The sequence below is a fragment of the Canis aureus genome, chromosome 14 (genome assembly GCF_053574225.1).
Source record: "Canis aureus isolate CA01 chromosome 14, VMU_Caureus_v.1.0, whole genome shotgun sequence".
In the NCBI taxonomy this organism is placed as follows: Eukaryota; Metazoa; Chordata; class Mammalia; order Carnivora; family Canidae; genus Canis; species Canis aureus.
This window is the reverse complement of record NC_135624.1, coordinates 5,526,311-5,814,668: the sequence shown is the minus strand read 5'-3', so window position 1 is coordinate 5,814,668 and position 288,358 is coordinate 5,526,311. Positions and strand designations below refer to the sequence as shown.

At 41.4% G+C, this 288,358-nt stretch overlaps 2 protein-coding genes, 2 long non-coding RNA genes and 1 pseudogene across 17 annotated transcripts; 4 read left to right on the top strand and 1 right to left on the bottom strand.

Annotated features, from left to right (window-relative positions):
- Window positions 1-7,613: 7,613 nt before the first annotated feature.
- Window positions 7,614-19,119, top strand: LOC144283103 (uncharacterized). Its single transcript, XR_013351433.1, has 3 exons — window positions 7,614-7,928; window positions 10,986-11,055; window positions 18,790-19,119. It is a non-coding gene; the product is annotated as an uncharacterized LOC144283103 (long non-coding RNA).
- Window positions 19,120-25,891: 6,772 nt separating this feature from the next.
- Window positions 25,892-62,214, top strand: YWHAZ (tyrosine 3-monooxygenase/tryptophan 5-monooxygenase activation protein zeta). Of its 8 annotated transcripts, none has more exons than XM_077846796.1 (6): window positions 26,140-26,282; window positions 26,963-27,146; window positions 30,130-30,434; window positions 56,951-57,074; window positions 57,960-58,123; window positions 58,206-62,214. In XM_077846796.1, the coding sequence occupies exons 3-6, from the start codon at window positions 30,141-30,143 to the stop codon at window positions 58,377-58,379; spliced, it is 756 nt and encodes a 251-aa protein (XP_077702922.1). In that variant the 5' UTR covers window positions 26,140-26,282; window positions 26,963-27,146; window positions 30,130-30,140; the 3' UTR covers window positions 58,380-62,214. The 8 variants fall into 8 exon arrangements, with proteins under 8 accessions (XP_077702920.1, XP_077702922.1, XP_077702924.1 ...); XM_077846798.1 differs by having other exon boundaries at window positions 26,151-26,282; window positions 26,960-27,146; XM_077846795.1 differs by lacking the exon at window positions 26,140-26,282 and adding an exon at window positions 26,486-26,643.
- On the top strand, window positions 40,893-47,982 carry LOC144283101 (ubiquitin-conjugating enzyme E2 N pseudogene; annotated as a pseudogene).
- Window positions 62,215-106,080: 43,866 nt separating the features above from the next.
- Window positions 106,081-213,757, bottom strand: LOC144283094 (uncharacterized). Of its 5 annotated transcripts, none has more exons than XR_013351424.1 (7): window positions 213,404-213,757; window positions 207,740-208,516; window positions 205,764-205,930; window positions 200,198-200,345; window positions 198,126-198,361; window positions 181,513-181,629; window positions 106,081-107,428 (listed from the first exon to the last, which is right to left on the bottom strand). It is a non-coding gene; the product is annotated as an uncharacterized LOC144283094 (long non-coding RNA). The 5 variants fall into 5 exon arrangements; XR_013351422.1 differs by lacking the exon at window positions 106,081-107,428 and adding an exon at window positions 144,789-146,186 and having other exon boundaries at window positions 213,404-213,756; XR_013351423.1 differs by lacking the exon at window positions 106,081-107,428 and adding an exon at window positions 144,789-146,186 and having other exon boundaries at window positions 200,198-200,263; window positions 213,404-213,756.
- Window positions 213,758-214,302: 545 nt separating this feature from the next.
- Window positions 214,303-231,467, top strand: PABPC1 (poly(A) binding protein cytoplasmic 1). 3 transcript variants are annotated; one of them, XM_077846782.1, is made up of 16 exons: window positions 214,309-214,851; window positions 214,965-215,193; window positions 218,269-218,462; window positions 218,655-218,770; window positions 220,891-221,030; window positions 222,599-222,693; window positions 223,017-223,154; window positions 223,352-223,447; window positions 226,465-226,737; window positions 226,956-227,046; window positions 227,684-227,794; window positions 227,879-228,033; window positions 228,926-229,010; window positions 229,435-229,565; window positions 230,146-230,239; window positions 231,022-231,467. In XM_077846782.1, exons 2-15 carry the CDS (start codon window positions 215,001-215,003, stop codon window positions 230,236-230,238), a joined length of 1,911 nt encoding a protein of 636 aa, XP_077702908.1. In that variant the 5' UTR covers window positions 214,309-214,851; window positions 214,965-215,000; the 3' UTR covers window position 230,239; window positions 231,022-231,467. The 3 variants fall into 3 exon arrangements, with proteins under 3 accessions (XP_077702909.1, XP_077702908.1, XP_077702907.1); XM_077846783.1 differs by having other exon boundaries at window positions 214,303-215,193; window positions 220,891-221,021; XM_077846781.1 differs by having other exon boundaries at window positions 214,310-215,193.
- The last annotated feature ends 56,891 nt before the right edge of the window (window positions 231,468-288,358 follow it).

The window sequence follows — 288,358 nt, the reverse complement described above, 5'->3', positions numbered from 1 at the left end:
AAAAGAGACCTCACCCTTGCTTTTTTGACTATTTTTGTGCAAAGCTTTCCATGTAGACCCAGTAAAATTTCTCATTTGTTTATTTGTATGGTCCACTGCTAACTTTCGTCAGCAAGGACTTGTGCTAACCCCATTGAGAACCCACCATGCCCACAGTCATTGCACTTCCTGACCCATCTGTCACAGACAAGTTTTGTCTAGCAGGTGTTCCTTTCCAAAGTTTCTCCTTCTGATGTCAAGGACTGTGAAGATTACTTGGGATCGTTGTAATAGGTGGGAGGAGATATAAGCTCTTACTTTCAGGAATAGTTACAATCAGTCAAAAATAGAAATAAATTGGGATTCTCTGCCTTGGGTTCCCTAGTGGAGGCTGCTTCTTCTCCCTGTTCCAAAGTCCTTTCTCCAGCTTTTTGAGCTGCATTAGAGTTAGGATCTGTAGGTTTCTCCTATCAAAGCGTTGGCTTTTTTTCTACCAATTCATTCTCTTCTACATTTTTCTCTGTTGTTTCTCTCTTGTTTCTGTTCATCACTTTCTGGTCTTTTTTTCTGATTCTGGCATTATTTCTTGCCTTCTAATTTCTCATTTCTCATCTTTTCCATAAAAGGAATAAGCTTCATCATTGCTGACCAAGTCTATTTTTTGTTCTCTGTGGGCTTCTGCTGTAGCTCCATTCAAAACTGCCAGTGTACAGTGGGGCCTGATAAAACCATAGAAAGCAGAGAACCCACCCCAAAAATAAATAGTTACTTCCTTCTTGGAAGGGCCTTTAGTAGTACAACCAATACATCTTTCATCAAAACTGTGAAGGGCAAACTTTTTCCATACCAAGTGAGCTCCATGAAACTGGACTGCTGTGTGCAGTCAACAAATACTTCTTGAGCCTCAACAGGGCCAGACAGTATGAAAGGTAATGAGTCCAAGACACTTACTGGTTTGGTGTCTGTCCTTGTGAAGGCAAGCACAAAGGTACATCAATGACACCCCTTCTCCCACTTGTCCTACCCTTTACGCACAATATTTTCTCCTACCACTTATCATCATCTGATGTGTCTTGTATTTTACCATTTTATCATCAGTTTTCCCCCAACTAGAATGGAGCACCATGAGACAGGGATTTTTGCATTTTGATTCATGGCTGGATCCCTAGCACCTGAACACTGCCTAGCATTTGAAGGTCTCAAATATATATATGCTGAACAAATTAAATGCAACATGATGCATGTGGTATCAGAAATGTGGATGAAGTACTATGGAATTATAGGAATCCACTTGAAATTAAGAGTCACTGTGTGTGTGTGTGTGTGTGTGTGTGTGTGTGTGTAAATCAGATCCAAAGGAGCCCCAAATGGGCTGTTTACTCAGTGGGGAGTCTCCTTCTCCCTCTCTTTTTGCCCCTCCCCCCACTGCTCATGCTCTCTCTCAAATAAATAAATAAAATATTTTTAAAAAGATAAGATTCATAGAGAAATTTGATGCTTTTGGGTTTATGTAAGTAAAGTATCAAAGAGTTCAGAAGAGGCATAGTCATCTGGTGCCAGGTCAAGATCTGTATAGGAGAGGGAAATGTGACATTTCCTACCCTTAGAGCTCATCGAGTTGTGTTACAAATGCCTACATTTCATTTAGAAAGAGGAATGGGGAGCATTCTCAGGGCTTCCTTAGAATATGAAAGGCAACCAAGGTCACAACTGTCAGAGGCACTTGGGAGAGGCCTAAAAACTCAGCTGTGAGGAGTCCTGGTTTCTTTCCCACTTCTACTATGTGACCTTGAGCATGTTATTTTACCTCTTGAGCCCTGCTTTCTCAGAATATAATAATATGGACCTTGTAGAGGTATCCTAGAATTAAATGAGGTAATGAATGTAGTTTTTAACACAGTATCTGCCTTTAAGCCCACAATAGAAAAGTTAGCTATTCTTATAATAACTGCGGTCACAAGAGGGAAAAACAGCTCAGATATGGATGCCACAGGGCGTAGGGACACCACATTGCTAAGGGTATATATGTAATTTCAAGTAAGATCTAAACTACTTCCTCTCCCCCCAGCTTGTTATTCCTATACAAAGTGACACTGAATGCAACATAAATATTAATATCTCCTCCCATTCCCAAACTTTCCCAAACCTAGTAAGAAACTGAGAAGAGAGAGACCACGCTCTCTTTTTTTCTCCTGCTGCTGAGCAGCTAGGATGATTTTCTTCCACTCAGAAGACAGTTGTTACCTAGGTGACAATGCCATCATCCTGCTCCTCCCCTCACACTCACACCTTTTCCACTCTCCATTACTTCTTCTGTAAAAGCTTTTAGCAGAAAAACTTGAAACCACAATTTTACAAGCTGCTATAGCCATCTATTTAAAACATTTTTTTTCTTTCCTGAATGCATGCAAACATATTTTTTAATATAGTGAAGAAAACACCTCTTGTCTAGGGCAAAAGAGGGGACTAAAAAAAGCACACATTGAAAGAGAAAGAAAGAAGGTGCTAGAAAGCAAGAAAGCCAGCAGGTCCACTGGGCCTAGGTGAATTTTTCTGGAGGTTGACTTCCTGGGGTTGAGTGGCTTTGTAAATTGGTGTTTGACTTCTGAAAAAAAAAATTGGGGTCCAAGGTCAGACTTGACCTCTGGGTCTTGCCCTGTGTGGACTACTTGGGCACTAGATGAAATTTTGATCCCATAAGGTAGAGCTCTTGCCTGTCCTATAAATTTTAGCTTAAGCTTGTCATCCTAGAGCAAGGTTTCTCAACTTTGGCACTGTTGCTATTTTGAATCAAATAATTTTTGTTTGGGAAGCAGTCCTGTTCATTGCTATAAGATGATTAGCAGGGATGCCTAGGTGGCTCAGCAATTAAGCCTTTGTCTCAGGGTCTGATCCTGGGGTTCCAGGATTGAGTCTCACATCAGGCTCCCTATAAGGAGCCTGCTTCTCCCTCTGCCTATGTCTCTTCCTCTCTGTCTCTCATGAATAAAAAAAAAAAAAAAAAAAAAAAAAAAGATGATTAGCAGAATACCTAGTCTTCACCCATTAGATACAAGCAGCAACTTCTCCTCCAATGCAATTGTCACAACTAAAAATGTTTCCAGACATTACCAAATGTACCCTGGGGTACAAAATTGTCCCCATTTAGAACCACTGCTCCAAAGGAAGAGAGATTAGAGGGATGCACAATACTTGGGTTCATAGCTGGTACAGAATTTTATAATATTTTAAAAATATTTGATTTATAAAACTCTAATCAACACAAATCTTATTTCTCCCCACCACCAAAAATAAGTGCTTAGTTAAGCAAAGTACACCTATATAAAAACAATCCTTCCTTATGGAGCCTGGCTGGCTCAGTTAGTAGAGCATGACTTTTGATCTTGGGGTCATGAGTTCAAATCTAACATTTGGTCTAGAACTTACTTTAAAAAAAAAAACAAAAAACAAAAAACAAAAATACCACAATCCTTTCTTATACGTAAATGGCCCAGGGGTGCCTGAGTGGTTCAGTTGGTTGAGCAGGTAAGTGGCAGACTCTTGATTTTGGCTCAGGTCATGATCTCAAGATTGTGAGATGAGCCCCACAGTCTGGCTCCAGGCTCAGCACTTAATGGGGAATCTAGTTGAGATCATCTCCCTCTGCTTCTCCCCTACTTGCACTGTCTCTCTCTATCTCATAAATAAGTAAATCTTTTTTTTTAATGGCCCAATTAATACATAATTGTTAGGTTTGAAAAAGAGACAACACTATGACCAACTCAAGTTCAACCTTAGGATTTAAATAGAATATTGAGAAGGCAATTTCTCCCATGAGCCTCCCTTTAGAACAGAAACAGAAGTTGCTCTTACAGAAGACCAGTCCAAGAAACAAGTCTTCCTAGAATATGTATTTGCATTTCCTGTTCCCTCTAGCTAGTAAGTTTTCTCCAAAGAGCCATGTGTCTCCCTTGCTTACTTTCTTCAGGTATCTGTTTAAAGATGTCCTCATTAGAAAGGCCTTCCAAGACCAACCTTTAAAAATAGCACCTTCCCCAATCTGGCATACTTTATCCTGGATGGCACTTCTCACTATCAGATACACTGTCGATTTCATTTTTCATTGTTGTCTGCCCTCTCTGCCCCTAAAATGTCAGTTCCAGGTGATCAGGGGTTTTGTTTTCACCTTCAAGTAGTGCCTCGCACTAGATAGTTCTCAGTAAATATCTGTTGAATGAGCCTATGAATAGAGGTGGTGAGTGGTGGGCAAGGAGATGCCTGTCAGACCCAAGAAAGGCTCAAAGTGCTCCCCTGGGATGGGAGACTTTTCACTGCATATTGTATAGTACCTTTTTTTTTTTTTTAAAGTACCTTTTGAGTTTTGAATCCTGTGAAAATAATAGCTACCTAAAACAATTAAAATGCAAAAGAAAAACACTTTTTTCTGCTTTTTTCCTTTCACCAAATGGGGCAAATAATGCCTGCCCCACCATCTCCACATTGCTGTACAGGAGTATCCTACACTCGAGGTGTTTTCACTATGTCTCATTTACCCCTGGTGTAAAACTGACTTGCGTTTATTGTTTGCATAACATAAAATGACAGATTGTTTTAGATCCTCATTCCTCATTTTGAGAGCCTCTTGGCCTCTTTTAAATCATGCGTTGGTGTTTCTTCAGTTTTTCAAGTATTTTCAGCCATATAAAAGCAAAAAAGAAAAAAGAATAGCAAAGCTATCAGTATGTGTCATCTGCAATTATGAAGAGCAATTATTTCAAGCATGTTGTATCTACTTAACTTGATAGCTGCTTTCTGAGAAAAGTGAAGTGTAAATTCAAATTTTGTAAATCAAAAAGTTTAAATGCATCATGGACACATTCTAAGATGATCCTGTGGTGAAAATATTTTTACTTTTAAAAAAATGGAACAAAAATCCTTCTACACAGCAAATAATTATTCCTGTGGTCTTGTGATTTATAAGATGAAATATATATTTAGTCTTTGTCCTGCGTTTCTGCAACAGAGCTTCTAAAACTCTTGGAATTTCCAAACTGATGAGAATGTCTTTTGTTATATTAATAAGGTGACTTTTGGACTGTACCTAAGGATGGGGGCTGGTTGCCAGGGGAACCAACCTAGAGATCAGACTATTGGAACTTCTAATCCCACCTCCCTGATTTCCAGGGAAGGGGAGAGGGGCTGGAGGTAGAATCCATCACCAGTGGCTGATGATTTCATCAATCATGCCTATGTAATGAAGCCTCCTTAAAAACCCAAAAGGACAAGATTCAGAGAATATGTGGTCAACACATGGACATTTGGGAGAGTGGCATACTCCCAGAGGGTGCAGAACCCCCTTGATCCTTTCCCCATACCCTATCCTATGCATTTCTGCCATCTGGCTGTTCCTAAATTCTCTCTCTTTATAATAAACTGGTGATCTAATAAGTGAAAGTTTAAGCCATTCCAGCAAACCATTCCTTTTCTTTTTTATTTTTTTAAAGATTTTATTTATTTATTTATTCATGAGAGACAGAGAGAGAGAGAGATAGGCAGAGGGAGAAGTGGGCTGCATGCAGGAAGCCTGATGTGGGACTTGATCCCGGGACTCCAGGATCATGTCCTGGGCCGAAGGCAGACACTCAACTGATGAGCCACCCAGGCGTCCCACCAGCAAGCCATTCCACCTAAGAAGGGTGTCATGGAACCTCTGACCTACAACCCATTTGTCAGAAGCACAGGTGATAACCTGAACTTGTGGCTGGAGTCTGAAGATGGGGGGACAGAGCAGTCTTGTGGAGGTGAACCCTTAACACGTGGAAGCTTCCAGTACATAGTGTCAGAATTCAGTTGAATTGTAGGACATCCAGCTGATGTCCAAGAATTGCTTGCATGGTGGTATGGGGGGAAGCTCCATGCACACTGGAATTTGGTGTGGAACTGTAATCCTTTATTCTATCTGGCTTGGCCTTGTCATGTCCAAGCTACATACACATTTCACATCTGGCTCCTGAGTGGCATGACTGAGAGTATAAGGGGCAGGGAGAATCACAAAGATCCTGAAATACATCTGCTTACTCGATGTATTCGAACTCTTCAGACAGGCTACATATAAGGGTCAGGGTGGGGGTGGGGTGTGCAAAAATGAATAAACATAAATGAATGAATGAATGATGAAACAAACAGTGGGACTGCTTTATGGTGAAGCAAAAGTAGAAGTTTGCACAAGTTACTCTATCTTTTTGGAACTCGGGGCAAAGGAGCAAAATAATGCAGAAACATATTATGCAGAAAATAATCACTTTAGGAAATTTTTGGGTAGCCTGATAGTTTTTTGGAATGCCATAAAAGTACAGAAGGCAGAGTAGCCTACCATTCAAAGTTGAGAGATGGGACAGGTCCTGCTGTGGGCAAAATAACCACAGGGGGTGAGGAGGCAAGCTGGATATATTTAAGATGCACAAATTTGCCCAAACCAAGATCTACAGGACAGTTCTGCAAGGCTCAGGGCCAAGCCATCTTTTTACCTGCTTTTACAAAGAAGAAATAACCATCAGTGCTAATAATAACAATAATAATTATTTTATATATTATATATTATAATATAATAACAATAATAATAATTTCATCGTGAAATTTTTTTAAAGATTTTATTTATTTATTCATGAGAGAACAGAGAGAGAAAGAGAGGCAGAGACACAGGCAGAGGGAGAAGCAGGCTCCATAGAGGGAGCCCGACGTGGGACTCAATCCCAGGACTCCAGGATCACACCCTGGGCTGAAAGCAGGCACTTTAACTGCTGAGCCACCCAGGTGTCCCTCATCATGAAATTTAAAAAACAAACTCTTGGGGCATGTGGGTGGCTCAGTGGTTGAGCGTCTGCCTTTGACTCGGCGTGATCCCAGGGTCCTGGGATCGAGTCTCACATCAGGCTCTGTGTAGGGAGCCTGCTTCTCCCTCTGCCTATGTCTCTACCTCTCTCTCTGTGTCTCTCATGAATAAATAAATAAAATCTTCTAAAAAGAAAAAAAATACTCTTTAAGGAAGTGACATGCCCACATCACCTGTGATGATTGGGATTCACTACAAGGATATTGGGTAGCAAAGAACTTGTTGCTTCTTTAGAGCTTCTAGGTACCTCTGCTCCCTAGGCAGCTCAGTGCAGCAGGAGAGAAGAAGAACAGTAGCTTAGTGACCTTAGTATACAGCCTGAGCAGCCACTTCAACCTCTCCTTGTACACTTCATGTTTGAGCCTTCCAAAATGAGAGTGTTGAATTGGCTTGTCCCCATTTAAAATGGACAGTTTCACATCAAGCCACCTTCAGCCTACCTGTGGCTGCCTAGGGCTGTGGATCAATTCCCTGGCTAGCCCTATCAGTTGCAGCTAAAGAGCACGGTTAGTCACTCAACATAGAAGGCACAAGCCATGACAACTTCTACAGAAAAGAATTCGGCTGCTTTCAGTAAAAGGCAGCTGTGGGTATGGTGGGAAGAGGTTTTTTCCCAACCACGCTATATCTATTGATGGCAGTGCTGTTCTAGCCATGAGGGTTATCTGTAACCTCTTGCCTGTATATCTGACCAATCATCAAGACTTCTCAGGACTTCTTTGTCAGGTTCTTCCATTCGTCCCCATTCAGGGCAGACAGACATGTGTTGCTCAGAGCCCACTTCAGGAAATGACTCGCTGTCCAATGGTGGGGGTATGATTGTCCAAGAGCCTCCAGCTGTCGGCTCCGTCAGTCTCTGCCTCAGCTTTTCAGGTCAAGGTCACACTCTTCTTGGGAGGATCCCTGGTCAATAACTGAACAAGATGGTGGTGCACAGGCCTAGCCATTTCCCCTCAATGCAAGATTCCTCTAGCAAGCCATCTCTGCGACACCACTGCTCCTGGGGCTGGCCAACGTGGTCAGGTCTGATGATTTGACTGCTCTGCCTGCCCAGTTCTGCTTTCTCCCCTTTTCCTTGGTAAGTCTTCCCTCCCAGTAAGCCTTTTGTACTCGCATCTCTTTCTCAGCCTCTATTTCTTAGAGAATCTAGGCTGTGATGTTGGCTCTCTTCTCTGAACCCTAAGGTGAGTCCCACCGCAGGATGTGTGGTGGTGTTTGAAAAAGTTTTCTGAGATCCTGCGCCTGTCCCAGTGATTCTCATATGTCCAGCTGGGAATGGTGGAAAGAGCCATTGACTTTTTCTGAGAGAGGAGAGGTGTAAAGGAAAACACAAATGATATGTTCAAAATTTGAATAACCATCATATGAAAAAAATGAAAAATGGGTACAAACTTCCAGGTTTGGGTTCAATATCGAAATTTTTTTCTTTCTTCTTTCTTTCACTTGAAAAAAATAACAATTAGAAGTATTCAATAGGGGGCACCTGGGGTGCTCAGAGGTTGAGTGTCCGCCTTTGGCTCAGGATGTGATCCTGGAGTCCTGGGATCAAGTTCCGCAGAGGCTCCCTATTGGGAGCCTGCCTCTCCCTCTGCCTGTGTCTCTGCCTTTCTCTCTGTGTCTCTCATGAATGAATAAATAAAATCTTAAAAAGAAAAGAAAAGAAAAGAAATATTCAACAGAAGTCAAATTAGTTGCTGTCTGAAATGGGAACATCCTGGCACTGGCCTATTCAAAAGGCTGTATTTATTGAATGAGCGGTTGGGCCACACGGATTGTAAAGTCTAGGTTCTATGATTCCAATAAGAATTCAAAATTCTTCACCTGCTTCAGGTGATACAAAGAAGAAAACTGTCCCTGACTCTAATAGTTCACAATCTAATTAGCAAGACCCTGTGTCAAGCAGATCTCATTCAAAATTATTCTATATAAATAGAACTGTGTACAATACCATTCATTCTATACCAAATATGTGCACTCCCCTAATATGTAAAGTCTTAAAAGCATACTTAAAAACTAGATTTGAGGGCAGCCCGAGGGGCTCAGTGGTTTAGCGCCGTCTTCAGCCCAGGGTGTGATTCTGGAGACCCTGGATCGAGTCCCATGTCAGGCTCCCTGCATGGAGCCTGCTTCTCCCTCTTGCCTGTGTCTCTGCCTCACTCTCTCTCTCTCTCTCTCATTAGTAAATAAATAAAATCTTTTTTAAAAAATAGATTTGAGGGATCCCTGGGTGGTGCAGCGGTTTAGCGCATGCCTTTGGCCCAGGGCGCGATCCTGGAGACCCGGGATCGAGTCCCACGTCGGGCTCCCGGTGCATGGAGCCTCCTTCTCCCTCTGCCTATGTCTCTGCTTCTCTCTCTCTCTCTGCGACTATCATAGCCCCTACTCCTGTAATTTCCTCCCTCTATTATAGGTTTGGAACTTTGTCCTTCAGGTCATGAACAAGAACCATCTATTTCTTTGAGGTAGGAGCCAGATTAAAATGGAAAAGGGGAACCACTAAGAGGTGTATTGCAGGGGATCTTAATTTTGAAACAAAATAAAAATTATGGTTTGAAAATTAAAATTTTAAAAAGCTCCAAAGTGAAAAGAAAAGAGATAAGCAAAAGTTATAAGGATAATACTCAAACTTGTTTGTTTCTTTTCAATATGTTAATTAAAAATTAATATTAGCAAATACCAATATTCATCCTTTACACTAATCCTTGGAAACTTTTGGATATTTTTTAATTGAATGAAATATCAATTGGAAGAAATCAGCTTTTAGATCTTAGGCCTATAGGGGAGGAAACCTAGGTATGCGTAACAGATCACATATTGTCCACATTTATACATGTTAGATTCCAATAAGTTTATAGGATAATATATGCAATGATATCTGCAAACATAGCTGAGGGCAGGTTTAAGGGCAAAGCGAGTTTTAGAGTAGTTCAAGCTTAGAAAACAAGTACAAATAATGATGGGAGGCAGGGGACCATAGTGGTTAACATACCATGTCAGAATCTGGCTTTGTTTGGATTCCAGTGCTGCCTCTTACTAACTGAAGACTCTTGAGTGAGTTACTTCAATTTTGTGTGTCTCTGTTTTCTGTAAAATAAGAATAAAGAAACTTACTTCATATTAGTTTTTTTTTAAAGATTTTATTTATTTATTCATGAGAGACACAGAAAGAGAGGCAGAGACACAGGCAGAGGGAGAAGCAGGCTCCATGCAGGGAGCCCGTTGTGGGACTCGATCCCAGATCTCCAGGATCACACCCTGGGCTGCAGGCTGTGCTAAACCCTAGGCCACCAGGACTGCCCTATACCCCATTCTTCTTACTATGCCAACTGCCTCTAAGAGTTGTGATGCAATCAAATTAACCTGTAAATAAAATTAAGATATTTTAAACAATCTAACCAATTGTAGACTTCCACATCATTCCTGTCAGATGTTATGCAACATTTGTGGGAATATTTCCAATGATGGGAAACCTACAGTCTTTGAGGCAGCACAGTTCACTACCAAAGAGGTTGATGCCTGAAGAATTCTTTATTTTAGTGAAATGTGCTTTAACGGTTGATTTATAGCAGTGAAAGTAGACAATTGCCCTCTATTTTAGCCAGTATGTTAACACTTTTTACAGTGTGATTAACCTGTACTCCTGGGTTGGCATCATATCTTGTAGTGCCTGGTGGACCCTGGTCTCAAATCTACTACCAGTCTTTAATCTACTGGATTGAAATGAAAAGCAAGATGGAAAACTCCACTTTCCTCCATCCCTCTCCAGTGCCATCACCTTCTGGATCTGTGGCATTTATTGCCACAAAGAGAAAAGCATGTCCCAACACACATCTTTTGCAACACAGGGTTTTCAAAGTTAGAAAAAAAGAATGGTATGAAAAATTACAAGAAGAGTTATTCACTAAAATGCTAAAACACTGGCTTAAAGCAGTTAATTCCTTCAACATTTAGTTAGTAGTATGACCAACAAAACATCACATTTACTTTAAGTCACCAAAGAATGAGCAGTAAGCACTATGTTTTTTTAGTTATATATCCTCCTTTTAACAACTTAGTACTGTACATGGAAATCCAAATATATACACCAGATAAATTACAATAGTTTTCTCTTTCTCTCTCTCTTTTCAATGAGAAGCAACTTTTGTTTTCTGAAAGACCTAGGATCCTTTGAACCTGGGAAGAACTACTTCAAGTTTTCTTTGAAGGTAAGCTCCCTCAAAACACTTATTTGGAGAAAAAAAACAACAACAACACTTATTTGGTGTTTTATAGAAACAAAACTAGTAAGACCAAAAAATTTAAAAATGAGAAAAAAGGTTAAGATGCACATAAAAAAAGTGCCTAACATCATCTGTCATTTAGGGAAATGCATTTTAAAACCACAATGAGATAGCACTACACACCCACTAGAGTGGCTATAATCAAAGAGAATGACAATAATACTAAGGTTTGACAAGGATGTAGAACAACTGGAGCTCTCACATTGCTTTTGGGGATGTAAAATAGTACAGCCACTTTGGAAAACAGTGTGACAATGTCTTATAAACTTTTTAAAAAGATTTTATTTATTCATGCAAGACACACAGAGAGAGGCAGAGACAGGCAGAGAGAGAAACAGGCTCCATGCAGGGAGCCCGATGTGGGACTCAATCCCAGAACTCTGGGATCACGCCCTGAGCCAAAGGCAGACGCTCAACCGCTGAGCCATACAGGCGTCCCAATTTCTTATAAAATTAAACATATACTTAGCATACAACCCTACAATTCCACTCGTAGATATTTATCCGAGAGAAAAAAAAGCATCTGTCCACATAAAAACTGGTATGTGTTCCCAGCAGCTTTATTCCTAACAGCCAAAAGCAAAAGCAAAAACGAAAACAAAGACAACAACCAAACGTCCAAAATCCAGTGAATGAATAAAGATATGTAGTATGTCCATACATGAAATACTATTCAGTAATAAAAAGAATGAACTATATAGACCCATACTAATATGCCCAACTGATTTTTGGCAAAAGTACAAAAGAAATTCAATGGAAGAAGGATAGCCTTTCCAAAAAATGGTTCTAGATCAATTGGACATCTATAGCCAAAAAAAAAAAAAAGGCAGAAGAAGATGAATTTCAACCTTGAGGCATAGTATCCATGACAAGTATATAGAATAGATAACCATTTTAGGGCTATTTATATCATTATTGGTTAGGATTAGGCTTGACTTCAATGACATAAACCCCAAATTATCAGTGGGTAATTATAAGGTTCTACTCATTAACAACAATAACAAAAATGCTGATTAGGGCTAGTACCATAGTTCCCACATGTTGTGAGAGCCCCAAGCCATCTGTGCTTTGCTGTTCTTTCCTTAGAATTCCACCTCAGTCCAAGTTGGCTGCCTGAACCCTCCTTAGGTCCACATTCTGGCCATCAGGAAAGAGAAGGGACAGGAGATCCCTGGATGGCTCAGTGGTTTGGCACCTGCCTCCGGCCCAGGGCATGATCCTGAGGTCCTGGGATCGAGTCCCGCATCGGGCTCCCTGCATGGAGCCTGCTTCTCCCTCTGCCTGTGTCTCTGCCTCTCTCTCTCTCTCTGTCTCTCATGAATAAATAAAATCTTAAAAAAAAAAAAAAAAAGGAAGGGGACAGAGCAGTGGGCATTCTTTCTTTTAGGGACACTTGCCAGGAATCTCACATGAAACCTCTTCTTTTCCTCTTGGCTATCACTTATCACTTAATTTACAAGGTTCATCTTGCTGAGTGGGCAGTGAGAAATATGGTCTTTATTCTGGATAGCACTGTGTCCACTGTATATTAGAAATTGGATTACTATTACTAAGAAAAAAAATACAAAAAAATTGTATTGATATTACTAAGAAAAAATATTAATTAGTATTGGTATTACTAAGTTTGATTTATTTATTTATTTATTTATTTATTTATTTATTTATTTATTTATTTATGATAGTCACACAGAGAGAGAGAGAGAGGCAGAGACATAGGCAGAGGGAGAAGCAGGCTCCATGCACCAGGAGCCCGACGTGGGACTTGATCCTGGGTCTCCAGGATCGTGCCCTGGGCCAAAGGCAGGCGCCAAACCGCTGTGCCACCCAGGGATCCCCAGTATTACTAAGTTTGGACAAAACTTACAGACTCCACAAGCCACATTTACATTTTCTTCTTCTTTTTCTTTTTTTTTTTTTTTTTTTAAGATTTTATTTATCCATTCATGAGAGACACAGAGAATGAAAGCCAGAGACACAGGCAGAGAGAGAAGAGGCTCCATGCAGGGAGCCCAATGTGGGACTTGATCCTGGGTCTCCAGGATCACGACCTGGGCCGAAGGCAGGTGCTAAACCACTGAGCCACCCAAGGATCCCTACATTTTCTTCTTAAAGGTTCTCAAGCCTTTGTCATCTTGAAAGCTCTGAACAAGAAATACAATTTTTCTATAAAAGAATCTAAAAACACCCAACACTCATTAATTGAGGTATCACTCATTCAGTAAACATAGAAATAACATAGAAATAATTTTTTCAAGAAACTGTGCTAGGTGCTAAATTATTAAGATAAAGACACATTGTTAGAAAAAAAAAGCCTCATTTTTAGTAGCAATTAAAAAACCCTTATTATTGGGGCACAGCCTGGCTCAGTCAGTGGAATGCACAATGCTTGATCTTGGGGTAGTGAGTTCAAGCCTCATGTTCAGCATAGAGATTACCTTTGAAAAAAACTATTATTGATGTGGTTTGAAGGTTGAGGTTCAGAGCCGACAGCAAAGGAAGAATTGTTGAGATGTTTTCAGTGCAAAAAGGTGGTCCTATTACAGCAGGGGGACAGGAACCATGGGCAGAAAGAACAGCATGGGGTCATGAGGAGAGGCCTATTAAGTACTTTCAAGTTGGGAAGGGAGTTAGGGAAAGCACAGGCCTCCAAGATATTTTGGAAACAAGGTTTCCAGGACCCTGAGGGGGTTAGCTAGCTACTGTTAGGAAAAGGTCATTTATTAGTTTTTAGTAAATGATTATGAGATCCTTCAGATGTGTATCAGTGGGCCATATGCTTAAAGGATGATTCCTAACGTGTATTCTGGGGGTAGAGATAAAAGAAATTTCCAGAATTTTTATTTATTTTATTTTATTTATTTTATATAATAAATAGAGTAGATTGGGAGTAGATTGGAAGAGAAAGGGGGAGAGAAGCAGATGCCTTTCTGAGCACAGAGCCTGACAGGGGCCGGATCTCTGGGACGCTGAGATGATGACCTGAGCCTAAATCAAGAGTCCAGTGCTTAACCAACTAAGCTACCCAGGCTCCCCTTCCAAAGGAATTTTTACATGTTGAAGACTTACAGGATGCTGGGGGTCAGGCTAAGATTATCGTTTGCCTTTAGCAAAGTGTCAACATCAAGGCAGCTGAGCTCCCAGGGTAAGGTCCCTATGCTATTTGAAGAACTTGTCAATGGGCTGTGGGCAGTAAGGAAATGTATTTTTTTTCTTTTTTCTTTGTTTCCCACATCATTATTATTGATATGTAGTTTTTAAGTATACCTGTTTTTTTTTTTTAATTCTATGGAAATGATCTAAGAAACAAGGGATTAAATTTTGGCTTTTATAAAATATTAGGTTTTGTTGTTATATATAATCTTTATATAGATTTTTTTTCAGAAATAGACATGAAGATGATATTTGAATTTTATGTTTTAAAATATTTTATTTATTTATTTGAGAGAGAGCACATGTGTGTGTGCGTGCATGAGTGGTGGAGGGGCAGAGGGAGAGGGAGAGAGAGAAGCAAACTCCCAGCTCAGCAAAATATCTTAATCCCAGGACCCTGGGACCCTGGGACCTGGGACCATGGGACCATGACCTGAGCCAAAGGCAGATGCTTAACCAACTGAGCCACCCAGGCACCCCGATATTTGAATTTTAGTGGCCCTTTAAATGTCTTGAATCTGTCCCCTGAATCAAGATAAATATTTCAAAAATCACAATATCCCATTTATTTTCAGTGTTTATACATAATTGGATTATCCAAGTCTTGTCTCACTTCTCCTTTTCTTCCTTATTTCATTTCATCAGTAACCAAATCTCTATCAGGATTCCTTGCAGAGGGATCCCTGGGTGGTGCAGTGGTTTGGCACCTGCCTTTGGCCCAGGGCGTGATCCTGGAGACCCGGGATCGAATCCCACGTCGGGTTCCCGGTGCATGGAGCCTGCTTCTCCCTCTGCCTGTGTCTCTGCCTCTCTCTCTCTCTGACTATCATAAAAAAAAAAAAAAAAAAAAAAAAAAAAAAAGTATTCCTTGCAGAGAAATCAACATAAAGAAAACTTACTCAGCTTTAATTAGTAGAGAAATAGTTCCTGGAATTTCTGGATTTAGATATATACTGAGAATGTGTTCATTGGTGAATTTCATTCATTCATGTTATTATTCATATGTAGTAGTATTGGTAATCTCCAAAATGCTATTCTCTTCTTATAAAATCCCATTTGTTCCTCTTCCTTCCATTCTTCCAGTCTTTACCAATTATTTATAAGAATGTGGCTAACAGAACATATGTACCTTTTCCACTAAAATATGACTCCATTGTGATCCAGAAGATTCTTTTTTGTTTCCATCTTTCCACTCTTAGCAGGTTATATCTGATATTTAAAGAGCTATTCAGGGGTACCTGGGTGACATGGTCAGTTAGGCAACGGACTCTTGGTTTCGACTCAGGTCATGATCTCAGGATTGTGAAGTGGAGCCCCAAAAGTCAGGCACCGTGCTCAGCACAGAATTTGTTTCAGATTCTTTCTCCCTCTCCTTCTGACCCTCCTGCTGGTGCTCTGGCTCTCTCTCAAATAAATAAATAAATGTTAAAAAAAAAAAAAAAGAGCTATTCGATAAACATCTGTTCAAGAATGAATGAAAGAATAAAAAGAATAAATGTGGTCTTTCCAGAATCCAGATCCATCGATAATGTTCTGTTTTCCCAAAGATGATGAAAGCTATCCATGGTCAATGTTGTATGTCTCACTGACATTCCAGAATCCCCTGGTCCTGATAATATTTACTTGCCCTTCTAGAAAGGCCATTGATAAGTTTCAGCAAAGGAGAACAGTGGGATATCACAACCAAGGCCTCATGATACTACATGCTCTCCTTTCTGTCTATGCAGAAGACATTAAATGCTTTCTCTGCGTTTAACATTCCCTTTATTTTTGGTCAAGTACAACACCCACTTCTCCTTCTCCCTGACCTCTGACTCTCAATTCAGTCCAATAAAACAATCAAGTCTTTTTTTGTCAGCAGCTCAGGGTTAATTGTTCCTTCTAAAGCTTGACCTTTGTACTGTTTTTAATCCTTACCCTCTCCTATCTACAGATGCTGCCTAGCTGAAACATTTTGACTTATTTATGCTGTTTCCATGCATAAGCTATTGCTAGCTGTGCTGCTGTGATAGGAAAAGTCACAAAAGGAAGGTGACCTCTTCTTATAAACTGCTTAGATAGATCTTTTAACAAATGGTGGTTGAGAGTAATAGTTCTACTCCTGTGTCCTTTCCTTCTACTGATCGCTTACCAATTCAAATGTTCCTCTAGTTGTTACTTATTCATTGTTTAATTGTTCAAGCCTGAAGCCTACTAACTATATATTAGCCTGACTGAAAAAAAGTCAATGTTTAACAAATAAGTGGGGCATTAACTGTATGAAACTTAGTCATGTCAAAAACACACATCTCTGACTTACCCAGAATAACCATCTTATGTCCTAGAGAGTGGATTTGGTGTAAATTTCCTATTAAGTTGCTGAAATATTGAAATATTTCAGGGATCCTGAGGATTTCATGGCCAAGAAAGTGTGTGAACTCCTCCTAAAAATAATTTCAAGTTGAGAGCAATTGCCCCAGAGGAAGACCAGGAGAACTAGAAAACAGAAATTCTGCTCTTAGGTCCAGGAAAAATTTTATATCAGGTTCTGGGAAAACTGCCAGAAATTCACATTGCCCTTGATTCCTTTTCCAGATGCCTGTTTTACTAGAGGGGGGAATTTTTTTTTTTTTTTAAGTATCTTCTGATATATATGCATTCTTATTGTATTTTAAATCCTTAATGAATTCCAAATGTTCCCTTTGCTTATTCTTGGGTACTCCAGGACCAAAATACATGTCAGAAAGGAAAAAAAATTATTTCTCTGAACTTTTACTCCATGATTGCCACTGATCACTTCTGAATTATAAATTATGCACTTTTGAAACTGTGAGCTCCCAGCAGCCTTTACGTTCCTTAAGCCATTGTCAACTAGTGACAAGCTCCACTGGATGAACAAACATGGTAGGACCTGTATTTTTTTCATTTTTCTTTGTGCATATGAGTACCTCTCAAATTAAATGACTCCTGAATTCAGACAAAATTCCTGGTACGTATTCTAAGCAAGCATCTTCATTTTTTGCACCACTAATCTCAGTGGTAACTTCCAAAAGCTCTTCTAATACATAACACCAAATTAAAATCTTTACCTTTGTTTTTACAAAATGTGACTCTATGATACATTAAAATACTTAACAGGTCAAGAGAATGAGAAGACAAGCTAGATACAAGAGAAAATATTTACAAAATACATATCTGATAAAGGACTGTTATCCAAAAATACACAAGAACTCTTAAAACTTAACAGTCAGAAAACAACAACCAGATTAAAAAGTGGACCAAAGACTTTAAAAGACACCACATCAAAGAAGATATACAGATGGCAAATAAGCATATAAGATGCTCCACATCATATCTCATCAGGGAAATGCAAATTCAAAAAGCAGTGAGAAAAACAACAACAACGAAGCCGAAGACCAAGATACCACTACGGCCAAAACTAGAATGGCCATAATTGGGAAGCCTGAGTGGCTCCTGAGTCTGCCTTTTGCTCAGGTCTTGATCCCGGGGTTCTGGGATTGAGTTCCACATCAGGCTCCCTATGGGGAACCTACTTCTCCCTCTGCCTCTCTCTCTGCATCTCTCATGCATAAATAAATAAAATCTTAAAAAAAAAAAATAGAATGACCAAAATCCAGAACAATGACTACATGAAATGCTGACAAAGATGTGGAGCAACAGGACCTCTCATTCATTGTTGGTGGGAATGCAAAATAGTATAGTCTCTGTGAAAGACAGTTTGGCAGTTTCTTATAGAACTAAACACACTTTTATTATATGATACAGCAATGGTGTTCCTTGGTATTTCTCCAGAGTAGATGAGTTTTATTCATAATTGGCAAAACCTGGAAACAAACGTAAATAAACTGTGGTACATCCAGACAATGGAATATTATTTAGCACTAAGAAGAAATAAAAAGCTATGAAGGAAAGCCATGAGAAGACTTGGAGGAATCTGTTTTGTTTTGTTTTTTTTTTTCCATGAGAGACACACAGAGAGAGAGAGGCAGAGACACAGGCAGAGGGAGAAGCAGGCTTCTCGAAGGGAGCCCCATGCGGGACCCTATCCTGGGTCTCCAGGATCACACCCTGAGCCGAAGGCAGATGCTCAACCACTGAACCACTCAGGCGTCCTGACATAGAGGAATCTTAAATGCATATTACTAAGGAAAGAAGCCAATGTGAAAAGGCTACATACCCTATTATTGCAACTCTATGACACTCTGGAAAACAAAACTATGGAAACAATATAAAGATCAGTGGTTGCCATTGGATAAGAAGGAGACATGAACAGGCAGGGCATAGGTTTCTGTGTGATGCTGTATGGTGTGCATATATGCTATGACATGATTTGTATGTTACTGTAAGTGCACACATGTCATCATACGTTTGTCAAAACCCATAGGATGTATAACACCAAGAGTGAACCCTAATGTAAACTTTGGAGTTTGGCTGATAATGATTTGTGAATATATTTTGACAAAAATATACCATTCAATTTTAACAAAGCAATTTTATGAATTTTAACAGATATGCTACTCTGGTATGAGATGCTGAAAACAGAGGAGGCCGTGCATGAATTGGAGCTATGCATGAGTATATGGGAAATCTCTGTACTTTCCTCTCCATTGTGCTGTGAATGTAAAACTGCAATAAAAAAAAAATTCTACTAACTATATGTAAAAAAAACTCTATACATATATATTTAAAAACACACTTTGGGGCAGCCCGGGTGGCTTAGCGGTTTAGCACCGCCTTCAGCCCAGGGCCTGGTCCTGAAGACCCGGGATCGAGTCCCACATCGGTTCCCCTGCATGGAGCCTGCTTCTCCTTCTGCCTGTGTCTCTGCATCTCTCTCTCTGTGTGCGTCTCTCATAAATAAATAAATAAAATATTTAAAAAAAATAAAAAATAAATCAAAACACAATTTAACTGAGTAAATTTTAAAGATCCAATTGACTTTATTCAACAATTCATGAATTGGGTAGCACCCTATCTAGCATATAGAAAGAAGCTCCAGGGGCTCCTGAGTGGCTCACTCAGTTGAGCATCTGCCTTTGGCTCAGGTCATGGTTCCAGAGTCCTGGGATTGAGCTCCCATATCTCATAGTGTTCTCTGCTCAGCGAGGAGCCTGCTTCTCTGCCTGTAATTCCCTGCTTGTGCTCCCTCTGTCAAATAAATAAAATCTTTATAAAAAATTAAAGAAAAAAAAAGAAAGAAAGAAGCTCCACTGAACTCTACAAAATGAAAGACTTTCCTAGGCAGAGAGGAAGGGATAAAACAAAAGGGGGTTAGAAGCAAAGAGTCCGCTGTTTCAGACAAGGTCACCTTCCTTTTGGGGATAGGGCAGGGGTCTATCAGGTAGATTCCCTCAGTAGTACTGACCAGGAAATTCCAGACTGACTGGTAAGATTACATTCTCGGGAAAAGTTGAATATACAACTACAAGGATGCCTGGGTGGCTCAGCGGTTGAGCTTCCGCCTTTGGCCCAGGGCCTGATCCTGGAATCCCAGGATCAAGTCCTGCATTGGGCTTCCTGCATGGAGCCTGCTTCTCCCTCTGTTTATGTCTCTGCCTCTCTCTCTCTCTGTCTCTCATGAGTAAGTAAATAAATTCTTAAAAAAAAAAAGAGAGAGAGAAAATGCAATTACATTAGGGATTGAGTCTTGGTTTAGTGACATGGGCTTAGCACAATTGACTCCATTTGGGGCCTGTTGGCTCTTTTTAAAATAAAATTATGTATGTGTGTGAGTGTGTATACACAATTGACTGGAGACTTACAGATGTTAAAAATGGTGTCAAGCTAAGATTCATCTTCCCATTAAAATGCCATGAAAGTGTTTGTGAAAAATAGGAGTCAACCATTAACAAGAGGAATTTTCACTTACAGTACGGAAAGCTAAACCTAGAAACTTTATCATGGATCATTTATCCTCTGAAAAAGAAGAACAGGGGTTTCTAGCTGGCTCAGTACGTAGAGCACGTGACTCTTTTTTTTTTTTTTTAATTTTATTTATTTATTCATGAGAGACACAGAGAGAGAGAGAGGGGCAGAGACATAGGCAGAGAGAGAGAAACAGGCTCCATGCAGGGAGCCCGATGTGGGATTTGATCTGGGATTCCAGGACCACGCCCTGGGCTGAAGGCAGGCATTCAACCGCTGAGCCACCCAGGCGTCCCAAGCATGTGACTCTTAATCTCAGGGGTTGTGAGTGCAAACCCCATGTTGAGTGTGAAGCCTACTTAAAATAAAAATTCAAAAAAATGTTTGGAAAAAGAAGAGCAGAGTTGCTAGGTAGAAGTTAAGCCTTCAAACTGTTATTCAGTCAGAATCTACAAGTCCCCAAAGAAGGCACAACAAAAGTACAGAGGGCTAGGGAGGCAGAGGTGGCTGGTCCTAAAATGTGATGGATTGGCCCCAGGAATAAGGAGTTGCAGACAAAGGAACATATGGAATCACAGTAAGAGCCCATAGTATCCATGCTTGTAGTTTTTACATTTATCACAGCTCATTAAAAAACAACCACAGGAAAAACAAAGCAAAACAACCACAGATAGTCTCTGATTCTTGACAACATAATTTTTGCTCATTGCAATCAACTGGACAGTGAGTCAGGACAAGATCTTGCCATGGTAGCTACTCAACAGGTGGTAAATGTAAACATCTCCTGGATTCTAGGTTTTCGCCAAAGGAGCATGTCTTTGCACCTTCCTACAACTTAAGACCTAACAGTTCTCAAGAGGATGGTAAAGAGAAGCAGAGGAAATTTCATCTATCAGTTGGCCAACTCAGACTGGAAGGAACTTCCCTCATTGACATGTAATAGGAAAACAATCATCACTACAACATAAAAGCAACCAAAAATTCTACAGTTCAAGGAAACAGAGCACTAACTGAAGATTTCAATGAAGAGCATATATCTAAAGTAACTTACTATAGGAAAAGAATACTCTAGAAAATGTCTGTGTCCTTAATAGAATGCAAGAGACATGATGTCTATCATATAGTGACCTATCAATTAAGAATTCAAGGAAACTAAAAATTTCACTGGGGAATTAAACGTCTCATTGGAGACAAGAAAGGATTAAAATAGACTCTGTTGATAATCAAATCAGTAATTTATAGCTTGAGTATGAGTTTTTTTTTTCAGGGAAACTTCCTCACCTTTCTATGGATAGTGCTTACAGCTCAGATTCAAACACAACTAGCTGTTACTTCACTGTGCTTCACTGTTACTGCATTTGGTGTCAATGTCTGTCCTGATACTGTGAGCTCTTTCAGGGAGGGACCATGATCTACACATTTTTATCCCTAGTGAGCAACATAACCCCTAACCTGTGAGTCCTCATTAAGTGCTTGATGAATGTATGAAATGAGAGCTCAAAATTAGTTTGGTTCTGTTAACATTTTTGTTTTTTTTTTAAATCATTGCGCAGAAAACCCCATCTATGACTAAAATATCATAGAACATAGGGCTAGAGTGTGTTGATTATCAACAGTCTATTTTTTTTAAATTTTATTTATTCATGATAGGCACACAGTGAGAGAGAGAGAGAGAGAGAGAGAGAGAGAGAGAGAGAGAGGCAGAGACACAGGCAGAGGGAGAAACAGGCTCCATGCACCGGGAGCTCGACTTGGGATTCGATCCTGGGTCTCCAGGATCGCGCCCTGGGCCAAAGGCAGGCGCTAAACCGCTGCACCACCCAGGGTTCCCCAATCGAGTCTATTTTAATGCTTTCTTGTCTCCAGTGAGATTTTACTTAAAAAAAAAAAAAAAAGATTTTTATTTATTCATGAGAGACACAGAGAGGCAGAGACACAGGCAGAGGGAGAAGCAGGCTCCGTGCAGGGAGCTCGATGCGAGACTTGATCACGGAACTCTGGGATGACGCTCTGAGCCAAAGGCAGAAGTTCAACCACTGAGCCACCCAGGTGTCCCTCCTGTTGTGTTTCTTAAATTCCACATATGAGTGAAATCATATGGTATTTGTTTTTCTCTGATTTATTTTGCTTAGCATTACACACTCTAGATTCATCTATGTTGCTGTAAATGGGAGGATTTTATTCTCCTTTATGGCTAAGTAACATCCCTTCTTGAATCCACTTCTTTTTCCTCCATTTATTTATCTATGGCTATTTGGGTTGGTTCCATATCTTGGTTATTGTAAATAAGGCTGCAATTAACATAGGGGTGCATATATCATTTCAAATTAGCGTTTTTGTATTCTTTGGGTAAATATCCAGTGGTGTGATTACTGGATCATATGGTAGCTCTATTTTTCTTTTTTTTTTTGTACATAAATAGTAAATTTTTAAAAGAGAGTAAGTAGTGAGACTATCAGTTTGATTTAGAATTGAGAAGAAATGCTACTTTTACTTACTCCTTAACTTCATTTCTTTTTCCTCCCTTTTTTTTTTCCTTTCTTTTTCTTTTTTAATGTTTCCCATGCTTTGGACTGCCAATGGCATTTACATGTATTATAGTGATAGCTGTTACAAGAGATAAACCTAAATCTCAATGGCTTAAAAATTAGAAGTTATCCCTCAATAAAGTCTAAAATGATCAGGGAATAGGTTTTCAGAGATTCAGCTCCTTTCATTTCATGTTCCCACTCTCCTCTAAAGCCTTGAGATCCTCTCGATTCACTTGGCAGACAGTTCTTTTCAGGGACTGAACAGAGGTTCAAATCAGAAGATTTTATGGCACAGGCTTACAAGTGGACCATATCACTTTGGTCATATAACATTAGTTAGTGCTTACTCACATGGCCACACAGAACAGCAAGGGAGACCCATGCCATGGAATCCAGCGTGGCTCTGAAAGAGCAGAATGGGTTTGGTGAAGAACTAACTAGTTTGTCTCTACCACAAACTCCAGATTATTCCAACAATAGGTGATTGTGATCTAGAGCACTATGTGGAGCTCTCTCCTTACTTTCTACCTAATGCTTGCAATAATCTGATGGAATTGGGTATTAGTATGTCCAATTTAGCCTAAGGTCACATAGCTCTTATAGACAAACCAAGATTTGTACCCAATTCTGATTCCAAAGCCCGCTGCACTATGCTGCATTTCTCCAATTAAATCATAATGTTAAGAGTGAGATTATAACCTGACCAAATTGTAATTAAACTTAAAAGATCATGTAACTGCTGTTTCATCAGTAGAGTACATCTTTTGAGGTTTTTCCAATTTGAATAATGCGCCTTTGCAAATTCCCCTGAACTTATTTTAATGTATAACATAGATCTGAAGAGGTCATGACTGTCCCTTGTAGGTGAGTGGAGCCTATTTATTGTCTCATCCCTTAAGTCTCATTAGTGCTAAGAAACTAACACAAGCTTGTGTTTCCAGAAGGAACACCTTTATATCCCACTTTAAAAAAAAAAAAAAGATTTTTATTTATTTATTTGAGAGAGAAAGCACAACTGGTAGGGGCATTGGGAGAGGGAGAATCTCAAGCAGGGTGTACCTTGAGCAGAGTCCCACAAGGGGCTCAATCTCACGATCTTAAGATCACGACCTGTGCAGAAACCAAGAGTCAGACGCTTAACTGATTGTACCATCCAGGTGCCCTCACTTTTTAAGGACATTTCAAATATATCATTCATTTTATCTTCACAACTCTTTGAACAGTAGAGACATCAGATATGTCCACTTATAAATGAATAATCATAGTTCAATTACTTTGTGCAAGGAATGTTGCTAAGCTATATATATATGATTATAATTACTTGTATATCTCTTATAATTATGTAATAAGATAGGTCCTACATAATTATAATTACTTATATAAGATACCTATATCTTATATATTACACATATAGAAAATTGCATTTAATCCTCAACACCACTTGACAAGTTAAGTGTTTTTATTACCAGTATTTTATTGATGTGGCAATTAAGGCATAGAAGGTTGAGCAAGTTGACTGAAGCAACAAAGTTGAGCAGGGAAGAAAATAAAACAGGTGAGGCTACATGAAATTCTCTGAGTAGTTTTCCTTAGTTCAAGTTCATAGGGCCTCTTTATTGTTTTGCCATTATCCTTGCCATTATGTTCCTATTCCTCAAAATACTTATCACGTGGGGCCTTCATGACTTTCTCTATTCTTGTTTCCCTGCAACCTTATTACACCTTTATTTCATGAGCTCAAATTCCTTGAGTATGTAAAATCCAGTAATTCCTATTGTTTCACACGCACATGCCTTGTTAGTTAAAACAAGAAGCAAACACCTAATTTAACTGTTTCCTAAAGCAAATCCACAATTTATTGGTGCAGAGAGATCCCTAAATGTCCTCTAAAACAAAAAAGGCATATATTCTATCTAGACACATAATTGAGATTAGAGAAACAACTTCCATTTTAAGTAAGATTTAATCTTTTTTATTTTATTATTTTTTAATATCTTATTTTTTTAAAAAAGTTTTATTTATTTAAGTAATCACTGTACCCCACATGGGGCTTGAACTCATTACCTGGAGATCAAGAGTTATGTGCTCTTCAGACTGAGCCAGCCAGGCACCCCTAATTTCTGTCAAATTTCTGGTGCCGCGTCTAGCAGAAAACCAAAGACAAATTTTAAAAGGGGAGGGTGTTGAAATATTATTTTAAGTGAGTCACTCTCTGAAAAAATTTACTTGGGAGTCAAAGTACCATGACTCTAATGTCTCAGAAAAAATAACCCTGATCAATTTGTTCATCCATTAAGTCTAGTATGAATCTGCTCTGATGCAGAAAATTGGGAGAAAATAAAACACCCTGAACTGAACTGGCCACTGGAAAACTCTCTTCTGGGTTTATACTTTACTATCTAAATGCCAGCTGGAACCTCAGGCAAAACTAATTTGTAAAATGGTCTGTGGCAGAAACAGTGTGTCCAACAACATACAGAACAGACAAGGAGCTGGAAGAGTGAGGAAAGATTTTATGTGTCTGCTGGTGATAAATTCAATCCTCTGCACAACTTGAGGCTGAACTGTTTTGTGAGTCTTCTTTGTCAGTTGTGCCTTACGGCAGGCCCCCTACTAGATGCTCAATAAAGATATGTTGGGGGGGGGGGGAAGAGACCAACCAAGAAACCCACTCTTGACTACCGAGAACAACAAACTGATAGTTACGATGGGGGAGGTAGATGGGAGACGGGGGAAATAAAAGGACGGGCATTAAAGAGTACACTTATTAGGATGAAAGGATTTTTTAAAAGGGTATGTTGGAAAAATCAGTAAGACCAAAATGGAGTTTGCCAAGGATAGTAGGCAGAGTTCTGAGCTCTCATTGCTAACTATAAACTCTAGGTGAGATTTGCCAACTGGTTTTGCAGGTCATCCAAGCACATCTTAGCTCCAACATTTAAAGGGAGGAGAGGCAGAGGCATTTTACACTGTGCATGTCTCTCTTTGAACTTCCTTAAGTTGACTGGGTGGAGGCTCTGCCGGTTTGGGTTGGCCCGTTGGTATGGCACCTGCAATATCCGCTCTCCTCTTTCCCCCTCTTCTCGGCTCCAGGTCCCTGCTCCTGGCCCTGCCTGCAGCCCTCTTCCACTGCCCGCCGAGTTACCCGGGGCGCTGGGAACTACCACGTCCCTCACACCCCGCTTCAGGAGAAACCCGGCAATAATCTGTGTTTAAATCACTGCAACACGATGTCTTCAAGCGGACGCTTTATTTGGATAGAGACCATCGAGTCTCCAAGAAACGAGTCGGTACCGTCCGACCTCTGCTCGCTGCCTCTCTTCGCGCTGAGGCCTCCACGATCACCCGAACCCTCCACCCGAGAAGGGAGCCGCTTCCCCGCAGGCGCTGCAGGCTTTCTCCAAGCGGCGGCCTCTCCTCCCGCCAGCCCCGCCCCACCCGCCCCACCTCGCGCCTCCATTGTCCCCCCGCAGCTGTCACTGCGCACGGATCCCGAGTCTCGGATTGGAAACCTTTCCCGTCACTCAACCCATCCTGCGGGGCCGGACTCCTCACTTTCTGTCCCGAGCCTTAAAAGGTCTAAGGCCGCTCTCGGCGCGCCAGCAGGTAAAGCCGCGGCGGCGAGGCAGGGAGGGGCCGCGCGCTCAGGTCGGCCCCGCCTGGCGACGGGGTGCGGCGGGCTGCGGGGCGCGGGGGAAGCGCGCCACACCGCCCCCCCCGGCCGCCGGACCGCGCCCTCCCCCGCCACCCCCACATCCGGATCACAATGCCGGAGCTGCGGAGCCACCCGCGTAACCCAGCCCCGGGCCGGCCCGGGAGGCAGTTACCCCCGCGAAGCACGGAGGGCGGGGCGGGCCTGGGCGCGGGGAGGGGTGGGGGGTGTGAAAGGTCCCGGATGTTGCCGAACCCGAGTCCCTTCGAGAGGGAGTGACTGGCGCAGGCGCAGAAGGGCCGCACGAAAGCTAAGGTGGGGGTGGGGAGGAATCTCCTTGCTGGTGTAGAGGAAGAGCGAGCCCGTGGAGGTTGGGGGGATTCGAGAAGGGGAGGTAGGAAGGTAGTGGTGGAGAGGAGGGAAAAGAAAGGAAGGAGCTTCCCGGCCAGGCTCCCTCGCCCAAGAGCAGAGAAGCTGGAAGCTGAGCGCGGCGGGGAGGAGCGTTGGTAGCAGGAGAGGCGGCGCGCTCCCCCGCTCGCCCTCTAGCGCGGGCGGGCAGGACGCGCGCGCCAGGGAGCGGCGGTTGCACTGGGCCCCCGGAGCTGTGGGCACCAATCAACGGTTGCCATAGCAGCGTTTGACGTCATCGTGCGTGTGGTGCCCCTGCTGTCGGGGCTGGTGATTGGAGGAAACCCCGTGTCTGCGGAGCCGCTGTAGCCTGTGAGCAGCCAGATCCGCGGACAGAGTCTCAGCCTCGCCGCTGCCGCCCAGAGACTGCTGAGCGCCCGTCCGTCCGCCGCCACCCACTCCGGACACAGGTACGAGACCCGGCCGCCGCCGCCCCGTCCCGCTTCTTCCCTTCCCGGACCTGCCTCCTGAAAGCGTGGGGGCCGTCCCCGCCGCGCAGCCCCTCAGCCCCGCTCGCCCGGCGGTAGCGGCGCTGGGCTGAGGCGGAGTCTCCTCAGGCGGAGACGGGCGGCGGCTTCTTTTCCGCTGGGTTCGGGCAGGCGGCTCGGGCTCCTCGGGCTGCCTCGGGCTACTTGCTTCCGGATCGACGCCTTGGCCCCGGTAGCGCCGGCTCCCGGTCCTCGTCCCCGGGGGTGGAAGGGGCACCCACACGCGAGATCCCCAGGGACCCGCCCGGCCGCCGGCTCCCGGCGGTGACCGAGGCTCCGCGGGGCGCGACCCGTTCCCCGGCGCCCCCGGAGCCCCCTTCCTTGTCGCCGCCCGGCTCCCCGCTTCCGCCCGAGATAAAGGCTCGGCGGCTGCGGGCATTGCAGTGGCGCAGGTGAGGCCGCCCCCTCCCCTCGCCGCCCTCCCCTCCCCTCCCCTCCCCCTGCCTCTCCCGCCCGCTCCTCGGCGCAGCCTCCGCGCCCCGCGTTGCGGCGGCGGCTCCCAGCCCTCCCAGCCCTCCCCCACCCGGGCGGCGGCGCGGCGGCAGGGCAGGGCCTGGGGACCCGGCCGCGAGCCGAGGCCGGCCCGGCGGCGCCCGCCAGGTACTCGAGGCGAGGCCTCGTCGTGGCCCGATGGGGAGCCGGCTCCGGGGTGGGGCTGGCTTGGGACCGGGGCCGAATTTCCTGGGTTCCTCGGTGGGGTGGGGGATGGGGCTGAGTGGCTTTTTGTTTTTCGTTTTTTTTTCTCCTCGGGGTGAGTGGGGGGCTCCGAGCCCCGGTGGGGATGGAGAGGGGAGGGGGTGGGGAAGGCGGTGGGCTGGCGTCTTGCTCGCCTGCCGGGTGGGCTTGAACGTGAGGGTCCCTGTGCTCGCTCCTGAGCCCGTGGCGCCCTTCGGGGGCGGGCGAGGCCGAGCCGAACAGCCGGCGGTGGCCCAGCTCGCCTGGGTGTGGCTCTCGCCCCCTCCCCCACCTGCTGCAGCTGTCCGTCCTTCTGGACAAAATGAGCCCCAGCGGTGTCCGGTGGCGGCGGAGACGCGGGTGGGAGAGTGGGGTGTGTCCGCCGCCCGGCCGGCCGCGGTTCCGCTTCTGCGGGCGGCGCTGGCGTCTCTGCCCCCGGGGCGGGCGGGCGGCTCCCCCCCCCCGTTCCCCCTGCTTGGGCGGGGGCGCGCTGCTCCTCCCTCTCGCTCTGGTGGGGGGAATTAACGCTCAGCAGTAGGTTGGGCTCCTTGACACAGATCCGCCATGACAAAGAGGGAGAATCGGGGACTTGGGCGGAGCCAAGGAAGGGTGGCTGCGGGGAGCGCGCACGGAAGGGTTTGCACTTGAAAGTCAAGGTCTGTCCGCATTCGTTTCACCTCGTTCGACGTCTCACGTCGGTTAAGGGTTAAATGGGTGCGGTGAGTGCTCGCCGCAAGACCGAGGCGAGGCCTTGGAGCCCTGGTTACTCTGTGAGAAGCCTGCTGCACTTCCCTCGTACTCGAGGGGCTGGGGAGACAAACCTTTGTACTTGTGTTTGATAATTTTTCGTTAGAAGCACCATTAATCTGAAAGCATTTTGAGTTCCTAAGGGGGAAATTTGTAATTTCAGGGTGTGTGTGTGTGTGTGTGTGTGTGGGTGGCGGGTATGTATGTGATCTTACATTTTAAATAGGTTTGCATTGATACGGTATATCTCGCAAGTAAGCAAGCTGTTCTGGTTTGACTTTAAAAGAAAAGTATTATGGGATTTCCCTGGGAAGGTAAAGGTTGTGACACTGGGTTGTCAGTTGTCAGAGGGGCATTGGCTCTTCTGTTCACCTTTTAATAGAGCACTTCAGGCTGTATATTTATCTTTAAAATAATTTATTTTGTGGGATCAGTTATGGGTTAGTATCTTTCTGTGCTATTTTAGCACCTTTCAAAAGGATATCTTTCAGAAAAAGTATAGGGTAAATGGAAAGGTCTGGGGAGCTTTAAAATGAGAGAGCTAGGTGAGAAGTTATGGTAAAGGCAGCTTAAGTGATAATTAAATTTTGGCTACTAGAAACAATGCAGTGATTCTACATGTAGACTGGAAACAGTTACATGGAAAACAGTATTCACACTAGAAGCTCTTACTTAATATACACATTTTAGTGCTCCTATATATATGATGGTAAAGAAGTTGCACAACTCATAGATGTAATTTTTAAGCATCTATGCATGTAATAAGGTACAGGTAAATGAGACTTTAGGGTCTGCTACGATTGTGGGTGCTTGTTTTATGTTCACAGTGCCTTAAATCAAGCAGTTTGGCCCATTCTCCCAGAAAATTGTCACGCTGTGATCAGCTGGCAAGTGTTGCAGAGATCAATGGGTTTGGGGTGGGGGTAATACCGATAACATTTAAACTTAAACACTTCTGACAACAATAGTATGTATTATTAAAGTAAAAAGCCATAAATTACATTAAACTGACCTGAATCATGATTCTGGAAGTACGGTAGAGGTTGTAATGTTCGTCAACAATGCTTTCACTAAAAAAAAAAAAAAAAAAAAAAAAAAAAAAAAACTGCTTAATTTTGGACTACTTACGATATTGGAATTGAGATTTTGGCCAGGTAAGGTAAGGGTTGGATTTTGAGCCAATATACATTGGCTTTATGTGAAATTAGAATCTTCTGAACAAAGGTGATTTCATGCAATTATAGTTTTGCTTCTCTTTTGCTTTATGTTAATGGCTTTAAATTTGTCCCCTGAATGCTGAGTATGTCTGGCTCCCCCATTCTAGTCAGTCATACTTTTGTGAGGTATTAAATTCCTCGTGTGAAGACTCTTCTATAGGCAGTGAGGTTTGAGGTATTAATAGTTATTTACAAAAGGTATAACTTTGAGCCTTTCATTTTGATGGAAAAAAAAATGTCTAAATGCTACTTTTTTCCCCCTACAGAGCATCCAGTCATGGATAAAAATGAGCTGGTGCAGAAGGCCAAACTGGCCGAGCAGGCTGAGCGATATGATGACATGGCAGCCTGCATGAAGTCCGTAACTGAGCAAGGAGCTGAATTATCCAATGAGGAGAGGAATCTTCTCTCAGTTGCTTATAAAAATGTTGTAGGAGCCCGTAGGTCATCTTGGAGGGTCGTCTCAAGTATTGAGCAAAAGACGGAAGGTGCTGAGAAAAAACAGCAGATGGCTCGAGAATACAGAGAGAAAATTGAGACCGAGCTAAGAGATATCTGCAATGATGTACTGGTGAGAAACATTCAGTCCAGCTTCGTTATAAGCTAGGGTTCCTATAATGATTATCAGATGTTACTCTCAACTTTTTTCTTTTGGTTTTTCCTTTCTTTAAAAAAAATTGAGTGTTCTAAATTTTGAAGTCTTCTAGGAGTCCTTACTAAAAGATATTAAAAACAGTTGTAGTTAAATTTGTATAAAATAAATCCAGTACTGATTATCAGTTCAGGTAGACTGAAAAAGACTGGTAGTGTATTATCTATTAAATGAAATAAATAAAACTTATTTCATTTGTGGTTAAAACATTTGCAGTAGTTTTAGAGCTCATTTTCTTAACTACGTCAGTAGATGCAGGAGTTTTACACATCTTGTCGTAAGAGACGTAATGGGAGACTCATTGTAGACAAAATACCCTTCCCTGGTTTTGCCACTATAGTGTAAAGTATCAGTTATGCAGAAAATTGTGGCTTCAGAGTTGCTTTTTGCCTCTTCCTGCATTTAAGTGTTAAAATCAACTTTGAACACTGACAACCACAATAAAAGAGTAAATCAAATGATTTTTCTAGTTTCAAATATTTTAAGAATTTAGTAAATACTGTGTTGAAGCACTGCTTCTCTAAAAAACTTTAAAAAATTGAACATTGCATTTTAATTCATATTAATCTTTCTTAAAATGATAGATTTCTCAGAAAAGTTTAAATCTTAGGATAAATGGTAGAAGATCCAATCATTTAACATATAACATATATATATTAATAGTTTTTCTTTTTTAATGAACCAGGAGTGATTTTACTAAATTACCTGCAGGACTTCACGTTACACATTGGGTCTCAGTATGGTAGGGCTCTTGTATTGACTGTCCCATTTTCTCCGGACAGGTTATTGATTCTGGGACTCAGAAATCCAGGTGCACATTTACTTTGAAACTTCTTCGTGGAAAGACTAATGAGCAATATAGGATTATTTATGATGGGGTTTTAGGTTTGGGGCTTTGTTAAGCTGGTGTTGGTATTAAGATTCTTTTATACAAGTTTTTAATTATTAATGGGATAGCTTTAAGTCCTAAATTAAAATACTTTTCTCAAATGATATTTTCTTCAGGGTGTCTTTTAAAGAGTGATTATTTTTTAACTTAACATGGGCTCACAGAGCCTTACGTAATGTCTCCTGGTTTTTTGTTTTCGTTTTTTAAATTTTTACATTTATACGTATCATTTATTTAAGATGGGAAAGGAATTCCATGTTTTTATTGAGGCTAAATAACAAATGTTTCTCCTGTGGTTTGCTAAGGTAATAAGAATATTTAAAACTCAAAAATATATCTTTCTATAATAAAAAAATGTGCTGGGTTTTTTCTCCTTTGCTCTCTTTAGTGACTAATAGCTGTGTATATGTTACTGAATTTTGTTGGCTCTGGTGTTTTTCCTCCAATTATTGCACCTGATCAGATAATACAAGAGTTTGTTGTAAGTTATAATTTAAGACAAAAGCCAATCTTAGGAATAAAAGGGCATATAGTAATAACATTTACTCTTTACTAACAAGCTTCTTTGCTATCCCAGGTAGGTATTTGCATGTTTTCCCCAGACAAGGTATAAAAATTCCTGTCATTGCAAGGATTTTCCTAGGAAAAGACTGTAGCAGTTTTAACTTTGTTTCCCTTTGGTTTCCTTATCCAAAAAACAAAAATACTGCATAGGGTCAGTGGATGGGAATACTTAGATTGATCTGTAAATAGCTTCTTTGTTGATACGATTATTAAGGGGATTTGATATTGGTGCCTACCCGTGTTCTCCATCAGAATAGTACATTCATTTTACCAAGTCTAAATGAAGTTTCCACCTTAAGACTATAGATACATGAAAATTTAATTCCTTTACCATACAAAAGCTAAACAAATTTTTGCTTCCAGCCTTGGTCTTTTAGTGATCTAAAAGCAAATCTTTTAGCTCTGCTCTAGTGATACTTGTATAGTTTATACTTCCTAACATATAGTATCTATTCAAGTATTTGCTGGGTAAATAAAGAAAAAGGCTTCTTATGAAAAAGAGGGTAATAGAACTAGGTCAGCAGCACTGCTGATTTTCCAAGGCCTTTTCTGTTTCATCTTGGACAATTCAGATTATTATTATTTACAGATGTTGTTCTTTTTCATGTAGGCCTATCTTTTTTTCATACAGGTCATGTTGGCTCTGGAAACATCTTGCATAGAATTCCTTTTCCCCTTTTTGAGTAAAATGTAAGAATAAAATATAGCAGAACTGACCTTTCTCCTAGAGAAAAAAATTTTTTGATGTACTTGATGATTAGTGAAAGTTTATATTTTAAGATCTTATATGGTAAAAATCATAATCATATTTTTCTGGGTTTTTTTTTTTTTTTGAACTTTGGTTTTTTTCCATTTGAGAAAAATAAGTGGGTAATCCCTTTTCAGAATTAAACTTACTGGTCTGTTGTGTTAGTGATAAACTAGACTGCATTGTTCTGTTGAGCACCTATATCATACTAGCCAAGACCTCTTCCCATAAAAAGGAGCTAAGTTTTTCTGAAGAACTCTTTAGTCTCTTCTCAAATGGTTACTGCCGTTCTGGTTACGTGGATTTATCAAGTGTTTATATCATTTACTAAGTGGAGAAAGGGTAGTATTGTACTTTGTACAAGAGTTTTAGAGCATTACTGTGGAAAATGGTCACAAGTGTATTCTTCACAACATGGACTTTTCTTTTTGCAAGAGAACTTGGGGCTCTTCCCTGTGTTATTAATTGAAGTTTGCAGTATGTGAACCAATGCTATCTGCCTTTCCTGCCGATAGATCTTAGACCAAAAGCTCTCTTGGTAGTGGGGCAAGGACTCCGCACTAGTGATCTCTACTACCCTCCTCTGTATAAACCCACAAGAAGAAGCCAAAAACTGGATAGTTTTGTCTTGAGCATGAGATGACAAAATACATACTAGAAAACCTAATTCCAGCTCAAAAAAGAATGTAGTGGTGTAAGAAGAACACCACCTTTTTAAGTCAGAGTAGCTTTTTACCATCTAATCGTTGCAAGGCCTAAGGAAATCATTTAGTCCCTTTGAGAGACTACCCCATAGGATTATGGGGTAATAGGTATGTCTACCGCATAGGATTGTTATGGAAAATGAAAATCAGGAGTCTCCTAACTCCGGAGTCCAGAAATAGGATTTAAAAGATCCAAGAAGCCATAAAAACTGTGTTTTTGTGGGGTTGAGATTCCATACTGACCAGTATATTTTCCAGAGTTTACTTAAAAAATCTGAAAACACTGCTTATAGGAGGTGAAGCAGTAAAATCTTGATTCTATCATTTCAAACACTTGGCAACGGTAGTTGAGTAATAATAAATTACTCAGTTAACTTGAGTTCCATTTTTTATGCTTCTCTACATTTTTATTTGTCCAAGACAGTTTTAAGGTGTGGTTGCTGGGCATTGGTTTTTATCTATAGCTTATAGAACTGCCATTAAGCAGGAACAAGCCAGGAAACCAGGTAACTTTTGGGCCTTTGCTGCTCTGAATATATTAATACATGCCTTGGGCTTTAAAAACCGCTACATGGAATTGTAAGCTGAAAATCACTAGGCAGCTCTTTTATTGGAATAAGGGCTTCTCGGGTAGCCCTGGTGGCCCAGCAGTTTAGCGCTGTCTTCAGCCCAGGGTGTGATCCTGGAGACCCAGGATCGAGTCCCATGTCGAGCTCCCTGCATGGAGCCTGCTTCTTCTGCCTGTGTCTCTGACCCCCCCCTCCCCGCCGTGTGTCTCATGAATAAATAAATAAAATCTTAAAAGAAAAAAGAAAGGAATAAGGGCTTCTCAAAAGAATTCTAGTGTTACACTCATCTTTACTACTTAATATATTTACATGTTTTTGTCAAATGGCTTTGGTATGTTTGAAAATACGAAGACCTTCTGTGGCATATAGATATCTATAGTCTCTTCCAGGGAGGAATATATTGGACAGAACCTTTTTGGTAATAAAATTCAGTATTTTTTGAAGAGTTACTATGATAAGCAGTAAGTATTTCACCTGTTGAGGTGTTTTATATAGTTGGAAAGTCTGAGGTATATGATGTGGAAATTGAAGAAAATAAAAGAATGGAAATAGAAAGGCAAGTGTTTGCTTTTTGGTGGGAAGGGGAAGAATAACCAACAATTTGATTAAGAGCAGCAGGCTTCTTCCTATCCTTCAGTATAGCAGTATTTCACTAAGAATCTTTTCACCTGTGCTAGTAAGATAGCTAACTTGGAGATGTTTAGTTTTAGTGATGAGCTGTGAAGATTATTATTATTAGCGTGTTAAAAGTGAGCTAAGGAAAAGATAAAAGGGTTCAAAAGTGGAATTAGAGTGTGTTAAAATCTCAAGTATAGGTAGTACAGGCACACTTAGGAAATAATGATTCAACTCTTAATCTATTCAAGAAAAAGGAAGAAATTGTATGCAGCCCCCACAGAGGCATTTTGAACTAGAAAGGTGAAAAATAAGCTATAAGCTACCTTAGAGTTTTAATAGCTCACCAAGAGTAATTTTGCTCTTCACTTTTTCTCTTTTAAGAACACTCAACTTTGGGCAGCCTGGGTGGCTCAGTGGTTTAGGGCCACCTTCAGCCCAGAGCATGATCCTGGAGACCCGGATCGAGTCCCACGTCAGGCTCCCTGCATGGAGCCTGCTTCTCCCTCTGCCTGTGTCTCTGCCTCTCTCTCTCTCTGTGTGTATCTCATGAATAAATAAATAAAATAAAATAAAAGACGCTCAACTTTATTAGTAAAGAAATCCTAGCCGTATACCTCAATAGTGGTACGGTGGAAGCATCCTAATTAATTGGTTAAATGAAAAAGAGTTTAAGTATATGGTCATACTTGCTTTAAATATTTGTTTTAAATTAAAACATGTTCTTTTGTCCATTTTTAATGTGAGGCCAAAGTGTTTTCACATGATTTGCTAACTACCCCTAAAAGTGTGTCCTTTATAAAGTAGTTTGAGTTTGCATAGTAGAGTGAGAACCTAATGTTTGCTAAGCAGTTGGTTAGTTAAGATTCCCTCTAGAAATGTCTAATTTTTCTAAACTTTTAGTTTTCAACTCAAGTGATTTTTCTGTATAGAACTCCTTTGAAAACTAGTTGTTACAAAAAAAAAAAAAAACCCACCTTAGTTATCCAAAGCACTCAATTTTGTTTTCATAGTAACGTACTTTTTCACACTTGTATTTCCTATCATGTAAATAATATTTTTAGTAATTACAGCCAGTATAGTCGCATGGTTTTGGAAACAAATACTGGACTGTTAATCAGGTATCTTAAGAAATAGTAACTGCTGATAGAAACTGAGGGGGGGAGATTCCAGAGAGTAGCTGAAAAATCTGTCCTCAAGCATTTAGGCCTAAATCATGAGTGTTTATCATGTTTGCTTACCTAGGAGTGAAGAGCATAGTATAATCCAGGTTATCAATTAAGTGAAATTGGTTAATCTAGCACATTAAGCTTTTATAGAAGAGTTGTTGCATTCTAGATCTTTTTATTAGAACATTAAATGGGAACATTGCTTCCTTTATTTAAAAGCCTTTTTCAGGTATCCCTGGGTGGCTCAGTGGTTTGGCGCCTGCCTTTGGCCCAGGGCGTGATCCTGGAGTCCCGGGATCGAGTCCCGCGTCAGGCTCCCGGAGCCTGCTTCTCCCTCTGTCTCTCTCTCTCTCTGTCTATCATGAATAAATAAATATTTTTTAAAAAGAAGCCTTTTTCGATAATTTTGCAAGAGATGAGACTAGGAGGGATGGGTACTGGTTAGATCGTACTGTACTAATATGTATGCCTAGTATAATGCCTAGTTAATGTTACAAACTAAAGAGTGAGGGACTTGAAAGCCCATGGAAAGTGACACCAAATTTTGCCTCTTAAAAAGTGGGTTGGTAGACATGCAAAAATTCTTGTTTTTATAAGGAAAATCCGCTTTTATAATTTTACAGATTTTTTGAAGATTTGATCTTTTATAGTCTGGTTCTTTTTTTTTTTTTTTTTTTTTTTAAGATTTTATTTATTTATTCATGAGAGAGAGAAAGGCAGAGAGGCACAGGCAGAGGGAGAAGCAGGCTCTACATGGGAGCCCGATATGGGACTTGATCCCAGGACTCCAAGATAACGCCCTGAGCCAAAGGCAGACGCTCAATCTGCCAAGCCACCCAGACGTCCCATATAGTCTGGTTTTTTGGACTCATTTTCTTTTACTATTATCAGAATAGATTCTCAGTGTCCTCCATTATATAGTTAATCATTGTTTATATTTTAATCTTGTTTTTGTAATTGAGGCTTTAACCTATGAAAGATTTAGGGTTTTTCCTCCCATGAATATAGTGTTTTTTCATAGCTGATAAGTATTTCTAGCATATAAGGGGAACCCAATATATGAAATAGTTTTGCCTTTATAGTGTTACTGGGCTATTGAGATTAATTTGACTACACATTTTTGATCCCAAAGTAGGTGATCCTTGGTATATTCATAGTGAAGAATATATGTGTGTATGAGAAATTTTCTTTTAAAAAGTTGTAGATGTTCTGATGTGAAACACTTAAAAACTTATTATCATCCATTGAAATTATAATAGGTTTTAGGAATTTCATCCTGGTTCTTGTAGTTCTTTAGTATGATAGTTTTACATTGAGAACACTGCTTTTTTGGGGATTTAAAATTGCTGTAAGTTTCAGTATGCTAAAAGCCAGAGTTCTCTTTTTTTTTTTAAGTTACCTGTCTTTTCTGTCGACTTAATTTTAGCAGTTCTGTGCTGCATACAGCTCTGATTATTTCTGTGAAACACTGATTTCTTTCTGTTCCAGTTGATTTTGCCAAAATCCAATAGAGCCTTTGGCTCTAGTTGTTCTTACTATGTCCTAAGGCAAACCACTGGAATTCTCATATTTATGGCCTGAGGGTTTCTGCTTCATTACTCTGATTTAGAATTTAATCTTGTTCATTTTTTTTTAAAGATTTTATTTATTTATTCATGAGAAACACACACAACAGAGGCAGAGACACAGGTAGAAGGAGAAGCAGGCTCCATGCAGGGAGCCTGATGTGGGACTCGATCCCAGGACTGGGGGATCATGCCCTGAGCTGAAGGCAGATGCTCAACCGCTGAGCCACCCAGGCATCCCAGTCTTGTTCTTTTTTTTTTTTTTTTCAACTTCAGAGGATTAGCTTCATTCTCCTTGAAAACAGGACAGACCACTGAAATTTGTGGTATTTAATTTGATATTAAGCATATCCATATTTTTTAACACAAATTTGAATTTGGCTTGGGAGGAATGGCATGTTTAGCCACAGCATCTCACATTTTTGTGCAGTAGGTCATTCTTCATTTATCCTTTCTGAATGAAAAACTTCTATCAGAAAAATGTAGTACCACTTGTCATTGATTTAGTTGTGCATTTTCTGGTAAGATAATGTGACATAAGTAGTAATGTTATAGAATAGTCTTTTTTTCTTAAGATTTTATTTATTTATTTGACAGTGCAAGCATGCGCACACACAAGCAAGGGGAGTTGCAGGCAGAGGGAGAAGGAGAAGCAGGCTCCCTGCTGAGCTTAATGGGATCCTAAAATGATGACCTGAGCAGAAGGCAGAACTTAACCAACTGAGCCATTCAGGAGCCCTATGGAATAGTCTTGTATCTTGCCAGAGTTTTCTTTTGTGTTCTCTTGGATTATTTATTGCTGCAGTGTGACTCTTGAGGCAACAAAGTATGGATGTATAGCTGATTTGATATCAGTATGATTCTGTGATACGCACATTTGTTTATATTGGAATAGATTACTAAAAGGTTTCAGCATATTAACTTTTTGTGACTTTCTTTTCATGGAATTTTTTTTAAAGATTTTTATTTATTCATTCATGAGAGAGACAGAGAAAGGGGAGCAGAGACACCGGCAAAGGGAGAAGCAGGCCCCATGCAGGGAGCCTGACGTGGGACTCAATCTTGTGTCTCCAGGATCGGGCCCTGGGCTGAAGTTAGTGCCAAACCGCTGAGCCATCCGGGCTGCCCCTTCTTTTCACAGAATTTATTGTGAGCATTCTTCCTTTCTCCCCCAAATAAAAATAATGGCTTACAGTGGTGTTAACTGTAGAGAATGTAAGGACCATCTCTCAAATGTTAGTGTGTAGAGTTAAGTAGACCAAAATAAAAATAAGACTTTGCTGGGGATGCCTGGGTGGCTCAGCGGTTGAGCGCGTCTGCCTTCGGCTTAGGGTGTGATCCTGGAGTACCAGGATGCAGTCCCACATCGGGCTCCCTGCATGGAATTTGCTTCTCCCTCTGCCTGTTTCTCTGCCTCTCTCTTTCTGTATCTCTCATCAATCAATAAATAAAATCTTTAAACAAAATAAAAGAAGACTTTGCTCACTGGGTTGACCTGCAGGTAGATACGCTTGTTGATTTATTTATTTTAATATAGGAAAGACTCCATTGAATTTAATTTGCAAGGAGTGTTCAATTTTTCTTGTATTGGGATTTCATTTACTTGAATTTTTTTTTTTAAAGATTTTACTTATTTATTCATGAGAGACAGAGAGAGAGAGAGAGGCAGAGACACAGGCAGAGGGAGAAGCAGGCTCCATGCAGGGAGCCCGATGCGGGACTCAATCCTGGGACTCCAGGATCACGCCCTGGGCTGAGGGCGGCGCTAAACCGCTGAGCCACCCGGGCTGCCCTACAAATGCTTTTCTGAAAAACACCTGCATGCTGATCCAAGACTGATGAACTTGTCTGCTCATATTTTTTTTGCTTCTGAAAACATAATAAACACCATTGCCCAGAGTTTAGAACGTAGACCTGCTTGGACCACATTTAACCCAGGGACATTAAAATCTTACCTCCAAATGCATTATTTTTAAAATGCAGTTCTATGGAATTGACAGTTGAGGGCAGTATTATGTATAGGAAGGCTCTAATATACTTAACAAGTTCTCAATTCAGTAATTTGAGTACTAAGGTGTTTGGAAGATGTTTAGAAATAGTGATATATTGAGGACTACTTTTCAGTTTCCCCTTTGGTTGTTTTTATTTGATAGGCTTATCAGGCAAAGTAATTGGATCAAAGGGATAAGACTTGAAGAATAATCGTGTAATTTTTCTAAAAATAAAGGAAACTGGGGCAGCCCTGGTGGTGCAGCGGTTTGGCGCCGCCTGCAGCCTGGGGTGTGATCCTGGAGACCCAGGATCAAGTCCCACATCGGGCTCCCTGCTTCTCCCTCTGCCTCTCTCTCTCTGTGTCTATGAATGAATAAATAAAATCTTTAAAAAAAATAAAAATAAAGGAAACTAAAATATGTACTACCTTTTAAAGGTATGGTAGAATCTAGCACAAGCTGTGCAAACTTTTGGAGTTTGAAATTTTTATTCATTTTATGACTTTGAGCTAGTTATTCCATCTCTAGCTTTATTTCCCCATCTTCAAAATGGCAGTGAGGATCTACCTTGAGGATGTTTTGAGAATTACTGACTGAATACACACCCATGTTGATATTAAATAACAAATATACTGCTTAACCTTTTTTTGTATCTCTGATGGTCACTTCAGTGTTTAATTAATTTTGAGGTTAAATATAAGAATTTTGATTAACTGCTTAAACTTCTTATATTTAATGTTTATTTTATAAGCTCCCTGTGCTATTAAAAAGTATAATAAATATTAAAAGCCCCCCCCCCCCTTAAAGATTTTATTTATTTGAGACAGAGAGAGAAAGGCAGAGGCGCAAAGGCAGAGGGAGAAGCAGGCTCCATGCAGGGAGCCCGACCTGGGAGACTCACATCCTGGGCTGAAGGTGGCACTAAACCGCTGAGCCACCTGGGCTGCCCAAAAGCCCCTTTTCTTAAAAAAATCTTGACAACTTAAGAAAATGAACACAACCACAAATAACAAAGACTTCATGTTGGTTGAATGTGAAAGACTTCACCTTTTTTAAAAAAGCAACGGATAATATCTAGTCCCACTAGGAAGTTCATAATAATATAGAGTGTACATGTGCAAATTAAAAAACTATGAAAAATGAGGCATTTTAAACAAGTGTTTTGTGGTGGAAATACTTGGTTAGCGACCAGCCCAGGTCACGGTTGATGCCAACTCTAAAAAGGGTTCTGCGTCAGAGGAGGAAGAGGAAAGCCCCGAAGCATGTCAGAACAATTTTAGCAGTTAACACCTAGTACTCTGTAAATTCTCCTACCATTTACTTTTTTTTTTTTTTTTAATTTTATTTATTCATGAGACACAGAGACACAGACAGGCATAGGGAGAAGCAGGCTCCATTCAGGAAGCCCGATAATGGCACTTGGTCCCGGGACTCCAGATCACAGGACTCCAGGATCACACCCTGAGCCAAAGGGTAGACGCTCAACCACTGAGCCACCCAGACGTTCCTCTGAACCTGATTTAACTTAGCAATTCCTCATCCCACTTAACTGTGAGTCCTTTCAACCAGCTGATTTTTCAGAAATGCATACAAAATGTTCTAGAACACCAGGCTGTCAGCATTTTCTGCAGATGTTTTTTGTTTTTTGATTCATTTTGGGAGAAAACTTCAGGGAGCAACTACTATAGCTGTCAGCAGGAATTAGGATTACGTTTTTGATTTTTAATATTCCTTAAACACCAAGGTTAATAATATATCGTGGTTTTCTCTAATTCAGTTGTTGACTTTATAGAAGTTAAATGGTGAGGATTTGCCATTTATTTATTAATAGAAAATGTATTCAGTTAAGTGATTGATTAGAATTCATTGATTAGAATTCTCTCTGATCCCATCCTTGAAAGTTAAGTAGCTCTGTTTTTTCATACTAAATGACCTTATTCATAGGACACCTAAAATTTTATTCTTGTAGATCAATAAAGCATAGGAAGGTGAGTTTAAGTCAAAATGTCTGCAAATTAGTTCTTGAAACAGCCCGATTCATTAGCATTTTTGGTGAAGCATTTTTCTAATTGGTTGGTTGGAAGCAACTAAGTTGCAGTTCAAAGAAATAAGTCCATTCCAGCCACAAGGGGGAGCAAGAGACTAATTTCCAAGTTGATGGGCTCCTATTGGCAACAAAAAAGCCTGCTTTTTTTAGATCTAGGAATGATAAAAGACTCCGTGGCTCTGCAGAGTAAAGTGAAAGTTCTGGGAATATTCTCTGCACAGAATTATTCTTGCTTAATTCGCAAGACTAGAAATTTGACTTTACGCAATGTGCTGTAATATTGGAATTAAATTTCCTGTTGAGGTTATTGCTAAAAATGACTTCAGAATGTTGCAAGTTTTATAATAATAAATTGGGAGTTGAACTTTATAGAATCATTGAACTTCAGGCTTGAAGAAGCATCCACCCTAGATTTTTTATTTTCACAGGTAAGAAACTGAAGCTCAGAGGTTCAGTGACTTCTATTAGGTCATACCCTAAACATAATATTTTCTATCTCTTACTGTATCACCTTAGTTGTAGACTGAGACATGATGCTTACTCTCCTACAAGTATGAGTTATTGGGGATTGTTGGAATAACTGGAAAAATTACCTCTTTAATTCCGTTAAGAACAATGGCTTCAAATTTAGACTATATTTTAGGATTCTAATACTTAAATGGAAATAATGAGAATCTCATTTGAAAGCCTTTGTGCCTCAGCTTCCTGCCCCCTTTTCTCTTTTAACCACTGGAATTTTTCATGCATGATTTGTATGAAAGCCATTTATCTGTGTGTTAACCTCTCTTCATTTCTTTTCATGGAAGAGGGCCATGGTAGTACAGTCTAAAACAGAGGAATGGGTTATGAGAGCTTGATCTTTCCCATTCACATATTTGGTGAGGTCAAGTCAAAGGAGACATACTCCAGGCATATTTTCAAATTGCAGTCCATAAAAGTCTCATTAGGGGTTCATTTGCTTTGATATTCTGGGGGCTATTTACTGTTTGCTAATGACATTTTATGTATATTTTTCTTAATGGAAATTAAATTTGGCGCTATTGGTGGAATACTCTAAGAAAAAGTAAGAACCTCCTTTCTAACCCTTGTATTTTTGTTTATAAATGCATCAGCACTTACCAATCCAGTAAGGAAATTTGAAAAACACAATTGAGCACAAAAAGTATATGAGGATGGAGAACAAAATCACTGGTATTGTCATTGTTCTAGAAATACTCACTATTAAAAAAGATTTTTTTTTTTTAAGATTTTTCTTTAAAACATATATTTTAAAGATTTTATTTATTGATTGATGAGAGACAGAGAGAGCAAGAGGCAGAGACACAAGCAGAGGGAGAAGCAGGCTCCATGCAGGGAGCCCGATGTAGGACTCGTTCTCGGGTCTCCAGGATCACGCCCCTGGCTGAAGGTGGTGCTAAACCTCTGAGCCACCAGGGCTGCCCAAAACATATTTTATATAACATATTAACCCAAAGAGAAAATAACCTTTTTTTACATATGGTAATTAAATTTTAACTAGTTGTCTTTTTTAACTTCTCATTTTGAAATAATTTCAAACTTGGGAAAAAATTGGAAAAATATATGAGTATTTCCCATATATCCTTTACCTGATTCCCTAAATGTTAACATCTCCTATATAACCACAGTATAATTATCAATTTTTTGTGAAATAATTGTTGAAATAAAACTGTATAACCTGTAGAATTTATTCATCGATAGTACCACTATATCCTAATTCTGGTCCAGAATTCAACCCAGGATCACACTTTTCATTGTCCTGTCTCCTTATTCTCCTTTATTCTGGATCAATTTTTAACTGCTTTCCCTTTTGTGATTTTGCCACTTTTTTCAAGAGCACTAGCCTATTATTCTGTTGACTATCCCTCAATTTGATTTTCTCTGAGTTCTCGTAATTCAGATTGTGCATTTTGGGGGAAGAATTCCATTTCCTGGAAGTGATATTGTGCTCTCTAGGAGACACATATTATCATCCTGCCACTTTACCAATTAATATTTAGATGGGACATTAAACTGCTGAGGACTTCTAGAAACCCCCTGTGATACCAAAGAAAGTATCAATCAGTTGAATTTTTTTTAAAAGATAGACACCCCATAGTATGTTTTGTCAAAGGTTATGAACAGAATGTATTTTGCCAAAGTACTTTCTAAATGGGTTATGTCATTTTCTGATGAATGAATTACTCTTTGAAAGGGGGAAGAGGGCAGCCCCCCGTGGCACAGCGGTTTAGCACCGCCTGCAGCCTGAGGTGTTATCCTGGAGACCCAGGATCAGGTCCCACGTCGGGTTCCCTGCATGGAGCCTGCTTCTCCCTCTGCCTGTGTCTCTGCCTCTCTCCTCTCTCTCTCTCTCTCTGTCTGTCTCTATGAATAAATAAATAAAATCTTAAAAAAAAAAAAAAAGAAAGAAAAGAAAGGGGGAAGATATCCCAGTTCTGTAACTTATTTCCTTTGAAATACGTTGTTCATTAGCTGGCTTCATGTATAGTAATTGGCAAGCCCAAGTCACAGCACATAGACCAGTAAGTTAACTTAAGTGCATAGTGACTATTCTTTAGGGCTGAAATAAATGTATATATAAATACTTTATAATAGGTATTTGTTAATTTTTAAGAAAGGAAGAGGGAGGGACACCTCCCTGGGTGACTCAGTGGTTGAGCATCTGCCTTAGGCTCAGGGCGTGATCCTGGAGTCCCAGACCCCAGGATTGTGGACTCCCTGCAGGGAGCCTGCTACTCCCTCTGCCTATGTCTCTGCCTTTCTCTCTCTCTGTCTCTCTCATGAATAAATAAATACAATCTTCAAAAAAGGAAAAGAAAGGAAGAAAAAGTGACCTTGAATTTAAAGAAAATCTAAGGAATAGTGATGGGGTAGGAAGTGTTCATGCATTAGAGACATTTTCCTGGGATAAAATTGGAAGGAGGGCTTTGAAATTAATGCTGTGATGAAACACAAGAAGACCCTATCTCTGTTGGATTTTTATCTCCCTTAGCCTCCTTTAGGGTCATAATTACATAAGAAACCTGGAGCTTTTCCAGGAGTCCTGCAACCATGTTAGGATATATATGTACCTAGCCTGCCCCTTGGCTGCTGTTTCTGAATATAGTTGACCCTTGCGCTATGTGAGGGATGGGGTGCAGTTGAAAATTGATAGACTCCCCCAAAACTTAACAGCCTACTGTTGACTGGAAGCCTTACCAGTAACAAATAATCTGTTAACATATTTTGTATGTTATATGTGTTGTACACTGTATTCTTAAAATTAGAAAAAAAATGTTATTAAGAAAATACATTTACAGTACTCTAAAAAAAACACTTATAGGTGGACTTGTGTAGTTCAAATGTGTTATTCAAGGGTTATTTGTATATGTGCTTACAGAAACCAAACACTTGTCATTTTTAGCAGTTTCTTAGGTATTTAGAGAAGCAATACATTGTTTTTACTCTTTGCAAAATAATCATTATCTAACAGTACCAACCTTAAGAGTTTCTATCACGTTTTGTCTCAACTAGAAATTGGGTAAGATGATAAACTCTTGGGCAGCCCTGGTGGCCCAGTGGTTTAGCGCCTCCTTCGGCCCGGCGTGTGATCCACGTTAGGCTCCCTGCATGGAGCTTGCTTCTCCCTCTGCCTGTGTCTCTGCCTCTCTCTCTCTCTGTGTGTCTGTCAAGAATAAATAAATAAAATCTTTAAAAAAAATGATAAACTCTTGATAGTCTTCAGGTGGCTGAGCTAAGATTATTTCCTTTACTCTCAAGATTATTCTAGTTTTCTTATATTAAAATGAAGCTGTTCTAACTATGCATATGTAATTCAGCCTGGGGATTTAATGTTTAAGGACCTAATATGTTAATATGTATAAAACATGTGTCTTTAAAGAGCCTATAAGAAGGTTAAGAAAAGATTACATATGTGACAAGTTAAAGGTATAAACTTAGAACTTTTAATTTTAAATTATAATTACTCTGGATAATAATTTAGGTGTTATAGAGCATAGGATATGAAGCAAAAAAATAAGAATAAAAATTTTCTGATTTTTGTCCTATCTGCTCAGAGGTAATCTGTATTAGTCCTAGTCCTGTTTGTTGTATCCTGGGAATTTATGGTTCCCATGCAAACAATTCTGTCCTTGAAGAAGATACATGAATTAGGATCATAAAGTATTTTGGGAGCCCTTGGTTGACTCAGTCAGTAGATACAGGACTCCTGATTTCAGGGTTGTAAGTTAGAGCCCTACGTTGGGTGTAGAGATAACTTAAATATAAAATCTTTAAAAAACAAAACCCCCAAAACCCCAAGGTATGCTGTAAAGTGTGGACACAGCAGTGCACACACATATATACATGGTGCATGTCTTAATGCTTCATTCCATATCGACACACATTTTAAAAAATGTTTTCTAGTGTTATGTATGGGTGTAATATAATTTATTTAGCTAGTCCATTATTGACATTAGGATATTTCCTTTTTTCTTTAATTAAAAGCTCTTGGGGGTGTCTGGGTGGCTCAGTTGATTAAGCACCCAACTCTTGATTTCAGCACAGGTCATGATCTTAGGGTCGTGGGATTGAGCCCTGTGTTGGGCTCTTGCTTAAGCACAGTCTGCTTGTCCGTCTCCCTCTGCTCTTCCCTTGTTTGTGCTCCCTCATTTGTTTGCTCACTCCCTTGCTGTATCTCTAAAATAAAATCTTCTTTTTTAAAGAAGTCCTTTACTAAATTACTAGAGATACAGAAAACATAGGCCTAAACTGAGTAGTTTTGAGAATTAGCTTTAGGGAGAGCATGGAATTAGAGCTGGATATTGAAAGATGGGTGATATTTAGCACAGATTACTTTAAATCAACAGTTCTTTTTTTTTTTTTTTTTTTTAAGATTTATTTATTTTTCAGAGAGAAGGCACACAGGCGGGGGGAGTGGCAGGCAGAGGGAGAGGGAGAAGCTCACTGCCAAGCAGGGAGCCAGATGGGCCAGATGCAGGGCTCTATCCTAGGGCCCCAGGATCATGACCTGAGCCAAAGGTAGATGGTTAACCAGCTGAGCCACCCAGGCACCCCTACCTAAATCAGTAGTTCTTAAGAGTGATCTGTGGACGCCTTTTAGGGGATGAGGGGGTGGTCCATGAGGTCACAACTATTCTCCTGATAATATTTAAGTCACCGTTGACTCTTCACTGTGTGGACATTAGCACTCAAGCAAAAACTGCTGGTCTTGATACTAATAAAGATAGTAGAGGCACCATTACTGTATTAGTAATTTATATAGTTCTCACCACTATACATCCAGTTTTTTGGGGGGGTGGGGAAGTGGAGACTGGCTTTACTGTCCTTGAAACTATATAAAATCATTAGTAGTCCTTAATGTAGGTAATCTCTTTCTCTCTTTTTTTAAGGTTTTATTTAATTGAGAAAGAGTGTACACAAGCAGAGGGAGAGAAAGACAAGGTGAAGCAGGCTTCCCGCTGAGCAGGGATCCCAATATGAGTTTTGATCCCAAGACCCAGAGAGCATGACCTGAGCCAAAGACAGACACTTAACCAACTGAGCCACTCAGGTGCCCCTATAGATATCTTTTAATATTTTGTGAGGCATAATGAGAAGTATAGCAGCTATTTCCAGGGAAAGTTTTATGATCATTTGAATGGTGAACTGAAAAAGCTGTCCCCTTGTCTTCCCCCACAGAACACTCCCAACAAATGACAGGCAAGCTATGATCATTTAGGCTTGAGTATTTGGCAGACATCTTGAAAATGAAGGAAGTGAACTTGTCAATTTAAGGAAAGAAAACAAATGGTATGATGTCTGGGCTGCCCCGCAGGATTATCAAGGAAACCCAGTGTTTGCTGGCAGAACCAGAACCTGGCATTAAAGCCAGATGAGAGCAACGCCTGTTATTTTCATGTGGTCACTGCTGGCCCCCAGGATTCCCCCTTTGAGGGAGGGACTTTTAAACTTGAAGTATTCCTTCCAGAGGAATACCCGGTGGCAGCCCCTACAGTACGTTTCATGACCAAAATTTATCATCCTAATGTAGGCAAGTTGGGAAAAATATGTTTAGATATTTTGAAAGATAAGTGGTCCCCAGCACTGCAGGTCCGCACAGTTCTGCTATCGATCCAGGCTTTGTTAAGTGTTCCCAATCCAGATGATCCATTAGCAAATGATGTAGCGGAAGAGTGGAAGACCAGCGAAGCCCAAGCCATAGAAACAGCGAGAGCACGGACGAGGCTATATGCCGTGAATGATAATTTAAAATCGAGGGCGGCCCAGGTGGCTCAGCGGTTTAGTGTCGCCTTCGGCCCAGGGCCTGATCCTGGAGACCAGGGATCAGGTCCCATGTCGGGCTCCCTGCAAGGAGCCTGCTTCTCCCTCTGCCTGTGCCTCTGCCTGCCTCTCTCTCTCTCTCTCTCATAAATAAATAAAATCTTAAAAAAAAAATGAAAATCGATCTGATCATCGAGTGTGCTCCTGTTCTGCCAAGACTTCTTCCTTTTTTGTTTGCATTTAATGGACACAGTCTTAGAAACATTACAGAATAAAAGCCCAGACATCTTCAGTCCTTTGGTGATTAAATGCACATTAGCAAATCTATATCTTGTCCTGATTCACTGTTGTAAAGCACGAGCAGAGGCTAGAAGTACCATCTGGATTGTTGTCAAACATTTAAAAGCAGTGGCCCCTCTGCTTTTATTCATTTCCCCCATCATGGTTTAAGTATAAAGCACTGTGAATGAAGGTAGTTGTCAGGGTTAGCTGCAGGTGTTTTTCTTTATTATTATTTTTTAAATTTTTTTGAGGGGGATTGGTAGTTTTATTTTTATGGGCTCCCCCCCCTTTTTAAAGATTTTACCTATTCATGAGAGAGAGAGAGAGGCAGAGACACAGGTAGAGGGAGAGAAGCAGGCTCCATGCAGGGAGCCGGACATGGGACTCGAACCCTGGGTCTCCAGGATCAGGCCCTGGGCTGAAGGTGGCGCTAAACCTCTGAGCCACCCGGGCTGCCCCTCCTTTCCCCCTTTTTATGGTGATCTAATTGCATTGGTTAAAAGCAGCTAGCCAGTTCTTTAGAATATGCTCTCTAGCCAAGTCTAACTCGATTTAGATGCTGTAGATGGACAAACTTGATTGAACCAAAATGGGAACATTAAACAAACATTACAGCCCTCACTAATAACATTGTGACTTTGCTGTCAAGTGTAGAATCCTTCCTTCAAGAAAAAGCTTGTGACCATTTTGTATGGGTTGTCTGGAAACTTGTTTAAATCTTATGTTTTAATAAAATATTTTTTGTTCTAAAAAAAAAATAAGTACTATGGTTAGAGGAATAAGTTAGCATTTTTTAAACCTAAGGAAATTAGATCACATAAGAGGGGAGAGTCTTGGAACTAAGGTGGGTTTCTGGGACGGTGGTGGGTTGGTTGGTTAAGGTGATATTTTAAAGTTAGTGTTCTAGGGCACCTGTGGCTCAGTGGTGAAGCATCTGCTTTTGGCTCAGGGCGTGATCCTGAGGTCCTGGGATCTAGCTCCACATCGGGCTCCCCATAGGGAGCCTGCTTCTCCCTCTCCCTAGGTCTCTGCCTCTCTTTGTGTATCTCTCATGAGTAAATAAATAGTCTAAAAAAAATAAAGTTAGTATCTATAGTGCAAATGTTTCCTATGTGACTTCTTGATTAGTTTACACAGTACTTGAAAGAAAATAGTTGGTTAGAGAATGCTGGTTCAGATTAGACTGTTTTATTCTCCAAAGGTAACCCTTGTTCTGTTCTAAATCTTTCTATATATTAACTCATTTAATTCTCACAACAACCATGTATATTATATCTACTAATAATACCTACCTTTTACAAATGAGAAACCTGAGGCCCAGGGAGATTTCAGAATTTTGTCAAGATGTTGCAGCTAGTAAACAGTGAGCTAAGATTTGAATTTAGGCAGTTTACCTCCATAGTTTATGTGCTTTACAAGTCTGCCATAAAAAGAATAAGGAAAATGTTACCTTTCCTTTGATAAGACAGTCCTGTTTTAAAATGAAAGCCTTTTGTATGTTATTCCACACCTCTTGATAGTTACACAAATTTTAGATAACTGAACTCAGAATATTAAAAATGAGATTACAAGAGCACTAAAGCAGATTTTTGAATGTCAAGCTTTCATACCTTATATTTGAATAGAGTACCTCCTCTGTCAGGAACTGATTGGTGCTTTCTTTATTTTTATTTTTTTAAATTTTATTTATTTATTCATGAGAGACACAGAGAGCAAGAGGCAGAGACATAGGAAGAGAGAGGAGGAGAAGCGGGCTCCATGCAGGAAGCCCGATATGGAACTCTATCCAGGGACCCTGGGACCGCGCCCTGAGCCAAAAGCAGATGCTCAGCCCTTGAGCCACCCAGGCGTCCCTATGTGCTTTCCTATTTATACTCTTATTTAGACCTCATAGCAGCCTTTTGAAGTACTCATTTTGATCATTTTATGTAAGTAGATTTTCATTTAATTTTATAGATTAGCTCTGAGAGATTAATTTGCCTGATATTTCAAAATTAATGATGAGGGCAGCCCTGGTGGCTCAGTGGTTTAGCACCATCTTTGGCCCAGGGCCTGATCCTGGAGACCCAGGATCGAGTCCCATGTCAGGCTCCCTGCATGGAGCCTCTTCTCCCTCTGCCTGTGTTTCTGCCTCTCTCTCTCTCTCTCTCTCTCTGTGTCTCTCATGAATAAGTAAATAAAATCTTTAAAAAAAAAAAATGTAATGAGAGGGACATTCAGAGTCTGTCTGATTTAAGTTTATGCTTTATTTAAACCAAGCTGTTGCTCCAAAGAAGTACTTGGATACGTAGAGATTAGGGTCTGGTTCTACCAATTCAGGTAGTAGTGTTTTAGTTGGTTTCTAGTGTAATTGTTATCTAAAGTTTTGCTTTTTTCCTCTTAATTTCAGTCTATAATCATACTAAAGCACCAATGATCTAATATATCAGAGATAGATTTTTCAGTTTATAACCTTTTATTAGAATTATTTGACCAAAAAAAAAAAATATTAGACCATAGGATTGAATGTTTAAGTTCTTGTTAGTAGAGGCAGGTTGAGCCTACCCCAGAAAGGGCAGTCAGAACTAGATAACATGTGAGTTTATATGGTTCCTTATTTTGAATACATGCCAAAGTCAAAGCATTGATGATATGATACATAGATCATTCTTCGATCAAAGCATGAGTTAGAAACTTGCTAATGTATTCTGCCCTGGTAAATTGACTGATTTGGGGGGAAAGGTCATTACTTGATGCCATATATCGTAAGTGTTTTCACAACCTAAGAAGTTAATTGTACCTGTAGAGAAAAATTTTTATCTCTTAAGATCTCAAGGATCATACAATTTATCCATTGATTAGATAAGGGTTTTTTTTTTTTTTTTTTAAGATTTTATTTATTTATTCATGAGAGACAGAGAGAGAGAGGCAGAGACACAGGCAGAGTGAGAAGCAGGTTCCATGCAGGGAGCCCAACATGGGACTCGATCCCGGAACTCCGGGATCACGCCCTGGGCGGAAGGCAGGCGCTAAACTGCTGAGCCACCCAGGCATCCCTCGGTGCCTTCTCTTAACCATATCATTTAGCACTAGATTATGAACCATTTACACAAAGATGTTGGATACAGGCTCCTAGTAGCATCTTGCTGCTTCCTATCCTACTTAACACTATTAGGATGACTACTGTATAAAGTCAGAATATGCATTAACTCTGATTCCACAGATTAATCGTAGATATTTTTGAAAATATTGGCCATGATATTTTTAAAAGACAATGATTGTCATTAAAAACAGATTTTTAAATTGCTGAGGCAATACTCTGAATTTTTAAATTTTAGCAAGATGGCATAGATTATAATGCAATTATAATCTATGTTGAGGCATAATGTAGCCTCAATGCAGAGTGTAAGATGTTCTTTAATTTGTGTTTGACTTAAATATCCTTTTCCATTTTAATTAGATTTAGATTAGAAAAGTTAATGTACTGGGATCCCTGGGTGGCGCAGCGGTTTGGCGCCTGCCTTTGGCCCAGGGCGCGATCCTGGAGACCTGGGATCGAATCCCACATCGGGCATCCCGGTGCATGGAGCCTGCTTATCCCTCTGCCTGTGTCTCTGCCTCTCTCTCTCTCTCTCTATCATAAATAAATGAAAATTGAAAAAAAAAATTTAAAAAAAAAAAAAGAAAAGTTAATGTACTACCTTATACAAAGGATTTTGTAAGTGGAGGTACATTAGTAGTCATCCTAACCTTTGTTTCATGGTTAGAAGTTGTAATGTCTCATACTATGTCCTTCTTTGAAATTAGATTCTCAGAGTATCCCAGAGTAATCCTCACTTTCATTGTACTGTAGTAGATGAATGAAATTTAGAAGGTTTCATTGTATATTTAGTTTTTGTATGTTTTGATAATAGCTTTTTGTTTGTTTTGATAATAGCTTTTTGTATGTTTTGATAATAGCTATTAGTTTCTTCTATTTGACTTTTAAATTTGCTCACCTCCAATTTTTTCCTTGTCATTACTGCTTTCTGAAAGTGCTGCTTCCTTTTTTCCTTTTGTTTGTATTTTTTTCCATCTTGGTCTTCTCCCTTATATTTGCCTCTTTTCTTGTAATTTCTAAATCTGGAAAATGTAGATTTTGTTTCTCTTTGGTCAATTTGACAAATTAACATACTTAATTGCCTCTTTAGTGCTAAAATTAACATAATTGAATAAACTCTGTATCTCCCATATCTTACATTAGAGTTGAATGAAACCACATCTGATTTATGAATCTCTATAAAATACCCAAGGATCACCTTATTTTTCCTTAAAATCTCTGTAAGAGTAGGTGGAGCTGACTTTTTGACTGACTAGCTGGCTTATTCCAAGTTTGGATCACTCATAAATTTATTGAGCAGAAGTCAGCCTCTTGTGAAACTTAACTAGTCTTGTCTAGAGCCATTCTTGTCATAATTCTTTCCATCTACACGGTATTTTCTAGTTTCTTTACCATTCTTGCTTTCCTGGATATTCCCGTTTGTCAGTCCTTGTCTTGATACATTTTTTTAAAGAAGCAGTATACTGTAGATTTTATCTCATCAGTACATTATTGAACTGAATAATTTTCCTTAATTTTGATTCCTAATTGTATTAAGATCTTGGAATGACATTATCCTTTTTAGTAGGCATAGCACACCCTATTGAGACAAAAAAAATGTACCATGATTTTAGTAGTATAGGTGCGATTGCCTAGTTGGAGTTGTACCTTCACAAGTTAATTGTGGCTTTGAGTACATTACATAATGTAGCTGGGCCCCATTGTCTTTTGTAGGGTAATTTAGTTTGGATCTCATGGTTAGGGTTATGGAAGGATCAAATTAAATAATTTACGTGTCAGAAGAGTCATCTTTATTATTGAAATAACCTTATAAATTTTTTTTCCTGCCTTGTTTTGCATAACTGTTCAAAACAGTAAACAGTATTTTTATAGTTACTTAAAACAGTGGTTTATTCTTGGGAGCCTGTAATTTGCCTTCACTGCAGCTCTTCATATGGTATTGGCTGGAGTCACTCATTGCTGCATTTGGGTTCTGAAATATTCAAATGGCTTTACCTAACATTCCATTCCTGGGGCCATCTTGGCCTTTTTCTTCAGTAGGGTAGTTTGACTTTTTATATGCTGACATAGGGTTCCAACAGCAAAAAAGGGAAGCTGGCAGTCCTCTTAAGGATTTTAGGCTCAGAAATGGAACTCAGTCACTTACGGATTCTCTTGGTCAAAGCAAGTCATCAGAGTTAGCTCAGATTCGGGAGAAAGGAAATAAATTCCACATGTTGATAGAAGGCATGGCATATGCGAACAGGGATGGCAAGGGAATTTTAGTGGATGCTATCTTTGGAGATTGTCTACCACAATTCTGTTTTTTCCTAGTCTGCTTTTTAAAATTTTTTAAAAGATTGTATTTACTTATTCATGAGAGACAGGCAGAGACAGGAGAAACGGGCTCCATGCAAGGAACCCGATACAGGACTAGATCCTGGGACTCACACTGGGGATCACACCCGGAGCCCGAAGGCAGATGCTCAACCCCTGAGACACCCAGGCGTCCCTTTTCCTAGTCTGTTGAAACAAGTGTTAACCTCTTTATTTAATCTTTAATATCCAGTCTACTTGTTTCTTAAGGTTTTTTTTTTGTTTTTTTTTTTTTAAGATTTTATTTATTTATTCATGAGAGACAGAGAGAGTCAGAGACACAGGCAGAGGGAGAAACAGGCTCCAAGCAGGGAGCCAGATGTGGTACTCCATACCCAGTCTCCAGGATCAGGCCCTGGGCTTAAGGTGGCGCTAAAACGCTGAGCCACCCAGGCTGCCCCTTGTTTTTTAAGTTTTAACGGTTCTTAGTGAATGTCATCAAAAGATATAGACAAAAGTATGCCATTCATCTCATTCTCTGCTTTTTACTTGTAACAGCTTTATTGAGGTATAACTGACATAGAATTGCTCATAGTCTGTAGTGTACAGTTTAATGAGCTTGCTTTCTCAACCTGTAGTCCGCATTTCACTAGAAACATTCTCCACTGTTGATACTTAACTGTTGGTCCTTTTGGTCTTTCATTAGGCCAATAAGCTGTTTGACTTTTTTTTTTTTTTTTTTGACTATTATTGTCTTGCTATTATTGACTAAGCTGTTTTGCCTTCTTATTACTTGTGGTTTTTGGTTAATATCTTTTAAAGTTTTTTTTGTTGTTGTTTTTTTTTAAAGATTTTATTTATTTATTCATGACAAACAGAGAGGTAGAGACACAGGCCAGAGGGAGAAGCAGGCTCCATGCAGGGAACCTAACGTGGGACTCGATCCCAGATTTCCACGATCATGCCCTGGGCCAAAGCCGGCTCTAAACCACCCAGGCTGCCCTTAAAGTTGTTTTTGTTAGTTTTTGATATTATGGCCAATACAGTGCTCACTTTGGGGGAAGAAGTGCTTAACTACAGTTTAAAATTTTTTCCTTGTGAGAAAAGGAAAAAATTTCCTTATTCTAGTGTAAGACAATGTTTTTAGGGATTCATAAAAGGTGGATAGCTAAAGATGGGTTGTAACATTTCTTGACACACTGCCTAAGTAACTTCTGTAAGTTGGTGTACCTTAAAGTTTTACATCTTAAGGAATTCACTCTTAATTGCATGTGTTTGTGGCCTTAATCTTGACATAGAATGGGTTAAAGTCCTTGAAAAGTGAAGGATGTGATTAGGTAATGATTTTCTTAGTTTCGTTTGTCTTCCTTGCTAGACTAGACCACTTATCCACAAAGTTAAAGACAATCTTGCCCACCATTACAATCTCAGTGCTTAGCACAGGGGCGTTTAAGTGAAGAATCAAGTGAATATGAAAAATACGTTGAAGTAGTGAAATATGAAATAGAAGTGCATACGTGAAAAATAACTTCCATGGTTGGGCTCAGTTATTGTCACTTGTTTTATTTGAAAATATTTTAGTATAATCTTATATATGTAAATGAGCCAAAGACTTGTTTATGGAGCCTTCTTTATTTTTTTTTTTAAAGATTTTATTTATTTATTCATGAGACACACACACACACACACACACACACACAGAGGCAGAGACACAGGCTGAGGGAGAAGCAGGCTCCATGCAAGGAGCCTGACGTGGGACCTGATTCCGGGTCTCCAGGATCACACCCTGGGCTGCAGGCGGCACTAAACCGCTGTGCCACCAGGGCTGCCCTGGAGCCTTCTTTAAATTTATATATTTTTGATTTATTGTTGATTTGAAGTTACTTGTGAATTCTGGTTAGTCATATTATACTTTTTCTCTAGTTAGACTTCATTGTCTAACCTTTAACCAGTCAGAAATAGGATTTACCCTTTTGAACTGTGGAATGCCACTATTTAAACCTAGACTGACTCCAAAACTGTTATGCTATACTATCTTCCAGAGTTGGATGAATGATGTATTTTGTGTTAAGATAAAAATTTTGAAAAGGCCTGGTCATTTGTTTCTTAAATGAAAAATTGATATTAAGTTAAAAATCCACTTATTATATTAAATTGAACTATCTTCTGTTTTTGAGACATATCCCAAAAGAGCTGCCATAGTCAGTGGTGTAATAAAGTTTTTGTTATCCTAACGAAAGTGTTCATCTGATTTTTAGGCCAATAGTTTCAAATATTGGTTAATTAACCACAGGAAATAATGGTAAATTGACTTCTCATCTTGAACCCCTTCCTATAATGCAGTGCAATTTGGCCCTACTGCCATGTTACTCCTACCCACATCTGGGTACCTGTAACTTCAAACTATTTTGGATATAAGTAGATGCTATACAGACTAAACTGACTGCCAGAAGGATGAAACCAAGAATTAGATAACTCTTCTTTGTTAAAAGGGACTAGTTTGGGGCTAAGCTAGATTGAAAATTGACTCACCTTGATTCCTGGGGTATTTTTAGTTAAGAGGAAAATTGGGCATGGGGAAAATGGTTTTGTTTCTTGAATATTTCTATTAACATTTACCTAATTGTACTACTGGAATTATCTTTTTTCCCCTTAAGAGAAAAAAAAATCACCAGTATATTGGGCCATCTCCCCTTAATAAAATGATCTGAATATTTTTTTCAGATTGTTAATAGTTTTAGAATTATATAGGATGGAATTTTATCTTGTGTGATCTGTAAATATGTATTTTATTAATTCAGAATCACTTTAAAGAAATTAAGGGTTTATTCTTCAGATCTGTAAATCTCATAAACCTGTCTACCACTATATTTATTTTTTAAAAAAGATTTATTTATTTGAGAGAGAACAAGTGGGAGAGGAAGAGAAAATCTCCAGCAGGCCCTGGCTGAGCTAGGAAAGCCTGGTGCAGGGTTTGATCTCACAACCCTGAGATTATGACCTGTGTCAAAAACAGGAGTGCTATGCTTAACTGATTGTGCCACCCAGGTGCTCCATACCACTCTCTTACTTAGGAACAATATAACTTTGACTTTGAACAACTTTTTACCTGTTGTGAGGTTTTGCTTGAATTGTATTCTTCTAAATGAAGTGAATTTTGTTCTGCTTTCTCTGTTAGGGACTCTGGTAGTGTCTATTAACATTGTTGGTTTTTGCTTGAGTCATAATCCCAGAAGTTTCCCCTCTTGTGTTCTTTCCATTCTAATGACTACCTTGAAAATAGAAAATTTGTCAACTTGTTAGAAAAAGCTTGTTGTGAGCTCCCATGGCTTCACATTCAGTGAAGCATGTGATCTTTATCAGTATGTAAATACCAAGCAGTATGTGGGGAAGGTTACATATTCAAAATGTATCCTTAATAAACTCAACACTAACTTCACATTTCAAGTATTGCTATCCAAAGCATTCAGCTTTTAAACCACAAATTTATGAGCCTATTGCATTCAACAGTTGTATTACTGGCAATAATTGGGTATTAAAATTTTATAACAGGCTACATACAGTATGCAATTGAGAAATTAAGTTTTTTCCAGTCTTGTAAATAATTTAGACTTATTGTGACTTTCTTTTCTTGCAAAGTCTCTTTTGGAAAAGTTTTTGATCCCCAATGCTTCACAAGCAGAGAGCAAAGTCTTCTATTTGAAAATGAAGGGAGACTACTACCGTTACTTGGCCGAAGTTGCTGCTGGTGATGACAAGAAAGGTATACTGTGTTTTTCAACGTGTTTGTTGAACTTGTATCAAATAACAGTATGTAAGTAGTGTCACTGAAATGCAAACAGTTGTGGGTTTTTTGTTTAATTGCTTAGAGCACTAAATGAAGAATAGTAATTTTTCACTGTTTTAGAGAGGTAAGAGGGGCAGAAAGAGGGAGAGAGAAAATCTTATTAAACAGGCCTCACGTAGGCTCGATCTCACAACACTGAGATCATTACTTGAGCTGAAATCAGGTCAGATACTTAACCAACTGAGCCACCTGTGCACCCCAGTAATTAACTTTTTATAAAGTCCTAAGAATGTACAGCTACTGTTTAATATTGGTATTTTAAAGTGCATGCTTGCTGAAAAGCCAATTTTGGGCATAGGAATGTTTACTCAAATTTTAAGAGATAGTGATCACAGCATAACTGTAGAGTAGTGCACACTAGTTACTTTTTTTAAAAGATTTTATTTATTCATGAGAGAGAGAGGCAGAGACATAAGCAGAGGGAGAAGCAGACTCCCCGTAAGGATCCCAGTGTGGGACTTGATCCCAGACCCCGGGATGGCGCCCTGATCTGAAGTCAGAAGCTTAACCACTGAGCCACCCAGGCGTCCTGTGCACACAAGTTATTAAAAAACAATAATTCTGAGATGCTCGCAAGAGTTATTTTTGTGTTGACATTGACCAATGGCTAGTGTAGTGTTCCTGGAGAAGTTTTTTGTTTTGTTTTGTTTTTGTTTTTTTTTTAAGATTCTCATTTAATTAAGGTTGTTACAGCTTAATATTTCAGAGGATATTGTTGGATGGTAAAGGGTATTGTTGGTGTGAGAGGTGAAGATGAAGTACAAAGTTTGTCAGTATGTTTTGGAATGTTTTATTTTCCAGGGATTGTGGATCAGTCACAACAAGCATACCAAGAAGCTTTTGAAATCAGCAAAAAGGAAATGCAACCAACACATCCTATCAGATTGGGTCTGGCCCTTAACTTCTCTGTGTTCTATTACGAAATTCTCAACTCCCCGGAGAAAGCCTGCTCTCTTGCAAAGACAGTATGTATTTTACTTGTTTTGTGAAAATTTAGTAATCCTTATTATTTGAGCACTGAAATGTACTTTTTTTTTTTTATCATAGGCTTTTGATGAAGCCATTGCTGAACTTGATACATTAAGTGAAGAGTCATACAAAGACAGCACGCTAATAATGCAATTACTGAGAGACAACTTGACAGTAAGTACATTACAGCATCGTGAATGGCCACTGTGGTTGAAATTATGTTTTATAGATTATTATAAGGCATATTTCTAGTTTCTTTATTGAATGTAAAATTGTATCTGCTATTAAAGCTATGAAGAAAAACCACCTTATAGAAACAAATCTTAGATCAAGGACCAAAAATGTATATTTTGATTAGTTACATATCTATTGTTAAAGATTTTATGTATGTATTCATGAGGCACACAGACAGGCAGAGATATAGGCAGAGGGAGAAATAGGCTCCCTGTGGGGAAACCTGATAGAGGACTCCGGGATCACGACATGAGCCAAAGATAGATGCTCAACCACTGAGCCACCCAGGTGCCCTTGACACTAATTTTAAAATGACACCTTAACCAACCAACCCACCACTGTCCCAGAAACCCACCTTAGTTCCAGACTCCCCTCATATGTGATAGGGTGTTTTTATTTTCCATTTCAATTTGGGTGTTCTCATTTCTTCCATTTTAGCCATAGAATAGAATAGTTTCATTATCAAAAATATACAGGTTTACATTGTTTATATTCCATTAAAAATGGTATTCTTGACCGTAAAGTTGCTTCCATATTGATACAGCTATGGTACTCTGTCAGTAACCTCAGTTAACAAAATTTCACATATTCTATGTGAAATTCAAATAGAATTCTATTTTGCCTAGCTAGCCTCTTAGTAAAAAATAATGACTTGTTATGGGATGTCATGCTTATTGTTCTTAGCATACTACAGACTGGAAAAAAAAAAAAAAAAAACCCACCACAGCCATTATTACATTGAAAAAATTGACAGTAATTCCTTAATAATGTTTAATATCTAAATAGTATTCAAATTCCAGTTGTTTCTTTTTTAAAAAAATTTTTATTTGAATTGGGATCCAAATAGTCTACACCTTGCAAAGTGGTTGATATGTCTCTTTAGTCCCACAGGTTTCTCCATGCTCCTTCAGATAAATATTAACTTTGAAGTTTTGAGGCTTAGGTGAAAAAATTATGAAGTATCTGCGGTGCCCAGGTAGTAAGAGCTAGGAGTGAAGACTGCAGTGTAGAGCTTGAAAACTGTATCATTTTATACATGTCACTTTCAGCTTTATTCTAGTTTATTGCGTTTTCCAAACCAGGTCTATATTCTAGTGTTGAGAATTCTCAGCAAAGAGTTTTTTGGAACCACATTGTGTAAGAACTATGGGACATTTCACTTTTTACCTCTTAGAAGATTGGGTTCTGACCATATTGTTTGTTGTTCGACTATTTATTTTGAATCTTACAGATACACAAAATGTGTTTTTCTAAGCTAAAAACATAAGAAAAATTAAATTAGGAATTTAATTTAGACTTGATATTTTCATTCTTGGATTTCATGGAATGTGAAATTCTCTTTGAAGTGGTAATCTTAAATTTTACTGAGGGAAAGTAGTCAGTCTGAGCTTGAACATGGGTTGAATTAAGATGATTATAGTTATGTACATTAAATTTAAACATTAATTTAAACATCCATTGCTCATATTGGGGCTCTTCAGAGCAGTCTGATATTCTTGTAGCTATTAATACTTAGTATTTTAAAGCTTTTTTGTGTTTTTTATTTTCTCTCTTCTATGTATAATCCAAGAATTTCTTATATCTGACTTTGTTATTTGAAGACAACTTGCTTTGTACTTAGGATGTTTATACAGTGGTTAGGGAGAAAATGAGGGTGTTTTTGTATCTTTGAAGTTACCTTCATTGCTATGATCTTTTAAAGAAAGCTTTCAGCAAAAGCTGTGGTTACATTCTGATACCATAACAAATCTATTAAGATTTTTTTCAAAATGAAACATGCTGAAAAATCTTTCCTTCTTTTACCAGTTGTGGACATCGGATACCCAAGGAGATGAAGCTGAAGCAGGAGAAGGAGGGGAAAATTAACCGGCCTTCCAACTTTTGTCTGCCTCATTCTAAAATTTACACAGTAGACCATTTGTCATTCATGCTGTCCCACAAATAGTTTTTTTTGTTTACGATTTATGACAGGTTTATGTTACTTCTATTTGAATTTCTATATTTCCCATGTGGTTTTTATGTTGAATATTAGGGGAGTAGAGCCAGTTAACATTTAGGGAGTTATCTGTTTTCATCTTGAGGTGGCCAATATGGGGATGTGGAATTTTTATACTAGTTATAAATGTTTGGCATAGTACTTTTGGTACATTGTGGCTTCACAAGGGCCAGTGTTAAAACTGCTTCCATGTCTAAGCAAAGAAAACTGCCTACATATTGGTTTGTCCTGGTGGGGAGTAAAAGGGATAATTGGTTCCAGATACAGGTGTAGTTATTGTGGATACTTTAAGGTTTAGAGCACTTACAAGGCTGTAGTAGAAATGGGTATCCCATAGATACTACATGTGAACCACAAGTATCTGTGGAATACTCATTCTCAATGTGCACACCTTTGACTACAGTTTCAGAAGTGTTCCTTTAGTTGTGACCCAATTTACTCTGGATAAGGGCAGAAACGGTTCACATTCCATTATTTGTAAAGTTACCTGCTGTTTGCTTTCATTATTTTTGCTACACTCCTTTTATTTGTATTTAAATGTTTTAGACAACCTAAGAACAAATGTACAAGTAAAGATGCAGTAAAAATGAATTGCTTGATATCCATTACTTTATGTATATCAAGCATAGCAGCAAAACAAAAATCCCATGTATTTAACTTTTTTTTTTTTTAGGGTTTTTTTTTTGTTTGTTTTGTTTTGGTTTTTTGCTTTTGTGATTTTTTTTTTTTTTTGATACTTGCCTAACATGCATGTGCTGTAAAAATAGTTAACAGGGAAATAACTTGAGATGATGGCTAGCTTTGTTTAATGTCTTATGAAATTTTCATGAACAATCCAAGCATAATTGTTAAGAACACGTGTATTAAGTTCATGTAAGTGGAATAAAAGTTTTATGAATGGACTTTTCAACTACTTTCTCTACAGCTTTTCATGTAAATTAGTTTCTTGGTTCTGAAACTTCTTTAAAGGAAATTGTACATTTTTGGAAATTTATTCCTTATTCCCTCTTGGCAGCTAATGGGCTTTTACCAAGTTTAAATACAAAGTTTATCATAACAAAATACTACTAATATAACTACTACTGTTCCCAACCATGTCCCATATTCCTCCCCTACCCTGGGGGGGGGGGGGGGGGGAGCTTTTTTTCAGAGACGGGATTGATTGGAAAAAAGTAATGCGTTCCATTTAAAATTTTGGTATATGGTATTTTCTAACTTAGGAAGCCACAATGTTCTTGGCCCATCATGACATTGGGTAGCATTAACTAAGTTTTGTGCTTCCAAATCACTTTGGTTTTAAGAATTTCTTGATATTGTTATAGCCTGCCTTCAATTTTGATCCTTTATTCTTTCTGTCAGGTGCACAGGATTACCTTTTTTAGCCTTCTGTCTTGTCACCAACCATTCCTACTTGGTGGCCATGTACTTGGATAAAAGGCCGCATGATCTTTCTGGCTCCACTCAATGTCTAAGGATACCTTGCTTCCTTTGCTTGCATCCCACAAACTATTTCCCTCATCCTATTTACTGCAGCAAATCTCTCCTTAGTTGATGAGATTGTGTTTATCTCCTTGTAAGCCCTACCTATCCTGAATGGTCTGTCATTGTCTGCCTTTAAAATCCTTCCTCTTCCTCTCTTTAAATAATGATGGGGCTAAGTTATACCCAAAGCTCACCCTACAGACTATTTCCTCAGTACCTTGCAGAAAACACCAAACAAAAATACCATTTTAAAAGAGGTGTATTTTTTTTTTCTTTTAGAATGTAAGCTCCACAAGAGCAGGGACAATGTTTTCTGTATGTTCTATTGTGCCTAGTACACTGTAAATGCTCAATAAATATTGATGATGGGAGGCAGTGAGTCTTGATGATAAGGTTGAGAAACTGAAATCCCAAACACTGTTTTGTTGCTTGTTTTATTATGACCTCAGATTAAATTGGGAAATATCAGCCCTTTGGCACAGTTGTCCCACTACATTCAAATAAAAGTGCAATGGTGGCCTTGGGGTCTTTCAAGGAGAAAAAAAGTCTCTTATGCATTGGGGCAAAATAATCATCTTAATGGCTTTTTTTACTGATTTCTCCTGACCCCCAGGCCAAGGACACGAAGTAATCATTTACAGCTGAGGAGCATTAAACTAGAGGAGATGGATCTCATTCAAGTATAAATTATAAATAAAATCTAAAGCTTGTCACATTTGCCTATTTATGTGCATTAGTCTTCTAAAACTAGTTTGATTCTGAAATTGTGATAATACTTAATAAATAATAGCTGCTAATGTTTCTACGTACTAGTGCCCAATAGATGAAGGAGGATTCCAACCTGAGATTTTTTTGCCTTGGGATTTGAATAATAAATTTTTATAACATTTTTTTAATTGTCCCAAATCCAGGCTTCATGTCTGTTTTTGTCAATATAATGGTAATATTTCCAGGAATTTGGAGAATCCAGCAATGTATTTTCTGTGTGTGTAGTACTGGAGTTGTTAAAAGAAAAAAGATACATGTCCACTTCACACTTCTCCTTTGAGACAGGAGCCAGCATTGAGAGCAGGATCACTGAGGTTGGACTTGGCTGAAGCTCTGGCCTATGGTCCTTTTAGCTTTTTTGTTTAATAGCTCTGCTATTACTTCATGCTTTAAAGATCATAGAAATGGTGTGTGGGGACTGGGGGAGGGTAGTATAAGAGGATTTAGAGGAACGTTTGTCAAGTAGCTTAACTGTAGGGTGTCAATATTTTTTCCTTCCTGTCTTCCCTACTAAATAGTAACAATCCTGCCATACCCAAAGCATATTTAAAGCTAATAATGGCCAATTTGGAATCTGCAATCTTAGATTATTTATGATTAGACCTCAGTTTGCAAGTGAAACCTTGATTAATTGAACTCTTAACATGTTGAAAAGTCTTACATAGCCTTTGGGTATAAATCCAAGAATTTTGGAGACTTTCCAGTAGTGGCCGCGTCATTGAAACAGTTTCATATCTACATTAGGGGAGAATGGCACTTCATTTGAATGGAAGTACATCATAGTCCCTGCATGAGACCCTACAATATGTTAGGAACTTTCTAAATAGTGCTATGTGCTCAGAGATAGTCTGACACATTCCTGTAGGGAAAGATCAAGGAAGCATAAATTGCTTTATTTTGTTGTATGTAGGAAACTAAGTGGTGGAATTGAAACATCTACAGTTTTGTTTTTTTGTTTTTTTTTCTTATAAGATTTTATTTATTCATGAGAGACACAGAGAGAGGCAGCTCTCCTTGCAGAGGGAGAAGCAGGCTCCATGCAGGGAGCTCGATGCAGGACTCAATTGTGGGACTCCAGGATCACGCCCTGGGCTGAAGGTGGCGCTAAACCGCTGAGCCACCTGGGCTGCCCACATCTACAGTTTCAAAGTGGTGGCTGAAATTGGGGGTGGAAGGTGGCTAGACTGAGTCTTCTCCCAAATGTGAAATTAATATCAATAAAATATTCTTCTGTTCTCTATAGTACAACTTAAAGCAGCTACAGTCCTACTGGTTAATCTAGCTCTCCTCAAGAGACTAAATGTCTAAAAATAAGGTACTGCTGGGTCTGTGTAGATATTTTAAGAAACTTCACAACAGGCCTCTTAGGAAAACGGTACTCGACAAACAATGAACGTCTCATCATGATAGATCTGCTTTAAAAACTTGAAAACCGAAAAATTCGTAGAGTTCATCATAATCTGATCATGCTATTCAACCTCAATTTTTTAGTCTATTTTATTTATGACTGTCAACCCCCAAGTATTTCAGAACTTGAAAGTTACCGACACATCAAGGCTCAGCATGCTAACTTTTTGGAAGACCTCTGTGCCTGGCCTGTATCATTACCATAATTACTTCCATAGTTACTCAGTTTATAAGAATGTCTAACCATCATCCTGGACAAGCAAGCCTATGTGTCCTTTGGATATAGAAAACAAATTGAAAGTGGATAGATTTAGGCAAAGCTGTTATTGATCTCATGATGCCAGAAACTGCGTTGATAATGACTATTTTTTTTTCCATATTTAAGCGCATTCTGTCAAATTTCTTAAAGCCCAAGCTTAACCAGTCAAGTGTTCCAATTCCAGACGTTAGAACCTATCAGTATTTTAAGGAAGATGCTTGAGATTTTTTTTTTATGCTTGAGATTTTTTTGTCACTGGATGTTGGTTTGGGCCAGCCACTTTTCTGATTTATGTTTGAGTCAAGGCTTTTGCAGAATGAATGGGATCCAGACAAAGGTTATAGCATGTATGAAGGCATCAAGTCATGAGAACTTCAAAGACCACTTACACGCACCCACAAGTGAGGGACTGTAGAAAGAATAGGCTCCCGTGTGCTGTAGTGATTGTGCATACTACTGAAGTCTATGGGAATGGGGAACACTATTTGGCAAAAGGAAGGTGTGTGAGACTACATTTTGAGTCAAGGCTATTTCTAAAACTACAGTCTGGAAAACAAGTTTGTGGATCTGCTCAGCAGATGAATCCCAAAGCAAGGCGATTAAGGATAAAGTTTACCTATTTTTTAACAGGTTCTCTACATTAATGACTGGTTTAGTTTGGAAGCAGGTACTATTGGGCAGCCTGGGTGGCTCAGTGGTGTAGCACCACCTTCGGCCCAGGGCATGATCCCGGAGTCCCACTTTGGGCTCCCTGCATGGAGCCTGCCTGTGTCTCTACCTCTGTTTCTCATGAATAAAAATAAAGTCTTAGAAAAAAAAAAAAAAACAAACCAGGTACTATTTCAGTATTTTATATCAAGACGAGAAAAAGAATTTAGGATTTTGTGTATTTTTTTTAAAAAATGCCATTTGCGCTTGTAAATCATGGCATGTACAAAATCAAATCCAGAAAAATGAGTTAAGAATATTCTAAGATGTAGGTGATAACTTCGTGAGGAAGTTCGTGAGGAAACCTCTCAAAATGGATGCAGAAAATTCAACTAGGAAAATTATATGTAAACTCAGATGAACCTTAATATAAATTTAACTGTATAAAAATTTACTAGATAGCTGCAAGTAAAAAGTAACCTATATGCCTATATAAAGTGGGCAAAGATTTTGAACAGGCATTTTTGTGGAAGAGGAAATACATGACTAGGAAATATATGACTAGTAAATACATGAAAGGTTTAACCAGGAAAATGCAAACAGGACCACAGCACCATTTTACCCCCCAATTAGTATAATTTGGAAGTCTGGTCATACCAAATTTTTGTTTTTGTTTTTGAGACGGGAGTTTAATTAGTATATCCTTTTGGAAGGGATGGGAGTTTAGAAAATAATTTGGCATTATCTCGTAAAGTTGACATACACATCCTTATAGTTCAGCAATTCTCTCCTGGGTGTATCTCCTAGAACACTTGGGTATGTACACCCGGAAATTCACAGCTGCACTATTTGAATAAGCAAAACAATGAAAATCCAAGTCTCCATTGAACAAAGTTATTTTACCCAATGATACAATCTTCATTAGTGAAAAATCAACTGGGGGCACCTGGGTGGCTCAGTGGTTTAGCATCTGACTTCTGCTCAAGTCGTGAGCCTGGGATCCTGGGGTCGAGTTCTGTATCAGGCTTCTCAGTGAGCCTGTTTCTCCCTCTGCCTATGTCTCTGCCTCTTTCTGTGTCTCATTAATAAAGTTTTAAAAAATCAATTATGGCCAAGTTGTTAACATTTTAATAACTACTTAGCATACGGTATGGTATCCTTATAAAGCTCAAAAATGAGCAGATCCTTTGCTTAGGCATACATATATGTGATGAAACTTTACCATAGATAAGAGTGAGACAAAATTTAGAATAGAGGTTACTAATGGAGAAGCAGGGAGACAGGCTAGGGCAGGACCTTGGTAAATGTAAGTTATTAGGTAATGTTAGCATGGGAACGGTGTGGTGAGTTCACAAATACTCATCAGAAAGCAATCTGTTGAAGAACGGATAAAACAAGGATTATGTTAATCCAGCTCAGGGCACTAGAGGTCACAAAGAAAGGAACTAAAGGGGAACGGTGGGCCAGTAAATTCGGGAGTCAAAGGGTTGATGGTAATGAGATTAGCAGAGAAAATATGAAAAATAGTCACCAAGTTTGTTTAATTGAAATAGCACACAAGATGGTCAATTGCTGTCCTGTTCATTACACACTAAAATTGTCCTACGGTCCTTTCCATTTGACTCTGGAGGAGCTGGAAGCAAGAACTGGAGATTTGGCTAGAGGAAGGACAGCTGGGAAGGCTTCATCAGGAAACACTGAAAAAAGTGAAAAGTACAGCTCTCCAAAATGAAAGGCCGGAAAGCCTGTAAGAAGTTTTAGTAGCACATGGCCTATCCTTGTGGGGCCTGAAGAATTTTTTTATCCTACAAGCCAAACCACTTCAGCGAATTCAGACTATCTGAAGGTTCTGCACTTTTTAACCTTTAGTGGAAATGCACCGCATTTAGTCCTGGATCCCTGAGACATCTATCACACCTCATGTATAGCCAAGTCTTAAGATTTTCATTATTTGTTTCTTATATTCCTCTGGGACTATTCAGGAATCTAACTGAATTTAATTTTTCTGTAAGAAAAATCTGACCATGAGAGTTTAAAAGTACAGAATTTTTTTTTTTGAATTTTTATTTATTTATGATAGTCACACACACAGAGAGAGAGAGGCAGAGACACAGGCAGAGGGAGGAGCAGGCTCCATGCACCGGGAGCCCGACGTGGGATTCGATCCCGGGTCTCCAGGATCGCGCCCTGGGCCAAAGGCAGGCGCCAAACCGCTGCGCCACCCAGGGATCCCAAAAGTACAGAATTTATAATCTTAAATAGTACTAGGTAAAATATAATATGGTTGTTATTTTTTTTCTTTCCCAGGATTTGCAAGGGAGCTGTCCAGAAAGTAATTTTTAGAGACCTTATTCCATTCTTAGAGAACTTTGTAAGGGGTCGAAGTTAAAGAGCCAAAAAATTTGGAAATGAAAAAATTTGGAGAAAGCTTTGGCGTGCTAGGCATTCCTCTGCATCATCACCTGACTGCTCAGTGAAGGAGGGGAGGGTGTTCCAATGGGGCCACTTCACAGAATATTCTGAAATCTAATCTGTGACACAGTGACACTACCTCGGCTCATTGGACATTCTCCAGTCAAAAGATTGTGTCTAGCTGGCTTTGCTGACTGCAGAGGGGAGAAGTAACTGTTAGAAATGGCCTGCTCTCTCCAGGTTTGTGGAGGCAAAGGTGGACGGACATGTTTCTAGTGAGCGAGGGGCAGGACCAGAAACTTCTTAAAAGGGATGCCTGGACGGAATCCTCATGCTGGAGTCTGAGGGACAGTCCAGCAGCAGCTGTCAGATAACTGGTGAGTGGCCTCCAAAGGATCAGTGAGTGACTGAGAAAGTAGGCTTTAATATCTGTCCCGGGCAGAGGAGAACAATGGCCAGTTCCCTTCCAGTCAAGTTAGGCCTTTCTGGTCCCCACAGAATACAACTCGGGTGGAAGCATGCAGCAGCCGCTGCAGGAGGAAGAGGCCGTGGAGAAGGAAGCTGACCACAGCCCCCAGCCACCGGACACAGGGAGGAGATGTTGCACAGGAAGGGCACCTAGGTTTCCATCCTCCCTTGTCAACAAGCTCAGCTCTGGTGGAAAGTGACAATGGCCAGTCTGTAAATGATAAACCGAAAGATTAGTACACTGAGAACTGAGTGAAAGAGTCCTCTGAAAGAAACCGTAACACAAATGCGTCTGATATGAAGAGGATGAAAGAAAGAATGGAAGCCAAAATGAAAAAAAATAGGACACTGAAAAAAACAAAATGACACTAGGTAATTGAATAATATGGCAGGTAGTCCGATTTAGAACTGAAATCCAGCTCTATAAACTAAGACATATTCCTACTCCCTACTTGTTGGTTGATTGGCTTGTTTTTCAAAGAACCCTAACCATTAGGAATTATATATATTCAAAGAATGAAATCTTTTCATTCTCTTACCAAGAAACAAAAATTCATATTTTAAGATCTTAATATAGTCTGTGCATCTTATTTTAAGTAACTTGATTGGATCATATAATGGATTGAGAGTGGCTCCTCTTCAAAGGAAGTTATATTCAAAATTGTGGAATTTTAGGTGATTAGCAGTTAAAGGCCTTCTTTGGTTGTGTATTCTAAACTATCATAGGAAATATTAATATTCTTTTTTATTTAAAAACATTTTAGACCTACAGAAAAGTTGCAGAAATAGTACAAAGAAGTGTACATATCCCTTTACCCAGATTTTCCACATCAAAACCTATTACTGTTTATATACAAGTATCTTTTCCTGAATCATTTGAGAGTAAATTGTAGATATGAGGCCTCTTTACTTCTATATACTTCAGTGTTTATTTCTTTAAAACAAGATAGTTTCATATAAAACCATATAATTATCAAAACCAGAAAGTTTACGCTGATGCAATACTAGTATCTAATCTACAGACCAGGAATGCCTGGGTGGCTCAGTGGTTGAGCATCTGCCTTCGGCCCAGGGCATGATCCTGGAGACCAGGATCGAATCCCACATCGGGCTCCTGCAGGGAGCCTGCTTCTCCCTCTGCCTGTGTCCCTGCCTCTCTCTCTGTCTCTCATGAGTAAGTAAATAAAATCTAAAAAAAAAAAAAATCTACAGACCTTATTCAAACCTGGGATTGTCCTATTGGTGTCCTTCGTGGCTGAAGAAAGAAAACTTCCCCTGGGTCTAAGGTCCAGTCTAGGATCTTTAGCTGCATATAATTGTTTATGTCTCCTTAGTCTCCATTAATATGAAACAATTCCTCAGTTTTGTCTTTCATGACCAATTAATTTATAGAACGTCCCATTGTTTTGTCCTGTTTTGTTTTATCCTGATGTTTCCCCGACCAGTTTCAGGTTATGCACTTTTCCCAGGAATGCTACTGAAGTGATGTCCTTAGAGCATTGCAAAATGAGGCACATGATATCTCTTTGTTCCATTATTGATGCTACTAAAGAAAAATAGCTTCTCAAGAAAATGGAGGACACATGATCTATTCAACATTTTCATTGGCTTAAAATTATACACGTAAAACTGCTAGACCACCGCACTCCCCTTGTTAACAGCAGACCACTTGTGCCAGCAGGAACTCCTGATGGCAAAAACTGCCCGCAGCTAGAGCCTGCATGTGCAAGAGGATCCCACGATGAAGTGCACCCTGCCTCCGCAGAGGGGGCATTCTGCAGACCCTCCAGCCAGGTCCTGTCTCTAGTCCAGACTGCAATCAAAGCTTCTAGAGGCAGCAACTATGTCCTTTTTGATCCTGTTTTGTTGATCATTCTGCTCTCAGCACTCGGCATAGAAGCTGGCACAGACTAGACACTTAGTGTAAATAAACCACAACCCCCCTGTGTGCTAACAGAAAAGATTTCCCTTTTTAAAAAATTTGTAAATATGGGATGCCTGGGTGGCTCAGCGGTTGAGCGTCTGCCTTTGGCTAAAGGCGTGATCCCCGGATCTGGGATGGAGGCTTGCATTGGGTTCCCTGCAGGCAGCCTGCTTCTCCCTCTGCCTGTGACTCTGCCTCCCTCTCTGTGTCTCTTATGAATAAATAAAATCTTTAAAAAAAAATAAAAATAAAAATTTGTAAATAGCTAACATAGGACTTAGAATAGGTGCTAACAAAATGTTGAGTTGGACAGAGTGAATCTCATGTGGTAATCTGCTCCCAAGGCCCTATTTCCAGAATAATTTTGTATTTTAACAGCTATTTGGTTTTTAATATTTAAAAATGTTTTTAGGGATATTGATAACTAATAGCCCTTCAAGTTATTAATTTGGAAAGGACTTTAAAGATAAATGCACTTGGCTTCTAGTCCACGGTCAGTTTTATTGTAAATGTCCATCTTCTCGTTGGTGGGGCCTGTTCTTGTTCACCGGGGGGCATGGAATTGCGGCCCCCTCTGCTCCCTGATGTCCACGAGGACATTTAACCTACATTTTGCTCATTTAACCTACAACCGTCATGCGGTATCTACCTTCACATGCTTGCAATAGTTCTGATGCTTGTTTGTGTCTCAGGATTCTGTTGCGACTTAGTCTTCGTTGAGAATGTAGAGCTCATCTCTAAGTATGACCTGATCAGCCTGGGACTAGAGCCACATTTACCTGGTGAAAGGCACGGATGCAAACGAAGCTTCTAGGGCCGGCGTCTGTGTGCCCGTGCGCATGCGCGCGCGGGCGTGTGTGCATAAAAGCGAGACGGGGTCGGAGACGGAGGAGAGGACGCAGCAGACCCAGCGGCGGTTTGCCGGCTCTGATTCGGAAAAAGCAGTTTCAGGTGGGGGAGAAGCAGTCCCCAGCTGTTCCCACACTGACCGTGAGTCCTCGAATCTTAAGAAATAAAAACTCCGGAACGGGGCTCCTGGACTCGGCTGCCCGTCGGAAGCCCCAGCGGCCCTAGCCCTGCGGCGTCGGCGTCGGGGTCGGGGTCGGGGTCGGGGTCGGGCCCTGGCAGCAGTCTTTGAAGCTCCCCTGTGTTTAGATTATAAGGGAATAAAACAGCCTTTGAAAGAATCTAGTACGCGGTGTTCAGCGTTCCTCCGAGGCCACTGGGGCCATCAGGCCTCGGTCCCACCTCCCACGGCTGGCTTCTGAGTTTGCACAAGTGACGACTCTCCTGTGAGCCCAGTTTCCTCATCTGTTCAAAGGATTCCTACAGGGCAGCCCCGGTGGCGCCGCGGGTTAGCGCCGCCTGCAGCCCGGGGCGTGATCCTGCCGACCTGGGATCGAGTCGGGCTCCCTGCTTGGAGCCTGCTTCTCCCTCTGCCTGTCTCTCTCTCTCTCATGAATAAATAAATAAAATCCTTAAAAAAAAAAAAAAAAAGGGATTCTAACAATGGGCTTTGGGATCAGACATCCTTCCAGAAGCGGAACGGGATTTGTAAGAAGCTGCGATCCCCACAGACAGGACTGGGGGTTCTCAAGCAACTAATGGCTTTTGCTCTCACTGCTTTGGGCCTCTTGTCCTTCAGGTGTACAAGCTGGAGACAGAAACACAGAGAGAAAAAAGTCATTGCTTATTCATATCATCTTTCTAGAACTTCAGATACAATGTTTTCCATGTCAAAGACTCTTGGCCTGGAAGAAAGAAAAACTCCACTGTGGGTCTATCCAGCAAAGTCCAGAGGAACTATTATCGGATTTTCATGATAAAAATGGAACAAGGTAAAAGTACCAAAGGCTCTTCTCCCCTTCTCACATTTAACATATCTGCCTTGCGGGGAAGTGATGGGACACCTTTCACACAGGCACAATTTTACAGAATTAGCAATCCCATGAACCAAATTCCTTCTAAGACATCACAACAGACTTTAAATATTCAAGATTACCTTATGTGCCTGTGTTTGCTCGTCCTTTAACACCAGTATTATGGTAATCCTTTACGTTTGTGTGGCACTTGGACATTTTAAACCAGTTTTACAATCGGGAACTTCTCACTACGACCTTGTGAGGTTAATGCAGCTGATAAATTCTTCATCTTGACAGAGAAAATTGTTTAGATTAATTAATTGGCTTGCTCCACATCAGACATTCCAGCTGGGCAAATGGAGCTGGAGCCTGAATTTGCAAAGGGAGAGCAGGCCTGGTGAAGGGGAAAGCACGAACAGACAGGGAGGAGAAGGTGGAAAACATGTCTGGAGAAATCAAGGTTTCAGCATGGAAGCAGAGGGCAAGCAATGGGCATGGAGAGGCAGACTGAGAAGGGACCCCAGAAGACACGAAGTGACCCCAGAAAATGCAGAGGGCATTGGATGTTCCCCTGGGGAGTCACAAATATCCTCTAGCACCAGGGAGCTGGTTCTGGAGCATCAGGGGGAGAAAGAGCTGTTTATTTCAGGCACTGGGGCCCTGAGGCGTGAGCTGCTTCTGCTGCCCTCTGCTTCCATCCATGAACTGAGGAGCCTGAGGCTGCTGGTGCCCCCAGATTTATATGCACCGTGACAGAGAACTCCTAAAATTAGACAATCCTTCAGGACACGAAGGAGTGCTTAACGCACCCCTAACGATGGGATTTCAGGCAGTGGTGGGGGAGATAGTTTGTGACTGCTCTAGCATCTCACAAGGCATGCCACTGATTTTCTACCGCTCTTGTTGTGAAGGGTCTTGGAGAGGAGAGGCCTCTGGTTGACCCGAGAGCTGGACCCCAATCATCAGAGGCTCCTCACTCCCTCCTGTGTCCTTGCAGTGTGGGCTCCTCTTGCCTTCCCCACTCCCAGAGGCTGCTCCAAGGACACAGTCTTAAGATAGTGCTGTGATGTGGAGAACCCTTACAGGTCTACGTGACTGAGCCCAGTTAAGGCCATTGTATACATTTTTAAGATTTGGCTGGCCGGGGACGCCTGGGTGGCTCAGCGGTTGAGCCTCTGCCTTTGGCTCAGGGAGTGATCCTGGGGTCCTGGGATGGAGTCCCACATCGGGCTTCCTGCATGGAGCCTGTTTCTCCCTCTGCTTCCCTCTCTCTGTGTCTCTCATGAATAAATAAAATCTTAAAAAAAAAAAAAAAAAGATTTAGCTGGCCGGTGCGGAGCTCTACTCATTTTTTTTTCTTAAGATTTTATTTATTTATTCATGAGAGACACACAGAAAGAGAGGCAGAGACACAGGCAGAGGGAGAAGCAGGCTCCATGCAGGGAGCCCGATGTGGGACTCGATCCCAGGACCACAGGATCACACCATGAGCTGAAGGCAGACGCTCAACCACTGAGCCACCCAGGCATCCCAAGATCTACACCTCTTGCAGCCACCCAAGACAAGCCTTGTAGGTAAGTTCCCCTGCTTATTAGAGCTGCTGCCCACCATCTGGCATAGCTGGGCTCTGTCTTCTGTGTCTCTCTACCATTCATTTGTGTGCTGGGGCCAGTTTCACATTACATCGAGGAAGCTCTCTTTGCTCTTTAGTTGTGGGTCCCATCGTGACATACATTTTGTTAGGTTGGGGAAGGCATATCCAGTTTGGTTTCCCCTCATTGATTTATTTAAAAGGAACATCCACAGATTAATCCCTTGTCTTAATCTAAGGCTCCAGTGACTTTTACCTACAGAAGTCAAGACTTAGTTACAGCTCCTTAAATGAGCAATCAGTATGCAGTTTATCTTTGGTCTTTGTCATACACTCGCTTCTAATTTCCTTCACACTCCCTTGGGGATCCTCAGAAGAGATTTACTTCCTTTATCTTCTATTGCTTTAGATTAACTATAGAACTCCACGAAGCAAGCAAGCAAGCGACCTCCCCTGCCCTCGCTCCACAAAATACACTCTTTGGCCACAGAGGAAGATAACTGGAAGCCTGCGGGCCTGAAACCTTTCGTGTCTTAACTCGTATCTCTTCGCTTGCCCAAAGGGAGCAGCCACTTCTTGGTTGTGCAGGCAGCTCTAGATCTGGTTTCCAGCCTCCTCATACCACGCACTGTACAGATCGTGGAATGCAAACCCAAGGGTAGGAAGAAGACTCTTGAAAGTACCTGGAAACTTCTAAGAGCTTCCTTCCCCAGAATGTACTACCCAAGTACATTCAGAGAATTTTCACATCAATGCCGTAAGTGTTCCAAGGGATCTTCAACCCCTTCATCTTACAAATGAGGGAACAGAACCAAAGAATGGGAGTGACTGGCTCATGGCCATGTAGCTGGTGGGCAGAGTGCAAGGTGAGTCAAGGCTTTCCTGAGGACTGGACTAGAGTACCAGGTACATCCCTGCTCCCCCTGGACCTGTGCTGTCTTTGCAGAGCCTTCCAGCTCACATACGAACCCTGGATGTCTCAAGCTACCTTTATTTGTTGGCCATATTCTGTTACTTCTAAGGAGAGAGTCACTGCCCTGTTTAATATGGTAGCAGCCACCACCATGTGTAACTATTAAGAACTTGTAATGTAGCTAGTCCAAAGTGAGATGTACTATATTTTTGAAGGCTGGGAAAAGAATATAAAATATTTCATTGATGATGTTTTAATCTTGTTGACATGTAGAAACGATCATCTTTGAGGTATATCGAGTTGGATAACATACACTTTTAAAATTAATTTTACTTTTAAAAAAATATTTTATTTATTCATGAAAGATACACAGAGAGAGGCAGAGACACAGGCAGAAGGAGAAGCAGGCTCCCTGTGGGGAGCCTGATGCAGGACTCGATCCCAGAACCCCAGGATCACGACCTGAGCCAAAGGCAGACATTCAACCACTGAGCCACCCAGGCTTAAAATTAATTATGACTTTCAACTTTAATTTTAACTTTTTAATGTGACTGCTAGAAAATTCTAAATTACACATGTAGCTTACATTCTGTTTCTATTGGTGCTATTTTAAAAGATAACAATCACAAATCTTAGACAAATATAAAATGAAGATGGATTGAGAATTTTTGAAGACTCATTCATTAATGAAGGAACCAATAAGATATTATGACCAGTACAAAGGACATATGAAAAGCTAAGCTATTTGTAGGCAAATTAACAATGAAATATCAAGATACATTTGCTTGGTTAGATATAAAACTAGTTAATGTTTCACAGGCCATAAATCTAAGGGGTTTTCTGTTCTAGTTAACAGAAATTACCTGCATCTCTACTGGACAAAAATATACAAATTAGCAAGTGACCTCACTCTATGCCTGGAACTGCTGATCAATTGGAAAAAAAATGAAATGCACCACAGTGTACTGGACCGATGTTTCCAATAGACATATGATGCAAACCACATTATAGCTTTACATTTTCTAGTTGCTGCATTTTAAAAAAGAAATAAAAGAAACAGGTGAAATTAATTTTAGTAATGTATCTTATTCCACCCAGAATATTCAAAATATTATCACTTCAACGTGTAATCAACATAAGTTATCATATAGGTTACAATTTTTTTTCCATACTAAGTCTTTGAAATCCAATGTAGATTTTTCACCAACAGCACATCTCAATTCAGACCATCCACATTTTGGAGCTCAACTGCCACAGCTGGCTAATGACAATGGTACTGGACAGCACCATTCTGGACAATCCTCGGAGGGTCTTTGCCTGCTCTGATACTGAAAGGATTGAAAGGCAGCCATCCACCTCAGCTGCCTTATTTCCAAGTGTTGGATGTTTTTATGACTGTACCCAGATCTTCCTATGAATTAGGTGGGCTCTGAGGATGTTAGGAATGGGAAGTCCATGTAGTGGATCCGCATGTGGGCTGTGGAACCAGAGCATTGGGACAGAATCCTCACCGGGTATATGGGATGATTGAATAAGATGATGTCCATGGCAGCTCGCAACAGTGCCTGGGACATAGGAAATGCTCTGCAAGTACCAGTTGCCACTCCCCTCGCCCCCACCCCTCCTCACTCAGCTGCAGATAGGCTGGCTTCCCCCAAGGAGGCAGAGAGGAACTCCGATGAGTCATCTGTACGAACAGCCAGGGCCAGAGGCTGAGAAGCTTTGTCAGAAACTTCCCACGCTTGAGTTACTGACTCAAGCAGAACTCGCTGTGGCCTCCAGTGGGGCCCCGACACTCAGCTCCCTCCTTCTCTTAATTCTCAGAAAGCCTGAGAAAGGGAAGAGCAGCTTCTAAACATCCTCAGCCAGACCAAGACCCCTAGACACAGGAAGCAACCAGACGCGTTTTATACTAAAGGCAGGCCCGACCTTCAGGCATTTCGGCCGCGCAGCTGTTCACAGCCGTTGCTTGCTCTGACTGGCTGGTGCCCTGGTGGTTGTCAGATGTACAGTTAGTTCAGACGGTGCCTCGGCAGGAAGGCGGCCCTCCCCGAGCCTCCCCGGGAGCCCCCAGCAGCCTCGAGCCTTCCACCTCCAGGCTTTCCCATGCGCGGCTCTCTTGCTAGGGGTGCCCTCCTTCCGTTCCATCTCTCTTCTTGTCCCTTCCCTACCAGATTAAACAACAACTCCACCAACGCTCCTGGGTAACTTGCCTGGCCCATAGCCCTTGGAAGAGGGAGTCCCAAATACCATCTCTCTGGCGATGGGACTAGAGGTGGGTCACCTGAGCCCCAAATAGCTAACTGCCGGCTGGCTAGTGACTTTGGTGTCCTGAATTGAAGAATTCAGCTGGATCAATCAGATTGCTCTTTCCTTCTAGCATTTGAACTAATTCTGTCAATTGTGGCTAGGTACTGATCAAACAAAGACAAAGCAAAACAAAACAAAAAATGGAACTAGAACTTTATCTGGATTCTAGGCTTGAAGCCTATGGCAGCCATATTGGGACTATTTACAAGCTGATGAACAAGCAGAAGAAGCTGATCTACAGAAAAAGGAAGAGACACAGAGGGAATGAGAAATGAGAGAGAGAGAGGAGGGGAGAAGAAGGAGGGGAAGGGGGTTGGGGAGGTACCGGGCTTCTAGTCTTTTCAGGGTCTTGTTCTAATTCAACAACCCAGAGCTGCATAACTCATTTCCTGAGCTTGGGTTCGTGAGATTCCTCATTCAACACTGCAAAAGCTTCTTTTTCACTTTAACTAGTTTGAAGAGACTCTACTGCTTGAAGCCACAAGAGCCTTGGCTGGAATATATCCTTTGAGACTCAGACCGAATGAGTGTCCCAGGCTCTGCACAAGCGCAACACCAACGTGGCCCCCAGCTGTCATGGCATGTGCTGCTCTCCCTCTCCCAGTTCCAGACTCTCCAAGGAGGGGCTTATCCTAGTTTCTCTGTATCCCCAGCACCCAGCACAGAGCTCACTGAAGATCTGTTGCCTCACTCATGATTGTTTACCAAGAGAATTAAATGTGCCTGCGTTTTCAAGCTCCCGTAAAAATTCCTTACCTTTGCATACTCTCTATAGTTTATAAAACATGCTCGAGGAGGGGCAGGATGGCGGAAGAGTAGGGTCCCCAAGTCACCTGTCTCCACCAAATTACCTAGAAAACCTTCAAATCATCCTGAAAATCTATGAATTCGGCCTGAGAATTAAAGAGAGACCAGCTGGAACGCTACAGTGAGAAGAGTTCGCGCTTCTATCAAGGTAGGAAGACGGGGAAAAAGAAATAAAGACACAAAAGGCCTCCAAGGGGGAGGGGCTGCGAGGAGCCGGGCTGAGGCCGGGGCGAGGGTCCCCAGGACAGGAGAGCCCCGTCCCGGAGGAGCAGGAGCTGCACCGACCTTCCCGGGCGGAAAGGGGCTCGTGGGGAGTTGGAGCAGGACCCAGGAGGGCGGGGATGCCCTCGGGCTCCCGGGGACACTAACAGACACCTGCGCCCCGGAGAGTGCGCCGAGCTCCCTAAGGGCTGCAGCGCGGGCTGCGGGACCCGGAGCAGCTCGGAGGGGCTCGGGGGCGGCTCCTCGGAGGGGGCTGCGGGGCGGGAGCAGCTCGGGGGGGCTCGGGGGCGGCTCCGCGGAGGGGGCTGCGGGGCGGGAGCAGCTCGGGGGGGCTCGGGGGCGGCTCCGCGGAGGGGGCTGCGGGGCGGGAGCGCGAATCCAACAGCGCAGGCCCCGCAGCACAGGGCGCGGGGACACAGCCCAGGATCCGGCCTCCCCCGGGACAGGCAGAGGCCGGGAGGGCCCAGGACCGTGAGGACGCTCCTGCCCCGAGCTGAGCAGATCAGCGGCCCCGCCCGGAGCCTCCAGGCCCTGCAGACGGAGAGCTCTGTGGTGACTGCGGGGGCTGACTCCAGGGCTGGGGAGCTGGCCGCTGCCACGGTGGTGGTTCCTCCTGCGGCCTCACGGGGTGAACAACCCCCACTGGGCCCTGCACCAGGCAGGGGCACAGCAGCTCCCCCAAGTGCTAACACCTGAAAATCAGCACAACAGGCCCCTCCCCCAGAAGACCAGCTGGACGGACCAGTTCCGGGGGAAGTCAAGGGACTTAAAGTACACAGAAGCAGAAGATACTCCCCCGTGGTTCTTTTTTTCTTTTTCTTTTTTCTTTTTTTTGTTTTGTTTTGCTTTGCTTTTTGATTTGTTTCCTTCCCCCACCCTTTTTTCCCCTTTCTTTCTTTTTCTTCTTTTTTTTTTTCCTCTTTCTCTTTTCTTTCCTTCTTTCTCTCCTTTTTCTCCTTTTCCCAATACAACTTGTTTTTGGCCACTCTGCACTGAGCAAAATGACTAGAAGGAAAACCTCCCCTCAAAAGAAAGAATCGGAAACAGTCCTCTCTCCCACAGAGTTACAAAATCTGGATTACAATTCAATGTCAGCCAATTCAGAAGCACTATTATACAGATACTGGTGGCTCTAGAAAAAAGCATAAAGACTCAAGAGACTTCATGACTGCAGAATTTAGAGCTAATCAGGCAGAAATTAAAAATCAATTGAATGAGATGCAATCCAAACTAGAAGTCCTAACGACGAGGGTTAACGAGGTGGAAGAACAAGTGAGTGACATAGAAGACAAGTTGATGGCAAAGAGGGAAACTGAGGAAAAAAGAAACAAACAAAAGACCATGAAGATAGATTAAGGGAAATAAACGACAGCCTGAGGAAGAGAAACCTACGTTTAATTGGTGTTCCCGAGGGCGCCGAAAGGGCCAGAGGGTCAGAATATGTATTTGAACAAATTCTAGCTGAAAACTTTCCTAATCTGGGAAGGGAAACAGGCATTCAGATCCAGGAAATAGAGAGATCCCCCCCTAAAATCAATAAAAACCGTTCAACACCTCGACATTTAATAGTGAAGCTTGCAAATTCCAAAGATAAAGAGAAGATCCTTAAAGCAGCAAGAGACAAGAAATCCCTGACTTTTATGGGGAGGAGTATTAGGGTAACAGCAGACCTCTCCACAGAGACCTGGCAGGCCAGAAAGGGCTGGCAGGATATATTCAGGGTCCTAAATGAGAAGAACATGCAACCAAGAATACTTTATCCAGCAAGGCTCTCATTCAAAATGGAAGGAGAGATAAAGAGCTTCCAAGACAGGCAGGAACTGAAAGAATATGTGACCTCCAAACCAGCTCTGCAAGAAATTTTAAGGGGGACTCTTAAAATTCCCCTTTAAGAAGAAGTTCAGTGGAACAGTCCACAAAAACAAGGACTGAACAGTTATCATGATGACACTAAATTCATATCTCTCAATAGTAACTCTGAATGTGAACGGGCTTAATGACCCCATCAAAAGGCGCAGGGTTTCAGACTGGATAAAAAAGCAGGACCCATCTATTTGCCGTCTACAAGAGACTCATTTTAGACAGAAGGACACCTACAGCCTGAAAATAAAAGGTTGGAGAACCATTTACCATTCGAATGGTCCTCAAAAGAAAGCAGGGGTAGCCATCCTTATATCAGATAAACTAAAATTTACCCCAAAGACTGTAGTGAGAGATGAAGAGGGACACTATATCATACTTAAAGGATCTATCCAACAAGAGGACTTAACAATCCTCAATATATATGCCCCGAATGTGGGAGCTGCCAAATATATAAATCAATTATTAACCAAAGTGAAGAAATACTTAGATAATAATACACTTATACTTGGTGACTTCAATCTAGCTCTTTCTATACTCGATAGGTCTTCTAAGCACAACATCTCCAAAGAAACGAGAGCTTTAAATGATACACTGGACCAGATGGATTTCACAGATATCTACAGAACTTTACATCCAAACTCAACTGAATACACATTCTTCTCAAGTGCACATGGAACTTTCTCCAGAATAGACCACCTACTGGGTCACAAATCGGGTCTGAACCGATACCAGAAGATTGGGATCGTCCCCTGCATATTCTCAGACCATAATGCCTTGAAATTAGAACTAAATCACAACAAGAAGTTTGGAAGGACCTCAAACACGTGGAGGTGAAGGACCATCCTGCTAAAAGATGAAAGGGTCAACCAGGAAATTAAGGAAGAATTAAAAAGATTCATGGAAACTAATGAGAATGAAGATACAACCGTTCAAAATCTTTGGGATGCAGCAAAAGCAGTCCTAAGGGGGAAATACATCACAATACAAGCATCCATTCAAAAACTGGAAAGAACTCAAATACAAAAGCTAACCTTACACATAAAGGAGCTAGAGAAAAAACAGCAGATAGATCCAACACCCAGCAGAAGAAGAGAGTTAATAAAGATTTGAGCAGAACTCAACGAAATCGAGACCAGAAGAACTGTGGAACAGATCAACAGAACCAGGAGTTGGTTCTTTGAGAGAATTAATAAGATAGATAAACCATTAGCCAGCCTTATTAAAAAGAAGAGAGAGGAGACTCAAATTAATAAAATCATGAATGAGAAAGGAGAGATCACTACCAACACCAAGAAAATACAAACGATTTTAAAAGCATATTATGAACAGCTATACGCCAATAAATTAGGCAATCTAGAAGAAATGGACGCATTCCTGGAAAGCCACAAACTACCAAAACTGGAACAGGAAGAAATAGAAAACCTGAACAGGCCAATAACCAGGGAGGAAATTGAAGCAGTCATCAAAAACCTCCCAAGACACAAGAGTCCAGGGCCAGATGGCTTCCCAGGGGAATTTTATCAAACGTTTAAAGAAGAAACCATACCTATTCTACTAAAGCTATTCGGAAAGATAGAAAGAGATGGAGTACTTCCAAATTTCTATGAGGCCAGCATCACCTTAATTCCAAAACCAGACAAAGACCCCACCAAAAAGGAGAATTACAGACCCATATCCCCGATGAACATGGATGGATGCAAAAATTCTCAACAAGATACTAGTCAATAGGATCCAACAATACACTAAGAAAATTATTCACAATGACCAAGTAGGATTTATCCCTGGGACACAAGGCTGGTTCAACACCCGTAAAACAATCAATGTGATTCATCACATCAGCAAGAGAAAAACCAAGAACCATATGATCCTCTCATTAGATGCAGAGAAAGCATTTGACAAAATACAGCATCCATTCCTGATCAAAACTCTTCAGAGTGGAGGGATAGAGGGAACATTCCTCGACATCTTAAAAGCCATCTACGAAAAGCCCACAGCAAATATCATTCTCAATGGGGAAGCACTGGGAGCCTTTCCCCTAAGATCAGGAACAAGACAGGGATGTCCACTCTCACCACTGCTCTTCAACATAGTACTGGAAGTCCTAGCCTCAGCAATCAGACAACAAAAAGACATTAAAGGCATTAAAATTGGCAAAGAAGAAGTCAAACTCTCCCTCTTCGCCGATGACATGATACTCTACATAGAAAACCCGAAAGCCTCCACCCCAAGATTGCTAGAACTCATACAGCAATTCAGTAGCGTGGCAGGATACAAAATCAATGCCCAGAAGTTAGTGGCATTTCTATACACTAACAATGAGACTGAAGAAAGAGAAATTAAGGAGTCAATCCCATTTACAATTGCATCCAAAAGCATAAGATACCTAGGAATAAACCTCACCAAAGATGTAAAGGATCTATACCCTCAAAACTATAGAACACTTCTGAAAGAAATTGAGGAAGACACAAAGAGATGGAAAAATATTCCATGCTCATGGATTGGCAGAATTAATATTGTGAAAAGGTCAACGTTACCCAGGGCAATGTACACGTTTAATGCAATCCCTATCAAAATACCATGGACTTTCTTCAGAGAGTTAGAACAAATTATTTTAAGATTTGTGTGGAATCAGGAAAGACCCCGAATAGCCAGGGGAATTTTAAAAAAGAAAACCATATCTGGGGGACATCACAATGCCAGATTTCAGGGTGTACCACAAAGCTGTGGTCATCAAGACAGTGTGGTACTGCCACAAAAACAGACACATAGATCAATGGAACAGAATAGAGAATCCAGAAGTGGACCCTGAACTTTATGGTCAACTAATATTCGATAAAGGAGGAATGACTATCCATTGGAAGAAAGACAGTCTCTTCAATAAATGATGCTGGGATAATTGCACATCCACATGCAGAAGAATGAAACTAGACCACTCTCTTGCACCAGACACAAAGATAAACTCAAAATGGATGAAAGATCTAAATGTGAGACAAGATTCCATGAAAATCCTAGAGGAGAACACAGGCAACACCCTTTTTGAACTTGGCCACAGTAACTTCTTGCAAAATACAGCCATGAAGGCAAAAGAAACAAAAGCAAAAATTAACTATTGGGACTTCATCAAGATAAGAAGCTTTTGCACAGCAAAGGATACAGTCAACAAAACTCAAAGACAACCTACAGAATGGGAGAAGATATTCGCAAACGACGTATCAGATAAAGGGCTAGTTTCCAAGATCTATAAAGAACTTATTAAACTCAACAGCAAAGAAACAAACAATCCAATCATGAAATGGGCAAAAGACATGAACAGAAATCTCACAGAGGAAGACATAGACATGGCCAACACGCACATGAGAAAATGCTCTGCATCACTTGCCATCAGGGAAATACAAATCAAAACCACAATGAGATCCCACCTCACACCAGTGAGAATGGGACAAATTAACAAGGCAGGAAACCACAAATGTTGGAGAGGATGCGGAGAAAAGGGAACCCTCTTACACTGTTGGTGGGAATGTGAACTGGTGCAGCCACTCTGGAAAACTGTGTGGAGGTTCCTCAAACAGTTAAAACTAGACCTGCCCTACCACCCAGCAATTGCACTCTTGGGGATTTACCCCAAAGATACAGATGCAATGAAACGCCGGGACACCTGCACCCCGATGTTTCTAGCAGCAATGTCCACAATAGCCAAACGGTGGAAGGAGCCTCGGTGTCCAACGAAAGATGAATGGATAAAGAAGATGTGGTCTGTGTATACAATGGAATATTCCTCAGCCATTAGAAACGACAAATACCCACTATTTGCTTCCACGTGGATGGAACTGGAGGGTATTATGCTGAGTGAAGTAAGTCAGTCGGAGAAGGACAAACATTATATGTTCTCATTCATTTGGGGAATATAAATAATAGTGAAAGGGAATATAAGGGAAGGGAGAAGAAATGTGTGGGAAATATCAGAAAGGGAGACAGAACGTAAAGACGCTAACTCTGGGAAACGAACTAGGGGTGGTGGAAGGGGAGGAGGGCGGGGGGTGGGAGTGATTGGGTGACGGGCACTGGGGGTTATTCTGTATGTTGGTAAATTGAACACCAATAAAAAATAAATTAAAAAAATAAAAAATAAAACATGCTCATCCCCAGGCTTCTAGCTTATAGATGACCCGATCGGCCTAACTGTGTGTTTCTTAGAACGATGCAAATGTGACATTGGTTGCTGGTGAAGATGTTTGGGGCTGCCCCTCGCTTGACAGAGGTGGGCAGCGGAGAAATTCAGTGACTTGCCTGACACTGCCCAGTTGGTCACATAACTAGGCTGTAGTCAGGTCCCCTGACCCTGAATCGGAGTATTCCTGTATCCTTGCATTTACCTCCACCTTTATGAAATAAGTTGTGTGATCCCCAAAATACCAAGGCAATCCTCGAAGAAAGCTTTTAGTGCCACCCCTGAGAGCCCTCATCTCACTCTAGGGATGGATCAGCAAATCTAGTGCAAAGTTTTAAAGGACATTGGCTCTCTGGAATGAGGGCAGCACTGTCCTCACAGTATGCACCAGCGCTTGTTTCCCTGGTGCTCTCCTGGGTCCATGACCCCTCACAAAACCATGAGTGTCAGGCCTCAGAACTCTGTGGTGTCCCCATTCCCTGAACTCCCCCTCAACTCCCCAAGCTCATTGCCAAAGCATTCCCAGTGACTCCCACCTACCTCAACCTTCCTCAGCACCACGGAGAATGATGAATGCAACAGAAGCAAACTTCATTCCTTCCCTGCTCCTATTAGCCGCTTCCCCCCCACCCCCCCCCAAGCATTAACATGTGGGATGTCTTTTCTTCAAAGTGTTTTCCTCTAATCAACACGCTCCTAACGAGAAAACAGTTCTCTGCAGAATCCTAAGCGGAATCTCCAAATTTTAAGTGTTCACATTTAGTGGAGACAGAATATATATACATATGGCCAATATTCTGGGTATATACCAATAATTAATATGATAAAAATCATTTTAGCATTTTGCTCAAAGAAAATGGCTTATTCTCATATTCTGCCCTCAGTCTCGTGACAGGCCAGCATGTGTCATTTTTGACAAATGTAAAATGTTTCTGGAAGCCCTATGTGAGCGGGGAAGAAAAGATCCCCAAACTATGATTAGTACTTTTTTATGCTCCACAAAAGCAACTACATTTACTCTTTCTATTGATGTGAAATTTGCATAACATAAAATTAATCATTTTTAAGTGATTAGTTTGGTGTTTATTTATTTTTTTAGAAAAGATTTTATTTATTTATGAGAAACACAGAGAGAGGCAGAGACACAGGCAGAGGGAGGAGCAGGCTCCATGCAGGGAGCCCGACATGGGACTGGATCCCGGGTCTCCAGGATCACAGCCTGGGCTGAAGGCGGCGCTAAACCGCTGAACCACCGGGGCTGGCCCTAGTTTGGTGTTTAAAGCGAACAATTCAGCGGCACTTAGGATATTTATAATGATATGTAACTGCTACGTCTATGTAGTTCCACATTTTTATCACCCCAAAAGGAAATCCCAGACCCATCAAGCAGTTTTCTCCATTCCTCTCTCCCTCCAGCCCCTGGCGGCCACCGACCTGCTTTTTATCTTTGTGGATTTGCCTAAGGAATCGGCAGGTCCACGGAATCATAGATGATGTGACCATTTGAGTCTGGCTTCTTTCACTTACCAATGGGATTTTCAAGGTTCATCCATGTGTAGTATGTATCAGTGCTTCACTCCATAGGCTAAATACTATTCCTTTGTGTGGATATTCAGAGCCTGCCCAAGATCAGGGGACACAGAACCCACCTACCTATGGGAGGAGTGTCAAAGAGTTTGTGGCCATCCATAATTCACCAAAATAAGTAAAATAGAATCCTTTTTTCCTCTTCACTTTTTTCTTGGAGGGGGGATGGTGATCAGAGATAATTGAATTAGCACAATCTCAGTGTGACTAAGTAGGTCTCCGCTGTACAGCTACTCATGGCTTCTGTGCACAGAGGGGCCTCCTCTAAGCCAAGCACCTGCATGATTTCTCATAACCACAATGCCTTGAAGTGCAGATTCTGTTATACCCATTTCACAGGAGAGACCCAGAGAGATTCAGGAACTTGTCCAGTGGCCAGGTACTACCAAGTCCCTGACCGCCACCTCATCATGCTATTTCTACAGCTGCATTCTCTTCTTGGCTCCTATCTTAGTCCAGCTGGGTTGCTATGGTGAAATACCATCTGGCAGGTAACTTATAAACAGCAGAAATTTATTTCTCATGGTTCTGGAAGCTGGAAGTCCTAGATCAGGGTGCTAGCATGATCAGGTAGGGGCCCTCTTCCAGGTTGTATACTTCTCCATTGAGCTTTACTTGGTGGAAGGGGAAAGAGAGCTCTGAGGGTCTCTTTTGCACCAATCCCACTCATGAGCGCTCCACCCTCATGCCCTGTGGACCTCCACATACCATCACATTGGGCATGAAGGTGCAACACATGAATCTGGGGGTGAAGAAGGGGGAGACACAAACATTTAGACTCAGTGACTCCTTGTCTTTCCACTTGCATCATTTTGAGTAGTGCTCCACCTGGATTACAAACCTCACCGAGTCCTCCTCAAGTAACAGTCCAAAGCTCTCAGCCTGACCTCATTGCCTGCTCCTTCCCACCTTGAGCCGTGCAGCACAGCCACACTGAACTGCTTCTGGTTGATAGAATGTTCAGGGCTCCTTGGCACGTGCTGTCCTTTGGCGGGAGGTCCTCCTTGTTTTTCTACTTGGAGAACACCTATTTATTCTCCAAGTCTCAACTTCTTTGTGAAAGCTTCCTGATGCTCCCATGTAGGCTCATTTCTGTGGGTCCCAGAGTGGCCGTGGAGTCTCTGTGACAGCCTTGCCGGCAGGTGGAGACCCTGCCTTCCCATCTTCGCCTCCCCAATACCAGCACTGCACTGCCCCTTGGCTTCCAATACCTGCTTCCCCCAGTGAAGCTGTACCCCATCCCCTGCCAGCCCCGAGGCACTTATCCAGAGAAGGAGGGAGGTCTTGGGACCCAGGGCCGGGTGAAGCAATTCTGAAAGGCGGAGCATCTGAAGGGTAGTTGTGCAAGGGCTTGGCCGGGCAGGGAGAGGCTAGAGTGTTCCAGTTCTCTTCTGTAGAGATGCCAGTTGTACATAATTTTCTCCCTTTCCTGGTAAAGGGGAAAAACTCTCCAGAACTCTGTTAATCATTCTCCAGTCCATTCCTTTCCTCGGCCTCTATCTCTCCCGTACTTGTCCCACCTTCTCATTTTTCTCTCCCTGGGCGGCAGAAGGGGGGCTGCTTCTAGAAGCTGGGAGAGGCACAACAAAGAGAAGTTGTAGAAGGAGAAAGAAAATCTCAGGGTTTTTTTTTTTAATCATTGGGGGATGTTTTTGTTCTCTTGAATTCTGCCCCTTACACACAAGTACACTGATGCCATGCCCCAGTGTTTCCCTCACTTCCCGTGTTTTTCCCCTTTCTTGGGAAATTTTCCTGGGATGGGGCCATGGTTAAATGCTAGAGTTTCCCATGCTTTAGCCATTGAGTCAATGCCAGAGAGAGCGGGTGTGTCTACACAAAAACAAGTGAGCAGTAGCTGGGAAAAGAGTAGCAGAGGAACGGGAAGACAAAATTTGTTTCAGGAAAGCCTTCGGTGGAGATCTCCCGGCCAGGATCCCTAACCTCAGGTTCCCCAGTCTGTCTATTTGGGTGGTCAACACGACCGTAGGAAATCCTTCTCCTCAGACTTGTCATTGACCAGGTAAAAACTTTGGAACTTATGAAAAACATTATCAAACATCTATGACTTTCATTAATTCATTGATCCTTCTAGTTAGTCAACAAATATCAGTTGGGTATCTTTCACACTCTAGGCAGTGTGCTGGACCTGCCCCTTGGGAAAACATATCACTAGGCATCACACATACTTCCTGCTTGATTTCTGCCTGCCTGTCCTAATTCTTAGTGCTGAAGAGCTTAGAGATACCTAGTTCAGTGCACATGTTTTGTAGATGAGGGAAGGAGGTTCCGGAGAGGTTATGTGATTTGCTCAAAGTCACTCAGATGATTATCAGTGGGAGCTGGGATCAGTACACAAGTCCTTTGAGGGCTAGCTCTGTGCTCTGGTGGTGACCTCGGGGGCTGAGAAAATCCAGGACTTTTTGCTAGCCTGTGAGACAACATGCATATTGTAGCAAATACACTTCCATGATGTTGACTGTTACCCTTTAGACCTTCTGTGAGGTCCAGCATTTTGACTGGGCTGGTTCCTGCACATAGTATGTATCCAGGAGTGGTCTGAGTCCTTGAGAGGCTGGCAAGATTGATGACAATGACATGGTGTTCCATATTGTCAAGGATCCTGGGCCTTCAGGGTTGGAGCACTCACTTGAGTGGGCATTATGAAGCCAGGGCCAGGGAACAGATGAGGCATGGAGCTCCAGGAGTGACCAGGATGCCCCTGGTTTGGGGCCAAGAGATAGGTAGAATGTAGAGTCTTCTACATTGATGGGGACCAGGAGTCAGTGCAGAGAAAACAAAGCCAGGTCGGGTATAAAGGGCTTGGTTACAGATTGAATTGTATCCTCACAAAAGATGTTGAAGCCCTAACCACCCCCAGTCCCACAAATGTGATTGTCCTTGGTAATGGGTTCATTATTTTTTCCTGCCTCTTTTTCCCCAGCTTTGTTGAGATATAATTGACATATAACATTGTGTAAAATTAAGGTGTACAATGTGTTGATTTGATATCTATTGCAAAATGAGTAGAATCTTTTGGACTCTTATTTGGACAATTATTTGAAAACAGAATCATCAAACACTTGACCAAGTTAAGGTGAGGTCATGGAGTGGGCCCTAGTGCAACATGACTGTGTTCTTATGAGAAGGGGAAAGGCATGTACCCATCTAGAAATATCAAAGATTGCCAACAAACCATTAGTTTTTTTTTTTTTTTTTTTTTTTTTTTTTTTTTTGCCAACAAACCATTAGTGTCGAAGAAAAAGCCTTGGAACAGAATCTCCCTCAGAGGGAACCAACCCTACTGACACCTCGATCTCAGATTTCCAGCCTCCTGAATTGAACCAATAGAGCTCTGTTGTTTGAGCCATCCAGGTTGTGGTTCTTTGTTATGGAAGCCCCAGCTCCAACCAGAAGTCAGCCAGACCCAGCAGACCCCAGTGGGGCATGGAGCTGTAGAGAAATGCTCAAATACGTGGAGGAACTAACAGGAGTCCCCAGGGACTCACACATAAGTAAGAAATGGCACTGGGTAAGCCCAGGCTCTGGCCTATGTCTCCTCAGGGAGACAGGGACCCTTGGAAAACCAGGACCCCCTCACCATCTCTGCCCGGGGGCTTGAGCATCTCTGAAAATCAGAAAGTGGCCTCCACTTTATTGGGCCAGAATCAATTTCAATTGCTGTCGGCTTGTCTTCCAGCTGTCAGCTCAGGCCACAACATCACATATTTTCCATCAATAATTCAACTATCTCAGGAATAGAGGCTTCAGGGATTCCTCGGGGAGCTGACTGGTTCCATTCATTATTAAGCAGGCACTTACAGCCCTGCCCCTGAGTGCTGGAGAATCCTGCTCCGGGCTGGATGCCTTCCCCTTCACTCCTTCTCCTTGCGCCCCTGCCTTCGGGGGCATTTACTTTTTCTACTCTTTCTCTGAGGCTGCTTCCTGTTATCTGGTGTGGACACCTTCTAGCTTTTGCAGTTTTCCGCATCTGTATCTTGCTGGCCAGCATGGACATAGATGCAAAAGTCTAAGACGAAAGATGTATTTAAGAATTCTTTTAGTTCTCCACCATGCACAAAAGGTTTTGTGTGTAGGAACACATATAGGTTTTTGTTTGTTGCTTTTTTTGGTAAGATGCTTGTGAATTGTTCAAACAGGGCATCTTGGCTAGGCAGCTGGGAGAAGGATCATGGCATTCCTCTGACGGCTCCTTTGCACCCCCGGGTTGCCCTGGCACTGCTGGTTTGTACATGGTAGAGAGAGAAACAGTAGGGTGGCTGCATATTGTGTAGCAGCCCCTAGCAACAGTACCCAGAGACGGCCCCTGTGACAAGACCAGTGAGGCTGTGGTGGTGAGCAGTTTTTGGTGGTATCTCAGGCAGAAGACGGGAATGAGTGGTACTTAGAGCACAAGAGAAGTAACATTGAACACCTCATGGTGACTGATACTAACACACTGGTTTGAGGGCACCTATGGGCTCCTTGAAGTAACTTGGGAGAACTGATCGGAGTAAGGATGATGACAGGGTCTACAGAGTTGCAATCAAGGGGCTGGGGGCTCAGAGCTACTGTATTTCGATATTGATGTTGATCTGATTTGGAACTAATAGGCTATAGAAGCCTGAGCTGTGACTTATATCCCAAATACAGGGCAATTTAAACAATAATTGTTGTCCACTGTGAAATATTTGTTATTCAGTATTCTGGTGATCTACAGCTGGGAGACAAAATGCCTGACACGGAATGGTTTAAAACAACCATTTATTTTGCAAGTCAGGACTTCATGGATGGTGTGGCTGAATGGTTTATCTCTGTTCTATATGGTGTCATGTGGTGCCACTGGAGGATTCAGTACCAAAAGGACTTTTTACTCAAATGTGTGGCCCACTTTGGTTTCTCTCTTCCCAGGTAGTGTCTCGTCCTTTAGGGCCCGTGCATGTAGCTGACTTCCCACAGTGGTCTCAGCAAGGCTGCATTTCTTACATGGTGGCTAGCTTCCAAAGGGGCAGGAGGTGGAAAAAGCCAGACCATCCAAGGCACTGGAACAAGAACTGGCATTTGGATCATTTCCACCGTGTAATATTGAACAAAGCTTATTATACCCTACAGTAACAAGGTCCCCTGAAATCTCAGTTGCTTAATATCACTAGAGTCCATTTCTTTTTTTTTTAAGATTTTATTTATTATGAGAGACACACACAGAGAGAAGAGAGAGATAGAGATACAGAGAGAGAGAGAGAGAGAGAGAGAGAGAGAGAGGCAGAGACACAGGCAGAGAGAGAAGCAGGCTCCATGCAGGGAGCCCTGTGTGGGACTCGATCGCGGGACTCCAGGATCACACCCTGGGCCGAAGGCAGGCGCCAAACCACTGAGCCACCCAGGGATCCCCCTAGAGTCCATTTCTTACTCATGCAACGAAGTCTACTGTGGAGATATCTTCCAGGGAAGCTGTTCTCCATGGGTTGGTTCATTTTTCCAAGGTGCCTTGGTCTTAAGGCACTGCTTCCAAGATCTCTGTAGGAAGAAAAGACAGAGCTCGCATGGGAGTAAATGTGTCCCTTTCACTCACATATCATTGGCCAAAGCAAGTTAAGTGGCCAAACCTTCTTTCAAGGGGGCAACGAAGCATAATCCTCCTTGCCAGAAAGACAGGAGAACCTGGCATACTGGAGGAGCAGTGATGTCACTCCGTTCCTCCAGAGGGTGATGTGGGGATTGAAAAAGATCAAGTCAGAATTGGGAACGCCAGAGCCACACTGAGAAGGGCCTTCTAGGGGGCCAGTCAGCGCCACATAGCACTAAGCGTCTAACTCGCGCCCTCCAGCCTCAGGGAGACAACTTTAACTGAGGAGTCATCAGTCACGCACATTTTGGGATTTCCATGTTTTCTGGCTGCTATAACAAAATGCCATAGACTAGGTGGCGAATAAGCAACGGAAATTTAGTTCTCACTGTTCTGGAAGCTGCACATCCAGATCAAGGCACTAACAGATTCAGTGTCTATTGAGGGTTTGTTTCCTCAGAGACGGTGGTCTTGTCACTGTAACCTCTCAGGGCAGAAGGAGCAAGCAAGCTCTCTGTTCTCTTTCTCAAGGTCCCTGATCCCACCCATGAGGGCTCCACCCTCACCAACCAGGTACTTCCCCGGGTTCTGCCTCCTAACACCATCGCTTTGGGGGTTAAGATTTCAGCATAGGAAATTTGCAGTGACACAAACATTCAGACCATTGCACATGTTTATTTTTAAGGAGAAGGGACTCTTTTAAGTATTAAGTTTAAAAACAAAAATTCAATTTGTGTGAAGTGAATAGACATAATGATTTCAAACAACTCACAAGGTCTATTCCAATGTTTGTTTTGCTTCCCTATGTTCTCACCCCTTCCCCGGAACAATAACCCAAACAGAGCACGGTTCTCTAATCTGTAAGGCCAGAGACACTCAAAACACAGCCCTCTCCGGTGTGTAGCGCCTCCGCGGTGGCTCCCCACCTAGCTTCGACTTTCCCTAGGAAGGATGTCAGTGGGGCTGAAGGCACATTCCTACCACATCAAACTCTTTGGGCGCAAGAGGGGTTATTTTGGTTTAAATTGTACATTTTCCACTCTCGTTCCCTTTGGAGAGATTTAAAACCCCTCACTAGTTTCCAGGCCTGCGTGACCTAATGGGGAGATAGCTACGCACAATTTTAAAGGTCTTCAGTGTTCTTGGGAAAGGCTACTTATTTTCTCAACCACTTATTTTCTCTTAATCTCTGCAATGATCTTTTTGTAAGAAGAGGAAGGAGGAGGGCTGGCGGCCGAACAAACCCTACAGGTGAAAGCGATATTACGAAGAGAAGGGAACATTAACCAATGAGAGCGTGGCGGGGAGGCAGACCCAGTGCCTAAGCACTGCCCGGGCCTAGGGGCTCCGGGGGCGGGGCCAGACGGGGCGGGGCCAGACGGGGCGGGGCCAGACGGGGGCGGGGCCAGACGGGGCGGAGCCAGACGGGGGCGGGGCCAGACGAGAGCGCAGATATTCAGAGTGGTTGGGTTTTCTGGGTGAGATTTAAAAAGAAATTTAACCTTTTAGCAAAAAGTTCTCCAGGAAATGTATACGTTCTTGCTTTCATACAGGGAATATGCAGGCAATAACGCAATCGGTGAGAGCTGACTCGCCCTTAGATTACTACCTACATCAGCCTGCCACTGTGCTCTCCTTTGTAGGCTCACTGGGCTGGGGGCTCCCTGAGACAAGGCCCCCGCCCAGGCAAGCTCTGAGTTCATCTCAGCCGACCAAACGAATCCACAGGTTTCTTACAAACAGGTGGGACGGTGCCCAAGGTTGCTTATTCGGAACACACATTCTTATTGCTCAGTCCTTGGGTGTGGATGGTATAGGAGGCGGAGTATGGCAGGCAGTTCCTCTGCCTTTCTTTGTTTTTCATGGGATTGACACGTTCAAAGAATACATACTGGCCAGTTCGTCTGTAGAATGTCTTTCAATTTGGGTTTATGTGGTGTTTCCTCATTACCTTCAGACTATACATTTTTGGCAGGAATATGAGAGAAGGGATCAGGTGATGTTAAATTTGAATGTGGCTGTGATGGTGTTCTGATGGTTTTGTCCATATAAACGTACTATAGTTTTCTTTCTAATTAATAATGGTATGTTTTGTTTTGTTTGTGGGTTTTGTTTGTTGTTTTTTTAAAATATTTTATTTATTTGAGAGAGATAGACGGCACAGCAGGTGTGAGGGGCAGAGGAGGAGGGAGACCTCTGGCTGAGCAGGGAACCTGATGCGGGGCTCTATCCCAGGACCTGGGGATCATGACCTGAGCCCAAGGCAGATGCTTAACCAACTGAGCTACCCAGGTGGCCCTCACAGAGTGGTATGTTGAGACCACGTGAATATCCTGTTTCTCATGACACTGATACACTAGCTTTAGTATCTATTGATGATTCAGTTGATGAACCAGTTATTGCCATGATGACTGCCAAATGTTAACATTCTAATTTTCATCATTCCTTCTGCATTTATAATATTCTACTGTAAGTTTTCCTTTTACCCCATTTAATCAGTTTTAACAAATTAATTTTATTTGAATCAATAATCTATTACTGTCATGAATTATTCTGATGCTTAAATTGTCCCAGATTTGGCCTTTGGGGGCTCTCATGTTTGATTGCTCCTGCTCCACCCAGCCTTGGAATCAACCATTTTCCTAAGCTGCCCTGTTTATTTTTTTTAAAAGATTTTCTTTATTTATTCATGAGAAACAGAGAGAAAGAGAGAGAGAGAGAGAGAGGCAGAGACACAGGCAGAGGGAGAAACATTGTTCCATGTAGGGAGCCCGACATGGGACTTGATTCCAGGTCTCCAGGATCACGCCCTGGACTGAAGGCGGCGCTAAACCACTGAACCCCCCGGGCTGCCCTGCCCTGTTTGTTTTTAGTGGGGAAGGTATTTAGAAACCAAGATCTGGGTGCCAGGGAAGCCTATTGCTTATTGGAGTGTCATTCCTTTTTGGCTGTACAGACCTTGGAAGTATCTGTCTGTATACACAGGTACATACACACATACACACTTTATTTTATAACTGTCTCTCTGTATTAAAAACCATTAATTCAAACCATAAGTTTATATTGGTATCTCTAATTCCAATCCAACATCACAGAGCTTCATTTTAACTCTCTCTTTTTCCATATTTATGACTTCCTTTTCCAATAGTGAAAAACCTGGCTCCTATCATACATGATATATTGTCTTCTTTTCATCTCTTTTTAAAAGATTTTATTTATTTATTCATGAGACACACAAAGAGAGGCACATAGGCAGAGAGAGACTTCTTGCAGGGAGCCCAATGCAGGACTCGATCCCAGGACTCCGGTATCACGCCCTGAGCCAACGGTAGATGCCCATGAGCCACCCAGGTGCCCCTGTCTTATTTTCTTAATCCTAGAATATAGAGAGTAGTTTCAAAATTGCTAACCCATACATACCTCTGCAGAAAAAAAAGCAAAACGACTTGAGTTCAATGTTTACAGATAATTTTTGTCTCTAGCTTCAGAATAGATGGTTCAAATAGCTAATTCAAAAGTTACTCAAGATAGCTATGATTGTTGTTTAACTACTAAGTTTGGGGTGGTTTATTTTGCAAGGGATTGTAGAATGAGTTAGAAAATGTGCATTTTATCACAGGTCCAATGTGAAGATGTCAGGCAGAACCTGAATGACATCAAGGTCTGGGGAAAGAAGTTTCACCTGACCCTTGTAGAAATAGGCCTTTGTTAGCTTAGGCACATCTTGGGTGAGTCTGGAAAGAGAAATGATGGCCTTGGACTTAAATATGGATAAGGTGAAGTTTGTCTTAGACATCCTGTCTCTCTCCTTTCTCCATCATTCCCATCTGGTGGGAGCCTCAGTCCCCGGATACTCACTGCTCTCTGGCTGCCCTGAGCAAGGGGCTGCTATGGTTTCCCAGTTTTGCTTAGGGCTTCCTTTCAATCCTCCAATTAATCTTTCTAGTCTCTCAGCTGTGAATGACCTGTGAGCCTCTGGGAGGATAGCTGTCTAGTTAAACACATTCACAAGAGAGAGTGAGACAATTACCCAGCTAGTTAGGTACCCTCCCCTAGGGTACATGTGTACTGCAATTATTAAACTCAGGCCCTGGGGAAGCATAGAAGGGACATGTGTTTGGATCAAGCCCTTCCTATCATGACCCCTTACTCCTGTCTCCTTAATCTGTGGACTAGAATTGTCTTGCTGGGAAGAGCTGGAGGAAATGTATGTAATGTATGCTGACATGAAATCATTACAAGTCATTTATCACTTGAATGGTTTAATACATAAGTAAATACATTGTATTTATATACTTATGTTCCTGAATAGTGAGCTTATGAGCAATTCTATTCCATAGATCCTGATTCGGTGGAATGTCTTTACTATCTATCACTTGAGTAATACATAAAGCAATGTGTTATCTGGAAGAACTGATCAATGGAAATGATGATTAAGATCCCCATGCATCGCTGCAGCCATGACCACAGGGTGGGATAATATCGGTGACTCTTCAAATTACGGAAACTCCTTACTGAACTGCTGACTTACTCAGGTGGAATAAGTTATATATGGAGCACTTCATATATTGACCAGCACAACAGCTGTCCAAGAAGGTGGTGGGGTGCTTTTTGAAGCCCAAAAAGCAGCTAGAAGGATTGATTGTAGATTGTGTAACCATTTCTCAGGGGTTTCAGAAATTATTTGGGGTAGGACAACCTTTTAATAAGAACAGAGTTTCCATTATAATCAGGATGAGGGCTTGAACTTGAATTTTCAGAGATACATTAGTCTGTACCCCAGGCAGGGCATACTCCTGATATAATCCCATGTCAGGTGAGAAATAGTGCCTGCCCATCCAAATCAGTCTCTACAGCTAATTTCATAAGAGTCTCAAGGGCAGAGCATAATCAGAAAGCGTATGAATTTCAGTATTACAGAGAAATATCCTCTCTGTAAGGAGTTACATTACAAATTAATAGGCTGAGCCTGAATTTGGAAGGATGATTAAAGTACCTGGCTGGTCTAGCTTCTGTGGCAGAGCTTCTTAACTTGGGATTCAGGGATGGGCTTCAGGGGATCCCTGCCCTTCCCAAACTACATGGGATTTTATGTAGTCCTGCACCTTAATGTGCATTTTAATGAGGACAGAGGCAGCAGCTTTCCCTGAATTCTCAAGGGGTCCCTTGACCCCTCAAGGTTAAGAATCTTGATTGAGCTAAGTAGTTCTGAGACTGGGTCTCCTGAGACAAGCATTGTAGGCACAATAGAGCACCAGGACGGCTCATAAGTGCCATAACCACCTCTGCTCCCTTAGTAGGACTCACTTTCCTCCTCATAAGAGAGTATTTGAATGCAAGGGAGGGTCGGTGAAGGCACCAACTGCTCTAATTTGTTTTAAAGAGCGAATCAGTCCCAAGTAAGTCCTGCTCGACATACCTCACACGGTGCTGAGACGGGCTTGGGAAGCAATGCTCAGTTGAATCGCAAGATACACTCTGGAAGAACAGTGAAAAACCAGAGTTGAGATGAGGGCCTTTCAAGACCCATATCTTTGACATTTCACTTTCTGAATTAATGAGAATTTATTACACACTGTGCCAGGCAGTGGGCTAAATGTTCCCCGAGAGTTTGAGCCAGAAGGGGGACACTTTATGCCAAGACTGCCTAGGCTCAGATCCTGCTAGGAATAGGAAGAATAATAGGAGTAATAATGGTTTCTACCTCACAGGATTGTTATAAAATTTAATGTATGTGAGGCACTTAGAATAGTGCTGAGCATACAGTAGGTGCTCAATAAGTTATTATTCATGGGTAAAGATAACATTCCTCCAACATGAAGACACATGGGTACCCTAAGGAATCTAATGATTTGGTGACCCTTCAAATATTATTTAGTATCTGAATTTACTTAGGCAATGGTTTGCAACCTGTGGCAGGCACCAGAATCATCTGGAGGCTCTAAAAACAGCTGGGCCTCACCCCCAAAGTGTCTGATTCAGTAGGTCCTGTATTGCCTTAGGATTTGAATTTCTTTTTTATCTTATTTTTAAATTCCTAGTTATTTTATTGTTGTAAGAACACTTAACATGAGATGAGATCTACCCTCTTAAATGTTTAAGTGTATAATATAGTATTATTTTATTATGATAATAGTACAATATAACATTACATGTTAATTATAGACACAGTATTGTACAGAAGATCTCTGGAACTTACCCATCTTGTATACGGAGGCTTTATGCCCATTGATTAGCAACTCCCCATTTCTCTCTTCCCTGCCCTTTGTAATCACAATTCTACTCTCTGGTTCTATGAATTTGACTATTTTAGATACCTAATATTAGTGGAATCATGCAATATTTATCTTTCTATTACTGCTGATTTCAATTAGCATAAGGTCCTCAAGGTTCATCCATGTTATCACAAATTGCAGGACTTCCTTCTTTCTTTTTAAGGTTGAATAATATTTCATTGTATGTATATACCACATACTCTCCATCCATTCATCCGTCAGTGGACATTTAGGTGATTCCCACATCCACTATTGTGGGTAGTGCTGCAATGAACATTAGAGTACTAGTTAATATCTTTTTGAGATTCTGATTTTAATTCTTTTGGATAAATACTTACAAGTGGGCTTACTGGGTCACATGGTAGTTCTAGTTGTAATTTTTTGAGAACTCTCCATACTGTCTTCCATAGTGGCTACACTGTTTTGCATTGCACCAGCAGTGTCCAGGGTTCCAGTTTTTTCATATTTTTGGCCAAAACTTTTTGCCCCTCCCCTCTTCATTTTTTTTTTTTTTTTTTTTTTTTTTACTAATAGCAATCCTAACAGGTGTGAGCTGATACCCTATTGTGGGTTTATTTGCATGTTCCTGATGGTTTGTTGAAGAAACTATCATTTCCCCATTGTCTATTCTTGGCACCCTTGTCAAAGATCAGTTGACTGTGTATGTATTTTCTATTCTGTTTCTATGCCTGTCTTTATGCCAGTCCATACTTTTTTTTTTATTACTGTAGCATTGTAACATATTTCAAAATTAGAGAGTGTGATACTTTCAGCTTTGTTCTTCTTGATCAAGATTGTTTTGGCTATTCTTGGTCTTTGTGGCTCCATATGAATATTTTATTATTATTTTTTATTTCTGTAAAAAATACCATTGGGATTTTGATAGGGATTGCATTGAATCTGTAGACTGTTTTGGATAGTATGGGTGTTTTAACAATATTAAAACTGTTCCAGTTCATGAACAGAGGATGTCTTTAATTTATTTGTGTCTTCTTTAATATCTGTCATCAATGTTTTGTAGTTTTCAAGATAGAAGTCTTTTATCTCCTTAGTTGTTTATTCCTAAGTATTTTTTTCTTTTTAGTGCTCTTATAAGTGGGATTATTTTACTAATCTCCTTTTCAGATTGTTCATTATTAGTGTACAAAAATGCAATGTATTTTTGCATGTTGATTTTATGCCCTGCAACTTTACTGAATTCATTTATTAATTCTAATGTATATGAGTGTATATGCACACACATACACTTTATTTATTTATTTATTTAGTTAGTTAGTTAGTTAAAAATTTTATTTATTTATTCATGAGAGACACAGAGAGAGAGGCAGGGACACAGGCAGAGGGAGAAGTAGGCTCCCTGCAGGGAGCCCAATGTGGGACTCTATCCCAGGACCTCAGTATCATGGCCTGAGCCAAAGGCAGACACTCAACCACTAAGTCACTCAGGTGTCCCTGTGTGTGGTCTTTAGAGTTTTCTATATATAATATCATGTCATCTGCAAACAGACATTTTCCTATTTCCTATTTGGATATCTTTTTCTTGCCAAATTGCTCTTGCTAAAAATTCTAGTGCTATGTTTAATAGAAGTAGCAAGAATTAGCAAGCGTCTTTGCTTTGTTTCCTTATCTTAGAGGAAAAGCTTTCAGTTTTTCACTATTGAGTATGATATTAGCTTTGATGATACATATGCAAAAATCCTCAATAAAATACCAGCAAAGTGAATTTAACAGCACATTAAAAAGAGCATGCACCAGGATTAGGTGGGATTTACTCCTGGGATGCAATGAATGGTCCAATATATGAAAATCAACTACTACATTTCACATTAACAGGATGAAGGATAAAAATCACATGATCATCTCAAAAATGCAGGAAAAGTATTTGAATACAGTGCCCTTTCTTGATAAAAACTCCCAACAAACTGAGAATAGAAGGAAATTGCCTGAAAATAATAAAAGCCATATAGGATTTGTATTTGTAGCAAGTTATTAGGTGATGCTGATTTGCTGGGGACTAAACTTTAGGAACTACCTTATTTAGAGGGTTGCCTGGGTGGCTTTTTCCATTGAGTGTCTGACTCTTGATTTCAGCTCAGATCATCTCAGGGTCTTGGGATGGAGCTCCGCATTTGGCTTCATGTTCACCAGGGAGTCGGCTTGAGGATTCTTTCTCTCTCTCTTCCTCTGCCCCTCCCTCCCACTTGCATGCATGAGTGCTTACATGCACGTGTGCTCACTCGCTCTCTTTATCTTCAATCAATCAATCTTTTAAAAAATGAAGCACCTATTTAGAGCCATGGTTCACAACCTTGGCTGTACATTAGAACTGCTAGGAGAACTTTTTTAAAAAAAATTATTTATTTATTCATGAAAGACACACACAGAGAAAGTGAGGCAGAGACAGAAGCAGAGGGAGAAGCAGGCTACCCGCAGGGAACCTGATGTGGGACTCGATCCAGACCCCAGGATCAAGCCCTGAACCAAAGGCAGATGCTCAAAAAAAAAAAAAAAAAAAAAAAAAAAAAAAGGCAGATGCTCAACCACTGAGCCACCCAGGCCTCCCAGAACTTTAAAAAAACCCCTGATTCCTGAGCTGCATCCTGTGAAAGTAAGTGAAGAACAATCAAATAAAGTCAAAGGCTATTTATTCAGAGCTTGCACCAGCAAGAGAATCAAACACTACCATCACTTTCATTTGTTAGAGACTCAAAGGCAGGTGGAGGAGTGGAGAAAAAGGAAGGCTTTCAGATATGCCCTGTTTGGGGTTTTTAAAGTGGGGAAGCTGGAAGTAGGCTAACTAGAAGTGGGGCATCCAATGCGATTGGTTAGGGATACATATTTGACTTTCCCTGTTTGATTTTAAGTTGGAAGCAGGGGCTAAAATTAAGAAAGCTGGCAGACATTTAATAAGTTCTGAGTGTTTGGGGCCAGTTGCTACAAAGGTTGTGGTTTGGTTTTCTTGGCTGGTTGCTGAAGATGGTAGGTCAGAGTTCTATTGTCTGTGTAAGGTCTGGCTGTTGTCCATTAGTATTTGAGTCTCTCAACTCAGACCAGTTAAATCAGAATTGCTAAGAGCAGGCTTACTTGAACACACACACACACACACACACACACACACACAAACTCTCCAAATGATTCCAATGAGAGCCAAGGTTAAGAAATATGATTTTGAGAGAGAGCCTGAGTACTCTGCAGGGCAAGAGTGGAGAGTGAGGAAGGACAGTAGTATTGTTCTTCTCTCCTCCCTTTTCCCCAGGAACAGATCCTCTAGGTGAAGTGATTCACCTCCTAACAAGTTAGTGATCATATTTATAGCTGGAGGGGCCTGGATGATGGGTTCTCACCTCCAGTACAGAAACTTATTGAAAATATGACAGCTAGCAGGATTTGCCCTCTGTGTTAGCATGTCTCATAAATTGGCTTCCACTGAAATTAGAATAAAAACTAAACTCATCAAGACCTACAAAGTCCCTGCTAATTCCCTGGCCCATCTCCTGCCCCTGTTCCCTAGATCTTCACACTCTCCCATTGCCATACCCAGGTCAGCCTGTTCCTGCCACGGGGCATGATCCTCTCCACAACCATGCTCTTCTCTAAGAGAAGTTTCCCCCAATGCCCCTTATTGGGGCAATTCTCTCCTTTCTCTGTCCCTTTTAGTCCCGTTGCTCTATTTTCTTCATCACTTATCTATCTGAGATGAATCGGTTTATATTTTTATTGCCTCTCTCTCCCAACAACAGCACAAGCTTCCCCAAGGCAGAAGTGTTATCTGTCAACAAGACATAGCTGTATTCTTAGTGCTCAGTAGACATTTGTTGAGTGAGTTAAGGGGGCCAGGACTTTGCACTTAATCCAGCCCTCGTCATTTACTAACTCTGTGACTTTGGGCCAGTCACTTCAGCCTTTCTGAGCCTCAATTTCCCCTCCATAAGAGGGAGAAATGATACAATGATACTTTCCTAGGCTTTTTCCAGAGCTGCTGTCCTGGTGCAATCAAATTTCAAGGGATTTAAGTTGAAATGTGCTCTTCAGTTTGGGAGATGCTATCATTATATCCACACTGCAAAAGGGACTTCACCCAACATGATGGCTTAAAGGTCCAAGAGCAGATCTGGTGACGATTGGGGATGTTTTGAGAGAATCGGACACTTCCAGGTCCTCAGATCCTGCCACCTAATCATCTCTGACTATGCCCAGAGACAGCAAATGGGCTACCATCCAACAGAGTCTGTATCCCCCTTGACAAGGGTGCTATAATTTGGGGGGGGTGTCATTTGGGTGAAATCAATTGAATCAAGAGTGTGGGTGTGGCAGCCAAGTGTGTTCCCCTCTCTTTTGCTTTCAAAAGAACCGTGAGGTGCTTAAGATCACTGACAGCTTCCAGCTGCCCTTTCTTGTCCCCACCATGGTGCTCACTCCAGGAGCACACTTTGACAGGGCTGTTCCCATGTAGTGATGAGCATGACCGAGATTGTGGAGTTGGGCATGCCTGCCCAGAGGGCCACCTTGCTTGGGAGCTCCTCATTGCCCGGCCAAGACTGCACTGCAGTCTAAAGGTATTGTGTCTCTACTCTTCCTCCCGCTGTGCTTTCTCAGGTGTCAGACCTGTGCCTGGTCTGAAGCCTCCCCGGCTTACTCCTTATCCCTCCCCTTTATCCTTTACAGATATTTCCTGTAATATGCTGCTGGTGCATCTAATCCCATTGTATTCATTTTTTAAAGATTTTGTTTATTTTTTTAAAGATTTTATTTATTCATTTCAGAGAGAATGAATGAGAGAGAGCATGAGCAGGGTGGGGAGGAGGAGCAGAGGGAGAAGGAGAAGCAGACTCCCCACAGAGCAGGGAGCCCAAAGCTGGCTGGATCCAGGGACTCTGGGATCATGACCTGAGCTATCCAGGCACCCTTATTTATTTATCTGAGAGAAAGAGAGAGAGAGAGAGAGAGAGAGAGCGCGCTCATGAGCAGGGGAGAGGAGCAGAGGGAGAAACAGACTCCCTGCTGAGCAGGGAGCTCAATCCCAGGACCCTGAGATTGTGACCTGAGCCGAAGGCAGACACTTAACCACCTGAGCGGCCCAGGTACCCCTAATCCATTTTGGTATCTCCCTCTGAGAAGACTCAAACTGATACAGAAGAGTTGGAGACAATCCTTTATTTCTCCCTGTAGCCATAACCTCCTGATTTTGATTTAGGTCCCATAGCAGCTTGCAAGGTATAAAAGTTTAATAAAGGGATCATTGATCAGGAAACACTTGTCTCCTCCTCCTTTAATGGAGTTCGAAGCAGGCTTAACTGATAGAGTAAATAGTACTCTTCCACTTCAGGGCTGAGGGAGGTGGCCCAAGGGCTTCTGGTAGAGAAGGGTCATGGGAATCGCAAAAATGTATACTTTGGGAGTCCCTTCTTTTTAGAATCCCCAATGGACATAGGCATCATTGCCCTCAAGCCAGCTCATCCTAGGAGGAAAGAAGAATTTGGCAGAGAGGTTTGGAAATTAAGACAAAGTTGCCAAGTAGCACTAATCAATGACAGGATGCGGGGAGAAATCAGGGAGGAGGAAGTAGCAGTGTACTTAGGAGGAAAATGTGCCTGGTGGACATTATCCAGGAGCAATTTCCACTTATCAACTGAAAGTATTCAGTAAGCACCCAAGTGCAGAAAATACTGCTTGAAGGGGTTGTCTGGAGCAAGTGAGAGATAGGACCGCAGGCCTTTCTGGTACATCTTCTAGTGCAGTGGATTTCAAACAGGTCCCTGGCGTCACCTCTGGGATTTCCTGGAAGGAGAAGTGGGGTCCCTAAGGATATGGGGCTCCTTGTCTTCCCATCCTTCAATCAGGATGCCTCCACCACAAAGGTTCTGCCTCTCAAAACCAGGTCTGAAACTGTTAATGTAGCTTCACCCCTTCCTTTTGTCCTCAGGAAAATGGAAGTCCGGAGAGGTTGTAGGATTTATTCAAGGTCACACAAGTTCATAGCACAGGTGGATGGGATTAGAACCCAGGACTCTTCATTTTAGTCCTGTTCTCTTGCTGCTTCGTAATGTCACCCCCTCAAGGAACTTAGAATCTCTATGTCAGCTCAGTGGCTGTGTCAGTCTGGACATAATCTGCAAGCTTTATTGGCAAATACCTCAGGCAAATGTGCAGGCTGGCGCTGGGTCGGTGTGACAATCTCCTGTTCAGAGGAGATACCAAAGAGATTTCCCTGTTTTTCCTTCAAGCTGTCATGTATACAGGTATTACTTATATTTCCTCATGGTTATTTATTTATTTAATTTTTTAAAAAGATTTTATTTATTTATTCATGAGAGAGAGAGAGAGTAAGAGAGTGTCAGGCAGAGGGAGAAGCAGGCTCCATGCAGGGAGCCCGACGTGGGACTCTATCCCGGGTCTCCAGGATCAGGCCCTGGGCTGAAGGCTGCGCTAAACCGCTGAGCCACCTGAGCTGCCCTACTTATTCATTTTTAAAGATTTTATTTATTTACTCATGAGAGACACACACGCACGGAGAGGCAGAGACACAGGCAGAGGGAGAAGCGGGCTCCATGCAAGGAACCTGAGGCAGGATTCCATCACGGGACCCCAGGATCATGCCCTGAGCCGAAGGCAGATGCTCAACTACTGAGCTGCCCAGGTGCCCCTCCTCATGGATATTTAAATCTTCATCATTTGAGAAATGTTCTACTGCAGGGGCAGCATCAAGTGGTGGAGCAAGTATGGGTTTGGGACCCAGACAGATCTGGGGCTGAGCCCTGATCCTACACTAGGATCTCAGATAAGCTTATGTGGTCTTCTAGAGCCTCCATTCCTTTGTGCAGTGTGGACAGCCTCTGTTACAGGTTGCTCTGAGGATTAGAAATAACAGAAGTGAAGCACCTAGCCAGTGCCCAGCACATTGGACATGTTCCATAATTGGCAGAGAGTGATAGAAGGGTGAGAACACCTGTCCTTAGGACCCTTAAGGAGTCTGTGTAGAGGAGAAAATAACACTTGTGGCAGTGGGGGACAATGAGCTACTAAGATGAGGGGGAAGTAGGTGTGATAGGAATTAATCCCCAAGGGGCGCCAGGGTGGCTTAGCTGGTTAATCAGTTAAGCGTCTGCCTTCACCTCAGGTCATGATCCCAGGGTCCTGGGATGGAGCCCCTGCTTTGGGCTCCCTGTTCAGCAGGGAGCCTGCTTCTCCCTCTCCCTCTTTCCCAACCCCCTGCTTGTACTCTCTCTCTCTCTCTCTCTCTCTCTCTCTCTGTCTCAAATAAATAAATAAAATCTTAAAAAAGACAAAGGATTTAATCCCCAAAATTGGTTTAGGGGAGGAGGGACTTGCCTTGACATTTAAGGGATGGGCAGTGGTTGGGAAGGTGGAGGTCCCATGAGGAGGGCATAATAACATGAGCAAAGAGGCAGAGGAAGAAGAATCAGAGCTGTGGAGTTATCAGGAGTAGACTCTAGTAAATCACTGAATTATCAAGAGAAGCTTTAGAAATAAATGCATGTCACTGCTCCAACAGGAAGGAAAATTCTGGAAATAGTTCATAGTTCTTGATGAGGGCTCAGATGGTTTAAGAGCTGAGGAACAAGTAAACCCCAGGTTTTCTCATTTTCGTACCTCTGGGCCCTTTCCCTAGCTCTTTAGGGGTGTGGAAACTGAGAGCCAAGGGACTTAAGTGACTTCCCCAAAGTCACACAGCTGGGAAGAGTGGCAAAGTTGGGCCCAAACCGTTTGACTACCTAGATCCTTTGTTCCTTCCAGTTTCATATTTCTTTGTTGTTTTTTTTTTTTTTTGTAGAGACCAATACAGGACTGGGCAGATGATAAGAAATACTTGGGGGAAAAGCTGTAAATCTTGACAGCAGTTTGAACAAATAGACACTACAATAGCATTTTTCAGCACTATGTGCTCACTGAAATCATCCAGGGAGCTTTAAAAAAAAAGAAATCTTGAAATCAGGTCTGATGCACCACTTACATCAGTGTCCCAGGCAAGGCCTGGGCATCGGTATGTTTTAAGGCTCCACAGGTGGTTCTGGTGCGGCCAGGACCATGAATCATCAGGTTGGACTGTGCAGCACACCTGGTCCAACCTACATTGGCATTTCTGAGAAGAGCTCCTGAATGGCAACGCCATCTGTGTAATCCAGGTGCCTTCTGTAGTCTTCTGTGCCTTCTCATTGGCAGGCGAGATCTCCCTCCCTCTCTCTTTTTCTGCCATATTGCCTCTTGATTTGGACTTGGTACTCATGGTGGTGACTAATTAATCCTCCTAGAACAATCAAAGGAGACCTGATCGTGGGTGAGCCATCTGGAGATCCTGGTTAACTTGGACTTCGGAAGGCTGAGGGGAAGAAAGTGGGAAATGATTCATACTCCAGATGAAACACAAAAATTGCACTTATTCAAGAAGGGCTGTGGTACTTGGGCTGTAACTTTTCCTCCTGTCTCTCAATGGTTCCAGATGCTCCCTTTGCTCTTTCTACGCACCCCTGTGCTCCTACTCACCGCTGTCTGTAGGGAGGCATGGACTCTGGGCCATTCCTGTTCCAGTTCACAGAGTGAGTCTGGTGTTCCTCAAAAACGTATGTCCACAAAATGCTTTATGAGGACAAGTGAGAGAACTTCCACAGCGGTAGCTTTTACAGTGGTAGTCTCTTTTATGTAGAAGGGGTCAATCCATCACAAACATTTATTGAACATTTGTTTTGCGGAAGACAAGGCTAGTATTATAGTCCTGCCCATATCCCCCTTGCCTGGGTCCAGGTGCTCGTCCCACAGCAGCTATGTGTGGTGGCTGCAAATGGCTTACAGCTGCCACCCTCTCTGGAGAAGTGTCCTCGACCAACAGGCACCTCATCACCCAGGAAGTGGCACACTCAGGGTGGCCCATGATCCATGGCTGACTGTCAAGCATATAAGTTACCAACCCCTTGACTTCGATGGGCTATGGTTTATGCTCCTTGAAATCATGGCTAGCACTGACCTGAACCATATCCTTGCTTAGTGCTTTTTCCTTCTCTGTGTCCTGTCTTCCCCAATGTTTTCCCTTAGGGCACTGCCTCAAAATAAATAAATAAATAAATAAATAAATAAATAAATAAATAAATAAATCAGAAGCTCTGAAATCCTTTTTCAAAATACTTTCTAGGAAACTGACCAGAGATAGGAAGTTTCCTAGGTAGTGCGAGAGCTGCAAAGATGTTTAAGATATGATTTTTATTTGCAAGATGCTTCTTGGTCCATTACAAAGGCAAAGCATTAACATGCATAAAGTATAAAGGAAAAGAAGTAAATAACAAGGGAGACACTTTGTGACGTATCACAGTCACTACACAATATTTAGATGAATTTTAGAGGTAGAATGGTTCGAAGGAGGGTGGCAGAGACACATGAGAAGCATCTGGGAGGAGGAAATAGCATGAACAAATTTATAAAGGCAAGAAAAAAACAAGGTGTAGGATGCAGAGCTGTGGTGCGGGGCTCACAAACCTCACGGTGCATCGTGATTACCTGGAGGGAGTGGAGAATCGCTCACCACCAGCCCCACGCAGCTTCTGATCAGTAGGTGTGCGTTGGGAAGGAAATGATTGCATTTCTAACAAGTCCCCAGGGGATGCTGTTGCTGCTGGTCTGTGGACCACACTTTGAGAACCAGGGCAATAGTGGGCTAAGAGCTGAGAGACCAGGAATTGTTCTCGCCCGGCATGCAGCCTTATGCCAGGGACCCTCTGCCCCACTAGGGTAGCAGAATTCAGGGCAGATGGGGCACATCCTGGCAGGACCGGGCGCCAAATTCTTGTCCTCTGATTTTTAAGGAGGCATTCTTAAATCCCAGTAGAGAAGCAATAACCTTAAAGCCTGGGCTTAAAGATGCGAGGACCAGGGCTTGAGGGAGACAAGGGTCCTGTGGATTCCAAACCCTGGTTCTAAGTAGGAGAAGCTGAAGTCTCCAAGACTGAGATCAAAGGGTTTATACCATAAACCAAGGGTTGGCAAACTAGAGCCTGCCACCTACATAAATTTATTGGAGCATAGCTGCTCCTACTCATTTACACATCGTACGCACTGCTCTCCTTCAGCAGCAGAGTCAAGCAGTTGCCACAGTGACAGAATGTTCCACAAAAGCAGTATTTCATATCTGGCCCTTTGTAGACAAAATATGCCAAGCCCTGGCACAAACCACAGAGTAAGGAAAATGTGGGGAAGGGGGCGGTGCTGAAGAGCAGCTTCCCTGTCTCTGAGGATGGAGGTCAATGTCTACTAGCTGGTGGGGAGGAAAACGTCATTAAGGTGGGGGTGAATTGGACTCTCAGACCAGAAATGAGGATATGAACCAAATTATGTTCAGTAGAATAAACTTCCCTTTTTGCAGTTCGGAGTTGTCTGTGACATTCTCGTTGCTGGGGATGATTTAGCAGCGTCAGCATGGGAGGGGTGACCAGGAGAGAAGGGACGCACACCGTGGGGCGCTTTCACACCTGAGAGGCAGGGGCCGGGCCTGTCCGTCCAGTGTCCCTGTGGCAGAGCCAGGTCTCTGCCGGGTCTCTGTGGAGAGATGGAGAACCACAAACCATAATCGTCCCAAAGTCATCCTCCGGAGGCCACGCCGCATGCTCACCAGGCTGTTTGCAGGCGCCTGACCTCTGGGCCTCACAACACCTCTGGACGTGTGCCTCTCATTCCCCTAGAGAAGAGGCACCCGGAGCTCCTGAGGGTCTGACTTGTCTTGGGACTCAGGGTGCACACTTCGGGGCTCCCTCAACATGCTGCCCAAGAAAGGGAGCAGGCACCCCATGGGGATGGCGGAGGTGGGCCACAGGGTAGGAAGGAAGAGAAAACTCACGAGGAAGCAGTGGTGGGTGGCTCTGTTTGTAATACGGCGAGCACATTCATATACCCACTCACACATTCATTTTCTAGCTCCAGAGGGCATGCATATTCCCCCCAGCTTTCTGAGAAGAAACGCCTTTTGGCTCTTTTTTCCTTCCTCATAGCCTTGAAGTCCTTAAAAGGTGTCAAGGATCCTTGGTAGTTGCCCGGCCACATTTGTTCAGTAAGGCAGCGAGCACATGGAATAAAGCAGTAAGACTTTACAGTCAGATAACTTTGGATTTCAATCCCAGTCTCATCGCTTAATGACCAGGACCCGGGATAAGGCACTTAACCTCTGTACCTCAGGCTGCCCCTGTATAAATCAGGGGTCATAAGATCTGCTTTCTGACCTTCAGAGGGGAGCAGGCATAGGAGGAGAGATCTGTAGGACTGTCTGCTGCGTGGCCCGGTGCACCTGCATGTTGCTGGGTGCTGTCAAGTCCCTGTGCGACCCCGGGAAGCCCTGCCCTGCTAGCAGGCCCGCTCTCGTGACTGCAGGCATCATGCAGTGCCAAGCAGGCTGTGTCTTTCCTGATCCTACTTGTCCTGCACCAGGGATTGGGGTCAATGCCACAGTTCACATGGCATTGATTAAGGAATATGTTGATTCTTTTAAAGATTTTAATTTTTAAAATCTTTTTTAAAGATGAATTTATTTATTCATGAGAGATGCAGAGAGAGGAGCAGAGACACAGGCAGAGGGAGAAGCAGGCTCCATGTAGGGAGCCCGATGTGGGACTCGATCCCGGGACCCCAGGATCACGCCCTGAGCTACCCAGGTGCCCTTAAGGAACATGCTTTGTCAGAGGAAGGGGCAGCTTGCAGTGAACAACAGATAACCAGAGAAGAGGAATTGCAGGTGTCCACATTCTCCCCATCAGCCATAGAAAGGTGTGTGCAGACCTAGGCTCTGCAGGCCCTTCCGTTTGATCTGCGTTCCATGAAGAGCCCTTTCCCCCCACCGGTTCCCCTTCCTATGAGTAAACTTAGGAAAGCAGCTTCATGGGTGGGCAATACCCCAAGGCAGCTTGGACCAGAGGCCTGGGGGGCGGGAGGCCGTAGCCTGGGACCGAGAGCGTGTTTCCGGGCCTAGGAAGCCAGCGCTAGCCCTGCCCTTTCTCCTGGGCCGGGGGAGCCAGGAAGAGGAGGTGACGCTGCCACCCTGTCCCATTAAAACTGCACGCGACCACATCTTCAACACTTGGCACTGGATCCCAAGGAGGAGAGAGAGGCAGGCTGCCTAACACCGAGTGCCACGAAACATTCACAGAGCAGAGTCGGCTCTCAGCTGAATCACAGGTCTCATTGGGGGATCAAATAGACATCTCCCTCCGGAAGAGGCGACTTGAACTAGAAGTGCTTTATTTTGACTTGGGTGACAGAGTGACAAGTGTGGGCGAGTTCAGATGACTAAGGCTGGTACACAGAGGATGTTTGTCCTCCAAAGCCGAGGCTGCTGACCCCTCTGACGGCTCTCCCGGGACGGAGGGCAGTGCCGCGGGGGAGCCGAGCGGCCGCGTCTGGCCGCGGTCCCGGGGGAGCTAAGGCAACCGATGGTGTCCACTCTGGAGTAAAAGGGCTCGACGGGGGGCCCGAGCCCTGTTCTGAAAGGAACACTGTATGTAAAAGTAGACTAGCCTGGGAAGAGAAGGCAAGCGGCTCCCGATTCCGGGGCGGGCGTCTGGAGGGAAGGCCGCGTCCGCGGAGGCTCGGCCGGCGCGGGGGTGGAGGTGGGGTGGGGATGGGGTGGAGGTGGGGTGGGGGTGGGGTGGAGGTGGGGTGGGGGTGGAGGTGGGGTGGGGATGGGGTGGAGGTGGGGTGGGGATGGGGTGGAGGTGGGGTGGGGGTGGGGTGGAGGTGGGGTGGGGGTGGAGGTGGGGTGGGGGTGGAGGTGGGGTGGGGATGGGGTGGAGGTGGGGTGGGGGTGGAGGTGGGGTGGGGATGGGGTGGAGGTGGGGTGGGGATGGGGTGGAGGTGGGGTGGGGATGGGGTGGAGGTGGGGTGGAGGTGGGGGTGGAGTGGGGTGGAGGTGGGGTGGGGGTGGAGTGGGGTGGGGATGGGGTGGAGGTGGGGATGGGGTGGAGGTGGGGTGGGGGTGGAGGTGGGGTGGGCCTCCCGCAGCGCCGGGGGTGGGGGGTCGGAGCCGCTGCGGCCCCGGGGCCCCGCCTGGCGGACGATGAGGCTGCGAGCGCTTCTGCGGAGTGGATTCCGGCGGTGGAATCGCGGAGTCAAAGCTTCAAACCTTTGGTGCAGCCGACGCTGCCACCGCCGCCCGGCGCCTCCCCCTGCGCTCCCCGCGACCGTGCCGGGCGCCCCTCGCCCCTGCCCCCCTCGGGTTACCCGGGGTCGCCCCCGGGGCTGCTGCGGCCCGGAGGTCGGAAGGTCAGCGGCCTCCCGCCGTGTCTCCCCCTCGCGTGGGCGTTCACCGTGTCACACGGTCCCCGCGGGGCGGGTCCGCCGGCCGCGCTGCCTCGGGGTCCACGTTCCCGCCACGTCCCCCAGAGCGTGGCTGCCCGCGCCGCGGCCGGTGCGGCTGCTGGTCTGGCGGCGCGGGCCCGGCGACGGGGACCCGGGGACCCGGGGACCCGGGGGGCGGGGGGGCGGGGACCGGGGGGCGGGGGCGGGGCCTGCGCTCGGCCCGCGTGCGGCCGCGGAATCCCGGGTTCTTCCAAGCCGGGACGGAGCACGTGGTGTGGCGCGCTCGTCCCCTGTTCGCGAACCGGCCTGGCTGTCGCCGCCGGGCGGGCCGCCCTTCTCGGGGCTGCCCCACCGCCCCTCCCCCCCCGGCACTGGCCCGGCAGAAGCGGTCCTTGGCGCATCACGAACATTCTGCTGTGACGATTTATGCCCTTCAGCCCGAGGACATTATTTCTCCTCACGTGATCCCTTTCTGCCCCGTTTTCCGAGCGCTCTGATTTGGGAACTTCCCGACCAGCCTGAAGTCCCGAGGCAGGCGTCGGGAGGTCACGGACGCGGGCGGCGGCGGCGGGGCGGGGGGAGACGAAGCGGGGCGGGGGGAGGCGGGGGGAGGCGGGGGGAGGCGGGGCGGGGCGGGGCGGGGCGCTGCAGCCCGGGTCCTTGCTGCAGACTCTCCCTCGTGGCCGCTCTAAGCAGAGCACGCAGCCAAGGAAGTCCTGGGAAATGTAGTTCAGCCCAGCCTTGCGGACGCCTCGGAAGGCCACCATGACTCCCTTGAAACCTTACTTAAAACTCACATACTGCGCTTAACAGTCCTCTAACACGCACACACCGCTATGTGCCAGCTACTTTTCTAAGCATCTTTTTTTAAAGATTTTATTTATTCATTCATGAGAAACACAGGGAGACCGAGGCAGAGGAGAAGCAGAGGAGAGGCAGAGGGAGAAGCAGGCTCCCTGCGGGGATCCCGACTCGGGACTCCATCCTGGGACCCCAGGATCACGCCCTGGGCCGCCGAAGGCAGGCGCTAAACTGCTGGGCCTCCCAGGGATCCCACTACTTTTCTAAGCATCTTATGAATATTTACTCATTTCATTTTTATGATGCCCCTGGGGGGCGGCTATTATTAACAACCCTGTTTTACAGAGCGAGAAACAGACCAGAGAGGTTAGTGAACTAAGGTCTCGCCGCCGGTGGATGGCAGAGCTGGGCTTCAAACGCGGATAGCCTGACTCCAGGGTTTGGATGCTCCACCATCCCACTCTGCAAAGACAGTATTGCCCTCTAGCCAAATGGACACTTAAAAGTGAAAACTGGTAAGCTGTAGAACTTTGTTTTGGGAATTGTTTTCCTGGTTGTTTTTATTTTGAACTCTCCCGATGGAAATGCTGCTAAGGAATCTGTTCCGGTAAATAGAGGGTCAGGATGAAGACCAACTGCTCAGACACTCTGCATTCTGTGCTCATTTGGTTCCTCTGCTGGAGCATCATGACTGCAGGTCCTGCCCTCTGAGTGATGTGGGCCCTCCGGAGGAGGTGCAGGTGCGACCTCTGTGCTCCTCTGTCTCTCTAGGCTCTTGGACTCCTGGGGGCTGAGTCACCTCTGCTGGGTGTAGTCCGACAGACTGCTTCTGCATCTTGGAGCTGATAAAGTCTGCTCTGCCCCTGTACTGCTCCCCTGGCTCTAGGCGAAAGCACAGGGTGCCCCATGGCTAGTCAAAGCCTGGGGTCTTTAGCAGGGAACATTAATCCTGCCTCAGCCACCAGGAAGTCACAGAAATGTCAGGCCACCTTCCCTGTTCCTTTATCTCGGATTAAGTGGGCCACCGGAAGGGGTGAGGGAAGCAGGTTTTCCTGCCTGCATTTGTAACCCCACCTTCCTGCCCAGAAGCCCCTTGGCCACATCTTCCTTGAGGACCTGGACGAGTGCAGGGTCACCCAGTCTCCTCAGCTCCTGGAGCTGAGACCAGCGTACGCCTCAGGCACACAGCCTTCCCACTTACACTCCTGAGTCCCACCACCCGTGGCTGCTGTGGGCAGGGCAGGGTGAAGAGATAACCTTTTGGCCTGTGCTGATCCCCAACAGTGAAAGCTGGGTAGCTGTGTGATTTGGGGGGAATCTTGCAATTGCACAACTAGATCCTTGCCTGCCCACAGGAGCCCCCAAGGCACATGGAGGAGGCAGGCTAGGTAGGACATGACTGTGGGGCCCATCTCAGTGATTCCCAAACTGGAGTGCATCAGAATCCCCTGGGAGGACTAGTACACCACACCGCAACCCCAGAGCTTCTGCTTCAGTGCGCCTGCGTGGGCCTGAGCATGTGCATCTCTTGCAAGTTCCCAGACGAAGCAGGTACCTGCGGGGAGGGCCTCTGCTTTACTGAGCATTGCCTTCTCCACTGAGGTGTGTCACTGTCCCAGTACAGACAAATCCTGCTGCCCACCCGGCCAGGGAGCAGCCTGGAGGCCCTTCTTTTCTGGCCGCCCCATCGCCGAGTTGGTCAGCATCAGCAAAACCACCTGGACGCCCGAAGCCAGACAGCCGGGAGGCCCCGGCCCTCTGACGCTGATCTGATGGCCTACACAAAGCGTTCACTGCAGCGTGAACTTGCTGACTAGCAGCACCCTGTGCGCTGGGGATGAACCAAATCTTGGTCATGTTAGACCTGTGGATTCCTGGCTGTGAAAGCTGATGAGAAAACTCACCCCCACCCCCAACCCCAGCTCTCTCAGCTAACCTGCCTCCCCGCCACTGTCCTCTCCAGCCTGGCCCGAGGTCTACCAGTTGCTTCCTGTGCTCGTCTCCCAAGACGTGACTTAAAAGTATGCCCCTCAGCTCCCCCAGCATGCTCTCCCTGGGCCCTAAACAGCCTGTGCCCCGACCTAGTATCTAAACCAGAGACACTGCCCAGACTGGCAGAGGGGGTGGCTCAGACCTGCGTTCAGGGATGTCAGCACTGCAGGCAAAGTGTGGAAGCCCGGGAACAGCCGGCTTCTCAGCTGTCCTGAGTCAGCTGAGACCTGAGTCGCCTTCTCAAAGCCTCCAATGGAGGCATAATGAATCCCCTCTCCTTGGCTTGCAGGTAGAGTCACAATTTTCCTATTGTTTCCCCCTCACACCCCTAATGCCATCACCTTGAACATCAGGTGAGGAGTGAGGCATTTGCATATAGGAAGAGCTCCTTGAGCTCCTTGAGCTCCTTGGTGTTTAAACCTGACTGTTCAGCCCATGGGTCTTCACCTGGGCCCTGAACCGTACTCTGTATTAAAGGATGGGTAGGTGAGCCGGTGCTGAGGTGTTCGTCTGTAAAGTGCCCCCAGACAGCATGAGGATAAATCAGAAAGATGGTACCTGCTAACTAGGGTGCCTGAGCGGAAACACTTGAGCTGCCCTTGCTCTCAGCCTCAAGCAAACAAAGAGAACATCCCTCATTGGAATCCTTTTTGTTGAGTATTTTTGCATGGTGCCCAGCCAGGGGACAGCTGCCTAATGTTCACAGCCAATGGCGTATTTCATGGAGCTGTGCTGACTGCCAGAAATTCGTCACTTATTTAACATTTAAAGAAGTTCAGAGGTGGGACACCTGGGTGGCTCAGCAGTTGGGTGCCTGTCTTCGGCCCAGGTCGTGATCCCAGGATCTGGGATCGAATCCCGCATCGGGCTCCTGGGACGAGCCTGCTACTCTCTCTGCCTGTGTTTCTGCCTCTCTGTCAGTCTGTATCTCTCATGAATAAATAAATAAATCTTACAAAAAAAAAAAGAAGTTCAGAGGTTCAGAAAACTGTGTGTATGTGATAAATTCTAATCTCAAGCACAAAGAGAAGCATGAGTTTTATGAATACAAAATTAGCTTCTCTCTGCCACTAGTAGTAAATATTAAATAAGCATTTGTTAAGAAATTAATTGGAAAGGGACGCAAATGATCGCTTGCACCAGATCGCAGTCTGACCCTGTGCAAATGCTGTGAAAATGTTGTGTTCATGTACAGTTTTCTGGGTGACTATTCACAGCTCCCACTGTGTTTTCAAAAGAGCCATGAACAATTCCACCAACTGGAACAGGGTAGGAGCCACCGCTGAAGGATAGAGCTTACGACTCGTCACCTCTCCTTCTTTCCTTCCTTCCTTCCTTCCTTCCTTCCTTCCTTCCTTCCTTCCTTCTCTCCTTTGCCCAACTACCTTCATTCTTGGCTTTCCTTGTCCTCTGATGGAACAAGGAAGCCTGAAACCATTTGTTTTACTAATTATCAGCATCCTCTGGATTAAAATGAGCCAGAAGGGCTTTAGGATCCAAGTAAAATAATAAATATAAACTGCTTTACAAAATCATACAAAAGTAAGGAGTTAAAGAAAAATGAGGAGTTGCCAATATTGTGAATGTGTTGTCATGACCGACGCCTGATCTCTTGACCACTCTGTCCTTGAGCTGTTTGCTTAATGTTGTAAGGACTGAAGTGTGATGCTGATATTAGCTAACGTGGGTTGGTAGCTTACGTCACTTATTCCCCCTATGAACTAAGTAGCATTATCCCCACTTTACAGACTAGAGAACTGAGGCCTGGAGAGTTTATGTAACCTGTCTAAATTAAACAGAGAAGGGTTTGAACTGGAGGCATTGTCACTTTGGTCCCCAGCTTTTAACCATTATTGAGCCATGACGGTGTGCCAGGAGCTATGTGAAGCAGGTGATGAAAATTAACTTACTGAATCTTCACAAATCTATGGAATGAATACTGTGATTGTTCATAACTGAGCCAGAGATTACCTGTCTCCTGCCACAAGGTCACAGAACTAATAGATATTGGGGCTCAGGTTCACCCCAGGGATTCTTACTATACAGTACACACGTTTAACTCTTGCACTGAAATGATAGGCTTTAAAGAGCTGCATAAATCAGCTTCCAAATAACCATTGGGGTGGGCATTCATTTAAGGTGATTTCTGTTATTGGAGGACTTGAGCTATTTTTTTTAAGGTTCAAAATCTCATCCGTGGTGAATAATTTCATCAGCCTTCTCACATCATCCATGATCATGCATTGGCTGCAACAGACATCCACTATATACCTTCATAGAAAGCACTGGACGTGGTGCTGTAGGGGCTGCAAAGATGAACAGGAGCAGTCTGTACCCTCCGGGAGTGTCTGTCCAGGCTGGCAGACAGACACGTGCAGGAAAGCACCATAGAGAGGATGCTTCGGTGGCTCAGCAGTTGAGCACCTGCCTTTGGCTCAGGTCGTGATCCTGGGGTCCCAGGATCGAGTCCCACATCGAGCTCCCTGCAGGGAGCCTGCTTCTCCCTCTGCCTATGTCTCTGCCCCTCTCTCTGTGTCTCTCATGAATAAATAGGCAAAATCTTAAAAAAAAAAAAAAAAAAAGGAAAGTACCATAGAAAACAGATTGGTGAGATGCCTTGACAATATGTATAGGAGTCTGGAGAGAATTCTGTGGCATTTGCTGGCTGTGGGGTTCCCTGGTCCCCCAGCAGATGGGGGGCAGGTGTGGCGGGTGGGAGGGTTTTAAGTGGCGCCTGCAGCCAGGGGACAGATGCAGGGCTGAGCTGTTACTCAGCCCACTAGCTCCTCTGCTGGTTCCAATCTGTAAGAAAGGATGATTTGGTCTTTGCATCCAGCTGGTCACATGTCACAGGCAGCTCTGTTTTCCCTGCCCATGCCTTCCCTGCCCAGGGCATGGGCAAATTTCAGAACCGGGAGGTTCTGTGTGGTCACACAAGAACAGACCCTTCTCTCAGCATTTCTGGCCCTGTCGTGGGGGCATACAGCCCTTGGGACACCCTTCCCCCACCCATTTCCCAACTGATGATTAACTGTAGCTGAGGACCCAGCATTACATAAGAGGATTATGAAACTCTAACTGGGAGGTAGGTGCTGTGTGTATATAAATAGACACAAACCTCATTGCTGTGCTACTTTAAGACTCAGAGACATCTAGTGGCAGAAAATTATATCTGCAGGCCTAGCAGTTTCTCTCCAAATAAGTGACTTTAAGAAGTTCTAATTTGTGAAACTTTTGTACATACCCAAATTGGAAAACTTGCATTAAACTACTTTGAAAGAAAAGGAATGTACAGGATTTTCCCTTGTAAGAGTACAGTATTGTCTTTCATTAAAAAGTGCCATATGCCTGCCTGAAGCCTGTTCTCCCCAAAGTTTTATTATTTATTTTTTTTAAGATTTTATTCCTGAGAGACACACAGAGAGTCAGAGACACAGGCAGAGGGAGAAGCAGTAACTTCGATATGGGACTCGATCCTGGGACCCCGGGATCATGCCTTAGGCGAAAGGCAGATGGTCAACCACTGAGCCACCCAGGCGTCCCTCCCCAAAGTTTTAAATGCACATGATTGTGTACAGTGTGTGAAAGAGAAAATTAGGATAGAATGAATCTAACATCCTCTACACACCCGTCACAATGCTGAACTTTTCTTTTTTTTAATGCTGAACTTTTCTGAAGTGATTATGTTTTGTACCAACTTCATAATTACTACCAAATTAGCCTTACAGATGAACCTACATAGCTTGAGCATCTATTAAGCCGAGTATTTAGGAGAATAGGCAATGAGGAAGCTTCCCCACAATACAGACTAGAAAATAAGTTTCCTTGGCTGGAGGGGAAATAACCCTGCAAGAGAAACAATTTAAGGGCGGGCATTGGTGGGTCCCCAAGAGACCACAGGCTGAGACCCGGGGAGACTCTGAGATATGCTGTGGAAAGCCAGAGTGAAAGCAGCAGTGGGACTGGTGTTATGCTTCCCTGGCAGCGCCCCGAGGAAGTGGCAAGACTAGAGAAAAAGTGGCTGCACGCCTGACCTGACAGGTGGGGCTTACGCAGCCTCCCAGACTTTCCCATGCCCCAGAGTAACACAAAAACCGCATAGAAATGTGTGGATAGCATAGAAGTAGAAGGCTCACCAAACCTCTTGAATTGCTGACCGAGAACAAAGCGGGGCACGGGGTGGCCTGGCAGCTGCCCACGTGGCCAGATGACATCCCACCGACCAGCAGCACCTCGATAGCAGGAGACTCTCCATTACTCAGATACCAGACTGGGGAAAGAGGTGGAGGAGTAAATCCCACACTGGGCGACCCTATGTTTTGCCACCCCAGTGGGATGGAGATGCAAAATAGATATTAAATCGAGCTATAGAAAATGACAAAAGTATTTGGTACCTGTAATTGTGGACTGAGATGTATGTTACATACTGGCTGCGTATTTATAGAACAAAATAGAACGTTTAGATATAACTATAGGATATTTGGAAGAAAACTATTTCTCTTGATAGTAGCTTAAACACACACACACGCATGCACGCATGCACACGCACGCACACACACACACACACTTGTGTATTAGTCAAGATCCCTGCTGGAAACAGATGGTACACTCAAAATGAGCAATTTACAAAGTTATGGGGAGAATTCCCAGAAACAAATAAGCGATCACACAGAACCCGGGGGTTGACCAAAGCGAGAAACTTTATAGCACTACACTTGATGGGGAATGAGGGGGGTATACAGAGGGGATGATGGCTGCCTGGACAGGGCCTCCAAACAGGAGCTGTGGAATTTGCTAGAAGGACACAGTCTACAGCCTGCAGCATATCCTTGGCATTGGTTCAGGGAAGGAACTTGGGGGAATATATCCTGATCTCATGCTTCCACTCTCTGATCTTTGCCAGTGCACCCCCATTTGGAAAACCCAGGCAGTGGCCAATAGGCCCAGGAAGTCATCAGTGGTGCCCACGTGGGTCCGCCTCCCCAGGCACAGAAAAGAAAGGAAAAGGGAGAAAGTGGAGTTAGTGGGGCAAATGGAAGGCCCAGCATTAGGGGCTTTGTTCAAACCTTGTCACATAAAATATCTGTTTGTATCTCACCACTGCACCTCCCCACACTTTCTCCTTTTCCCCTCTTCTTTCTCTCTCTCACACACATGCTGGCCATTCATTCATTTGTTTCTTGCTCATTGTTATTCAATGTATAACCTGATTTTTTCTGATTATAAAATATGTATTCATTTTTTAAAATACATAAAGTTATAAAGAAGAAAGTAACTCATCTTAATTGCACCACACAGAGATAGCCATTGCTAATGTTTTGATCTATATCCCTCTATACATCTTTTCTTTTCTTTCTTTTTTATCCTCACTTGGTTTTTACTATCATTTCTACTTTTTAAAATTTTATTTAAAAAATTTTTAAATTCTAGTATAATTAATGTATAGTGTTATACTAGTTTAAGGTGTACAATAGGGATCCCTGGGTGGCGCAGTGGTTTGGCGCCTGCCTTTGGCCCAGGGCGCGATCTTGGAGACCCGGGATCGAATCCCACATCGGGCTCCTGGTGCATGGAGCCTGCTTCTCCCTCTGCCTGTGTCTTTGCCTCTCTCTCTCTCTCTGTGTGACTATCATAAATAAATAAAAATTAAAAAAAAAAAGACATTTAAGGTGTACAATATAGTGATTCAATAATATTACAATTCATCACTATATCTCTATAATCAAGAGGCTATTTGTTTTGTCTCTTTCTTTGTTCATTTGTTTCTTATATTCCAAAGAAGTGAAATCGTATGGTATTTATCTTTCTCTGACTGATTTATTTCACTTAGCATAACATTATGTAGATCCATCCACGTTGTTGCAAATGGCAAGATTTCATTCTTTTTTTAAGGGGTGGGTAATATTCCATTAACACACACACACACACACACACCATCTTTTTTTTTTTTTTAAAGATTTTATTTATTTATTCATGAGAGACACATAGAGAGAGGCAGAGACATAGGCAGGGGGAGAAGCGGGCTCCATGCAGGGAGCCCAACGTGGGACTTGATCCTGGGACTCGATCCTGGGACTCCAGGATCACGCCCTGGGCCAAAGGCAGGCGCTCAACCACTGAGCCACCTAGGGATCCCCCCATCATCATCATCATCTTCTTCTCCTTCTTCTTCTTCTTCTTCTTCTTCTTCTTCTTCTTCTTCTTTTAAAGAGAAAGGATGCCAAGGCTTTTTAGAAGCCAGCTTTATTATTTTTTAAAAATATTTATTTATTTATTTATTTATTTATTTATTTATTTATTTATGATAGACATAGAGAGAGAGAGAGAGAGGCAGAGACACAGGAGGAGGGAGAAGCAGGCTCCATGCCGGGAGCCCGACGCGGGACTCGATCCCGGGACTCCAGGATCACACTCTGGGCCAAAGGCAGGCGCCAAACTGCTGAGCCACCCAGGGATCCCCCACACCATCTTCTTTATCCATTCATCAGTCGATGGACATTTGGGTTGCTTCCATTATTTGGCTATTATAAATAATGCTGCAGGAAAAATAAGGGTACGTATATCTTTTCGAATTAGTGCTTTTATATTCTTTGGGTCAATACCCAGTAGTGGAATTCCTAGATGGTATGGAAGATCTATTTTTAATTTCTTGCAGAATCTCCATTCTATTTTCCACAGTGGCTGCATCAGTTTGCTTTACCACCAACAGTGTAGGAGGCTTCCTTTTTCTCTACATCCTCGCCAGGACTTGTTGTTTCTTGTGTTTTTTATTTTAGCCATTCTGACAGGTGTAAAGTGATCTCATTGTGGTTTTGATTTGCATTTCCCTAATGATGAGTGATGTTGAACATTTTTTTATGTCCTTTATACATCTTTCCTATATGTGTCTTATATATATATGAGATGAATCTTAGCATGCAAAGATATTTTGTATTTTCCTACTCAGTAAATTGCATAACTCTTTACATTTCAATAAGGATATGTCTCATCATTTTAAATAGGTGCATGGTATTATATACTAATTTATAAACTCTAATAAATTAGTCACTTTTTTGAGGGGTAAGCAAGTGGTTTCTAATTTTTGGCAATTATAAGCAATATTGAGATAAGCATCCTCGTGTGTTGTGGGCTTCAGTTTGCTTGTAATTCCCCCAGCTCAGTGGTTCTCAAAACGTATCCTGTGGAGCCCATGCAATTGCCTGAGGAGCTCCTGCAGAGAGGAGGTAGAGGCCAAGCATCAGGACTGCAGCCCCTAACCCTGCTTCAACAATGACAGGCTCATTTCTCTCTGCTATATTTGATGTGAAGAAAGAGACCCACCACTAAATGCAGCTGGAAATGAGGTGCTTTAGCATATAGTCAAAGAAAGATAAAATTGTTCGGTCAAAGAGAACGCATGTTTATGAAGATCTGATACATACTGCCGAATGAGGTCTCCCCTGAAAGGGCACACTGATGCATTCCTACAAAGAGCATATTTGTGCCTATATTCCCCACACCAACATTTTCTATCTATACTGATCTAAATCCAAAAATATCACTCTTTTAATTTATATTTCTTTGATTAGCAGTTGCATTCGTTTCTTATTGCTGCTGTAACAGATTACCACAAACTTGTTGACTTAAAAGAATGCAGATTTATTATCTTACCAGTCTGGAACTCAGAAGTTCAACACGGGTCTCACTGGGCTAAAATCAACATGCCGCAGGGTTGTATTCCTTTCTAGGAGCTCCAGTGGAGAATCTATTTCTTTGCTTTCTCCAGCTTCTAGAAGCCACCTGCCTTCCTTGGCTCATGGCCCCTTCCTCCATCTTCAAAACAATCATGCCCACACCCTTCGATCCTCACATCTCTTTCCCTGACTCTGACCCTCCTACAAGGACCCTTGGCAATTAGTTTGGGCCCACCCCAGTAACCCAGAATAACCTCCCCAACTCAAAGTCCATTTTGTAAACACTTCTGCAAAATCTCTTTTGCTATTTAAAGTAACAGTCACAGGTTCTGGGGATTAGGACATGACATCTTCTTGGGGGCCATTGTTCTAACTATCACAGTAATGATATAGAGCTTTTGTTTATACACAATTTATAGTTCTTTCATAAATCGTCTCTGTGTCATTTGCTTATTTTGCTATTAAGATATTTGTGTTATTCTAGCTGATTTGAAAAAAAAATTACATATTTTAGAGTATAAACATGTTTCCTATGACATATGGTGCAATATTTTTTTCTACATTTCTGGTTTTTAAACTTTCCTTAGGCTGTGTATTAGTCTGCTCAGGTTGCCATAATGGAAGACATAGATTGGAAGCCTTAAAAAATAGAAATCTAGGGCACCTGGGTGGCTCAGCCAGTTAAGTATCTGCCTTTGGCTCAGGTCATGATCCAGAATCCTGAGACTGAGCCCCGCATCAGGCTCCTCACTTAGTGGAGAATCTGCTTCTCCCTCTCTCTCTGCTTGCTGCTCCCCCTTACTAGTGTTCTCTTTCTCTCTGTGTGTCAAATAAATAAATAAAATCTTTTTAAAAAATAGAATTTTATTTTCTTATAGTTTTGGAGGTCAGAAGTCCAAGAATCGAGTGCCAGCAGGGTCAGTTTCCTGTGACAGCTTTCTTCCTGGCTTGCAGACAGCCACTCTCTTGCTGTGACCTAGCATGGCTGGGAGAGAGCAAGCCCTCTGGTGTTTCTATCAGTAACTAATTCCATCATGAGGACCCACCCTCATGACCTCATCTGACCCTAACTACCTCACCAAGGCCCCATCTCCAGATACAATCACACTGAGAATTAGGGCTTCAACACATGACTTTTGTGGGGATATAAACATTCAGTCCATAGCAGAAAGATCTTGGATTTTCATGTGGTCAGAGCTATCCATCATACTCTTGATGCTTTTTGGCTTCAGTGATGTTTAGCTCAGCAAGACCTCTCTCACCAGAGATTCATTAACATATTACATTCACTTCTTAAACTTTTATAGGTTTGCCTTATTTTACATTCAAATTTTGATCATTCTGGAATCTAATTTGGGGTAAGGTCTGACTCTTAAAGTACTCTGCCCACTTAAAGTACTTTGGTTAACATTTTATCCTTTAAATACAGCTTCAAAATAGTCTCTAAGCACATAAACCTTTAACCAGAGACTGGAGTCTGGATTTGCCATCCCAAATATTGGTCTGTTAAAACTTGTGTTCTTCCTCCCCTTTCTGTGCTAGTTGTAGAAAACTATTTTTTGCGTCTCTGGAAAATCCATTCAGTAAAAGACCAACAACTAAAGTCAATTTTTTTTTTAAGGAAACAATGAGGTTCCTTAATATTTCATGCTTGAACAGCATTCCGTGTGTAGTAATTTATGCTCAGCTCCTCTGAGTGTGTACTTACGGCTTCCACATTCCTTGGAATCCCAAAGTTATTTGATCTTCAAATCCAATGGAAAAAAACCTATCTGTGGAAGAAACCTATTTAGATATTTGGACTTTAAAACACTTAGGCTTCGGGGCACCTGGGTGGCTCAGTGGTTGAGCATCTGCCTTTGGCTCAGGTTGTGATCCCGGAGTCCCAGGATCAAGTCCCACGTTGGGACTCTCTCCCTCTCCCTCTCTCTATGTCTCTGCCTCTCTCTCTGTGTCTCTCATGAATAAATAAATAAAATCTTTAAAAAATTAAAAAAAATTAAAACACTTGGGTTTCATCTGTCTGGGCCACTCAGTGTCCTGCATAAGGCGAGTATGAAATGTCTGTGCCTGAGAGTGAAGGATTGAGACAAAGCTTCTACCTGCAGAAGGGTGAGTTTTAGAGGTTGAGTTTAGATGAGCCAGACTCAGTGATTAATGGCTACATGTAATGCTGGCATATTACACATTAATAATTATTAGGGAACAACAACACAATATGTAATAATAACAAGTACAAGCATAAAATGATCTTAATGATTAAATATTCAACTGGATTGAAATTTGCATCTAATCCAAAGTCTTTCATATGCCCTACTATGTGCCTTTGCCCTGTGTTACAAAGGACTAAAAGTGTGCATGGCAACAAAACAAATATTTGTGATGCAAATTATTTTATTTTATTTTTTTTTTTTTAAAGATTTTATTTATTTATTTATGATAGTCACAGAGAGAGAGAGAGGCAGAGACACAGGCAGAGGGAGAAGCAGGCTCCATGCACCAGGAGCCCGACGTGGGATTCGATCCCGGGTCTCCAGGATCGTGCCCTGGGCCAAAGGCAGGCGCCAAACCGCTGCGCCACCCAGGGATCCCTTATTTTAAACATAGTACAAATTTGTTAACACATAAATTTATGTGTTGGATATAGGAGGTGTTATTACATGATACATTTTAATTAATAATGTAAAAGCAATTTTACTATTTCATGATCAAACCTTGAAAATGAGCATTTCCAATCCACAAATGTCTTGAATTTGAAAGATCTGTTTTTAAAACAGTTGTTCAAAACTCAGGAATCATGTCACTATAAAAATAAGATTCTAAGTAGTGATGAGAGCCAGTCTAGCTATAGGGTTTTTTAGTTTGGTTAAAATTATATGTGTTTTTTTTATGAGAGGTAGCTGAAATTGTGTATATTTGTTGTGAGAAATATCTTTCAGGTATGATACTAGTGGTTAAAAGAGAAAAGCAATATAGCTGAATAAGACATGGTTTACTTATCTAAAATGATAGTTCTTAAAGATGCTGAAAGTGTAGTACGAAGATAAGGCCTATTGCAGAAATTCCAGAAAGGTTTGGGGACCTTTTTAAGAAGCTAGAGGTGGATGATATGGATTTGAATCACGTCATATTCGTTCCTCCCCTTGTTTCTAAGACAATGTGTTGCCCCACTGTTCATGTTTATCAGCCAAACTTATGGCTGTGTTTGATTAATAAATGTGATGCCAAGAAGCCAGGAGAGCAGTGGGTCGATGAAGAAGAGGGGACAATATTTGTGAGATTACCTTTGGGGAGAAGAAAGGAGACAATAGAGAAAATACAATGTGAAAATTCAATGTGAACTGGCCCCAAGGCCATTGTGGGGAATCCTGCTGAAGATGCATGAACTTCCTCAAATAATAATAGTTGTCTCTGCTGCCATGGTCCTGACACCAATGGTTGCCAGAATTAGGATTGAGACTATTGCTCCCAATGGGTGGGGAGATTTAAATTACAAGGGGGAGAACTTGGGGATTAGTGATAATTAAACAGACAAAAAGCAACAAAGTCAAGTATTAATTCAAGAGAAACCAGAAAGTCAAGTAGGGAGTGATTACAGTATACTATATGGCTCAGCTGTCAATGTGGTTTTTACAATCATAAGAGATAAACACTTGTGCTGTTTGGCAATTTATTGCCTTTTGGCTCCAAATTTGAACTTCATTGCCTGATCTGTGAACATGGCTCTGGGTCCTTTAGCTATTTCTCCTTTGCAGTTGGCATGATGTTAAAGCTTTGTCAGTGGGAGATCACTGGAGGGACAGTGCAGGAGGGAGGAGCTTCTTTTCCCTGTTCTTGTGTCTTCTGTTCTTCTTCTTGCTCCTACTGTTTGGTTGCCAGCAGTGGGTGGGTTGAGTGGGCTATCCAGTGGCATTGGCCTCCAGTGAGTTTCAGCAGCCTCTCATGGATAGCCTCTCACTGAATTTCCATAGCTCTCCCGTGAGTGGATTCCCAGGGAATCATGCTAGCACACTAGTGGTTGGCTTCTCAGCCTTGGTCTGCCAGCCCTCCAGAGAGGTGTCTCCTGCTTGTCAGTTCTGGTCATAGTTTTCTGCCCACTTGCACCTTGGAACAGTAGCTTCTGCTTGTCCAGCGTCTGTTGACCAGCTCTGGCCTGGAGCAACTCAGTGCACTTCTCTGCCATCCCAGCCTCAGGGAGGGAGGTTCCTTCCTTGAATACCCTTGTTCATCTCTAGGGTTCTTTCTCCTATAAGATAACCTTGTGTTGTATTAGTAATTCTTATATTATACTTTCTCTCTACAACTTACAGTATGGTTTCTGTCTCCTGGACCTTGATGAATTCAGCACTGAATACTTCTCTAACCAAAATTAATGCAATTATTTTGCAAGAAGCGGGAGTTGGAAAGTGCGTGTGTGTGTGTGTGTGTGTGTGTCTAAGAGAGAGACAGAGAGAAAAGACCTAAGTCCTTATATTCCATAGTAGGAAGTGAATAAATAAGATCTAAAACTGAAAAAAATCAGAGCAAGTACAAGACTATTATTCGGAGTTTTGAAAAGGAGATCAGGAAATGGAGTGAGAGGGATCTGCTATTTTTCTGTAACAACAAGCCTTGTATCTGACTCTTTACCATCATAGATAACTTTGATGGGAATTAAAACTGCTAAAAAGAAAATCACTGGGGTTGAAACAAAAAGAGAAGGAAGGAAAGGAAGTTATAAAGTTTGTAGAATATCAAAAGATTGTTATTATTTTAATTAAACTCACAATACATATCAAACTAACTTTCTGGCCAAATTATTTATTTATTTATGATTTTATTTCTAAGGAATCTCTACAACATGGGGCTTGAACCCACGACCCTGAGATCAAGTGTCCCATGCTTCTCTGACAGCCAGCCAGGTGCCCCTGGCCAAACTTGTTTAATGAAATGAGAAAATAGACTCATTTTCTCCTACATTGCTTTTTCCGTGGAAAGAAAAGCATATAAATAGAGGAAATGCATGCCTTTGGTTACCTGGAGCATCAGGATGGTGTACAGAGGAGCCCATAGAGATCTATCTCTACTATGAGAAGGGGTAGGGGCTCCAAATAACTGAGTAGGATTATTTTCATATTCAAAGGAAAGCCTTATCTGCTGCCCTCTGAGGCTCTCTCTGAGCCTCCTTAGGGATCACCCCTCACAGTCAGAGAAACGGCAGCTTAAATGGATTTCCACTCGTTATAAGTGGGCATGCATGGAAACACCTCCCCCCCCCATTGACACAAATGCACTTGATCATTTGAAATACAGCATAGTGTTAATGAATCAGCAAAACAATGGAAAGCCTTGAATATTTGTAGTTTAGAAAACAAGTTTTGGCAGCTAAACAGAAATTCCATTTTCTCCTGAGCCGAACGGGAAGGCTGAAAGGCTCTAGTTCAGAATCTTGAATTGTAGCAGAGGTGAGGGGAAAGGGAAGTGCGGTTGGGTTGCAATTTTGGTGCTACAGTGTCAGATTGTTGCTTGGGTTGAAAGGGAATATAGCACTATCCATTTTTAGCTGAGTCTCTAATAAGAATAAAGACAAATAAATACAAAATATGTAATAGCCAGTGGCAGTAGTCTAATACATATATGAAAAGGAACATGTGAGTATAAAACTCTTCCTTGTCCCTTGGTTTCCTTCCCTCTAATATGGGAATATAAACACCATTGTTTCTGTGAGAATTAGAGATGATTTGTGGGTAATATTACTAGCACAATGTCTGGCTTGTAGTAGCATTAAATAACTGGTCATTACTGATATTTTCATTGTTGTTATCATTGTTTTAATTAGTATCAGTATTTGAAAGCAGAGTTGCCACCCCAAATGGTTTTCAGGAGGCGCAGCCCAGGAAGGTACATGAGGCAATTCGGCCACATGGAGACGGTGGCAAAATGGAGTATGCACATCCTTCCTGGTGGAGCAGCCTCTATGCAGTTCCATCAAGTTCCTGTCATAGCAAAATGCCAGTCTCCTCCCCCTCATCCTCATTCTTATCCGTGTTTCAGGAAAAGCTGGAAAACAAGACTTTCGTGTGAAACCCCCCAATTTTAAATACCGAAGATTAAACAAATCCTATCAGTGAAGAGGAGTGGCCCACAAGCCTTGCACACTCCACTTTAGGGAAACAAAAGTGTCCCCCAGCTAGAATATTCAACTCCCTCTGTGGGATCCTATGGCCCTCGGCCTTCCTTAGCATTTTCCCCTGTGTCCTTGCCTGTCAGACCACACACTGCTTCCTGTGGTAAGCTGGCCACTCAGGTTTTGTCACCATTCCTGAAGGCTGGAGTGAAGCAGGTTCTTGCCAGGTCAGGGGTCTTCCTTGCCCCTGTTGGCCCCAGGATAATCAGAGAGACCTTATTTGAAGGTCTCACCTCCCCACTTTGGGCCCATTCCCTCCTCCTAGGACCCTCTAAGAGCATGGCTAAGACAGTTATTCACACTAAAGTGTTAATGACTTAATAGCCCTCACAATGGATGTCTACATTTTCAAAGAGAATACTCAGAAAGGAAATAGAATTAGTTAGTAATACAGAGATTTTAGGGCTCTTGGCACCTTGGCTTTTCAGATCACAGTAGGGGAGCAAAACTAAACTCTATCTTTGGAGGAAGCTAGCTGAGGTGCCAGATTCTTTTGGGGTTTCAATTTAAAAGTCTTCAGGGACCCAGGAGGAGAAGATGTTATTAGGTCTTTCCTGCGGTTGAGCTGTCAGCTGACTTTTATTCAACGTCCATTGTCAAGTCAAGAACGGTTCAGTGTCTACTGATATTGGTAAAGGAAAAAAAAAAAAAAAAACACACCAAAAAATGTATACTAATCCAGAGAAGAAAGGGATAACCATAAGGTGGGCTAGAATTATCAAGTACTATTTCTGGTTAAAAGAGAATTAGCAGCTGTTTGCTATAAGCTCATTTCAGTGGTTTTCTCATGCAGCCAGATGTTTCCCTGGCTTCTAAAAGCAGGCCTTGCAATTTAAGTGTGTGGTCACCAGGTGGTGGAAGCGTGCCATGACCATGGAGTCTAAAAAGTCCTTGGGAGAAGCTGAGCTCACCTGTATCAAATCACCTTAAAACCAGGGAGAGCTCGGACTTCCTTTCCTCTCAGCCATTTCCAGGCTGAAGTTTACCAAAAGATCTTTTGCCTTTCTGACAGTTCTTTGCTAAAACGTCTGTGTTGTAACCCAAGGCACTCTTGCTGAAAAATGTCATCTTCTGTCCACCTCCGGGAAAGTGAAGGATTCCGGCACTTGGTCAAAACCCCAGAACTCTCCTTTTTTAATCAGCTCATTCTCGTCTTCAGCCAATTTATATTTTCCTCTCCTCCTCTTTTTTAAGGGGAGGCCTTACCCTCTCATTACATTCTGAGGAAGGAATGCATCTTCTCTGCTTGTGGTAAGCTTGAAGGCTTATTTGTAGGCACAGGCAAGAGACTGGGAGCAACCTGTCCAGGCAGGAGCCGTGGGCGCCCCCAGGGTGGTGCTGGGGGCAGGACAGTCCTGACATTTCCCTTAGCTGCCACTGCTCTAGCTGACAAGTTGACCAGAACTTCCTTTTGGAAACTTTTTCTTACTGGAATGACTGTCGTGGTTCTCCACATCCCGACTGATTTCCCTTCCCCTCCAAGTACAGGAGATTCTCATTATCCCTGGCAGTTATGCTCCATACGCAGCCACAAACCTAGAACCGTTGCACTGGGGAAAGACAAGTGTAGGTTTCTTCCAGCGTCTGGTCACAGAATTTTCATCATCTCGCTGATAAACAGCCTTGTTTTATGTATATTTCTGTTTAAAAATACTTGATTGGGGCACCTGGATGGCTCAGTCAGTTAAGCATCTGCCTTTGGCTCAGGTCATGATCCCAGGGTCCTGGGATCCAGCCCCACATCGGGCTCCCTGTTCCGTGGGGAGCCTGCTTCTCTCTCTGCCTCTGCCTGCTGCTCCCCGTACTTGTGCTCTCTCTCTGTCAAATAAATAAAAAATATCTTTAAAAGATTTTATTTATTAATTCATGAGAGACACACAGAGAGAGAGAGAGAGAGAGAGAGAGAGAGGCAGAGACACAGGCCGAGGGAGAAGCAGGCTCCATGCAGGGAGCCCAAAGTGGGACTTGATCCCGGGATCCTGGGACCAGGCCCTGAGCCAAAGGCAGACACTCAACTGCTGAGCCACCCAGGTGTCCCAAATAAATAAAACCTTAAAAAATAAAAACATCTTATTTAAGATACTGATTTATATATAACCTATTATTTTTATATACTAATTCGTATTATATTTAATTTATTGGTTAGCATTGAACTCAGGGCCAACAGGACTTTACCTCGTGCCTGAATGAAGCTTATCTAACATATGTGTTTTCTCCAAAGGCACATGGCAATCTTCCTGTGCTTGGTATCACTAGACACTACTTCAGCACTGTATTTGAGCACCATTGAAGCAGCAAAACCACCAACAAAAAGCACAAAAATGTGGAAAAAGTGGCACCAAATAGACTACAGAAAGGGTGCTTGTTGACAACATGAGAACAGCAACAAAAAAGCAGGCAATTGCCTGGGGTGACCTCAGCCGGGGAGCACGGACGTCAGATGACTCAACGGCTCTCTTATCTGCACCGTGTTTGGGGATGACCCCGCGGTGCCACAGGTATTGATCTGGAGTCACAAATAGTTAGTAGGCAAATCTGCAGGTGCAGAATTGGTGAGTACTGAGGACCAACCACACAAACAGATCCACAGCTCGGAGCCTGGCTCCCTGCATGCAACAGCTCTCCTGCCACCACACCAGCAGCCCTCATCTCTGCACAGAGAACTTCAAAACGAGCATTTAAAGCCCTGACCTCTCTCTAGACCAACAGTTCTCAAAGTACCATTCCGGGATCCCTGGGGGGAGAGAGAAGATCCTCCCTTTTTACAACTAAATATCTGCATGAATCTGGATTTTCATCCTATACTGCAGCTAACACAATTTGTCTCAATTAAATGTAGAAGCAGATCTGAGAAGCCAGAGGTCTTCTATTAAGCTGGACATTAGAGAGATTTGCAAAAATATAAAACAATCACTAATTTCATCCTTTTCTTGGTTAGGAAAATATGGTAACATTATTTATATTAATGTGTAATGGGTTATTGTTACTTGTAAACAAATCACTAAATATTTTCTTTTCTTTTTTCTTTTTTTACTAAATATTTTCTATGTCTCAGTTCTAATTTCTTTTTTTTTTTAAGATTTTATTTATTTATTCATGAGAGACACAGAGAGAGAGGCAGAGGCACAGGCAGAGGGAGATGCATGCTCCCTGCTAAGAGCCCAATGCTGGACTCGAGCCCAGGACCCTGGGATCATGCCCTGAGCCAAAGGCAGATGCTCAACCACTGAGACACCCAGGCATCTCTCAGTTCTAATTTCTAATACAATAAACATTGATAGATAAAACCCACTTACTCAAAAGCTCTTCTGGTCCTCAATATTTTTAAGAGTGTGAAAGACATCTGAGGCCAAAAGTTTGAGAGCCACTCCTCTGGACTTATACTCACTTTTTCAATAGTGTGCCCGATATTTATATTTGGACATCCTATCAGCACCTTAACTCGTCTTGCCTGAGAACATCTTCCTCAGTCCCACTCACCTTCAAGGTAGTCCCTCCTGATGTCTCAATTTCTGGCATCATCATCCTGTCAGCCATCTGGGCTCAAAACCCCATTCCTCTCTACCTCCTTCCCTCCGAACGTTCCCTACAGTTCTCACTCAGGAGCGTCTGCAGAGTCCATGTCTTCCTGTCCATCCCCCACCAGCAATCCTTTATGTACAGAATCAACACCAGGCGTTTTTTTTTTTTTTTTAAGATTTTATTTATTTATTTGAGAGAGAGAGAGAAAGAAAGTGGGGCGGGCTAGAAAGAGAGGAAGAGAGAATATCAAGCAGACTCTGCACTGAGTGTGGACCCCAATGTGGGGCTTGATCTCACGACCCTGAGATCATGACCTGAGCTGAAACCAAGAGTCAGACAACTGACTGAGCCACCCAGGTGCCCCTGGTCCAGACTTTTCTATCTGAATGCCAGTGAGCCCTTGCAGCAGGGTCCCGCTGTTCCTCTGACCAGACTTGAGGAGAGACAGCAAAGATGGCGGTGAGGAGGTTGTGGGAGGGGGGACTGTTGCATTCACAAGCCAAATAGTTTGACAATGGTTTCAGTTCTGCCAGGACAGACCTTTGCAGGTGTAGCAAGTAGGACTGTCTATTCACAAACTTCTGCAACTACAGGATTCACCCTCTCCTCTTCCTTCTCCCTGGGATTAGTTCTAAACCTCAGGGCTTGTGCAATAGCGTGATGTTCGTGGCGAAGGGCAAACTCTTGTAGGTTTGATGTGTCCTATGCTGGTCTCCGTTATGACGTGCAGGGTGGGAGAGGGGAAGGGGGTACCTTCTCTGTGGTCTGTAGTCCCATGTCTCTGGGAAGGACTTTGCTTCCAGAAAGGCCCCAGTGTTGGCCAAACACACAAGGATTGCTCCTCCCCTAAGAGCTAGTTACTGATGATTTTACTACCTGTAATAACAATAGCTGATATTTTTGCACTCTTACTATGCACCAGTCTCCATACTGGCTTTATCTCATTTAGTTGTCACCAAAAAATCTAGGAGAGGGACTCCTGGGTGGCTCAGTGGTTAAGCGTCTGCCTTCCTTCCACCCAGGGTGTGATCCCAGGGTCCTGGGATCGAGTCCTGCATTGGGCTCCCTGCAGGGAGCCTGCTTCTCCCTCTGCGTGTGTCTCCGACTCTCTCTCTGTGTCTCTTGTGAATAAATAAATAAAATCTTAAAAAAAAAATCTAGAAGATAAGTACTAATGTTATCCCCAAGTTAGAGACAAGGCTCAGAAAATATAAGTAATTTACTTAAATTAACAGCTAAATAGCAGAGCCAGGCCTTATACACAGATCTGTTTGAGTGCAGTGTCATACTCTTAACCCCTCACTATGAAACCCTTCCTCCTCTGGAAGGCCGTGGAATGTTCCTTCTCTCCACTTTGCTTAGGTGACTCTTGTGTCTCTGTGCTGATCAGGGGTTAAAATTAAATAGTATGGGATCCCTGGGTGGCGCAGCGGTTTGGCTCCTGCCTTTGGCCCAGGGCGCGATCCTGGAGACCCGGGATCGAATCCCACGTCGGGCTCCCGGTGCATGGAGCCTGCTTCTCCCTCTGCCTGTGTCTCTGCCTCTCTCTCTCTCTTTCTCTCTCTGTGTGACTATCATAAATAAATAAAAATTTTTAAAAAATGTGTAAAAAAAAAATTAAATAGTATATGTGCTCTGCTATACTGTAGTCAATTGTTTAATCCATCAGTCGGGAGAGAGAGGAGCCAGACCCAGACCCTGCCCTCCAGAAGCTCACACCAAGCTATATAGAGCATTTTGCTCTGGAAGATTCAAGACTGCCAGGGTGGATGCTGACTACTCAAAACAAAAACCACCACTTTTGTTGCTGAGGGCCACCAAGCCGATCAGCTAGGTCCTGCTAACAGCTAAGCAGAAGGGCTGCGTTGACTCCGATCTGAGGCCTTTGAGGAGTCCTAGAGCCTTTCCCAGAGGCATTGCCCTGCAGAGGGGACCTCAGTTGGCCAGAGGTACGGAGAAGCAGAAATAGAGGCTGGGAGAGGGGAAGAGGCAAGAGGGAGGGGGAGGCAGGCAGTGTGGGTCCCAGACGAGATGCCTGACATTCCCTGTGAAAGCTCTCCACAGTGCTGCCTTACAAAGGCTTGTTCTGTGCTAAAAATGTCATCCAACTGGGAATCCTGTCTCTCACTGTTTTGTATCAACTTCACCCAAAGGTCACCTGTTGTCAGAGAGAGCCCAGGTGGAAAGTGAAGCGGGAGGAATTCTAGCAGAGGGATTTCATTCTGGTTTAGCTGGTTTTTCTTTAAGTAAATAAACAGGGCTAGAGTTCCAACTGGTCTCCAAATGGCAGTGAAATGTACCCTGTCATCCCCAAGTGACAGCTGATTTTAATATAAACAGGATAGTTCCACATTTTCTAAAAAAAAAAAAGTGGTGATCAAGAGAAGCAAAGGTGGGTGCTCAGGCATCTGGAAAGGAGCCAGTGAAAGTGGACTTAAGCAATCAGCAATCTGGTGGCCGAGGGTTAAGGATCCACACTGATCTGTGTGGCAGCAGCAGAGTCTTGGAGGAAACACAAGAAAGAAGAAACAGAGGAAACTCTCAAAGAATTGCAAACACTTGTATTACTCGTGGTTCTTAGGTTGCGAACAACAGAGATGAGCTTTGGATCACTGAGACAAAATGAGAGGTATCGAAAGACTTTCGGCAGCCCAGAGAATCACAGGAAAAGGCCTCAGCAGAGACAGGAAGTAGGGCAGCTCCAGAGATCCAGGGAATGAGAAGTAATGAGCAGCTCTGCCCTTTGAGATGAACCTGTTTTGCCATTTTGGATCCTTGTGTCACATGGTGTGAGATCTAATTTCTATGGGGCAAGATTCTCATTTGCTCACTTCAGATCATGTGTTCACCTTTAGTTGGGTGGGGGGCACCTTGAGGGACAGTCCTGGGCTTGCACCCAGTGGTTGGGAGCACTGTCTCAGTGGAAAATAGATGAGAGACATAGCTGCTGTGCAAGAGATGTACACTTGTGTATTTACTCACCTCGGCTTTCCCTGTCGCCTCTCACTGGAGTGAATCTTATAGCAGCACTGGCTGTTAGAATTGAGATTGGAAATATTAGAAACAGAAAGAAAGTACTGTCTGTGGGAAGAAAAGAGAGGCTATGCCAAGAAGAGCAACTTGAAGGCAGAAGGTATGTTTAGAGGAGAGGGGGGAAGGTTACTTCTCTTCCTGTCCACTGTTTTTCAGAGTTTCCATGTACAATTTGGGGAAATGCCCATCAGCTATGTCCAAGGGAAGGCACTAGTGCTAACCATAGATAAAAGATAAATATGGAAGAAATAAATTTTTAAAAGTGTGAAGTCAAATTGAGCACAGTGTAAGAGCTAGCCTATGTCAGGTGTCTAAAGAAAAAAAAGACATTTCTTCAATCATAGATAGTCCCTTTATGTTTGTGCATTAAACAAACCAACCAACCACAACTCTGTATAAGAAAACAACATTGAAACTTCTAATAAAGAGTTATTCAAAAAAGATAACAGCATATTAGAGATCAAATATTCAGAAAAGCCACACACACGTAATACAAATTCTTGTGAAAAATTAACAAGTCAGGAAGGAAATGAATAACAGAGATATTCACAGGGAATGAGGGAGGTGGTTACAGGGCTGAGAGACCCACAGACAAGCCTTGAAGACTAAAAGACTGAACCAAAAAAAAAAATCTGAAATCAAGACCAAAGGTCTCATGGGCACTGTTGAATAGAAAAAGGCTGAGGAACCTTTCTCTCAACTCATTCATTCAACAAATAGGTGCAGAGCTCCTGCCATGTTGTACATTTGTGTCAGCTCTTGAGGGGATATTACCACTGACTCAAAAAATCTACATTTACTATCACTTACCCTCTCATACTGAAATTCCTTAAAGACCTAGCAAAAATATGGTGATATAGTATTCACCAAGTTAGAAAGATTTTCTGTGTAGCTCCTGAACTCATCACTTGGAAAAAGAAACACAAAAATTGGGAAAACAGTATAGAACTTCAAATTCTCTACCAGTGTTTAACAATTTTCTGATTACCAAAGGGAACTTTTTTTTTTTTTTTTTTTTACCAAAGGGAACTTTTGAAGCTTATCCACTCCTTTTATTATTCTTTCAGCAACAAAGATAAAATCTGTATTTAAAAAGTCATATTTTCATCAGGGTAATAAAACAGTTTTTAAAAAATTATTTAACATATTATTCTACTCAGTTGGAAAAATATAACAAAACATGAAGCAGGTTTAGAATTCAGAATGATCTAGGCTCATCTTGTGGGTTGTTTTTGGAGAGAAGGAATAGGGTAAGAAATTTTCTGGATTTTGTCCAGGTCAGATCCAGTTCAAACTTCAAAGAGAGAACAACATTGTTATTTGAGTTTGGTTTCAATTCAAATTAAAATATCAGTTTCCTACTTTGGGTTTAGTTCAACTCCCAGCTGAGAGCTGAGAATGTCATTTAGTGAAGAAAAAGATGCCAGAGCAATTATTTTTTAAGTCATTTTGTGACCCCTCCTACCCCTCTGTAAATTGAATAGAGCTGATGGCTTTCAGATTCCCAGAGCACTGAAGCACTCTGGAAATCCTGCAGGCCACAGAGTTCCTTGGGCCCTGGGATACATATGGCCAGAGAGCCTTTGTGAGTTCATACCCTACTATGATGAGTGACAGCAGGGGATGTCAGGGTCTGAGATGGGTTGGCCATGGGTGAGAAAGCTTAGCAGGTGGGAGGTAGGTTACGGAGAAGGGGACACTTAGCATAGAGAAAGAAGTTAGAAATATGAAATGGACTCAGTCTTACACTGGGGGAAAGGTCAAGACCTCTGTGAAGATGCCTGCTTTTGACTCTTCATTCATTGCTAGAAATCCTAACAAAGGAACGCAGTGTCCAGAGGAAAAACCAAGTAAAGGCGGAAGGTGATATTACAAAGGAATGTCACAGAAAGGGCAGTCATGAGAAACACCCGCTTCGTCTTCTTTCCCTGTGCCACATGCTAACGGACCCATCACAACCTTGCTGAGAGGTGCTGGCCTGGCCTGCTGCTCACTCATCCAGACTCATCCAGGCCATCAACACCCACACCCATCCATTGCAGACACAGCTTAAACGCTGCTCAAGATGACAACCACTGAAGCCCCCTCTCCACCCCACCTCCGCCTTTGGAAAGGCAACTTCAGAGACTCCCTGGGGAAATCTTTAGGCAAGAATGAAGAAGGAGTTCACAGTACTGCACTAGATACCATCCTTAAGTCTATGCTCTGCTAAGCCTGAGCATTTGCTATCTATGCCCTGTTTATGGTACTTGGACAGGTTAAAAAAACCCAGAAAACCAAAAAACTGTTGATCCGGTGTCAAGAGGATTAAATGAGATGATGTGAGAAGACTGACTCCAAAAAAGCAAAAATCACTGTAGAAATGCAAGGCCATATTAAATATTCGGGGCTTGTTGCAGCTTCCTAGTAGCCTACAAGTATAAATGTATATAATATATATCACACGGTTTGACTTTTACACTGTCCTATCTTTTATTACTAGTTCTCATCATGGTATTACTATGACTACCACTACTAGTAGCATTTGTTGAGTTGGGCACCTTGCCTCGTACTTTATATATCATCTCAATTAATCTGCCAGGAAGGTCTTGAAGGCACTGTCCCCATTTACAGAGAGGGAACTGAAAAGTTCAATATTTATGTAATAGTCCATTCTTTTACCCATTGATTTAAAATGCTTCTCTTATCACAAAGTGAGCTGCCATATGTACATGGCTCTGTTTTTAACTCTTTATTCTTCTCCATTGATGTGTTCAACTATTTATGTCTCGATACCAAAGCCTTTTATTTTGTTTTTTGTTGTTGTTGTTTTTTCAAAGCCTTTTATTTTGGCTTTGTTTATTGCATATTTTCCTATTTGATGTCATTATGCTTTTTTTTTTTTTCAAAACATCTTAGTGTTTTTTTAAAAAAATAGATTTCTCTCTACATTTTAGTTTTATTTGGTTTGTTGTCTAGGGAATAAAAATACATGGTACTATATAAAAAAGGCAGGAGAGTTAATAGTAAGTAAATAAGTCTTCCTTCTCTATCTTTTATCATTCAATTCTCCCTCAAGAGGCAGCTAATGTTATCAGTTTCTTATCTGCCCTTCTAGAAATAGTCCATATATATGAACTTTAAAATAAGTTCATCAAGCGCTATCAAAAAATCCAATTAACATTTTAACTAGAACCGAATTGAATTTATAGATTAATAATGTGGGAACTTTGTATCTTTCTTAACAGCCTAATAATTTCTCATTTGATTATCTTGCATGATTATCTTGCATTTTGTATCTCGACAATGATATTGTTTACAAACAGTGACAATTGGGTCCTTTTCCTTATACTACTTTTCTTGTACAGTTTTATTGATTTAGTAAGACTTTTAGTAGACTCCAGTGAATAGTACCACAGGTAGAAGATAAACCACTTTTTCCCTGTCTTTGTGGAAATATTACTTCACACTACTAAGTATCATGTTTGCTGTGTGTTCCCAGTAGCTAAGTTTCCAGTTTTTAATGGAAATAGGGATTGGTTTTAATCAAAAGCTTTTCAGTATCTACTGTGATACTCAAATGGCTTTCCTTCTTCAATCTCTTAACATATTGAATTAGAGGAATGGAGTTTCTGCTGCTGAACCATTTTGCATCCCTAAAATTGAACTTACTTGGTCATAATACATTATCTTAAAGATATTTAAGTTGTATTTTTGCATCTGTGCTCATAAATGAGACTAGGACCTTAAGTTTGAAGGCCTTTGAGTGCCAGGCTAAGGATTTCTTAGCTGAGGAAGGTTGAGGAACAACGAAGGTTTGATCAATATTTTTACCACCTTTGAAAATCTTACTGTAACTAATCCAGCAATAAGACTTTATCTTCAGTCTCTGAAGATAATTATCTGAGTCTCTTCTATGCCCTCCCTTACAAATGTTACTGGACATTTCTGACACTGTCTTATTCTAGGACAATATTGTTTAATGACTATTGTAGTTGCAAAATCTCTCCTTTTCTCTTTGTATTAGAAAAGATGCATTCTATATTGACTTTTAAACATTTTAGTTGGAAAAGCAATCTATTTTAGGCAACTATTATTTCTTTCATGCTTTCATGCCATGTGTTTTTGCATCAGCGTGGCTTGCCAAGAAGGAGTGTGGAGTTATGTGGATAACAACTCTATTGGGAAAGAAATGATTTCCAAAGGCCCCTCAATGAGGTGTTACAGGAGTAACAGAATATATGAGCATGGGCAGGGTGACCATATGTGCCAGTTTTTCCAGGACTGTTCAAAGTCCTGGAAAAGTCCTCTGTCTTATTCTATTGTCAAACCATGTGTCAGTGCACATGTGCTTTGTTTTCCTAAAAATAAGGTCACCATAGACAGAGGGAGACCAGCTAAAATTCATCAAGTGTGCCAGAAAGCCTAAGAAATGTCAAAGAATTAAATCCTCAACAAATCTTGGTGGGGAATACATCCATTGGCTGTTGTGGGCTCTTAGAAATAACGCTCCAGTAGCCACAGTGTCAGAGGCCATCCAATGTGTTTAAGAGGACATGAAGCCAGGTGAAGAAACCAGAAGCTATTCAGAGAATTTGTCTGACTCTTTGGGTTCTTGATGCCTGGACTTTGGGGTTTTAGTTCTACTCGGGAACGGGTCTTCATACCTATGGCTGACACCTGATTGTGCTTCTGTTCATTCTCCCCCTTCTTTCCACAGTGACAGGCTTTAACTGAGTACACAGCCATCTGAAGATGATGTTTTCATTGCAGCTAAGTGGTCATGTGACTAGGTTCTTCCCATGAGCCTATGAGCAGAAGTTATGTGTACGATTTCCAGGTCTTCTCTGTAAAACAGTTAGGTACATGCTGCTCATAGTACATTTTCTATTTTCCCAGTAGTGGCAAGTGGAGATGGAAAAGAAGGACAACAGATCACATATCTGCCCCTCATTTTCCTGTCATAAAGGTGTTAAGTTATATGTCTCTTCAAGGCTTTTCTAACCATAGGGGATGGTCAAACTTTGGCAGGTGGAGACCAGGAACCATTTTAACCTCTTCTGTGTTTGGGGACATGCTCACAGTGGGAACGCTGGTGGGGGGACAGGCTCCACTTCTCACTAAGGAAGACTTGAAGGCCTGTTACTTTATATGAGAGACCAGAGCTTAGCCCACAGACACCCCTGCTGGCTCTAAAGTAGGAGATCTAGAAAAGCAGGGGCTGTCTAATGTAGTTGGAGTGATGCCGAATAATTATACAGTGGTTAAACATGTATTAGTTCAAAATACAAAGCAAGACTGAGAAATTAAGTAGTGCTGTAGAACAGATATAATCAGACATAATGAAATAAAGTTAAGGGGAAAAATCTAAATTGTAAACACAAAGGAAAATTCTAATATCAAGCTAACTAGATTATTACAAAACGTTTTAAGAATTCCAGAGGGGTTCCTGTTTCTTCTCAAGGCAGATTAGACAACACATTTTTAACTTTAATTATAGCAAGAAAACCTAAATGTTGGTTAAAGCTTAAAGGGTAGATTTCCTGGGTTGGCACGTTAGTAAAAATCTCCAAGGAGAAATCAATTCAAAGGCACAAGTTGAAAAATATAAATAAGTGAAATAAATTTGCAACTCAATGAAACCAATTTTTTAAAAAAATGGTCCTCTTCAACAAATGGTGCTGGGATAACTGGACATGCACAGGTAAAAATATGAATTTAGATAACAGAGATTATACCCTTCACAAAAATTAACTCAAAATGAATCACACACCTAAATGTAGAATGCAAACCTATAAAACTCCTAGAAGAGAACATAGGAGAGAACCTACATGAGCTCGGGTTTCATGTTGACTTTTCAGGTCCAACACCAAAGGCACACTCTAGAAAGAAATAATTGATAAGCTGGACTTCATTAGAATTAAACACTTCTCTGTGAGAGACACTGTCAAGAGAACAATCAGACAAGCTGTGGACTGGGAGAAAATATTTGCAAAAGAATATCTCACAAAGGGCTATGATCCAAAATGTACAAAGAACTCTTAAAAGTCAACAATATAAAAATAACCTGATGATAAATTGGGTTAAAGACCTTAACAGACACCTCACCAGAGAAAATATACCGACAACATATAAGCACATGAAAAGATACTCCATGTCATATGTCATCAGGAAAATGTAAATTAAAACATTGAGATGCCACTACACACCTATTAGAATGATGGAAGTCCAGAACACTGACAACACCAAGTGCTGGGGAGGATGTGGAGTAACAGGCACCCTCATTCATTGCTGATGGGAAAAGAAAGTGGGACAAACCACTCTAGAAGACAGTTTGATGGTTTCTTACAAAACTGAACAATACTCCTACCTTGTGATCTGGCAATCGTGTTCTTTGGGATCTACCCAAAGGAGCTGAAAATGTATTTCCACACAAAAACCTGCACGCGATGTTTACAATGATTTTATTCACCATAACCAAAACTTGCAACCAAAATGTCCTTCAGTGGGTGACTGGAGAAAGAACTATGGTCCCAACACATCAGTTGGGAGGAGGTACATGGCAGGTGCTCAACCGTGCTTCCTATTAGATAGCACGGATGGGATCAAGAAGACTGGGGAGAGGGAACCTCACTGGCATTTTTAAAAAGTTGCCTCCCACCCTCACGTTGGTATCTCCAGAAGCTAACACACAGTCTGGAAGACGGCATGGCAGTGGGAGGCAGGAGGAAAGTGGGCAGGGGATGAGCGGCAGGGGTGGGGCCTCTGAGGACTTGGCCCTGACCGTCCCTGTCCTTTGACTGCTTGCCCCACATTACCAGGGAGTCTGGCAGACTGCCTGGGTGAGCAGGTCCCCCAGAGGGGATGTAGATGGACACAGAAGCTAACAAGGGGTCAACCGGAAGCTGCGCCTCCTCCTGGATGCTCCCCCCTTAGCTAGGACTAATGCAGCGTTCTGGGTGTGCAAGGTGTGCAAGGCCCACCCCCAGGGTTCCTGCGGGCTTCCTGTGCCTCTAGGTGTTGTCTCAGTGCCCCCAAACATAAACACCCTCGTGCTATTTTGTCTTTATTCCAAAAAGGTGCCTTTATGGCGTCTCTGCACCAATCAGCCTAAAGCATAATTGCCCTATTATAAAGGCGGGCCTCGTTTTGGAACCTGCCATCAAAGGTCTCCCAGGCTCCCTACCAAGTACTGTGAGCTTCTTCCCCTTTTTTACTGGAGGGGAAGCAGCCTAAGAAGCCAGCAGCTGCCCGTAAAACTGTGAATCAGGCAGGAAGCCAGCGCCTCACCCACCTATTAGCATGACAGTGGAAGGGTGTTAAGTAAGCCTCAGAATCCTTCCTTGATGACAAAGTCACATGCCACATTCCACCTTAGGGAATATTTCACCTGCTTGCAGCTCACCCTCCTAACCACCTTTCTAAAAAGGGATTTACCTGTGAAGGATGATGAACATGGTCTAACTTTTTTCTTAATGAATCACACTTATGGTTTTGGTTTTGTTTATTGTTTCTCCTCTGGCTGTCACTCCTCACTGTTACTTCTGTTACCTGGTCTTGTTTGCTCTAATCTCCCTTTTTTAAAGTTCTATTTTCTATTGGCTGAGGTCTGAAAAGTCAGATAGCTCTGTCCTGTAGAAATGTGTACAAACTGGCACCCCGGGTGGCTCAGCAGTTTAGCGCCGCCTTCAGTCCAGGGCCTCATCCTGGGGTCCCAGGATCGAGTCCCACATCGGGCTCCCTGCATGGAGCCTGCTTCTCCCTCTGCCTGTGTCTCTAGGCCTCTCTCTCTCTCTCTCTCTCTCTCTGTCTCTCATGAATAAATAAATAAATAAAATCTTTAAAAAAAAGTGTACAAACTAAAAGTCACCAAGTCACAAAAAACGATCAGGGTCCTCTGTATTAGGACTTGCTTAAATGCTTGGGTTTTGTCAACTATTGAGCTACTCAGAGATTTTTTTTTAATATGATTTTTTTCTTAAAGTCTACTTATCTACAGATAACTGATGAGTGCCTTTATTTGCTTGTAAACATTACTTCCTAGGTTATACCGAGGTTCTCTGCTCTTCATTTTATGTAGTCTTTGAGGATATAGGAGAAAATTATTCCAGTTTAGGATTCAAGCTTAGGAAAATTCTTAGAGAATACACAAAGCTGGTATTATTTGCTGTATCAAATGTTCTCATTTTTCACTAACCTCTGGGCACATTTACAAATATTCTTAAAGCAAGCATTCATAGTTCATTATCTACCAAAGGAAAAAATGGCAACCAAACCTGTTCTCACTCACACCTACCTTTTAAAAATATATTCATACAGTTGCTTACTATGAAAATGGAAAGGCATGATGGCCAGCTGGCAATAGAAGCCGTTGTTTTGGAGTTTACTGTAATGGTTGTTTTGATGGAATCAGAGGTTCCTCTGTTTTCTTATCCTTGGGAGCATTTTTCCTTTGCTCCTAACTCTATAAGACCCTGAATTCTGTGTGATCTTGACAAGTATGTCTCATTCTCGATAGAGGGAAAAGTGTCAATGCTCCCAGTTCTCCCTTCAGACAAGGGCAGAACAAGGAGCTGCCCAGCGAAAGAGAATCCCGGCATAGGGCTGGTGGGGGTGGGGGTGGGGGAGGGCAAGGTTTACTAACACTTATCTTCGCGGAAATGAAAGTGAAACAGATGATCCCACCATCCCAAAAAGTGTTGCCGCTACAAGCTGGGATAGGAGAAGGATGCAGAAAGGGATGTGACTTTGCGGGGCTTCCTAAGCAGGAATCTCACTGATGAACTGCTGAAAGGGATCACAGTGGAAAGAGGCTTAATTCTAAGGACAGCGAGTAAGCCTGCACAGGAAACCTGTGTTGACCAAGAGGCCCTTTTAGTCACACAGAGCGTACTTCCTCTTCCGAGACACAACCATCTCAGAACTTGGGAAACATCGGAAAGCTCATTGCAACGCTTATTCAACAGATAAGCCATACAGAAGCGACACCTTTCCAGGAAGTCCGGGGTTAAGCCACAGGTGAGGAAGCAGGTATAACTAGGTACGGCCCTGCTTCATTTCTGACTCACCTTTTGACTATGCTCTTCTGGCTTCACTATGCCTCAGTTTCTCCACCTGTCCAATGGGAGAAGCCGGGGCTGAGATCATTTGATTGGTCAAATTCCCTGAAATCTTTGACGAAAGATTCTTCAAAATAGCAAGGGAGTATAATTATCCCTCAGCTATTAGGTATGGTGTTGCTATAAGTAGGGTCTGGAATAGGATCACAAGGTCATATACTTTTTTATGACAATAAATGGAGCATTGACTGATCCAGGGAAAAGCTTGTCAGAATTCTTTGGTAGGACGTGCATTCAAGAGAGCTGAGACTCAGCCTTCCCGAGGACCAAATAGCCCATGTGTGCCCTTCTAGCCAAGACCCTCCTTCATCCTGGTGCCTGCTTCTCAGTGTGACCTGCCTGTGGCAGCTGTAAATTAGGGCGTGTTCTTGGTGATCTAAGAGGCTGGCCCAAAATATAATTTATACTGAAGGGGCATGGCCACATGTATGCACATGTGTGTGTGCTCATGCAGGCACTTTCTTGACAACTCAGAATATGCCTTTAAAAATACAAAAAGTCAGCTGGCTCAGTCAGTGGCTCATGTGACTCTTGATCTCGGAGTTGTGGGTTTGAGCCCCCATGGGGGGAGAGATTACTTAAAAATAAAATCTTGGGATCCCTGGGTGGCGCAGCGGTTTGGCGCCTGCCTTTGGCCCAGGGTGTGATCCTGGAGACCCGGGATCGAATCCCACGTCGGGCTCCCGGTGCGTGGAGCCTGCTTCTCCCTCTGCCTGTGTCTCTGCCTCTCTCTGTGTGTGTGTGACTATCATAAATAATAAATAAAAATTAAAAAATAAAATAAAATAAAATCTTTAAATAAATGATTAAAAATAAAATACAGAAAATAAACATAAAAATGTAGCCTAAGTCATGACCTACTAAGTCAGTTCTAGGATGGCAGTGTCTGTGTGTCTTAAATCTAGTGGCCAGCAGAAAGGTGAACAGGGGTTCCTTAGCCTTTAGCTGTCACAGACTAAAATGGAAGGCACCTGTGCATGGGGACTGTGGCATATTCTGAAGGATGGGCCAGGGAATCACACAACTATTGGGGAAACATAGGAGCAAAAATGTTGGCAGACTCTGGCTTTCCTACCAACCAATGAGAGCTGGCTGAGGGATAACACCAAAATGTGGCCTGTGATCTTGTCAGTTGTCACAGGACAGGTAGGTAGACATATGGTGGACTTACTGATGTATGGGATAGCCAGATGCTTAGCTTTATTCAAGTACGATGGTGAGGTGTTGCTGTTTTTATTTTTAAAGATTTTTTTATTCATGAGAGACACACAGAGAGAAGCAGAGACACATGCAGAGGGAGAAGCAGGCTCCACGCAAGGAGCCTGATGTGAGACTAGATCCCAGACTCCAGGATCATGCCCTGAGCCAAAAGCAGATGCTCAACCGCTGAGCCACCCAGGCATCCCAGATGGTGAGATTTCTATTCTACTTTCATCTGGAAAGCAGGATTAAGGGATGGAAGACACTTCCCCAGAAAAGATGTAATTATCGATGTAAGCATAAGAGACACATGGGAACATGTTCCCTTTCTCTCCCCACTGCTCTCAAACCTGTGCCCTTATTGTTCTTGTTGGTATAGGTGATTGATTTTATTATTTTAGGTGCCTGGTAGAAAGTAGTTGTTCAACTGATATCTAGTGAATGAATGAAGAAAAGCATTTTAATTTTCAGAAATACACTGTGGAGTAGCCTGGTGAAGGATGTTGAGGTAGGAGTGTGGCAGGTGAGCAGAAGGAAGGCAGTGGGGAGAGTCCCTGCAGAGTGGTGATTCCTCTTCTCCCTATTGTCTCTCATTTGGGCCTCACGGCACAGCTGCCTCCCCTGCCAAGAATCTCAAACCTTGTGGGAAATGGATATTGAGCTACTTGCATAGGGAATGATTCTGTGCTCTGACACCCCGGAAGGCCAAGGCTAGATTTCCCAAGTCAGTCGGTGCCTCCCTGAAATAATAGGGGCACTGGAGGCTCAGAGTCACCCAGGAACTACACTGTGATGATGTGCAGGAATTCCCAAGTCCCTGATGAATCCCAAGTGAACTTTCCAGACAGTGGAGTGAGGTCATATGGATCTTGTTAGCTCTTACATCAGTTAAGAATCAGAAAAAGGAAAGGTTTCACCTTCACTTTTTCCTTTTCCTACGCTCTTGTTTTATGTAGATCCAAGTTTCTGACCTATGTTGTTTTCCTTCTCTAAAGAACTTTTTTTTTTTTTAACATTTCTTGTGAGGCAAATCTACTGGCAACAAATTCCCTCCATTTTTGTTTGTCTGAGAAAGCATTTCTTCTTCACTTTCGGGGGGATAATTTCACAAAGTACAGAATCTGTGGGGGGGGGAAGGGTGTTTCTTTCAACACTTTTTTTTTTCTTTCAACACTTTAACTATTTTACTTTATTCTCTTTTTACATGGTTGCTGGGGAGATGTTAGATATAATTCTTGTCTTTGCTCCTCTATAGATTTTTTTCCTTTCTAGCTTTAAAATTTTTTAAAAATTTTCTCTAGTTGGAAAATGATATGCCCAGATTTATTTTTTTGTTTTTTGGTTTTTCTTTTGCTGTTTATTCTTCTCTGAGCTTTTTGGATCTATGGTTTGATATCTAACATTAATTTGGGGGAAATTCTCAGTTATTATTGTTTCAAATATTTCTTCTGTTCCTCTTTTTCTTCTCCTTTCTAGTATTTCCATTTATGCCTATGTTTATCTTGTAATTGTCTCAGAGTTCTCAGATATTCTGTTCTGAGTCTTTTTTTTTTTTTTTTCTAGTCTTTTTTCTGTTTGCCTTTGAGTTTGGGAGGTTTCTATATCTCCTCAAGCTGAGATAGTCTCTCTTCAGGCATGTCCAATCTAATAAACACATCAAAGGTGTTCTTCATTTCTGTTAAGTAGTTTTGTTTTGTTTTGTTGTCTGTTCTAGATCTTCAGCACTTAAAAAAAAAAATCTTTCTTAGAGTCTCCATCTCTCTGCTTACATTGCCAATTTATTCTTGTAATGCTGACTACTTTATCCATTAAAGCCCTCAGCATATTAATGATAGTTGCTCTAAATTCCCAGGCTGATAATTCCAACATCCCTGCCATAACCAAGTCTGGTTTTAATGTTTGATCTGTCTCTTCAAACTTTTTTCTTTTTGTCTTTTACCATACCCTGTATATTTTTCTTGGTAGCCAGACATGATATACTAGCTAAAAGGAACTGCTGCAAATAGGCATTAGGGATATGGTGGGTGTATGGGGAGGGGGAGCATTCTGTAGTCCTGTGACTAGGTTTTGGTCTTTTAGTGAGGCTGTGCCTGGAAACTGTGAACTTCAGAAGTGCTTCTCAAGGCTCCCTCCACTTTAGGTGGGACAGGACAGCTGGAGGGCCCTTGAAGTGGGTATTTCTTTCTCTCTGTCAGTCAGGGTCTGATACCCCAGCAAGTGATGCTCTGGTTAAATAGTCTGTTTTTTCTTAAGAAGAACAGAATGCTCTGCAGTATTTCAAAAAGGTTCCTTTTCCTCTTCCCCTGCTAGAGCCTGAGGGATTTTTTCCCTCTAATTTTCACTGTAAGAATCTGGTAGAGCTCCAGGAACTAAAATCACAAAAGTGTGGGAGTCCCTGGTCACTGGCTCCCCTTGAGTTTTTAACTCTCAGAGTTGTACAGACAGAGCTTACAGCAATTTCTCAATTATGGCTCCAGTTTCTCTCCCTTGTCACTGGTTCCCATGATTCCCATAGACATTTCTTCTTCCTTTTTTAAAAAAAAAAAAAGATTTTATTTATTTATTCATGAGAGACACAGAGAGAGAGAGAGAGAGGTAGAGACACAGGCAGAGGGAGAAGCAGGCTCCATGCAGGAAGCCCGACGTGGGACTGGATCCGGGACTCCAGGATCATGCCCTGAGGCAAAGGCAGATGCTCAACCACTGAGTCACCCAGACGTCCCCCCATAGACATTTCTGTTGCAGTCAATTGTAATTCTCTGTATTTGTCTGCCACTCTCCCCAACTTGGGGGGCAGTGGTTTGCCCTTTGACCTCACTTCTTTTATGGATCTAAAAAGAGTTGCCAATTTTTCAGTTTGTTCAGCTTTTTCCTGGTTGCTAGGATGAAGCAGTGACTTCTTAGCTTCTTACATGCTTACAGAATTCCATCCAAATATTTTGCAATGTAAAGACAACTAATATGTATTGAGCACCTGCCCTAAGTCAGATGGCTGTACCTGACCCATTTTCCATTTACTCCTTTCAACAGTCCTATAGAGAAGGCATGGTTCTCCCCATTTTGCAGGTGAGAAGTCAAGACTTGGAGTAAGGAGGCAGCTGGCCCAGTACAGAATGTACTAAGCGTACATTATCACTCACTCCACATCCCATGTGCACCCAGCTATATCCTCATGCTATAAATAAAGGAATAATGTATGCATCAAAAGCCATTTTCCATGTTTATAAAACCAACTCAGACTATAATATTTATGGATAAAGGACCTTTGTGTGATTTTACACTAAAGACATCTGTGTCGGTAAAGCCCCAGTATTGAGTTTTTAGCATACTGCTAGGCATAGACTGGGCATTTAATAAATTCTTGTCAAATAAATGAATGAATGAGTCTTCCACGGCATGCTTTATGTATCAATACGGAATTATTTCACTAGGTCTGGCATTATGCTAAGTGCTTCACATTCCTTATCTCATGTAATCCTCTTAACAATGTCAGGGAGGTGCAATTATTTTTCCTACTTTTACTTTTGAGGAATCAGAGACTTAGAAAACCATGCTCAAGGTCACAGAACTAGTACTTCTCAAGGTGGGGTACGGCCCAGGTCTGTCAGGCTGCACAGTTCATGTCTAGACCTTCCAGACAGGAGGATGGTAGGGGCATCTTTCCCACACCTACCTGGGGTTAGCAGCCTCCCTGCGATGTTCCCACTAAGTACCTTGCATCCATTTCCATGCTCCTGCTCTTACCATGCCTTCTCTCACCAGGCAAGCTGCCCCCAGACTCGAGCCAGGACCCCACAGAACCACCTAGACTAGCAAATCAGGCTGAGGACAGGCTCAAGGGCTGCTGCCAAAACTGACTTTTAATATGGTCCAGGCAAGTATGGCAATGAGGAGGGGCTTGAGGTCCCTGCCTGGGGATGGACATGATCCTTGCTTCTCTTTCCTACTCTGAAATGTCAGAAAGACAGAGCACAGGATTACAGGGTCAAGCTCTGGAGACCTGGAGACCAAAATGGTCTTTACCATTTGCTGACTATCATCCTGGGAAAACCCTTTAATCTCACTGAGACTCAGTAGCCTCCTCTATAGCACAATAATCACAGTAAAAATAAAAAATTAATATGTCTTGAGGCTATTGTGCTAACTCAGTGAGACCAGGCTTAGGAAGAAGGTACTCAGTAACTGACACACCCGGCAAGTGACTCAGGTCTCAGAGCCCAGGACATGGGCCTTTGTTATGCCACACTACACCCCTTCATGAAGGGGAAGGGGGTGCCCTTCATAAATCAAGGTTACCCCAGGAGCTGGTATGCTGTCTAGGTCTGATTCCTGAATGTAACAGTTGAAATGGTAGGCAATGGAAGAGTTATACCATCCTGGGCTCTTCTGCCTACAGTCATCCCTTTGGAGGAGTGGGGTTGGCAGCCTATTTGAGGTCTCTACATCTTTAGAGACATAAGCACATTTAACCTCTCCTTGCTGTCTCTGGATGACCATGCACACTTCTCTCTCTGCTTCCTGCACAGGGCTACCAGTTCCTCTCCTCCCTTAGAGGGCAAGGTGGTGCCATTTTGAGTGACAGAGGGCCTTTTCCTCCCTCAGGACCCTACTACTCATGGTAAGATCCTCTGTTGTACCTCTTCTACCCTGGGACAGCCAAGGGTCTGCTGGGAGCAGTGGTGGATTAGTGAGAATTGGTTAATCCCTTAAACTACATTCCTCCTCACCACACACACACACACACACACACACACACACACAGTCATCCCCCTGGACTTCTGCACGAACTGTTGCTCAGATATTATGATCATCAGGCACTTCTTGGGCAACATGGCCTTTGACTCTGAACTGAGAAGTTTAACATATGACTTATGGCTCAGGATAGATACTGTGCTGTGTACAATACAGAACTCTTCATGTCCCTTCCCTACAAGTCTTGCTCTTTTAAGAAAGCATTTTCCTATCTCCTCTTGTGAAGAAGTAGGGTCAGCCAGGGACATCCCTTAATGTTGAAAAATAGCTCTGAGGATAAACATTCTATTAGATCCCTATTGGATTTTATTAGATCTATTAGATAGTAATCAACCATCCCTCTGGGATCTTAATCCAAAGACAGTTGCCAAATATCCCAATGGTAAGTCAATATTTATGATCATGTTTATAATTAAATGTGTGTGTGTTTCATTTGTGCAAACCCCAGCCACAACAATTATAGGAGGATTCTTTATTGCCTCCCTCTGTCAGTGTTGGCGACTGAATCTCCCATACCACTGCAGAATAAAATGCAAATAAAACAAAATTACATCAACTGTTAAGTCTAAGTACTTCTTTATTTCTACTTTTGGGTGATAACATTTCTCCTATTACTAGGAATTTAAAGGTGGTTGATTAAACTATATATTAATATCCAAAATAAGGAACCCAAATTTATCTTTATCATTTGTTAAAAAATATTTTGCATTTACACCTGGCAAAACATTGCACTAATACTACAAACACTCGACAGAGGCATCTGGATATTAATAATTGATTGTGGTAGGAGAGAGTGGCTGGCTCAGGAGAGAGACTCAGAAGAAGAGAGCATTTTACTAACAAATACTCCTTTGAAGTCCTCACTAAGAATACTAACATTTCTGCAACTTTAAGATTGTTATCCTAGGACCTTATTTCAAGATCCATCAACATCACAGATCTGCAGCTAGATGACACCTGAGGGATCATCTAGATGGTTCCTAATTTGACATATGAGTGAGCTAGGGTTATATCAGCACTAAATTAGAAATAAATTCGAGAAGAAAAGGCTTGGGTTTATACTTGTTTTTTAAAATTTTATTATTTATTTATTTATTTATTTACTTATTTATTTATTTATTTTAAGATGTTATTTATTTATTCATGAGAGAGAGAGAGAGGCAGAGACACAGGAAGAGGGAGAAGCAGGCTCCATGCAGGGAGCCTGACGTGGGACTCAGATCCCAGGTCTCCAGGATCACGCCCTGGGCTAAAGGTGTCGCTAAACCACTGAGCCACCCAGGCTGCCCTAAAATTTTATTTAAATTAAATTTGCCAACATACAGTATAACACCCAGTGCTCATATTGATTTAAAGACATTCTGAGCACCGTTTATTCATCCACCTAAAATGTATTGAGCCCCTTCTATGTGTAGACACAGTGCTAGGCATCAAAGATACTAGGGAAAGACATGGTCCCTGCTTTCAAGGAACTGAGATAATCTATAAGATAGGCATTACAATCCCCATTTTGCAGGTGGGAAAACTGAGGTTCAGAGAGGTTAAGTCCAATTTAATATGCAGTCAAATGCTCTACCCTTGAGCTATACCCCTAGTCCAATTTAATATGAATAGTGACAAGAAAGCAAGAATTCAACACGAGCCTATCAGATTTCTTTAGTTTAGACTTGGCCAGCAAATAAATTACCTCAAACATAGTGGCTTAAAACAATACCTATCTATTACCTCACAGTTTCTGTAGGTCAGAAGCTTAGGCACAGTTTCGCTGTGTTCTCTGCCCAGGGTTTCAGGAAGTTCAGATCAAGATGTCAGCCAGGACTGCAATCTCAAATGAGGCCTTGGCCCCTCTTCCAGGCTCCCTGGTTGGCAGAGTTCAGTGCATTCTGGTTGTAGAACTGAGGCCCACAGTTCCTAGGGGCTGACCACCACTTCCTGCCTTGGGATCCCCTTCACAACACAGCATGTTACTTCTTTGGGGCCAACAGGAGAGCATCTATGCTGCTTCAAATCTCTCTTTCCAGAGAAGGCCTGGATTTGCTTTTGAAGTGTTTGCCTGATTAGGTCAGACCCTCTCAGGATAATCTATCTTTCAATTAACTTGAAGCCAATCTTTAAAAAATATTTTATTTTATTACTTTTTTTCATCATGGTAAGTGCACTCTAATCCCATCACCTATGTGACCTGTTCCTCCACCACCCCCCCACCTCCCCTCTGGGAACCATCATTTTGTTCTCTATAATTAAGAGTCTCTTCCTTGGTTTGTCTCTCTCTCTCTCTCTCTCTCTCTTTTTTCCCCTCTTTGCTCATTGGTTTTGTTTCTTAAATTCCACATATGACTGATATCTTATGGTATTTGTCTTGCTCTGATGTATTTCACTTAACATTAAGTGGCTTTACCTGTGTTGTTGCAAATGGCAGAATTTCATTACTTTGCATGGCCAAATAATATTCCATTATATATAGATAGCACATCTTCTTTATCCATTCATCTATCAAAGGATACTTGGGCTGCTTCCATAATTTGGCTATTATAGATAATGCTGCTATAGACACAGAGGTGCAGGTATCCCTTTGAGTTAGTATTTTTGTATTTTTGTGGGGTAAATACCGAGTAGTGCAATTATTAGATGGTAGGGTAGATCTATTTTCATTTTTTTGAGGAACTTCCATACTGTCTTCCACAGCAGCTGCACCCATTTGCATTCCCACCATTAGTGCACAAGGGTTCCCCTTTCTCTGCATCCTCACCAACTACCTGTTGTTTCTTGTGTTGTTGATTTTAGCCATTCTGACAGGTATGAGGTGATATCTCACTATAGTTTGATTTGCATTTCCCTGATGATGAGTGATGTTCAGCATTTTCTCATGCATCTGTTGGCCATCTAAATGTCTTCTTTGGAGAAATGTCTGTTCCTGTCTTCTGTCCATTTTTAAAATTAGATTATTTGGGTTTTGGGTGTTGAGTTTTATCAATTTTTTATATATTTTGGATACCAACCCTTTATCAGATATGTCATTTGCAAATATCTTCTCTTATTCAGTGGGTTGCCTTTTAGTTTTGTTGATTGATTCCTTTGCTGTGCAGAATGTTTTTATTTTGATGTAGTCTTAATAACCTATTTTTGCTTTTGTTTCCCTTGCCTCAGGAGACATATCTAGAAAAAAGTTGCTATGGCCAATGCCAGAGAAATTATTGCCTTTGCTCTCTTCAACAATTTTTATGGTTTCAGGTCTCACAGTTAGGTCTTTAATCCATTTTGAGGTTTTTTTGATGTGTGTATGGGTGAAAGAAAATGGTCCTGTTTCATTCTCTTGCATGTAGCTATCCAGTTTTCCCAACACCATTTGATGAAGAGACTTTTTCCCATTAGATATTCATTTTTTCTCTGTTGAAGATCAATTGACCATATAATTGTGAGTTTATTTCTGGGCTTTCTATTCCGTTCCACTGACCTATGTGTCTAGTTTTTATGCCAGTACCATACCATTTTAATTACTCGTGCTTTGTATTATAACTTGAAGACTGGAATTCCAGTACCTCTAGTTTTGTTTTTCTTTTTCAATATTGCTTTGGCTATTTGAGGTCTTTGTGGTTCCACGCAAATTTTGGGATTGTTTGTTTTAATTCTGTGAAAAAATGTTGATGTTGTGTTAAATCTGTAGGTTGCTTTGTGTAGTGTAGACATTTTAACAATATTTGTCCTTCCAACCCATAAGCATGGAATGTCTTTCCATTTCTTGGAGTCATCTTGAATTTCTTTCATCAGTGTTTCATCGTTTTCAGAGTCCAGATCTTTCACCTCTTCAGTTAAGTTTATTCCTAGATATTTTATTGTTTTTGTTGCAGTTGTAAATAGGATTGTTTTCTTAATTTCACTTTCTACTTCATTATTAGAGTATAGAAATGCAGCAGATTTCTGTATACTGATTTTGTATCCTGCAACTTTACTGAGTTCGTTGATCAGCTCTAATCATTTTTCAGTGGAGTCTTTAAGGTTTTCTGTATACTATCATCTTGTCTGCAAATAGTGAGAGTTTTACTTCTTCCTTACCTATTTGGATACCGTTTATTTCTTTTTGTTGTCCAATTGCTGAGGCTAGGACTTCCAGTACTATGTTGAATAAAAGTGGTGAGAGTGGACATCCTTGTCTTCTTCCTGACCTTAGGGGAAAAGCTCTGTTTTTCACCATTGAGTATGAGTATGATGGTTGTGGGTTTCCTATATAAAGTCTTTCTTATGTTGAGTTATATTTCCTCTAGACCTACTTTGCAGAGCATTTTTATCATGAATGTTGTACTTTGTCAAATGCTTTTTCTGCATCTATTGAAATGATCATATGGTTTTTATCTTTTCTCTTATTGATGTGATGTATCATGTTGGTTTTTCTGAACCACCCTACATCCTGGGAATGAATCCCACTTGATTGTGGTGCATGAATTTTTTTAATGTATTGTTGGATTTGGTTTGCTAATATTTTGTTGAGAATTTTAACATCATATAATGAGAGATATTGGCCTGTAATTCTCTTTTTTTGTGTGGTAGTGTCTTTATCTGGTTTTGGTATCAGGGAGATACTGGACTCAGAATGAATTTGGAAGTTTTCTTTCCTCTTGTTTTTTGGAATAGTTTGAGAAGAATAGGTATTAACTCTTCTTTAAGTGTTTGATAGAATCCACCTGTGAAATCCTGGACTTTTTTGGTGGTGGTGGTGGTCGGGGGGGTGTTTTCTGATTATTCATTCAATTTCATTGTGGCAGTTGGTCAGCTCATATTTTCTGTTTCTTACAAACAAAAATCATATCATGTAAGTGCAATGAGATTGGTGGGGGAATATTTGAGGGAAACTTCAAGAAGTGATATTTCAAAGGGATGTTTAGGAGAAAATAACACACCTTTGAGTTTTTTGTCTCCAATGCCTAGCACCATCCTAAGGCACACAGTAGACCCTTGCTTGAAAACTGTTTGTTGATATGAATGACTATGTAAGTGTTTTCTAGGTAGACAAAGGAAAAGAACATTCTATGTAGGTGGAATTTCATTTACACAAAATTTGAAGCCACTTGTTATATTCAAGATCAGTGAGAAAGATCAGATTATTTAAACATGCAAGGCAAGATGTGGCAAGAGAAGAAGAAAATAATGGGGCCAGAACATGGAACATTGTGCTAAGGAGGCAGGACCTATCTGTAAATAAAGGGGAACACTGGAGAGTTTTAAGAAAGTGAAAGGAATGAGATTTTGTTTGAGAAAGTTTGAGTACAATATGAAGGCTAGTTTGGCGTGAGGGTGAGGTGGTTGAGAGGGAGGTTAACCCAGGACTGCAGGAGTTAGTGCTAGGTGGTCTTACAGTGCAAGTGAGGGAGGAGGAAGATCTACACTAAGGCAACGGCAGTGGGATGGAGAAAAGGAATGGCTTCTGAAGCTGGTTAGGAAGCAGAATTGCCAGAACAGCATGCCTGACAGGTCTGAGGAATGAAGGAGCCATGGAGGATAACCCAAGGATGATTCTGACTTAGGATGTGGGCAAATGTTGGGACCAACAATTAAGCTTGAAGTCTAAGAGAAAGAACAGGTTTGAGGAAGAGGAAGAAGGGTTGGCGGTGATGGTGAGAAAAGGGCAGCTGTGGATACCAAATATATTTGGGGACACGTTGAGTTTGAGGTGCCTGTGGAATATCCTCATAGAGAAGTTCAAATAGAGGCAGTTGAATTCTTAGCTCTGGAGCTCAACGGAGCTGGATACACATCGGAGTCCCCAGCTCCCGTGTAAGCCATCAAGTCCAAGCAATGGATAATCATGAAGGGACAGGGCATAGAGTAAGAAAATAGAGACGCTGAGGATGAAACCATAAGTCCCCAACTGCAATGTCGAGGGCAGAAAACATGAGCTAGAGACAAAGGCTCGTGAGGCTCTGAGGGGACTGTGGCTCTGGGAATACATAGTTAGGTCAAAACACAAACAAGTAATAAAGGGAGAGGCTGCTTCGTTGTTGGAAGAAATCATGCTCATGAAAATCCTTGCTGGTATGTCACTGGCTTGAGCTGTAAAAAATACAGAGAGGGCAAAACCCACCACGCCATGTGTAATTTAAACAAACACACAACTCTAAGTAAATTAGCTGGTAGAGCAGACTGTTGCAGATTTCCTTAGTTGGGTTAGGAAATCCTTGTTTTCACTGAGGTTTCTTTCTTTCTTTTTCTTTTTTCTTTATTCTCTTTCTTTTTGAAGAAAAAAAAAAGAACTTTGAGTTAAAATGTATTATTCTCCTTTGATCTCTCTAATGAAGAGATTTGACCCAAGTATTCATCAGCCCTTAATGAAAATCAGTGATGTTCCTCTTAACTTTCCATGGTTTGTTTTCTCACAACTTTAAAGAACAAAGGAATATATTTCATAAGATCATCAAGAATAAACAGAATTTCACAAGAAGAGAAATCACTGTGGAAAAACAAAATTGAAAAAGGGACAAAAAAAAAGGGACAGATCCATTTCTGTTCAGTTTTTCTTTGCTTGTGCTCAGACTCTTGACCAAAAAAACCTACAAATGCCAGCAGTTGCTCTGCCTCACCAAAATGTGGATATGCTTCAAACACATCCAAAGAAGGACAATATACTTAATTGAAAAATATATGTATATATATAATATATAAAAAGATAGAATCAACCAAGTGTGTGTCAATTCATCACCATCTCAGACCTCATTATCCAGAGCAGGTACCCACGGATAATGAGTTAGTCAAGGCACAGCCTTGCTGAAATGCAGAGATTCAAGTGCCAAGAAGTAAATCTCTCCCTGCTTTCTCTTCTGCTCCCTGGAGTCTGATGTCTTGCTGAGTGGCTGGGCAGGTATTCACATTCTTGGTGACTTGGAGAAGGCTGAAGCTTTGGCAGCGCAGCAGTAACACATGCACACACTCATTTCGGTCCTCCCCAATTCACTGAAACAGACTTGTTTACTTCAGTTGGAATGACAAAACTTTAAGTTCTAGAATGAGGCTGAGGATGTTTATGTGAAATTATCCTAGTTTGCTGCTAGTTAGTTAGCAAGTGGCTATTGTGGCTGGGCTCACAAGGAATGGCAGGTTGGTCACTGGGGCTTGACCCTTGATCAATGGGGCTCATGACATGGTAAAGAGAGATCTGACCCAAGGACAGGGGAAGACCCAACGAGGAATAGCAGTGGCAGTAGCAGCCAGGGATGGGAGATGCCAGCAGCTTTGCAGCCTGTGCAAACAGAGAACTGAGGCTGTCAGCCCACAAGTCAGAGCAGAGTGGACCCAAAGAAGAAAGCACATGATGTTGGAAAGAATGGGAAAGGACAGCGTATTTTTTTAGTGAGAATGGAAGAGCCACACACCCTCCTCCACCCCTCCCCAGCATGACTGGTGTTTTGCTTTGTTAAGCTCTTTGTGAAGGTATCCCAATATGGAAACACTCCAGAGTTTGTACGTTCATAAGAAAATCTATTCATCGTTCCCACCAAAAATGTATTTGAATGTCAGCAATAAGTGGTTTCTCATGTGGAAGGGAAGGAGGTCAGATCTGAGTACTTGTATCTCTTGGCATGTGGATGTTTGAAATTAAAGCAGAGGTGAAAATGGGCAATGGTATGAGGTCCAAATCCTGGTCCTATACCACTTATGACATGACTTTGGATAGGTGCTTAATATATCAAACTTCACTCTTCTCATCTGTATAGTGGGAATTGTAATAATCCAGACCCATAATCCTGTATCAGCAATTCTGAAACCCAAACTTCTGAAAAACATATTTAAAAAAAAAACTTACAACAAATTCACTTGATGGCAAAACCTGAACTGATGTAACACCTTATATAGTTTTGTTTATCCCATTAAACATGATGATCTGTATGTTTGCTGCAGAAATATTAATTTTTTGATGATGAATGTTGCCCTAGACCTTAGGAGGAGGTATTATCAAAAATGTGGTATATATGGATTTGCCTCTCAGAAATCTGAAGAATTCTGAATTCTGAAGCATGCTGGGGCTCTGGATGGAATCTGGACAAGAGATTGGGGACCTGTTCCTTTGGGGCTGTCAGAAGTACCAAGGGAGATAATATGTGTGAGGTTGCTTGTCACATTGCCTGGCACTTTGTAAATGCTCAGGAAATACAAAGTAGACTGTATTATTAAAACACACACAAAGAAGGGGTGATTCTGCTCTTGTTCTTGGCACTCTGGAATTCAGGGAAATGTCAAGGGAAATATCAAACCAAACTCCCCTTCATTGGCCCTGTCATGAGGAACCCACGCTTGGTGAGGAAAGTACCTCTCTAGTGGGAAGCTTATGTACCATGTCCTGGTTGGTGCTGTGGAGCTGAGACCAAAAGCCTAAAGCCAAAGGAAAAAAGTTCCAAGTGCACAAGATCCAACAATTACAAGAGGGAATGAAAGAAGGTCTGAAAATGGACATACTGCCTCCCAAAGGTGGTGCGACCTGATAGATGGAAGCTCAACTTTGGAGCCGAGGAGACTTCAGTCCTAGCCCTGGCCTCCTTAGTGGTGGGAATTGCTGGGTCTCAGTTTCCTCACATGTAAAATGGGCAAACAGCACATACTTGAAGGTTTCATCACAGTGGTAAAGCACTCTGTGTGGAGCTTGGCACATAGAAGACACTCAACAAATGATAGGTGGGCAGACACCTGCATCCCCATGTAGACTGAGTGACAGAGCAAACCAGAGTGACTACCAAATACAGTTCTGTCTGCCCTAAATTGGCCAGCATGCCCCTGAGGAAAGCTTAAAGCCTTATCCCTTCTGTGAAAGTAAGGCCAAGAGGACCAAGCAGAAGGGTTTTCAGTTCTTGAAGAGCTGTAAGCCCACAGCAGAGGGCACTGAGCCTGGATTCTTCTCTGCCAACAAGATAGTCACCCGGGCCTCTTTTGGGGACCTCTGATTCAATACGACAGGAATGTACCACATCAGGTTGGGGATTACAAGGTGATTTGCAGACACACAGATAGTCAATAAAGCTCATTCACACCCTGAATCCAGGTTTTGGCTGGATTACTAAGTCCCAGTTTGACTCTAAGCCTTATAAAGGAATAATTTTAAGGTGTACTTGGGAGAAAGTTTTTTTTTTTTCCTGTCAAAGTGAATCTTTTCATGAAGGAGGACCATTTATCCAGATTATCACCTTGTCCTCATATGCCCGAATCAGCACACAAAAAGTAAACATATTCGTAACAGAGGGTGGCCTTGAGACTATCCATAACCAATGCCTGGTTTTCTATAGTTAGAGACTTTGACTTATATAATCACATTTTCTTCAGACCTGAGCCATGGGACTTGAGAAATGTCAGGTGTGAGACATTTTCAACCTCGTGGCTTTCCTAAGCACAATTGCTTTCCATTTTCTACCCATTTTGATTGGAGGTGAGGATCTTCCCCTCTCCCACCCTCCTATGGACCTCAGAGGCTCAGCTCATTCCAGGTGAGTCACAGCAGAATTGAGAACACACTTTCACAGCCTGTCCCCTACCCCAGCATGAAGAGGCTTCCCAAACCATCCTTTGAATGGCACCTCTCCCTGAAATCACTCCTGTCATGTGAGAGCAAGATGGCTCAACAGATAGACCAAAGGTGTGACCAAACAAGCCTCTGACAATGGGAGAAGGGATGGAAAATGAACATAAGAGAGAAAAGGGAATTTTTTAGAAATAATTTGACGTTTGATTAATTTCTTCAAGCATCAGTGTAAAATAAATATCCAAGAGTCCATAATGGTACAAATAAATGTTGGAAAAAATAGATACTTGTAGGAGAAAGGACAGGTCTTCCTTATAAAAGAATTCCATTTAATACAGAAATAAAGAAAAAAAAAACAGAAAATCACCATTAGAATACCATGGTAATAATTGCTGCAGGCAATTCATTGATGGAGGCTAAAATTAGCAGGCACAAGTTTGAGGAGAAACAGGATATTTGCATAGTTTCAAAATAGTTTTCTCATCGTAATAATTACAAAGAGAAAAGGAGTAACTTCACAGTGGGGAAACCCAGCAGATACCACCCTATCCAAGTAATTGAGGTGCCTACCACCAGTGTAAAGACACTTCGACACATGGACCCCTGATTATTTTGCACTGAGAAAGGTATGCTTGCCCAAAATGCATAATTTCAGCTCAACCATGAGACATTGAACCAGCTCACATTAAGGGACAGTCAACAAAACAATCGATTAGTGCTTCCAAACTGTCAAGGTCATAATAGGCAAGGAAAGTCAGAGAGAGGGATATCATAGATTGGCTCCAACCACACCTGGTGATTAAATGCAGCATGGTATTATCTGGATAGGGTAATGGAACAGGAAAAGGACACTTGTGGAAAAACTGATGAAATCTGAACAAAGTCAGTAGTTTAGTTAATAATATTGTGCTTTTTTAATTTCTGAATTTTGATCATTGTACATTGGTTATTGCTAGATGTTAGCATTTGGGGAAGCCAAGGGAAGCAAGCAAAGGAGTGCTCTGTATTATTTGTGCAACTTTTTCTCTAAGTGTAAAATTATGACAAAATTATGTCAAAAGGTTTTTTTTAAGCATAAAGTAATGGGTCTGTTGTAGGGCCTCCTTGCCTTGTTGAATAGTTTGGTATTATTTCTTTTCTTTTTTTTTTTTTAAGATTTTATTTATTTATTCATGAGAGACACAGAGAGAGAGGCAGAGACACAGGCAGAGGGAGAAGCAGGCTCCCTGCTCTATCCCAGGATGCAGGATCATGACCTGAGCCAAAGGCAGACACTTAACCACTGAGCCACCCAAGTGCCCCTGGTTTGGTATTATTTATATTGTGAATTCCATATTGGGGATGAGGGAGGAAAGATGAGGCACAAGGTTCATTTCTGGGCTCAGGGCCTAGAAGTGCTGCTCTGGGCAAATTGACTTTGTCCCTGGAAATTCACCAGGCAGTTCTGTTCCTCACCCAAGCCCATTTCTTCCTTCCTTGTAGACTAGAAGAACCTAGAAACCCCTGCTACTGCATCACCACACCCTCTTCTAGGATGGCTCTCAGGGCTTGGGCTCCTGACCCCCCCAGGTGTGGCCATACTTTATGCTGTCAATAGGGCAATCCCACCAGAATAGACCATTCAACCTTAATTCCATAGACAGAGCCTGCATGCTTGGGGACAGGGTCATTTCCTTAGAGTAATAAGAAACCTATTTCGCAGGTTGTAAGAATTAGATGAGATACTCTGTGGTAGACATAGGTGGATCTTGAAAACATTATATGAACTGCAATAAACCAGATGCAAAAGGATAAGTATTGTATGATTCCACTTATATGAGGTACCTAAAGGAGGCAAATTTATTGTGATAGAATAGAGGTTATTACCAGGGCCTGAGGGAAGAGAGAAATGAGGACTCCTTGCTTAGTGGATACAGAGTTTCTCTTGGGATGGTGAAGTTCTAGAGAGGAATAGCTGTGAGGGTTGTACAACATAATGAGTGTATTTACTGAGACTGATTGCACACTGAGAAATGGTTACAGTGGTAATTTTTATATTACCTACATCTCATACAATAAAAAATATTTTTTTTTATTAAAAGAATTAGCTGAGATGATAAAAAGCTCCCAGAAAACCCTGGCCCATAGCAGACACTCACATACCATTCACTTCCTCCCTCACTGAAGTTTCAAAAAATAGAACTATTACATAGTTGTTTAAAGTGATTTTTTTAAAAAAATTATTTATTTATTTTAGGGAGAGAGCAAATGATTTGGGGGAGGGGCAGAGGGAGAAGGAGAGAGAATCTTAAGCAGACTCTCCGCTAAGTGCAGAGCCCCACGCGGGGCTCCATCTCATGACCCTAAGATCACCACCTGAGCCAAAATCAAGTCAGACACTCAACTGACTGTGCCACCTACGCACCCCTCAAGGTGATTTTTGACTATAGCAGCCATATATGATTTTTACAATTGATCATATTCTTAATTCCACTATGACCTGGTTTTCAACATTTATTTTTCACTCTAGGCAACACTAAGACTGCATTAAGACTGCATGAGGACACTGCTTGGGATTTACCCCAAAGATACAGATGCAATGAAACGCCTGGACACCTGCACCCCGATGTTTCTAGCAGCAATGTCCACAATAGCCACACTGTGGAAGGAGCCTCGGTGTCCATCGAAAGATGAATGGATAAAGAAGCTGTGGTCTATGTATACAATGGAATATTCCTCAGCCATTAGAAACGACAAATACCCACCATTTGCTTCAACGTGGATGGAACTGGAGGGTATTATGCTGAGTGAAGTAAGTCAGTCGGAGAAGGACAAACATTATATGTTCTCATTCATTTGGGGAATATAAATAATAGTGAAAGGGAATAGAGGGGAAGGGAGAAGAAATGGGTGGGAAATATCAGAAAGGGAGACAGAACATAAAGACTCCTAACTCTGGGAAACGAACTAGGGGTGGTGGAAGGGGAGGAGGGCGGGGGGTGGGGGTGACTGGGTGGCGGGCACTGAGGGGGGCACTTGACGGGATGAGCACTGGGTGTTATTCTGTATGTTGGCAAATTGAACACCAATAAAAAAAAAAGACTGCATGAGGATTTTTTTTTGTATATATATTTTTTATTGGAGTTTGATATGCCAACATATAACTTAACACCCAGTGCTCAGTCAAGTGCCCCCCTCAGTGTCTGTCACCAAGTCACCCCAACCCCCCACCCACCTCCCTTTCCACTACCCCTTTGTTCATTTCCCAGAGTTAGGAGTCTCTTATGTCCTGTCACCCTCACTGATATTTCCCACTCATTTTCTCTCCTTTCCCCTTTATTCCCTTTCACTACTTTTTGAAATTTTTTTTAATAGCAGGTTTGAATGTCCTTTAAGAACATTTCTGTCACCAGTAAAAGGTAAAACTAAATTGACTGTGTGACTGATTCACATGCCGCTGTGAGTACATGTGGCAGCCATGGCTATTGGTACAACTTTACCAATATGTTTGCAGCTATTCTGCAATTCTATTGATTAGTTAAATCATGTCCCTTCTCAGATTTGCCCAACCACTTCCAACCCTCGCCTCACCTCTACTGCCATTGCCGCTGCCACCACTTCCAACCAAGGACACACAAGCCCCGTGGGAGAGATAGCTTCATACCTGGACTCTCAGCCTAGGTTTGGCATCGCTTGTGTGGCCAACTTGAAAATCACCCTTAGAGCTAGTATTGTCATGACATCTCACTGCCGCTGAGCGGGTGGCCAAACTCCGCTAATAGGTGAACACAGGCTGACATTTCATTGCTCTTATCACTCAGCCCTGTTTTCTGGCGAGGTTCCCCACTGCCTGATGAGACTTTAACCCTCAGCCTTTTGTTAAATGAGGCTTACGTGCGGGGTCCTGGCCTTGGACGCCAGGGTGAGGCACTGTCTTGCAGAATAGTTCTGTTTTATGGTTTTCTGTGGTGGAAAATTGTATTGTTCCACATTTTAGCTTTGGTTTTGTAATCACTGATTATATAATGAATTCTGATTCCGTGCCTGCAAAATTCATCTGCACTGTTAAAGACACAAGAGAATATAGCTGCTTTAGAACACACAGATATAGAGACTCTGCGTTCATGCCTCCCACCCCTCCACCCTTCCCGTTAATCTCATGAAACATCAGCCTCGCATTGTACTACAGTCTGCGGGGAATGGGATGGCAGGGGCACAGCATGACACCTTCTTCACTTCTGTACAAAGAGTAGTAGATTCCAGAATGATTTGAAATGTACTTTCATAAAACATATGCTACCTTTAGTTGGCTAACTCAATCTGCCTCAATCATCTCTTGAAAGCCTGTGTCCTTGACCTCAAGATTAGAGTTGCCAGATAAAATACACAACTCCCAGTTAAATTCCAATCGCAGATAAGCAGTGAATCCTTTTTTATTTTATTTTAAAGATTTTATTTATTTACTCATAGAGACACACACACACACACACACAGAGAGAGAGAGAGAGAGAGAAAAGCAGAGACACAGGCAGAGAGAGACACAAGCAGGCTCCATGCAGGGAACCTGACGCAGGACTCGATCCCGGGTCTCCAGGACCATACCCAAGGCTGCAGGCGGTTCTAAACCGCTGCGCCACCGGGGCTGCCTAGTGAATCCTTTTTTAGTGTAAGTATGTCCCAGATACTGTGTGGGCCATACTATGCTAACAAATTATTCCTTATTTATTTGAAATTCAAATTTAGCTAGGCATCCTCTTATTTATATTTGCTAAATCTGACAACCCTACTCAAGATCAGACTTTTGTCATTGTCCTATCCACTAGGTCTGTCCTTGTGGAACTCCGATAATCCCTTCTGCCAAGAAGCCTGAGACAGAATGAGGCAAAGGAAGAATCTTAATCACACTTGGCTTTTTGTTCTTATCTAGCTCCAAGTGTCACAGATCTGCATTAAATTCATAAATAAATTAAAATCTTTCATTTGGACAGCTGAGGTTTAGTTCATTTTTATCATGAAAGATTTAGCAAGATTGGATCCCATTGAGAAGAAGGATGGTGTGAAGAGGAAAGAATGATCTAGGGATGAAGAGACCTGGCCAGTTACCCCAGGTGAGGGAAATCTTAAAGGATTAGATTAAATGACCTCTAAAGTCCCTTCCAGGGCTAAAAATGCTATGACTCCATCTTCAAAAAGCCTGAAACTGCCAAACTACGTTCTTGAAATCACAATTGTAGATGGAAACATTCTTAAACATCGGAAAGTTTTTATTTATGCTGAAAATTTTTAGTAAGTTGCTTACCAAGTATCCATCTGAGAAGAGTACAAATCTTGACATCCTCAGAACTCTTGCTATCACATTAAATATTTTGTGCAAACTCTTTTACTTAATTAGTATTCAGGGGCAAGATTTGCCTGTCAGAATACTCTAACAGAATTTTCCACACGTCTCACATTCTTAAATGATTTTGGTAAAACCCAACAATCTAAATTGAAGCTTTAAACATGGACTCAAGTCATTAGTAGTTACTATGAGGAGAGACCAGTATGATGTTGGGTGGAAGGAAGATATTTAATGGAAATATTCTTAATGTAGGCCGGAAATACATGCTAAGGAAAGAGGCACATAGGTGAGCATACTATTCATTCTTCCCAATCAGATTCAACAAACATATTGAGCACATGCTCCATCCCACACACTCCTCTGGCTTCCACCTCCATTTATAAATGTTTATGGCTTCCAAATCTTCATGTCCACATTTCTCCTAAGTTATAGAACCACATTTCCAACTCCCTGCTAGAAATTCCCACCTGGATGTTCCACAGCCACCTCAAACTCAGTAAATCAAAAATAAAATTCCTATTATCCTCACCCACAACCTGCTCTCCTCAAACTTGGCTAATGTTATTGTTATTCATTGTCATTATTAGCACAAGCTAGAACTCTGGTAATTACCTTCACCCTGAGTCAATAGGCTACCAGTCCACTCAAATCTATCTTCTAGATGTCTCTGGAATCTTTGTCCCCTTTATTCATTTGAAGGCTATGGTCTAATTCAAGTCCTCTTATCCAGACTACTGCAGGTAGTAGTCCTCAGAATCTTTCCCACATATGTGCACAGAGGCAGAGTGGCAGTTCTCACGTATGGCTCTGACCATCTTGTCATAAGATGGCCCTGCTCACGACAGCTGTCCACTGCCTGGAGGAGACCATTCAAACTCTCACATGGTCAGTGTGGCCTTTTGACTTCTGACCACAGCTGACTACTCCAAACTTCATCTCCCTTCTCAAATCTCTAACGCCCACCAATTCATCATTTCCCTGTACAGTATCTCCTTCCTAGCTTGCCTATACTGATCCCTTTATGGAAATACTCCTTCCTCATCTTCTCTGGCTGGCAAATTCCTATTCATCCCTCATGACCTTCTTCAACTGTTACCTCTGGGCAGGCTTCTCCACCTACCTAGTCCCCTTACTTCACCACCTGCCCTGTTAATGACTCCTCCCCCTATGAGGCCTCAGCACATTGTTCATACCTTAATTGTACTGCTAATTCTTCGCATTACAATTAGGTACTTTTCATCTGCTTCCTCTACTAAACTAAGAACCTTTTGAAGATTGGGCCATGGTTTATTTGGCTTTGCATCCCTAAAACCTAGCAAAAGGGCCTGGTTTTAGGCATGTGCTCCATAAACATTATTTGGGAAGTGGGGGATGGATAAATGAAATAAAAAAGAAATGGCATTTTTAGATAGGTATTGTCCTAGGTGCTTTACCTCATTTCTTTCCTTTAACAACTCCATAGAGAAATCTAGATACTACTATTACCTCCATCTTATAGATTAAGAAACCAAGAATTTCAGTAACTTGCCAAGTCCGAGTAGTTAATAAGTGATATGGCCCACACATGGCTTTTGTCCTCCAGATTCCTTCCATTCTCAACTACGTGGGGGTATTAAGGAGCAAAGAAGGGGTCAAATGTCAAGAGGCCTTAAGAAGCACTATAAGGAGTAGGGATGTTTTACAGGTTGGATAATCTGTTTCTCAATTATTATTATTATTATTATTTTGTTTCTCAATTATTAGAAACACATTACTAATTAAGTGTTCTGTAAATATTTAATTCCAGGCTTCCTGGTCTTTATATTTATTTTTTACATTTTTTTATTATTATGAAATATTTGCTATTACAGAAAGACTACGTAAAACACGTATAGTTTCAGAATAATTACTACATGTGTAACTTCTACCCATGTCAAGAAGTAGAATTGCCAGTGCCTTTGAGCCTGGCCCCTCTTATCTCTCTTCCTGAGCACCGGAGGAAACACCATACTGACTTGTGTGATAATCATCATTTCCTTGCTTTTATTTGTTGCTTTGTTACATAGACAAATAGAGATATACATTAGATATAGATATATAGTATATCTTTCCATACTTTCCTATTGCTGTTATGACAAATTACCATAAATTTAGTAGCTTAAAATTATCCTAGAACGGGGTCAGAAGTCTAGGACTCTGAAGGGCTGTGTTCCTTCTAGAGGCTCTGGGGAGGAATCTGTTATCTTGCCTTTTCCAGCTTTTATAAAGGTTGCCTACACTCCCTTGTCTTGTAACCGGTTCCTCTATCTTTGAAGTTAGCCGCATGCCATCTTCTGTCCTCTCTGCCCTCTGCTTCTGTTCTGTCCTCTGTATGACTCTAACTCTCCTACTTCCCTCTTAAAGAGGACCCCTTTGATTGGGCTCAACTGGATAATTCAGAATAATCTCCCTATCTTATGATTCTTAACTTAGACACATTTGCAAAGTTCCTTTTGCCACATAAGTTAACATGGGATTAGGATCTGGACATCTTTGGGGGCCATTATCCAGCTTATCACAAACAACCCCTTTTAGTAATTTCCTTTAGTTCTTTTTTTTTTAACTTTATATGTGTCGACTCATATGGTATATATTCTTTTGCTCAGTAATCCAATTATATTTAATGTAGTTATTTATATATTAGGATTTAAAACTGCCATTTCATTTATATTTGTCCCATCTATTATGTGTTGCCTTTTCTTTCTTTTTTGTGTTATTGGATTGGTAAAACAAAACAAAACAAACCCTAAAAATTATTCCATCCTTTTCCTTCTACTAGTATGAAAGTTATATACTCTCTATTTTTTAGCGATTACCCAAGAAATTAATATACATCCTTAAAGTCTAATAATCAATACCTTTACCCTTCTCCCATATAGTCTAAAAGCCAAAAAACATTTTAATTCCATTTATGTTACCCTCCCTGACATGCTATTGTCAGATATTTTAATTCCATCTTGTTTTTGGGGATCCCTGGGTGGCTCAGTGTTTAGTGCCAGCCTTTAGCTCAGGGCGTGATCCTGGAGTCAGGGATGGAGTCCCCTGTCAGGCTCCCTGCATGAAGCCTCCTTCTCCCTCTGCCTGTGTCTCTGCCTCTCTCTCTCTGTCTCTCATGAATAAATAAAATCTTTTAAAAAAATTCTATCTTGTTTTTATTGTTTATTTTGTCCTTCTAGACATTATTATCGTTGTCTTATAAAGCTGATGTTTACTTAGATATACCCACATGCTTACCCTTTTCTTTGCTCTTTTTCTTTTATTTCAGGCCTCCCTGTGAGATGACCTTCATTCTACTTAAAGGAAAGGTCGTAAATTCAAATGCACTTGTGGCAAACACTCTCAGCTTTGATCTGCCTAAAAATGACTTTATTTTAACCTTATTTCTGAGATACTTTTGCTGGGTGTAGAATTCTATGGATTGGCAGTTATTTACATACATTAATGGTTCATTACACTCATACATTAATGGCTTCCTTTGTTACTTCTTTTGTCACTATTTAGAATTCAATTATTTTCTAGTTACCACTACTTTGAAGATCATCTTTTTCTTTGGTTGATTTTATGATCTTGTTTGTCTTTGGTCTGTTTAAGTTTCATGATGAGTCTTGGTGTGGATATCATTTTATTTTTCTTGCTCACCATTTTTGCATCCACAGGTTGATATTTTTGATTGATCAATTCTGAAAAACCCTGAGCCATTATCTCTTTAAATGTTACCTTTATCTAAGCTCTTCTTTCTTCTCTTTTAGAGGTCTGATTAAATGAATACTACATCTTTTCATTCTGTTCTCTGTGCCTCTAACGTCTCTTTTTTATTTGCTTTGTGTGTCTCTGAACTATTACTAATTTTTCTAATCCACATTTTAGTTTTCTAATTCTATCTTTAGTTGTGTCTAAACTCTTTATGTGTACTGAGCTTTTAGTTTTGGTTATTATATTTTATATTTTGAGTTCTGTTTCTTTCTTTTTCAAATCTGCTAGGTCACTTTATATTGTTTCCATTTCTGTATATATATTTTCTTTCTTTCTTTCTTTCTTTCTTTCTTTCTTTCTTTCTTTCTTTCTTTCTTTCTTCTTTCTTTCTTTCTTTCTTTCTTTCTTTCTTTCTTCTCCTTATATATACATATATTTTTAAGATTTTATTTATTTATTCATGAGTGACAGAGAGAGAGAGAGGCAGAGACACAGGCAGAGGGAGAAGCAGGCACCATGCAAGGGAGCCTGATGTGGGACTTGATCCTGGGTCTCCAGGATCACACCCTGGGCTGCAGGCAACTCTAAACCGCTGCACCACCAGGGCTACCTCTTCTCCTTATATTTTTTTTAACTTAGTAAGCATAGTTGGTTTTATAGATTGTGTCTAGTATTTTCAAAATCTGAAGTCTTTGGAGGTCTCTTTTTATCCAGTTCTCATTCTTTATGGTTTGTCCTTGTAGGCTTAGACATTTTTGACTATATACTGCTTATTGTCTTTGAAAATTTATTTCAGGGGTATTCTTTGAATCCTAGGATGACACAAATTTTCTCCAGAAAAAACTTTCATTTGTTCTGCTAGGCACACAGGGGCACTTTAAACTAAATTACTTTACACTAAATTTACAACATGAGATGCTTTAATGATTCTGTTTTGTTTTTACTTATTTATTGATCGCCAAAGTGATATGGACTTGGAAGCTATGAAAGTACCAACTTGCAGTTATAACTTGTCAGAGCAGGTTCCTACCATTATCAATTGTCGTGCTTTGCTCATCATAAGGGCAACTTATCCTGTAATCTCCTGGGCCTGAGAGGGGAGGTATATTTACTTTTCATTTCACCCTAGCCCTGAGGGTTTGACCCATACTAGTGAGGGGACGGGCAGGCCCTAAGCTTTTTTCTGTCTCCCTGGAGAAGCTCTCAGAACCTAAGTTCAAGTTTGCCTAAATTGGCAAAAGTTCTTAGTTCAAAAATAGCTTTCAGGTGCCACTTAACTTTCAGAGATTGTCTTTCCCTTTGGTTTTAGAGTTTTTAACTAATTTCCTAGATCTTTGATGCTTTTAAGAAGTTTAAAAAAATGGAATCCCTGGGTGGCACAGCGGTTTGGCGCCTGCCTTTGGCCCAGGGCATGATCCTGGAGACCCAGGATCGATTCCCACGTCGGGCTCCCGGTGCATGGAGCCTGCTTCTCCCTCTGCCTGTGTCTCAAAAAGTTAAAAAAAATACTTTGTTTTGTCTTGTTTTGTTTTAGTGGGTAGTTTTGGTTGTTTCTAGTAGGAGGTTGGTTTGATCCCTATCCTGTCTTATTCCTGCAACTGAAGTCCTTCCCTGATCTTCCTAGACTTGGTTGAACTGTACGCTTAGAAACTAAAAAAACAACATGACCTGCTCTAAGACAGTTAGCATATGGAAAAGCAGCCATATGTTTTTTTTTTTTTTAATTCTTCTATACTTCAGGAAAAGAATCTTTGCAACATTCCCTTAAATAGACTGTAAAAACTGAACTAGATAAAACTCTTTAGGGACATATTTAAAAATTTCTAAGAAATGTTTTCAAAAAAATTAAATTTTCTAACAACTACTCAATTATTTTAAAATCGCAACACTTTATCCAGAAATTACTTTTCCAGCAAACTCAACCACCCTACAATCCATGAGTAAATGTAAAATGACTACATAATCCTGTTATATGGCAGAAAGTTCATCACTTTATTTATTGTACTTTAAAAAATATATTTTATTTATTTATTTGAGATCGAGAGCAAGAGAGAGAAAGCATGAGTGAGGGGGCAAGGAGAGAGGGAAAAGCAGACTCCCCACTGAACAGGGAGCCCAATGTGGTGCTTGATCCCCAGACCCTGGGATCATGACCCACGCCAAAGGCAGATGCTTAGCCAACTGAGCCACCCAGGTGCTCCAGTTTACTGTACCTCATTTAACAGAAAGTCCTCAAGGCCTCATTCAGTATTGATTAACTCTTATTTCATACACAATTCAAAGAACCCTCATTCTCTGATTTTCTATCCAGTAAACCCTTAGAAGTAATTACTTGAAAGAAAATATGCATTTTGAAAACTGGGCTCTTTATGAAAGCCACGAATGGCATCTGACAGCTCCATGAGTGGAGAGTAGACTGGACTATCAAGATATGTCCACAAGCTCAAGAAGAAGCACAATGGAGACATTTAGTCCAACATACAATAGCAGCTCATGGAATGCTCTTCGCACTTCTTCACAGCTTTGTGAAAAAACATCTACACTCTTGGTGCTAATCCCGTGACAGCATCAAACCAGTGAAGCTGTTTCTGAAAGCAGAGAGGGATGTGACTCTAATACATTTTCTATACTTATAAGGAATTACAGTTAAAAATAACCTTTACGGTAAAACATTTTTTGTTTTTGAGACACTAACAGCATCTAATAAATAAGCATTTCCATATTACAGCCTATTAAAATCTAACTTCCCTCTCAGACGGACTCCAGAAAAATCAGAGCTTACAAATACCCTAAATGTACCTTTGTGTCCTTCAGCCCTCAATCTAGGAGTTAAGAGAAGGGGTATTTTTCTCAGTATCACTGAGTTCTAAAATAAGAACTTAAAAGAGAAAATAAGTATAGTGGCCATGTTTGAGAGAAAGAGATAGAGAGGGTCTGGTTCTACTGGTTCTACTTCAGAGCAGCCCCACTTTTGACAGGTTAATGTAGATACACAAAAGAGAACTTTATCAGAACAAAATGGAAATTTCATGATTGATAAGTGATAGATAATAATTAGGGTTCAAAAGATACTTATAGAAGGAAGGGGAAGTGAAGAGAGTCAAAGAAAGAAAATTCTCCCAGATGGTCTTGCTTTTGTTTATCTCTCTTTTAGCCCTTGCCTCCTGATGTCGAAGGCAGGGCTCTCAACTTACACATTGATTTTGGATCCAACTAAAATCCCTGTTTCAGTGGTATGTTAGAACCATTACTTAAAAGGGTTCAAACTTTGCTAATCCCATGAGATGAGAGCCTAAGTTTAGTATCATTCTCATTATTATATCATTGGTATAATTCTAGAGTCTCAGAAGCTGGAAAACCCAGAAACCTGCTTTTTGTGAGATGCTGGCTACTCATTTCCTTCCAATGTTCTTCTCTGTATTTTCCCTTAGTATTCATCATACCATCTTGAATTTCTAAGTGCTTAATTTATATTTGTGAGTTTTCTTCTTTTATTCCACAAAGGGAGTTAACAACTGAACTACAAGAGAAAGGAACTTACATTTTGTTTAAAATTGGTGAATAGGTTTCACTTTACAAGCTACTTCTGTTCGATTTAAGGGAAAGCCATGTTTTGAAGAATATTGAAATTGCTTCTTTTTTTTTTTAGATTTTATTTATTTATTTATTTATTTATTTATTTATTTATTTATTTGACACAGAGAGAGAGAGAGAGAGGCAGAGACACAGGCAGAGGGAGAAGCAGATTCCATGCAGGGAGCCTGTGGGACTTGATCCCAGGTCTCCAGGATCACACCCTGGGCAGAAGGCGGCGCTAAACCACTGAGCCACCTGGGCTACCCTGAACTTGCTTCTAGCTCAGGAAGGAAGAGATCTAAGATCCATTAGCAATGTCTGCCCCAACACTAGGATCGGGAATATGGCATGCCTGTCAAATATTTGTTATCCTTGGCTTAGTTTTTTTTTTTCTTTTTTTTTAATTAATTAATTTATTTATTTATGATAGTCACAGAGAGAGAGAGAGAGAGAGGCAGAGATATAGGCAGAGGGAGAAGCAGGCTCCATGCACCGGGAGCCCGATGTGGGATTCGATCCCGCGTCTGCAGGATCGCGCCCTGGGCCAAAGGCAGGCGCCAAAGCGCTGCGCCACCCAGGGATCCTTATCCTTGGCTTAGTTTGACAAATATTCATTGAATGTAAAGTGCAGGTTCTTTCTTTCTTTATTTGTTTTGCATTTTTTGTTTTCAATAAAGGAGACATGGTTTCTGACTTTGCAAAAATATAATGAACGGCAGACATGTGAACAAACAACCAAAATACCGTGTGAAATATGCAATAATGAAAGTGTACACAAGATCCAGGAGAGAGAGAAGAAGTGTGATGGGGGCATGAGGGGAGAGGTCTAAAGGAAGTCAGATGTCAGCAATTTCAGAAGCCTGGATGGCCTCAGTTTTGGTCCAGATCCATCCCTTCTCACCTCAGCCACTTCCAAATGGCAGAGCACCAGTATATTGCCACTATCTAGTCAGGTTTCCTATAAGCATTCTAATAAGTAGCCATATTGCTCTTCTCTCTGTCATCCACAGCCTTCATCTCATTATCAGCTAAGACTGGTTGAATGCCACCAGGGTATAGACTACTATCCTATGGGCATCTGGAGGAATCAAGATAGAACTCTGTACAGGGCACCTCAATGAGCTCAAGCTGGTTAAAGTACACACGCTAACAATAATAGGAATGGCCCATAGCCAAGAACAATTAACTTTATTATTTTTAAGTTTTTATTGAAGTATAATTAACATATAGTTTTACTAGTTTCAGGTGCATAATATGTTGATTCAATGATTTTATAAATTACTCAGTGCTCACCACAGTAAGTGTAGTCACTATCTGTCACCATACAATGTTATTACAATAGTACTGACTATATTCCCTATGCTGTACTATTTACCTTCATAAGTTATTTATAACTGGAAGTTTATACCTCCCAACCCCCTTTATTTACTCTGCCCATCCTCCTACTCAACTCCCCTCTGACAACCACCAGTTTGTTCTCTGTATTTTTTTAAAGATTTTATACATTTATTTGAGAGAAAGAGAGAACACATGCGAGCAGGGGGAGGAGTAGAGGGGAGGGAGAGGAAGGGCAAGGAATCCTAAGCAGATTCTGTGCTGAGTGTGGAGCCCAACACAACATTCAAACCCATGACCCCTCCAGCACGACCTAAGCCACAACCAAGAGTAGGGCACTCAACTGACTGAGCCACCCAGGCACCCCCTTCTGTATTTAAGGGTCTTTTTGTTTGTTTTGCTTTGCTTTTTAGATTCCACATGTAAATAAAATCATATGGGAGTTGTCTTTCCCTGGCACTTGACACAATACCCTATAGGTCCATCCATATTGTCACAAATGACAACATCTCATTCATTTTTACAGCTAAATAATATTCCATTACACACACACACACACACACACACACACCACATCTCCTTTATTCATTCACAGAGAATTATTTTTGTTTTTGTTTTTTAAAATATTTTATTTATTTATTCATGAGAGACACAGAGAGAGGCAGAGACACAGGCAGAGGGAGAAGCAGGCTCCATTCAGGGAGCCCAAAGTGGGACTCGATCCCGGGTCTCCAGGATCAAGCCCTGGGCTGCAGGCAGCACTAAACCACTGCACCACCAGGGCTGCCCGAGAATTATTTTTAAAAGGCACCAGCTTTGTGAGTAGTGTCAGGAAGATCAAATCCAAGATAATCCAAGATTTATGAAAAAGGCTAATTTTGTTTAGGCTTTTTACAATATATGTTTAGACTAAAATGACCAACCAGGGAAGACTATGATCAATTCTTGGGAGAGATATGTAATGCTAACATATATAAGAACATAAGAATATTGTATAAGAACATTATAAAAAATCATAAATTACCAAATAACTTCCCATAATTTTCCACTATGTAAAGTGTTTCTACAGGGTGATACATCAAAATGTTTGTTAATGGGATGCCTGGGTGGCTCAGCAGTTGAGCGTCTGCCTTTGGCTCAGGCCATGATCCTGGAGTCCTGGGATCGAGTCCCACATCCGGCTTCTTGCATGGAGCCTGCTTCTCCCTCTGCCCGTGTCTCGTCTCTCTCTCTCTGTCTCTCTCTGTCTCTCATGAGTAAATAAGTAAAATCTTAAAAAAAAAAAAAAACCAAAATATTTGTCAAATGTATATTCTCAGCTCCCATCCCAGAAGTACTAATCCTAAATATCTGGGAGCAGGCTGTGAATGTGTGTTTATTTATTTTTTTTTATTTGATAACTTTTTTTTAAAGATTTATTTATTTATGATAGACAGAGAGAGAGAGAGAGAGAGAGGCAGAGACACAGGCAGAGGGAGAAGCAGGCTCCATGCACCGGGAGCCCGACGTGGGATTCGATCCTGGGTCTCCAGGATCGCGCCCTGGGCCAAAGGCAGGCGCCAAACCGCTGCGCCACCCAGGGATCCCCTGAATGTGTGTTTATAACAGGCTCTGCTTCCCCTAAGTGATTGTGATGTGCTCTAAAGATTTCTTTTTTAAGATTTTATTTATTCATGAGAGACACACAGAGAGAGGCAGAGACACAGGCAGAGGGAGAAGCAGGCTCCCTGAGGGAAGCCTGATGCGGGACTTGATCCCAGGAGCCTGGGATCACTACCTGAACCAAAGGCAGACGCTTAACTATTGAGTCACCCAGGTGCTCCTAAAGATTGTAACCACTACTCTTAAGGACAGAACAACAGCAATTATAAGGAAATGAAGTCCAAAATAAATGAGGAGATGATAAGAGAGTACCAGCTGCCTCAAATGAGTTTAATTATGCAAATCCTGTGAAATACATATAGGATAATAAAATAATTTGCAGATGTGATCATACAAACACCAATGTCAATCTGTAAGCAGTCCTGGAGAATGGTGCAATCACTGGAAACCTGGACATAGGCAAATATTGGTTGCTATTACATGGCAAAAAGGGGGATTTAAGAAAATATAAAATTGTTGGTTTTATATGGATTCTCAGCAAAACTTTGGAAAGAGTCAACAAAGTCTTTATAAGCACTTAAAAATGCAGTGTTGATCATTAAGAGTCACCTTGGAGTCACTACAAATAAATCTTTATGTTCCTTTCTTTTTTGTTTTTTTTTTAGCTGTATTAACCCATTGTTGAAAATAGTCAATTTATAAATTATAAAAGAATACACAGGGATCCCTGGGTGGCTCAGCGGTTTGGCGCCTGCCTTTGGCCCAGGGCGCGATCCTGGAGACCCGGGATCGAATCCCACATCGGGCTCCCGGTGCATGGAGCCTGCTTCTCCTTCTGCCTGTGTCTCTGCCTCTCTCTCTCTCTCTCTGTGTGAGACTATCATAAATAAAAAAAATAAATAAATAAATTTAAAAAATAAATAAATAAAAGAATACACACACACTCACAAAAGAATACACATATTAAACTTGCCTCATTTCCCTTTTTTTTTTTTTTTTGTTAGTCTGCTAGAACAGTGGAATGATGAAGTTAGTTTATATTGTTTTCCTTAAGCATTTGACAATGTGTCTCATGATATGCATTGGGCAAGATGGAGAAATCTGAAAAAACTGATAGAACTATTATTATTTATTGAGAGCCTATTATATGTCAGGAACCATGTGAAGCATTTTGTGAGTATTCATTTAATATCAACCCATCCCTATAAAGTAAAAAAAATGTCCCATTTTACAGATGAAGAAACAGCAGAGATTTTTCAGGTAATTTGCCCAGTGTCATATAGCCAGGGCTTGAGGGGTCTACTCTGAGATCAAAGCTTGGGTGCCTAAAAATTGGACTATATTACAGAAGGATGGACTCACAACTGGGTAAAATGCCTATACAGAAAGACTTCATCTGTAGATTCATGCCAACCCGAAGGAATCACTGATGCCAGCCATGAGTCTACAAAATTGCACCAGACTAGCTTAACATTTTTATTAGCAAGCTGGATAAAGTACAGAAATTGGGCTTATCAAATTTATGGATGGCAGAAAGCTAGAGGAGGGGATAGCTAATATTGTAAATGAGAGAATCATAATCTAGAATGATCTTGACAGATGGGAATAACAGGCCAGAGCCAGCAAGATGAAATTTAATAAGGACCTTGGTAAAATCCTATTATCCTGGTTACACAAGTAAGTACAGGAACACCCTGCTTAACAACATAATACAAAATGTAGAAACATAGGAAATTCATTAGATCCATTGATATAGTTAGTCTCCTACAGATTGAATTCAAAATGAGAATTATGAAACAACAGCCAAATGAGCTCATGTACTTCTCTAACTGGCTCCATTACCTATACCTCTCCGAAGCTGAAGCTCCCCTATTTCATCCAATCTGAGATGCCACTGATTACAAGATGCACCAGGGCTTAGTACCACTGACAAAGAGGGAAGGAATGCCATCAACAGAACTAGGACACAATGCTTTCATATCACTTAGCATTTTTATTTTATAATAATTGAAAGAACTTTTTGAACTCTAATAGCTCTTTGAGGAAGACATAGTGGCATAGTAGCAGCTCCTGACTTACTGCTACTATCTCTTGCCCAGGAATAGGCTTTTAAGGAGGTTTTTAAGGATGCCAGAAAAACACCCATGGAGCCAGAAAGGGGGATTCGCCAAATTTGAGTCACACTAACCAGTCACAAGGGAAAACCCCTGAAGAACATGTCAGCAGACTTGACTGGAGGCACACAGGAAAAGAACTTCAAAGTCAAAGGACTTAGTCTTCCACCAAGACTCTTCGAATCCTTATGAGAAAAATTTTTCATGCTGAAGGTTTCAGGACTTGGGATTATTTCTATATGAGACTCCACAAGCAATCATGGATTTGGCCATTTCTTCCAAGATTGTTCAGCAATTACTTCCATCAGTATCAAGCCAGGAATGCAGGATGGAGTCACTACTGGTGATGATTAGATTAGTTTTAAAAAAGTAATTGATTATGAGTTACTAAAAAAAAGTTTAGAGACTCTATCACATCAATTGTGCATACTACTGAAGGAAAATACAAGAGAAATAAATATGTTGAAGTATTCCTCAAATGTCTCATTTGGAGTCCAATCTTCTGAAATACATTTCACTTCAAGGTTGGGTACATATGTCTTGTTTTTCCAAGCACAACTGTCCTCTTTGCCACCAGGAGTGTCAGTTATGCAGGACTTATTTTTTTAAATCTTTTATGATTTTATCTATTTATTCGAGAGAGAGAATGCATGAGCAGGGGGAAGGTCAGAGAGAGAGGGGGAGAGGGATAAGCAAACTCCCTGCTGAGAGGAGAGCCTGATATGGGGCTTAATCCGGGGACCCTGAGATCATGACCTGAACCAAAGTCAGATGCTTAACTGACTGAGCTGCCCCGGTGCCCCTAAGGCAGGATTTATTTCAACAGTTCTTCCAAGGATTTTCTTCCAAGCCAATGACTGCACTTTCTACCCCAAATCTTAATACAGGTCCTCCTTAATCTTTTTAGAACGTGTCAACAGAAGATTTCAGAAAACAACCAGGATTTTTTAACCTCCTAAAATGGTGCTTAAATTGTTTGTTGAGTGAAAAGTTGATGAGTTGCTGTTGTCCATATGTGGCCTTAGAAATCTTTTTTTTTTTTTTTTTTTTTTTTTTTGGCCTTAGAAATTTAAGCAAGTTGGTATATGTGCAGGCAGCCACTGCTGCATCTTGTCTGTTGCCTGGCCAGCAGCAATTATAAGATACCATTGATCAGAAAATGCATCTTAATTTCAGAGATGTTAAATGTGAAAAAATATGTATCTAAGAATCAATAAATTTCAATAATTATGCTCAGTTTGCAGGTTGGACCCCATTCAAACTTTGGGATCTATACTATCCCATGACAGGGGAAGTTCAAGGGACTCTTACATTCAAGGATTTAATAGTCACAGTTCTGTCTGGTGTAACTTAATCTAATAATTTTGCTACGAGAAGAATGTGAATCTTCAGCTTTCCAGGCAGGAGTGTGAGTTATACAGCTGGAGAGTGACTTTGGCTGACAATCAGTAGTCCACCTCAGGGTGTCTTCCCAGTCCCTTACACTTCATAGAATGGGCAGTAGTCATCACATACTTGAAAACAATCTTTCCTAAAATGTGTGATGATGAAGTTGGGGATTTTCAGACAATAGGATGCCTCTCTTATAAATATTATAGTGAAGAGCATAAGTATCAAACTCAGGCTGAGTTGGGTTCTATTCTGACACTTACTAGATGATCTTGTCCAAGCTCACCTTGCTAAGCTTCAACATCCCTGTTGGCATAATACTCCATTGGTATAATAATTATTACTATTAAATATGATAATGTATATAAATGCTGAACACTATGCCTGGCATACAGTGAATGAACAATAAATGGTGTACCAGAATGAATGGCACACCATCCATTCAGATGGATCAAAGATTTAAATGTAAAAAGTGAAATGACAAAAATAGTTGAAGATGATATGGGTGATTGTTTTTATAATGTCAGAATGGAGAAGCCTTTCCTAAATATGACATATATGAAGAAGGAGGAGAAGGAAAAGAAAAAAAGCCCAAAATGAAAAGATGGATATGTTTGACCACTCAAAACACAAAACTTTCTACATAGAAAAAAATATCATAAAGTAGTCAGCCAAATGACAAACGGGAAGAAAGCAGTTGTATGACACAAGAGCTTAATTTCCTTAATATATAAAGTTTTAGAAACCAACAAGGAAAACATCCTTAAGCTAATTGGAAGTTTGACAAAGGATATTTAAAAGAAATATAGGGGCAGCCCTGATGGCGCAGCGGTTTAGCGCCTCCTTCAGCCCACGGCGTGATCCTGGAGACCTGGGATCGAGTCCCATATCAGGCTCTCTGCATTGAGCCTGCTTCTCCCTCTGCTTGTGTCTCTGCCTCTCTCTCATTCTCTCTCTCTCTCTCTCTCTCTCTCTCTGTGTGTGTGTCTCATGGATAAATAAATAAAATCTTAAAAAAATAAAAGAAATATAAATTGCTCTTATACACATAAAAAAGATGCTTAAAATCATTCATAAGAAAAGAAATTAGGTAGATAAGTAAAAACTACAACAAGCTATTTGGCTTCTGCTCCCTTCCTCCAACAATGTGCTCCCTTCCTCCAACAATGTGTTATACCTACTTGCCAGGACCTCTGCCCACCAACTAGTGCAGGTTCTTCCTCACCTTGCTGCTCTTCTTAATTTCAGAGATGTTAAATGTGAAAAAGATATGTATCTAAGAATGAATAAATTTCTGTAATTATGCTTGGACTCCCTCTCTTGCCTCCTTGTAGGAGCCCCCACTGAATGTAAGTCCATTGAGGAAGGAAAGGCTTACCCCTCCACTGGTTCCAGGACATCTCCCCCTAGCTTCCAGCTTCTGAAGATGGTAGACTGGCTCTTCCCAGTGAGGATGGAGCTCTAAGTAGGATAGAGCTTAAAAACATGTTTTGTTTTGTTTTTATGTAATACTGAGTCCATATTCAGAGAGCAATACTCTGGAATATTCTGCACTGATCAACCCATGTTCCTTTCTTAGATAAAGGGCAGTGCATTGAAAGGAGGGCCGCCACCTGGGAGGTAGGTATTGAAACTGTCATTCAGCAAGCAGCTGAAGGAACTGAGTCTATGAGGGTTTGGGGGAAACTACTGGAAGGAAACACAGCTGTCCTAGAGCAGAGGAGGGGCTATCTGTCCTAGGAGATGGATTAGGCTTGCTGGGTATAGTAACTGAAAGCAGAACTCGGGGCAAAGGGTAGAAGTCATGGGAGAAGATTCAATAAACTTCAGAACAATCAGAGCTTGCTAAAAATGGAATGAATGCCTTTTAAGGGAACAACCTTTCTGTAGCTAGATACATACAAGCAAACGGTGGATGATAGACTTTAAGGGAGAAATCCTTTTCAGAGGCTATCACTGGCCAACCTAAGACCTCTCTGTCTGTCTGTCTCTCTGTCACACACACACACACACACACACACACACACACCATTCTTTGTTTCCCCTTCTGCCCTTTATTTTTTCTCCTTAGCATATAGCTAATGCTTAATATCCTATATATTTTTTACTTTTTTAAAAGATTTAAAAAATTTATTTATTCATGAGGGACACAGAGAGAGAGGCAGACATATAGGCAGAGGGAGAAGCAGGATCCTTGCAGGGAGCCCGACATGGGTCTCGATCCCAGGACCATGGGATCACGCCCTGAGCTCAACCACTGAGCCACCCAGGCGTCCCTATATTTTTTTTTAACTTGTTTATTGTCAATCTTCCCCAACCAGAATGGAACCTTTTGGAGATGAGGGGTTTGGCCTGTTCTCTTTATTGCTATATCCCCACTATTTAGGACGTGCCAGCACATAGCAGGCATTCCTTGCTGAATGAATTAATGACCAGGGATCACTGTATGAGACTCAACCTGGGATGGGTAGTGGGTCTGATTATCTCTGGGTGCTTTCCAGCTTCAAAATCTTTATAGAGGGATCCCTGGGTGGCACAGCGGTTTGGCGCCTGCCTTTGGCCCAGGGCGTGATCCTGGAGACCCGGGATCGAATCCCACGTCGGGCTCCCGGTGCATGGAGCCTGCTTTTTCCTCTGCCTATGTCTCTGCCTCTCTCTCTCTCTCTGTATGTGACTATCATAAATAAATAAAAATTTAAAAATATATGTTTAAAAAAATCTTTATAGAGTTTATAAGTCCTATGAAGTGTGCCCTGTGGCCCCAGCCATTTGGAGCCACCCTTAGCTGCAGAGGCATGTGACTGAGAAGCTCATCAAGGGCATGTGTGCAGATTTCTAAATAGGTGCAGGATTCATGTGGTCAGTGCAAAGCAGAGATGAGCATAACTGTTGGGTAGGGCAGGAAGAGGGCTTCAGTGAGGGGAGGGATTTGAGATATGAACCACAGAGAGGCAGACTTAGGTTTTGGATGGGAACCTCAGCCTTTGAGTAAGTTATTCAATATCTTTGAGGCTTAGCTTCCTCATTTATAAACACCTCACAGGATCATTGTGAAAATGAAATATGGATCACTGGGCTCTGGCCAATCACAGAAGTTTGTTGCTCAGAAAGTGCTCACACCCCTTATGGTGATTGCTGTTGTGCTATTTAACTTGAGTTTTGACTAGGCGAGGTTTTCTAAATAGAGATGGGTAAAAAGGACTTGCAAAGTAGAGGATAGGACCTCCGTAAAGGTTCACACGCAGGAAAGCAAAAATTATACTGGACTTCTGACACCGAGATCAGAAGCAGCGTGTCCAGACTCAAAGTGTGGGTTCAGATCCTGGCTCTCACTTACTAACTGGGTGACCTTGGGCAAGTTACTTAACCTCTCTCTGCCTCAATATCCTCATCTGCAAAATGGGGCTAATAGCAGTACTTGTGTTACAGGTTGTTGTGAGGATTGAATGAGTTACAATAAGTAAAACACTTGGAAGAGTGAGTAGCACATTATGAGCACTCTACATGTGTTAGCTCTTAGGATTATTATGCACTCTGAAGAAAGTCTACCCATAGCTGCATGGTTAAAGGGGAGGAGGGAGACGTGGGAAGGTAGGGTGAAATCAAACATGAGAGTCATCAGAATGTGAGCTTGGCCGCACATGGGATTTCGCGTGTGTAGATGCGGACCCACCTTCAAGGCCCAGCCATCTCCCCCATCTGCTTCCCACAGAAAGCCTCTCCCAACTGCTCTGCCCCCTGGGTTCCTGGAGCACCTTGGATTGGTGCTTTCCATGTGCTGCCTTGTATGATCGTGTAGGTTTTCATAGTCTGCCTCCCCAACTCAACTGTGAATTCATGGAGGAAGGAAAGACAATATAGGCCAGTCTCTTTCTACTATATTCTGTCATGAGTGTGGGAGGGGTCTGTGGGGAGAGGGGGTTAGAACAGCCTTGGAATCGGGCTGTTCTGCGTTTGAATCCCCACTCTCCTACTTTCTAGACATATGACCTGGGCAAGTTGCTTCACCTTACTAGATTTCTGTTTCATCATCTATAAAATGGAGACAGTACCATCATCTACCTCATAGGGCTTTTGTGAAGATTGAGATAATGCATGAAAAGTATTTACCACAGAGCCTGTGGTCATAGTAGACATTGAGTAAGTGGAACTTTTGATTATACTCTAGACAAAAGAGAACATTGCTAAGAAGTGACCCTATCAGAAGCACTGTCTGATGAAGTGGATTGAAGCAAAGAGAGTAAGATGAGGCCCCAACTGAAGTAGTCCACCACTGAAGGGACTCTTGATCTATTGTCTTTGGCCCACAGCCTCCCCACCCCCATGGTGGAAGCACTGCTCATTCAATCCCATGAAAATGACAGTCTTAGTTTCAGTAACAAAATAAGTACCTACTATGAACTGTATCAATATTAATTTCCTGTTTGGGACATTGTACCATAGTAATGCAAGAAGTTACCATTGAGGGAAACTGGGTAGAAGATATATGGGATTTCTATTATTTCTTATAATTGAATATAAATGTACAGTCATCTCAAAAATAATTTAAAAATAATTACCTAGAGGCACCTGGGTGGCTTGGTCAGTTGAGCTTCCAACTCTTAATCTCAGCTCAGGTCTTGATCTCAGGGTCATGAATTTGAGCCCTACATTGGGCTCCACACCCAATGTGGAGCCTAATTAAAAACAAACAAACAAATAAAATAAAAATAAGTATCTAAATTAACTCTAATTTTTCATACTCCCCCTTTTGTAGCCTTCTTTCTCCATAACTCCCTATCCATAGGTCTTGATTATCCCTGTGTCCTGCATACGATAGCACTTAGACTGAATAATAGCAATATCCCCCAAAAAACATGGTGAGAAAAAAATAATGGATTATAATTGAGGGTTTGCTATGTGCTAGAATGGTTCAAAATATTTTATATATAATAACTCTTCTAATCTTTACAATAATCCTTGAGGTTTTTATAATCCTCATCCTACAAATGAGAAAAATCAGCCTTTGAAAAATTAAATAGCTTGCTCAAGGTCATGCGGTAGAGCCAAGATTCCAAGTTTACTGTGCTCAAAACCCTCATTGGCCACTATTCTTTGTAGATCTCATAAAATCTGAAAGTTCAGTCATTAAAAACAACATTTTAAGATGGATTTTTGATAACCACTAGGTTTACCTTTATCTGTGCTCAACAGATTCTGTAGACAGACCCCCAGGAATCATACAACACTAAGGAATAGCAAACCCAATCTCTCGCCTCTGTCAATCTTTTGCCCAAGTGTCCCCTTGTCCATGAGACCTTCTGTGACCAACATATTAAATGCTTGCAACCCCCTACACACACCTACCCTTGTTAGGTGATCAATTGTCCCTATTTGCTGGGAACTGAAGGAGTTCCTAAGATAAAAGGCTTTTCATTTTAAAATCAGTACAGTCCCTGAAAAACCTGGAGGAGCTGGTCCCCCTACCTTGCTACCTTATCTCCTTGCCTTGCAAGTCAGGCAGATATCTAGGGGTAGAGCATTCCAAGCAGAGGCAATAGCAAGTACAAGGACTTGAGGCAAAACATGCTTGGTAAATTGAAAAAAAAAAAAGCAAGGAGGTGCGTGTGGCTGGAGTGGGGTAAATGGGAGAGAGCATAGTAGAAAATTAATCAGAGAGTGAGGGGAGGAGGCAGGTCATGCAGTACCTTGTAGTCTGAGTAATGGCTTTGGATTCTACTTTGTCTAAGAACAGAAGCCATTGGAAGGTTTGAGTAAAGCACTAATATAATCAGACTTATACTTTAAAAGTATCCATATGTTGATAATAAATTGGGGTGATGGGAAGGCAGGGGCAAGATAAGGACAGATGCAAGATGCACAGTTTGGAGGCTATTGCAATTATCCGGGTTGAAAGATGGTGACTTGGACCAGGAGGATGGCAGTGAATATAGTGAAAAGTGGTTAGAATCAGGATAGTTTCAAAGGCAGAGCTGGATTGGCCGATGGATTTGATGTAGGGTAGAAAAAAAAAAAGAAGAGTCAAATGATTCTAAGATTTGTGGCCTGAGCCAGTGATGGAATGGAGCTGCTGTGTGGAGAAGACCAGGGGAGGATCAGGTTCAAGGGCACAAGAGTTCAGTGTGGGAGGTATAAGTTTGAGACTCCCATTAGAACACAAGGGAAGTGTTGAGTGGCAGCTTTAGGTAGGTCAGTCCCTGGTTCCTCAGAGGGATCAGGGTTAGAGACCAAGAACCAGAGTCATCACAAATAGGTGACTTTCACCAGCATGTGACTGGATGAGAACACCTGAGAAATGTGTTGACTGAGAAAAGAAGAGAAGACCACGGGCTGAGCCTTGGTTCCTTCCACTGCTTAGCAGGATGGAAGAATAAGAATGAGCAAGGGAAATCGAGAATAACTGGGAAGTGAGGTGTGAAGAGGCCAAGAGAAAAGTCAAGTGACCCAGGTTCTCAGGAGAGAGTGAACTGCTGCGTTCAACAAAGCTGCTGAAATGAGTACCGAGGAAAGACTTTGGCATCTTGCTGGCTGCCATGCAGCTTCTTTGACTAAAAGATGGTCACCAATAACCTTGATGGGAGCTGTTTTTGTGGAATTCTGAGCATGAGAGCTTGATTGAGACTGGGTGTAAAAGACAGTGGGATCAAACAGAAACATGGAAAAGCTGGTGAAGCCCTATTAAAGTCCAGAGTGCCAAAAAATAGTAATGGACCTATGTTAGTTTCTTGGTTTCGACAAAGTACCATAATAATATAAAATGTTGATATTAGGAGTAACTGGGTGAGAGATTTGGGGGAGCTCTCTGTCTTGTCTTTACAACTGAGTGATGAGAAGGACTAGCAAACAGATACCTCTCTCAAGACTGACTAGTTTGTGATTGACTGCTAGGCTCTGAGGAAATTCTACCACAAAAACTTTCAACTTTCAGCTATTTGGAAAAGATCTATTTCCCTATTTAAAGCAAATACTCCTATAGAAGGTAATCCATGAATCATTATTAGTCATTTATACTTTAGTATAGATGAGTTTATCGGATACCCTTTGGGAAGCAAGTGGGGCAAAAAGGCAGGAAGTCGGGGTTGGCCTCCTTCATAATAGCTTAAGACAAGATGTCTTGAGTGAGGCACCGTATGCAGGTTTAGCTTTTTCTTTCATTCTTTACATCACACAAGTATAAACTCCTTTCATTCTTAGGGCTGTTTCTTTTCTCTCTCTCTCTCTCTCTCTCTCTCTCTTTTTTAAATGTCTGCTTTTACAAAATTAGCAAAAATTTGGGGCAGAAACTGTTTCTCCCTTGGTTACGAGTGCTTTTAGGAATCGCATTTTTACTAGTTTGCTTCTGGCAGTAACCCAAGGCTAATTCACTTCAGAAAACCGTATCTGAGGCCCCATATGGTGTTGCTTCGTCAGAGGATGATGGTGGGAATGGTAGGCTCTCTGAAAATTACATGTGCTTGCCTTATCTTGCTGTCACAGATCCTTAAAGTTTTTACTTCTTCTGTTATTCAGGCAGAGTGTATTGAATTCCTGGGAGTAGGAGAGAAACTCATAACAAGGTGAGAAGAAGAAAAAAAAACAAGGTGAGAAGATCTCATATTTAAAGAAGCTATTCTCTGCATCCTTTTTTTCTGAGTCAAATATCATACTTGGAAATTTGTCATCCAACATGAATAAATGTCTTAGAGAATGAAGGCAATAAATATATATTGAACTAACTGTATTTTAAATACGTGAGTTCACAGTGTTACAAGCAACAAAATGTTGACTTTTCAAGGATAAAATTATACTTAAATAATTTTATTTTAATTCATAAAAGCAAAAACTTGAACTTCCAAAGGCAGAGGAAAATATGTGCTAGCCAGTTGGTAACTGTGTAATTTCTACTAAACTTTGAAATACAATTGAATTCATTACTATATATGAAATTTTTATCTCCATAAAATGTGCATTGTTGTTTTTTATTAGAAAAAATCCAACCGTAGTATCATTTTTCAATTTACAATGTTGTAATGGGGCCTTTTTGATCTTTGTATACCGAAGTTCTCCCTGGCTTATGAGGCCTGTCATTGCCTTGAAGGCCAATTTATAGAAATATGAGAACCTGCCCAAAACCTCATTAAAGAGAAATACAAAACCTATTATGTTGATTGAATGTTCAGCCTAAAATCACAGTGCAAGTGGAACCAAGGATCCTTGTTTCAACTGCAATTTAAACTGCTATGTTTTAACCTGGAAAGGAGAGGGAGTCCTTAGCTTGCCTTCACACACTGATCAAGGTTCCTTTGGCTTAGCTGGGTAGGAAGGACCCCTCTGGAAAAGTGACATTTAAGCTGAGACTGAGCTTATTTTCATTTTGCACTGGGTTCTGCAAATTATGTAGCCAGTTCTGCTTGCTATAAGTAGTGCTCTGTGGAATATTTGTTCAGTGGATGACAAGAAAGAGCCAGTCATGCAGATGGATTGCCAAGCAGCACCAGCAAATACCAAGACCTTGCAGTGGGGAAGAGCACAGCATGTATAAGCTGGACTGCCATGCTGTATATTTCCAGGGGCGTCATTCACCCTGCAGCCTACTGAATGCCCCTTCTGGAGTTACACAGTGCACAACCTGCATGTCTGCACATGGTGGCCCTGTGTTCAAGAAACAGAAAAGTCAGTATGGATAGATCATTATAAGGTGGAAGAAAGCTAGTGTAGACAGATTATTATAAGGGAGAGGAGAGCAGTATAACATGAGATGGGACAGTCAGACAGTGGCCAGATCACATATGGCCTCATAGTCCATGGTGATGAGCTTGGATTTTTCTCTGAGATGAGAAGAAATACAGATAAGTTTTAAGCAGATGAATGACATGGTCCAATTCACTTATGAGACAACTCCAGCTTTAGTGTAGAAAATGGGTGGAGGGGGTTAGAATGAAAGCAAAGAGACTAGTTAATAGTCCATGTCAGTGATAGTGTCATGATGGCTTGGACTTTGGTGGTAGCAGCAAAAACTGAAGTGTGAGCCAATTCAATATATATTTTAGAACTAGCAGTAGTATTTAGCAGTGGTATATATGCCTTGTTTCTGTTGACAACCGCTAACCTTTGTTCTAGGACATAGGAAATCACTGAATTCTCAAGGTCATCCAACATGTCAAAGTTGACAGAGTCCTGTCTGTTTCACCCGTTACAAGAGTGCACAGAAGCATAACAGATCTTGGTTTATTTGATCTACGTTTTGAAGTTTTGCTTTTACATGAAACAAGGAACATGTGAATATGTTTGTTTTGGGTCATCAAGAGTCTAGTTCATATTAATAGGAAATAAAATCAGTCAACAGTACTATCAACAGTACTCAAGATGGGAACTGCTGTATCGTTATGACTGTGTTCCCATAGAGGTCTCACAAGATATATAAAAACTCAGGTCACTTTACAGTCATCACATAGCTCAGGATTGACAGTGAGCCTCTTGGTAGATGGTCAGAGTCTGCCTGTAGCTGCAGGATCCTTTCAACAGGCAAAAATGTTCGCCAGGAGCAGGATGCTGGAAGCTGCCATAGAATTCAGCTAACTTGAAAGCCCCTTGATGCACAATTGTCAAAAATTTAGGAATATAAAATAATAAAAATCAAATTGAGCACTTCGGAGATGAACAACTTTGTATGGTGCCAACCCCAAGAGCAACCTCAGGACCAACAGGCAGCCTAGAGCACAAAGTCACATTGGTGGGCTTTGTCCTTGACCCAGGTGTCCGATGCCTTTAGCAAAGCAAGCTGCCTGCACTTTAAAAATCTGTGGCAGGTAGGATCAGCAGTGCCATGGATTTGCACTTGAGTCAGGCTTTCTAGTCATCAGGCTCATCTTTCTAGCAGGGGGTGACAGAACATGGTAGGTAGAAGGGCGTGACAACTATTTTACATTGCTCTGAAGCTGAGATGCAGGACAAGATACGCCACAAGGACAAAAGGCGCCATGACAGTGGAATGCTTGAGAAGAAAAAAAAAGCCCATAAACCAACCTGGTGTATTGACTCAGGGTGGGTCAGCTCAAGCAAACAGGAGGCAGAAAGAACCTTGATAAATTTGGAAACCAGTCCTACAAATGAACAGAGGGTCACAATCCAGAGAACAAGTTTTAGAGCCCAGCCCGGTGTCAGGAAGAATGCTGAGGCAACAGTGGCTGGCTGGGGTCCCTCCTAATAGGAAGAACCAGAACACACGGCTAGTCCTGGCTCTGCCACCAGCTATGGAACCCTGGCATATCCCTTAAGCTGAGTCTCTGTTTTCTGAGTTGTCACTGAAGATCACTTCCAAGCATTGGTCCTATGTGTTACTGCTGCAGCATTTAGCACTAGCACCTGCCTTGGCCCTACAGCTCCTTCTTTCTTCCTTGACCTCTCTAATCTCCTGATCTCTGGCCCTCCTATCACTCTGACCACTCTTTATTCATGTTTCTTTCAGGGATTGCCTCTTGAGTGCCACCGTTCCCCAGCACCAATCCCTCTTTTCATGTTGCACTTGGGGCAGTCCTCTTACATCCAAGCTCTGACTACCATGGAACTTGCCAACTCTCTGCCTCCAGCACCAATCTTTCCCAGGGTCCTTGGACAAGTATTTCCAACTGCCTACAGAGTTGTATATGTACCTGGATAGTCTCCAGTCATCTCAAATTCATTATGTTTAGTACAAGGCTGTATTATCCTCTCCTTTCGCTTCCCCTAGAATCTCTGTCCCATTAACATCACATTAATGGTGTCTACTTACAGAGAAACCTAGGAGCTATCTGCTTCTCCCTCCTCTCTCACCATAAGATCAAAACAGTCATCAAAAGAGAATCCTACATTCCTTTCTCTCGCAAATATACCCACTGCTTTAGTCCTACCCTCACTTTTTTTGCCTGTCCTAATGCGATAGTGACAAAGGCTATCAATTCTCCACCAGAATCCATTCCTTGATTTTTCTTTGGTAGAGAACCTCCCAGTTTTCACTGGATATAAACTGCCCAGTTAGTGACTACATTTCCCAAGGTTCCCTACAGCTGGGTAAGCCATGTGGTCATGACTATGTTCTAGCCAATAGGAGGTCAGCAAAAGTGATGCGTTAAGCTCCCAGGCATTTTCTTTGAAAAGGGAATGGTTTGCCCTCTTCTGGCTTTCTTTCCACCTTCCTGTAGGCTGGTCGCACAGGTTTGACCTGGTTGATAGGGCCACAATCCTAGGTGAGTGTTTCTCAAGCTTGAGTGCTCATCAGAATCACCCACTGTGCTTATTAAAACACAGCTTGCTGGACCCCATCCACATTCATTTTTAGTGAATTCCCCTGTGATACTGATACTGCTGGTACAAGGACTGCACTTTGAGAACCACTGTCCTAAGGGATTAAAAGGTTAATAAGATTAAAAGGAACCTGGATTCCTGAGTGGCCTCATAGAGTAGTGCCACCTCTGTGGCCCTTGACCACTCACTTTTTCACATGGACCACTCACTTTCAGAAACTCTCTTGTTTGTCTTATTTTGAGTTCTATGTCACAGAAACATAGTGTATACCCAGGTAATATACCCTCTAGTCCATCCTCCATGATTCAACTCACAAGATCTTTTCAAACTTCAAGTCTGACATGGTGCTCCCCTGCTTTAAATTACCCAAATCTTTCCTTTTGCCTCACACAACTTAACTCAACCAGGATGTCCTGAGAAATGATAAGACCTGGAACACTGGGGGAAAAAGTAAGAATTCTCAGTGGCAAGCTGGGAATTGACCCTCTTATATTCCTCAGATTTTAAAAATCTGAGTCCTCCCAAAGGAGAAAGCATACAGCGAATATCTCATCAGGGCAGATAATAATAACTAGCATCCTGAGTTATATGCCAGGCATATAATCCCCCAGTTACCCCATAAGGGGTCTACAACTAATATTTCCATTTTGCCAGCAAAGGAACAGAAATGCAGAAATAAGGGAACTGCCTGTGGCAGACAGAGACAAGGACTTGCCACTCCACCATCAACAGACAGCTTCCTCTCTCGAGGTCGGCCCAGCTGCAGAGACCCCACATCATCCAAGGTCATGTCCTGCCTGGGCAGCTGGTGGCCAGGCAAGGTGGGATAAAGGCCTGCCCTTTTCAGCCCAAAACAGGACAGCTGGGAGAGGCCATCCTCACTCAGAGCTTCCCTGAGATTTTGACTTCTTCCTCTGGCCAGCTCTGCTTCTTCCCTCTTCCCCTCATAGACATTGATTCCATCTTGTGTTCCAGATTCTGTCTAGGTGTCTGCTTCCAGAGAACTCAGCCTGCAACCTGCTGGCAAGTGGTAGAGCTGTGCTCCTGACACAGGCAACCTGCCCATAATCACAATTCACAGCAGGCCGCCAAATCTGCTCACAGGATGCATTCAGGTTCCTTAGGGTAGCATTCAAGGCCCTTTAGAATTTGATTCCAATCATCTTTGCTCACCTTACTTGGCAACAGGTCCTGTTCTGGCATTATACCAAGCATTCGTTCAAGTGGTATTTTGACTGGAATGCCTCCCTCCTCCTGAAGAGGTCCTCCTAAGTTTAGCACAGACATCACCTCCTCTGTGGAGCCTCTCTGAGACTCCTAGAGAGTAACAAACAGTACAGAGTAGTGAATGCAGCCTGGAGTCCTTGAGGCCTGAGTTCAAATTCCAGCTCCATGACATAGCGGTGCAACATGGACAGAATTATGTCACTCCATCTCCTATCTATAATATGGAGCTAATAATATCTATTTTGCTAGGTGGTGAATGAAATAAAATCTGTAAATCACCTAGCCTACAGAATCTCAGGCCCCACCTCAACCTTTAATGGGCATAGAGATGTCTCAAATGTCTTGTGAAAATGCAGATTCTGAACCGGTGGGTCTAAGGTGGGGCCTGAGATTCTCAATTTCTACCAAACTCCCAGGTAACCTAAGTGTGAGTAGTCTATGGACTACACCTGACTATCAAAACCCTAGCCCAGGACCTGGCCCTTAGTGGTACTAAGTGACATTTATTTCTCCTTGCCCTCCCTACTCTTCCCTCTGGGTGCCAATAACATTTTGCTTCATGCCATTTGCACACTCCTCCCCACATCATACTTTAGTTAGCTGCTATCTCTGTGGCTCCCACTAGACTGTGAGCAATTTGAGGGTAGAAACTATATAATCCTTCCCTCAATAGCATCAGTGCCCTGCATTGGACCCGGTATATAAAAAGGGATCAATAAATGTTTGATGAATTAAGCCCATAAATTGGAAATAAAAATATCATCTCTGCCTGTCTCAACAAGTTGTTGTCATGAGCAAATGTGATAATTTGGGAGAGAGAGTGCATGGCAACATATCATATGGTGCAAATATAAAGTATTATTATCCGTCAGCTTTCTACTCTGCAGCAGTTCAGACTCATGCAGCTGAAGCATGTTTGCTGTGGCAGTTGCTCAGGCTCTGATGATTATAAAAACTCAGATTCATCTGTAGTTTAAAAATAAATCAAATTCTCTTCTGGCTAACAACCACAGCACTCTTCACCTATGGTAAGAACGTAATTATAATGATGTAAATGAAAAGAACGTATCTTTCATCAATCAATCAGTCGATTAATCATGAAGCAGGCACCAAGTATCTCTCTCCAGGTAGCGCTGGGCTTTCTTATCTACCTCCCTGAAATGAGCAAGTAATATCAATCAGCCTTATCTCATGTCTGTTTGAAGGTGGGGAGACTGATGGAGGAAGATGAGGTCAGGAGTGGGGTTGATGGGAGGGCACTTCAGAACCACGCTGGAGACTGGAGGAAAACCCCCACGTCCCTTTCCAGGAGGGGCCTGGCCTATGAGGTGGGGTCTTCCAAGTGGCTTTCCATGGTGAGTGGCCAAGACCCTGCCTGTGCTGTTAGCAGATGGTTCCAGGAATATTGGGAGGGCATGTGCTTTAAAACTCATCACTTGGATGGAACTCATTCCTGGAAAAAAGGTTATACTTGAGAGCTCATGCAACGATTCATCTGCAACATATCCACATATGTCTTCTTTTGCATTGCAAATAATGATGTCAGGCAGGTCACCACCAAGGGCTGTGCCAGGCTGGCCCCTGCTCCTTCATGGGGGTGGATGGGTGGTGGTGATGGTAGAGTGGTGACCCAGGGGGGCTTGGATGAGAAGACCCCATATAATGCTTAGGTTTCTCTGGGCAAGTATAAGATTCAAGTCAATTATTTCTAAAGAGGAGTGGGAGGGGAAGAAGGTTAATGTGAAGGCAAACTTCCTAAAATTCAGCAACCTGGGGACCTTTAGCAAAGTGTGGCTCATGTGACTATATCATAGAGATCAAGAATAAGTGCCTACACACCAATAAAATAATATTTTAAAAATAATTGTGGTGATAACAAGATAAAGTTCATAGCAAATAAAAATTTTAAGAAACCCCAAAACAAACCAATATATTAAGAGTGTTCAAAGTAAGTTGACTACATATGTATCTATCATTCACAAAAATATTAATTCTGGTTATACTTGGGTGATTTTAATTTTCATGTGTATTTTTTCTGTATTTTTCCTAATTAATATGTATTATTTTATTACATGGGAAAATGTTTTCCTCCAAAATAAAAAGATTAGAAATAAATGAATGTACCAAAAAATTAGTAGTAATTGTGAATTATGGGGTCACAAATATTTTATATTTCTCAATTTTACTTTTTGTATTCTAGGTGTTGTACATGAATACATATTGCTTTTATAATTTAAATTTTTAAGTTTTCGGGGATCCCTGGGTGGCTCAGTGGTTTAGGGCCTGTCTTTGGCCCAGGTCGCAATCCTGGAGTCCCGGGATTGAGTCCCATGTCGGGCTCCCGGCATGGAGCCTGCTTCTCCCTCTACCTGTGTCTCTGCCTCTCTCTCTCTCTCTCTCTCTCTCTCATTCATAAATAAATAAATAAATAAATATTTTAAAAAATAAAAAAATAAATTTTTAAGTTTTCTTACGGTATATAATAGCAGCAAATAAAGAAATTTCGTGTTGCCCAGTTCTAAACCTCAAAATGATCCCTGATTCCTTTCTCTTTTACATCTTGTGCCTAATTTATCAGCAAGCTGTGTTAACTGTGTCTCCAAAACATATCCTGAATCTCACCATTTCTCCCCTTCTACCTCTAGCTCCACCTAACTCAAGCCTAGCCCCTGAATTATACTGCAATAACCTCTTGATGTCTCTGATTTCATTCTCTGCCCTCTATAATCTCTTCTCCACATCATAACCAGAGAATTATTGACCCATAAATAGCATCATGTCTGTCTTCTGTCTAGAACCTTCAGAGGCTCTCTATTGCCCTTACAGTAAAATCATGCTCCTCACCCTCGTCAGAGCCCATCTCTCCAGCCTCTTCCCTCCATGCCTCCCTCCCCTTGCTCACTTCACTCAAGCTATTGTCCTTGTTTCTTAGCTTAGGAAGAGCTTGCATTTGCTGTTCCCTTTGCCTTAGAATGCTCATCCCACAGACCTTCAAATGCTGTTTCCTTCTCCTCAATTAGGTCTCTGCTTAAACATACCTCCTCAGAGAGGCCTTTGCTAACCACCCTAATCTAAAGTAGTCTGCATATTCTAACTCAACACTCTGGTTTTGATTTCATCTTCTGTAATACCTAATATTTTCTATTTTCTAACTGCTTGCATCAGAAAGCAAAGAATGGTCTTATCCTTCTTATTCACCCCTATATTCCTAAGAACCTAGAACAAAGCTCAACACACAGGAGGTGTGCAATATTTTAGAATAAATTAATAGGTGGGGAGGGGTAGCTAATGGAATTCCAAGTCTAGGCTCATCAAGGCAAAGGAAAGCAAAATTCTTTCTTCTGGGACAATTCTAAGTGGCTTTGTGGAAAAGGTAGAATATATGAGGAGGTACATAATTCCCACAAAGTGGCTCCAACATACCCTTTTAGCTATCTTTTCCAATATTTCCAGACACTTTCTTTAAAACCTTTCCCTGGAGTGTCCTTACTCTCTCTTTTACTTATCACTAAATTCCTGCATTCGCATCATTGACCCTTTGATCTCTTGATCTCTGGTCTAACTTCAGCAGCAAGCCTATGTAACAGCCATGTGAGCCCATAAACCTGCTTTCCTTTCCCACATTCAGTCCTGGAACATTCATGGTTCCAAAAGAAAACTGGGATTTCTTCCCTGGAGCATCTTTCCTTGCTGTTCCACAGAGCAATGCTGAGGTGGGCATCTCTGAACGGCAGCGCCAAGATCGTTGCACTTAAGGTTGTTGGTGTCTGACTGCTCTTCTAGAAACTGTGTGTAAGGAGAACTGTGGCAGATGAAAGTCTTGCCTTTTGGTGGTGTTACCTGAGAACTTTGCATTTAATAACTAAGTCTGCCATCATGTAGACATACAATGTTAAATGTATTTGATGCAATATGTACATAAACCAATATCCCCTGGATGATCCCCTAGGTCCTTTTTTCTAGATGCAGCCACTATTACCAGTTTGAGAGATGATCATTTAATTCGTGGGATTTAGTTATGGTTACTGGTTAAGAATCTCCAGGACTATAGGGGATCCCTCGGTGGCTCAGTGGTTTAGTGCCTGCCTTCGGCCCAGGGCGTGATCCTGGAGTCCTGGGATCGAGTCCCATGTCAAGCTTCCTGCGTGGAGCTTGCTTGTGTCTCTGCCTCTCTCTTTCTCTCTGTCTCTCATGAATAAATAAAATAAAATAAAATAAAATAAAATAAAATAAAATAAAATAAAATAAAATAAAAAGAACTTCCAGGACTGCAAATATTTTCTTTACCCTTCCCATATTTTTGACCACCACAAAGACTCTCTGTAATGAATGTAAGGTACAAAATCTGGATATTGTTTGCCAACTTTTACAAAAAGAGTTTATTTATTTGAGAGAAAGTGAGAGAGCACAAGCAGTGGAGAAGGGGAGAAAGACAGAGAAAAGCAGACTCTTTGCTGAGCAGGGAGCCCGATGCAGGGCTTTATCCCAGGACCCCAGGATCATGACCTGAGCAGAAGGCAGACACTTAGCCAACTGAGCCACCCAGGTACCTCTGTGGATTTTTAATTCAAATTCTAACCAGGCTCTTCCCTGACTCTTTGAGGCCCTACGTGGGCCTATGCTATTTGCTGCAGTTGGACAAATTTCTAGACAAATTAGAATCCAGAACAGGATCCAGAACTAGATTTAGATTCCAGAACAAGCTTATACCTACTCAGATAACACCCCCTGGTGATTTCAGAAATTTTAAAATTCACTGTACCCTAATACCACCCACATGGGCTTTCTCCAATAGACACAACTCCTTCTACTTTTCTCTAAGGCACCAGGGGGCAACATAAGGTCATTCATATAAAGAGCATGTGCTAAAACAGGCCTGGATTCAGAGCCCAGGTCTGCTTGTAAACTGTGTGTCCTAGGACATGTTGCTTAACTTCTCTGAGGCTCCTTCCTCCAATGTAAAATCAGAACAATATCTACCTCATAGGGTTGTTGTAAGGGTTAAATGTAGTATGTATGAGTGGCTCTCACCATGGAGGCATTCCCTAGTTTCTTAAAGAACTGAGGATCCATTTAAAATTCAGATGTGCTTGGGCCCATCAGATTCTCTGTTACATCAGCATTGCTGGTTTCTCCAAGAATGAGTCAACTCTTCCTGTTTGGAGCCAGCCCCTCTGTGAGTGATCCCATCCCTTCTCTCCTCCAGGACCTACTTCTGTCATTAACTTTTTCTCCCCTGTGTCTTGAGTCTCTCTAGTCCATTGGCCCTTTGCTTTCAGGTTTGTTCAAATCTTTCATACAACAAACAAAAGGTCCACCAGTAAATCTAGTGTTCTCTACCACCTCCTGCTCTTTTGCCTTCTCTTCTAACAAGCTTAAAGAGCCTGAGTAAGAGATCACACCCTGTGGGCTGGGACAGAACTTGCAGAATCTGCTCAAGGCTAGAGGCTAAGTAGAACCCCCTTTTCCTTCTGGGGTGGTGGTAAATGGTGAAGACTCTGGATCCCGGCTGAGACCTGGTGCAGGGTGGGGAGCTATGAAGGGAAGGGGCCCACTTCTTATTCATTCTTCCCTGCTTTTAAGAGCCCAGGGAGATTCTGGATGAAAGACAAGCCTTCCTTTAGAAGAATTGGACATATTTTAATTGAGTTCAAATTTGATCGAGGAGGGAGGGACATCTTGGGGCTTCCCTTCACTCTGAAGTCAAAGGACTGTACTTGAGAGAAGTCTGAAGTCACATCCTCAGTCTGTCTTCCAGAAAGCCCCCCATTGTCCAGTGGGGGTGCAGCAGGAACAAGCCTGGGTCCCTGGGAGTATTGAGGAATCTCATATTTAATAATATTGGGGGGCTAGACCAAGTATGAGGAAATCAGAACAGGGCCACTAACTAAAGGGGAAGGGGCTCAGGAAAGCACACAGATTCAGAGGGTTGACACATGGTCTCACTCCTGTTCCCCAGCTAGGTTGCATCAATGAAAGCTATCATCATTTCTGTGGCGCCCCCTGGGTTGTTGCTTCCGCCATGGGAAGGGATCTCTGCTGAAATGAGAGACTGGAATCTATCATCCACAAGTGGAGGGAAGCAAAAAGATGCAAAGGGTTAGCAGTAGGGCAAGTGGAGTGACATTGGGGAAAGGAACACCCCTGAATCCTCTACCCATATCAGTTTTGGGGGTTCGCCTGTCTACTTTAGGGTTTTTGCTTTCAATCATGTGACTCCCAGGCAAGAGGGGAGGCAGAAAGAAAAAGTGGCCCCCTGAAATGACTGTGGTCTACACCAGCATCTCAGGATGGAGAAGCTCTGCAAGCCATGTGAAAGAATGATCCAGACTCTGCCTTCTCTTCTTCCCCATTTATTCACTCCTGCCACACCCCATGGACCATCATTCCCAGGGCTGCCGAAGACTACCTTTGTGCAGAATCCAATGGATATTTTCAAGTCTTGGGAGTTGCCCCCCTCCTTGAAACTGCTCCCTTGGCTCTTGAAGCCCTTCCATTCCGCTTCTCTTTTCTGATGGTGGGACTTTAGGTCCACCTCATGGGTTTTGCCTACCTACCCACTAAAAGTTGCTGCCTAGAAATTTTTCCTTGGACCACTGTCCTCTGTCTTGCCTGGGCAAGCTCATTCAGTCTCAGACTTTACCACATCTATGTGGAGAACTTACAAATCTTTAAGTCTAGCACTGACTTTTCCTCTTGAGAACCTAGAAACTATATAAAACCAAATGCTGAACATCTCCACTGGGAAATCTCACACATACCTCAAAATCAGCACTTTCAAAACTATTACTTTCATTCTACTTAATTCCATATCCCTTAGAGTCTATAAAACAAACCCCGGGATGCTTTCCCCTCAGTTTCATATGTGAATTCATGGCACTGCCATCTACTTGGACACCCAAACCAGAATCTGGGTGTCCCTCCTCACCTTCTATCTCCCTAATCGAAGCTTCCTTTGATACTATGTGTCCAAACATGAAATCCTGCTGGTATTTGCTTCTGAAATGTTTCTTCTGCACTATAATAATTTATAGCTATCTTTTCTTTTGGACTATAACCTCCTAACAGCCTCTGGATTCACTCCTTCCTGAAATCATACTGAACCCTAGAGCTGGAGTGGTAAAATCAAATTTGCCCTGTCATTCTCTTGCTTAAAGAACTCAAATGACCCCTCCCCTTTTTTTTTTACCTGTGAGATTCAAGACTGTCCTTGATTTAACCCCTACCTATTTCTCCACCCATTCTTCAACTTAAGTTTGTTATTCCCACAACTCACCATCGCTAATCTCTTCTCTGTTCCCTGGATCACACTGGGAATGCTTTGCCCATCTCTGTTTATCTACAAACCTTTACTCAGCCTTTTAAGATATAACTCATATGTTATCATCTCCCAGTACCCTCCTCTAGACCCTCAGGTGGGTTGCAGCTCCCTATCATCATACTCTGTTACCACATGCCCTGGGAAATAGGAGGGAAGACTAGGCAGTCTCCTGAGTGAATGTCCCAGTCTGGGCTCTGGTAGGAGTATTCAACAAGGCAGATTCAGAAACCTGATTTCATCAGCATATTGAGAACAGAGCCATCTCTTAGCAGCTGACTCAAATGGACTTCCTGAAAAATGTATAATGTCAAAATATCCACAGATTACCTACAGTAAGAACTAGAACTTTCATAAGGACTGTTTTCCCAGAGTGTGAGAGACCCAGTGTCTTCTTTCCCTGCAGAGACTACCCCAGGAGGTAAATGAGAGTCAGAACAACGACAGGTAGATGAATCAAGCAACTTATAAAATTGGGCTAAAAAAACGTGAGGCCTCTATCGCCACATCAGGAATGGGCTTGCCAATGAAACCATACTTTTAGAAGTCTGTTCCTTAATGTGTCCCTGGCCAAAGCCGGGATACTCTCTGTCCCAGCTAGCTCCTGTAAATCCCTTTTGACTTTTCTGACTGACCAAACCCCACTGCCTCCAGGTCTGGGTGTTCTCTCTCTCATTAATCTTTTAATGAAGTTACTGAAGAGGCCTGTTAGCAAAGGCCATCCTTTCAGCTTCCGAGTTGATCCTTTAAGGGTGGATTTCAGAGTTTCAGAACTCGACCCTATCTCCAGGTACTCGAGGGAGGCCTCTCTGTAGCAGCCAAGTAGAAACTAGGAACCTTTTTCTGTTATTATGAGAAGCAGGGACCCAGGGCCTGGCACAGGAGGCAGGCTGAGGGGACAGGGAGACTGGGAACAGGTGGAAGAGGGCTCCCCTCCTCTACCCCCTTCAGAAGCAGCAGCCTTTCAGACCCTGCCTTAAGAGTCAGAAGCTGCAAGGGGTGGTTAAGGTTGTGGTGAGAAGACCAGAGAGCAACTGCGGAAGCCCCATGGTCAGACCTGGAGACTCATAGAGCAGGAAGGCGGAGGGAGCCGGGGCTCTCCCGTGGTCTCACACTCCCAGCCCCACAGCATCGCCTCAGGCACTTCTCACTGCAGTCCCGGAGCCAGCAGCAGCAACAGCTCCTGGAGCTCCTCAGAAATGGGGTTCTCAGGCCCGGCCCTGACCTGCTAAATCAAATTCAAGGGGCGGGACAAGCCCTCAGAATTTGAGAATAGGGGCCTGCGGCCCTCTCGCCTGCAGCCACTCCCCACCCCATCTGCTCGGTTCCGGGTGGATTCCCAAACTCTAGGAAGTAGCTTTATACCCGGGACAGCCTCGGCGGTCCGTGTGCTGCGGGTCCAGCCCACCAAGGTGCTTGCTGCGCGGCCGTGGGCCGAACTGAACTGCAGACGCTGGATCAGGCGCGCCAGGACCCTTTCACTTATTCCCAGGTCTCCGCGGTTTAGCAATGGCCAAGGTCTCCTCTCCTTCAAGCGATTCCCTCCGTTCTCCCCGGAGGCTCCTTCTCCCTCCCGACCCGCTCTTCTGCCGAGCGAAGTCCTGTGGGACAGTCTGCTCTTTCCCCTGGAGGCTCAGGCCGTCAGAAGCGCTCACACCGCCCTCGGCCACCGCCGCCACCGCCACCGCCACCGCCACCTCCACCGCCACCTCCACCTCCACCGCCACCTCCACCTCCACCGCCACCGCCACCTCCACCTCCACCGCCACCTCCACCGCCACCGCCACCGCCACCTCCACCTCCACCGCCACCTCCACCTCCACCGCCACCGCCACCGCCACCTCCACCTCCACCGCCACCTCCACCGCCACCTCCACCGCCACCTCCACCGCCACCTCCACCTCCACCGCCACCTCCACCTCCACCTCCACCTCCACCTCCACCTCCACCGCCACCGCCACCTCCACCGCCACCTCCACCGCCACCTCCACCGCCACCTCCACCGCCACCTCCACCTCCACCGCCACCTCCACCTCCACCTCCACCGCCACCTCCACCGCCACCTCCACCTCCACCTCCACCGCCACCTCCACCTCCACCTCCACCGCCACCTCCACCGCCACCTCCACCGCCACCTCCACCGCCACCTCCACCTCCACCTCCACCGCCACCGCCACCTCCACCGCCACCTCCACCGCCACCTCCACCGCCACCTCCACCTCCACCTCCACCGCCACCTCCACCGCCACCTCCACCGCCACCTCCACCTCCACCTCCACCGCCACCTCCACCTCCACCTCCACCGCCACCTCCACCGCCACCTCCACCGCCACCTCCACCGCCACCTCCACCTCCACCGCCACCGCCACCTCCACCGCCACCTCCACCGCCACCTCCACCTCCACCGCCACCTCCACCTCCACCTCCACCGCCACCTCCACCTCCACCGCCACCTCCACCTCCACCTCCACCGCCACCTCCACCTCCACCTCCACCGCCACCTCCACCGCCACCTCCACCTCCACCTCCACCGCCACCTCCACCGCCACCTCCACCTCCACCTCCACCGCCACCTCCACCGCCACCTCCACCTCCACCTCCACCGCCACCTCCACCGCCACCTCCACCTCCACCTCCACCGCCACCTCCACCTCCACCTCCACCGCCACCTCCACCGCCACCTCCACCGCCACCTCCACCTCCACCTCCACCGCCACCTCCACCTCCACCTCCACCTCCACCTCCACCGCCACCTCCACCGCCACCTCCACCTCCACCTCCACCTCCACCTCCACCGCCACCTCCACCGCCACCTCCACCGCCACCTCCACCGCCACCTCCACCTCCACCGCCACCTCCACCGCCACCTCCACCTCCACCTCCACCGCCACCTCCACCTCCACCTCCACCGCCACCGCCACCTCCACCGCCACCTCCAGCCCCGGCTGTGGACTCACCCTGAAGGAAGCTCCAGCATCTCATTCTCAACGTGACCGCCCCTCGCTCTCCACCCCCTTCACTCCCTCCTGCCCAGCGCCGCCCCAACTGTCTGACCTCGTCCCCCCTGTGAAGGTCTCGCCCTCCCTCCACTTGGCTCCCACTCCGACTGGCCCTGATGCCCGGGTCTCCCTTGAACCTGTTGCCTCCCCTGGTTCCAGTCAACACCTCACTCGCTTGGAGCGGCTCAATTCCTGGGCAGTTGTGCCTGGCGCCCGACTCTTCCCTCCCTCAGTCTCTCCCGCCTCAGGTAGGACCTAAACCACAGCTCAGGTTCATTTTCCAAGGACAGCAGGATGGTGCTGATAGAGAGGGGAACACTGCAGGACGAACTCCCGCGAACATCCCATCTCCCTGTTCCACTGATCCAGCCATTCCCAACAACAGGAAGTTTTCACAGGCCCCTCCGCACAGGGTCCCCCCACCCACCTTGTCCTTACCCTTGAGCTCAGCTCCTCTCTCCCCATTTGCTCTGATTTTTCTCCTCTTCCCTCTCAGGCTGCTCTCTGGAACTCAAAAGTTTATTCTTCATCAGCCACGCCAAGCCATTTGACTCCCAACTCATTCTTGCCATCCCCTCAGGACTACCTTTTGACAAACAAAGCGGCCTGAGAAAGTGCTGTGCTAGGTCTAGTTCTTTAGCTAGAGATGTTTTATTTTTGTTTTTTTTCTCCTAGAAGATGTTTTGTTGACTGCTTTTAATCTTAACTATGTATTTTTTTCTTCCCACTGCAGGATGATGAAGGATCAAAGAGGTTCGGGACTGCAGTGGGCTATCAAGGAGACCCGGCCTGGTCCAGGCCTATAGGCAGGAGATTAGGGCCTCCAGAGGCTCCCTGAGTACACAGGAATCTTGAGAGAGGGACGGCACCAGCTTTTAGGCAGGTGGCAAGAAGAAAGCATAGAACTGGAAATCTGGCTGGCTACCATCCCAGAGACAAAGTCGAACCCTGCCTTTTGAGCACCACTAGAGAAAAGGCAAGAATTGAAGACCCAGAGGCCAAGAGACACTCTGATCATACAGAAACCCCCTAGCTAAGAAGGCAAACCCAGACATTTCTTGGGAAGGTGTTCCTAGATTTGCTTGGGATGACATAATTGTTTTCTTAGTGAATACATATCTCTCAGTCCTGGGAAGATTTAGAATTAAATAGAGATAGAATGAAGGAAATCAAACCTCATGGTGTTTTGTTTGTTTTGCCTTTTTTTTTTTTTTAAGATTTTATTTATCTACCCGTGAGAGACACAGGGTGAGAGGCAGAGACATCAGCAGAGGGAGAAGCAGCTCCCCGCCAGAAGCCCAATGTGGACTCAATCCCAGGACCCCGGATGATGCCCCAAGCCAAAGGCAGATGCTCAACCACTGAGCCACCCAGGCCTCCCATATTTTTGTATTCAAAGAATCTACATATTTGGTATTTCAAATGCCCCTAATGTTTCGTGTTTTAAATACTCTTCATATTTAATAGTATTTAACAGAAATACTTTTTAATGTTTAATAAAGTGTCTGAAAATTAACTTTGCAATGCTGATTTAAAGTGTGTAACTGACTTATTATTAAGACTTTTGATTTTAAGTTAAAAATCCTTTTAAAGTTTATACACTATACTGGAACTTTAAGAAGACTTACCACTCACCGCTTTGTGTTTATTAGTTTTATGAGAATTACCTAAGAATTTGGGAGGCTTTGTCTATCTGAAAATTGATGTGTTTGGAAAAAATATTCAACTTATTAAATTAATAAATGCAGTTGAAAATGCTTAACCAAGTGAAGCAGACATCAATTTACTGGCTTTATAAATTGAATAATAAATGGATATGTTTAATGTAAAGGCTTAAGCCCAAATTTTGAATTTGAAAGTAATGAATATTAAATTTTAAAAACCAAAGTAACTTCTAAATAATCATCTCAGGGTAAAAAGTCTTAATTCATTTTTAAAGTCCTTTCCTTTCCTTTTGATACCATGGAGAAAGTTCACAAATAAATATTCCAATCTATAAATGTGAACTCTTCTCAATAGTGAGTTGCCAAGAAAAGAGCCCTTGAGGCTATATGAGTAGGCAGCCAGTGTGCAGTTTGGGAAAGGGCCAGAGGTTAGCTAAAATGACACAACACAATCCTGACTTCTCACCTTCTTTCCAGACTTGTTTCTCGGGTTGCCGACAGACCTTCAGTTAAACATCTTTGCACCACCTTCAACTTTGCGTTTCACAAAGTTAGCTCATCCATTCTTTATCCTCCCTTGCCTACTCTTGGCCTCTGCCAAAAGGCTTCCCTTCAGAAATAACGTGTTTATTGCACCACCATCAGCGCAGCTCAGCAGGCTGGAAACCACATAGTGGCGCTCACTCTTTCCTCTCCTTCTCCGCTTCTCTAATCCATCGTTCAGTCCTGATGAGCCTTTCTCCACAAAGTCCACTTTTCTTCCATTTCCCCAGTCACCACTGCAGTCTCTGACTCTGTCACCCCACGCCAGGATCACTGTGGGGCCTTGGGTCAGTTTCCTCTGCTGCAATTCATTCTACACAGAGCTGCCAGAAGAGCCATCAAGCTTTGTTTTCACCTCTAATATTTTATTTGTACGAGCATTTGCCAGCTTCTTAATATCTGCCAAATAAAATCCAAGTTCTCCTTGACATCTAACGCCTTTTAACGACTAGGAATACTGCTCCTCTTAGCGTCCTCAGCTTTCACGGTTTCTTATTTTTTTTCTTATTCTTATTTTCATCAAGCTAATTTGCTTTCCACGTTGCCCACACAGCACCATGTCTACATGCACATCTTTGCATACATAGCTCATTGCCTCGGTATGGGAGGCACAAACCCCTCTTGTTTTCTCACACTATGAATCTGATTTCTTCCTTTCCCTCCAAATCCTGTTACCACTCACCTATATACAATTTACAATATCCTTGACATCCGTATGCATTTCCATAATAATTTCCATGTCTTTATATTATTCCATAACAATGTCTTCAGTTTTGCAGGCATATAATTTTCTTAAAGAGACTATATAAGTTCTTCAGGGAAGGAATTTTACTAGCCTTGTCAACCACAGAGGATTAAATGAGTTTATGTGGAAGTACTTTGTAAACTATCAAGTTTTATCAAATATAGTGTTAGAGTAGCTGTGGTGTGGCTGAAAAAGCCAAGGATTCGAACTTGGAAGAGTTGAGTTCACTAACTAGCTCTATGTTTTACCAGTTGTGTTATTTTAAGCAAAACTTAATCTTTACTGAGTTCCAGTAACCTCACCAGTAAAATGGCCATAGGATATCTTACAGGGTAGAGGTAGTTGTAAAGATCAAATAAAGTGACATCGGGATGCCTGGTTGACTCAGCAGTTGAGCACCTGCCTTTGGCTCCAGTGGTTATCCTGGGATCCGGGATTGAGTCCTGCATTGGCTCCCTGCAAGGAGCCTGCTTCTCCCTTTGCCTGTGTCTCTGCCTCTCTCTCTGTGTCTCTCATGAATAAATAAATAAATCTTTAAGAAAAATAAAGTGACATCAATAAAAAACTTTTTACATATTTTAAAGCATTGTACAGAGGTACATTTTTCAGTAATGACAAGGTAACACTAATAAATGTTGATATAATAACCAATACATGTTGATGTAGTGACTTGAAAAGATTGTAAGATGAGGAGCACATACCATTATGGCCTAAGTAGCAACACTTCATAGATGACATATCATAGCAGTGCAAGTAGCTTTAGTGAGTCAAACATAGTAAACATCTCTGACTTACAAAAGAAGTAAATAGGACTACAGATAGATGTTAATGGAATAAAAAACATACAAAAATAGTATTTCTTTTAGAGTAATTTACCATGTTTATTCAATTATAAGGGACTATTTGAAAGACATGTCATTTGTCCAAATGCTCTCAAGTTCTGGACACTATGTTTGAAGTGTATTCAGTATTTGCTCACTCAACATATTTTGTTTTAGCAGATATTAATTGTATACTAATAGTATGCCACACACTATTCTAGGCCCTGGAGATACATCCATGAAGAGAGTTCAAGTTCCTGTTCTCAGGGATCTTAACATTCCAATGGTAGAGATTTAAATATGCAAATAAAATAACTATAGATTATAGTAAGTGCTATGAAGAAAGTAATGTGGGGTGGGAGTGAAAGACTGCTATAGATGGCTTTTTGAGAAAAGACATCAAGAAGACAGTGACATTTAAGCTGAGGTTGGAGAATGAAGTAGAAAGCCACAGAAAGAGCCCAGAAAAGAGCATGTTAGACTGAGAGAAGTGTGAATGCAAAGGCCCTGAGGCAGGAAAGGGCTAGCTCTATTCAGACGCCTGTGTGGTTGGAGCCTAGTGATGAAGAAGTCTGGAGTCAGATCACACAACGCTTGGCAGGCCTTGATGTGAAGTTTGGATTTTTTCTATGTGCATTGGAAAGCCACTAAAGAAACTCACATGTTATTAAAATTGGAATCATACTACTTTTTAAAAAAATCATAGGCCATGTTATCATAATATAACATCTTTGGTCATCTCACAAAGTTTAGCATGATTTGGCTCAAAATATAAATTTAAAAAGAAGGACTATGCATTTTCAAATTTGGACCTTCTCTATATGGGTGGGGTGCACTGAGTAGGGGCTGCCATAGGTTCTACCTGCTGTTATCCTCACCTGTCTTATGAAATTAAGATTCTTCACATTCTAACTGCTAGCTATCTGATCAGTTGTCAAGATAGCAGACAGGCCACCTTCTGGGATCTTTTAAAATACATTGTTAAGACTATGCCATAAGGATAAAGGAGACTGTTGATATACCGATACAGAGTGACCCCTAAAATATGTTAAAAGGAAAAAAAGCTTTGTATACAACAAAAGGGTGCTATCATTATTTGTGTATATATAAAGTATCTCTGGGATATATAAGAAACTGACTTGCCTATGGTGAAGGGACCCTGGTAGCTGGGGAATAGAATGGGGGAGAATTCTTACTGTACACTTTTTTATATTTTTAAATGTTTTAACCAACATGAATGTATTATTACTTATTCAAAAAATTAAAATCCTACATTTTTTCCATATAGATACTTATCTTACAGAAAACAGGCAATGTTCCAGAATTGGTGAGAAAGTTTGCATCACTGGGTAAACCTAAAGTTAGTCTATATAATCACAAGAATATTTAAAATCTAGACTTATGCTCTCCAGTACAGTAGTTACAAGTCACATGGCTATTTAACTTTAAACTTAATTTAAACAATATCAAATTTCAAATTCAGTACCTTGGTCACACTAACTACATTTCAAGTGCTCAGTAGCCATTAGCTACACGTGACTAATGGTTATCATGTGGACAAAACAGAGAACATTTCCACATCATGGAAAGTTCTATCAGACAGACTGCTATACACTTATGCAAAAATACCATCAGGGCTATGAGCTAACTCTTAAAACTTAGCTGATCAAGACAAAGAGACTCAGGAGTACAATAATACCAATACATTCCAATGCTAATTTCCCCAAGATGACTCACTAGAATGGCACTTAGAGGTGCAATCAAAACTCCCAGCTTTAGATTTCTAAGGCAGACTGGTATATAATTTGTCATTACAAAACATCAGTCTACACTAGTATAGCACTAGCAGTTATTGTGTAAGAGTTAAGAATTGTTTTTGTATATGTAAACTTCGATTAAATAAAACTAACATAGTTAATATTTACTGAATTTGATATTCTGCATTGATTCAGTAAATGAGTCAAAAATACTAGCACAATAAGAGTGAGTAATGAGATTCAATTATATTCAACTTCTTTAGTACAATTTGTCAACTTTTGTTATCTTCGCTATCATTATGAACTCAGCTTTTCACAAATTAACACATTTTAAGTAACCATAGTCATCATTTTCCTTTTGATACTCAGAGTGACAGAATTTAGCCCATGAGTGTCCCTGTGTTCTTCTATGCAACACCATTATTTTTTTAAGCATTTTTACTTTCTGTCGGAATAAAATATTCCAAGACTTACCTGTATCTTCCCAGACCCAGACATGAATCAGCCATTTTTCTAAGGCATATTGCGTTTCCTTCAAGTGAAAAATAGTACTAGACCCAAAAATGTAGGCATTAGGAGTGCATATCATGAGGCTCATGTGGTGGAGTAGTATTATTCCTTGGCCATTTCATTGAACAGAGCTAGAAAAGACATAATTTATTATATGTTATTAGTTTTTATTAGTATTTCCACCTTAGTTCTCACATTACCATATGTCCATTTCAATTTTTAAAAATTCTTCAAATAAATTATATTTCTCTTTTTTACAATTCAATGAAACATTCAATTATCACTTTAAATAAAACTGTTGGATTCTTGACAAAGTTAACATAATCACACATTTCATTTATCTGATGATAAAAGGATTGAACAGTAATATAAATATTAGTACTAACAGTGAAACTACTCTATAATGTTCAATTTTTTTCTTGCTTTTCTCTTTGAATGCATCCAGACCAATTACTCTGCCACTCAAGACTTCATTTTGCTTCCTTGGATAATACTTATGCGTATTGTTTGGTCCTTGTGTCTTTGTCCATGAGCAAGCAGACAACTAACATTTTTGAGTTCTTGGAGACAGTGGCCTCCAGTTTCTTACTTTTTCCTCTTGGGAAGCTAGAATTTTTGTTTTGAAATGCAAATTAGCTTAGCAATAGTTAAATGACAGGTAGGCCATCTTCATGTTATCTTTTAAAAATAGGTTTTCGTATAAAAAGAAATGGACAATGTTCCAAAATTATTAGAGAAAGGAAATGGTATCACGTGGTAAATCTGAAGTCACAAGTTAGATTTTAATCTAACTGATTAAAATCCAGACTTACTACTATAGGTTTCCAAGTCAGAGACAACTGGACAGGTACCTACATGAATAATTCTGTAACTACTATCATTCAGAGTCCACTTGTGAAGACATAAGCAGTTATTCACCAGTTAGCCTAAGTATATTTTCTTGCTCAGCCCACGAATGAGCCCGAAGAAAGATTTCTAGAAGGAAGCTGTTCACACCTGATTGGTATCCTTGAAGAAAAAGCAAAATAAACTAGTGAACCATAGTTATAGGAGCTGCCTAATGATTAACAATACAAAACTAGAATTGAATTTCTTCATTTAGTTGGACAGGTAGGTGAGTTATGACTCAGGAGAGTTGTCACAGAGCTCTATCAGGGCCTAACCCAGAGGAAGTGGCACTATCACCAAATGCATTGCTTATAGGGTTTAACTGTGGGCTCTGGGCCTCACTTTTCTCTTCCTTTGAGCTGCGTGTTGAGTTAGTAGGCTTGCTACATGGTGGCTGTTATTAAATTAGGGAAACTCAGCCTGATTGCTCCTCTCACCTCCAGCCTCAAGCATCCAAAGCTGAGTTCAATTCACCTGCCTTGTGTAACTGGAATACCCTGTGCTCACTCTACTAGTATACCAAGTATTGTGTTGCATTGTAATTTTTGGCCATCATGTCTGTCACCCCATTAGTCTATCTACATTTTTCAGATAGACTTTTCTGTAGATAGACTTTCAGATGTAGATGTACATTTCCAGAAAGAATAAGTCTTCAATTGGGGGTTGCTTTAGTCTCTCGTGATACACATCAAATAGGCCTCTTAACTTTAGACTTAAAAACCTCATGAAGCCAGTCAACTCTAATTTATCTATTATAACAAGATATAAGTTATTCTAGGTATATCCTAGAGAGCAGAATGTTGAAAATATTTATAAAATCTCTAAGAAAGTTCAAATGCTTAAGTTTTCTAGAGAACCTTGCAATCCATTCACTAAGATTAAAAATGCATCCATACACAGAAGTGAAGTCAATGGTATTAATGTCATTACATATTCTTTAAGGTAGAGATTCTCTTGCCCACTTCTATACCTGCAGTGTTTCAAGGTTCTTAACATACTACTCAGTAAATATATACTGAATGAATAAAGTATAAATATAAATATAGACATACCTTTGTAATCACCAGCCCAGAATACTGTCCTTTTGTCACCTACCAGAGACCTCAATTTGAAAGTGACTTTAATCTACCTATTTTAAAAAGTGCACTGATATTTGAGATATGTTGCCTAAAGGCTACCCAACCCTCAGTTTCTATAGATTTGGTAAACTTAATGTCAAATTTAGCTCTCAACAGTAATACCTTTGCCAGATTATAATTAGCTATATTAAGAGTCGACAAAGGAAAAACATCCACATGAAAATTATTCCTGCAGTTTTTGTAAAATCACTAAAACAGTTGCCCTGTTTTCTAGAAAGTAAGTTTCATGAAGCCAGAGACTTTACTGGTTTTATATGCAGTATAAATTTATATTTTATATGCAGTGCCTTGGGCAGGGCATGCTATAGGCCTGAATGAGTACATGGCTTGTAGTGAATGAATGAGTGAATTCTATAATTTGATGTCTTTTAAATAAAGAGCTATACAACGAATTATTTTCTAAGATTGACTACAGGGAGAAAGTTTGTCTTCCTGAATAAACTGATGTGGCGTTTTCGTTAGACAGTAAGAAGGTGTTTTCTTTTACTTCCTTCAGGGAAGATTAAAGCAGGACCCTTCGAAGAATATCCTCTGTCTGTCTTCTTTCAAACTTAACATCTTGGGGAGCCTGGGTGGCTCAGTCAGTTAAACATCTGCCTTTGAGGGTCCTGATGCCAGGGTCCTGGGATCCAGTCCCCGCTGGGAGCCTGCTTCTCCCTCTCTCTGCTGCTCTTCCTGTTTGTGTTCTCTCTGTGTCAAATAAATAAATGAAATCTTTAAAAAAAAATTAATATCTTTACTCCCCCACCAGAATTGCCTTCTGATAAGATTGGATCCTATGCTCCCTTTCCGTTTAAGCCCCAATCCCTTTTTCCTTGTATCTGCTCCCCTCTCTCACACTCTCACTTGCCTCTACCCTCCCCTATCGGCCATGTTTCAGCCATTTGATGTTGTCATATCCTCAACACCTCTTGCTTATTCTGCCTCATGGCATTCCTGATGTTATTTCCTCCACCTGGCAATGCCCCTTCCTGTCATTATTCCAAGTACTGGCACCATTAATTCCCTGATCAGAGATCTTGCCCTTTGAACTTGCACTGCCTGTGTTTGAATCAAAGTTGTTCTTTAAGCTTTAGTTTCTTCATTGGCAATTCTGTAGCTTTATACCCTATAGGGCTATTGTGAGGAGGGATATAAGTGGTCAATAAATAATAGTGCTTAGTATTAACATAATTTAAATTAAATTAACATAATTTCTTCTATTTTCCTAAAGTGTACTTTTCTCATACTTCATACCTGAACTATGTACTTTGGTTATTTGTGCCTCAGGTCCTAGAATATAATCCATTTCAAAGTTCTCACATTGACCCTCCCCACATAATCCACAACCTGGATAGGAAGTAGATAATATTTTTGGTTGCTCATCTAATACTTATTGTTTCCATGTAGCCGTTGTATTTTTCTGTTCACCACATTAGTTTAGGACAATGACAGTTGTAACTTATGTATGTCTGTTTACATGTGTCTATCTCTTTCTAATAGTTATATTTATAGAAATAGGAGTTGCTCAATAAATGGTAGTACTGTACATTATGTAGTATGGACTTACAATTAATACCTTATTCAGGTCTCACCATAATCCTATTAGGTAGGTAGTGGTATTTCTGTTGTAGTAGCATCCCTGCTGTTAGTGTTGGCTTAACACAGATGGCTATGCCATTAGAAGAGCACTTTGTAAGGAAACCTAAATATTCTAGATTTCTCTGAGTTTCTTATTCTTTCCTATAACAAAGCGATTAATTGCCTTTTTTCTCCCAATATTGTTTCTGTGTTTCTGAGCCTGTGTTTATGACTCTAAGTGGGTCTCTGCTTCTGGATCTACTTATGTGGCAGCCATTTCCTCACAATTAACTTCATGTGCCTCATCTGACACACAATGTCAGCACCAATCTCAAACTCTTTTATAAATCATTTCTTTGTTTGATTGGTATGAGGAAAATATGTAATGCATGTGGAATAAAACATAAAATCTGAACAAGACTCTTACCACAGGAAATCCTTCTGATCATGGGCATAACAATTTACAAATCTGAATAGGTGTCGTGCTCCTCACCAACCCAGCAAACCAAAGAAGCAGATGGCTAATCTTCTTAAACATTATATAGTTTGGGTCTTATCATAGACATTTTAAAAATATTTTTCTATTTCAAGGATCTACAGAAAGTTTATCCCTTCAGTTGGGAGAGCACTGCTATACCTCCTTATTATTCATCTCAACTACATCTCTGAATAGTATCTAAAGACCTTATAAGGCTGGTCAACTTTAATTTGTCATATATTACATGGAATACTATAAATTATTCTGGATATATTCTGAATGTATCCTGGACATAGGTGAAAATTACTTATGAATCTCTGGTGAAGTTCAAGTGAGCAAGTTCTACAGAGTACTTTACTTTTATTTTATTTTATTTTTTTTTACTTTGTACAGGTTAATTGAATGATGTTGATGTCATTGGACATTCTCAGGCATCCACAGTGAGATGCTGCACATATAAAGACATTATTCTGTCCCACAGCTTGCAATCTAAAATTAGATATACACAGGCAAGCCAGATAAACATAGCACATTTTTTTGAGACCAAAAAGAAATGATGGGAGAGAAAAATGAGAGTAGTGAATCAAAAAGTCAAAGGGAATTGACAAATATTCTATCTTCTGCCTTTCACTCATAGACTTAATTTCCTCTGTCAGAAGCAGTCAGACTGTTAAAAGTCAGTCATGCTGTATAATGTTCTCAGCTTTGGAGGGCCAGAAAGTTCTTTCTTCCAGCAGTCATTGTTTGTCCCTGCTTGCCTGACTCTAGGTACTGAAAGTCCACTATCTTCAAGCTCAGCCCTGGAAATGAGTGCCCAGCCAGTATGTTAGGAAATATTCCTTCTAGGAGCCTATGGAGTTGGAAAGTGGCACACTGCAGTGAGACAAGTGATCTGGACTTGAACACAGCTCTACATACTCATGCCATGTGAACTTCAGGTTGAGATCTCCCTATTAAACTTTCCTTCTATGTGTTCTGTCCACAAGCCTGTCTGGCCATCTCTCTGAGTTTGGGATACAATCCCCCCCGCCCCCAAAACAAAAAAGCACCTCCAGTGTGCCTGGCTTCATGCTCCCTGATAGGAATACAGACAAATAGGACATAGGCTCTCTTTTGGAGTTTACAACTTATTTTGGAGTTTACAACTTATTTGGGAAGATAGCTCATAAAAAAAAAAAAAAAAAAAACAAACTTTTAATGGAACGTGGTAAATGTGGCAGAGGGGTAGTCAGGCTAAAGCCCAAAGGAAGAGCACCCAACCCAGTCTGGGTGGAAGAGCACCCAACCCAGTCTGGTGGTCAGGGAGGAGTGATGATGAGATAAGAGTCTGAGAGCTTGGCAGAACCAGGAGACTTGTAGTCCAGAAGCCAAGAGAGTGTGCTTAAAAAAAGAGGGGGGAGGTAAACAGGGTCAGATTTTGCAGATGTTGAGCAAAATGGACCTGAAGAGAATCCACTGGATTTGTCAAATAGAGGAGGGCTCACTGTCAGGGCAGTTTGAGTAGAGGTGGAGGTTGAGGAATTAAGGAGAGACAAGAAGTGGGAATAGTAAGTTTGGCTGTGAAAAGAGCAAATTAGAGGCATAGGTCATTAAGGGAAAGTTTGTTTTTTGATCAGAAAAACGGGTTTCTAATCTGAGAGAAAGGAGCTGGTTGGAAATAAAGAGGTGATCAATGGATCGAGGGAACAGGTTCTTGGCTCCAGTTCCACATCCCATTCCTGGTTCCTCCTGGGATAGGATTTAATACCCTCTCCTGATTCTACTAGTTCCCTCCCTTAAGGGATGGGCTTTGCTTCTAGTCTCCCTAGCTTACTCTCAATTCTACCTCCCTAAAAGAAGACAACGGCATTCACTGGATGTCAAGAACCACAGCTGCACAGAAGTCCTGATTGACCAGCTTCCTTCCCAAAGTATTTATTAATCCACAAAGAATTGATATATTTTTCCAGGGACTAGAATACTTCTGTCAACCATCTAGGGCATCCATTTCCTGTGCCCCGGAGGTTCAACTGTTAATTGGACTTATTAGGAAGTTGCTTGTTCAAAATGGCTTTATAACAAGTCTTTGGAGAGTTATTTAATCCAGACTCTAGTGAAACCGGAGAGTGAGCCCTTTCTAATGAGTGAGGTACTCAAACCTAACCTAGACAAACTCCACTCTTGTTGAACTCTTGCTCTCTGACAAAATTTTTTAGACTCCAAGCAGACCATTTTTCTCATCTTTGTTATTTACAATTACGTTTTCATGAGGTCTACCACACTGTACTCTCATCTTCTACCAGAAATAATGTAAGAGCCTCTGGATAATCTTAGTAATTATGTATGGGTTTGGATAGTTTTAATCCTTGCTGTAGTCTAATGTTCACGTTATTGGAGGTGATCTCCCTTTACCTTCCTTTACTGAGTACACTTCTTCTTTGACCCGTTTTCTCATATTACCTGTTTTGGTCACTTAATAAAAATATTAAAACGAAGTCCTGTTTTCTTCCAAAGTACAATGATGGAATTTCCACCCTTTGTTTTTTACTTTTTAATTTATTTTTAAATATTTTATTTATTTATTCATGAGAGATGCAGAAAGAGAGAGAGAGAAAGAGGCAGAGACACAGGAGGAGGGAGAAGCAGGCTCCATGCACCGGGAGCCGGACGTGGGACTCGATCCCGGGGCTCCAGGATCACGCCCTGGGCCGAAGGCAGGCGCTAAACCGCTGAGCCACCCGGGGATCCCCCACCCCTTGTTTTTTAAAGAAAATACAGAATCTAACAGAAAATTGTCACAGCCAGATAAAATGCTGGGATTGCATGTTGACTGCATTAATTTTTATGCTGGCACTTAGGATACCAGAGAGCTCATGATAAGCTTCGTGAGGACAGGGTTTTGTTTCCGTCACTTGTCTTTCCTACTTACACAGTACTCTCCACTTGGCAGGCGTTCAATAAATATATTGACGGATTGGCTTTTAACCACAGAGTTCTAACAGAGTGAACGGTGATTTAACATTTCCTAATAGACACGTCTTCCTACTACACAATCCAAAGTTTTGCTCTTTTGCTTAATAAAGCACATGAGGCAGTATGTTTTTAAAAAATATTATCTTCCTACCAAGATGGGGGCGAAATAGCACTTATGTGGGATTCTGCTGGTTTAAATTCTAATTAAATGACAATAAAGCCCCCAGTCCACACCTGGTAAAGTATCTGGCATGCATTAAAGTTTATTGAATTAAAGAATGAATTGGGCAATCGTTTAGTTTGAGACTGTTCTCTTAACAGTAAGATAAAATTATTACTAAGTGCTCCACCACCCACACCAGATGCTGTAGGGAACAAATGATGCTTATGCAAGGGGTCTAAGAACTGCAAAGTAAAAAACTCTCAAGTGGGAGTTGACTTAATGTCATTCCTGTAGGGACATTGTAATGGAATTATATAATGGTGCTTTTTGATGACCATCGATTCATTAAATTCACCATTTCTATTAAAGTCCGCAACGAAATGTATGAGGTCGTTTCACACATTTGTCATAAACTGTTGCTGACCTTGCCTGCTTGCGGGTCTGTGCTGCTATTCCGACTGAGAGACTCATACTCTGAGGAAAAACAGCAGTTTTCCTTGAGTCCTGTTTTCTGCCGCAAAGAAATCTCAAAGTAGAAATAGCAGAACCAAAGATTCCCACCTCGCAGCTTAAGTTCATAGAGATCACGACACTTTAAAAAGGGAGGCGGACAAAGACCCCGAAACCGCTTTCCCAAATTAAAGCCCCTCTGAGCAAAGGACAGCGCGCGGTGGAGGCCGAGGGCCCGGGCCCCGCCCCCGCCGGAGGCCACGGGCCGCCCGGGTCCGGCGCCGGACGGTTGCGGGTCCCCGAGCGGGCGGCCGCGACCCGCGGCCGGTTGGGGGCAGCGAGCGCCGCGGCCGTTGGGGACTCCAGCTCCCGGCAGGCACCGCTTCTGCGGCCGACGCGCGTGGCGGCGCTGCCCGCTGGGACTCGTAGTGCGGTCCGGGTAGGAGAAAGGGGGGCCAGCCCCGGCCTCTTTTCACGCGCGTCTCGGAAACTGGGCCCGGAAGGGGCCCCGCCGGCCCCCCTGTGCCCGGCGTCCCTCCGGGGCCGGGGCGAGTCGGAGCAGGGCGGGCCGAGGCGGGAGGAGGCCCGGACAGCCGCGCACGTGCGGGGTGGTTAGCGCCGAGGAACCCGGAAGCCCCGCGCACCGCCCACCGCCGCGGTGACGGGTTAACGCTCCCTCGGGGTGGAGGCGGGGGCGGGGGCGGGGGCGGGGGCGGGGGCGGCAGGAGAGGCCGGCCCACCCGGCTCCCTCCCCCACGGGCGTGCGCACCGCGGGCCCCGCCCCCGGCCGCGGCGCGTGCGCAGGAGCTCCGCCCCGCCCCACCCCCACACGCACGGCAGCCGCCGCCGCCGCCGCCACCTCTCCCTTCCTCTCTGCTCTTTCCTCCTCCTGTTCTCTCTTCCCTCCTCCCCCTCGCCTCCTTTTCCCCTCCTCCTCCGGCGCTGACGCTCGCGTAGGGCCCTGGCGTCAGACGCGCGGGGGCGGGGCGAGTGCGGCGGGGGGTATAAGTAGAGGGTGCAGGAGGCGGTGCTTCCCCTTCTCCCCGGCGGTTAGTGCTGAGAGTGCGGAGTGTGTGCTCCGGGCTCGGAACACACATTTATTATTAAAAAATCCAAAAAAAATCTAAAAAAGCCTTTTAAAAAACCCAAAAAAAATTTACAAAAAATCCGCGTCTCCTCCGCCGGAGACTTTTATTTTTTTTTCTTCCTCTTTTGTAAAATAACCCGGTGAAGCAGCCGAGACCGACCCGCCCGCCCGCCCGCGGCCCCGCAGCAGCTCCAAGAAGGAACCAAGAGACCGAGGCCTTCCCGCTGCCCGGACCCGACACCGCCACCCTCGCTTCCCAGCCGGCAGCCAGCAGCCAGCAGCCAGCAGCCAGCACTCCGCAGCCGGCGGCAGCCGATCGACCCCGTTCTGCGGCCGTTGAGTAGTTTTCGATTCCGGTTGATTTTTGTCCCTCTGCGCTTGCCCCCGCTCCCCTCCCCCCGGCTCCGGCCCCCGGCCCCAGCACTCGCTCTCCTCCTCTCACGGAAAGGTCGCGGCCTGTGGCCCTGCGGGCAGCCGTGCCGAGATGAACCCCAGCGCCCCCAGCTACCCCATGGCCTCGCTCTACGTGGGGGACCTACACCCCGACGTGACCGAGGCGATGCTCTACGAGAAGTTCAGCCCGGCCGGGCCCATCCTCTCCATCCGGGTCTGCAGGGACATGATCACCCGCCGCTCCTTGGGCTACGCGTATGTGAACTTCCAGCAGCCGGCGGACGGTGAGAGCCGGGCCCGGCGGGCGGGCGGGCGGGCGGGCGGCCATGAGGCGCAGGCGGCGGCGGGCGGGCTAGGCCGGCGGGCCCGGGGGAGGGGGCGGAGGGCATGTCACCCCCCCGAGGGCCGGCGCGGAGAGGCTCGGGCGCCGGGACCCCGGCTCCCGGCGCCCGCGGGGACCCGCGCCGCCGGCAGCCGCACGCCTGGCTACTTCCTCCTTTGCGACCATTTTCTCGGCCTCTGCCGCTCTCAAACTTTAGGGTGATGACGCGCCGGGAGGGTGGGTGAGATTGGCTTCTTCCACCGCGCTCCCGCCAGTAGACGCGGGGCTCTGGGGCGTCGGCAGCCGAGCCCCCTTCTCCGGGCTTCGGCGGAGGCTCGCCCCACCACGCGGGGCTCTCGCCGGCGCCCCAGGACCCAGAGGAAGTGCGTCTCGGTGCTCGAAAAACACCACGTGTTGAACCCTGTAACCTCACAGGCCCGAGGCCTGCTTCTGCTCCTGGCCCAATCGCCTGGGGGAGCCACAGGGCCTTAGAATAAAGTTAATTTGGTGATGTTGCGGTCCTCGGGTTTCTGATTCCATTCTTAAGAACTTGTCAGTAACCCATGGCCCTAGAAATGTGAATTGCCAATGAGACGCGCATTTGAGGTTTTCCCCGAGTTCAGGCATTTCTCACTCTCCTATGGTAAACAGCAGGGTAGTGGGAGCAGAGGATGTGGAGGATCACCCTTTTGAGATTCACGGTTTCCTTTCCGGCCGTGTAGATCATTTTAATTTTTTACCCAATGGTAATCGGTTCAGATTATTTTCCCTTCTGAAGTAGTTCTGTGCTTTTGAGAGGTTTTTCCTTAAAAAAAAAAAATGTATTCACCAGTTTTGTTGTAAACTTTGAGTGTAGTGTGGACTGGACCATTGTATTCAATGGCATTCAAGTCGTAAAGGCTTGTTTTTTTAAAGTGGTCCAGAATATCTGTACATCATGGAGAATTGAACAAAATAACAGAGTAAGATTGAAATTTATGGAGAAAAAAATGTGGCTAACCTTCTCTTTTTATTTTGAAGACAAATAGTTCACAAAAACAAAATTTGGCAGATAGATATGTGGCATGATGAGTTGCCAGGGTTTTCTTTTATATTTGGATCAGTTGACTTCCAAAAGTCAGCTTCCCTTGATTTTATGGCCCAATTTTGCTTCCCGCTTGAATTCATGCTTGAGTACATGTCAAATAGAGAATAAAGGGAGTTTACTTTAAAAATTTTTATTAAGTTCAGTAAAACTGAAGTTACGTAATGATCAGCTTTTCTTTCACTAGGTAAAGTATAATATCAAGATTTTGGGTAGGCAGACATACTATTCAGTGACACAGAGCCAGAAGTTGTAAAGCTGCACTGCAGGTTTCCTGCCCTTTTGCTCTGTAAGCAGTGGCTCCAAATGTCACTCCTTAACAATTTTTCCCAGCTCTGGACAAGATTTACCAGTAAATGAAAGCTAAAAGATAAGATAATTTTGGGGCTTGTAATCCCAGTCGAGAGTTGACAGAGAAAACTTGAACAAATCGTAAAGACCATAAAATGTAACTTTTGGAAGTGGCTGTTCATTCCAAGCTTAATGTTAAAACCAAAAAACCCAATTTTTAAAATTTCTTGTGATTTTGAAAAGTTGAACTTCAGGTTACCATGGTTACAGTACACTGTAATGTTTTCTCAGTCTATACCAGTAGACCAGTTCTGTAACTGCTCAAAAAAAGATAGCGTTTTTCCATCTTCCATTTGTTTGGTTTCTATATGTACGGTCTTTCCAAGTAGTTTTTTCAGTGGTTTTCTGTTTTCCTATTTACTGCAACATTCATGGACTTGTAGAATAGCTTCTGAAAGTGACCATTTTCCAATTTAGCAGGAAGAGGTGACTCATTCAAAAGACACTCAAGCAAAGTCAGCTAAAAAACTAGGGGAGCTGAGTAGGTGTGGTCAATTGATAATGAGCTGACAGCTGATTGTCACTATCTTCTAGAAACTGGAGCTTTTATTTATAAAAAGAAGTGGCCGGAAAATTTGTCCTCTCAATAACTTTAGAGTTATACTGACATGAAATTCGTGGAAATTAGTGTTTCAGGGCTTAAAGTGGACTGTTTATTCCCTGTTTTGAACTATTGTTTTTTTACTTAATATATTTTTTGTGGAAAGTCTCAATTTATTTAATAAGTGCTTCATGATAGAGGGACACATAATTCAATCCTTCATAGACCTTGGAATCATAGGGTAGATTTTGAAATTTTGTAGCACTATTCAGAAATAATTGATTAAATGATCAGTTACTTAGTAAATCAATGACTGAAGATAAAATTGGTTTTATATGTCAAGAAAGCTCTAATGAGTGAATTGTGAGTATTATAGATCTGCTATTGCAAAAATTCTGTATTCATTATACAGTTGAGTATGCCCAGCCTCACTTTAGTTTTTGAGGGCCTGATTCATATCTTGATCTGAATGGATATAACCTTTCTTTTTTTATTTTTCTAACATAATAATAGGAAGTTGTGCCAGGAGTCACTGAAATCCCCCTGACCCCATAATCCAGGGACTTCTTGTTTTTTTGTTTTTTTGTTTTTTTTAATGGGCTAATTTTTGTATAGTGCTGTGATAAGCAGTAAGATTGATTCTGACAAGTAATAAGGGGAGTTAAAATGCTTGAAAAATCTAAAAACTATTAAGTCTGGATAATTTATAATTACCTAATATCTTTTATATTTCTCATTAAGTCAATTTTATGTGAAGGGGTATCTTGGTTTTATGTTGAGTAGGAACCAAAAGAGGATTTTAAATTTACGGCAGTTAAAGGAAAAGATTGTTTCAGAAGTACATTGGTGATAGATCATCTCTTATCATGGGGAATTTGGGGTTTTTTGATAATCGTGTTCTTTTCTTGCATTATAGTGTAGTGTGGGGTAAGGTCCAGCAGTCTTAAGTTTAAAGAGGTAGAGGGACTGTGTGCCCAGCCACTTCCCCCATGTTAATTTATATAATTTTTAGTGGCCTGTACATGTTTTGAAGTAATACCCTAAACATGTCTTTCTTGCAGCGGAGCGTGCTTTGGACACCATGAATTTTGATGTTATAAAGGGCAAGCCAGTACGCATCATGTGGTCTCAGCGTGATCCATCACTTCGCAAAAGTGGAGTGGGCAACATATTCATTAAAAATTTGGACAAATCCATTGATAATAAAGCACTGTATGATACATTTTCTGCTTTTGGTAACATCCTTTCATGTAAGGTAAGCAAAAGTGTGACGGGTAAATGCTTAACAGTGTTTTAGCTTCTTGTAGTTTATTCCTTAAGAGAGCAACCATGCTATCTTTATTTCCCAAAAACTCGGGCTAGAAGACTGACAAGTTATCTTTGAACACTGGAAAAAATGCTAAATCAATAGCAAGTAATGAACAATTGGTATCTGATTTTTCCCTAGGTGGTTTGTGATGAAAATGGTTCCAAAGGTTATGGATTTGTACATTTTGAGACACAGGAAGCAGCTGAAAGAGCTATTGAAAAAATGAATGGGATGCTTCTAAATGATCGCAAAGTGTAAGTATATATAGTTAATTGTGTTTCAGATCTGTTTTTAATAGTCCAAATCAATTCATTTTACAAGTTAATATGTTTGTTCTCTTAGAGATTCAGCTGGAGTGAAAATTAATAAGCCACATCCTGGTAGATGTTCTCATTTTCTCGTTTATTGTAACATACGAAGGATAGTGAATTAATGTAACTGGCCAACATTCAGGTCAAAAAGAAAAAGAAGATAGGTATACTTAGATAAACAAAGTTTTTTCAAAATAAGTTCGTGGTTGAAAAAGTAGGAATCCAGACAGAAACTTGATCATAATTCCTGAGGTAGTCATTGACCCATTTTACATTTTGAGGAAACTGAGGCCAAAATAATTTGCTTGTATTTACATGCTGGTTCAACAGGTGAGCTGGGATACAAACCCAGTGGTCTGAACTCAGAGTCTAAGTTGGATCTTTACTTGGCCATACTACTCCAATTTATTGATGGAGTTTAAAGACATTTTGTTGTTTCAACTTTTCACCTCCTTTCATCCACTTACAGTAGAATTAAACCAGAAATCTTCATAATTCATCTTTCTGAGAGAAACTTGTTTTTAAAAGTTGTAGGCTTTTATATAATGGCAGGGAGACTATATTTGCTGCAAGGTTATAAAATTACAGGTTTTATGAGCCCAAAGAAATAACATTTTAAATTTTGTATCCCTAGTGCCAGTGGATTTCGCTTAATTATCTGGGCAAATTCAGTTGTAAGGTCATCTTATAAATGATCTGAGTTCATGTTGCTATGTAAACTGCTGTGAGGACATACAGATTGGGCTTAGTTGTTCTAACAACTCCACTGCATCACTTTTAAGGTGTGGTTCTTAAAAATCAACTTCGATCAAGTGCTGTGGTCAGTCTGTACCTGAAGGGATCATTATGCACACGGTGTTGCCTATTTGAATTTTGTGTCACTGCATGATTAAGGAAAGGTGTTGGAATGTGTAAAGAGCCCTTATAATCCAAGAAACCAGCAGTTCTTCAATATGAACAATGTTTACAAAGACTAATTGTTAGAAGTGGTACATCCTTATTTTTTTTTTGAAATAGTATATCCTTAAATGAGAGAAATATTTAGCATCATGGGTATTAGGAGATGAAAATATCTTATAGTTTACCTGTCAACATGCTTGGGAGCGAGGGAAGAATGTCCGTTATTGGTGGAGCTCTAGGTTAAATAAAGACAGTTTATTGCTGTTTTGAGTAAAACATGATGTAACCCTTTAGGAAAACAGCTTGACATATATATATATATATATATATATATATATATAATCTTAAGGTCACTTAAATGCATTTGAACTACCGTTTCTGCAGCTCTATCCAAAGAACATATAACAGAAGGGCTTGTTAATGAATTCCAGCATTATTAACAAAAGCAGAAAGTTGTGATATCCACAATGGAATATTATGTTCATCTTGAGAACATTCGTAAAACTGAGAGCATGGAGAAGCACTGCAGTTTGGGTGGGGTGGGGAAGGTTAAAGAATAAAAAAATCTCCAGTAAAACAAAAAGACCTAAGGAAAATCAGTCATGATTGGGATGGTATTGTGAAATAATGGTTTTTTTATTTTGGTGTCTATTATATTTTCAAATGACACGTATTCCTTTTATATTAGGGAAAAACTAAAATTTTAAAACATTTAGTTGATAATACTGCAAAGAAAATTTGCCAAGCTGTTATGTGTTGGAGTACAGAATTCAGAAGTTTAAATTCATATTTTAGCAGATTACAATGTGCAAGGGCCACTTTGAAATAGCAATGATGAAAGCTTTTATGTCTTTCCCTTGGCGTGGTTCGAGTGTTAACTCCCACTCATTTGCATTGATAGGCATGATCTCTTTAACCCTGGGTTAGCTAGAAAGAAGGGGGGGAATGTGTGTTAAGAAAAATGCTTCCTTTTTTCTTGTAGTTAGGAGGTTTGTTCGTATTTTATGCTTCCATTTTTTTCACGTAAGGCACTTGTTTTATAGTGTGCTCTTAATTCAAGATTCTGAAATTATCAGTAACAATTGCAAAATCAACCATCAGGCTTAATTAATCTGACTTAATAAAATAGAACCTAATTTTATAGTCCTTACATATTTTATTAGATTTGTTGGACGATTTAAGTCTCGTAAAGAACGAGAAGCAGAACTCGGAGCTAGGGCAAAAGAGTTCACCAATGTTTACATCAAGAATTTTGGAGAAGATATGGATGATGAGCGCCTTAAGGATCTCTTTGGCAAGTTTGGTAATGTGTCTGAATTAAATTTTTACACTCAAAGTTCTGAGTAATTGCTCAACATTAGTTTTGGCTAATACTTTATACTAAAGTGAATGAAATGAAACTTAACATGATACTTAGAAATAACTGTCATTTATCTGGATTAAACTGATAATCCATTATACTACTAGGTAGTATATAAAGGTTTAATAGTGTTGTCTAAGCACAGTGAGGTGTGACTGCCTAATTGGAACATATTTTAAAAGGTTATGCTACAATAAGAAATTGTGCTGGATTTATGCACTTACAGATCCCAACTCATCAGAGGCATGCACAATGACACAGCCAACCTAGGTTGGAATGTAGTCTTTAGTTATGGGACAGGAAAGCAGGGCAGCTTTAGGATATTTGGCCAGTCTTAAGAGCCTCATGTTTGAGCAATTTGAAATCATGACATTCAAAGACAAAGCCAGAGATCCTGATTTTTCCCGTGATACCTCCTTGGGATGGCCTTCTGAGTCCATGGGATCTTAATTTGTTCCTTGGATTTCAAATTAACTTCATTAAATTTTAAATCTGAAGTGTAACCAGCCTCACTTTAGGTAGCTATAACTGGTCAGAAGATGAACTTTAAATTGAACGCTTTTGCAGGTGATTTGCTTGTTCCTTGTCATTTGTTGAACTTATTAAATAGGTGGCGCTTTTGTTTTTGAGCACCTCAAATGATACAGAAATAGGAAATTAACACTTTTTTATTGCTGATTTAGCATGCGACATGGAACTCTGCTCCTTTGAGCAAAAAAACCTGTCTTTTGCACAAAGATAAATTGTGTCTCGCATCTTCCTCCCAAATTCTCTTTAGTGACTGGTTTTGTATATTTCCTCTGTCTTTTAATTAGAAGCTATTTCTAAAGTTGGATATTGATAACCAATTATCCCAAATGAATAATGCTATGTGAAGTGACCACCAATATGTAAATTTGTCAAGTATTTTCTTGGCTTTTTCTCCTAGAGATTGGAAGTACAGCATTAGGACCAGAGGTACACTGAAAAGAAACAGTTTACCTGTGCCCATACATCTTTCATATTTTTTGTAATCAAATGTGATTTTTAATATTTTCTGGCCCCGCCTACCTCAGATAACACCCACCTCAGTCAAGTGTCTTTTTCATTTGGGAGGACTGGGGCCATGTGTCTTCAAATATGTGCTGCCTCCTCCAAGGGACACTGTCTTTCCAAGGGTCAAACCCCATATTCCCTCCACTCTAAATTGGAAGTCAAGTGGACCAAGGGTTAAGAGAATCTTATTTCTTAATTCTCTTATCAAGAAATAAAATTGTTGGCTAAAAAAAGTAAATCTCTTTTAAACAAAGAATAAAATTTCATCTTTAACAATTGTCTAAAACATGCCTCCTTAAATGGAAGGAGTGTTTAAGGAAATAAAGTATTTAGCTTCTTAGTAGAAATATAAGGTCTTTGAAGAGACTTTTAATTTTTATTTTTTTCATGGCATTGTTCTTGTGTGTTGAAATTTGAAATGTATAAACTAAATGTTGTGTGGAATACCTTTGAATCATTTAAAAAAATTTTTTTAGGACCTGCCTTAAGTGTGAAAGTAATGACTGATGAAAGTGGAAAATCCAAAGGTTTTGGATTTGTAAGCTTCGAAAGGCATGAAGATGCACAGAAAGTAAGACTCAAATATACTAACTACAGACAGTATGGATTTCCTGTGTTTATAATGAGAAGGGAGATGATAGAAGGTTTCTTTGCTCTCATACTGAAATGTACATGTATTACATTGGCTATCTTACATATATTGTTTTGAATTACTTGCATTTTATGTATTAGTTTTGAGGGTATAAATTGGGAACCTGTATTTTCCCAAAACATCGAAGCTAAGTTTTTCTGATGGGTCCATCTTTAGCATTCATAACCTAACAAATTTTCTTGTTAGAGAAAGGAACTTCTCTGTTGCAAGTTAGTAATTAAAATTTCTGTGATTTCTATAAGGCTGTGGATGAGATGAATGGAAAGGAGCTCAATGGAAAACAAATTTACGTTGGTCGAGCTCAGAAAAAAGTGGAACGGCAGACGGAACTTAAGCGCAAATTTGAACAGATGAAGCAAGATAGGATCACCAGATACCAGGTTCATTTTTAATTGACAAGCAAAATAAGACAGGGATGAGGAAACCTATTTTGCGTTCATTTCAGTTACTGCCAGGTAACTGGAGGGTTTGTGAGGGGGAAAGGAGAAGAAACATGGGATAAAATACTAGGAAGCGTCTTTAAGTACCACTGTAGTTTTCTTTCTCCTTTTTCTACAGTTTTCTTCTCTTTTTTTAGGGTGTTAACCTTTATGTGAAAAATCTTGATGATGGTATTGATGACGAACGTCTCCGGAAAGAGTTTTCTCCTTTTGGTACAATCACTAGTGCAAAGGTAACGTGATATTTTAAGATTGGGGAAAATCCATGCACATGGATATTCCTGTATAAATTTCACAGTAATGTGTGGAGTGTTTTTCTTATCTTGTAAATGAATAGTCACACAGGTTTTTTTTTTTTTTTTTTTCCTTCTTACAAAAAAGTCCATTTTTTTTTTTTTCCCGGAAATCCAGTTAGTTTTTGCTTCATTGTTTGACAAACCTTTAAATTTGAAGTAGATGCTGTAGCCTTATTGATTTGTTTTTTTTGCAGGTTGAGTTCTGAATTCTTCCTGAGGGGAAGGCTGCATTTGTTGACCATAGTTAGTGATTGATCCTCACATAACATGCATTGTTCTACTTTACTTAATTATTTTCCTGATTAAAGGTGGCAGTTTATTAGGGAACTATAATTGCTTTTAGGCAAATTTGTATTCACTTATGCAGTTCATTCTGGGGAGTCCAACTCTAAACCCTATATCAGTAGAGATAGATTTTTTTTCTTTCACTTGAAATCAGGAATGAAGAATTATGGTATTATGATTCTAGCCTGAATTCTGGGATTTTGATATAAGAACCTCTGCTCTAATTATCTGGGCAAATTCAGTTGTATATTCAGTTGAAGCTGGTGCTCTAGATGTTTTTTTCTGATGTCCATAGTCCAAGAATTCATCTGTATATAAAGTTTTTAAAGTTCTTTGTGGATCATAATATTCTTTGGTGGCAAGGATGTGAAAATTTGGCAAGTGTATTCTGGAGGAGAAGGTCATGTGTTAATGCTAGCTGGAAAAAAATACTTTTCAAAGCAGAAAGGTAAAGAATGAAAGGTGATTTTCCCTCTCTGTCCCCCATTTGGGTGGATAATTTCTGTTTGTCCAAACACTTAATGTATATGTATAAAAAATTTTTAGAAGGGACGCCTGGGTGGCTCAGCGGTTTGAGCATCTGTCTTCTGCTTGGGGCGTGATTCCGGGGTCCTAGGATCGAGTCCCACATTGGGCTCTGTGTGGGGTGCCTGCATCTCCCTCTGTTTCTGCCTCTCTGTGTCTCATGAGTACATAAGGTCTTTAAAATTTAAAAAATTTTTTTTTTAGAAGATCAGGATCATACTATACAGAATCTGTGACTTGTGGTTTTATTTTACTTAACATAAGGTCTAGATACATATTTGTATATTCATTCATTTCAGGCTTGGTGGTTTTTTCTTTTTTTTTTTTTTTTTTGCCGAAGGTTGAATATTCATTGTAATAGGTAGGCGTATCATAACTTTATACCTATACTGGTAAACATCTGTCTTTCCATTTTTAGATCCACCATTCTAATAAACATTCTTATATATCTGCAAAAAATGCCAGGATTTCCAAAGTTCTAGAGTTAAAATTGCTGGTTAGTGGGTATATTTAAAATTGATAGTCCCAAATTGTCCCAAGTTCCTAGACAAGTTCCTGCCGTCAAGCTAGACAAGTTCCTGCAGTCTTGCCAATTTAGTGGAAAGTAGTATACATCTTTTCCAGTGGTGGACATGTCTTATGCTGACTAGTTGTGCCAATTTGCATATTTTTATATTGGATTGGTTGTCTTTTTATTGATTAGAATTTTGTTTTACATTGTAAATATTCTCTCCAGTCTTTAACTTAGGACTTGGGTTTTTTGTTTTTTGTTTTTTTTTTTGTCATCTTTCCCCATATTTTTGTACCCTATGTTCAGATTGAGAATCTGTTTGGCAATTGGATTTTTCAGTGTGATGTGAATAAGAGACTTAATTTTTCTCAATTGTCTCAATGTACCATGTACTTCATGTAAAGTCCATTTTTTCTTATTTTAAAATGTTAACTTTAGCGCATTAAATGTTTTAGGTCTTGTTCTAGGTATAGTTGACATATTCAGGTGTACAACATAACCATTTGATGTTTGTGTTGCGTATGCTGTGTATTGCTAATCTAGTTAATACCTACCACTATACACAGTTAAAAAAATTTTTTTCTTGTCATGAAAACTTTTAAGATCTACTCTCAGGAACTTTCACATTTGTACTACAGTAGTGTAGTCGCCTTACTGTACATTAGTCTCATCCCTAAGACTTAATTTACAGCTAAGACTGTGCTTTTTTTTTTTTTTTTTTTTTTTTTAGGACTGTGCTTTTTAAAACCTCTTCATTCTTTCCCCTATCCATTCCCAGCAACCGTGAGCTCAGTTTTGTTTTTGTTGTTTGGTTGGATTTTTTTTTTTTTTTTTTTTTTTTTTTTTAAGATTTATTCATTCAGAGAGAGCGAAGAGAGAGGCAGAGACACAGGCAGAGGGAGAAAGCAGGCTCCATGCAGGAAGCCCGATGTGGGACTCGATCCCGGGTCTCCAGGATCACACCCCAGGCTGCAGGCAGCGCTAAACCGCTGCGCCACCGGGGCTGCCCTGTTTGGTTGGTTTTTGGTGTTTTATTTTGGTGCCACATGTAAGTGAGATCCTTAGGATGGTCCTGTTCCTGTGCCACCACATACTGTTGAATGTCATTGTAGATTGTACATTGCAGGGCTAGTGAAGAGTTCTTTGCATTTCCTCTTGGCTCCTTTAAAAGATCTCAGTGTTTGGAAGATTCTTCCTGGCAAATATTTATGGCCCTTCTGGTCTTGAATGTGAAATTTTTATTTTAAAATGTGGATATTCTAAGATTCAGCTGCTCCTATCTCCCCCACGCCCTGCAAAAAAAAGAATAGTAAAGCATCTTGTCAACTTGAATTGCTAAGTCAAATTTTAATGGTACTAAAGAGTCAAATTTTGTAGGCCTTGGATGTATCATTCAGATATTTAAACCTTCATATTCTATCTGTTGACAGTCTGAAATCTTAGCACATTTGCTGTCTTAACCTCCACCTCTTTTCTTGGTTCAGATATTGCATGTATGTAATACTTAGGTATTAAGGAAAAATCGTAGGAAAGATGAAAGCATTAACAGTGTTTACTTGAGTCAGTAGCTATAATTGTAATAGTAATGCTTTCCTCTCAGCCTCATTCTAAGTGAACTTTTTTTTTTTAATAGGTTATGATGGAGGGTGGTCGCAGCAAAGGCTTTGGTTTTGTATGTTTCTCCTCCCCGGAAGAAGCCACAAAAGCAGTTACAGAAATGAATGGTAGAATTGTGGCCACCAAACCATTGTATGTAGCTTTAGCTCAGCGCAAAGAAGAGCGCCAGGCTCACCTCACTAACCAGTATATGCAGAGAATGGCAAGTGTAAGAGCTGTGCCCAATCCTGTAATCAACCCCTACCAGCCAGCACCTCCTTCAGGTTACTTCATGGCAGCTATCCCACAGGTATGTTTCAGAAGAGAAATAAAAACCTTATGCAGGTTTTCATATTTGGTCGTTTTTAGTGTTTGCGCCCTAAATAAAGGCCTAAGATTGAAACATGAATTGTGATTAAGTTTGAAAAAAAAATGATAAGAATGTAAAGACCCGTGGAATGTTTTGAGAGTTATATAGCTAGCTGCATTATTTGTTTTTCTTACCTGATGTTTGCTTGCTTTCTACAGACTCAGAACCGTGCTGCATACTATCCTCCTAGCCAAATTGCTCAACTAAGACCAAGTCCTCGCTGGACTGCTCAGGGTGCCAGACCTCATCGTAAGCCTTTTGTTTTTAATTAAGGTTATGAATTATTTGTACTAAAAATCTATGTGAGACAAATTAGCTGTTATATTTCAACAATATATTTTCTTGTGTGTGTGTGTGTGTGTGTAATATAGGGATATGGGTGTTCGTTTTGGGGATTTTTTTTTTTTTTAGAATCCTATAATGCAGTCTCGAGACCAATAATTTCCATGCTGGCTTAATTTTTCCTTTATGACAAGTTTGGGAATGGATCCAACTCTTAACTTCATATTTAGTTAGGCAGTAAATTCTAAAAATCTGGTTCCGTGTGTAAGGATCAGAGCCCTGGTATTTTTAGCCTTGCCCTGTGGCCCAGTGCTATATTGCAGGAGCACTTGGAGCCAGGTTTGTGTAGCATGTTCAGATACTAACAAGTACTTGTCTTAATGAATGGTTTAATGTATTCATTCTCTGATCTGGGAAGTCTGGGGAAATGACAGGTGAGAAACTAAGCTTTAAAACACGGTACTAAGAAAAAAATAAAAACAAAAAAACCACGGTACTTCTATTTAGTCACTTTCATCCTTTTGTTCAAACCTCAGCTCAACAGCATTGAACACTTCCAGTGAGTTTTTTTCCAGTTAATGTGTGTTCATATCTTTAAATATAGCATTCCAAAATATGCCCGGTGCTATCCGCCCAGCCGCTCCTAGACCACCATTTAGTACTATGAGACCAGCTTCTTCACAGGTTCCACGAGTCATGTCAACACAGCGTGTTGGTAGGTCTTCATGCTTTCTGTAAAATTTGACTTCCAATTTGAAAGAGCAAGGTAAACAGTACAAACCACGTATTTATTTTGTAGCTAACACATCAACACAGACAATGGGTCCACGTCCCGCAGCTGCTGCTGCCGCAGCCACTCCTGCCGTTCGCACCGTTCCACAGTATAAGTACGCTGCAGGAGTTCGCAATCCTCAACAGCATCTTAATGCTCAGCCACAAGTCACCATGCAGCAGGTAGGACTTTGATTCCTTTAGAATGATGTGTGAGGCCTTGGTTGCAGTTAAAGACACTAAAGACAACTAGGTTATGAGAACTTACCTGTCTTATCTAGAACATTTTATTTGATGTCCCAATAATAGTCTATAAAAATGTCTTATGGGGATTAGGCAGGCATTCAGCATTCCTTTTTTTTTTTTCTTCTTAAATTTATTTGACAAGACAGGGAGTGGGAGAAGCACACTCTTGACAGAGCAAGGGAACCCAGTACAGGGGCTCAATCTCCAACCCTGGGGTTGTGACCTGAGCCAAAGGCAGATGCTTAACTGACTACCCCAACACCTCAGCATTCCTTATCCTGAATTATTTGTGCTTTTTGAGAGCTTTGCTAAGCATAATTGTAAGGAAGAAAGAGTGATAGATAGTTGTGAGATTTAGCCCATCCTGGGTTTTTTTTTAACCTAAGACCAAAATTGTCATGAACATAATAGAAATAAAGCACTAAATACTCCAGGTAGAAAAGAAAATGAAATATTCTTTATGGTTATAATACTCAAGCGTATAGGTGTTGTATCTTGGGCTGTATTTCTGATGGACTCAGCTTCCCCTATTCATGTTTAGAGTGCAATCTTCATCATTTAGTGATTTTTCTAGTGAGTAGATTTCAATACTTCTGTACTTCAACTTTTATTTGAGTGGGGAGGGGCAGAGGGAAAGAGCGAATCCCAAATAGACTCCATCTTGAGCATGGAAGCTGGTGCTGGGCTCAGTGTCACGGCCCTGAGAGTGTGTCCTGAGCCAAAATCAGAGTTGGATGCCTAACCTGAGCCACCCAGGCACCCCTGCTTCTGTATTTTAAACTTAGGAAAATTCCTTTTTTTTTGTTTGTTTGTTTTTTTTTTTTTATAGCCTGCTGTTCATGTACAAGGTCAGGAGCCTTTGACTGCTTCCATGTTGGCATCTGCCCCACCTCAAGAGCAAAAGCAAATGTTGGGTAAGTACCTTTATTCCACCTAGTCAGAGACTGACTAGAATACAGGGAAATGCTTAGACCTGCTTTGCACCTAAAAATGATAGGTTGCAGGATCGGTCTGAATTGGCAGGTCTGCTAAACTTTTTAATAGCATTAATGAAATACTTTGCTTCTGGTGAATAGAATAATAGGGCATTATGCACCACAGATCCTACTACAGTTTTGGAGAAGGGAGTTTGAAGTATATGAAAAAGGAACTGCACACAGAATTAAGATCTACCACAAGGCAATGAACTTCATCTGTTTTATAACTATCAAGATGGTGGGTTTTGGGTTAGCTAGCGTCTGTTTGCTGTATACAAAAGTCAGGTTCTTAAACCCAGTATTAATTATGGTGGAGTCCTTTAAAATTCTTCAAATTGAAGGAATTTTTTTCTTCCCCTAGGTGAACGGCTCTTTCCTCTAATTCAAGCCATGCACCCTACTCTTGCTGGTAAAATCACTGGCATGTTGTTGGAGATTGATAATTCAGAACTTCTTCATATGCTTGAGTCTCCAGAGTCTCTCCGTTCTAAAGTAATTTAAATTTGTCATTTATCTAACAGCTTCTTATACTATGTATTTTGGGGCTTTTTGTAGAAACTGGAATATTAATAAGTGCTTTATATAAATTGTGCAGTTCTAAGTTTTATAAGTCTTAATTATAAATTCTAACATCTACCACCTATGATGCCATTATTTCCGTTTTATAATATACATGGGGAAACAAGCAGTAGAGGTTAGAAATTTGCCTGTATTCACAGTCAAGGGCAGAGCTTGGTTTCACATCCAGTCAGTTTAACTGTGGTAGTATCCATACCCTCTAAGCTGTGCTGCTCCTTTAGGGAAGAAAGATGTTTGCCATTATTTCTCAACTTTGGGTGGGGGGAGGGCGGGTTGGTGAGGAGAGAGTAAAGAAGTAAGCGCAAGAGGGTTCATAATTCTAGAATAGTGGTGGAATGGAACCCAAAAGGATATGGATACAGTTGAAATTTTTTGGAAGCAGTTCTTTCCACTTGGGTCAGAGGAGAGGAGGTTTCTTTGAACACTTAACATGTCATGAATTTGAAATTCTTCTAGTTACTCCTTTTAAGAGTCGGTTTGTTTCTTTTTTTAGGTTGATGAAGCTGTAGCTGTACTACAAGCCCACCAAGCTAAAGAGGCTGCCCAGAAAGCAGTTAACAGTGCCACTGGTGTTCCAACTGTTTAAAGTGAGCATTCTTCCCTGGGTTTTAAGCTTGTTTTTATCAATTTGAGTGTATTTTGGAACACTGAAGAAATTAATCTTACCATTAATCCAAATGTATTGCTAATTATTCAAAGAGAAGTAGAAACAAACAAAGGAAAGTTTACCTGTTAGCCTGGTATTGACTTGAATTTTTAAATCCAAGCACCTTCATTTATATACTGATTTGTGTTAAATGGGCTTGGCTTTTTGTGTACTTACTTTCAGAGGACTTTGATAGCTTAAACCTTTCATTGGGTTGCAGCACTGACAGTTGCCCAGAGTCTGTACTCTTCTTGCCCTGCATTACTTTCAAGAAATGGGGTACCGTAGGGCCGTGGGGCCCAAACTAGAGATTGGCAAGGCTTTTTCTCTAAAGGACCAGATAGATATGAAATATTTTAGGATTTGTGGGCCATGTTGTTTGTGTGATTACTACAGTTTCAGTGTGAAAGAGCTCATAGGCATATTATGTAAACTAATAGGGGTGTCTGTGTGCCAGTAAAACTTGATAGCAATAGGCTGCAGACTGAATTTGGCCATGGGCTTTAAATTTGCTTCTGACCAGTGCTAGTATTGATCATCTTATTTTGTTGTTAGGTACTTGCCAGTTGAATGCTCTGCACCTTGATACATTTTTATATTGTAATGATTGCCAGCGTTGCAATAACTAGTAGCTCTATGTAATTACTTTTAGCAGTTAGAATCATTAAACTCTAGCCTCTTAGCAAGTTTGATGATTACGTTTTTTTCTCCCCACATTCACAGATTGATCAGGGACCACGAAAAGAAACTCGTGCTTCACCGAAGAAAAATATCTAAACATCGAAAAACTTAAACATTATGGAAAAAAAACATTGCAAAATATAAAATAAATAAAAAAAGGAAAGGAAACTTTGAACATTATGTACCGAGCAAATGCCAGGTCTAGCAAACAATGCTAGTCCTAGATTACTTACTGATTTAAAAACAACAAAAAAACTACAAAAAAATAGTAAAATATAAAAACAAATTAATGTTTTATAGACCCTGGGAAAAAGAATTTTCAGCAAAGTACAAAAATTTAAAGCATTCCTTTCTTTAATTTTGTAATTCTTTACTGTGGAATAGCTCAGAATGTCACTTCTGTTTTAAATAACAGAATTGATAACTGAGCAAGGAAACGTAATTTGGATTATAAAATTCTTGCTTTAATAAAAATTCCTTAAACAGTGCACAGTGATGTTATTTTATTTCTCTTTGCAATTGGTTTTGTACAAATAGGGGATAAGCTGGAATTGGCAAAAGAACCTCTTTCATGAGAAAAGTGCTGTTAAGTTCAAGGGTGTCATAGTTTTATGGAAAAGAGGCACAAGAATTTATCCATTGTGTTTGATGAATTTAGATTTCCATGTGAATTCTTTTTTTTTTTTTTTTTTCCATGTGAATTCTTTTAACATTCTTTGAAATGAATGCCAGTTTGCCTATAGTAAGGTTTCCAAGCTGGAAGGTAATTAGCTTAAGTCCTCATTTTTATGGTGTGAAACCATAACAGCAGTGACTCCTAAAGTTGGGATTAGTTTAAGCTGCCCTTTTTTTTTTTTTTTTTTTTTAAAGATTTGAGTGTGCAAAGGAGTGAGCATATGAGCAGGGAGAGGGGCAGAGGGAGCCTGCCTCAGGGCTTGATCCCAGGACTCTGGGATCATGACCTGAGTCGAAGGCAGACCCTTAACCAACTGAGCCACCCAGGCGCCCCCTAAGCCTTATTCTTGAAAGAAATCTTTTAATTTGATAAGAGATGAAGTCCCAATCCTCAATACCTCATCACCTAAAGTAGTTGTGAAAAATCAGTATTTGGGGGTTCTATCAAGAATAGATTTAGAAGATGGGGGGCCAGGGCCCAGTCATGTACATAAAAAATATCCTTAGCAGTTTGAATACGCTTTTGAGAACGGAATAGAAATTAAAACTAGACCATTCTTCACATTGCCAAAGATAGCTTCTTGAGTTACACATCTGATTATCTAAGATCATGCTAAAATTATTTCAGCACCAGCTCTTTAGGAGCAAATAAATGAATCCAAATAAAACCATGGCTAGGACAGTGTCCCCCTTCTCTTCCTGATGAAGCTTTGAGTGCTTTTCACCTCAGTTTTTCTTGACCTTCAAGATGCACACGTTAACCCCCACATAACTCCCATGGCTTGAATACATATACCCAACAGGTATTATATTTTGTAATTTATAATTATTTGACCATAGTAGCTTTATATATATTTTGTCTGACCACAGAGGCTGACAGTACACGTAGATGAATAGTATATACCATTTTTGTTAAACTTGAATACAAAATGGTTTAAGCTTTGAGATGTTAGAGATGTTTGAGACACCTTAGAACTTGTATCTATAAAATTCCAAAATCTAAAGTAACAGGATTTGCAGTTTTCTGTATACACTGCATAGTTGGGATTTCTTGTGTGAAGATTTATTACCCCCATCTGTTCTTGAAAGGTCTTTATTAGATGTAGCAAACTTTCATGACTGTTCAGAGGAACCAACAGAAGTGTAAAGTAGACCTTGTGATCTGCTTGTAGGAATTAGGGGGAAAAAATACATAGTTGGTCAGTATCTGATTATCTATTTGTAAATTCATCTACTTACAAAAGTTACTTCTAACCCAAAAATCTATTCATGTACTTTGACCGTCATTTTGCCAACATGGCACTTAAAATTTGAGTTCTCTGAAATTCCCAGTTGAAGTTGAATAAGCCTGCTAACCATTTTTTCAACTTTCATACCACAAACAGGTATCCTTTTTGAAGTCTGTCTTATGCCATATTCTTGACATTCTTGTGCTTGTGGGTGACGAAGCATAGTGCTTAGGTGCTCGTAGTCTGGTATCCCTAAATTCAGGAAGGTAGATAAGCTTCATTTAGGCCTAAGCTACAGAGCTATTGACTCTGAGTTCAAGGTTAACAATGTATGTTTAAACAGGAACAAATAAAGCAAGGATATATTGATGAAAATGTAGCTGACTTATAGGTACCTATTTCTCCTAGGAACAATGATTCAATATGTTAATACATTGTTAGCAAGACTTTTCATAGAACATAACACTCACAATTAATGAAGGCTAGTTGTAGCTCATAAAGGTATATATAGCTCATAATCTACAATAGAATATTTTAGAGCACCTACTTTCATGTGGGATTTGAAGTGAAGAAGAATAAGATGGTTAACATGCTGTACATCTTTCTAAAGCCTCTTGTGGCTGCTTTGGAAGTTTTCTGACAAATTGATAGGCGATTTTCTTCTGTGGATACTAGATGTATAATCTAGGCTAACTGAAAATTTCTTAGCCTAGAATCTAACTTCATTTCAACACGCACAGGAAGACTTGCATGGGTAAAATAAGCTAAAGTATCTTGTTTTACAGTGTGCCATCTTTGATTATACTTCTTACCTTCCCTTCAAACTAATGGATCCTAAGTGAGTGACATCATGGAGAGTACTTTAAAATTTTCTTAATCTTTTGAGGTAAAACCATGGTGCCAGATTACAGTGAGTAAATGACTGGGAGGAAGACCTGGATACTTGAGTTTAAGGAGTACATTCTCCCAATAGAACAGTTCTAGGAATAAAATGAATCAGAAGTTTGGTTGAAGTTCGAAGCAAAATGGGTGGAGTTGGGTCAGTACACTAGCAGATATCATTAAGCTGTAATGGTCTAGTGCACACCAATCTCCTAGGAGACCAGACGGTCATGAGGACATCTGAGTCTCCTGGTCAGGACAGCCACATCTTTGGATGCCAAAGCTACACTGAATTTCTGTTGCCCTCTGTATAGGCTTCATAACTGACTCTTCTGTAAATCTTAATCTTCAGTTAGACAATCCAGTTGGTCAGATTTAAGGATTCTTAGTTACCACTTTGATAACTTTCAAATGTTGCCGAGTCTTTTCAGCACCTAATTGTAAATGTTAAGTGTGTATGGCAGAATTAGAGGGTAATCCAATTTCAAATTCTGGGTGTTATCCTAATTTTTTTTACCTAATCCATCACAATCATGGCAAATTTGAGGGGGAGTAAAATGGTCTTATCCACAAAAGGTCTTATCCTACAAAAGGTAGGAAAGCATACAATTTACTTCGTTACTGACATTATTCCCAGAAAACTTGAAACAACATGGGATATTTATTAGCCTAACATTCCCTCTGTAGAGAAAACCTTTCGCATTAGATATCAAGAGTATTTGTGTTTGGGGGGAACGGTCCTACAAATTACGTAATTTGATAAGGTATATGTGAGCAGATGAATTTATGGTTGATGATGGTTTTTTTTTTTTTCCCCAAACCACCCCCCCGCCCCAGTAAAAACATACATAGATAATATAAAATGAGTTGATGTTAAATTGTACGCTAAATGCATGTCCTTTCCATTTTTTTAAGATTTTATTTTATTCATGACAGACACAGGCAGAGACATAGAGGGAGAAGCAGGCTCCCTGCAGGGAGCCGGGTGCAGGACTCCATCCCAGGAACCCCGGGATCACAACCTGAGCTGAAGGCAGAGGCTCAACTACTGAGCCACCTAGGCGTCCCTATCCTTTCAATTTTTAAATTTGAGATTTTATTTTTTGTGAGTAATGTTGGTGACTTAATTTACAATATTGAGTGTGATGCATTGGTAATCTGGTGGTGCTGTAATTATGGCAGACAGTGAAAACAGTGAACTGAGGAATGGAGCTCGTGTACTGAGAGGGAGCCATGCTGGGCACTGTATAGAAGAGTGAGTCCCTGGATACCTGGGTGGCTCAGCGGTTAAGTGTGTCTGCCTTTGGCTCGGCGTGATCCTGGGGTCCCGGGATTGAGTTTCATGCGTCAGGCTCCCTGCTTCTCTCTCTGCCTTAGGTCTCTCTGCCTCTCTCTGTGTCTGTCATGAATAAAGTAAAATCAAAAAAAAATTTTTTTTTTAAAAGGTAAGTCCCTCAGGCAGGGGCATGAAAGATCATGGAATGTTTTTTAATAAAGACACCTGCTTTTGAGCCAATAAGTGTAGCTGCTAATATGAGCATGTACAGCATTTTTACCAAGTGAATTCTTAAAAAAGAAAACAGTAATAGTGCATGTAGTGCGTGTAAAGATTTTATTTATTCATGAGAGACAGAGATTGAAAGAGACACAGGCAGAGGGAGAAGCAGGCTCCCTGTGGGGAGCCCAATGTGGAACTCTATCCCGGGACCAGGATCACACCCTGAGCCGAAGGCAGATGCTCAACCGCTGAGCCACTCCGGTGTCTCACGCACTACTATTCTTAAAAGCACTCTTGTGAGATTCAGTATATATTTCTGTCTTAGAGTAGAGAAAACAAGCTTTGAGAAGCTTAGTGATTTGCCCAAAAGTACATAGTAAGTGATGGTGAAGCTGGAGTTTGGATTCACACTCACTGGCTCTACAGTTCATGCCATGGCTCTGTGTAAACTACCTATAAAGTACCAAAAAAAAAAGTGAAGTTCCAAAACAGGTATTTGGGCTTACCTTCAGGCTGGGGAGCGAGAGGTGGCATGACAGGTGTATCAAAGCACGTGGTAGTAAGCCAAAACATAAAGGTGCTTTTGATACACTTTGGGCAGCTAAAAAAACCCAAGAGAAAGAGTCATTATTTACAAGAAAAAGTCTTGAGGCTGAGCTTAAAATTCCAAATCAGAATATTTTCCTTCTAAGAATCTTGGACTGCCTGGAAATATCAAACGTGTATTCTAGCAATCCTTTGATGGTTTTTATGAGCTTGTTCATATTTCCATTCTAGGTTCTCTTGGAATTGGTAAATGGATTTAATCAAAACCTTTTAATTATCACTGGTTTTTATAAAACCTGTGAAATTAACCTTCTGACCCCTGTATTGCATTTCTGTGCCAATTAGGAAGGCATCAACATTTTCGCAACAGTTTCTAAGAAATGTGTTTGATATAATGCCAAATGATGCTAAAGAAGAAATTTCCAACAAATTAGGTAGGTTTTAAGTAACACATACTGCTAGTAAATGGCAAAGCGAAATCTAGAACTCTAGGCTTTGAGTTTGTGCTATTATTAGCTTTTACTTTAAATTAGCTTTTATTTCTCTTGTTAATCCTTTATGCTGAAAAAAAATTCAACAGATAGGAATTGTGTTTTTCCTTTACTAATATGAATAATAATAACTTTTTAAAAGAGAATTTTTTTTCTCTTGCCATTTCAACTTAGCCTTTGTCTTATCTCAGAGACTACGGTCTCATGGTGATGTCAGAATCATGGTAATGTAAGTCATTCCTCTTTCCTCTCCCCTTTTATGACAGCTAGATAATCCATAACTGGGCAAAAGTGCCTCTGCAGGTTACCCCAAGGGATACACCAATGCATCTGTGCACCCAAAAATAAATAGATCCTTAGTATGGGCTACAGATCCAAGAGATTTGGTGAACCTGTTCCATCCTCTGTGATGGGGGATAAAGAGCCTGGGTGTATCACTGGGAGATACAAACAGAATTTGTGGAAGGCCAACCTGCCATCTGAATGGAACAGGAATGGGTAGAGACAGGTTTAGATGCAGAGGAGAGGGAGGAACTCCGCCAGGGCAGCCCCACCACTGCAGGGTGACACTGCAGTGGACTGGACTTTGAGGAGATAGAAAGTAAAAACAGTGAGTGAGAATGCCTAGCTACCACAGTTCTGCAATACAATCCTGTTTCTCTCCCAGCAGGCACCCAGGTTTCTGAGGAAGGACCTCTATGACTTGAGAGGAGGGAGAAAGGGAAGGAGGCAGATAAGGATATCAAAGGGCATTAACATTATCTGGTATGTTTGTCAGGACTTCAGCAGGAAGTCTCCCCACAAACCTCTGGGAATACCCCTCTCCAGGGTCCTCTTCCACCCAAGCTGTAGGCACCTTCAGTACTCTACCGAACCCATACCTCACCCAACTCTGCTGTTGGCGCCTTGTGTGCACTCCCAAGTGCATCACAAGAGCCAGCTCCAGCAGATCCAAAGGATGCCCAGATACTACGCCAAGCTCAGTGAGCAAGGGAGAAACCACAAAATTGAGCTTCAACAGTCTGGAAGAAGAAAGTTTTCTAATAGCCAGCCTGTTGAAATGTAAGAATCAAAGAGGAGATAATAATTAGTTAAGGCGCTTGCTACTTCAAATGTGAAGGCAGAAATGCATACCTACAAACACACTATCAAGGAAATACAGTATCACAATAAGAAAATGATATTTCTCCACCAGCAAATACAAAGGAACAGAATAGTATAACCTAATTGATAAAGAATTCACAATAGTTTTTATGAGGAAATTCAACAAGCTACAAAAAAACCTCCATGAACTCAGGAATCAAATCAATGAACAGAACGAGTTCTTTACCAAAGAGATGAAAATTATTTTTTTTAGAAACCAATAAATTCTAGAGCTCAAGAATTTAATGAATGAATGGAAGAGTGCACTAAGGGAGCATCAGACCAGATGAGGCAGACCAGATGGAAGAAAGTAAATGACTTGAACAGGAACATAGAAATAATTCAAGAGGAGAGAGAACTAGGATCTAAAAGGAGTGAAGAAATGCTACAAGAGCTATTGGATTCAATCAGGAGGGCAAATATCAGAAAAACTGGTGTACCAGAAGGAGAAGAGAGGGAAAAGAAGGCAGAGATTATTTAAGGAAAAAACAGCTGAGAATTTTCCAAACCCAGGAAAGGGCTTGGACATACACGTATGCAAAGCCACCACCACCCTATCATTTCAATGCAAAAAGATCTTCCCTAAGACAGATAGTGAAACTCAAAAATCAATGATAAAGAATATTAAAGGCAGCCAGGAACAAAAGTAACCTACAAAGCAACCACATAGGCTATCAGCATATTTCTTAACAGAAACTCTACAAGCCAGGGCAGAGTAGAAGGACATATTCCAAGTGTTTAAAGACAAGAAATGCCAGCCAAGAATACTTAATCAGGCAAAATTATTCTTCAGATAAAGGAGAAATAAAGGCTTTCTCGCACAAAGGTTGAAGGATTTCACCACCACTACAACTGCCTTTTAATAAATGTTGGAACTGAATTCTTTAAGCTGAAATGAAAATATGCTAATCAGGGACATGAAAACATAGGAAAATACATAGCATTCTGGTAGAGGGGAAAAATAGAATTCAAAAACTGTAACTCTACATTAGAATGGTGTGTTAACCACCTAACTACAGAATACAAGTTAAAGGAAAAAAGTATAAAGTAAAACTAATATGATTTGCTAATGAATACACAGCACAAAAAGTAGTACATTGTGACACCAAAAATATAAAAGGGGAGGAGTAAAAGTGTGGAGCCTTACAGGCAGATGAAGGTAAGTTGCTATCTGCATAAAATGAACTGTTTTATCTATGAGATGTTGTATGTAAGGCTTGTGGTAACCACAAAGCAAAAGTTGAGAGTAGATTTATGAAACAAACAAACAAAGAAAAAAAAAAAAAAAAAAAAGGAGGAGGAGGAGGAAACGAGCCTTCTCTTTCCACTATGGAAAACCAGCAATTCACAAAGAAACAGAACCAAAAGGAAAAAGAAACAAATCAAGAGGCACAATGCTTGGATAGATAAAACAGGCCTCAAAAATATGCTGCCTAAGGGAGGGCACCTCAATCCTAAAGAGACACAGGTTCAAACTGAAGGGATGGAAAAAGATATTCCAGGTAAGTGGAAACCAAAAGAAAGCAGAGATAACCATATTTATTTCAGACAGCTAAACTGTAAGCCAAAAAATGGTAATGAGACAAAATCATTATGTAATGATAAAGGGGTCAATACATCAAGAAGATAAAACAATTATAAGTATATATGCACTCAACATTTGAGCACCTAAATATATTAAGCAAATATTAGCAGATCTGAAGGGAGAAATAGATAATACCATAATAATGGGGTACTTCAATAGATGGGAACTATCAGCCATTGGTAGGTCATCCAGACAAAAAAAAATTAACAGGGAAATGTTGGAATTTGACCATACTTTAGACCAAATGGACTTAACAGATATGTGGAACTTTCCAACATATGGTTGGTTCCAACAGCACCAGAATATACATTCTTCTCAAGTACGCATGGTACATTCTCCAGGATGGATCATATGATAGGACACAAAACAAGTCTTAGCAAATTTAAGAAGGTGCAAATCATACCAACTATCTTTTGGGACCATAATAGTATGGAATGAGAGATAAACAGGAACAAAGCTAGAAAATCAAACATGGAAACCCAACAACACACTTCTGAACAACAAATGGGTCAAAGATAAAATCAAGAGAGATAAAGATCAAAAGATAAAGCTTTTATATTAAAAGACATAAAATTGAAAGAGAAGATTTTAGGTGATTCAGTTGGCTAAGCATCTGCCTTCAGTTCAGGTCATGATCCCAGGGTTCTGGGATAGAGCCCCTCATTGGGTTTCCTGCTTGGTGGGGAACCTGCTTCTTCCTCTGCCTCAGCTGCTCCCCCTACTTGTACTTTCTCATTCTGTCAAATAAAATCTTTAATAAAAAAAAAAAAAAAAAATCAGAAGAAGTAAATTACTTTAAAACAAATGTAAACGGAAACACAACATATCAAACTATGGAATGGTGCTTAGAGAAGTTTAAAGCAATGAATATTTAAAGAAATTAGATCTCCAATAAGCAGCCTAACTTTATGCCTTAAGAAACTAGAAAAAGAACACATTAAGCCCAAAGTTAATAGAAGGAAAAGAATATGGAAGTTGCACAAAAAATTAAAAATACAATTATCATATGACCTAGTAACTCCATTACTGGGCATTTACCAATAAAATAAAAACACAATTTTGAAAAATATGTGCACCCCTGTGTTTTACAGCATTATTTACAATAGCTATGATATGGAAGCAACCCACGTGTCCACTATAGATGAATGGATAAAGAAGGTTGGGGTGTGTTTGTGTGTGTGTGTGTGTGTGTGTGTGTGTGTATGTGTAATGGAATATCAATAACCCATAAAGAATGAAATCTTGCCATTTGCAACAAATGGAGGAACCTAGAGGGTATGTTAAATGGAATAAATCAGAGAAAGACAAACACCATATGACTACTCACATGTGGAATTTTAGAAACAAATGAACAAAGAAAAAAGACAAAACAAAAAACCAAAAACTTGCTCCAGACTCTTAAATATAGAGAACAAACTGGTTGTTACTAGAGAGGAGGTAGGTGGGGGCATAGGTAAAATAGATAAAGGAGATTAAGAGTATACTTATTTTCATAAGCACTGAGAAATGTGTAGAATTGTTGCACACTAAAATATAATAATTATGCTAAAATTTAAATAAACATGAACAAGTGGGATTAATCATGGAGATGAAAAGATGGTTTAACATATGGAAATCAAAAGACTTCATTACATTAATATAATGAAAGATGAAAATTACGTGGTTATGAAAACAGATGCAGAGAAAGCACTGGACAAAATACAATATCCCCATGATAAAAACTCAATAGGTTAAGTATAGAAGGAACATACCTCAACATAATAAGGCCATAAATGAAAAGCCCACAGCTAACATTATATTCAACAGTGAAAAATTGAGAACTTCTCTAAGATCAGAAATAATACAAATATGCCCACTCTCCCCACACTTATTCAATATAATTCTGAAGTCCTAGCTGGAGCAATTAGGCAAAACAAAATCCTCCAGATTAGAAAGAAGGTAAGTAGTACCTGGCTGGCTCATTCAAAGAACATGCAACACTTGATCATATAGGGTCATGGGCTTGAACTCCATGTTGGGTGCAGAGATTACTTAAATAAATTTGTTTTAAAAAGGAAAGGAAGAAGTAAAATGGTCATTATTTTCAGATAACATAATTATATATAGAAAATCCAAAAGACTTGGGGCACCTGGGTGGCTCAGTGGTTGAGCGTCTGACTTTGGCTCACATTGTGATTCCAGGGTCCTGGGATTGAGTCCCACATTGGGCTCCCTGAATGGAAACTGCTTCTCCCATCGCCTATGTCTCTCCCTCTCTCTCTCTCTCTCTCTCATGAATAATCTTTTTTTTTTTTTTAAGAAGAAAAATCCAAAAAACTCAACCAAGAAATAGGTGGAAGTAATCGATGAATTCAGTAAAATTGCAGATACAAAGTCAACCTACAGAAATAAATTGCATTTCTATATGCTAATAATGAAATATTTGAAAAAGAAAACTGTCCCATTAACAATAGAATCAAAACCAATAAAATATCTAGTAATAAATTAATCCAGGAATGAAAGATTTGTACAATTACAAGACTTTCTAAAAGAAAAAGACACAAATATACATCCTGTGTTTATGGATCAAAAGAATTAATATTGCTAAAACGTCCATATTACCCAAAGCTATCTATAGATTCAATTCAAACCCTATCAAAATTCCAAAGGCATTTTTCACTGAAATAGAACGATGCTAAAATTTGTATAAAACCGCAAAAAACCCTAAATAGCCAAAGTAGCCTTGAGAAGAAGAAATCTGGAGTGAACATTTCCTGATTTTGAACTATACCACAAACCTATCATAATCAAATAGTATCAGTATAAAATTAGACCAATGGAACAAAATAGTGAGCCTAGAATTAACCCCTGCATATACAGTCAAATGATATTTGATAAGGGAGCCAAAAGGGTTATTGAACACTCAATAGAGAAAGGACAGTCTCTTCAATAAATGGTGCTGGGAAAACTGGATAATACATGCAGAAAAATGAAACTGGACCTATCTTACACCACTCACAAAAATTAACTTGAAATGGATCAAATTAAACATGTCTATTTTTTTTTTTAAGATTTTATTTATTCATGAGAGACACACACAGAGAGAGGTAGAGACACAGGCAGGGGGAGAAGCAGGCTCCCTGCAAAGAGTCTGATGTGGGAACTCGATCCCAGATTTCAGGATCATGCCCTGAGCCAAAGGCAGAGGCTCAACTGCTGAGCCACCCAGGCATCCCAAACATTAGTCTTAATAACAAACTTCTTAGAAGAAAACGAGGAAGAACTCTTCAACACTGGTTTTGGCAATGATTTTTTGATAGGACATCAATAGCAAAAATCAACAAACAGGACTACATGAATCTTAAAATCTTCTGCACAGCAAAAGACACAATCAAAATGAAAAGCCAACCTACAAAATGGGAGAAAGTATTTGCAAACCACATGTTAGATAAGGGGTTAATATCCAAACTATATAAGGAATTCATAACAACAAAACAAGCAATCCAATTAAAAATGAGCAGAGGAACTAAACATATTTTCCCAAAGAAGACATCTAGAAGGCCAACAGGTCCACGAAAAGTTACTCAACATTACTAATTATCAGGGAAATGCAAATACAAACCACAATGAGATCATCACCTCACACTTTATACTGTTTTCAAGAAGACAGGATATAATAAATGTTGGTGAGGAGATGGAGAAAAGGGAACCATTGTGCACTGGTGGTGGGAATGAAATTACTTCAGCTACTATGGAAAACAATATGGAGTTTCCTCAAAAAATTAAAAATAGATCTACCTGGTTCAGCATTTCCACTTCTGGGTATATACCCAAAGGAAGTGAAAATTTGGTATCAAAAAGATATATGCAGTTCATGTTTATTGCAGTATTATTCACAATGGCCAAGATATGGAAACAACCTAAATACCCATCAACAGATAAATGGATAAAGGTGCTGTGTGTGTGTGTATAGGTTTATGTACACACACACAAACCGGAATATTATTTAGCTTTGAGAAAGGACATTTTGCCATTTGTGACAACATATATGAACCTTGAGGACATTAAGTGAGAAGACAGGGAAAGACAAATACTAGATGATAATAACTTATATGTGGAATCTACAAAAGAGAAACTCATGGGGTTCCAGTTCAAGATGGTGACATAGGAAGATCCTAAACTCTTCTCCTCCCATGACATACCAAATCTACAGCTACATATGGATCATTTTCCTCTGGAAAAAAACCCATAAAACTGTCTGAGTGAGTCCTACACATCAGTAAATGAAGAAAGTAACCTACATCAAAACAGGTTAGGATGCTGAAACACAATATTACCACAAACCCCACCCCTGCTGCAAAGACCCTGAATCAGGAGGGAACTTAAATTCAGAGTTTCTCTCTGAGGAGTGGAATTTGAACCTCACATCTAGCATCCCAACTTTCAAGACCTGTACCTGAGAGATAAGCCCCCCAAAACATCTAGCTGTGAAAACCAACAGGGTTTGTGTCCGTAGCAAAGTGAGAAAGGATTCCTAAAGGGCTCACACAGGACTTATCTGTCCCAGGGATGCAGTAGGTGAGAAGTATCCAGATATCCTGTAAATGAGGCTTATCTGCTTACCTTAAAGCATTGGCCTAAGAAGTAGGATCTAATTTAACACATATCTGGGAGCTTTCTGGGGTACTCTTCAGGGATGGGGGCTGATGAATGCTATCTTTGCATTCTCCCTCTGCCTTGCTTCAGTTTGCTGGTGTCTCCAGAAAAAAAAAAAAGTTATACCTTTCTTAATGCTCTGATTTTTGTGGCTGCTATCACGGGACACCTTCAGATTGCCTGGCTTTGTTGGCTGGCAAGGCTTATGTTCCTGGGTCCTACAAGACTGTGAATAATGGAGAACGTGTTCTTAACAGACTATCATCCAAGGGCACAAAAAGAGACAGCAGACTGAAGAACCTAGTCATACTGTGAAAGATCTAAATGAAATAGAGATAAATAATATGCCTGATAGAGAATTTAAAGTAGTGACCATAAAGATACTCACTGAACTTGAGAAAAGAGGGGAGGACCTCAGTGAGACCCTTAAGAGATAAAAAATAACATATCAGAGATGAAAAACTCAATAAATGAAATTTAAAATACAATAGATGGAATAAATAGATGACTACAGAAAGCAGAGGAATGTATCAGTGACCTGGATGATAGATAAATGGAAAGCAATCAAGCTGAGCTGGTGAAAGAAAATAATATATAATGAGCATAGACTTAGAAAAGTCAGTGACACCATCAAGCATAACAATATTTGCATAATAGGGATCCTGGAAAGAGAAGAGGGAGAAAGGTGCCTAGGTGGCTCAGTCAGTTAAACATCTACCTTCAGCTCAAGTCATGACTCCAGGGTCCTGGGATCAAGCCCTGCATCAGTCTTCTTGTTCAATGGGGTGACTGCTTCTCCTTTTCCCCCTGCCTGCTGCTCCCCCTGGTTGTGCGTGCATGCTCTTGCTCTCTCTCAAATAAATAAATAAAATCTGTAATAAAAAAAAGAATTTAAAAACCCCAAAGGTTACAACAAGGGACAAGGAAGGACACTATAAAGAAGATATAACAATTATAAGTAGTTATGTACCCAACATGGTAGTACACAAATACATAGAGCATAACAAACATAAAGGAAATAACCTAATGTAATACAATAATAGTAGGAGACTTTAACATCCTACTTATATCAGTGGATAGATCATCCAAACAGAAAATCAATAAGGAAACAGAGGCTTTGAATGACACATTGGACCAGATGAATCCAACAGATATATTCAGAACATTCCATCCTAAGATAGCAGAATACACATTGTTTTCAAGTGTACATGGAAATTCTCTACCATAGATCATATTATAGACCACAAAACAAATCTCAACAAATTAAAAAAAAGATTGAGGTTATACCATGCACTTTTCCTGACCACAATGCCATGAAACTAGAAATCAACCAAAAGAAAAAATCTGAAAAGCACACAAACACATGAAGGTTAAAGGACATGCTACTAAACAGTGAATGGGTCAACTAAGAAATCAAGATGAAATAAAAAGATACAGGTAGACAAATGAAAATGAAACCACAACCGTCCAAAATCTTTGGGATATAGCAAAGCTATTTTGTGTGGGACATTTATAGCAATAGAGGCCTACCTCAAGAAGAAAAATTTCAAATAAACAACCTAACCTTAAATCTAAGGAACTAGCAAAAGAACAATAAAACCCAAAACCAGTAGAAGGAAGGAAGTCAAAGATTAGGGCAGAAATAAACAAAATAGAAACTAAAAAAATAATAGATCAATGAAACCAAGAGTTTGTTCTCTGAAAAGATCAACAAGTCAATATACTTTTACCCAGACTCACCAAAAAACAGAAAGAGAGAAGGGACTTAAATAAAATCAGAAACAAAAGGGGAGAAATAACAACTAATATCAGAGGTACAAAAGATTGTAAGAGAATATGAAAAAGAATTAAGAAAAATTATATGCCAACAAATTGTAACCTAAAAATATATAAATTCCTGGAAACATAGAATTTCCCAAACTGAACTAGGAAGAAATACAAAATTTGAACAGACTGATTTGACTTCATTGCTGGTAATCAGTAAAAAACAAAACAAAAAAAACTTTCAGGAAACAAAAATTCAGAGCCATATGGCTTCACAAGTGAATTCTACCATTTAAAGGAGAGTTAATACCCATTCCTCCCAAACTATAAAAAAAAAGAGGAAGGAAAACTTCCTGATTCATTCTATGAAGGTAGCATTACCCAGATGCCAAAATTAGATAAAGTCACTACAAAACAAAAACAAAAACAAAAAACAAAACTACAGGCCAATACCTTTGAGAAACATAGATGCAAAAATCCTCAATAAAATATTAGCAAACCAAATCCAAAGATAGGTTAAAAAGATCACTAACCATGATCAAATGGGATTTACCCCTTGGATGCAAGAATGATTGACTTGTGAATATTAAACCAATGTGATAGATCACAACAATTAGAGAAAGTCTAGGAACCATATGATCAGTGTAATAGATGCAGAAGAAGTATTTGGCAAAGTATAACATCCATTCATGATAAAAACCCTCAACAAACTAGGATTAGAGTAAACATACCTCAACATAATAAGGGCCTTATATGAAAAGCTCATACCACACTCAAAGGTGAAAAACTGAGAGCATTATCTGCTAAGGTCAGGAACCTTATCTGCTAAGTCAGGGTGTCCACTATTACTGCTATTATTTAATATAGTACCAGAAGTCCTAGCCTCAGCAATCAGGCAAGAGGAAGGAATAAAAGGTATCCACTTTGGTAAAGAAGTAAAACTTTCACTATTTACAGATAACATGATACTATGTATAGTAAATCCTAAAGACTCCACCAGAAATCTACTAGAACTGATAAATGAATTTAGTAAGGTTACAGGATACAAAAATCAACGTACAGAAATATGTTGCAGTTTTATATACTAAAATGAAGCAACAGAAAGAGAAATTAAGAAAGCAATTCTATTTACAATTTACCAAAAATAATAAAATACCTAGGAATAAACTTAACCAAGGATGAAAGACCTGTACTCTGAAAAGTACAAAGCACTGATGAAAGATATTGAAGATGACATAAACAAGTGGAAGGATAGTCTATGCTTATGGATTGGAAGAACAAATACTGTTAAAATACTCATACTATCTGAAACAATCTATAGATTTAACAAAATCTCTATCAAAATACCAATGACATTTTTCATAGAACTAGAATAAACAGTCATAAAATCTGTATGGAACACAGAAGACACCAGATAGCCAAAGCAATATTAAAAAAGAAAAAAAAAAAAAAACCCTAGAAGTATCACAATTCTAGACTTCAAGTTATACTACAAAGCTGTAGTAATGAAAACAGTATGGTTTTAGCACAAAAATAAGCATATAGATCAATGAAATAGAATGGAAAGCCCAGAAATAAAGCCATGTTTATATGGACAACTAATCCTTGACAAAGGAGGAAAGACCATGCAATGGGAAAAAGATAGCTTTCCCAACAAATAGTATTGTGAGAACTAGATGGCTACATGCAAAAGAATGAAACCAGATCCCTTTCTTACATCATATACACAGGTAAACTCAAAATGGATTAAAGATCTAAATGTGAGACCTGAAGCCATAAAAATCCTAGAAGAAAGCACAGGCAGTAATTTCTCTGACATCAGCTGTAGCAAATTTTTCTAGATAGGTTTCTTGAAGCAAGGGGAAAAAAATAAAGTATTGGGACTACATCAAAATAAAAAGTTTCTGCTTGTCAAAGCAAACAGTCAACAAAACTAAAAGGTAACCTACAGAATGGGAGAATATATTTGCAAATGACATATCCAATATAGGGTCACTATCCAAAATATATAAAGAATTGATATAATACCTAAAAAACAAATAATTCAACTTAGAAATGGGCAGAAGACAGAAACAGACATTTCTTCAAAGACAGCCAGATGGCCAACAGACACATGAAAAGATGTTCAACATCATACTGATCATCAGGGAAATGTAAATCAAAACGACAATGGGATAACACCTCACACCTGTCAGAATGGCTAAAATCAACAACACAACAAACAAGAAGTTTTGAGAGGATGTGGGGAATTGGTAACCCACTTTCACGGGTGGTGGGAATACAAACTGGTGCAGCCACTCTAGGAAACAGTATGGAGGTTACTCAAAAAGTTAAAATGGAACTACTCTAAAATCTAATAATTGCACTATTGGGTATTTACCCCAAAATACAAAAACACTAATTCAAGGAGATGCATGTACCTCTATGTTCAATACAGCATTATCAATAATAGCCAAACTATGGAAGCAGCCCCAACATTCACTGATAGATGAATGGATAAAGAAGATGTAGTATATATGATATGGAATATTATTCAGCCACAAAAAAGAATGAAATCCTGCCATTTGCAACAATATGTCTGGAGCTAGAAAGTATAATGCTAAGCAAAGTAAGACAGTCAGAGAAAGGCAAATACCATATGATTTCACTCATATGAGGAACTTAAGAAAGAAAGCAAACTAGCAAGGAAAAAAAAAAAGAGACAAACCAAGAAACAGACTCATAACTATAGAGAACAAACTGATGGTTACCAGAGGGGAGGTGGGTGGAAGGATGGGTGAAATTGGTGATGGGAAGTAAAGAGTATATTTATCATGATGAGCACAGAGTAATGTATAGAATTGTTGAAACACTAATATACACCTGAAACCAATATAATATTGTATGTAAACTATACTGGAATTGAAAAAAAAATAATAAAAAGAGAAGAAAATACCTAGGAGTAAATTTTACCAAGGAGGTTAAAGATATGTACACTAAAAACTATAAGATACTGATGAAAGAAAATGAAGACACAAATAAATGGAAAGATATTCTGTACTCATGTATTGGGAGAATTTAGGTCATTAAAATATTTATACTACTCAAAGCCATCTATAAGTTTAAAGCAATCACAATTCCAGTGGCAGTTTTCACAGCAATAGAATAAATATTCCTAAAATTTGTATGGAACCATAAGTAACCCCAAATGACCAAGGCAGTCTTGAGAAAGAACAAAGCCAGAGGCATAACACTCTGATTTCAAACCTCAGTTGATCCTGAACAGCATGGAGGACAGGGACTTGAAGCCACCCTTGCAGTAAAAATCTGTATATAACTGTGACTCCCCCAAAACATAATTACTAATAGCTAACTATTGACTGGAAATCTATTAACATAAACATTTGATTAACACATATTTTTATGTTATGTGTATTATAAACTCTATTCTTACAATAAAGCTAGGGAAAAGAAAATGTTAAGAAAATCATAAAGAAAATATTTTTATAATAGTCTTCTGTATTTATTTTTAAAAATCTACATTTAAGTGGACCCATGCAGTTCAATCCTATGTGGTTTAAAAGTCAGCTGTATATTACAAAGCTCTAGAATAAAAATAGTATGGTTTTGTCATAAAAATGACTCCTAGATAAATGAATCAGAACAGAAATAAACCCAGGCAAACATGGTCAATCAATTAATGACAAAGGAATTAAGAAATATATAGTGGAAAAAGGATAGTCTCTTTAAGAAGTGGTGTGGTAACTGGACAGCCAGATGCAAAAGAATGAAAGTGCATCCCTGGCTTACATCATACACTAAAATAAATTCAAAATAGAGTAAAAATTTTAATGCAAGACTTGAAACCATAAAACTCTTAGAAGAAAACATAGGCAGTAAGCTTCTGGACATCAGTCTTGGCAATTATTTTTTGGATTTGACACCACCACCAAAGGCAACAAAAGTGAAAATGAACAGCTGGGACTACATCAAATTAAAAAGCTTCTTTCAGCAAAGGAAACCATCAATGGAATGAAAAGGCAACCTATGAAATGGGAGAAAATATTTGCAAACCACGTATCTGACAAGGGGTTAATATCTAAAATATATAAAGAACTCAATGGCAAAGCAAAAAATAAGTGCCTCCCCCACCCCCAACTAATCAAATTCAAAAATGGGCAGAGGATCTGAATAGCCATTTTCCTGAAGAAGGCATATTGATGGCCAACAGGGACACGAAAAGATGCTCAACACCAATAACTATCAGGGAAATGCAAATCAAACCCAGTGAGATTTTCACCTAACAACTGTTTGAATGGCTATTATTAAAAGAAAAACAAGCAAACGGTGGTGAGAATGCGGAGAAAATGGAACCTTTGTACACTGTTGGTAGGGGTATAAATTGGTGCAACCACTATGGAAAACAGCTTGGAGTTTCCTCAAAAAACTAAAAATAGGGCAGCCCGGGTGGTTCAGCGGTTTAGCACCGTCTTCCGCCCAGGGCGTGATCCTGGAGACCTGGGTTTGAGTCCCATGTCAGGCTCCCTGCATGGGGCCTGCTTCTCTCCCTCTGCCTGTGTCTCTGCCTTTCTCTGTCTCTCATGAAGAAATAAAAATTTAAAAACAAAACAAAAAACAAACTAAAAATTGACTTACCATGTAATCCAGCACAACTATTTCTGGGGATAAGGTAATGAAATATCTCAGAGATATTTGCACCTCCATGTTTTTCCAGCATTATTTACAATAGCCAAGATATGGAAACAACCTAGATGTTTATCAGTGGATGAAGGGATAAAGGAATGTGATCTGTCTCTCTCTCTCTCTCTCTCTCTCACACACACACACACACACACGTATACACTATAATATTCAGTCATAAAAAATGATATCCTGCCACTTTTGCCAACATGGATGGACCTTGAGTGCATTATGCAAAGTGAAATTAGTTTAAGCCTAATCCAAGCAAGGCCCTAACTCTCCTCAATTCTATGAAAGCTGACAGAGGTGACGCAGCTGAAGAAAAGTTTGAAGCTAGCAGAGGTTGATTCATGAATTTTAAGGAAAGAAGCCATCTCCACAGAATAAAAGTGCAAGGTGAAGCAGCAAGTGCTGATGTAGAAATTACAGCAAATTCTCTAGAAGATGAAGATAAATAATAATCGTGGCTACACTAAACAAAAGATTTTCAATGTAGAAAAAACCCCAGCTTTCTATTGGAATATGATGCCATCTAGACTTTCAAAGCTGGAGAGGAGAAGTTAATGTCTGGCTTCAAAGGACAGGCTGACACTCATGTTAGGGGCTAATGCTGCTGGTGACTTTAAGTTGAAGCCAATGTCATTTACCATTACTGAAAATCCTAGGGTCCTTAAGAATTATGCTAAATGTACTCTGCCTGTGCTCTATAAATGCAACAACAAAGCATGGATGACAGCACACCTGTTGACAACATAGCTTACTGAATACTTCAAGCCCACTGTCGAGACTTCTGCTCAGAAAAAAATTTTCTTTCAAAATATTACTGCTCAATGACAATACACTGTCACCCAAGAGTTCTGATGGTGATGCTCAACAAGATTAATGGTATTTTCAGTTAATACAACATACATTCTGCATCCCATGGATCGAAGAGTAATTTCAACATTAATTATTTAAGAAACACATTCATAAGGCTCTAGCTGCCATATGTAAGTGATTCCTCTGACGGATCTGGGTAAACTGAAAACCTTTCAGAAAGGACTCACCATTTTAGATGCCATTAAGAACCTTCATGATTCGTGGGAAAAGGTCAAAATATCAACATCAGCAGGAGGTTAGAAGAAGTTGATTCCAACCTTCTCAGAGAGGACTTTGAGGAGTTGAAGATGTTACTGAAGGAAGTAACTGCAGATGTGGCAGAAACAGCAAGAGAACTAGAATAAGAACTGGAGCCAGAAGATGGTACTGGATTGCGGCAATGTCATGATGAACCTGAACAGATGACGAGCTGCTCTTCATAGATGAACAAAGAAAGTGGTTTCTGAAGATGGAATCTACTCCTCATGAGGATGCTGTGAAGATTACTGAAATGAGAACAAAGGACTTAGAATATTATATAAACTTAGTTGGTAAAGCAGCAGCACAGTTCAATAAGACTGACTCCAATTTTGAAAGAAGTTCTTCTATGGGTAAAATGCTATCAAACAGCATTACATGTTATAGAGAAATTGTTTGTGAAAGGAAGAGTTAAACAATGTGGCAAATTGCACTGCTGTCTTATTTTAAGAAACTGCCATAACCCCAGTCTTCTGCAACCACCACCCCAGTCAGTCAGCAGTCATCAACATCAAGGCAAGACCCTTCACCAGCAAAAAGATTACAACTCATTGAAAGCTCAGATGATGATTAGCATTTTTTAGCAATAAAGTATTTTTAAAGTATGTATATTATCTTTTAGATACAAGCTATTACATGCTTCATAGACTACAGTATAAACATGAATTTTATATGCACTGGGAAAAAATTCCTTTGACTTACTTTATTACACTATTTACTTTATTGCAGGGCCATGATATCTCCAAGGTATGCCTGTATGTAAATATCCAGGTTCCTCCCCAAACATTTCATTTATTGATTGTTTTAGATCTGTATGAATTCACAGTTTTCTACTTTATTCAAAGGGTTATAATCTGTTGCCACCATTATGAGTTGCCAGTGCTCACACTGTCCATGTGAGTAGTGGCAATCCCTTCAGGCTGGCTTCTATGTCCTTTTGACATGTTTCCATTATTTTTTTAGCCCTTTCTTGGTTTTGGGTCCAAGATGTTCTAGGCTTTTCTTATATTTTTCTTTCCCCAGCCCTTACAATCAGCCTTATCTCCAAAAAGTTTTTTCTTAGTGGAAAATAGCATTTATAAGCCAGTATCTGGGTGTCAGATTTGCTCATATATATTAAGAGGGTCATTGAACTCAAGTTCTCTCAGCGAAAAGTGCTAAGGAGTATATGCCCAAGACCTACTGAATTAGAGTCTGAATTTTAAACAAAATTCCCAGATGACTCACATGCACATTAAAGTTTGAGAAGCATTCCCCACCTACAGACTAAATAGCCTTAATGTCCATACCAGCTGTTGTAGCACCAGCCATCACACGTTTGCATCTAAGGCATCAGGAAGGAGATAAAAGGAGTATCTCCCTGTTGAGTCAGCGTCCTTTAATCCCAGAAGACTCAATAATTCTACCAACACTTCCCTCCTTAGAATTTAGTCATGTGGCTGTATGCAAAGGAAACAGGGAAATCTAATTTTCCAGTTGGGCCCATTGCCACTTGGAGTCGAATTGGAGCTCTGTTTCTAAGGATGAAAGGGCATGATGGATAGAGGGTAGGTTATGGAATCCCCTCTGGCCTTGCTTGGTCATCCTTCTCTGTCCTCTTAGTGTGCTGGAAAGTTGTTGGCAGAGCAGCCACACTGGGCATAGCTACCAATCACCCAGATGTAGGCAGCAAGGAGTCACCATGGTCAACCCAGTATTGAAGCACAAAGGTAAGATCTGCCTTTCAGAGAGACTCCATTACCATCATGCCCACCCATCACACCTTCTGCCTAGCCCCAGACTGTAATGAGGGCCAGAATTCAAGGAGCAACAAGGTAAGGCAGAAAGTATGGAAGGCACAGTCTAGCACAGTGGCTCAGCTGGCCAAATTAGAAACAGACCCCCAGCACCATCACTTCCCAGCTGTAGGGCTTTATGTCTCCTCCCAGGCCCAATATCCTGCTGTTAAAATGGGGATGAGAACAGGACTACCTCATAGGTTGTTGTGAAGGAAATAAGCCACGCGAAGCTCCTGGAGCACCTGTGGAGCTTCCACAAATGGTAGTCATCATTACTGCCATGAGCAAAGATAATAGCCTCCTTGGAGACAGCCACCAACCCTGGTGGGGGGCTTGGGCCCAGAGTTCTGCCTCACGGGAAAGACAGAAACCACCAGCTTGGAAGTTGCTTCCTACTTTCAAGCTCAGCATTCCCATCTATTTAGAAAAGATTTCAGCCATCTCCCTTTACCATGTAATACCCATACAAGGTAATACACCTTGTCACTTTGTGACAAGTACCCAGGATTCTCCTGTTTGTGGTTTTATGATACAGCATCTTTTTCCTTGAGTTTGGTTTTCCCCTCTTGACTACTTGAACTACTTCCAACATGTTTTTTAATAATACTGAAAAAAACAAAACAAAAACAAACCCTCCATACTAGATACAGGTCTGGCAACCTTTCTACAATAAAGCCTGCAGCCACCACTGACCCTTCACAAGGATTTAGCTAACGTTGGCAGATCTACATCTGTTGTTGGATACACAAAAAGCCACACTATCATTTTTCTTAGACAAACATCCTGGGCAATTTGGCTTTTTCCACTTTGTCATTAAAATGACCAGTTTTGTGGAATACCTTAGGGGACCTTGAAGACCAGTTCTTGTTATTTTTAATCTCCTTGCTGGTTTATCATCTTGGTTTATAATTCTAACACATTAGCCAGCAGCTTCCAGGTACCACGGAGAGAAATACCGAATATAAAGAGCATTATTTTCTTCTGAAGATTCATGTTTCCATGACATGATAAGAAAAGATTTATGGAACATCCTGGTACATGTGAGTAAGTGTATTTATGCAAAACAAGGACTCGGTGTTCTGGTGTAGCACACTTTAGCTCCTTTGCCACTCCCCCGTCTGGCTGGAAGTGTTGGAACTAGTTTCTCTGCTTTCCTGACCTCTGATTTAAGCTGGGGCCAAAAGAACACCTGGTTGGCCAGCTCAGGGACCAGGGAAGTAAGTGGGAAGAGTAACAGTGCCCCCTCCAGGTGTGTGCCGGGACAGTGAACTTGACTGTGGAATGCTCACTCAGGGTCCTCCTAAAGCCCCAGGTATCTTGGTATCTGGCTTGATGGTGGCACACTGGTGACTAATGGTGACTGCAAGCATGCCACTTATTGCCAGTATCTCCTGGAGGCCAGAGACTGGCCCCTCCATGGAATCTCTGCAGTGGGCCGTGGTGGCCACGGCTGGGGTCTGTAGGTCAGTTTTCCCATTCTGCTTTTCCTGGTATCCGTATCCTCTTCAGGAACTTTCTCCCCCACTCCAGGTGAATAGTGGATTTGACAAGCCACAGTGCTTGATCCTCTTTAGGGCTGAGATTATGATCCAACTGGGCCAGTCTTCATCTTGCACCCCGCACCCCTTAGGGCAATGTTGAGTGAGCTAGGAAGTTAGAGGTCATCCTCGACACCAATCTCCCCTCTATCTGCCATACCTAAGCTGTTGAGACCTGCCAGTTTTACCCTCTGGCTTTCTTTCCCATCCATCTTTCCTATCACCCTAATCCTGGCTGGAACCATCTCTGTCCTGAACCACCGCACGGCCTTCAAACTGGCATTCCCAAGCCTGCCCAGGTGGCCTCTGTCCAGCCTACTGCAGCTGGACTCATTCTTCCAGAGGACAGATATGATTGAGTCACCCCTCCCCTTCCCCATATCTATCCTGGCTTTCTGCCATCTTAGGAGAAAGAGAAGATTCCTTAACATGGCCCACAAGATGCTGCATGGATTATATGCCCCTCCCCATTTCTCCAGCCTCACCTGCACTACTTTCTGCCCGGTATCGTCCTTCTAGCTACTCACGGGTTATCATGCTGCTCCGTGTATACTTCTCCTTCTGCCCTCACCGCCCTTGCCCTAACTCTTCCACCTAGCTTACTACTCACCCTTTTGATCCTGACTCAACCATCTTTTACTTAGGGGCCCTTTCCCTGACCTCCAAGGCCAAGTCCTCATGTACTCTCACAGCACCATCTAGCTCTTTCTCCAAGTACTTGCCACAGGGCAATTTTGTACTCATTGGCCAATTGATTAAGGTTTGTCTCTCCCACTATAAGCTTCATGAGCTTCAGTATGGTGACATTTTGCTCACAATATTTGTTGAGTGCCTGACAATGAATGAAATGGTCCAAGGGGTGGGCACCCAACAGGATGGGCCCACTGGAGCCTTTCCTAAGAATTTCCCAAATCAGAGGTAAAGGACAATTGCCTTGTTTCCTTTGGGCTTAATAGCTACTGGGAGGTAGGCTCTGGGTTGCGGAAGACCATCTTCCCTATATTGTGGTGCTCACCTGGCTACAATGAGACTTGGCAAGCGGAATGAGAGAAGGCTTTGCCAGAGCAGTGTCCCTCATTCCATCCCCCCCACACCCCTGAGATCAGCAACCCTCCCTTCAGTTCTCATGATCCTCAAGCTATCCCCAGCTGCAAAAGCCAATAAATCCCCAGTCTATGTAAGTTGCTCTGAGTTGTGGTGCTGTCACCTGCAACAAAAAGATCCTTGGCTAAGGCAGGTTAACTGGGTGGCATGAGCCAAGAGATCTAGGACCAGAGAGACATTGGGTCAGGGCTTTAAAAAAATAAAAGACAAGTTACAGTTGTATTTGATACAGCATGTTTTTTCTACTACAATTAGAGTGCATGATGCGCATCGCCATAGGCCATTTGAATAGTGGCTCGAACCCGCTGGCAAACATTTGGGGCATAAGTTCAAGTATTTCATTCAAGGGCTGAGTTCATCTCGGCAGCAAACAAGCAGCAACCAGTCTAACTAGCTATCCATTCCAGCAACAAACATGTGCTGCACACCTACTATGTACCCCAAACGCCACAGGCAACTCAGTGAATGAGATCCAGGCCCCCTGAGAGGTTGGCAGTATGCTTTACTAAGGGTTTTTACATATACCTAAGTAACAAGATAGAAAGTGCTCAGAATTCCTCTCAGGTAGCTAACTTCTGAAGCTGTATGAGGGAAAGGGCAGCATGCCACAAAGAGCCAGAAAGACCTGGCTGTGAATTTTGGCTCTTCTGCCCACTGACACTGAGGTTTAAGTAGTCTCCTCTGTTGTTAATAGGGCTTATAACACCCTTGCAGGTTATGAGAAGTAAAACAGATAAAATATATGAAGTGCAAAGCAGGAAGTCTTTTAGCAAATTGGAGTTAATATTATTATATTCCCAGAGCCACCTGGAAAGAGCCCCTGCCCCAAATTATCCCCTTACCCATCAGCCAGAGCACTGGAAATCCCTGCATTAGGGATTAATGTTTGGTGTCTATGGGTTGATTGCTAGATGGGTCCTGTTAAAACACAAGTGTGTTTGTTACTTGAAAGAGCACAGTAAGTCCTTAGAAGATGTGAACATTTATCAAGGAGGGGTTACATTGATTAAAGACAGAATAGGACTTGGGAGAATAAGGCAAATGGTAATATGATCTAGCTACATGCCAGGCACTATGGTCAAATGGTCTTCATGCTCAGACAACTGACCTAAGCTCTTGGTGCTCTATCTCCTCATCTGAAGACCCTGATGAGAACAGTACCTCTCTCATAGGACTGTTCTGATTATTATGATAAATGCAGGAAAAGCGCAAGCCATGAGGCCTGGGCAAGCCAGAATTAGAGTGGTGAGGAAGCACTTAGAGCCACAATCCATCTACTAAGGAGGAGGCAGCAAAAGGAGGAGTACTGAGATTCTTCTGTCACCCAGAGAGCAGTTAAGGATGCTGTGGTAACTTGACCACATTATATTGTTTCAGCAAAGGATTTTATTTCCTTTGGATGTATAACCAGGAATGGGGTTACTGGTTCTAAATATAGTTCTATTTTTAATATTTTGAGGAACATCCATGTTATTTTCCATAATGGCTGTACCAATTTACACTCCCATCAAGAGCATATAGGGATTCCCTTTTCTCCCCATCATGACCAGCATGTTACCACCACCTCAAAATGGTCCATGAAGGGAGGATGAACTAGTGACAGAGCTGGATGCTTTCATGGTGGCCACTCAAAAGCAAAACGGGTGATCAGATCTTGCTCACCATGAGGAAGTTTGCTCCTGAACTTCCACCAATTCCATAAATACCGACTTTTAAGGTGTGTTCTTTCTTCTTATACTTTCCAAGGCCTAAGGTGTGCTTTGTCTAATGTTCTAAAACAAGTGAACTGACAATAAAATGATGCAGATAGGAAAGAATGAAGTTATTTGGTTAAAAGATAGAAAAGCAATGTAAACATTAAGACTTTTTGTTGCAGTAGTCCCCAGGGGTGACTACATGCTAATCCATAAATTGTGATGTTTCCTCTTCCATTTAAAGACATTTGAAGACAAACAATTTCTACACACAAATGACAACTCTGTTATTCTCTTAATGGGGAGCTTTTCTGGTCTTTATGAATTAATATTCCCCCTCTGACTAGAATGCAAGAGGTCTTTTTTTTTTTTAAGTCAAAGGCAACAGAAGCAAAAACAAGTGGGACTCTATCAAACTAAAAATTTTCTATGCAACAAGGGAAATCAACAACAAAATAAAAAGGCAATCTACCAAATGGGAGAAAATACTTGAAATCACATATGATAAGGGGTTAATACTCAAAACATATAAAGAATTTCTACAACTGAATGGGAGAAACCCCAAACACTTTGAATTTTAAAATATGTATGCAGAGGATCTGTATAGACATTTTTCCAAAGAAGACAATAGATACGTGAAAAAGTGTTCAACACCCCTAATCACCAGGGAAATGCAGATCAAAACCTGAGTGAGGTTCCCAGTCACAATCAGATTCATAGTGAGCAATCACAACTTAGATTTTGTAGAATCTAAAAAAACAAAATAAAACAAAAAAGCTGAGCCTATAGGTACAGAGAACAGACTGGTGGTTGCCAAAATTGTGGATTTGGGGGGTTGGGCAAAATGAGTGAAGATGGTTAAAAAGTACAAACTTCCAACTATAAAATAAGTCCTGGGGATGTAGCGTACAGCATGGTGACTATAGTTAATAATACTGTATTGTATATTTCAAAGCTGCTAAGAGAGTAGATCCTAAAATTTCTTTTATAGGAAAAAAATTATAATTATGTATCATAATAGATATTAACTAGACTTAGGGTGGTGATCGTTTCACAACATACACAAATATGGAATCCTTAGGTTGTACAACTGAAACTAATATAAAACATCATATGCCAACTGTAGCTCAATAAAAAATATATTAACTTAAAAGAAAAAAAAAGTCACTCAGCCTGAGGTTTGGAGAGAACCATAAGGTTGGTGGAGATTCTCAAACACTGGCCAGCTAGGCAGTTGCACTAGGATCAGCTGGGGAGAATCTGACACACCCAATTCTCTTCCCCGTGGAGAACCTCATTCAATCAATAGGTCTAGGGTAGGAAGTGAGGGAAAAGGAGTGGTAAAGACTGTTTTTCTTTTTGTTAACAGCTTTATCAAGATATAGTTCACCCATTTAAAGTATACAATCCAATAGTTTTTAGTATATTCATAGTTATGCAACCATACACATGATTAATTTAGAATATTTTTCATCGCTCCCCTCAAAAAATCCTGTGCCCATTACACTCCAATCTATCAACCAGCCCTAGGCAACCACTAATTTACTTTCTGTGTCTACGGATTTACCTATTCTGGACATTTTATAAAAATGGAGTCATAGCCACCTGGGTGGCTCAGTCAGTTAAACATCTGTCTTTGGCTCAGGTTGTGATCCTGGGGTCCTGGGTTTGAGTCAGGCTCCCTGCTTAGTGGGGAATCAGCTTTTCCTTCATCCTAGCTCTCCCTCCCCACTGCTTGTGTTCTCCTTCTCTTTCTCCTTCAAATAAAATGTTTAAAAAATTGTCTTTTAAAGATTTATTTATTTATTTATTTATTTATTTATTTATTTATTTATGAATGATAGAGAGAGAGAGAGGCAGAGACACAGGAGGAGGAAGAAGCAGGCTCCATGCCAGGAGCCTGACGCGGGACTCGATCCCGGGACTCCAGGATTGTGCCCTGGGTCAGGCAGGCGCCAAACCATTGAGACACCCAGGAGTTCCCCCCCCAAAAAAATTTTTTTAAATAAAAAATAAAACTGGAATACTAATTTGCATTTTTGTGACTGTTTTCTTTCACTTAGTATAGAGTCTGTAGGGTTTATTTATATTGGAGTATATGTGTCAAAGTTCTTTTTGTTTTTATGGCTAAATATTCAATTGTCTGGATAGTCCACATTTTATTTATCAATTCATCAATTGATGGATGTTTGGGTTGTTTCCAATGTTAGGCTATTATGAATAATGCTGTGCATGTTCAAGTGTTTATATGGACAAGACTTAAGTTTAAACTGAACCAGATCAGTGGTTCTCAAACAGGGGTGATTTTGCCCCCTTGGGGAAATTTGGCAATGTGAGGAGACAGTTTTTGTTGTCACATCTGGAGAAAGGGTGCTTTTGGCATCAACTGGAAAGAGGCCAGGGATGCTACTAAACATCCTACCAATGTACAGGGCAGCTCCATAACAGAGAATTATCCCCTTGAAAATGTTAATAGAGACCAAGTTGAGAACTCCCTTGAGGTGACCAGCAAGGAAGTTGGTGAAGCACTGAGGATTCTCATCCTATCTTTCAATTGAACCACATCTGGACCATTTCAAACTTCTAAAGCCCAACCTTATTTTTTTAAAGATTTTATTTATTCATGAGAGACACAGAGAGAGAGAGAGGGAGAGACACAAGCAGAGGGAGTAGCAGGCTCCATGCAGGGAGCCCGAAGTAGGACTCAATCCCAGGTCTCCAGGATCACAGCCTGAACCAAAGGCAGCACTAAACCACTGAGCCACTCAGGCTGCCCCCAACTTTATTTTTAAAAGAAAGAGGGATCACTCTGGAAAACAGTGTGGAAGTTCCTCAAGATGTTAAAAATAGAGCTATCTTATGACCCAGCAATTGCTCTACTGGGTATTTACCCCAAAGATACAGATACAGTGAAATGCCAGGACACCTGCATCCCAATGTTCATAGTAGCAATGTCCACAAGAGCCAAACTGTGGAACGAGCCTCAATGTCCTTCAAGAGATGAATGGATATAGAAGATGTGGTCTGTATATACAATGGAATATTACTCAGCCATCAGAAAAGATGAATATCTACCATTTGCTTCAATGTGGATGGAACTGGAGGATATTATGCTGAGTGAAGTAAGTCAGAGAAGGACAATTATATTATCTCACTCATATGGGGACTATTAAATAGTGAAAGGGATTATAAGGGAAAGGAGTGAAACTGAGTGGGGAAAATTAGAGGGGAAGATGAACCATGAGAGACTCCTAACTCTGGGAAACAAATTGAGGGTTGCAGAAGGGGAGGTGGGGGGGATGGGGTGACTGGGTGATGGGCACTGAGGAAGGCATATGATAAGATGAGCACTGGCTGTTATACTATATGTTGACAAATTGATTTAAATCAAATTTTAAAAATAAAAAAAAGTAAAAATAAAGAGGACTCACGTTCCTTCAGAATAGTCAGATTTCTGGTTTATACCAGGGGAGCTTACCCTGGGATCTGGGGCTTTGGGGAATTCATGAGCCACCTAAAATGGTCTACAAAATTGTATGTGTAGGTTTATTTATCTGAATAGAGGGTTTCATTCTAAGTGGGCCCAAGAACCAGACCTTAACATGTCTTCTAAACCAGTTTCCTCCTAATCAGTTCTCTGGAGCAATACACCTCAAAGGCAGAAAATTCTGTTATCTAATGTCCTGAGAGAAGGACAGAAGCTTCTGTGCAGATACGATGGAGGGTAAACTGTTGGTTCAAGATCACTCTCAACTGGTGGCAGAGACAAAGCCTCGAGCCTTTCGTCTTTCTGCATCTCTCAGGGGAAAGAGGTTTCAATAAAATAGTCTAGCAAAGTGGTTAAGAGCACGGGCCTTGGAGCCAGGTGGCCTGACCTGGAATCCCTGCTTGTAAACTTGGGTTGTAAAATCTTTGGGAAGACACAGCCTTTTTTTGTGCTGAAAACTTTCTTATCTGAAAAATATCGGCAGTTGTGGCAATCAACATGCAGGATAAGGATTAAATGGTTAAATTGCTCAGGATGCTGCCCAGCGGGGAGTAAGCACTCAGTATTTGTGGTTTCTGAGTGCTGCTCCCTATTTATTAGGAGTAATCAATGTTAAAAAAAATGTAAATAATCAACAGCTGAAACCATTCTAAATGTACATAATCTCCCTCTTACAAGTCAGTGTGAGGGTTTTTTTTTTTTAACTGCCTTTGAAGGTACTTTTTGCGCCCCAAATTTTTAAAAATGTATTCAGTGTATCTTCAGCATCTAAACTGTCAGATGGTGTTAAGCACTATGAAGAAAAATGAAGCAGGGCAAGTAGAACAGGGAAGGTAAGGGTGGGAGGAGGGCATGGAGGCTTCTGCACAGGAGGGTCAGGGAAGGCATCTCGGAAAAGGTGATATGTTAGCAGAAGAATGTGAGGGACGAGCCAGGTGGCCATCTGGGAAAAGAGGCTTTCTGGCAGAAGGAACAGCAAACACAGAGGCCTGGACTAGGGTACTTGGCTCAGCCAGGAGCCCAGAGTGAACAGAGGAGAGAGCAGTGGGTGGGAGCTGTGGAGGAGGCATGGAGTGGGCCACACACCTGGCTTACAGCAGGGACACTGGTTTGGAGTCTCCATTTTTAAAATCCAGGTGAGGGGCAGCCTGGGTGGCTCAGTAGTTTAGCTCCACCTTCAGCCCAGGGTGTGATCCTGGAGACCTGGGATCGAGTCGTACATCGGGCTCCCTGCTTGGCACCTGCTTCTCGCTCTGGCTATGTCTCTGTTGCCTCTCTCTGTGTGTCTAATAAAATAAAAAAATAGATAAATAAAAATAAAATAAAAAATAGATAAATAAAAATAAAATAAAAAAATAGATAAAATAGATGAATAGAATAGAATAGAATAAAATAGAAAAGAGTAGAAAATAGAATAGAATAGAAAAGAATAGAATAGAATAGAAAATAGAAAAGAATAGAATAGAATAGAAAATAGAAAAGAATAGAATAGAACAGAAAATAATAAAATAGAATAGAATAGATTAGAAAAGAATAGAAAAGAATAGAATAGAAAAGAATAAAATAGAATAGAAAAGAATAGAATAGAAAAAACAGAAAAGAATAGAATAGAATAGAATAGAAAAGAATAGAAAAGAATAGAATAAATAAAAGAATAAATAAATAGAAAAGAATAGAAAAGAACAAAAAATAGAATAGAAAAGAACAGAAAAGAATAGAAAAGAAAAGAATAGGAAAGAAAGAATAGGAAAGAATAGAATAAAATAAAAAATAAAAAAATAAATAATAAATATATAAATAAATAAAATAAAATAAATAAAATAGAATAAATAAAAAAAAAATAAAAATAAAAAAATAAAAAATAAATAAAAATAAATAAAATAAAATAAAATAGATAAGATAAAATAAAATAAAATAAAATCCAGGTGAGAGAGGAAGGGGGTCAGACCAGGGTGTAAGGAGTAGAGAAGACAAGAAAGAGTGGGATCCTGGATATATTTTAAAGGAAGTGCCAACAGGCTTTTGTCACTGGATAAGAAATGGGATGTGAGAGAGAGAGAGGAGAATCAAGGTTATCTCCAAAGTACACGCCAGCCCCTTCTACAACTTAGTTCAGTTCCTGTAAATGTCTTAAGCTTCGCATATACGTTTCATGTAATCAATTTTAAGCATTTCACAAGCTGAACTAATGCACATAACTTTCCCTAGCATGTAAACAACCATAGAAAATCTAATAAATGCGTAATGATAGTGATTTACCAGTTATCTTAAACGTTGCAATATTGTTAATAAACTTGGGTAAATTCTATCATACTTTTTTTTTTTTTTTTTTTTTAAGACTTGAGAGGGACAGGGAGAGAGAGGGAGAGATCGAGAAAGGAGGAGAAAGAGAAAGAGAGAGAGCTAGGGCGCGCACATGAGGAGGAGGAGGGAGAAGCAGAAGTCCTGCTAAGCAGGGAGCCTGATACAGGGCTCCACCCCAGGACCCTAGGATCACAACCCAAGCTGAAGGCAGACGCTTAACTGACTGAGCCCCCAGGAGCCCCCCATCCTACTTTTCAACTTAAAATCTAAAGACTACAATAGATTATTCAATTACACATTTTACATTAGAATCCACAAGGTTAATATGTTGGCTACCCCACAATGCCAGGTCCTTTCAAACATCCGAACATGGTGGGTACAAGCTGTTAAATACTACACAAGCCATTTTTATTTTTTTATTTTTATTTTTTTAATGATTCTATTTATTTATTCATGATAGTCACACGCACAGAGAGAGGCAGAGACACAGGCAGAGGGAGAAGCGGGCTCCACGCAGGGAGCCCGACGTGGGATTCGATCCCAGGTCTCCAGGATCGCGCCCCGGGCCAAAGGCAGGCGCCAAACCACTGCCCCACCCAGGGATCCCTATACAAGCCATTTTTAAATGTAGCACAAAATATTGGTACAATGATAAACTCATCTTTTCTAAAATTAAGCCTAAGACTTTGCAAGAATAAAGTCACACACTCAGTAAGAAGACAGTTATCACCCCAAGGGAACTGAGGAGGGGATACCTCCTCACCAACTGGGCTGAGGCTGCGAAGCACTTAGATAGTATTGGTCAGGACACGAATTCTGAAGATGCAGAGATCCAGGGAGAACTGCATGTGTGTTTAATGAGGATGAGCATGTTGAACTTACGCAGAAGGATCCTGGCCCTCCCAGTAGGCTGTGGGAGGGCTTGAGCCTAATGCCCCACATCTCCTAGGCTCAAATTACTCATTCTGAATCCTTTTGTATTCCCAGATTTGATGAGACAGTATCTTAGAATCTCCACCCTGGTTACTTCACCACTTGATCAGATTCAACCATGGATGTGGTTCTCAAACTTGGCTGCACAGGGGAATCAACGGTAGAGCTTTATCAGCACTGAGGCCAGTGACCAAAGGCCAGTGACCTGGTTTAACTGGTCTGATGTCAGGCCCAGGCATCCAAATTTTAATAGCTCCCAGGTGATGCACTGTGCAGCCAACATGGAGATCTGTTCCTGGAAAGTGTGACTTTTATCAAATATGGGGGTATTGGCCACAACTTCCCAAGTCCTTCTAATCTTGTGATGATTCAAAAACTCTTTAAATTCTTTCAGTGCTAGGAAACTAGGGAGAGAAAACTCAGCATCATCATTCATTCTTCTAGTGTTTGTTGGATGCTTACCTTATGCAAGTCATTGCTCTAGGCCCTGCAGATATAGTGGCAGGTCAGACAAATCTCTGCCCTGTTCAAGTTTACATTCCAGAAGAGGGACAGTTGATAATCGAAGAAAATAGATCAACAACAATGTGGAGAGCAGCCATACAATATAGTGGTTAAGAGTGGGTCTTGAGCTGGCTGGAGTCTAAATCCTAGCTCTATGTCACTTTGGGCAAGTTACCTGACCTCTCTTGCCTCAGTTTAGTCATGTATAAAAAGGGAATGATAATAGCAAATTCAATACCAAATCATAGGTTAGGATAAAAAGAGTTAACTTACATGAAATGCTTAGACCAATTTCAGATGAACATAAACTATTTAATGAAAGTTAACTCTTATTTAACATCAGATACTGGTAATATTATGAAGACAAAACTAACTAATGGAAGGTAGTTGAAAGAAAGCAGTTGAAAGAAAGCAGGACAGGGACCCACCCTGTCCCTAAGAGGGAACTACCCTTAAAAGGAAAAAGACCCCAGCCAGTTCTACAGCACCCTGAAAGGAGCCCTCCTCCCTTTCCCATGTGAACAACTCCCTGATTGGTAGATGAGCATGTGGACAAAAAACCTGGGTAAAAGGCAGGTGGAGGGCTAATCAGATTAAAACAGCCCGCCAACAGTCTCTTAGAAAGTCTGAAGGCAACTCTTAGGGGTCCCTTCCCTCTTGGGGAGCTTTGTACTATCACTCAATAAACTTTGCTTTGCTGCCCACCACTCTTCATTCTTCAAAGCTTAATGACCAAGAATTGTGGGCACTAAAGGCAAAGAAATCCTGAAATACAACTGGGTTAGGGGATAGAAGAGATGGGAGTGAGAGAATAGAATGCCAGGAGGGAAAAGGGAGGATTATTATTTTAGCTGAGGTAGTCAGGAAGCCTTCTCTAAGGAGGAGGTACTGTAGAGGTCTGAATGAAGAAAGGGACAGATTTGCCAAATATCTGGGTTCAAGAGAACAGCAAAAAACAAAGACCTGTGGCAGAGAACTGCTGTATAGTTCTAGGAAGAAGAAAAGGGCTGGCATGCATGGAATGGATGGGGAAAATAGCCCATTGTGTCGTTCAGCACATCTGTTTGTGGATTGCACGGGTTGCAAGTCTTTGTGTCACTGTGCTGTGATGGACCATGGAATATGTTCTATAAATGTTTGTTGAATAAAGACATTAGCCATGAATAGCTCCTCCATCAGCAAATTAGAAGATCAAGATTCTAGGCCTAATTTTTCACTCCCTAGTTCCATGCAAAACCCAACTAAAAGATATGACATTTATGGTGATCTCCTAAGGTTTTGTTTTATAAAAAAATATAGTCAGCAGCCCGGGAGAAGGAACATCAGGTGGGCCATCAGTTGTTAAGAACCAAGAATAGGACTTGCATTGTTCTTATAAGTGAGTGGATGCCATTCCCTAGAGTACCATTATTACGTGTAACTGCTTATGCGCAGTCAAGGGTTACCAGAATTAGTGCTGTGCTAGAGTTTCCTAGGGACTGACTTAACATTCAACTACAGAGCCTGGCTGCCAAGCCCTGCTCTTGGGTGTTGCCACCTCTCGCTTTGAGTGTGCACAGCACTGCTGGAATTCCTGCCAGTTTTAGGTGGAAGCTTTGTTATTATTGCATCATCAATGTTGTTTAGATTATGGTTCTTTCTCCTAGTTTTTCTCACATTTTAATGATAACTTTCTATATCTCTCCATCCTCAGCAATATATATATATATATATATATATATATATATATATATATATATATATATAGTTGTTTTTTTTTTTTTTTATGATAGTCACAGAGAGAGAGAGAGAGAGGCAGAGACACAGACAGAGGGAGAAGCAGGCTCCACCGGGAACCTGACGTGGGATTCGATCCCGGGTCTCCAGGATCGCGCCCTGGGCCAAAGGCAGGCGCTAAACCGCTGCGCCACCCAGGGATCCCCAGCAATATGGTTTTGATGCAGGTTTGTTTTATAATCCCTACAGGTTATAGTACAAAATGGTTCATCAACATTTTTCCATTACTTAGGTTTTAAGTTGTGTGTCATTGTGTGTTTGTGTTTTTGTTACTTTAGCCTGTCCAGCTATCCTTCTACTTTCATTTATTTACGTTTTTATTTAAATTCAGTTAGCCAACATATATAGGACAGCATTGGTTTCAGACGGAGTGTTCAATAATTTATTAGTTGCATATAACACCCAGTGCTCATCACATCATGGTACCCTCCTTAATGCCCATCACCCAATTACCCCACCCCCCCACCCACCTCCCCTCCAGAAACCCTCAGTTTGTTTCCTATAGTTTAGAGTCTCTCCTGGTTTTTTTCCCTCTCTGAGGACTTGCCATTCAGTTTTCCCTCCCTTACCCTGTGATCCTCTGCCCCGTTTCTTATATTCCACAGGTGAGTAAAATCATAGTATAAATATCTTTCTTTGATGGACTTATTTCACTCTGCATAATAACCTCCAGTTGCATCCATATCAATGTAAATGGTAAGTATTCATTGTTTCTGATGACTGAGTAATATTCCATTGTAGATGTACACCACATCTTCTTTATCCATTCATTGGTTGCTTGATGGACCTCTTGGGTCTTTCCACATTTGGCTATTGTGGACATTACTGCTATGAATATTGGGTGCAGGTGTCCCTTCAGATCACTAAATTTGTATCTTTGGGGTAAATACCTAGTAATTCAATTGCTGGGTCATAGGATAAATCTTTTTTTTTTTTTTTTTTTAGGTTAAAGATAGAGCTGTTTATTTATTCATGAGACAGAGAGAGAGAGAGAGAGAGAGGCAGAGACATAGGCAGAGGGAGAAACAAGCTCCATGCGGGGTGCCTGATATGGGACTCGATCCTGGATCCTGAGATCATGACCTGAGCCAAAGGCAGATGCTCAACCACTGAGCCACCCAGGCGTCCCTATTTTTAACTTCTTGAGGAAGCTCCACACTGTTTTCCAGAATAGCTGTACCAGCTTGCATTCTCACCAAACGTGTAAGAGGGTTCCCCTTTCTCCACATCCTCACCAACATTTGTTGTTTCCTGTCTTGTTAATTTTAGCCATTCTGATTGGTGTGAGGTGGTATCTCATTGTGGTTCTCATTTGTATTTCCCTGATGCCAAGTGATATGGCACATCTTTTCATATGTCTGTTGGATTTCAAGGTCTTTTTTGGAGAAAATGTCTGTTTATGTCTTCTGCCCATTTTTTGACTGGATTATTTGTTTTTTGAGTGTTGAGTTTGATAAGTTCTTTATAGATCTTGGATACTAGCCCTTTATCTGATACGTCATTTGCAAATATCTTCTTCCATTTCATAGGTTGCCTTTTAGTTTTGTTGAATGTCTCTTCAATCTACACATTCAATGCAATCCCTATCAAAATACCATTAACAATTTTCACAGAGCTGGAACAAATAATCCTAAGATTTGTATGGAACCAGAAAAGACCCCGAGTAGCCAGAGGAATGCTGAGAAAGAAGCAAAGCTGGTGGCATCACAATGACAGACTTCAAGCTATGTTACAAAATTGTAATCATCAAGACAGTATGGTACTGGCACAGAAACAGACACATAGATCAATGGAACAGAATAGAGAACCCAGAAATGGACCCTCAAAGTCTATGGTAATTTATTTTTTAAAGATTTTATTTGAGAGACTGAGAGCAAGAGTGGGGGTGGGTGGCAGTGGGGAGCACAGAGGGAGAGGGATAAGCAGATTCCCCACTGAGCAGGGAGCCAGACACAGGGCTTAATCCCAGGACCTTGAGATCAGGATCTGAGCCAAAAGCAGACACTTAACCAACTGAGCCATCCAGGCATCCCTCTACTTTCATTTAGTAACGTACTCCACTTTTACTTTGGGAACTTCTTCCCCAACTCCATTGGTCCTAGTAGGGCTATGTAACTTGGAATCTTGCTTCCCCACCTCACTCCTTGTCCCTGCTCCAAAGGTGTTCACCTTACCTGTCTAGCCAAGAGGAGAATTTCCTTCCAGTAGCCACAGTGAGCCCCAAGTTCATGGATGGGTCCTTATTATCAGTTAGCAAATCAATGCTCATTAGGAGGCAGCAGGTTACCCCCTTCCTCTGGATAGTGGTTCTTAAAACCAACACTCCTTTTTTATAAGCAAATATTTTGTTATTGTCCCTTTAATATACCAAAAGGAAATTTATAGATTATACCAACATCATTTAGAAAAAAATCAATGTCTTAATACAAAAGAGAAATAAAAATAACTTAATAACTTATAGAACATAAAATAAAAATAGCTTATCATAAAATAATAAAACATAAATATGTAAACTTAAGGACATGCCTACACTAGAAGACATGAGGAGAATCAGATGCTTGCCACAAATATAGACTCACCATGAGTGTAATAGTGATAGGTGGAGATGTGGGCAGGTGAGCTATATAGTATCTCCAATACTCTTAGTGAGGTGACCACTGGTGGTATCTGAAATAGTGAACATTACTTGATAAAATTTCAAACAAAGGAAAGTACAATTTTCCCTCACCGTATACTTGGTAGTGTTTATGGACAATTCAATGTGTCTTAAAACTATGTAACCTATGTAGGGGCCTATTGAGATGTTCTCTGGGGACAGAGGCCAGTGGCTGTCATCTTTGAACTCCTCTGCCTCACTCTTGGTCACCAGTATCTCCCAAAAAGGAGCTTGTGTACTCATCTGGCACCCCAGTTTTTGCAGCTGCAACCCAAGGGACACCTTCACCACCTGGCTCTGGTCCTCAATGGGGTTTATGCAAATTGGAAATATAAAGAGTTCTTCAGAAAAGCAGAAGTTAAAGGAGTTCATCATCACTAGACCAGTCTTACAAGATAGGTTAAAGAGACTTCTTTAAGCTAAAACGAAAAGATGCTAATTAGTAAAAGAAAACATATGAAACAAATCTCACTGGTAAAGGTAAATATATAATAAAATTCAGAATAATCTAATGTTGTAAAGGTGGTGGGTTAACCATTTAAAAAGCTCGTACAAAAGTTAAAAAAGTAGTGATAATAACTATATATAATAATTTTTAAAGGATATATGTGATAAAAAGATTTAAATTATGACATCAAAACATAAAACGTTGGTGGGAATAAAAATGTGGAGCTTTAGAAGGTGTTCACACTTATGTTGCTATCAATTTAAAAAAGACTGTTATAAATATAAGTTGTTTTATGTAAGCATCATGGTAACCACAAAGCAAAAACCTATAGTAAATACACAAAAGGAGAAAGGAATCTAAGCATACTACTTACAGGGAAATCATGAAATCACAAAAGGAAGAAAAGAACACAAGTCTTACAAAACAGTTGGGAAACAGTTAACAATGGGTCAATAGTACATACCTATCAATAAGTACTTTAAATGTAAATGGACTAAATTCTCCACTTGGTCTCTAGAACATTGAATAGATTTAAAAAAAAAGGCAAGACTCGCTATAGGCTGAATACAAGAAACTCCCTTCAGATGTAAGGACATCTGAAGACTGAAAATGAAGGGATTGAGAAAGATATTCCATGCAAATGGAAACCCAAAGAAACTTGTGAGAGCTATACTTAATATCACAGAAAATAGACTGTAAGACAAAGAAAAGGTTTACGTAATGATAAAAGCGTCAATCCAACAATAGGATATAATATTTGTAATATCTTTGTACCCAACATAGAAGCACCTAAATATATACAATGGATATTAAGCAACCTGAAAGAAAAAGAAACAAACAAAAAAGCAATAGTAGGGGACTTTAAATACCTCATCTTCATCAATGGACAGGTCATCTGGACAGAATATCAAAATGGCCAGAAATGACACTTAGACCAGATGGACTTAACAGACATAAACAGAACATTCCATCCAAAGACAACAGAATATACATTCTTCTCAAGTACACATGGAACATCCTCTAGGATAGATCATATATTAGGCCACAAAACAAGTCTTAATAAATTTAAAAAGACTGAAATCATTTCAACCATCTTTTCCAACCACAATGGTATAAAAACTCAAAATCAGTTACTAGAAGAAAACTGGAAAATCCAAAATATGAGGATGTTAAGCAACCTGTTACTGAACAATCAGTAGATCAAAGGAGAAATAAAAATCGCAAGACAAATGTAAATGGAAATACATTTCAAAACTTATGGGATGCAGCAAAAGCAGTTCTAAGAGGGAAGTTCATAATGATAAATACCTACATCAAGAAACAGAAAATCTGGGACGCCTGGGTGGCTCAGTGATTGAGCGCCTGCCTTCATGAAGCTCAGGGTGTGATCCCGGAGTCCCGGGATCAAGTCCCACATCAGGCTCCCTGGAGCCTACTTCTCCCTCTGCCTGTGTCTCTGCCTGCCTCTCTCTCTCTCTCTCTCCTACCCCCAACCCCATCTCTCATGAATAAATAAATAAAATCTTTTAAAAAAAAAAAGAAACAGAAAATCTAAAACAACCTAGACTTTTATTTCAAGAAACCAGAAAAAGAACAAAGCCACTGCTATGAACAATATTTGCCAACAAATTGGACAGTGTAGGAAAAAAAATGGATAAATTGCTAGTAACATACAACCTACCAAGACTAAATCAATAGTAAATCTGAAAATAAAAATACTAGTAAGAATATTAAATCAGTAACCAAAAATCTCCCAACAAACAAAAGTCTAGGACCAGATGGCTTCACTAGTGGATTATATAAAATATTTAAAGAATAATCATTACCAAGCCTTCTTAAACTCTTCCAAAAATAGAAAAGGAGGAGATATTTCCAAACTCATTTTATGAGGCCAACATTACTGTGATAACAAAACCAGACAGGATGCCACAAGAAAATTATACCCAATATTCTTGATGAACATAGATGCAAAAACCCTCAACAAGATATTAGCAAACTGAATTCAACAGTATATTAAAAGATTCATATACTATGGCCAAGTGGGATTTATTCCAGGGTTCCAAGGATGCTTCAAAATCCACAAATCAATGTGATATCACATTAACAAAATAAGAGATAAAAATCATATGATTATCCAATAAATGCAGAAAACATACTTGAAAAATATACCATCCAGGACACCTGGTTGGTTATCAGTTAAGTGTCCAACTCTAAGATTTTATTTATTTATTTATTCATGAGACACACAGAGAGAGGCAGAGACATAGGTAGAAAGAGAAGCAGGCTCCATGCAGGGAGCCTGACATGGGACTCGATCCTGGGACTCCAGGATCATGCCCTGGGCCAAAAGCAGGTGCTCAACTGCTGAGCCACCCAGGTGTCCCAAATGTCCAACTCTTGATTATATCTCAGGTTGTGATTTCAGGGTCATGAGATCGAGCCCCACATTGGGCTCCACACTCACTGTGAAGTCACTTGAGATTCTCTTTCCTTCTGCCTCCGCCCCTCCCCCTGTTCACACACTCTCTCAAAATAAATTAAAATCCTTAAAAAAATATAGCATCCATTTATGATTTAAAAACTCCAAGAAAAAAAAGTGGGCGTAGGGGAAACATACCTCAACACTATATGGGCCACAGCTAACATCATGCCAATAGTGAAAAGCAAAAGTTTTCCTTTAAGATCAGGAACACAAGAATGACCACTCTCCCTACTTTTATTCAACATAACAGGCAAGAAAAAGAAATAAAATCCAAATCAGAAAGGAAAAAGTAAAACTGTCACTATTTGCAGATGACATAGTATTATATATATAAAATCCTCAAGACTCCAGACACTGAGAATAAATTCAGTAAAGCTGCAGGAAAAAATAAAAACCTACAAAAATCTGTTATGTTTTTATACACTAATAGAAAACTATGAGGCATTAGGTAACAATCCTATCTACAATTGCATCATGAAGAATAAAATATTTATGAATAAATTTAGCTAAGGAGATGAAAGACACGTATAGTGAAACCTATCAGACACTGATAAAATTTTAAAAAACACAAATAAAGGGAAAGATATTCTGTACTCATGGATTAGAAAATTAATATTGTTAAAATGTCCATGGTACCCAAAGCAGTCTACAGATTCAATGCAATCCCTATCAAAATTCCAATGGTATTTTTCACAGAAATGGAAAAGAACAATTCCAAGATTAGTGGAAACACAAAAGACACTGAATAACCAAAACAATCCTGGGAAAGAAGAACAAAGCTGGAGGGATCACATGCCTGATTTCAAACGACATTACAAAGCTATAGTAATCAGAACAGTACCAGAGTAATCCAAAACAGACAGAGGTCAGTAGAACAGAAATATAACCACACACACATGGTGGATTCATATATGACAAAAAGAGCCAAGAATATACAATGGAAAAGGATAGTTTAATAGTTTTGGGAAAACTGGACAGCAACATGCAGAAGAATCATCCTGGACCCCTAACTTACACCATACACAGAAATCAACTCAAAATGGATTAAAGACTTGGATACAAAACCTGAAATCATAAAACTCTTAGATGAAAACAGGCAGTAAGCTCATTGGTCTTGGTGATAATTTTTTTGGAATTGACACCACAAGTAAAAGCAACAAAAGCAAAAATAAATAAGTAGGACGACATCAAACTAAAAAGCTCTCCACAGCAAAGGAAACCATCAATGAAATGAAAAGACAAGCTTACCAAATGGGAGAAAATACTTATAAACCATGTATCCGATAAGGGGTTAATATCTAAAATATATAAGTGATTTACATAACCCAACAGCAAGACAAAAACAAAAAAAACCCCAAGCCATCTGATTTGAAAATGAGCAGAGAATCTTTTTTCCAAAGACATATACATGGCCCACAGGTGTGTGAAATGTTCTCAATGCCACTAATCATCAGAGAAATGGAAACCAAAACCACAACAAAGGTATGATCTCACACCTGTTAGAATGGTTATTCTCAAAAGGCAAGAAATAACAAGTGTTGGCAAGAAGGTAAAAAAAAAAAAAAAAAGGGGGCACACTCCTGCACTGTTGATGGGAATGTAAATTGGTGCAGTCACTATGGAAAACAGTATGGAGGTTCCTAAAAACTAAAAATAAAACTAGCAATTCCACTATTGAGTATTTATCCAAAGGAAAAACACTACTCAGAAAGATACACTCACCCCCCTGTTCAATGCAACATTATTTACAATAGCCATAGAAGTGATCAAAGTGCCCATGACTGATAAATGGATAAAGGAGATGTGGCCTATATATACAATGGAATAGAACTCAGCCGTAAAAAAGAAAGAAATCTTGCCATTTGCGGCAACAATAATGGATGGAAGTTGATAGGGGATGCCAAGTGAAATAAGTCTGAGAAAGGCAAATACCATATGATATCATTTATATGTGCAATCTAAACTCCTAGATGCCAAGAACAGAATGGTGGTTGCTGGAGGCAGGTGATGGGGGTGGCTGAAATGGTGAAGAGTCTCAAAACTTAGTCTTCCAGTTATAAAATAAATAAGTCCTGAGCATGTAACATGCAGCGTGGTGACTCTAGTTTATGACACCATGTCACGTATTTGAAAGTTGCTAAGTGTGTACATCGTAAAAGTACTCATCATAAGAAAAAAAAATTAGAACTATGTGTTGTGATGCATGTCAACTACTTATTGTGGTTATTTCACAATATATAAAAGCATGGATTGTTGTTGTACACCTGAAACTAATGTTTTATGTAAATAAAACAATGTAAAAAACAAAACTAAACAACCCTGTAAGAATGACTATGTTTGTATATAAAGCAGGGTTAAGCCTAGGCTCAGTTAAAATAGGCTTTGCACGTACATTACTGTCCATTGGGACAGTAGAAACTTGTATGGTACATGAGGTAATTCTTCCTTGTATAGGAATAGCCCTTGCTTCGCAGGGTATCTAAGCACTAAATTCAAGGAGTAGTTGCCCCCATCGCTGTGACAACCCAAATCTTTCCGCAAGTGTCAGAGATACTCTCTAGGGAGCACTGCTGTCATCCCATGCCCTACCTTGAGAGTCACTGTTGTGGGATCATCAATTCTAAGCTAGAGCTGCATGCAGTCATCTCTCCCAGCTTCCTGGAAGCAGCCATCGACAGAACAAGCGATGAAGACAACATGCAGAGGAAGGTAGAATTGAGAGCGGGCACAAGAAGAGTCCTGAAGATATTATTTGAGCTCCTGGATCCATGTGTGCCTGAAGTCAGAAACGTGTATTTTCCAGCTTATTTGAGCATTTAGATTTCCTTTTTGTTTGTGTTATATTAAGTTCGGTTTTTGACACATGCAATGCTCCCCACCCCCCAAATTTAGTCTCAGATATGGTTTAAAAGGCAGTTGTAGATGTTATTATCTTTTGTCGGGGGAGAGGGGCGGGGAGACTTGTTTGAGGATACTTTATCACTACTATTGAATTTTTTCTTCTGCAAAGTATAAATAGAAAGGGCAAGTGAACTCCAGAATATCACATCCTAGGAGGTCAGCCTTAGTAAGTTCTTTTATTTTTTATTTTTTTTAATTTAAATTCAATTTGACTTATAGTGCATTAGTTTCAGATGTAGAGTTCAATAATTCATCAGCTGCACATAACAGCCAGGGCTCATCACATCACGTGCCCTCCCAGACTTAGTAAGGTCCTGAGCAAATGACATTTTCTTTTTGTCATGGATACACACACGCACACACACACACACACACACACACACAGATACACCCTGGCAGGCATATTCATCTACTATGGCCACATTCCCTGGGCATAGCTAATTGGTTCATCCCTGAACCAATCAAATTCCCTTTCCCAGGAATTTCAACCCAGGTTCCCAGTGTACTGAGTCACTCCCTCTAGGGTCAATTACAGGTAACATGAACATTAGGGTCTAACATGAACATTGGGGTCGGGGTTGGGAAAAGCTGTGAGGCAGCAATAGTCTAGTAGGTGACTTAGGGAAACAGCAATAACTGGTTAGCAAATGTGAAGAAAAAGTTTCAGAAATGTTTCAGTTCCAAGCCCCATCCTTCACCAGGATCCAGCTATATATATTGCCCTTGGATTCTTCAAGAACCTCTGTGTCTTTAAGTAAAATCCTGCTTTTTGTTTATGTCTGCAGGGGGCTTCTATATTTGCTTCTAAAGAATTCTGGGCTAACACCTTATTCCTATGGGTATTCTAAGTGATCTCTTCACATTGAGTCAGATCACCAGGAAGCCACACCACACAGTGAGGGTAGGGGGTGGGTCATCCCCTGCGGAACCACCTGGTTAGGGGGTTGGGAATGGACACAGGGAGGTAATAAATTTTCTTTGGCTTTAATCAAAGGTCAACACAAGAAACGACCACATGCTTTTTGTATTCAGACCCAGGCTCTGACCCTCATTCCCAGAGTCATTTCCTGACCTCAATTTATCTCTAAAATGGGTATGTTTTTAAGTGCTTATAGGAATAAAGCAGGACAACATGGTCGAACACTCGTGAAGGTCAATTCCAGCTACAAAAGCTTGGACACATTAGCTGACTTCTCAGAGCCTTGTCTTCCTTGTTAACAAGGTGAGGCCCTGTGGCCCTGCCTTAGCTCCTGCTTTTCTATTCCAGCTTGATAGCCTTGTTTGTTTCTCCAGGAGAACCTGAGGCTTTCTCACATTTGCTGTTTGTTCTGCCTAAATATTTTTTTTCTAACCCTTTACACAGGCTCTTCATCTGACTGACCGAACTCACAGTTCAGTTCTCAGGCCTTCCATGTGCCTCCGACTCAGGGCTCCGACTCACGCTTCTACTCTTGTCCATGCACCATGCTCTAGGCTTCACAGAGTGGATCACACCTAGAATGTATTCCAGTTGTGTTCTTCTTGCTGAATGTTTGGCTTTCCCATGAGACACAGGGAATATATCTGGTATGTCCATCAAGGTAGGCACAGCCCAGGCACTGGGCCAGGCACACAGATATTCACTAAACATTCTCTCCCTCTTGATTAAATACCAGTCTACCTTGCTTGACCAGCTCACTGCCGGAACCAGCAGCTCGACCTGGCTCCTACAACTCCCTGACTAGAGATGTAGAAAAGCTGGTTGTCCTCAAGTTCATGTTTATTTAACTGAAATTAAAGTAAATAGCTAAATAGCTAAATAAATAGCTAAATAGTAAGACAGGCTCAGCAGGTGGGACATACCCAGGCAGTACGTCCTGGCATGGCTGGGAATGCCCTTCCTTTATCCTCAGCCATGGAGCTGTGCCTCTCATTTCTGTTGAGGAAACAAAATCTTCTTTATAGAACCGTTAGACAACAGGGTTTCAAATGGCAGAGAGAACCCCATTCTGATTGTTTCAGAGCTGTGGGGCATTGCTGTAATTCACACGGTATCCTCGCAACTGAGGAAGAGGAGCCAAAAAGAATCAAAAGCAGAAACAAAACCTGCAGAGGCATTCCACGAAAGCCTGGTACACACAGAAAAGGGCTGGTTGGGTCATTTCCAGTTGTGCTGTCGAGAAAAGAGCAATTTCCCCTTAACTCTTAACTACAAGGATACTACCCCATGAATATCTGATGTTTATAATTTTTTACACATTTGTTTTTAAAAGCAAAAATATTTTAAAAACTAGGCCAACAGTGTCATGATGCTCTATTGTTGGAACAGAGAGGTCTTGTGCTGAACAAGTTCATACCTAGAAATGTTCTCTATTCAATGAGAAGCTGAAACAGGTATTCTAAGGAGACTTAAAACATGCAGTGGGACAGTTGGGAGATGATGGCAGTTATTAAGAGCTTGGGTACTGTAAATATAAGGTAAAACCGCCATCCTACCCCCACCCCCAGCCTAGGACAAGTGTCTCTAAGTGATTATGGCAATTTAGCGCAACAGTAGACAATGAAGGTTCTGGAATCACATTGGATTTGAATCCATTTAGCTAACCATGTTGACGATCCAGATTACTCAATCAAACAGTGCCTCAGCTCATTGATAAAGGGGGTACAGAAGAGTACCTGCCTCATGTCATGGGGTTGGCTAAATGACCAAATGATTTTATATATACAAAGCACTTAGAAGAGTGGCCCAAAGCAAGCACTTAAGAAATCTTAAGTTCTTAAGCCCAAAACTAGACATAATCCCAGTGCTCATTAAGCAAATAAATTGTGATATATGCATATGATGGAATACTACTCAGCAGTGAAAAGTAGCTTTAAAAAAACTATTAACATGCACAGCAACTTGGTTGGATCTCAAAATAATTATGCTGAGCAAAAATGTACCAATGTATTTCTAGACCTCAGACAAGTCACTGATTGTTCTTCGTCAGTGATATGGAAATTACAGTAGCTACCTGCTTTTCTGTATTGTTGTGAGGGTAGAATGTAGAAATGCTCATCAGACTACCCCAGAACACTGCACAGTGTTAGGCAAATGTGAGGGATAATACCTGCCATATGCATTTTACCAGTTGACATGTTTGCCGGGACTTAGTCTATCAGCAGAACCTGATGCACGTTTTAAAGCAGCCCTTTAGCAAGTATTATTCAGATTCATGAATAGCAGGTTTTTATGGTTAACCATCAGGATCTGTGGAGAGGAGGGCTTCAGAGATGTCATTGTCTGATGAGGGCCTTGGGCCAGGCTGCTTAGAGGGGCCCGGCCCGCATGAGCAGGAACTGTTGAGAAGAGAACGTCCCAGGTGGGGAGTCTGCCACCTGGAGAAGCTTCTTCCTTCTGGCCCAGGCCCCATGCCCTTTGAGGAGTTAAAGCCTGGTGCTGATTGGCATAGCTGGGCCTGGCTTGATCTCTTGTGTAAAAAGCAATCCTTTATGTCACTCTGCAGAGCCCAAAGGAGTGTTTGCAGGAAATAGCAAATGTGTTAAAAGACCTCATTTGGGGGGATGGGAAGAAATAAACCTAGAGTAAAAGAGACTGGAAAGATACAAACTAAAATTGTACCAAATGCATGCCAAGAGGTACAAATCAAAGCAACAGTAGTTACTTTTAGTCTTGGGGTCAGGGAAGTTTTTACTTTATCTGTTGTTTTCTATAATGAATGGCTATTACTTATTACAATAAGAAAACCAAAAGGGAAAAAAGATCACAAAGCATTTCTGGTATGGAATTGCTACCTTTGTTCAGAAGGGCAAGAAGCATTCGGGTTACCTCTAAGCAGTAAAGATAGCCATCAGCCATAAACAAACACAAATAATTGAAATGCCTCAAGCCTATGCATGTTCTGGCCAGTTCAGGCATCTGAGCCTGACAACTGGGCCACATGGTAGTTTTGGGAAAGTTCCACTGTGCTCCTTGACACCCAAATGGAGAGAACAGTGACATCCCCCAAGCCTCCTTATGTCCTTTAATTCTAGATCTTGCTCTGTAATCTATATGTAAATCTCAGTTCTTGAATTAACAGGTTTTCTGCCTATAGGACTCAGCTTGAAGTTAATTGTATTGTACCCTGAATCCCCCCAAGTCCCCCTGAAAGCAGAGGAAGTTGGATGGTTTCATATTCCAGCCCAGCCTGGATATCTGAACCCTCCAACCAGCTCTCCCCACTGAAGTCTGTCAGCCAGTTGGTCTAGAGCAGGTCCCGCCAAGAGTGATCAAACAGTGCTCACTGGTTCATGGCCTTTGCCGTCAACCAAGACCTGGATCCATTGCAAAGAACGTCTTCATGAGTATAGGATCCCCAGGAGCATCTCACACGTGCTCAAAGTTCACTCTAGCCACCGCTGTCCCACTGTTGCCCTCATGGAGTCCGCAGTGTCCTCTTGCCCTACATTCCTCAGTAGAGCCCTAACAGTTGGATTTCAAATCTTGCCAAAAGGATTACCAGCTACCTATTTTCAGGCGAGATACCTGCTCTGCATCAGTTTCCTTTTCAGTCAGATGGGTGCAATACTATCTATTTCATGGGGATTTTGTGAGGATTAAAAGAATATTGCAAAGTGCCCTGAGTTGTGCCTGGCACACAGTGCGCACTCACTACACGTTAACTGGTATCGCTACAACTGGCCAACGCCTCTCCAGCTTTCATGCACCCACTCACTCTCTCTGTAGGTTCCTGGCAGCACGTGAAAGAACCTTCATTCTACAAATGGATGAAAAAGACTTTGAATAAAACCACAGGCTTCAGTTTTGTCCCAGCAAGCTGCTTGGATGAAGTTCTTAATGCAGCTTCCCAGGGAGGCATATTTCCAAGGCTAGATCTCCTCTCTCACAGGGTGGGCAGGAGCCAAAGTCAACCTTCCGAATTCTAAGAGCTGTGAGGGGCTCTGACCCTGATGGGCTCATTCATTTTCCAGTAGCTTTCACACTTGGGGAGCCCAGGCTAAGCCCTAAACCAACTATGTTGAGATGCCTGAAGGGGGGTGGGGAAACTCAGCATTATTATTATTATTTTTTAAGAGAGCGAATGGATGCAAGGGGGGTGGTGAGGCAGAAGGAGAGAGAGAATCTAAATCAGACTCCACGCCCAAATCAGAGCCTGGCACGGGGGTTGATCACACAACCCAGAGATCATGACCTAAGCCAAAAATCAAGATCTGGACACTTAATCCACCGAGCTGCCCAGACACCCTAGTACAGCTTTAAAAGCTCCCCAGGTGATACCAATGTGCAGTCAAGGCTGAGATGTGCTGCCTAGGCCTAAGCCAAAGGCCAGGCTGTGAAGGTTTTCACAGGAGTAATGGGTCACAGGTGGGAGTTAGCATATGGTCCTATTTAAAGATACAAGCAGGGAAGCCCGGGTGGCTCAGCGGTTTAGCACCGCCTTTGGCCCAGGGCATGATCCTGGAGACTAGGATCGAGTCCCACATTGGGCTCCCTGCATGGAGCCTGCTTCTCCCTCTGCCTGTGTCTCTGCCTCTCTCCAGCTCTCTTTTTCTCTCTCTTTGTGTGTGTGTGTCTCTCATGAATAAATAAATTAAAAAAAGTCTTTAAAGATACAAGCAGATGTTAATAAACTGACAAGATCAGGGGTTCAGGAATGAGATCCATCCAGATATCAAAGCTTCATGGTATTTTCCTCCCCTTTCTTGGAAGACTTAGTTTTTGTTTTTATTTTTTAGGTTTTATTTATTTATTCATGAGAGACACAGAGACACAGGCAGAGGGAGAAGCAGGCTCCATGCAGGGAGCCCGACATGGGACTTGATCCCGGGTCCCAGGATCACGCCCTGGGCTGAAGGTGGCACTAAACCGGAGCGCCACCCCGGGCTGCCCAGTAGACTTAGTTCGAGGGACCCTAGGTAGTCTATAATTTAGAGTTCGAGGGGAAGAGTCCCTTGTGTGATAACACCACTCCAGCTCTTAGAGTCCTCTGCAGGAATCCAAAGGCGGGGCTGCGCAGAGGCAAATCTGAGCCTCCTAATTCTGCAGTGACCCTGACCTGCAGGCATTTGGGGTCTCAGTAAGGGGAACTGAGCCAACCTCGAATACACACTGAAGGAGTGGGGGACGGGAAGCTGTGCCTTGAAGTATAGAGAAGGGGACTACGGAGAGTTCCGAGGAGGCTGGGGTAGCCCAGGGGGACACCGGGGAGAGATGAGAGGTAGGTCCGTGGGAAGGACCCCTAACTACACTGTGCTGGTTCTTCAAATGTCAAATGGGGACAACAGTGTGTACGTACCTCACAGTCAGCATGAAGACTGAGATAGTACGGTATATGTAAAGAAGGTAGCACTTGGCGCTGGGAAAGCCCTTACAAGATGAGCTGACTCATTATTCCTGCTATCAACATAAAGCAGCAATGGTTATTCAGACTCTTCTAGAATCCAAATGAAACTTTCCTTGATAATATTCCAATCACCTTTGAGAGGCAGCAAACCCCTTTCCATGGTAGCTTTCAGGTAATGCTTTGGGTAGACCTCAAATCCTGATATTCAAGGTCTGTGTGTTATAACAGCATGTTTTCACTTTATATCCCATTTCTCTAAGGTCATTTGTCCTTATTAGAACCAGCTATCTTTCCCAAAAGAGTTGTGCTGACCTTAGCAAGGGCCTCCTTCTAGGGAAGCATTCTAGGGAAGAGGCTAGGTCCATTCTGGCTGCCATGGACCTGCCAGAGTACCTAGAAGCGGGCAGGCTCAGAAAGGACAGAAGTGGGCTCACAGGACACCACTGTACTGGCTGGGCTCTGATTTGTTGAATTATCGGCGGGGAGGGCACCTCCTGGTGACATGACGCCACTCCCTGGGCTCTCTAGAACACCACTACCTTATTGGCATCCCCCAAACCCAAATTAATAGAAGGCTGTTGGTGTGCCTCAAGTCAAAGCAGTCGAAGTCAGATGGTCAGGAGCTCATTCCAGCCGGATAAAAGCCCCATGACCACTCCCTGCCCTACAACTCCAGTGACTGTAATCTCCAAAGCTACGAGATGTGTATATCATTTCTCCTGGACAGAGCTTGGAGGAGGTACAGGAGGAGAAGCCTGGGCTTCATGGCAGCCCCCACCCAGGTATTCCACCGGTGAGCAGCCATTAGGGTTCCACATCCTTTTTCCTGACGCTCAATATGTAGTAGAAATGGCTAGGTTACAGCTCAGATTTCATCCATTCCAGGGAAAGTCTTCTGGTCACCTTGACCTCACCTGGCAGGTTTCACTAAGGCTCCATGATGTGAGCCCACTCCTCTCCTTACCTTCTGTGCCTTTGCCAGGTGATTACAGCCTCCCTGTGACAGATGACCTCCACCTGTATCCCCAGGATTCCCAGTCATCTTCCAAGAATCTTCATATTCTACCCCAGCCTGGATATCTGAACCCTCCACCCAGCTCTCCTTCTAGCACATCCTGCTCAGCACATCTAAACTCAGTTTGGGCTCTCTTGTCCCTACCTGCTACTTCCACACATGGTCACCCTATTGCCCATCAATACTTTCCAGCCCAAACCCTGAAGCAGCCTTGAGTCTCTCTTCCTTTTTTTTTTTTTTTACTCCCAACCTGATCAATCCAAGTCCTGCATAACTTCCCCTAAAAATTTTAAAAACAATTTAACAGAATGCTGATTTATTGCGAGGTATGATATATGGTGACATGCCATCCTTCAGTCTGTATGAGCTTTATTAGTGAGGAAAGCAACCGTTGAATTCTGAAATAAGAAATAAAGGAGCATGGGCAAACATTCAATTCCTAGTTCACTTTTTCCATACACCCAGCTGCCAGATAGAACAGTGTCACATCCGGAACTCCAAGCTCCTTGGTCCAGTGGCTGCAGCCTTCAGAACCTCAGCTGCACTTCTTCTGGCCTCACCTTTATTTCCCCTATGACAAACTCCTTTGGTTTTGTTTAAATCATCCTAGGCTTTTGCTGGCCTCTTCCCTAGAATGCTTTTATCAGACTACCTCTACTCATCTAGAAAGAACCATAGCTTTCATCTTGAAAGCTATCAAAGCTTACCTTCTCCAGAAAGCTTCTCTGCTTCTCCTGTGCCTTCCTTTCCTTCCTCCCCACCACATGTCATGCTGGCTGGTTAAATTCCATCTGTGCTATGGTTGCATGCTGGCCAGCACAGGTCCCAGAACTCACCATGCTACTGGTGTCTAGCTGTGTCTGACTGGCTCCAGGAGGCAGCGAGACCATCCATCTTTCAGTTTCCACCCCTCGGGTGGTGCCTAACAGAAGGGAGCCTCTCCCAGCAGCGCATTTACATCCCCCTCTGAGGGGGCTGCTCCTGTAACACTTGATTCCCGGTAGGGTCACTTCCATAGGGTCATCTCCCCCTGACATCAGTGCCCAGACCTGGGGCCCTAGATTTTCGAGAGTTCCTCCCATTAGCAGGTACAAACTGAAATGTTATTTTTATCTGAAGGACAGATAAGGAATCAGAGTGCTTGGGTTTGAATCCTGACTCCCATCCTAGAAGCTGTGAGACTTTGGACAAGTATTGGACTCTGTCTATTTCTGTTCTGTCTCCATCAACAGGGACAACTGTTGCATCAAGCTCCTATAGTTGTTGCGAGGGCTCAAAGAGTTTGTATATATGAATATAGTCTGGCCCATAGTGAGCATTATGTGAGGGTTGGCCAGAATTGTGATGATTTCCAGAACACTGTCATTTTAGATCACAGGTTCCCCCCCTTTCCTCTGGGCTGCTTTCAGCTTGTTTCATCTCCTCAGAGGCACACATGTGGCCTGGGGACATAGTCTCTGGCAAAGTCTCTATTTCCAATTAAGGCTACATTCTGAGTTTCTAGGTGTACATGAATATATGGAGGACACTATTCAATAGACCCCATCTCCAGGTTTAGGTTGTTTCAGACCAGAAAATTACCCAGTAACTCCAGACATTACAGAACTACCTATAATTTTGCAGCTCTCTCATATTTCCTATAACTTTGTGTGTTCTCCCAAGTTCCAAAGGACTCTAAAGCATTCAACATAGCCCAACACAGGTAGAGTCAGGGCAGTGACAGTCACACAGCCCATGCTCTCTAGCCTTACCTTTCTGATTCAACCTTCTGAGCCTCCAGAGAATTAAAAGGATGCTGACAAATGAAGCAAGATAGATAGGGTGGGAGGATTTAACTCCATACCTCTTGCCACTCTTACACCTTCGTGTGTTTGCTCAAAAAAGCTGCCCATGGACAGGAACGTTCATATGTTTGTTTGAGTCTTTGTTCAGATAGTCCATAGCTTTGACTATTGGTTCCCAAAGCCTGGGCTATAAGAGGAACAAAGGGCACCTATGTGTACAGAGGATGGGCCCCTGCAGTGTACATATGAGAGCACTAGCCGTTAGGAACCACCCTGCAGGCTTTCTTGCAGACCCACTACCCTGCTCATCCAGAGGTCCAGGTGTGTGGACTCAGGAGAAGTAGAAAGCTCCACAGGTAAGACAGAGCCATACCTCACCCTTCCCACCCCTAGAGTGTGAATATCAGATATGAAAAAAGATTATATAAACTAGGTAGGCTACATGCAAATAACATTTAAAAGGCTTAAAAAGCAGTAGTGTTCTTGTTTGGTAATATTATGGATTATGCTACAGAAATGGCCTCTTTTCTTATCTGTGATCTAGGCTATAGATTCTGTGAGGTTAGGAGACTATATGTGTCACACTGTAGTGCCCAACCCATAAGAGGCACTCAATAGTCCTTGAAGGAGGAAATGATAAGCTTTTATTTAATGACCACCATGTATCAAGCACAGAGTAAGTTAAAATCCTTGGAAATATAGAATTCAGAAATGCAACATCATAAAAATTTATGTAAAACTGCATTAAGAATTTAAAACCTATAGGGGCACCTGGGTGTCTCAGTCAAACATCTGCCTTTGGCTCAAATCATGATCCCAGTGTCCTGGGATCGAGCCCCTCATAGGGCTCCCTGCTCTGCTGGGAGCCTGCTTTTCCCTCTCTCCTTCTGCCTGGGGCACCCCTGCTTGTGTTCTCTTTCTCTGTGAGAGATAGATACATAGATAGATAAATAGATCAATAAATAAAATCTTAAAAAAAAAAAAAAGAGCTAGGACCTGTAAATGACATGACTGTAAAGTAATGGTACATATTTTACAAACCATCCTAGGAAAGCAATGTAATAAAGCATGGGTTGTAGATGCAGACTGCCTGCCTGCCTGATACCCCAGCTTCACTACGTATAAATTCTGTCCATTGAAGCAAGTTTCTTAACTTCTGTGCCTCAGTTTCCCCAACCGTATATGAGAATAATGTCAGTACTTACTTCAATTTGTTGTTGTGAAATTGAGTTCATCTAAAGTGTTCACAACACCTGGTAGACAATAGTTTCTTTTAGAGTGTTAGCTATTATACTGATCTCTTAAGCATGTTTGAGCACTTTACCTTGCACAGCATAGAGTACATGGAAGGAGCTCAATAATGTTTGTTGATAAATTATAATATCAATAAACTAAAATAGGAGGTGGGGGTTGAAGTGAAAGTACAGAATTTTTATATGCTATCCAAGTTAACTTGTTAACTTAAAATAGGAGGTTATAACTATAAGACATTTTATGTAAACCTCATGGTAACCACAAAGAAATAACCTATAGCAGATACACACAACATTATGATAAAGGAATCAAAACTTACTACTACAAAAAGTAATAAAATCACAAAGACTGCCAAAGAGAAAGCAAGGGACAAAGGCACACAAAACAATCTGAAAGCAATGAACAAAGTAACAATAGTAAGTCCTTACCTATCAATAATTATTATAAATGCGAATTATCCAGTCAGAAGACAGAATGGTTGAATGGGGGAAAAAAAACAGAACACTAGATCCAATGATAAAGAGACTCCCTTTCACTTGAAGATCACACAGGCTAAAAGTGGAAAATATGAAACAAAAAGATATTCCAAGTAAACAGTAAATCAAAGAGAGCAGGGTAGTTTAATTTTTGTCAGGAAAAAAATACTTTGTGCTACAAATGGTCACAAGTGACAAGAAGGTCATTATATAATGATAAAGAGATCAGTTCATCAAGAAGGTACAATAATTGTAAATTTTATACGTGCAACATTAGAGTGCTGAAGTATGTAAAGCAAATATTGAGAGAACTAAAAAGACATCAACAGCAATACAATAATGATAGGGAACTTAAATAACACACACTCAACTGTGATTAGATCACTCCGACAGAGAATCTATAACAGCACAGTACATTTCAACAACACTATAGAGTAAATGGACTTAATAGACATACAGAACATTGTATCCTACAACAGCAAAATACACATTCTTCTCAAGTAGAAATGGAACAATTTTCAGGAGACAGGTTAGACTAGAAAACAAGTCTCAACAAATTCAAGATAGAAATTACGTCAAGTATTCTTTCTGACCACAAAGGTATGAAACTAGAAATCAGTAACAGAAGGAAAATTCACAAATATGTGGAAATTCAACATGCTCCTGATCAATATATCAAAGAAGAAATCAAATGGGATATCAAAAAAAGTCTTGAGACAAATGGAAATTGAAACAACATCCCAAGACTTAAAGTATGCAGCAAAAGCAGCTCTAGGAGGAAAGCATATGAGGACCTACCTTAACAATGAAAAAAAAAAAAAAAAGATCTCAAATAAACACCTAACATTACACCTCAAGGAACTAGAAAAAGAACTAGATGTTTGTTGCTGGAGGAAGTAAATAAAATTAAATAAATGAAATAGAGAATAGGAAAAAATAGACAAGATTAACAAAATAAGAACTGCTTCCTTAAAAATAAAATTGACAAACCTTTAGCTACACTTACCAAGAAAGAAAAAAAAGAGACTCCATCAGAAATGAAAGATGAACCATTACAACTTATACATGGAAATAAGGACAAAGAATCAGAGACCACTATGAAGATTATACACCAAAAAACTGGACAACCTAGAAGAAATAGATAAGTTTCTAAAAACATACAACCAATCAACAGAATGAAGAACTAGAAAACCTACACAGACCAGTGGTAAGGAGATGAAGCATTAAAAATAAACAAAACCTCCCAACAAACAAAAGTTCAGTACCAGATGGCTTCATTGGTGAATCCTACAAGACATTTAAGAAAAAAAAAAAAAATCAATCCTTCTCAGACTCTTCCAAAATACTGAAAAGGTACACTCTGAAACCAATTTTAAAAGACCAGTATTACAGTGATACCAAAGCCAGATAAAGACACTACCAGAAAAGGAAACTATAGAACAATACTGCTGATGACTATAAATACAAAAACTCTCAGTGAAATATTAGTTGAATTCAACAATGCATTACAATAATCACACACAAGGACCAAACAAGATATATCCTGGAAATGTAAGGATGGGTCAATGTACAAAAATCAATATATGTGATACATCATATTAATTGAATTAAAAAATAAAATCTTATCTCAGTAGATGCAGAGAAAGCATTTGACAAAAATTCAACATTCACTCATAAGAACTTTCAGTAAACATAGAAGGAACTTACTTCACACAAAAATGGACATATATAATAGGCCCATAGCTAATATCATACTCAAAAGTGAAAGTTGGAAACTTTTTCTCTAAAGATCAGGAACTAGACAAGGATACCCACTCTCACCACTTCTATTCAATATAGTACTGGAAGTCCTAGACAGAGCAATTAGAAAAGAAAGGCATCCAAATCATAAAGAAAGAGGTAAAGCAGTCATATGCAGATGACATGACATAATTTATAGAAAATCCTAAAGACTTTATAAAAAAAATACTAGAATAAATTCAGCAAAGTAGAATGGTACCAAATCAATGTTCAAAAATCAGTTGCATTTCCATACACTAACGATGAAATAGCTGAATAAAAATATCCCTTTTACAATAGCAAAAAAAGGAATAAAATATGTAGGAATAAATTTAACCAAGGAAGTGAAAGATCTGTACACTGAAAACTATAAACCATTGATAAAAGAAATTGAAGAAGACACAAGTAAATGGAATGTTATCCCATGTTCATAGATTGGATATTGTTGAAATATCCATTTTCCTAAAGCCTTCTATAGGTTCAATAAAATTAAAAAATCAAAATTCCAATGGCATTTTTCACCAAAAATAGAGAAGACAATCCTAAAATTCATATGGGAACTACAAAAGACTCTGAGAAAGAGCAAACCAGCATAACACTTCCTGATTCAAATTGTACTACAAAGGTATAGTAATGAAAATAGTATGGTACTAGCATAAAAACAGTCCTATAGATTAACAGAACAGAACTGAGATCCTAGAAATAAACTTCTGCATATACGGTCACTAATATTCAACAAGGGAGCTAAGAATATTCAATGAGAAAAGTGTCTCCAAATAGGGAAAACTGGATATTCACATGCCAAAAAAAAAAAAAAAGAAAAAAGAAGCTGGACCCCTATTATATACTGCTCACAAAAATTAACTCACAAAAATACAAGACCTGAAACCACAAAA

Bases quoted from the DNA above. Each gene is read 5' to 3' on its own strand.
- YWHAZ (XM_077846794.1), top strand. From the start codon at position 25,907: ATGTCTTCAAGCGGACGCTTTATTTGGATAGAGACCATCGAGTCTCCA. The intron at 30,435-56,950 runs GTGAGAAACATT...TTTCTTGCAAAG, and splicing joins ATATCTGCAATGATGTACTG to TCTCTTTTGGAAAAGTTTTT. The intron at 57,075-57,959 runs GTATACTGTGTT...TTTATTTTCCAG, and splicing joins TGCTGGTGATGACAAGAAAG to GGATTGTGGATCAGTCACAA.
- PABPC1 (XM_077846782.1), top strand. From the start codon at position 215,001: ATGAACCCCAGCGCCCCCAGCTACCCCATGGCCTCGCTCTACGTGGGG. The intron at 228,034-228,925 runs GTAGGACTTTGA...TTTTTTTTATAG, and splicing joins CACAAGTCACCATGCAGCAG to CCTGCTGTTCATGTACAAGG. The intron at 229,011-229,434 runs GTAAGTACCTTT...TTCTTCCCCTAG, and splicing joins AGAGCAAAAGCAAATGTTGG to GTGAACGGCTCTTTCCTCTA.